Here is a 229902-nt window from a genome sequence, read left to right on the forward strand (position 1 = left end):
TTGGACCATCTCCAAAAGAGGAATTAGGAATGGGGGATGGGAAACAGGGGAGGTGGGGGGAAGAAATAGAAGTTGAGAAATCGTAATTCTCATTGATACAGCATCACCATGGTATCTGGGGTTATGACTCTTCTGGACACAGTTCAACATCACTCTGAAGACAAAAGTCATCATCTGTGTTGGGAATACCAAGAATTCCTGGGATCACAGGATCATAGAATCCCTACATTGCAGGAGGCGGCCATTTGGCCCATCAAGTCTGCACCAGCCACAATCCCAACCAGACACTATTCCAAAACCCAACATATTTCCTCTGCTAATCCCCTGACACTAGGGTCAATTTAGCATGGCCAATCAACCTAACCCACACATTTTTTGGATCTTGAGAGATGAGAAACTTCGATGTTGTCTTCACTATTTCTTGTTAGGTCTACGTAATATCTTGCCTAATGAATTTCATTTGATTCATAAATACTAGTTATTCAAATCTAAAGCACTACTGGGGGCCCTTCTGTTAGAATTTGTTTTATTTAGAAGGGTTTAACACTTCAAACCCCTGAATATTACACCTCCTACTCAGAAAACCTTTTTCCCAGTAAAGTAACACGGGATCCTTTCATCTCAAATAAACTACCTAGGTTTGCTGTCAGAGAAACTTCAGAACAGTTCTCATAACTGCCCTCATTTTACCTGCAAGACAATCCCAAAACAGCTTATAAACATCAAAACTTGTAACAATTGCAAGTTCTCAGAGGATGTTCAGTTAAGTTTGTTGGAAAATAAACAACTTGTATGTAATTAAATTCTAAAGACACGTATTGCATTCAAAGGGATTTTACATGATATTCAGTCAACCTCCACAACAGTATTTAATGGATTATAACTGCCTCACCGATAACTATGAAAAGGCTCTGTCACTTAACCATTACTGGGCTTCAAAACTGAGACTCCACCAAGCATGCAAATTACTAAAATTTATTTGGTTACAAGTGGAACAGAACTTGAATTATCCCAGTGCATGCACCATTTTGCTCACTCATGGAAAGCAACACATTTCACAAACTCAACCAAATATGTCCTCTTAAAATGTAGGTGCAATTTTAGTGTGGGAAATACAGCGGCCAAATTGCAACAACAATTAATGTCTTAATGAGAAGATAACCAAAGTACCCCTACAGTGCAGAAGGAGGCCATATGGCCCATCAAGATTGCACCAACAACAATCCCACCCAGACCCGATCCCGTAAGTCCACAAACTTACCCTGCTAATCTCTCTGACATCAATGGTCAATTTAGCATGGCCAATCCAACCAACCTCCACGTAGCTGGAATGTGGGAGGAAACCCACGCAGACACGGGGAGAACATGCAATCTCCAAACAGGCACGCACTAGAGGCCAGAATTGAACCCCAGTCCCTGGCACTGTGAGGCTGCAGTGATAACCACTCTGCTGCTTTAAGTAAGGCTGATTGGGGAATGAATATTGACAAAGCCCAACATCTGAAAATGAACTGAATCAATTTCTATTTGCCACTATTGGAACCCAAACAGACAGGAGGGCAATACAGCTTTAACAACATTAGAGTTGGGAGCAGGAGAAGGCCATCTGGCCCTTCGAGCCTGCTCCGCCATTCAGTAAGATCATGGCTGATCTTTTCATAGACTCAGCTCCACTTACCAGTCTGCTCATCATAACCCTTAATTCTGTTACTGTTCAAACATCTATCCTTGCCCTAAAAACAATGAAGTAGCCTCAACTGCTTCACTGGGCAGGGAATTCCACAGATTCACAACCCTTTGGGTGAAGAAGTTCCTCCTCAACTCAATCTTTAAAAGGTGTCATTAACTCCGAAATCCAAATCTACCTTTCCCAGAACTCCATGCTTGATTCCCTCCAAGCACGTTTCTCCCCCGCAGCCAGCAAACATAAGAATATAAGAACTAGGAGCAGGAGTCGCCATCTGGCCCCTCGAACCTGCTCTGCCATTCAATAAGATCATGGCTGATCTTTTTGGGTACTCAGCTTCACTTACCTGCCCGCTACCATAACCCTCAATTCCTCTAACTGTTCAAAAATGTATCTATCCTTGCCTTAAAAACATTCAATGAGGTAGCCTCAACTGCTTCACTGGGCAGGGAATTCCACAGATTCACAGCCCTTTCTGTGAAGAAGTTCCTCCTCAACTCAGTCCTAAATCTGCTTCCCCTTATTTTGAGGCTATGCCCCCTAGTTCTAGTTTCACCAGCCAATGGAAACAAATCCCTGCTTCTATCTTATCTAGTTCCTTCATAACCTTGTCTGTTTCTATAAGATCTCCCCTCATTCTTCTGAATTCCAATATGAGTACAGCCCCAGTCAACTCAGTCCCTCTTCATAAGCCAACCCTCTCAACTCTAGAATCAATCTAGTGAATCCGCTTCAGTGCCAATATATCCTTTCTTAAGTGAGACCAAAACTGCATACAGTACTCCAGGTATGGCCTCACCAGCACCTTGTACAGCTGCAACATAACCTTGCTCTTTTTAACTCCATCCCTCTAGCAATGAAGGACAAAATTCTATTTGCTGCCTTAATTGCCCTGCTGCACCCATAAATCAACTTTTTGTAATCCATGCACAAGTATACCTAGGTCTTGCTGCACAGCAGCATGCTGCAATTTTTTACCTTTTAAATAATAGCCCATCTTGCTGTTATTCTTACCCAAATGGATGACCTCACATTTACCAACATTGTACTCCATCTGCCAGACCCTTGCCCACTCACTTAGACTATCTGTATCCCTTTGCAGACTTTCAGAGTCATCTGCGAATTTTGACACGCTGCACTTGGTCCCCAAATCCAAATCATCTATGTAGATCGTAAACAATCGCGGTCCCAACACTAATCCCTGAGACCCACTACTAGTCACCGATTGCCAACCACAGAAATGTCCATTTACCCCTACTCTTTGCTTTCTGTTAGTTAACCAATCCTCTATCCATGCTAATACATTACTTAAAACACTGAGCACCTTTATCTTATGCAACAACTTTTGGTGCAGCACCTTGTCAAATGTCTTCTGGAAATCCAGACACACCACATCCACAGGTTCCCTATCATCCACTGCGCACGTAACGTTCTCAAAGAATTCCACCAAATTAGTCAAACGTGACCTGCCCTTCATGAACCCATGCTGTGTCTTCCCAATGGAACAACTGATATATTATGTCTCGCTCTATCCTCCTTGATGATAGACTCAAGCATTTTCCCTACTACAGAAGTTAAGCTAACCGGCCTATAGTTACCTGTCTTTTGTCTACCCCTTTTTTAAACAGTGGTGTCATGTTTGCTGTTTTCCAATCTGCAGGAACCACCCCAATGCCCAGCAAATTTTGGTAAATTACCACTAGTGCATTTGCTATTTCCCCCCACCATCTCTTTCAGTATCCTAGGATGCATTTCATCAGGGCGAGGGGGCTTGTCTACCTCAACACTTGCCCAACACTACCTCTTTTGTGATAAAGATAGTTTCTAGGTCCTCCCCTGCCATAGCCTTGTCAATTTTTGTCATGTTATTTGTGTCTTCCACTGTGAAGATCGACAAAATACCTGTTCAATGCCTCAGCCAATTCCTTATTTCCAGTTATTAAATTCCCCTTCTCATTCTCTAAAGGAGAACCCACTCTCATGTTTTATACATTTGTAGTAATCTTTGCTATCTGTTTTTACATTCAGAGCTAGTTTACTCTCATTACCCATTTTAGTTTTCTTTCTAGCTTTTTTCATGGCTTTCTGTTGACCTTTAAAGATTTCCCAATCCTCTGGTTCCCCACTAATCTTTGTCACTTCATATGTATTTTCTTTCTATTTGATACCCTCCTTCATTTCCTTAGATATTCATGGCTAATTATTTCTTTATCTACAGTCCTTCCTTATCACTGGTATATACTTTTGTTGGGCACTGAAAAAAAATTGCTTTGAAAATCCTCCACTGTCCCACCATAAAGTTTTTGTTCCTAGTCTACCTTAGCCAACTCCTCCCTCATCCCATTGTGGTCTCCTTTGTTTAAGCACAAGACACTAAGTATTGGATTTTACCTTCTCACACTCCATCTATATTTTAAATTCAACCATACTGTGATCACTTCTTCCAAGAGGATTCCTAATTGTAAGATCATTAATTATTACTGTCTCATTACACAGGATGTAGAGATGCCGGCATTGGACTGGGGTAAACACAGTAAGAACATAGAACATTACAGCACAGAACAGGCCCTTCGGCCCACGATGTTGCGCCGACCAGTTAAAAAACAATGACCCACTAATCTAAACCAATCCCTTCTCGTCCATAAACCTATCCACGGATATAGAAGTCTCACAACACCAGGTTTAAGTCCAACCAGTTTATTTGATAGTAATGGGATAGTTGTGGGATTACTATCAAATAAACTGGTTGGACTTAAACCTGGTGTTGTGAGACTTCTTACTGTCATTACACAGGAACAGATGTAGGATAGCTTGCTCCCTCATAAGTTCCATTACGTACTGTTGAAGTAAGCTATCGCAGATACATTGTGTGAACTACTCCTCAAGGCTGTCTTGACCAATCTGGTTTAAAACTGTGATAAACTATCTTGACCATTTCAGCTTCTGAATACAGAAGGAAGTTATAATAATACAGATGCTGAAACTCAGTGTTGGAAATGCTCAGCAGGTTTGGCAACAATTTGTGGATAGAGAAAGTAACAGTTACACAGATCTGAGCTGTTGATTTGATTTCCCCCTGCAGATGGTTAGGTGCATTGGCCATACTAAAATCTCTTCCAGGTGTACCCAAACTGGTGCCGGAGTGTGGCAACAAGGGGATTTTCATGATAACTTCATTGCAGTGTTAATGTAAGCCTACTTGTGATCCTAATAAATAAAAACTTAGCTTCTCAAGTTCAATTTTCCAAACAAACCTCTTGTCGCCCTTCCTAATTCGTTTCTCCCTATCTGCTTTCCCTGAGGGTTTCCTCCGGATGCTCTGGTTACTTCCCACAGTCTGAAGGACATGCTGGTTATGTCCACTGGCTATGCTAGGGGATTTTCACAGTAACTTCATTGGAGTATTAATGTAATCTGATTTGTGACACTAATAAAAATACTTAAAACATTGGGCAGCAAGGTGGCACAGTGGTTAGCACTGCTGCCTCAACAGTGCCAGGGATCGAGGTTCACTTCCTGACTTGGGTCACTGTCTGCGTGGGTTTCCTCCAAGTGCTCCGGTTTCCTCCCAGTCCGAAAGACATGCAGGTTAGGTGCTGTGGCTATGCCAAATTCTCCCTCAGTATACCCGAACTGGCGACAGGGATTTTCACAATAACTTCATTGCACTGTCAATGTAAGACTACCTGTGACTAATAAATAAACTTTAAACGCAAAAATCTCTGGACTGTCGGAGGAAACTGGAGCACCATGCAGACACGGGGAGTACATGCAAACTCCACACTGACATTCTCCCTGCATACGTTCCTCTGGGTGCTCAGGTTTCCTCCCACAGTCCAAAGATTTTTAAGTTTAAAGTTAATTTGTTCATCACAAGTAGTTTTACATTAACAGTGCAATGAATTTACTGTGAAAATCCCCTAGTCACCACACTCTGGTGCCCATTTGGGTACACTGGGAGAGGACGTAGCATGGTCAATGAACCCAACTAGCATGTCTTTGGACTGTGGGAGGAAGCCCATGCAGACACGGAGAATGTGCAGACTCTGCACAGACAATGGCCTATGCCAGGAATTGAACCTGGGTCCCTGGTACTGTGAGGCAGCAGTGCTAACCACTGTGTCAGCCCATGTACAGATTCGGTAGATTTGCGGTACTGAATTGCCCCTTAGTGTCGGGGTGGGGGGGAGGGAACGAACGAACTAGGGTAAATACATTATTACAGGGACAGGGTCTGGGCGGAATTGTGGTCGGAGCAGACTCGATGGGCTGAACGGCCTCCTTCTGCACTGTAGGGATTCTACGATGCCAATTCTGCTGAGTGTTTGCAGCATTAAGTTTCCGTCCTGGTGACAATTGCTAATGAGGATCACACATGCCTGCCTGTCTCTTCCGAACCAAACTGCCCAGGGTGTGGACTGAAGAGGGCCTTTAACCCTGGTCTATCTCAGACAGAGCTCAGCCTCCCGGGGCCATCCTCACCGCTAAATATTCACTCAAACCCCCCCTTCACACAGCTGCTAGGAGCCCGAGTCCGCCACTCAGCCCATCGCCCACCCCCAACACTAGCCCATCCCTTACCCAACGAACAGCCGCAGTTCCTGGCCGCCATAACGCCGAGACACCCCGTGACTTCCGCTCCAATCGTCACTTCCGCCAGACACCCAGCCAATCAACTCCAGTGAGCCTGCCCCTTTGATTAGACCCCAGCCAACAGCTGTAGGAAGACTGGCCCTTTAATTCGACGCCAGCCAATCACCTCCATGCAGACTCCCACTCTATAAAGGAACCCAGCCAATCATCTATTGGTACCCAGCTGCTCAGCTTTAGGTAGACACCCACTGAATTAGAGTCATGGTGTAGAGATGCCTGGCGTTGGACTGGGATAAGCACAGTAAGAAACACTAGGTTAAAGTCCAACAGGTTTATTTGGGAGCACCAGGTGTGTGTTCTCTTCCTGTCAGGGAACACTTAAGCAGTCACTTGGCCTCTGATCTTCAGGTAAGCATTCTCCAATGACTCATGACAACGCAGTCACTGAGCAGAGAATGATAGCCAATTTCCATACATAAGGACAGCGTCAACCTGGTAGACCTGCATTACAGAACTCATTCTATCAGTCTCTAGTGTGCAGTCCACATATCTTGTCAGGTATGGGTAAATAAGCCAGGGAGCTGTTCCATTTTGCACATCATTTTCATTACTTAATCCATTTAATGAATTCTGGGTACACAGCCCTTTATAGAAGTTCCCACACTAGTTAAACCTTTCCTCAATTATAAAGTGTACATTTCCACCTTATCCAGACAACATAATATCCACAAACCAGGAATTACTTAGAGAAAACTATATATGTACATCTTGATAACACCAGAAAATATCCTTGTAATCTTCTCCACATCATCACTTCCCAACCTTTACTCTTCACGACAGAGTGCAGTTTTCAATATTCCACTCAACTAACAAATTAGAAAGTGATAGTCAACAGACATTTCATCTTAAATGGTTAATGCATTTGCTAAATACTTATGCAAAGTAAGAATGTGATGACCTTGACTTGTCCCAAACAACTTGCTTGAAATATCCACTTCAATTCAAGAAACATGAGGTAATCTATACTCAATTCAGTTTTGGAAACAATCTTGCCCTGTATTATTTGATCATCTTTAAAGCCATCAAAAAAATAATACTCATTAAAATTTCTATCACTGCATACTGCTGCCCTGTCTACAGATGGCTAATTTTTAAAGCAATTCAAGATACAATTTGTGCCAAAAAGATGAAACCCTGAGAGTTAATGTTCGATTGATGTCAGTTATCCACAGGAAATTTTAGTTATATTCTGAAACATTACTACTCTTGTGCCAGGTCATTTAATTGTCTTATCTGGAATCAGTCATGTAGTGAACTCATTTTCATCTGCAGTGGCTCATTAACCCCCACCCGATCAAGGCTTTGGCACTAAAAACACAAATGGTTTGAAATTAAATTGTATATAATACAGAAAAGTCACCCATATGATCTTGCCACATGCATCATCAGTGCTGCAAGAAATCTCTTTTCAGGTTACATCATCTTGAGTTTGCTCTACACAGAGCAACAATCACCTATCCTTCCCCTCAATTTTATCCCCTTTGCCCTATGGCAGCTGTTCCATACAACAAAGATTGCTTTTTTGGTTTGACAGGCTTATTCTTTCTTCTTAAAAGTATTAAATGGGGTTAAATCATTGATTTTTTTTCCCCCCCATTGCATGCGGACAAAGACTTCACTCAGCATCCTGCTGCACTCAGGAGACAGGGGAACCTCACGTCCCAAGTCAGCAACACAAGAGGATACCCAAGTGGAATGTTAGAATCTGCAATACCAAAATACTCACTTCTTCCACTCACCTGCGCATTAACCAACATTTTGGTTAATTCAATTTGTCCTAGGGACATAAAATAGTGAAACAAGATTCTCAGTCTGACTTACAATGTAACCTCCGAACATGGTCCAAAGCAAAGGCAGGCTTCATTTCCTGGCCCACTTTTATTAATTTTTTATCAGGACACAAGTGTCTCAAAACATTTTCATAACAGCATTATAAATCAACATTGCAAATTAGAAAAATTAGGAAGAGAAGTGGGGCATATCAGGATCAGGCAGTAACTCAAAAGGTCACCATGATGGGGTGCAGCATTAAACATAACCAGAGTTTGGTAAGACAGTAATTGCTGTAAATAATCAAAGCTGTTAGCTATAGCAGCAAATCATTCAACACTGCCAACCTACTGTAAACAGATAAAATATACCAAGTGTAGTTCCTGTCACTTAAAGTACTAACATAATTGCTGCAATTACTGCCAACTTTTACTTTGCAGAGGACAATAACGAATTAAGATTTCAATAAGCACTCAGGCGCAGATCCCATATACTAAATGTGCATTTAGTTGCACAGAACAGCCAGCAGCAGGGAGAGCAGCCACAAACACCCAAAATTTGAAGATGCAGGATCTGGTGTTTTATTAAATTTTTTCACAAGTTGTGCGTGGGCCAGTTGAATACTACATGATGCATCAATTGAGCAAATGAGATGCTGGAAATGTTGACAGATTGCATATCATTTAAATGACTAGGATGACAACACAGCTTGAATAACATTTTATTGTTAAACCACTGAATTTGTGCGGAGAAAAGAAAAATGGATCCTTTAAGGAAAACATACTTGAATCCATTATGCTATAGCTGTAACTTGACCATACTTCCTCGGTGAGAAACCTCTGCCAAGATATGACATATATACACAGATGTTCCTGGTCAGGCCCAATTAAACCAACACAAGATGGAAGGCAGCTGCATTGAACATGCAAAGGTCTAATAGCTTCCTTCCTTGCAGATACCCAGTGCTCGTCTTACAAACAGTTAGCTACAGTTGTCTTCAGTTGATATAGTTAGGTGTCTGCATTTGCTCGTGACCAGATTAAAAAAAGGCTTGCTCTTCTTTCAACTCAAAAATTGCTGCTTGGTCGTTTTTCACAAGCTGGCAGCTCAAGCTTTTACTTCTGGAGGGGTGCCATAGATAGAATCAGAGTTTTCAGAGCCAAGCTCCTCTGTAATTCAAAAGAAACAAGTGTAAAATACATGCAGTTCACCATAGTGACATTAATTTATAAGGATTAATTTCACCCAAGGATAATTGTCCTGCATGTTCAGCAAATGCCGTCTGATAATTGTTCCTTCAGAAAATCAAGAGACTCTGTATAACAAAGATACATTGCTCTAGATTTAAGATACAAAATAATATTTATATCACAATTAGCCCTGGACTGTTTACCAAAATGTACTTACCAGGGAGCACACATTTCCATAACCCATAGGTTTTACCAACAGTTGTCTGCCAGAGACGAAGAGTTCCATCTTCAGAACCACTTGCATATAATTCTCCGTCAGGACTAAACCTTACACAATGGACTGGACCAAAGTGCCCTTTGTATGACTCTGTAACAAAAGGATTTATATTTGTTTTAGAACAGAGAAATCATAGCAGAGGTAGAGATAGCTTATTCTTGGTTTTTAGTAATTGTACATTTGAGTTCCAGAAACATTAAATTCCCATTCTGCTGTGCAGTGCTTGGTAAAATTCAAAATTACAGGAATATCAAGCCATGGTTCAGTTGGTTGCACTCCCAGTCAGGAGTTGGGAGGTTTAAGTCCAATTTCAGAAACAAACACAAAAGTTCAGGTTATGTCACTGCAGTACTGAGGGTACGGAAGACTTTCAGGGGTGCAGTCTTTCAAGCAAAACATTAAACCCAGGCCACATCATTCACAAAGACAGATTTATCACATTGCTATTTGTGGGATCTTGCAGTGCACAAATCAACAGCTGCGTTTCTTAAAATTATAACAATGCCTGCATATATAAAGTACTTAACTAGTGGTAAAGTACTTTGGGACATCTGTAGCCATGAAAGGTGTTAAACTCATTTTTCTTAATTTGATTTGTTCAAAAAGGTGATCAGAAATGCACCCATAATTGGGGTGGCACAATGGGCCTCCAGCACTGTAGCAATTCTGCGATATGAAAATCCTTGAGTTGATGACACTGCCATAAACAAGCCTCATGCATTGAGCACAAGGTTATATGATGCCTGTTCTTGCTTCCTCCAGAATAGCACTACAAATGTTAAAAGCAGTAGTACTGTAAGCAGCAACTTACTCTCACTTGCTTCAGAGATCTCAGCCAGCTTTAACTACCATTTCCTTTTTCTGCAACCAACTATAAGCAAGGCCACAGAAGATTCAATTTTCACAAGTGAACACACAGGAATCACAACTCATCTCTTCACTGACCTGCAACTTTTCAACAGCTTTTGTTTACAGCTGACTCAATTTGTTAGCATTTAAAGGTATCACTTACACAAGGCTACAATCCTTAAAACAACCACACATATCCCCAGTACTTAGTACTGGAAACTTAATTCAAAAGAATTGCAGGGCAGAGGCTTTCAGAAACAAAGTCAGCATACCAGACTGTGCACTCACACTAGGAGGGAAATTATTTTCACCTCGCATGGTGCAAAAGCTACAAAGCTACCACTTTTTGCTTAGTTTGGTAATCAGATTATAACTGGTCATAAAATCAGTTTAACTTGAGACAGGAAATTTACGATTTAATCTGTAAAACTGCAAACTAAACTAATGCAGCTACAGAGCCAACTGAACACCAGTGTTTCTTGTACTGTCTTGCCGATAGAGTCATAGAGCAATACAGCATGGAAACAAGTCCTTCAGCCCAACTGGTACGAGCCAATCATGGTGTTGTGCCCACATTTGGCCCAGATCCCTTGAATCCATTCCCATCCATGTACTTATCCAAATAGCCTGAACAGAATGGATGTTTAACCTGCAGCAAGCAAGAGTTCATGGGCATTATGGGCTCACCATCAGTAATTCCACCAAAACTCAAACTGCAGGCACTTTGTGACAGGTACCAAAGTAAATTCACCAAAGCAGGTGGGTAGGACTTTATGCAATGGTCTTGAAGTATCCAATTTTCAATAAAAGTACAGTGAGACTAGGCATAGAAGGACACGTGAATCGTGTTGTCCTTTTATGAATTCTAATGGGAGTTCTTCAGTGAGCTCTTGCTGCTGCTCTTTCCTCAGCAGTCAAGAACCCTATTCTGAAGATAGAGCAAACGTTTCAATGGAGTAATTAATCAAATTGGCAGCAACCCCACCCACAAAACAATCATGAAATGCCTGTCAAGCTCTTGCACTGATCCAGAAAGGACCCTGATGCACACAAGCTGACAATAGAAAATATACCTCAGATCCACTTTGTGCATTTGCTTTGCATTTTTTTAATCAATCTAGTTGGGACTAATTAAACAATTGTTATGGAAAAAATTAAGGAGATGAATTTTAATTTGTATAAGCACAAGGTCCTGAAGGGCCCAGTTAAATTTCTATTTTCATAAGGGCATTCTATGCAGTAGCCATCCTCCTACATATAATAGCAAAAAACTGATTTGAAATACAATTCACACAAAGCAACTAATCCACTTGAAAAAATATGAGGACCTACCTAAGTCCTCGCCTGTATTGTAGTCAAACTTGTACAATTTGAAGTCATCACCTCCTGCAACAAAGACATCTTTCTCAGGATGAAGAGAGGCAGAGTTAATTGATGCTGGTGCGTCAAAAGATTTGATCAGCTCAAGACTGTAAAAAAAAGTATAAACTTCACAAAGTGCACCTAGCTCTCCACTAGTTTCCACAAATGCAACAGTTTTTATCTACAAAAAATTATATTTGAGCATGAAAATACTGGTATCCTGGGGCAACATACAGAAGCAGGATTCTGAAGCATAATCAGACAGAGCCACTAGGCACCATTACCCCCTCCAGTGGAGAAACCACAAACTTAATGTGGGAAGGAAGCAAAGTGTTAAAACTATGAAAACAATCTGGTTCATTAAATGAAAAATGCAGCTTTTTTTAAAAAAACCTCCACCTCATTAATATTCTTCAGCTGAATGTGGAAGATTGCCTCAAACTAAACTCAGGTTACCATTTTCCATTTCTGACAACCACCTTGTGGCCTAATTAGTGCTGAGCAATAATAAATTAGGGCCATTTTCTGGGGTAGCTTTCCAACAGTATCCTCTTCATACGTTTTATGAAAGCACTTCTAAATTATGTAATTTCTTATTTGATCATAGCTTTTAGTAAAGCAATCCATGCTCTAGTAACTCTAAAAGCAGTACAGATTACTTAAAATTCATGCCCTCTATAAAATGACAGGATAGATAAGGCCAACTACTACAATTTTCAAGCCAGTTTAAATCAAATATACGGTTATTCAAATTTGTGATAAGTTTTCTAGTTGCTCAATATTGACATAAATGTTGCAAAAAGCTATCGTTTACTCCAGAAATGAGCCGACATAAGTTTATTCTAATCTGTCTGAAAGCTAACCCTGCTCCAGCCATCATCCTGTTTTTACCTGCATTCATTCACAACTGTAACCAGTTGCAGTCTTAAATCCTTTTCTATTTCTTAATTCTATCTAGAATTTTCTACCTTCTATTTCCCTGTCGTTACATACTCCCTTACTTACCACTGATTTCAACCTTTGTCACAAAGATGAATCCTACGCTTCCAGCATTCTTGCTACCTTTCCTGTGGACAAGTAGAGCCCAAAGTGGGGTATGCATACCCTGAATGTATGGCAGATGCCCCTACTCTTAATTGTAAAAAGCCATTCTTAAAGGATGATAATTGCTTTTTGACCTCTGCATTCCCTTCTCTTTAGTTCAGAGGCTTACAAAACCAAGTCTTTCTGATACTCAAGCTCATGTGCTGCTACTCATCTTCCCACTGCTGGCTACTCCTGCAATAACTACATGTCCCTACTATCAGCTTCTATTTGCCATAATTTTTATGCTTGGGTACTTGCTGCTAATAGGCACAAATGCATCTCACTAGTGCTTTCAACGGCAACCAGCATGGGAGAGGAAGAATATTAATATGATCCAATCCTCAAACAACATGAATTGGTCCAGTTTCCAGCACAAGTCAGTGGAAAATAATCAGCTGCAGAGTTAAATCTTCTCCACTGTAGCCCAGAAAACTAGAATCAATTTTACAACGAACTGCCAATTTGACTGATCTGGAGCAGGTAAAAGAGGATCCAGAGTTAATAACCACCACTGAGATGAGCTAGCCAATCGAGTCCAGTCTGAGACTCCGAAGCAGAGCAGCTACATTGAGAGAAATCAAACTAACATCCCAGAAAACAGGCAAGTGATTAATTTTTGAATGTTTTGCTCTATCTTCAAAACTAGTGTAATGTATTTGTAATTATAAGGTTTTATTAGTTATGCTAAAGTTTGCTAGGGGAAGTGAAAGTTTCGAGAGTACCAGTGTTTAATTATAAATTAAGAATGATTTCATTAACACTCAATTAGGGACAGCACAGTGGCACAGCAATTAGTACCGCTGCCTCAGTGCCAGGAACCCAGGTTCAATTCCAGCCTTCAGTAACTGTATGTGGAATTTGCACATTCTCCTCATGTTTGTGTGGGTTTCCTCCCAAAGATGTGCAAGTTGATTGACCATGCTAAATTACCCCTTAATATTAGGAGGATTACTAGGTAAAGGCATGGGGTTACAGGGATAGGGTCTGGGTGGGATTGTTGCCAATGCAGGCTTGATGGGCCAAATGTCGTCCTCCTTCACAGTAGGGATTCTATTATTCTAAAGATGGCAGGGTGACGTCCTCTGACAACAGAATATGGGAGTTCCTGAACAACGGGTGATCAGGGGCAAACATATTTGCAGTAAGTGTCTGCAGCTTGAGGAGCTTCAGAGTCCCTCAATACAAGGCTGAGCTGCAGATACTGCAATGCATCAGGGAAGGGTAAAGTTACCTGGACACTTTGTACCTGGAAACAGTCACATCCAAGGACAGGGGTCTTCTGATTTGGTCAGTGATAGAGAATGTGCCTGCAAGTGAAGCAGGTAAGGGGATCCATAAGGTAGATGTGGAAGAGCCCCAGCCTTTGCAATTATCCAACAAGTTTGAGGTTTTCACCATCTGTGAGAATGAGAGTGGTGACTGATGGGTGGACAATCAAATTGACCACGGTACAGGATGCCATTCAGGAGTGAAGAGGGGGGCTAATGTAGTGGGAACTGCCATGGAGAAGGCATTTGACAAGGTGTCTCTACAAAGGTTATGCATAGATAAAGGACTGGATAGCAAACAAGCAGAAAGTAGGGATAAATGCATTTTTTCAGGATGGCAAAATGTGACAACTGGAATACCACAGGGTCTGTGCTTGGGCCACAATCATTTACAATTTGTATCAATGATCTGGATCAAGGAATCAAATGTATAGTTACTAAATTTGTTGATGACTCAAAGGTAGGTGGGAAAATAAGTTGTGAAAAGCCTTCAGGGGTCTGCAAAGAAACAGACAGGATAAGTGAATGGGCAAAGATCTGGCAGATGAAATATAATGTGGGAAAACGTGAATGGATACATCACAGTAGTAATAACAGAAAAGCAGTACATTAAACATTATAGAACTTGGTGGCACAAGAGATTTGGATGCCCTGGAATAGAAATTAACGAGTTAATATGCAGATACAAGCAGCAATTAGGAAGGCAAATAGAATATGGTCATTTATTGCAAGGGGAGTGAGATATGAAAGTAGGGGTGTTTCGCTACTGTTATACAGAGCATTGGTGAGACCACATCTAGAGTACTGTGCACAATTTTAGTCTCCTTATTTAAGGAGGACATGAATGTGTTAGAAGCAGCTCAAACAGGCTGGGCCTATATTCATTGCTTTTCAATCTGCTAAATACCAATGTCATTGAAACATAAGATCCTAAAAGGACTTGATAGGATGGATGCTGAAAGAATGCTTCCCCTTGTGAAAGAGACTAGAACTCAGGGACATCACTTTAAAAGAGGTTCTCCTATTTAGGATGAAAACAAGAAATCTTTTCTCCAAGGAACATGAATCTTTGGAATTCTCTTCCCCAAAGAGTGGTAGAAGCAAGGTCAATGAATTTTTTTTTAAGGCAGAGGCAGATAGATTCTTGACTAACATGAGTTGCATTATCGAACAAGCTTCAGGTGTTTAAAACTGAAGTTTACCATTACACTACCACTGGTTTTTAACCCACCTGCCAATTTGTTTCTTTTTAACCAAGATATAATGTGCCAGAAACCTCCAAATTAATTACACCCTGCATCAATTCTGTAGCAGAATTGCTACAGCATCACTGGCCACGGACTGCTCTCCAACTGTTAGAGTCATCTCCAAAAGTCTCAAAGATCCATCTTTGGCCCTCCTCTCCCACATCTACACAAATGCCTCTAAACTTTCTCTGCCAAAAGACTGCCCATTTGACATCCAGCTTGCACGAGTTCCAAGAATTGCCAAAAATTAAATGACCTTGCCCCGCCCTCCCATCACAAGCATAAACTTCATATAACCATAACTCGCTATCCCAACCCTTCCAGTCTGAAGATAAACCAAAACTGTTGCAACTTCAGCATTTGATTTCCCAACTTCAATCTGCTCTTCATAACCAACTAATTGTGCCCCACAACATGCCTACCTCTATCCTTCCCAGAGCCCATTCCTGCTTTTGTCACTTGCAGACTGGGTTATCCTTGACTGGATTACCCTTCTTCCACCCTTTGTAAAACAGTGACACAGTGGTTAGCACTGCTGCCTCACAGCATCAGGGACTCAGGTTTGATTCCCAGCTTGGGTCACTGTGTGGAGTTTGCACGTTCTCCCCGTGAATGTGTGGGTTTTCTCCGAGCACTCCGGTTTCCTTCCACAGTCTGAAAAACGTGCTGGTTAGGTGCATTGACCTGAACAGGCACTGGAATGTGGCGACTACGGGCATTTCGTAGTAACTTCATTGCAGTGTTAATATAAGCCTTACTTGTGACTAATAAACAAACTTTACTTTAAAAGTAAATTCAATCAAATGCTTCAAATTCACATCTTTCTGTTGAAACCTGTCATGGCCTTTTTCTCACTTCCTCCAATTTCATCCATCCTACACCAATACTTCTCCCTCCCACCCCATCCCCAATTCTTTATCCTCGTGTCCTCCAATGGTAGGAAAAAGCCATCAGCCACCCATCCTCGGGAATTACTCCCCTAAAATCCTCCAGCTCCTCTTCTGATTTGAAGGGCCTCCTTCAACCAATTTCCCGATCAAGCTTCTTAACTTTGTTCCCCCAGTAACCAATTTACTTGACACTTAAAGTGCTCGACAGACTGGAGGGGCTGATTGTGGACAAGTCCCCAGGACCGGATGGAATGCATCCGAGGGTTCTGAAAGAAATGGCGGAGGTGATAGTGGATGCCTTGGTGGTTATTTTCCAGACGTCGCTGGATTCCGGGGAAGTGCCGGATGATTGGAAAACGGCTAATGTTACGCCGTTGTTTAAGAAGGGTGCCAGGCAAAAGGCGGGGAATTATAGGCTGGTTAGTTTAACGTCTGTGGTAGGTAAAATGTTAGAATCTGTCATTAAGGAGGAAATTGCGAGGCATCTTGAAGGGAATTGCTTGATAGAGCAGACGCAGCACGGTTTCATTAAAGGGAAGTCGTGTCTGACAAATTTACTGGAGTTCTATGAGGATGTGTCTAGGGCGGTGGATGGAGGAGAGCCGGTGGATGTGGTCTTTCTAGATTTTCAGAAGGTGTTTGACAAAGTACCTCACAAGAGGTTATTGCAGAAGGTCGAGGGACATGGAGTTGGGGGTAGGGTGTTAGCGTGGATAGAGGATTGGTTGTCAAATAGGAGGCAGAGAGTGGGGGTCAACGGGTGCTATTCGGATTGGCGGATGGTGACTAGTGGAGTGCCCCAGGGGTCGGTGCTGGGGCCTCAGCTTTTTACCATTTATATAGATGATCTGGAGGAGGGAACCGAGTGTAAGGTGTCGAAATTTGCTGATGACACCAAGATTGGGGGAACGGCAAATTGTGTGGAGGGTGTGGAGAGTCTGCAGAAGGATCTAGATAGGCTGGGCAAATGGGCCAGGAAATGGCAAATGGAGTTTAATGTTGGCAAGTGTGAGGTGGTCCACTTTGGTAGGAAGAATGGTAGGAAGGACTATTACTTACGGGGCGAAAAACTGCAGCAGGCGACGGTGCAGAGGGACCTCAGGGTCCTTGTGCACAAGTCGCAAAAACCCAGCTTGCAGGTGCAGCAGGTGGTCAGGAAGGCGAATGGGATGCTGGCCTTCATAGCGAGGGGGATTGAATATAAAAGTAGGGAGGTCTTGCTGCAGCTGTATAGGGCATTGGTGAGGCTGCAGCTGGAGTACTGTGCGCAGTTTTGGGCGCCGCACCTGCGCAAAGATATTTTGGCCTTGGAGGGAGTGCAGAGCAGGTTTACTAGGCTGATACCGGAGTTGAGGGGGTTGAGCTATGAGGAGAGGCTGAATAAACTGGGCTTGTACTCGTTAGAGTTTAGAAGAATGAGGGGAGATCTCATTGAGACGTATAAGATGATGAATGGGATGGATAGGATAGAGGTGGAGAGACTCTTCCCGCTCAAAAAAGACAGTAGGACTAGGGGGCACAGCCTCAAGATAAAAGGAGGGCGGTTTAGAACGGAGTTGAGGAGGAACTTCTTCACTCAAAGGGTGGTGAATCTCTGGAATTCTCTGCCCGTTGAAGTGGTGGAGGCTGCCTCGCTAAATATTTTTAAGACGCGGGTTGATGGGTTTTTGATAAGAGAGGGGATTAAGGGTTATGGGGAGAAAGCGGGAAAGTGGAACTGAGCAGCGACAGATCAGCCATGATCTTATTGAATGGCGGGGCAGGCTCGAAGGGCTAGATGGCCTACTCCTGCTCCTATTTCTTATGTTCTTAAAAAGCTCTATGGGATATTTTCCACTTTGTAATATAAATGCAAAAACAGAATTTCCTTTAATGACTTGAAAGATTTCTTGTAATTAGACATTTTCATTGAACCTGCAGGGGCAGCAATACGTTTTAAAGCTCAAATTGATTTCATACATTGAGGATTCATTATCCATTCCAAAAGGATATATCATTTTAAGTTCCAAAAGAAACTTCATATTTGTTAAATAAAGTCACAATAAAATACGTTAAATCATTCAACTTGCCTCAGTGCATTGTAAAAAGCAATCGTTTTTCCATAGGTCAAAACCAATATCTCCCCATCTGGTATGTACTCTACACTGCTTACAGATGATCCAACATGAATAGTTTGCACTTCAATCATGCTAGACCTGTCCCAGAGCCTGTACAAATAAAAACAAAATATTAAAACATATTTTCAAAAAAAGTTTCACACAGTCTCAAGAAGCTTCATTAATGTCATTTTCATGTTAAGTTTAAGCTCTTTAACACTACCAGAGCATTCTTCCAATTCTAGCTTGGAGTGACATGTGTGGTCTTGGGAATTTTGACCAGGTCTACAGACAATCTTGATGGGCATTCTGAGAAAGCCAGCAGAGCTTAGGATACGGATTATGTTGGAGAGGTGGGAAGGTGGCTCAAGGGGGAGACCATCAGAAACTAGCTAACACAGAAGCAAAATACTTTGGATGTAAGTCGTCTGAAATAGAAACAGAAAATAACGGGAAACACTCAGCAGGTCTGGGAGTTCAATCAATATTCCCGAATTTGGGCATTTTTCCACTTCTCCAACCACAGTCAAGCTCAGAAACCAGTCATCTTCTTAAAAAGATTAATTTACTCAAGTGTACATTTGTTTATTCATGTTGAGCTTGTGTACTTTACAGCAAAAGTGTTTACCTTACAGTCTTGTCATCAGCTGCCGAAATTATCTGCCTGTCCCCATTACACCACAGGGCTTTCTTAATACCAGAACTATGACCACTGATCTCCAGAGGCTCTGACAGAGAAAGAACATCAGAATTTACAAGCGGCTGCCATATTTAACAACGAAAAGTGAACATTTCTCATTCCAAGAATGATAACTTAACAAATCTGACAGCTAAAGACAATGTACAACCCAATGACTGTGGTAAATGCACAAATTTTTCAATTTCACTCTCTCCCACCCAGTCCACCTTTAGATTTGTTTTAAGCTTTACATTTTTGCTGTGACACTTGTTTTCCTGATATGGTCTTAGTGTCAAATTAGTATCACGTGCTTGTTTTTCCAGTCAAAGATTCTCAATTTCTCGTCAGCCTCTCCAAGTACAAGATAACTCTGCATTTTTGTTCAGACCTTTCTCCAAGATGACAAAAACGTCATTTTGATTTTTTTTGAAAAAAGGTTGCATCAGCTGATCTATTATCCAATTGGCAGTGCTGTATGTCCAAGGTGTCGCTTTAAGATGTATTAAACTGATGCTTTACCTGGCTTCGTATGTGACAGCTCAAAAGAGAGATAAATATCTATGATTTTACAACCATTACAGAGACAAAGCTACAGGATGACAAAGACAGAGCTGAATATTAAAGGGCACATGACATTTCAGAAAGACAGTAAGCCTGGAAAAGTTCGTGGGTAGCTAAGGATGACATTAATACAACAGGAAGATGACTTTAGTTCTGAAGATCAAGATCAACGGATGAGCACAGTTCCAACAATACTCGAGGCTTGACACCATTCAGGGCAAAGCAACCTGCTCAATTACTCCCCTTCCACAAGCTTTCAGACCCTCCACTATCACCGAACAACGACACTGATGTGTATCATCTACAAGTTGCACTGCAGGAGCTCACCAAAATTCTTCATGCAGCACCTTCCAAATCCACCACCACTACCATCAGAGCAGCAGATACCTGAGAACACCACCAAATAGAGGTTCTCCTCGTAGTCACTCACCATCCTAATTTGGAAATATACTGTTATCCTTTCATTATCACTGGGTCAAATTCCTGGAACTCCCTCACTAACAATACTGTGGGTGTACCTACACCTCAAGGACTGCAGCAGTTCAGAAAGCAGCTCACCACCATCTTCTCAAGAGCAACTAGGGGTGGGCAATAAATACTAGTCTAGCCAAAAATATCCACATCCCATAAATTTACATATAGATTGGGCAAATCAGATTGGCAATGGTGGCTTGGGAGACTAATTCATAAAGGGTGTCGTCAGATCAGTTTCTCAGTTGCACATGTGACAGCCAAACAAGCCATTCCAGTTCCAGTAATGTGCAGAGACAGGATTAATGATCTCATAGGCAGCAGTTATCACAACATGACTGAATTTTACATTCTAATTGAGGGAGAGATGGGTGGGTCTGAAAATAGTGCTTCAAACTTAAGCAGCAATTATGAGGCATTGAAGACAGCTGGTTAAAATAAACTGGGAAATTAAGGCACAAGTCAGAAAATATGCAGGGGCAGACTTTTAAGGAGATACTTCATAACATTCAGCAAAAACACATTCCAGTGAAAAAATGCCTCCAGGTAAGGACTTACAATCCATGACTAACTATTCTTTCTAACTATTTAATACAACGCCACAAAAATTAGTAAATTGGAAAATTTAACCAAACATAAAAATCAGCCAAGAATGGCTAAGAGAGAGAGAGAAATTAAGAGGATGAAAGAAAGTTAGCTAATAAGACTTTCACCTGGGAAAGAGTAATACGAAAATTAACAACTACTTAATATGACTAATAACTGACAAGCCCCTAACCTGAATGGAATTCAACCTTGGCCTTAAAGGAGTGGCTGCTGAGATAGTAACACTATTGGTTTTAATTTTTCAAAATTCCCCAACTTCTGGAAAGTTCCCGTCAGATTAGAAAGTGGAAGTCCTTTTTTTCCCCCAAGGAGGGAGACAAAGCAGGAATCTTCAGGCCAGTTACCTTAATGTCATAGGGAAAATGCTGGAAATTATGGAGGCTTTAGCAGGACACAGAAAATTTCAACGCAATCAGGCAAAGTCAAAATGGTTTTGAGAAAAGAAAAAGTGTTTAATTTATTAGGGAGTTATTCAAAATAGTAACAAGCAATGTTGATAAAGGGGAACTTGTAAGTAGACTGTACTTGTATTTCCAGAAGGCATATTTAGGGATGAACAAATGAAAAAAGCTGATCGTTAAGACAATGTAGTTGATGGAATCTTGCCTTGTGTAAACTGGCCACAAACCTTTCTACATTACTGCAAGAAAAGACTTCAAAAGCATTCAATTGGCTGTAGGGGCCATGGTTATACAAATGCAAGTCTTTCTTTTTCTACAATTACTCCAGGTAAGCAAGCTTATAAACCCATCTGGCAAGCAGCTCCCCATCTAAGAATAACTTCTAACTGACAACACTAAAATAGTAAATTAAAAATTATCCTATGATCAACAATATTAACATATATTTTTCCTTCAAATACAACAAATTAGAAAATTCTTGGAAAACAAGTCCTGTATCATTGTAAAAAGATTAGCTAATCACACCAGTAATCTGTGCAATATTGCTCATTATACATTTATGCAAACTCTCTTCAGCAACATCGCAATATGATTGTTGGAATAAAAGCCCTCACGTGCTGTCAAAAAAAACTTGTTGACAGCACTCATGCCTCACCTGATTCAGGTTTGTTCAAATCATAAATACGCAAAATTTTATCTTGCCCACCAGTCAGCAAGTTGTTACTATCCTGGAAAAAAAAAATTGCAAGTTAAAAAGGTTACAAAAAAATGAATAGAAATATGGACTGAATTAGAAATAAATTTTACCTGAGTAAAGTCCACAGTTTTGACAATATGCTTGTGGGCTAAAGCAACCAATTCATCACCTGTCACAGCATCCCACACCTTGCTGAGGTAAGACAAACAGATTTTCAGGTGAAATAACTCATTGTCATGCAAAAATAAAGATGTGACTGCTGTAACAAAGCAACGGAAAGCAGCTAAATTTTCAGGAACCTCCAATAATAGTGTGAAATCTGCAGGCCACATGAATCACAGACTTCACAAAGTGACATTTCAAGTTTGCACGTGTGTCCAAAACTCTGCGTACCTCTCCAATTGCTCATTCTAACATATCTTGGTGTTTTGATTTAGGATTGCATATTAGAGACATAGCTTTACAAACATTGCTTCCCCAGGTTTAAGATAAAAACACAAAGCAATGAATAGTTGACAGAATCGGTTGGACAATTGCCTGAAGGAAGCAACCACATGGCTCATAGAATGTCATTTGCAGACATTTAGGTGAGATAGAATTGCATGTTTGTTTTAAACTGTTAGGTACAAAAAGTAATTTTGTCATTTGGTTTAACTTTCAATGCAGTGGATTTTTTTCTATAAATAAAACCACCTTGATCTCATTATAGAATACTGTCTTTGATAAATAAGATCAACTTTCTTCAGTGATAAGCTATGCACGTCATCACAACGCACAGAAATGAGAAATACTCACGCTGAAAAATCTGCTGCTGCGGTTGCTGCCCTATTGGCCTCTTTATTTAGTGTGGCTCCCCAAACAGCACCTTTGTGACCCAGAAACGTTCCAATCCAGTCTCCTGTGTCACCCTGGCGCATCATAGGCTTGCCATCTGAATGGATATCAAAGAGTAAAGTGAATTGTAATTACAGGAATAAAACAATTTACACTTACTTCTGCCATTAGCTCCAGGATCTCTGCGGGTGCATTAATCAAATCTGCTTAAAACTGCACTGAAACTGAGCCATGTTAATGAGATACTAGGACAGGTGACCAAAAACTTATTCAAACAGGCAGACTTTAAGGAGCATTATAAAGGAGGAGAGAGTGAGGTGGAGAGGTTTAAGAAAGGAATCTTGGAGCTCAGGGCCTTGGCCAGATGACAGGACAGCAATTAAAAACAGGGACATGCAAGAAGCCAAAATTAGAGGGGTGCATCGTTTGTAAAGACTGGCTCCAGTCCTATCTTTTACTGCCTGGCTTATTGGAACAAAATAGATGACAGTGGATTGAAAGAGTGGGGAACTGTGCCCAATGAGCAGCACAGTTAACATTTCAACTTACTGGAAGCAGGGAAGAGGAAGAAAGGAAAGTTGGATGGTTTGGTGGAATTAGGGTCATGTGAGCAGGAACTAGGTTTCAAGAGCAAAATAAGATACCAAGACAACAACAGGAGTTCAGAGCTCTGGCAAGGGAACAACCTTAGAAAAGATTGCTCTGGTGGGCTTAAGAAAGGGAGGAAAATGCAAAGGCAACTGATTGGATGGGTAAGTACAAGTTTATTAGTGTCACAATGAAGTTAGTGAAATTTTGAGGACATAAAGTATTATGAACATCATTTATCTGGACTTCTGAAAGGCATGTCCAAATTCCATGCAAGAGACAGTTAGCTAAAGTTGAAACTGATGAATTGAGAACAAATTATCCATTTAGTACATTTATTTAGTAAAATACAGTAAGTATGAGTATGTACTCAAATTGGAAAGAAGGGACAACTGGCATCCCATAGGAATTGGTGCTGTGGCCTCAACTGTTCAAGCAACATAGGGTATTAATTACTTAATCGTGTCAGGTTAGAAACAGTGGAAGTCTAAAGAGATTGGTCGGGGCACACACAGACTTCTAACAAAAAAATCAAAGCAGCAAATGGCACTCTAGCTTTCAAACTTAACTAGAACATAAGAGGGGAACAAGTTTTATTGCACCTTTGCACAGCTGCACATCACTGGCATTGCCTGACAGTGCAGATTCAATGCAATGTTAATCTAAACTTAGAGCCCTTTAGGTTGAGATAATTGAATTAAATCTTTAGTGTTTTGAAAGCAATTGAGAGGTTAGCAAAATAATTATCTGGTCATGGAGGAATCCAGAACAAAAGGTTCCAGACTTAAAGTCAAAGTAGGGCATTCAGAACCAAAGCTAGGAAACAAGGAACGGTAGGAGTGTGGAACTCTCCATAAAAGGCAGCAAATGCTCAATTATTTATATGATAGAAAATTTTTACAAGCCAAGAATAAAAGATATGGAGCCTATTATGGAGATAGGAGAGAGCAGTCATGTTTAAATAAAAGAACCAGCTTAACTGGAGCTGAATGACCTATTCCTGATCATATGTTCTTCTGCTACAGATATATCTGTTCAATTTAGTCGATTACCCCCAAGATTTTAAGCAGGTATTTCTTCTACAGTCCGAGCTGAAATTTCAAATGAGGAAAAGGTTTCAAATTTAATTCAACCTCTGAATCCTCTTTTTACTCCACAGGTTTGTTCTCATTATCACAGAAGCATTACTTTAGATCATTTTTAACTGTTTGTGTTTCAAGTTGTCTATCATGATGTTTTACAACTTGACAAAATAAAGCCACTCAACCAAAGGTTCACGAAAATAAACAATCATGAAAAGAAAATGTAAGCACAGGTACATGCTGAAAAATTTTCCACATTGTCATATGGATGCCAGTGGTTGTAGCCGTACTGGAATAATTTGACTACAAGCATTGCAATTTCTGGAGCACAAGTACTATTGCCAGAATATTGTTGGGGCCCATTCTCTTTGCATCACATTCAACTATTTCTTTATATACATGGAGCCAATCAAATTGTCTCAAGATTGGCATACTAGATGTTAAATATCTCAGGAGGCGGCCAAGATGGACCATCCACTAGGTAGTTCTGGCTGAAGATGGTGGCAAACATTTCAGTCTTGTGTTCTGCACTGACATGCTGGGCCCCAGCATTATTGACACTGGCAAGGTTCATGGAAGCTCAAGTTTGTTGTTTATTTAGCTACCACCATTCACAACTAGATCCGATCAGACTGCACAGCTTCAATCTGGTATTTTCATTGTAAAAACAATTCTATCACATGTAATAGCAGACAACATGTAGAACTGTATAGCAGCTTCTGCTAGTCAGCATCTCATTTTTAGATATACACAGGATGCTCCAGACATGCTCTCCTACATTCTTCATTGAACCAGGCTTCATTCTAATAATAGAGTAAGTCACAAGCCAGCTTATGAGGCTAATTATTATAGCAGAATATGCTCTGCTAATAGTGATCCAGCATGCATGAAGTATCTCAGTGTAACCAGAAGATTTTCTCTGCACAAGGATGTTTCCTCTTGTGGAAGAATCTAGAAGGAAGGGTCACCCACAAGTTAAAAGTGAAGGGAAATATCTTGAGGGGTCCAAATCTACACAACTCTTCCTTAAAAGAGGGTGGAAACAGAGCCTTTCAAAATTGTTAAGACAGAGGTAGATAAACTTTTGATGAGAGGTAAAGGATTATTGAGGATAGATGGGAATGTATTGTTGAGGTTATAATCAAATCAGCCACTCTTATTAAATAGCAGAGTAGTTTCAAGAGCCAAGTGGCCTACTTCTGCTCTTAATTCACACTTTCGCACGAGGACTGATATGGTCATGCCAATTAATGACAACATGGCCAAATTCACTTCAGGCTCAAGAATGCTGAGGTTAAGCTCAAGTAGATCTTTCCTCATTGGTTCTCATCACCCACCACAGGCCAAATGCTTGACCTTAGCCAACACAGTCATGGTACCACCGAGTCATTCCCGATGATGGATACTGAAGTTCTCCAAACATAGTACTCAAGTTCATTTTGTGACATCTCTATTATTAAATGAAACTCATTCTAATATAAATAAACAAGACTGTGCTGCCAAATATTGATATTTCAATCTCAACAACTGCATTTCAAAAATACAAACTGACTCAAGGAACAAACTTTAAAAATAACAAAAACAGAAAATACTGAAAAATCATAACAGGTCTGACAGCATCTCTCGAGAGCGAATAAAGTCAACGCTTCGAGTCTAGATGACTTATAGGCAGCATAGCGGCAGTAGTTAGCACAGCAGCCTCACAGTGACAGGAATCCGGGATCAAATCTCACCTTGGGTGACTGTGCCGAGTCTGCACCTTCTCCCCACGTCTGCATGGGTTTCCTCCAGGTGCTCCAGTTTCCTCCCAAAATCTGAAAGACATGCTGGTTGCGTGCATGCCAATGTACCCAAACAGGTGCCAGAGTGTGTCAACTAGGGGATTTTCATTGTAACCTCATTGTAGTGTTAATGCAAGCCTACTTGTGGGACTAACGAATAAAAAAGTCCCTTAATCTTTTAGATTAACACTTTTTTAAAAAAAGTGGGTCACTTTTTTGTATGGGTTTGTCTTCAAACATTGTCAACTTACATTCATGTATTAAACTTCACCTACAAGGTCCTGGAAATCATTTATCCTGCACTTCACAAAAACTTAAGCTGTCATCAAGAATAAATAAAATTTAATGTTAAAGTTTATCTATTAGTCACAAGTAAACTTACATTAACACTGCCGTGAAGTTACTGTGAAAATCCCCCTATTTGCCACACTCCAGCGCCTGTTTCGAGTACACAGAGGGAGAATTTAGCATGGCCAATGCACCTAACCAACACGTCTTTCAGATTGTGGGAGGAAACTGGAGCACCCGGAGGAAACCCGCGCAGACACAGGAAGAATGTACAGACTCCGTACAGGCAGTGACCCGAGCCAAGAATCGAAGCCGGGTCCCTGGCGCTGTGAGGCAGCTGTGCTACCCCAGTTAATACATGGGAAGCTGCTGAAACCAGTCTCAGGCCGGGGGGGGGGGGGGCGGAAGAGGCTGTAAAATCCCAGGTCCCGGCCTCACCTTTGCAGGCGCTGATTAAGAAGTAGCCGTAAGGCGTGATCCCGCTGAAGGCCAAGTCCACCACGGGCCTGGTGTGGCCGCTGCACGTCAGTGGAGTCTGTCTCATCGCCATGCCCCAGACCTCGGCCGAGCGGCCACCTCCAGCGGCGCGGTGCAGCTCCTCGGCACCCTCGACACACACAGAGAGGGGGGTAGAGAGAGAGAGAGGCCGGAGCCGCCTCCCGCCCAACTATCCCCAACCCCGACACCGGTGTCTCTCTCTCTCAGCCTCGCCGCCGCCAACCGCCTTCAGATCGCACGCGCGAGCCGCGCCGGAAATGACGCCCAACTCCCCAGAGGAGGGATGACTTCCGCATATGCGCAGTCACATTCAGTACGCCATTCATAAAATTCACCCAACCTTCCATATCTACCCTAATGCAAGATTTTACTTTTAAATCCGCACCAATGCAATTTTTTTAAAATTTAAAGCCACCCCAACGCAACATCTAAATCCAACCTCAATATAAAATCTTTAGTTTAAATTCAACCCAATGCAAAATGCGCACTCGCATTGAGAGTACTCCAATCATAAAATCCTCCATATCAACCCTAATGCAAATTTTTAAGTTTATATCCACCCCAATGCAATTTATCTTAGTTTAAAGCCACCCCAATGCAAAGTCTAAATCCAACCTCAATATAAAATCTTAAGTTTAAATCCACACCAATGCAAAATCGTTAGTTTAAATCCAAACAACTGCATTTTTTTAGTTTAAATTCATCCCAATGCAAAATGCACACTCGCATTGAGAGTCCTCCAATCATAAAATTCACTCAACCTCCCCATACCTACCCTAATGCAAAAATTTAAATCCACCCCCAATGCAAAATCTTAAGTTTAAATCTGCAATGCAGGGGCAGCATGATAGCACAGTGGTTCGCACTGCTGCCTCACATTGCAAAATCGTTAAGTTTAATTCAGCCCCCTGTGCAAAATCTTCAATTTAAGGAGGTGGACATAAAACAAATATCACACCACTATCCAAGGTAAAGCAAAGGAGCTAAACATAGAAGCTAGAAGCAGGAGTAGGCCATTTGGCCCTTCAAGCCTGCTCTGCCATTCATTTTGATAGAAGTCTCAGAACACCAGATTAGAGTCCAACAGGTTTATTTGGTAGCAAAGTTTATTTGCTACTAAATAAACCTGTTGGACTTTAATCTGGTGTTGTGTGATTTCTTACTGTGTTTACCCCAGTCCAACGCCGGCATCTCCACATCGCTCATTTTGATCACAGCTGATCATCAAATTCAATTCTAATCCTGCCTTTGCCCCCATATCTCTTAGTCCCTTTAGCCCCAAAAGCTAGATCTAATTTCTTCTTGAAATCACTGAATGTTTGGAACTCCGATGAAGGGTCATCATGACTCAAAATGTTGACACTATTCTCTCTCCACAGACGCTGTCAAACCTGCTGAGTTTCTCTAGCATTTTCTGTTTTTGTTTTAGATTCCAGCATCCATAATATTTTGCTTTAACTTAACATTTTGGCCTCAACTATTTTCTGTCATAGTGATTGGGTGAAGAACTTTCTCTTACCTTAGCCCTCAGTCTTTATCCTCTAACATTGGGAACATTCTTTGTGAATCTACCCTGTGTAATCCACTCCAAGGTTTGAGCACAACATCTGGACTGGCATTCCAGTGCATTACTGAAGTGGTGCAGCTCTGTAGGAGGTGCTGCCTTTCACATGACTGGACACACCATTCCGTCTTCTCAAATGGATATAAAACAAATCTCATGTCACTATTCAAGGAAAAATAGAGGAGCTCTCCTTGTTTTCATAAATTTGTTGCTATTTATTCCTACATTCCAATAGTGGCTAGGGTTCAAAAGGATTCCATTGGCTGTAAAATATTTGTGTGCATCTTGAGGACATCATGGGCACTCTATAACTGGGCATTAATGATGGCTCTTACCTCTGAATGAGAATTGAACCCATGATATAGGTTCAAGCTCCACCCCAAAGATGAGCACAAAATCTACCCTATTATACCAGGGAAAGTAGTGAAGGAGATGTTGTCATTCTGGCTCAAAAAAATCTGGAATTAAGAATCTATTGATGACCATGAAACCATTGACGATTGTCAGAAAAACCCATCTGGTTCACTGATGTCCTTCAGGGAAGAAAATCTGCTGTCCTTACCTGGTCTGGCCTACATGCAACTTCAGAACCACAGCAATGTGGTTGACGCGCAACTGCCTTCTGAATAAGCGCTATTAGGTGGACAATAAATGCTGGCCAGTCTGTGATGCCCATGTCCCAAGAATGTATTAAAAAAACAACTCTATCCCTCTTCCTAGCAACTCTATCCCTCTTCCTAGTGTCATTATTAACTCCAAGTCCTGTTCACCTGTGACTCCTATGCTCACTGGCTTGCACTGACTCCTGAATAAGCAATGTTTTAATTTAAAAATATTCATCCTTGCTTCCAAATACTTCAACGGCCTCACCCCTCCTTTTCTCCTTCAGTCCCCAAATTCTCTGAGACAATGGCACTTATCAAGTTCTGGCCTCTTGAGCATCCCCGATTTTAATTGTTCCACCATCGATGGTTGCACACTCATCTGCCAAGGGCCTAAGCTCTAGAATTCATCCCAAAGTCTTTCCAGGTCTTTTTCTTCCATGAGATGCTCCATCAGGCCTATCTCCATGATCAAGTCCTTGCCTATCTGCTTTAATGTATCCTTACATAGTTCAGTGTTAAATTTCACTTTGTGATGCTCCTGTGAAACATCTTGGAATGTTGTAATTAGTTGCTTATACCTTTTATAAGTTGTTGGTTGGTTTTGGCATTTTCCTGATGCAGTTTCATTTTAAGCTTGCTTCGATTTAATTGGCCTACATAAGCTAAACTATTAATTTAGTGGTGCACTTCAAAAAAGGCCCATGTGCTGCCAACCTCTGTCAGATGGCACTGGGGGCAACTCAGTGCCATCCCTAAAATAGGGCCCTGGTGGCTTTAAGATTCCACAATGAATGTTTAATCCAGTTTCCACAGGTTCCAAAGCAACCATTGCTCTTCACGCTCACACAAAATGCCTCAGAATAGCTGTTGTAGGATATGCACATTTCAAAAATATGCCCAAGACATCTTGTGGATATCTGATCAAGCAAGTGGAGTTTTACTCTGCATTTAGCTGTGCTTTTTATGAACTGGGAGTGCTTGACACACACTGGATGAGCAAAATGGACATTTGCACCTCCAGCACAAATACCCCGCACCCTAAAAAAGCATGTGATTCACAAAAAGTAGAAATAAAAAGGGCGAAAGCTCTAAATTCTCGAGGCTCTGAATTTTGGACAGTTTTATTTTGACCAACAAAGATGCAGTTGTGACCCAGCTTGGATATCAGACAGCTAACTAATAGGATGGAAGTTGAGATTTTTCTATGGTTCCCTTGGAAGCTTAGCTTATAAAACATACTGAACTGGTGTGGCATTGAAGAGAATTCCCAGAGACTTTGTGGCTTATTTCCAGGCCTGAAATGGTGCCTGAACTGATGAATGGATAAAAGCGAATTTCGCCAGCTTGAAAATCCCGAAGAAGGAGAAAGATCAGGACAAAAAGACAATGAGAACTGATTTTTTTTTTCTTCTGAAGTGCCTCTGGGAAAAGAGAAAAAAAAGAAATCGGGCACCATTCTAACAATTATTTGACTTGGCTTTTTGCCAGGACTACTTATTCTGTATGTCCTGAAACAATTGTGTAGGCTGGATAAAGCAATAGGACTATTACAGAAGACAGTAATAATGACAGCCTGACAGTAAACCCCATCTTCAGCTTTCACACATGCTAAACGTCATCCCCTGGGCAATGGAGAGAAGGGCCCCTTGTGGTCTCATTAAATTCAAAATCAAACATGAAGATGTCTTATCCTCGACTACGTTACCTCCCTTTGGACAACATGCGAGTGTTAAGTGCAAGTTGTTACAAGGGTTCACCACAGAAATTCAAACAAAACCTGTGCAAGAAGCAAACTAATTTATTTATTTTATATCATATTGCGGATACCAGATTGTCTTTGAGACTGAGTGAATAAATTATTTTTCACCCTGAATAAATTTTATTTTGATGTTCCAGATGTGAATTGTTAATCATCAAAATCATTGGAAAGACCCTGACATAACCAGTGAAAGCAGATAATGAGAGTAAGGCTGAGGTAGCTGAGCGAAGAGCTGTGATTTGTGGATAAAGAAATCCACAAGCTTCTCACACTTGTTAAAGAAGAAGGGGTAGAGAAATTAAGTTCAATATTTGTAGTCAGTAAAAGAAAATCAGGATTATTCCTATCCTGAAAATTTCATGGAATGCCTTCAGTGCAGAAGGCCATTTGGTCCATTGAGCCTGTGCCAAGAATGATCCCACCTAGGCACTATTCCCGTAACCCATGTATTTACCCAGCTAATCCCCTGACATTACGGGGCGATTTAGCACGGCCAATCCACCTAACCCGCACATCTTTGGAGTGTGGGTGGAAACCAAAGCACCCTGAGGAAACCCACGCAGACACGGGGAGAACATGCAAACTCCACATGGACAATCATCCAAGGCCAGATGTGAGGCAGCAATGCTAACTACTGTGTCGCCCTAAATTGATCAACTTGATTGTTGGAGAGAAAGAAAAGGGGCAAGCTAAAAAGTTACATTGTTGACCAAAACAACAGTCTTTCTAAATGGTGGTTTATTTCACATGATAACAATATTACACACCTTTATGAAATTCAAATTGCACATACAATTAACACATCTATGCTCCCAGCAGTGCTGAAGAATCCGAAAGGCCCCCCCACCCCCAGCAGTGCTGAAGAAAAGTATTTTTCCTTCAAGTAATACTTGTTTTCATTCTTTTGTTCATTAACTTGTTCGTGTCAAAGGATCATTTTCTTTTTTGGAGGCTGGGTTATCCTTGATCAGTTCTGTAGCAGTGAATAGAAGTACTCCTACATCTCCATTATTATTATAGAGGTCTGTCCTGAGATTCTGACAGCGAGTGGGATATTAGTGATTCAGTTGATAGGAGTCACAAAGAAGCAAATTGGCTGAGGTCTATGCACTGTTCAAGAATGTGAAATCAAATTCAACCTGTGATAACCCCCAAGTGTTACATGGGGAATCCCTAATTGACCACCTTGTGGAACTCATGGAGTAGGAGTTCCCATGGTAATAAGTGATTACCGAACTAGGGGGAACTCACATCTCAAGCTCTTGAACTCAGATCCCGAGCGAGTCCAGTTTTCCATCATTCCGGATGGGACTCATGCACATGTACCACAGGGTTGTGGTTTAACTTATGCTTTGCTAAATAAAATGTCGTTCCTTTCCTGTTGGCTTCCTGAGTTATTCCGCAACCCAAAGTTTTCCCCCTGAAGCGATTATAAATTAAAGAATATAGCTTCCTTTGTTTATAACAGTGAGAGAAGGACAGTTAGATTGGACAGCCACTGCAGCCAAATATTACCAACAGTTCCATTCACATAAGATGGTGCCAAATAATACTATTTAACTTTAGAAGGAAGTAGGAGATTTTATCTGATTTCCTTTTTTTCACTTCCAAAAGAGGAGAAAGGATCATCTTAATTACTACTAAACGGCAGATTTCAAGTTTCATACTCCTCTCTGCTATGGAATTTGCATTATTGCATGATGTGTATTCTCCTGGCACTTTCAAGAAGGACAAGTCATTAAAAACAAGAATGGAAACTTGATTGCAAAGTTCTGTCAACCTGAAAAAAATAACACTCCAGCGTTATGCATAGATTACTTGCTTGGACCTGCATAGGGTCATCTGCAGTGGCAGGATTCAAACACCAGTCCCCAGAACATTTGTTGAATTTGTGGATTGATAGCCTAGTGATAATACCACTAGGCCATTGCCTCCCCTACATTTGTCATGTTAGTCAAAGAGGGGATGTTACTGGTCTAGACTTAAAACATGACAAGTTCACCTAACTTTTCAAGATGTGAAGATGTCAGCATAGGACTGGGGTGGGCACAGTAAGAAGTCTCAAACACCAGGTTAAAGTCCAGCAGGTTTAGTTGGAATTGCAAGCAATCAGAGCGCTACACCTTCATCAGGTGAGAAGTCTTACTGTAGCTTTTCAAGAACACTAATGCTACTGTATAGAAGAAAATGGCTCCAGGAAAATATTGTCAACATTTTACCAGCCTTGATTTTACAAAATGCAGCTACATAGAACACAGGTAAATTCCCAATAAGAAATGAGAGTTAGAGACAATTATAAGACAAGACATCGAAATGAGAAGTGATACAATCAGGAAAAAGAACTAGAAAAATTGCTAAGCTAGTACAACTCCAAACACTGCAGCACATCACATCATTATATTTGGACCTCACATCATTCAATACCAAGGGAACTAATTGATATGACTAGGAACTAAACTCAGAAAATTCATGAAGCATGTCACTAATTGACACATAGCAACCTTGGGCATTCAATTTATGCTTTATATAAAATATCTGTTACACTTTACCATCTTAAAAGTGATTTATAAATGCAAGTTGGTGTTTTTTTTTCCCGAAGACATCATATGCAACAATTGTAGCAACACGTAGTTAAAACCATTCCACTGCACATTCTATAAATTAGAACAATATCTTGTCAGAAGTCCAAATAATGGCCTACTGCTTTGAAAAATTTGTTCATTCAATTCCTTTTAAGCTCCATCACCAAAACATTGAACTTCCTGAATAACCTGTTATATACAGAGAACTCTAGCTTCTAAATCACATCAGACATTCACCTCCCACTCCAAAAATTTGAGCACATAACCTAGGCTGACGCAATATCACATGAAGTGCTGGTCTCCAGACAGATGAGGATGCTATTTTCTAAGCAGTGCCATGAGATCTTTTACATTTGCCTAAAAGGGTTGCCAGAGCATTAACTTCGTAGCCTTAGCCAGAAGATGGCACTTTTGAAAGTGTAACACTCCCTCAGTACTGCGCTGAAGTGTCAGCCTCGATTATCCACTCAGGTCTCTCGTGTGGAACTTGAACCCACGACATTCTGACTCAGAGATGAGAGTGCTACCGCTGAGTCAAGTACTCCAAATTAAAACTTACAAGTCTCACAATCTTATTGGGATAATGTAGGTCACCAACGCTAGCTCAGAACCCTAGACAAACATCTGTCTAGCAACATAAGGATTAGGGGCTGGTATACGTGATCTGCAATCCTTTTGAGAAATTTGGAAGATGCAGGATACCTATTCACATTTAATACAAAGTAAAATTGTCTGAACTGGTGCTCTAACCATAGCTTCACGCCTTGCTAGACCCAATACAAAGCTTCACTGTTCAGTATTTGCCCTCTCCTATTAAACAGCACATACTTTAGCACAAATGTATGGATAATTTGTGGCTGTGAATTCCTGGCTATTAGAAACTGCATTAATACTGTAACCCATTCCGATTGGGAACATTATAATTCAATCAGACAAGACGTTCATGTTATCTTGGGATAGATTCATATCCAGTGCCGGGTACTATCCTAACTCCATGGGTCATTCAGTTGCGTATATCTCTATTGCATCATCTTGAAAACTTCACAAAATTATTTTTATTAGATTTTCTGCTCAGCACTTGTTCTAATCCCTTAATTCCCAAACTCCCAACATAATGTGCAAGCACAATGGGCGGGATTTAATGGAGGCTTGTGGAGCAGGCATGATGGTGGGTGTGGGGCAGGGAAAATCAGGCAGGAATACCTGCATCGGGATTCCTGGTGAAGGAATGCCAAATAGGTTCATTAATGAGCCACTTGAGAGCAATTATCCCTGATTCTCTTGGAGGTTAGTGGTGGCTCAGGGATTTAATGGCATTCACGTGGTTCTCCCAAAGGCCTCCCAGCCCCTCCGGCTTCTCAGATGTTTAAAGAAAAACATTTACTGCTCAAGAATTAAAATAAACAACTACTAATTCAATACCAATTTTCATAAACCTTTACTATTTCAACACAAAAACTGGAACAGACTACTTCCTGGTCTGTTTTATTCCTACCCAACAGTTTCCTGATAGTTACCAGAATCTTGAGGCGCCTTTCGCGCTCGTTGGGCACCACAGAGGATGGGGTGCGTTATTGACCTGAATAATCACATTTTAATTTGATGTGTCTTAAGTTTCCTCCGTACTTTTTGTTTTTGTTCGGGCTGTTCCCCTTCCTTTTGGGGAGCTGCCCCTTTGTCCTAATTTAATTTGAGTTTGTTTATTTGGTTTGACCTTAAAAGAGGACCAGAATTTTGAGGATTTTTTCATTCATCCTGGGAGTAAACCAAGTTGTGCCACAGCTCGCATGAATTCACTTTGATTCTCCTCCATGTTCCTGCTATTCTCTTCAGGTATGAGATGCTTTGGGACCTTCCCACTAACAATCAGGTAGGCAATCCCCTAATTCACTTTCAGCACCTCAATTGTGGACACCATGGCCAGAATTATACTGCCACCAAGGCTCGCAAAACAGAGTTCTCCATTGGCCTCAGGTGGGATTTTATGAGCCTCACCTGAGCGAGGTTGTAAAATCCCAGCCCACAGCTCAAGCACGTGCCTGTTTGCTTAGTGGTCCACAGCTCCTGGCAGATTTCTCTGTGTCTGCTTGTCAGAAAGGGTGGCACAGTAGCACAGTGGTTAGCACTGCTGATTCACAGCCCCAGGGACTTGGGTTTGATTCCCGGTTTGGGTCACTGTCTGTGTGGGGTTTGGACACTCTTCTCGTGTCTGCATGGATTTCCTCCGGGTGCTCCGATTTCCTCCCACAGTCCAAAGATGTTCGGGTTAGGTTGATTGGCCATGCAAAAAATTGCCCTTTAGTGTTGTGAGATGCGTGGGTTAGAGAGATTAGCGGGTAAATATGTAGGGATATGAGGGTAGGGCCTGGGTGGATTGTGATCGGTGAGATTTGATTGGCCGATTGGCCTCCTTCTGCACTGTAGGGTTTCTGTGATTCTATGAAAGCTGCTTTTAGGCTCCAACTAACAAGACTTTGATTCTGGGACCCACATTTAAAATGTATATCTCTAATGGAGAGAATGACTCTTTTACAAAGCTTACTGGTTCCACCAAGAAATCAGTGTATATGAGTCACTTTTAGCTTCCTTGTGCTGGGGATCATGGGTGTCCCTCCAACCGCTCTCATCCCATTTCCCCTCTCCCCAGTCCACCCGACCACTACCAGGGGTGACAAGCTGGTCGCACAATTTTACCTGTTGTGTATGTGCAGTCGACAAGCCTGTCCACCATTGTGTAAGTGCCAGCGGCAGCAGGATGAGACCCTGAAGTAGTCATTAAGATGTGAAGCCCTCATGGGGTAGGGTTTGTGGGGAGTGATTGTTATGGTGCACACATCGTCCAGATGGGTTGGATAGAGACTTGGGCACCCCGCAAGTGATGGGTTTGTTGGGGGAGTGTGTCAATGTTCACCACCACAACAACAGGAATCCAGTATGGCCGGGGGTGGATGGGGGGGTGGGGTCATCGTAGGGAAGCTGGAGAATAACCAGGTGGCACGTCTACCTGCACATTTTGACGGTCCAGGTAAATCAGATGCACAAGGACAGTAATGGAGAGACAGTCAAACTCTAATCTGTAGTACAGGTGAAGTTCCACCATTCTGATGTCCCAGAACACAGGCATCATGCAAAACTATCATTGGGAAAAGATATTGACCATCTAGCTGATCTATGCCCCTCATTATTTTATAGACTTCTATAAGATCATCCCTCAGCCTTCTACGCTTAAGAGAAAAAACTCCCAGTCTATCCAGCCTCTCCTTATAACTCAAACCATCAAGTCCTAGTAGCATCCTAATAAATTTCTTCTGCACTCTTTCTAGTTTAATAATATCCTTTCTATAGTAGGGTGATCAGAACTGTACACAAAATTCCAAGTGTGGTCTTACCAATGTCTTGTACAACCTCAACAAGACATCCCAACTCCTGTATTCAACCATGGTCCATTATTAGTTGGTTACTTCCTCCAGGTCATCTTTTAGTCTATGTGTTGCTTTCAGTTTTACCTCAGAGAGGTGATTTCTTAAGGAGATTGCAGTGTTTCATAAAACGTATGACTCCTGTAGCACTATGAAGTCTCCTTTTACTGTTTTAGCCTACCTAGTTCTGTCGTAACGAATGTTCCATGCTGCCTTCCTTCGATGCATAACTTGTTTCATGTTCAACAACTTTTTATCATTGCCACATTGATTTTTCCATCAGCAAAAATATAATTTAAAGTATTTATTATACTATATTTGTACAATTGGGGCCAATGGGGAAGTTGAGAGGGTGGCATCCAAGGTAATGCCACTAGATTAGTCATTAGATACCAAGGATAATTCTCTGGGAGCACCTTAGCAGCTAGAAGAATTTAAATTAAATTAATGAAGTCTGGAATTGAAAACTAGTCTCAGTGATGGTGATCACAACTGGAATTTTCCCATCCCATCCAACACTGGAATTATAATGGTGGGGGGGGGGTGTGGAAACCATGTGAGGATCCATTGACCTCAGGCGGGATTTTCAGGTTTTGGGGTGACCATGGCCGGAAAAATCCCACCCCGCAAAGTTATCATTGCTTGTCATTTGGTTTCCTCTTGTTCTTTAGGAGGGGGAATCTGCTGCTGTACCAGGTCTGGCCTATATGTGACTCCAGACCCACAGCAATGTGGTCGATTCGAAACTGACCTCTGAAACAGCCTAACAAGTTATTCAATTCAAGGGCAATTAAGGACGGGCAATGAATGCTGTCCCAGCCAGCGATGTCCTCATCTCATGAGAGAATAAACTAACTAAGTGAATTGTGAATAGGCCCAAAGGCTCACATATGTTGCTGTGTTTGTCTGAAATTGTTTCCCACCAAAAATTGTTACTGAATGTTGTTAGAATTCACACTCTGTGGAAATTGACAATTAACTGAGAAGCTTAAAACACATTCCATCCTTGACAAGATGGCACTTCAATTAATTCTATGTTCTATAAACAGTGAAATATATCTCTCGGCATAAAGATAAAAATGTGTTCATATATTCCGCAGCTGTGCAATGTCATGAATATTCCAATAAATGTGACAGTTTTGTCAAGCGTTTATGTTGTAAATAAAATATAATTTCTATGGTTGCACAAGGTGTACGTCAATTTCATTTTCTCAGCTGCTTCTTGTGACTTTTTTTTTGCTCGCACTTTATCACAGGTTATTCTGAGCAGAATTTAGCAGTTAGCCATAAATTTAACTGTGATAATCCAATCTGAAGTGCAATACCGAGAGAATCATAGATCTGCTCACCCTTGCCATTTTGGGTTGCATTCCAGCCATATCTCAGATTAAGGTGATGGGTGCAAGCAAATTGCTTTAGGCTGAAGTGAATTAGCTTCGGAGTGATGTCAGAGGGTGTTGCATTATTTATACATAATTCATCAAGCACTGTGGCCTTTTGTAATGGGGACAGCTTAGCTCTGTCATCATTAGCTGAATTATAGTTCTGCTAAGTTAATTTGAACAACCATCTCCTATCGCTATACGGTGTACGCTATCCTCATGGTTTTACACCTTGTCATCAAACGTGCAAATTTATATCAAACTAGGAACTCCAGTTCTAGATACAGTTTGGAGATGTGCTACTGCTCACCAAAAGTACATACTAACACAGTTGGGTAGTGTAGTAATGTGATTATGGGGCCACTAACTCAGAATGCATGAGCTTAAATCCAATCACAGCAAATTTAAAAATTGAATTCAATGTACCTAAGAAATTGTGAAATGGTAAGCGAGTCTAATCGCCAATACAGCATTAATTCTTAATACAGTGTGAAGTGACGAAACAAGCCATTCAGTTACACCATTCAGATCAACTAAAGATGGGTGGTAAAAGCAAAGCTTTGCCCACTTCCCATTAAAAAATGATAACATCATTTTGTTGTAATCATTTAATGACAACAGGTGTGTTGGTAATGTCAGTGGATGAGCAATCCAGAGACCCAGGCCAATGTTCTGGGAACATTGTTTCAAATTCCACTTTGGCAGCTGGTGGAATTTAAATTCAACTAATAAAGACTGGCATTGAAAGCTAGTCACAGAATGGTGGCCATGAAACTAGTATTGATTGTCATTGAAACCCATTTGGTTCATTAATGTTCTTTTTGGAAGGAAATCTACCATCCTTACCTGGTCTCGTCTATGTATGACTCCAGACCCACAGAAATGTGGTTGACTCTGAACTGCCCTCTGAAATGGTTGTGCATGCTATTCAAGTGTATTAAGGGATGGGCAACAAGTGCTGGTCTTGCCAGCAATACCCACTTTCCACAAAAGAATAAAGGACTTGATGACAACATAGTTCCAGTTATGTAAAATACAAAGATAACCCTGCTTTTGCTCTACCTTTGAAAGTACAGTTCCTCTTCGTTACAAATGGCCGGCACTGTTGTTAGCACTGCTGCCTCACAGCACCAGGGACTTGGATTCAATTCCAGCCTTGGGTCACTGTATGTATGGAGTTTGCACGTTCGCCCTGTGTCTGGGTGCGTTTCCTCCAGGTGTTCCGGTTTTCTGCCACAAACCAAAGATGTGTGGGTTAGGTTGATTGGCTAAATTACCCCTTAGTGTTAAGGGGACTAGCAGAGGTTACAGGATAGGATCTGGGTGGGATTGTTATTGGTGCGGCTTAATGGGCAAATGGCCTCCTTCTGCACTGTAGGAATTCAATGACTCTATGAAAAATGGGCAAAATAGAACGATTTTTAAACAATAGCTTTGAAAAGAATGGACATATGTTTTTAGTGATGTAAAGGGATAAATATCGACCAGGAGACTGGAATGAACTCCTATCCTCTTTTATAGCTCTGTTATAACCACTTGAGAGGCCAGGGGAGACATTTCAGCCAGAGGGTCACACCTCTGACAATGCAGCCCTGGAGTGTCAGCCTCGATTTGTGCTTAAGTCTCTGAAGTGGAACCCACAACCTAGAAACCAGAGGGATTTTAGGGTATATGCCCACCTAACCCTAAATGCAGCAGGACAGGGGGTTAAAAAGGCATATTGGATACTTAGCCAAGACATACAACACAAGAGTACGGAATTTATGATGGAATACTGTGTGCAGTTCTGTTCGCAACATTACAGGTAGAATGTGATTGCACCAGAAATGGTGCAGAGGAGACTCAACAGGATGTTGCCTGCGCTGTAGTGTTTCAGCTCTGAAAAGGGGCTGAGGGGGGACCTGATCAAGGTGAACAAAATTATGATGGGCATTGATAGGGTGGATAGGAAGAAACATTTCCCCTTCGTAGAGGGGTTGATAACCATGGGACATAGGTTTAAAGTAAGAGGCAGGAGAGTTTAAGGGGATTTGAGGAAAATCTTTCACTCAGGGAGTGGTGAGTATCAGGAACTCATTGCCTGAAAGGGTCATCGGGGTAGGAACCCCCCACAACATTTAAGCATTTATACAAACACTTGAAATGCCGTAACATACAGGGCTATGGACCAACTGCTGAAAATGAGATTAGAATAGATAGGTGCTTGATGGCCAGCGCATACATGATAGGCCAAAGGGCCTCATTTTGTGCTATAAGATTCTATGACTCAGGTGACAGCCTTCTCAGTTGGGCATAAATGATCCCATGGGTATTATCTGAAGAAGAGTTGAGGAATTCTGATCTATATCTATCCAACATTACAGAAGCAGATGGTCTGGTTATTATTTCATTGTTGTTTATGGAATTTGGCTGTGAACAAATTGGCTGTCACTTTTCCTACATTCAAACAGTGTCTATAGGTTTCAAACATACTTCCTTTGTTCTGAAATGCTATGGGATATCTGGTGTTTGTGAAAGGCAGTATATTTACCTTTTTTTTATTTATTAAATATAACTCTTAGAATCTTCTTGGTGAATGCAGTCCAGTCCATCACACAAACCAGCATTCCATCAATTGATTCTATCTACACTTCCCACTGCCAGCACAATCAAAGACCTCTCTACCCCAGTTATACTCTCTTTCACCCACTTCCATTGGGTAGAAGATACAAAAGTTTGATAGCATATACCAACAGATTCAAGAACAGCTTCTTTCCTGCTGTTACTACACTTTTGAATGGACCTCACAAACATTGAGCTGATCTTTTCTGCACCTTCTCCATAGCTGTAATGCTACATTCTGCACTCTGTTCCACACACTGATGTACTTATGTATGGTATGATTTGTATGGGTAGCATGCAAAACAATACTTTTCACTGTATCTCAGTACATGTGACAATAATAAGTCAAATCAAATATTTGTCCATGCCTCAGAACTTTAGTCTTATTTTAACAGAATCCTTTTCTTGCTCTGTTTTCCACAAGTCTTCTGTTTTGAATCCTATGACTTGAAATCTTTCCACTATAATTATTTTTCACACTGTTATTCTTGCATTTGTTCCTACCAGCTTGGGCTGATAAATGGCAAGTAATATTTCTGCCAGGCATTGATATCTCCAATAAGGGAAGGTAGTAACACTTCCCTAGAAAATTCAGCGATGTAACAATTGATTAGTCCCTACCATTAATTTCCACGAAGTCATTGAACTGAACCAGCCATGCCAATCAGCTATACACTCATACCAAAAATAAATAGTGAAAATAAATGTATTCATCTTTCTAGACACATGGAGAACATGAGCCTGGGGTTTTGTATTTCTTCTGCTGTTAATTTCTCTTGTCTCCTCACTGTTTCTGCATACTGGACTCTCTGCAATTAGATCATTGTAAAAGCATTAATGTTTATTTTAGTATATGTCTGCAGCCGTAAATTCCAACCCATTCAAATTTCTGTTTTCGATCAATTGAAGTTCCATTGTTTGAAATTTTGGTGGATCAAGCAGCTTGAAGCTGCCCTGCATGTCGCTTAGAAGCATCTTTCATTTTCTGAATCCGAAACATTCTTTTCCAAATGCATGGGTGACACAGTGGCTAGCAGTGCTGCCTCACAGGAGTCCGGGTTCAATTCCCAGCTTGGGCCACTGCCTGTGCGGAGGCTGCATGTTTTTCCTGTGTCTGCGTGGGTTTCCTCCAGGTGCTCTGGTTTCCTCCCACTGTCTAAAAGACATGCTAGTTAGTGCATTGACCATGCCAAATTCTCCCTCAGTCTACCTGAACAGATGCCAGAGTGTGGTGACTAGGGGATTTTCACAGTAACTTCATTGCAGTGTTAATGTAAGCCTACTTGCGACACTAATAAATAAACTTTAAGTGGTTAAATAAAAAATGTTTGCTTTGTAAAATTCCAAATTACAAATTCTCAGCTACTTGACTTGAAATCCATACTGCTTGTGCTCTTGCTCAATCTGTCTTTGCAAATCATTTGTGTAGATTGACCTTAACAAAGGTTTACCTCCTCAATCTATTCCACATTATTGTGCAATCTTTCTGCAGTGAAAACTGCAGCTGAAAGGGTCTTATTTATAACTTACGACACAAAGATTTCAATGAAAGAGTGCATTGTGATGAAGTTAAGCAGATCACCTCTGGCAATCACATTGATTTCCATTTATTCTATCTCTCTTTTTAAATATACTGTCAGAAAATGCTTGGGTCTCAATTTAAAAGGACATGTTTTACTGCAGACAAGAAAGAAATACGTTTTTGAAGCTGTACTGTTGGAAACATGACAAATCTCAGCAAGTAAAAGGAAAAAGATCGTTTCAGATTGAAATGTAAACATTGGGCCAAAATTTTACTGTCCTGCCTACCACGGGAATTGGAATGGGCGAGGGGTGGACCATGGAAAGATCTGTTGACCTCACATGGGATTTTATGGTTTCAGGGTAAGCGAGACCATAAACTCCCACCCATCCAATCTGAAACTAACATTATAGGCTCAAGGAGCTGATTGTAGTCCAGTTCCTAAATTTCTATAACCCATTCTTCATGAACATCTCTCCAACACAATCCACTTCTGTGGCACTTCTTTTGCACATTCAACTCCTACCTTGTAGTCATTATGTTGCCGCTCATTAATTATAAGAATTCAAGAACAGCAGACCATAAAACCTATCAAGCCTGCTTTCTAAATATTTTCATGAGATTGAGTGGCTCTGTCTAGGCCAGCATTTATTACCCATCCCTAATTGCCCTTGAGAAGGTGCCCTTGATCTTACTTTCTTGAACAACTGCAATCCATTTGTTGTAGGAACATCAACAGCATTGTAAGGGAGTTCCAGGGTTTTGACTCAGCAACAGTAAAGGAATGTCGATAGAGTTCCATGTTAGTATGATGTGTGTCTCTTAGCAGAGAATTTGTAGGTGGCGGTGCATCTGCTTCTCATGTCCTTCTTGATGGGAAAGTTTGGTTGGTGCTGTTGAAGGAGCCTTAGTGAGTTGCTGCAGTACGTTGTGTAAATGGTGCACGCTGTAGTCACTGTACATTGGTGATGGAGGGAGTGAATGTTTATAGTGATGAATAGACGGCAATCAACTGCGTTGCTTTGCCCGGATGTTATCTATTATATGTGCAGTGCTTATGAGGAGAAAAAAATGTGAGGTCGCAGCACACAGGTTGTTTGTAGTCAACAAGGCAGGTTTATTGAAAGGTTGCTCTGTACAAAGGATTCGGCTAGACTGACTACAAGATTGCAAAGCAGCCAATGATGTCACAAACTAATCGTGTGACTGGACTCAAAATGGCAGCACAACAACACACCTATCCAAATTATAACATCCCTCTCCTTTTACTTCTAACGACAAATAATCAAAGTACTTTTACATCATCATAAAAACATGCATACAAGAGCAGGTGAAACATCATTACACAGTGATAATACAGTTAACGGGAAAGCTGATCTGGCGGGTGTCTTTTCTGCACTGGTTACCTGCACATTTCAGGGATTTGGTTGTTCTTGACCTTAGAGATAATTCAGGAAGTTCTGAGGATGTCTCTACCTTGGCAGCTGTAATAGTCTCTTCTGAGGAAGAAAGACTAGCGGCAGCAAAAAATTCTTCAGCAATCTCGGTCTCTGCTGATTGTCCCGAAGACGCAGTTGCAATATCTGGCAGTATGGATAGTGGTTCATCTTAAAATAGTTCCAGCACACAGGGAGCTAATGTATAGCTAACAAATGATCTTAATGCCAGTTCAACACTAGCTCGTCTTCAGTTTGTACTGCATAGGAGATAGGGCCAATTTGTGCAAGTAGAGTTGCAGGAACCCACTTCTCACCGATGGAGCAGCTGCGCACCAAAACTTGATCTCCTTGTCGAAATAAGTGTCTTTTAGATCTAGCTTCTTGTCTCAAGATTTGTGACTACAGGTTGTGTTTTACTATCTTGGGTGTTTCTTGTGTAGAAGTAAATCAAAGGTATTCCTCAGCTTCTTCTTCAGTAGTAGGAAAGCTGGGGAACTCTGAGTAGTCGTATGTGTGTGGTGCTACCAAGAAACTGCTTAGATGGCAATTGAATGAGCCTTAATCCTTGGTAGCTTTCACTGCATGCCTTAAGGGCTTGATGAACCTTTCAGCTAAACCATTCATCGAAGGGTGATATGGTATGAAGTTTATGTGTCGGGTATTACTCTTCTTTAGATAGTTTTTGACTCTTGAGCCATGAATTGTAGTCCATTATTGCTTATAATCTGTTCTGGTTTCTCAAATCTGGTGAAAATCGCATTAAGTTTTTTTAATGGTTTGTTCTGCAGTTGTTGACTTCATTATGACTACTCTGGCCTCTTGGAGTCTGTATCTATGACAACTATGAACATGTGCCTTCATATGGACCTGCAAGGTCTATTTGTAAACATTGCCAAGCATTTTAGGCCACCTCCATGGATGTAATCGGGACAGTGGTGATGAGTTTCTTATCCGTGCATATGACTGACACAGTCCTGCCTCTTCACCAATCTGAGCATCAAGTCCGGGCCATTAGAAGTAGTTCCGCACAACTCCTTTTCTTCAAACTATACCTAAGTATCCTTCTTATAATTTTTCCAATAATCTGTCACAAGTTTGGAGGAATTATTACCCTTAACCCTGAAAACAGGCATCTGTCTTGTACTGTCAACTCAAGTTTTTTTGGAAATATACATATATGGAAATATGAGGATAATGGGATACGTTCCCATCATCCTCCCTTTTAATAACATTCCCAGTACTTCCCCCATCACAGGATCATTTTTGATCTGTCATTGGACCTGAGCTATAGTCACTGGAACATTATTTGCCTGTGAAAAATAGAATATATTGGAAACACTATTAGGTGGTACTTGACCTGTAGGTAAAGCCAAATATAATAATACATCAGAATTGGCATGGCTGACTGATACCACTTATTCCCGTGGGAATGTGCTAATAATATCAACAGCCATTGTTGAGGTCTGTTGCTGCAAGCAAGGGGGTCCAAAAGTAGCTATCAACGGATGGTGGTCCATCACGATGTGAAGTAGAGCAGCACAGTGGCTTAGTGGGTTAGCACAGCTGCCTCACACACCAGGGATCCGGGTTCGATTCCCAGCTTTGGTCACTGTCTGTGTGGAGTTTGCACATTCTCCCATGTCTGTGTGTGTTTCCTTTGGGTGCTCCAGTTTCCTCCCACAGTCCAAAGATGTATGGATTAGGTGGATTGAACATGCTAAATTGCCCCTTACTGTCAGGGGGACCGACTAGGGTAAATGCATGGATTACGGGGATAGAGCCTGGGTAGGATTGTGGTCAGTGCAGACTCGATGGGCCACATGGCCTTCTTCTACACCATAGGATTCTATGGATCCTAAGTGATGACCATAGAGTCAGTGGTGAAATTTCCTCACTCCAAGGATTATATTTAGTGTCTCCTTCTCCTGCTGACCATATTTTGATTCAGCATTTGGTAAGGTTTGCGACATGATGAAGTCTATTGATCTTTCTTCCCCTGAAGGTAATATTTGTGACACTATTGCTCCAGCTCCATATGATGATGAATCACAGGCAAGTTGTCATGGTAACCTCAGGTTGAAATGTACCAACATTTCTGACTTCTTCAATATTTCTTTGACTGACTTGTACGCTAATTAATCCTGCCTCATTGTGCAATCCTTGATCTAAAATAATGATATGCCTATCTGGTTCCACAAAGTATTATTCCAGGAGAATGTCATGAAAGCATTCTAGGAACTTATTTTAAAGACCACCTTTGCAAGACTGATTGGGTCCATTTCATATAAAGATTAAAATCCCCTATGATGATTATATTGCCTTTGTTACAAGCGCCAAAATTTTTTTCGTTTAATTCTGTGTCCAATGATGTAACTATATTAAAAGGCCAAGGAATCACTCCCACCAACATTTTCTCACCCTGTTCCTAATCTCCTAACCTCCACCCATACTGATTCTACTTCTGGATTTTCTGAGCAAAGCTCCTTTCTCACTTACTCCTTGGCTGAGATATTTCGGCTGCACCTGCCCCAAAACCAGAAAATCTGACCGAAGGTCAATGGACCTTTGCATGGTCCGCACCCCCAGACTGCTATGTTCCCTGGGTATGTGGAATGGGAAAATTCCCCCCTTATGCTATCCTATCCTTTGTCACATTCTGTTTGTTTTCTCAGAATGCGTTCTCTGATATATTTATTTCCCTATTTTGATCACCTTGTAACTATATCTCTGTAATGGCAATTAAATCTAAACTAATTATTTCTATTTGTGGCACTACCTCATCTATTTTATTGTAGATGCTGACAAAGAATCTTTAATTTGATTTTTTTTAACCACTATTCTTTGCATGGATCTTGATTACTGATTCACTTTTACTGTTAAACTCTGTTCTTTCTTTCTCAATTAGCTTGTCTTTACTCATACCACTACACTGTTCTTTTGTCTCAACTTTTCTTTTTGGATTTCTACAGTGTCCTTCAGCCTCACCTATTTTGTTGGTTAAAAGTCCTACCTACAGCCTTAGATATCTAATTTACCAGGACACTGATTGCAGCCTGGTTTAAGTGGAGTCCTTCCCAACTGAATAACTCTCTCTTTCTTGAGTACGTGAACCAAAATCTCTTCTTCCACCACTCTTTGAGTGATGGTTTAGTATCTCTTGCCAATTAATGCATGACTCACATGACAATCTAGTGATTATCACCTTTGAGGTTCTGCGTTGTCATTTGGCCATGAACTTCTTAAACTCTCTCATTCATTGGGTGCTTCTGATGTTGATCAGTTCCTACTTGTACCATAGAAACTGGATGCTCTCTCTCTCCCATTCCAAGTTCAGCTCCCGCTGTGAGGAAATATTCTTAACCTTGACACTGGGTAGGCAACACAACCATCAGAACTCCAAGTCACAATTGCCTAACCAGACTGTCCTCTATCACCAGCACATTCCTTCTTGCTCCTCCCACCTGAATGGCATCCTGCACCATGATATCACATTTTCTGTTTTCTTATCAACTCTGTAGTCCTTCTTTTCCTCCACGTAGGTAGTATTGACTTGAACCTGTTGATAAAAGTCAAGGCTATCACAACATGCTGGATCCCCATACCTTTCTGACTATCAATCACACCCTCCTGACCATTGATCAGCTGTAAAATTCTACCTAACCTAAAAGGTGTGGTTGTCTCCTGGGACAAGGTACCCTCTCATTGAGGCCCCTGAATGTCTACAATTTAGATCCCAGTTCAGGAACTTTGAGCTATAGTTGATCAACATGTGGATATTACCACAGATAGGGATGCGTTCCACAGGGTCCCACTCGTGGTGGTCACAGTACACCATTAGCCTTGCCATGTCTGTCTAATCTTATTTATTTGACTAGTTATTTTGTGAGCTGAAGGAATACATGTTCCACTTTCCCGACTTGGAAACACAAGAACAATATTACCAGTTATAGGAGGTAAAACAAAAAGATTTTAAAAAGCAGACCTCCCTCCTCTCTGTACCAAATTCACACTTCCATCAAATTCCTGATTTAACACTTGATTCATAATTTTTTCCAATCACTCAGTGCTTCCCCATTCCTTTCATAGTCTTCTGATGATCTCTGGAACATTTCCAGGGTTTATTCTTTCCACTTCTGCAACTGTAGGATTTTAATGGCTTTGTCACCAGAAACATGGGTTCAACAGAACAATAAATTATATCTATCTAGCATTTTAATGTCATAAAATGGCACAAGGCACTTCAAAAGACCATGATAAGAGCCAGGCTGGGAAACATTAGGTAACTTGGCTGTGGAAGCTCAATTGTCAAGCATGTCCAAGACAGATAATAATAGATTTCTGGAGACAATTGACATCCAGGGATATGGGGATAATGTGGGAAAATGGCATTGAGATGGATGATCAGCCATGATCACATTGAATGGCAGAGCAGGCTTGATGGGCTGAATGACCTACCCCTGTTCTTAAATTCCTGTGACCACAAGTGAGACTAAAGAGGTAGGTCTTAAGGAGTGCCTTAAAAGGGGAAAGTGAAGTTGAGGGATAGAAAGAGTATTCCAGAACTTAGGACTTGTGCAGTTGAAGATATAATCCCCAAAGGTGGACTATTAAAATCAAGGATGCACAAATGACCAGATGAGTACAGATATCTTAGGGGGTTATGGGAATGGGGATAATTACAAAAACAGGAAGAATTGAGGCCATGGAGAGAATTGAAAACAAGCATTGGAATTTTAAAATGAAGACATGACTTGACCAGAAGCCAATCTAAGTCACTGAGCACAGGGCCGATAAATGAACAGGACTTGATGCAAGTTAAGAAACAGGCAACAGGGTTTGGATGAACTCAGGTTTATGGTTTTTGAATGTGGGAGACTTAACCAGGCATGTGTTGGAATAATCAAACTTAGAGATGACAAAGGAATGAACGAGGGTTCTGACGGCAGATGAGCTGAGTCTAGAGCAAAGTCAGGCAATGTTACTGAGGTGGTAATATGTGGTCTGAATGAGTGTGTGACTATGCGGTCGGACAGTCATCTCAGGGTCAAACGTGACACCAATGTTGCAAGCAGACTGATTTAGTGTCAGATTGGTGCCAGGAAGAGGGATATAGTTGGTAATCAGTGAACAGGATTTGGAGTAAGCTCTGATAACAAGAACTTCAGCATTCATAATAGTCAACTGGAGAAAAATTCTTCTCATCCAGTACTGGGTGTCTGATAATTTGACAACAGTGAAGGAGTCAAGAGAGGTGGTTGTGAACTAGAGTTCGGTGATGTCAGCACATATGTGAAAACTAGTGTTTTGTTTTGGATGATGTTGCTGAGGGCTGTGTATATGTGAGAAATAGCAGGGGCCAAGGATAGATCTATGGGGAAGAACAAAAGTAATAGTCCAGGAGCAGAAAAGAAGCCATTGAAAGTGGTATTCTGGGCATGATTACATGGGTAAATAGTGAACTAGATCAAAGCAAGATTGATCCAACTAGACAACAGTGGAGAGGTGTTGGTTGCCAATAAGGCAGCAGTGGCACAGTGATTAGCACTGCTGCCTCACAGCGCCGGGGAAGTGCATTCAATTCCCAGCTTTGGTCACTGTCTGTGTGGAGTCTGCACATTCTCCCCATGCCTGCGTTCATTTCCTCTGGGTGCTGCGGTTTTCCCCCAGAGTCCAAAGATGTGCGGATTAAGTTTATTAGCCCTGGTAAATTGTCTCGTAGTGTTGGGGGACTAGCAGGGTAAATACGTGCAATTACTAAAATGGGTGGGATTTTTGTTGGTGCCGGCTCAATGGGCCGAATCTACACTAGAGGGATTGTACGTGGATTTAATGATTCCTCTGGGTGCTCCAGTTTCTTCTGCAATCCGAAAAATGTGCCGGTTAGGTGTATTGGCCATGCTAAATTGCCCTTTAGTGTCAGGCAGATGAGCAGGGTAAATGCATGGTGTTATGGGGAGTGGGGTTGAGTGGGATTGCGGTTGGTGCAGACTTGATGGGCCGAATGGCCTTCCTTCTGCACTGCAAGGATTCATGATGTGGATATGCCGGCTTTGGACTGGGGTAAACATGGTAAAAAGTCGGACAACACCAGGTTTAAGTCCAACTGATTTATTTGATGGTAAACATAAGAACATAAGAAATAGGAGCAGGAGTAGGCCATCTAGCCCTTCGAGCCTGCCCCGCCATTCAATAAGATCATGGCTGATCTGTCGTGGCTCAGTTCCACATTCCCGCTCTCTCCCCATAACCCTTAATCCCCTCTCTTATCAAAAACCCATCCACCCGCGTCTTAAAAATATTTAGCGAGGTAGCCTCCACCACTTCAACGGGCAGAGAATTCCAGAGATTCACCACCCTTTGAGTGAAGAAGTTCTTCCTCAACTCCGTTCTAAACCGCCCCCCTTTTATCTTGAGGCTGTGTCCCCTAGTCCTACTGTCCTTTCTGAGCAGGAAGAGTCTCTCCACCTCTATCCTATCCATCCCATTCATCATCTTATATGTCTCAATGAGATCTCCCCTCATTCTTCTAAACTCTAACGAGTACAAGCCTAGTTTATTCAGCCTCTCCTCATACCTCAACCCCCTCAACTCCGGCATCAGCCTAGTAAACCTCCTCTGCACTCCCTCCAAGGCCAAAATATCCTTGCGTAAGTGTGGCGACCAAAACTGCACACAGTACTCCAGCTGCGGCCTCGCCAATGCCAAGCTTTCAGGGTTTGTCCCTTCATCAGGTGAATGGCCATATGAATGGACTTAATCCTGGTGTTGTCAGAGTTTTTACCTCAAGGATTCTACCAGCGTACCCGATCAGGGGCTGGAGCGTGGCGACTGGGGGGGGGGGGGGGGGGGGAGGGGGCATTTTCACCGTAACTTCATTGCAGTGTTAATGTAAACCCTACCTGTGACATGTAATAGAATAAAGGCACTTGAGGAGAGATGCCGCTGTTGCTCCCCCCAGATGCCGCCCCCTCTACCGTGGTTACGTTCGCGGCCGGGTGTCCCTGGAGAGGGAGCACGCGGTGTCTGCGGGCACAGTCGAGGCCTTCCGTGCCCGTTGGGCACCGCAGGGGCTGAGGTGCCTCATAGACCCCAACAATCACATTTTGATTTGACGTATCTTAAGTTTCATTTGTACCTTTTGTTTCCGTTCGGGCCGTTCCCCCTCCTTTTGGGGAGCTGCCCCCCCCTTTTCCTTTGTCCGAACGTAATTTAAGTTTGTTTACTTGGTTCGATCCCAAAGAACGCCCCCCCCCCCCCCCCAGCCCCCCGCGCAGACGCTGCTGCTGCTGCTGCTGGGATGGGCTCTGGACAGCAGGTGGCGCCCGGGAAGGCGCTCGCTCGCGGCGGGTTCCCGGCATGGACAGGGGCGCGCGAGCGTGCGCGTGTGCGCGCGCCGAGTGGAAGAGGGGGTGGCGCGCGCGCGAGAAGGTGTGAGCGGGTGGGGGTGGCGCGCGCGTGGGCGCGCGCGAGAGCGGGAGCCTTTAGTCTTCGTCTCGGCACCGGGAGTGAGGGAGCTGGAGAGAGTCGCCCGCCGGGGGTGGGGGAGAGCGGCCGGCCGCTGAGGTGAGTGAGTGAGTGAGTGAGTGAGGTGAGGCGGCGGTGGGTGGTGGTGGTGAATCGGAGAGACGGTGTCTGTCGGATGGGGGGCGGTGGGTTCCGAATTGGATCCCGATCTGAGGGAATCTGTTGGAAGTTGGGGAGCCGCCCGGCAAGGAGGAGGAGGAGGAGGAGGAGGCCACCGACCACCAACCCCCCCCCCCGACAAATATACAACCAATTCATCCACAGGATAGGATAGGAACAGCACCGCGGGACGGCCATTCGGCCCCTTCACCCCGTGCCTGCTCCCGTGGAGAACAATGCTCTTTATTCCTACTGTTCATCCTCTCCCTCCCCCTCATTGGGCACCCTTTTCCAAGGCTGCTATTGAATCTTATTGACCAGCGCCACATCAGGGGGCGCAGTGATGGGGAAGGGAATCCCCCTCCCTTGGGATTGGTGTTGGGCTGGGGAAGGGAATCCCCCTCCCTTGGGATTGGTGTTGGGCTGGGGAAGGGAATCCCCCTCCCTTGGGATTGGTGTTGGGCTGGGGAAGGGAATCCCCCTCCCTTGGGATTGGTGTTGGGCTGGGGAAGGGAATCCCCCTCCCTTGGGATTGGTGTTGGGCTGGGGAAGGGAATCCCCCTCCCTTGGGATTGGTGTTGGGCTGGGGAAGGGAATCCCCCTCCCTTGGGATTGGTGTTGGGCTGGGGAAGGGAATCCCCCTCCCTTGGGATTGGTGTTGGGCTGGGGAAGGGATCAACTCTTCCCATCCTTCTATATTGGGTGTATTGGAGGTGGATGGGTTTCCCTTGTCCTGGAGGTAGGTGGTTAGAAACCCAAGACCAGGCAGAGTTCTGACTCCTAGTAAAATGTTATACCGGCTTAGTTTAGACAACCTGAAGTGAATGTGAATGTGAAGGTAGTTTTGTGTCGTTCTTGGATTGTGAGAGGTGAGGAGGTACCTGCCCAGGATGGGGTGGTGGTTACTGTTGTTACTCAGGCCCCTGGACTTTGGCCAGTAACCAGCAGTCTGCTTCTCTGGATCCTTTCGCTTGCAGTGAGTTGTGTCGGATAAGCTTGATTAACTTTTTATGTGAATGGCATGTCTTTAATGAAAAAATTCTGCAGCTCATTTTATTCTTGCTGATTTTATTGCTACCTGTAAAGTAGAACAAGACTGATTGTTTGTAAGTCCTGCATTTTGTAGCTGTTACTGTGCACTAAGGATGTAAGAATACACTTGTATGTTTGGCATTGACATAGAAACGCCTTAAACAGGAATAACTGAAATAAGGAGGTGCCCCAGAAATGGTTTTCAATTCCTGGTTTATGACATTTTCCCTATTGAATTACTTCTTTTCAGAATAAATATGATGTTTCCATTGCTATATAGACTTTTTAAAACATGCTGAGCAGAAGTATAGTAATTTTACAGTTGTTTAACTTGTTAGATTGTTCTGGAGTTGCAGAGGTTTTTTTTCAGTGTGATATTGTAAACAGCTGATATAAAATACTTTCTGTGAACTTTCAGAAAATTAATAATTGAAAACCCTTAGAGGTTTAATAGTTTTTAATGTTTTTGTTTAAGGTTTTGTTGTGTTTTCAGGGTAATCTCGAATTAAACTGAACCCCAGCATTGGCCGGGTTTGCTCAGTTTAATTGTATGGCATCCAGAGGAGCTAGTATGGGTCTTGGTAATCCAAGATTGTGCCAGAGCCTGGCAACTTCTTTCAAGCTGTGCCCAGCATACACTCTAATACTCTTTTACTCTTGCTCTATGCTTTTAAAACTCTATCTCTTTTATATTAAGTTGATCTTTCTCTACACCCTAACTATGACTAATACTACATTCGACACCCTTTCCTTTCCTTCTCTATGAATGGCATGTTTTGTATAGCGCATAAGAAGCAATACTTTTCACAGTATACCAATACATGTGACAATAATAAATCAAATAGTGTTTTTATTACATAAGCATTTAATGAAAGGGAGGACTCAGGATGCTCTAAAATTTCTTGTAAGAGATCATTTGTAGTTGGGAGGGCAAAATATGGTAAGTGAAAATAATTGTTTTTTGGTAAATGTAAGGGAGGAATTTGTACTTATTTTTGTGTTTTTTACTTTTTGTGAAGACTCATCAGGTATCTCTTTTAAGGAAGACTCATCAGGGAGCTCTTTTAACGGCCAAACGAGTAGAACAAACTCAAATTAACTTAAGGACAAGTTAAGGGGGGCAGCCCCCCAAAAAGGAAGGGGGGATGGCCTGAACAGAAACTAAAGTCCAAAGGAAACTTAAAACATTAAATCAAAATGTGGTTGTAAGGGTCTATAACACACACCAGCCCCTGCGGTGCCCAGCGGGTGCGGAAGGTATCAACTGCGCCCGTGGACACTGCGTCCTCCCTCTCCAGGGACACCTGGCCGCGAACGTAGCCGCAGTAGAGGGGCAGGCAGTCGGGATGGACAGCCCTGTCGATTGCCCGCTGTCTGGACCTGTTGATGGCGCGTAAGGGAGGAATTTGTAAGACATCTGAAGTTTCCTGATAGTATTTTCTGATGGAGCTCTTACTGTAGGAATGGAATTAGATCGAAACGTGAGCTTGAAGATGTAGTTAATCGAAGCAGTTTTCCTCAGGGGGATAAACTATTTTAGGAATCTTAGTTGATCTTGTGCAGTTGTTTTATAAACTTATTTCATTTTTTATTTCAAGATGGTTTTATGATGGGCAATATTGAAAACACGTGACTCTGATTCATGTCACAGCAGGTCACATTTGCAAGTATAATCCAATAAAGAAGTGAATAGTATTTCCAATTTGTTTTTGATCAGAAGTCATTTTACTGCACTTTAACACGAGGATGTGCTGAAGTGATAACTGCAACTATTGTGAGTTGGACCATTGGGTTAGAAATTAATTGTTTGAATTAAGAGCTACCTATAATGTGGGATTTAAATGGAGATTAAGTAGGGATTGTGTTTTGGGTGGATGATGTTTAAGAGCAGCAACTTCTTTCAAGAGGTTTAGAGATTCACATTAATATTGTTCTGCCTCATTAAAAGTCATCCTTTGGTAATGTTTATTCGCTTGATCTTTCTCTGGATGCATCAGATGATGTGCCATTTGGGAAATTAATCTGTAATATAAATTTGAAAACTTCCTTGAGTGGGGATAATGAAGGGAAATATGAAATACTTAATTGAGCCTTGATTTTGGAATTGCCTGATTCTGACATCAAAAAATATGCCCATTTGACTCGTAGCATTCTTTCTGACAGTTTCTGTCTCTTGGGGTAAGTTGTTAAGTTCAGGTTTAGTTAATTTTTTTGGGAAAAGGGGATAACAACAGGAAGGTGATGGATTAAATTTTCTGAATGTAGTCAATAAAAACCTGAAGATGTAAGCCTACATGACCTCTACAGATGTAAATTGTTATTGTCCCAACAAGACTGATAACACCCAATAAAGGTATCTGACACCTTGAACTTTTAAGCCCATGATTCATCAGATATTTTTGCACTGGCTTCTGAAGGGATGAATTGAGTCAACTTAAATACTTTCAGTTGAATTCACATTTAACAATGGTGACAGAATTATTTCCAATCTCACTTGAGGGTGGGAAGTGTTTCCTTGTCCTGTTGTTCAGTTGACAATTTTTAGTACTCAGATTATATTCCAATCTGCGTCTTGTATTTAATTACATTTACTCCTTTGTATCTTTGTCAGCTTCCAAGAATTATTCTTGTTGAATTTTTCAACCAATTCATGTCTTTCTGAAGGTATGGTGCCCAGAGCTGTGTGCAGTATTCTAATTATGACCATTCCAATTAAATATGCAATTGTTAAATTGACTATTGTGGCTTCTCAAATGTCCTTGAGATATTCCAGTGATTTTCTGAAACACTTACTGTGAAAGATAAAATCTTATAGCACAGAAGGAGGATGTGGCCATTTTAGTCCATTGTGATTATGTCATGTCTTTGCATGAGCTATCCGTTTATTTTTTATTTATAGTCCTGCAGTTTTTTTCCTCTTCAAGCATATATCCAATTCCCTTTTGAAAGTTACTAGTGGATCTGCTTTCAATATCCCTTCAGGTAATGCATTCCTGATCATAACTTGTGTATTATCAACTGTTAAGTGTCTACGTCACTTTTCAGATGTTGTTTTACTTGGCTCATTAGCATCAGTTATTTTGCAATGCTACTCAAATACCTATTTAATTATTCCTGACTTGAAAGTGGGTTCATGTTCCTTTTACTCTTACTGGGTTAAAATTCTGGAAGTCCTCCCAAGCATCATCAGAATGGCACCTATTCAGGAAGTTGGCTCACCACCACCTCAACGGCAGTTAGGGATGGGCACTAAATGCTGGCGTTGTTAGTGATGTCCACATCCCATCAAGAAATAATAAAATAGACAACTTAGAAAACCCAACTTATGAGACACTTATTGTCCAAGGCAGATCTTTTTAATTTTTTAATGATGCATCCTTTATCTGCTGCTAACTACGTATGCTCAACATTAGATAACTTTGTCATAACAAGTGGACAAATGAACAAGTCTTCAAATTTCTTCTGAAAATTCAATTTGGTCACTGATTTAGTAACAACATTGGAATTTTGGTAGATTTGAGATGTGATTATTGGCCCAGAGCGATATTGACTACCCTTCTGGCGTCTTTTTTGATCTGGCGTCTTGGAAATTATTTTTTCTTATGCCAGTGTTGCTTAACAATGCTTAGCAGTACACACAGTGGTTGTTGCATAATTCACTCTCTAGTTGCTGGATCCTGGCTCATTATCATAGAACCCTACAGTGCAGAAAGAGGCCCTTTGGCTTGTCGAGTCTGCACCAAACATAGTCCCATCAGGCCCTACCCCCATATCCCTACATATTATACCCACTAATCCTCCTAATTTACGCATCCCTAGACACTAAGGGGCAATTTCTTAGCATGGCCGATCAACCTAACTCGCACATCTTTGGACTGTGGGAGGAAACCGGAGTACCTGGAGGAAACCTACGCAGACATGAGGAGAATGTGCAAACTCCACACGGGCTGAGCCGGGAATCGAACCCAGGACCCTGGAGCTGTGAAGCAGCAATGCTGTGCTATGGTGCCATATTTCGTCACTAATTTGTTTAACCAGCAGTCGTGCAAGGTTTGACCAACTTGATGTGCGGAGGGGACATTGTTGATGTAGAATGGGTGGAGTGCGGGGTGGACTTTCATTTGGTAGAAAGGAAACTGAAGAATGCTGACTTTTGAAGTGAGTTAGGAACCATATTCTCAAATCTGGAGCCTGTAGTTAACAGATTTTCATGGGATCAAAGTGAAGGCAACCCTCCAAAGCAACATTGGTCAATCTCAAATGAAGAAGGTGAGTGTTTTGTCCCATCCCCCCCTCCACAAAGTTCCACTGATTCCATCACTGTTCTTGATGCTTCATCTTGTCTGGCGCATATGATTTCAGGCATTGAATATCCAATTTCTAACTTTCCCTGTTGCACTGTTATTGGGCTTAGTCCTTAAATAATTGGACCGTAATTTGTTGCTGTAGGACATCTACCATGGTTAATTAGGTTTCCAGTTGTAAACTGGCTGGCAGTAAGCAATACTCTTGCTTAAAATTTAGCATTGAAATTACTTGACTGAATGTTGTCTCCCAAGTTTTGTTCGTACCTATTGTGCAAATGCAGCAACAGCATACCAGTCATTGGCGAGATGTCAGTTTGATCAAGTTAACGGTGGAGTGGCACAACTTGAGTCATTTCTAGATTTGTGTTTAGCTTTGTCCCTTTGTGCCATTTGTTCATGAGATGAGCACCATTAGCCTTACTGTTACTTTGACGGCAAAATCTAGGTCAATATGTCCAAGCCTTTGCTTCTGTTGGCTGCAAAGATTTGTACCATGGAGCCTCGGGGGCATCAAGGAAGTTGTAATTCATGCATGTACTTCAAGTTGCTGAGACTGACGCATCTTGATGTTCTAATTTGCAATATATTCACCAGCCATGATGAACTGGCTCTTTGCCAAGCTACACAAATGGGAAATTCAGCAAGCCAGTATTCCCTGGGCTTCAAGGACTGGATTTCTAAGGCTCGGGGCTCATGTTTGGATTACCTTGTTTCAAAATGCCTGCCTGATCTTTAGTGCTGGTGTGTTGGAATTGATGACTTTTTATATTGTTTATTATGTATAAACATGAAATAACCTAGTTGAAAATTAGAGGGTAAAGTGTGCGACAACCTTTCATTTGTGAAAGCATTTCTTCAATGTCACTTTTTGGATAAATGTGTGTTTCGGCAGAGCTCAGGATGCCAATGATGAAAATAGAAAGTTCTGTCCCCCACTCTGTAGTTATCAGATTGTACTGCCGGCAGTCACTCAGATAAGGATGGTATAAGCCAAATGCAGAGCAAAGATTGCTTTACTCTGATCCAACAATGCACCTTGAGCTGAAACTCCAGAATGCACTGTTACAACTAGCACAGAGACAAGAGATTTAAATGTCATCAGTTTGAGTTGGATTCAGATCCATGTTCTGCAGATCAAAGGACTGATGTCTGTAGATCAATGGCTGAAAATGCATGTAAACTCACCTCTTGTTTTGAGGGTTTAGTCTGCGATGTCTGACACAGTCTGTTTCTTTGGCAGTACAATGAATGTGACTTCAGCTAAACCTTTGCAGACTAACTCAGTGAGCCGTTGAAGACTTTTCAGGCTTTGTAATCCACATTGTTTATATGTCGAGCAGGATTGGCATAAACTGTAGGGCGCGTTGAGATGTTGTCTTTTAATTTTTTCAAATGTTAAAAGCATTTCAAACATCTTGTGATGTACTGTGCCATGTGTTTGTAAGTATATAGCTATTTAATCTTCTAAGTGTTTTTGTAGAATTACTCTGTATAGTTTGTAAGATTACATTTTCTTTGCCTTTTTTAATACATTTGTAGCATTAGGCATTGGAGTATACTTTTTTCTCCATGTAGTTATTTTAGATTCTTGTTGAGCTCAGATCCTTTGGGCCTCATTAGTCTGCAAACCGAAATCTGATATTTGTATATTTTCAAGCCTTGAGTGATTAAATCTTATTGCAGTTGAACCATACCATTGTAATAGATTGCTCAGTGGCCGCTTGGCACTGAAGCTGTGAATGCAGAAAGAGACAGATTGTTGCTCTAGAAATGGCACAGTTATATTTGTAGTGTAGTGTGAAATTCCAAACCGTAGCTATAGTTTATTCATGTTGGGAGTTTTCTGCGCAAACAAAATCATAGAATGTTACAGTGTGGAAGAGTTGTATCTAATCTGACACAACTGATCTTTGTACCAGTTTGATCAATAAAAGAAGCTATGTCCAATGTGAGTTCTTGCATTTGAAGAGATTGCACAAGACTGATATTGGGCGTGAAAATGAGCTACACTTGGGAGTCACAAGCCTGTTTTGCTGGTTGTGGATCAATGGTTAATGAAGCAGATTGAAAGAGAAACTGTAAAGCATGGACAACGGCTGTGGACAGATGATTTGAGCATGATTATTAAAATTTTGGTAAGTATATCGTCAGCCCAGGGTAATTGTTTAATGAGATGTGCCAATGTAAATGCCTAAATTGAAACCAGTTTTCTTAATGCTGTATTACCTTTGAAATGTGCGGTCTGAGGATGTGTACAGTACCTTTTGCGACTACTTGTATACAAAAAGAGCCCATGCCTGCATGCAACAAGGCCTGGGCAACATTTACCTTGGAGTACCAAGTAGCAAGCAATGACCAATCTGATTGAAATTCAGTGATGTTAGCATTCTGAGTATTATCATTGACATAAAATTTAAATGCACCAACCATATGAATCCTCCAGCTAAAAGTGTAGGAATTCTACAATGATTAACTTGCCACATGCTTGATCAGCAACCCAGACACTTCCTTAAACCTCCACGCTTGTGGGTGGCATGGTGGTTAGTGCTGCTGCTTCATCGTGCCAGGTTTGATTCCAGGCTGGGAACTCTCTCTGTGTAGAGTCTGCATGTTCTCTACGTGTCTGCGTGGGTTTCCTTTGGTTGCTCCGGTTTCTTCTGACAGCCTGAAAGATGTGCTGGTTAGATGCATCAGCCATGCTAAATTCTCCCTCAGTGTACCCAAACAAGCGCTGGAGTGTGACGACTAGGGGAATTTCACAAACTTCATTGCAGTGTTAATGTAAGTGGACTTGTGACACTAATCATTAAACTTCTAAGTAAACAAACTTAATGGCACCTTTTAGCATATTCTAAACTTGTGACCCCTACCATGTAGAAGGCGGCAGATGCATGGTAACATCACCACTTGGAAGTATCCCCTCAAGCTATACACAATCCTGACTTAGAACTATATTGCTGTTACTCCGCGGTCGCTATCAAAATCCTGGAACAGCTTTCTGAATGGCAGTGTGTGTGTATCCTACAATACGTGGATTGCAGCATTTCAAGAAGGCAACTCCTCTTAAGGGCATTTGGGCATGGGCTACAAATGTTTGTCTTGCCAACAAATCTATCATCCTAAGATCAAATATACAAAAGGAATGGTACGATACGTGAGTGAAAGGTAATAAGAATGTAGACGTGTAGAGCTTGAAAAGAGAAGATGGTAGAGCAATGTGGAGAGAAACCAGTATGTGAATTTGCTGTTCAGGAGTGAAATATATATGCATTTGGGAGACACGGCGAGAATGTGCAAACTCATCACCCAAGGCCGGAATTGAATCCGGGTCTCCGGCACTCTGAGACAACAGTGCTAACAACTACGACCATGCCAGCATAGGGTGGAAACGTTGACTGACTGGATCAAAAAGTTAGGAGTGGTCCACCTGCATGCTTGATGTATTTATAATGTGGCTGATCTTTTTGCTTTCTGTTGCAGATTGTGGTTATGATGGTCTGTTTTGGTAATTTTCTACATTTCTTCTGTTATTTCGAAGGTTAGATTTTGTCCCAGTCTCTTTCAGGGCTTTTGTGCTGTTTGTTAATCCAGAGGCAAGCTAGTACCTTTTTGACTTCTCCCCTGTGTAAAGGTTATATCCCTGTTGGGTTGATTGCTTTGTGAGATTATTTTAGTAGCATGACAGAATAGTAAATGTTATGAACTATTATATCAACTGTGATAAAACAAATGTAATGACAATAAACAACGTAAAACAAAAACGATTGAGTCCTAAATTTTTGGAAAGGAGACAAGATTTTTGATCTTGATCTTTTGTCATCAAAAACAAAAGTCAGTTTACAGGCTTGACTTAGCCTATCAACATCATGGGTAAGCCTAGTTCATGAGGACTTGGTGTCTTTAATTGGCAAATTCCTGACTGTGTAAAGTTTTCTAGACCAGCCACAATGGAACTTTTGTCTTGATGCATGAAAACTGTTATTGGTGTGTATTTGATTCCCTGTTTGGTGTTTGATTACTTTTGTTATCCTGCTCCATGTGCAAGCTGATATTGCTACCCAAGGACGTGCATTAGTTGCTGTGAGGAACTTTCTGATCTAAGTGCAGAGTAGTTGGAAGAATTTCTGGTTCTATTTATTGTTCCACAACTTTTTGTTAATGCACCATATCAAGTGTATAGGGAGATTGGGTTAAATGTTATGAGTCAATAATATGTCATGCAAAAGCTGAATAAACTATCAGTGTAGAATTTACAATCCAAAGAAAAAGGGGCACAACTTAATTTTTATCAAATGGTTCTTTGCAAATAATTCGCAGTTTTATTGAAACTGTTGCTGGGCTTGAGCCAAGCTGATTTATCAACTTGCAAGCTATCAAGAGCATTGTTTATCTCGCATGGTGTTCGTTTGCTTTTTTGTGGGCTATTGCTAATTGTCTTTGCAATGCCACCTTAGTGCTAGATGGCGTCATGTAACAAAGCTCTCGGATGATTTGATTCTTTGTCAGTTTTTTTGCTAAAATTGAACTTTCTTTGCCCCTCCATTGAAATGAAATTGAGAACAGCATTTGAGTGTTTTTCCTAAAGTTGTAGAATGTAAATAAGTGCAGATCACCTGGGGCTTTCCAATACAGTCAATGCATTGCAACCTTGCCCCCACACAAAAATTAGTGCTGTGGGCAGAAAAGGGTGACTTCTTACTTTCTGTCCTCCCTTTGTGGCCTCCTCCATGTGGCCAAAATGGCCCTACTCAAAGCTAGAAATGACATTCCATACATCTGTGACTGAGTGATTATTCTTAATTCTTAAGTTGCCTGCAGTCTTCATTGACCACACCATCTTCAGACTTTTGAATGGACTTGCCTTGCATTAAGTTGATCTTTCTCTACACACTAGCTATGACTGTAACACTACATTTTGCACTCTCATACAGTGAAAAATATTGTTTCTTGTGCGCTACACAGACAAAACATACCATTCATAGAGAAGGAAACGAAAGAGTGGGGAGTATAGTGTTACAGTCATAGCTAAAGTGCAGAGAAAGATAAACTTAATGCAATATAAAGTGGAAGAGAGAATGTGTGGGGGGTCCTTAATTATGCTGGCTACTTTGCTGAGGCAACAGGAAGTGTAGACAGAGTCAATGGATGGGAGGCTGGATTGCGAGATTTGAGTTACATTCACGACCGTTTGTAGTTCCTTGCAGTCTTGGGCAGAGCAGGAGTCATAGCTTTGATACAGCCAGAAAGAATGCTTTCTGTGGTGTATCTGTAAACATTGGTGAGAGTCGTAGCTGATGTGCCAAATTTTCTTAATCTGATAAAGTAGAGGCGTTGGTGGGCTTTCTTAACTGTATTATCGGCAACCAGGACAGGTTGTTCGTGATCTGGGCACCTAAAAACTTGAAGCTTTGGACCCTTCCTATTTCGTCCCTGTTGATGTAGATAGGGGTATGTTCTCCTTTACACTTCCTGAAACCGATGATAATTTCCTTTGTTTTGTTGACATTGAGGAAGAGATCATTGCTGCTGCACCAGTTCACCAGATTCTCTGTCTCGTTCCTGTGCTCTGCCTTGTCATTGTTTGAGATCCAACCCACTACGTGGTGTTGTCAGGAAACTTGAAAATTGAATTGGAGGGGAATTTGGCCACACAGTCATAGGTGTATAAGGAATATAGTAGAGGGCTGAGAACACAGCCTTGTGGGGCATGGGTGTTGAGGATGATCGTGGAGGAAGTGTTGTTGCGTATCCTTACTGATTGTGGTCTGTGAGTTAGGAAGTTCAGGATCCAGTTGCAGAGGGAGGTGCTGTAGCTATTAGATGAATTAAGAATGGATCCCATCAATCTGTCATATTGTGATGATCCCTCATCTAAATGAAGGCTTTGGCTGTCTCACCTGAAAAGTTAAAGTCCATAATGTTTACTGGCCTAACGTAAAATAGGTTTTATTTGGGACAGGATTTTGGATTTGTATCAGGTCACGCGGCATGGAGGATGAGAAAGTAGGTTCCCGAACTTGTGCCCTCTGAACAGAGGGGAGTACGACAGGATGAGAGAGGAATTGGCAAATGTAGTTTGGGGGCGCAGATTAGTTGGTAGGACTGCTGAGGAGCAGTGGAGGATCTTTAAGGAGATCTTTTTCGGTGCTCAGCAGAAATATATTCCGATGGTAGAGAAGTTGCGGTTATCGAAGGAAATAAAAGAGTATTAAATTAAAAGCTGATGTGTTCAGAGTGGCTAAAAGTAGTGGGCGAGTAGAAGATTGGGAAAGGTTTAAAAATCAACAAAGAATGATTAAGAAGTTGATAAAGAAAGGAAGGATAGACTATGAAGCTAAACTAGCACTAAATATAAAAAAGGACAGTAAGTTTTTACAAATATACAAAGAGGAGGAGGCTGGCTAGAGTGAATGTTGGACCCTTAGAGGATGAGAGGGGGGGATTTAGTGGTGGGAGATGAAATGGCGGAGGCCTTAAATAAGTTTTTTGCCTCGGTCTTCACGGAGGAGGATGCGAATTGTTTGCCGGATGTTAAAGATAGAAGGATGGTAGGAGTTGAGGGCCTGAATGCGATTACTGTCACTAGAGAGGTAGTGCTTGATAGACTAACGGGACTGATGGTGGACAAGTCCCCAGGACCGGATGGAATGCATCCCCGGGTTCTGAAGGAAATGGCAGAGGTGATTATTTACCAAAATTCGCTGGATTCCGGGGAAGTGCCGGAAGATTGGAAAACGGCTAATGTTACACCGCTGTTTTAAAAAGGTAGCAGACAAAAGGCAGGGAATTATAGGCCGGTTAGTTTAATGTCTGTAGTTGGAAAAATGCTTGAATCTGTCATCAAAGAAGAAATAGCGAGGCACCTGGAAAGGAATGGTTTGATAGAGCAGACGCGGCACGGATTTGTTAAGGAGAAGTCGTGTTTGACGAATTTATTGGATTTCTATGAGAACGTGACTAGTGCGGTAGACAGAAGGGAACCGGTGGATGTGGTGTTTCTCGATTTTCAAAAGGCGTTTGGTAAAATACCTCACAAAAGGTTGCTTCAGAAGGTTAGGGTGCATGGAGTTGGGGGTGAAGTGTTAGCGCGGATAGAGGATTGGTTGTCTAATAGGAGGCAGAGAGTTGGTATCAATGGGTGCTATTCTGATTGGCGGTTGGTGACTAGTGGAGTGCTGCAGGGATTGGTGCTGGGGCCTCAGCTATTTACCATTTATATAGATGATCTGGAGGAGGAGGAGGCTGAGTGTAGGGTAACGAAATTTGCTGATGACACGAAGATGAGTGGAAAAGCAAATTGTGCAGAGGGTGTGGAAAGTCTGCAGAGGGATCTGGATAGGCTGAGCAAGTGGGTGAGGACATGGCAGATGGAGTACAATGTTAGCAAGTGTGAGGTTATCCACTTTGGCAGAAATAATAGTAGGAGGGATTACTATTTAAAGGGCGAAAAGCTGCAGCATGCTACGGTGCAGAGGGACCTGGGGATCCTTGAGCATTAGTTGCAAAAACCTAGGCTGCCAGTGCAGCAGGTGATCAAGAAGGCGAATGGAATGCTGGCCTTTATAGTGAGGGGGATAGAATATAAAAGCAGGGAGGTCTTGCTGCAACTGTACAGGTCATTGGTGAGGCCGCAGCTGGAGTACTGTGTGTCGTTTTGGTCGCTGCACTTGCGCAAGGATATTTTGGCCTTGGAGGGAGTGCAGAGGAGGTTTACTAGACTGATACTGGAGATGAGGGGGTTGGACTATGAAGAGAGACTAAATAGACTGGGTCTGTACTCGTTGGAGTTTAGAAGGATGAGGGGGGATTTTATAGAGACGTATAAGATAATGAAAGGGATGGATAGGGTAGAAGTAGAGAGATTCTTCCCGCTCAGAAAGGATAGCAGGACTAGAGGGCGCAGCCTCAACATAAGGGGGGGCAGTTTAGAACGGAGTTGAGGAGGAACTTCTTCACTCAAAGGGTGGTGAATCTCTGGAATTCTCTGCCCATTGAAGTGGTGGAGGCTACCTCGCTAAATATATTTAAGTCAGGGGTAGATAGGTTTTTGACAGACAAGGGAATTAAGGGTTATGGGGAAAAAGCGGGAAAGTGGAACTGATCCACTTCAGATCAGCCATGATCTTATTGAATGGCGGGGCAGGCTCGAAGGGCTAGATGGCCTACTCTTGCTCCTATTTCTTATGTTCTTAGGGACAGCGATATTTGTTGTCTGCTTTTAAAACAGCAAGAGTCAGCTTTTCTGTGACTTTGAGACCATCAGAAAGCCATTGAACCAGTTGCAGTCAACTGAGCAGCCAAGATAATAAATAGCCATATCTTGAAAGTGAGAGGGGGATTCTCAAGATCCAAACTCCTGATAAGAGGCCTAAAAGAATCCTCTGCATTTCAAGACCTTTGCTCCAGCTTAAGAGTCAACTCATCTAATAACGTACAGGCCTGTTATGGAAGAAAACTTAATTCACAGGTTTCGAGTTACAACGTTTATAAATTGAAGCCCATTTGCACTTTACAGCATTAGTTTCAACTTTACAACATCATGCCAGCACATTGATATGTGTGCATTGACTTTCTGCACCACTTATCTGTGTGATTGGACAGGCCAAATATCTTTCTTTCGTTGAAAATGAATATTAAATTTTTTTTGGTGCAACTATTGCAATTTTGATGCAATTGTATACTTTGTATTTAATAAAAGCTCACAGAAGTTGAAGGCAAATAGACGACTGATGACTTCAGTTGAGTTAATACATGCAGGCATCAACAGTCACCTCAGCCACCTGAACAGGCAAGAGTTGAGAACGTTTAGGGCTGAGTGCCCTGACTGATTTCTGGCCTCTTCAGGAACCAATTCACCATTTATACCATTGTTCATGTAGGAAAATCAGTTCCCACTTGTAACCTTTTGACTTAGAATTGTGTTGTAGGTCAGGGGGCTGCCTGCATTCCAAACAGTAACTTTTTTATTGCTTAGAATTCCCTTCGTGCACAAGAGGCCATTCAGTCCATTGAGTCTGCGCCATTCCTCTGACAGAGCATCTTCATCTGTATCTAATTTGTATAAGAGACTGTGATGATACTGCATCAGGAAATGTATTTGTCTTTTTCTTGTGTAGGATTTGTTTCAGCAGTCTGGTTAATTATTGGTGCCATGTTGTCTGTACCCAGCAGCCCATGCTGTTACTGCAACAACATGAATGATCATAAATGCTGGATGTTTGTTTTAATCTAGACTAATGTAGTGTTGTTGTTTTCCCCCTGAGGTTGTGTTTTTGAGTGGAGCTTGATTTGTGTCACAACACAAAGTAATGTGACTGGATGGAACTAGGCTCACAGAGAAACCCAATTCTGTTGTTGTTTAGGATCTGTAGAGAGAAGAATAGCTCTGTCTGTCTCTTGCTGGATTTGGAGACTTGGATCTGCCTGAAAATAAATCTCTTCTCTGAAGTTCTGCTGCTTGAAGATAAATTATTCTCCAGAAACTGCTGTATTGGAGTCAGAAGGCAGGTGTCTTCCTGCTTCTGTCCAGAAGGGTTAAAATGCAGGAAATCTAGCATCCACATATCTGTTTTTGTGCAAATTGATTCTGAAGTAGGATTTATGTCTGTGGGAATGTGTTTAAGTTAGGAATGTAGAGAGAACTGAAGAATTATACTTTGTCAAGTTTAAATGGTAAAATTTATGCTAATTCTTTTTGTTTTTCTGTGTTCTTAAATAAAGTTTGTTTTAATGAAAACTAAACTACCTAGTGGGTCAGTAGAATCGCACCTGGAGTGAAATACTTTATGCTCGCTGTAATGCCAAAATCTAAAAGTTGGGTGTCTAGGCTACCTTTGTACATCCCTAACTCTAGGGAAAGTATGTGATAATTTTAACTCAAACAGACTTGGCTGGATTATTTAAATTGGTAAAGTTTACCAATTTGGTACAAGCATGTTGATCATGGACAATAAATTAATGCATATGAGTGCAGAAACTTAAATTGCACAGCAGTTCGTGATCATTTGCTTCTTTGTCTGATTTCCATAGAATCCCGATAGTGCAGGAGGAGGCCATTCATCCCATCAAGACCACATCAACACTGAAAGGGCATTCTATCCAGGCCCACTTCTCCCATCCCCATAATCCCTTGCATTTAGACTGGCCAGCCACCTAACCTACGCATCTCTGGACTGTGGGAGGAAACTGGAGTGCCCTGAGGAAACCCACGCAAATATGGGCAGGATGTGCAAACTCCCCATAGTCACCCAAGGCTGGAATTGAACCCAAGTCCCTGGTGCTGAGGCAGCATTGCTAACCACTGTGCCACCATGGTGCCATTTCGGGTGAATTGTGTTTTTTTTCGGGGGTGGTGCGATTAAAATCTGGTCCTACTGTATATGTTTATCTGATGGACTGTCAAATTTAGTTTCTAAATAAATTCTGATTGCACTTCTTGTAAATCCAAGTTATCTGCTTTGAATGTTCAGAGCCAGGGCCAGGACTCTCCTCTCTTTGCTTTCCAAGTGGTTAATTTGCTTACTGTTGAAGGAGGGAGTGCATTATTTGCACTTGTATTTAGGCATTCACATATCTTGTTCTTGAGGCGCAATACAATCAGGCAAAGTCATTTGGGTTCTCACATGCTGTAAATCAAATTCAAAACTGACCTTGAATCCATAGTTTGTGTCAATGCATCTTTGGGTATCCTGACATGGACAACATGTAGAATCCAAAGTGAAAACACTTAGGTTTGGTGGCTATGCGCATACACTACAGTAAATGAAGTCCTCTGCTGTTTGAGGCCGCAGTTGATAAACTGGAGTGTGATGACATCTTCCTGATAAACTTCAGTCCTAATACTTGTAAACTGACTATTCTGAACTTAGCACATTTTCATCAGATGAGATATTTCTTGTCCCCTTTTAGTCTGACAATTTGCCAATAATAGCTTTCTTAGTTAATGGACAATACAGTTTTAAAATTCAGACTTTCTCCTCTTTGGAATGTGTGTGCTCTCCCTAGTATGATGTTTCAACAGATTTGAAACTGTATAAATATACAGTAAGAAACTTATCTATCGCTTGGTGTGGGGTGGCATGATGGCACAGTCGTTAGCAATATTGCCAAGGATCTGGATTCGATTCCTGGCTTGGGTCAGTGTCTGTGCGGAGGCTGCAGCTTCTCCCCATGTCTGCGTAGGTTTCCTCCTGGTGCTCTACATTCCTCGCACTGTCTGAAAGAAGTGTTGGTAAGGTGGATTGGTCATGCTGAATTCTCCCTCGGTGTACCCGGACGGACGCTGGAGTCTGGCAAGTAGGGGATTTTCACAGTAACTTCATTACAGTTGAACATAAGCCTACTTGTGACTAATAAACCTTTTACTAATTGAGAAAATATTTAAGGATTGTTTGCATTCTTTAGTTAATTGTAATAAGATTATGCAACAAATGTCAGTTTTGAATGAAGTCATAGAATTGCTACAGTGCAGAAGGACCACAATCCCACCCAGGCCATATTCCCTTAACCCCACGTATTTACTCTGCTAATCCGTCTGACACTAGGGTCAATTTAGCATGGCCAATCAATCTAACCTGCACATCTTTGGATGGTGGGAGGGAACTGGGGCACCCAGAAGAAACCCGCATAGATATGGGGCGAAGGCCAGAATTGAACCCAGATGTCTGAAGCTGAAGCAGCAGTGCTAACTAACCACTGTGCCTCTGCGTTGCCCCTTTTGTCTACTGTTAATAAATGTATATACCTGCAGAAAGTAAACACTTTCTGTATAAAGGCTGTGGTGCTCCTTTAGCCTACTAAACAGATAGTTACCCTTGAAAAACAGTAAGTGCCAGGTGAAATGCCCAGGTATATAGTATCTAATGCAAATGAAATGCAGCGTGTTTGTAATGTTAAACGTTCTCAAATGCGTCAAACTTATATTCTACTGATTTGTGAAATGGCCACCTTGAACAGTGCAATGTCGTATTTTTGGGGGAAAACTATACAAATAATTGACTTGTTCCCCCATTCTGAGTGGGTGATGTGCTTGCAAGAAAATATCAGATTAAGGTTCAACCATTGGGTAACAATTTTTGGTAGTTTGATTTCTAAAGAACAATACAGCACAGGAACAGGCCCTTTGGCCCTCCAAGCCTGCACCAATCATGTGTTGCTAACTAGACCATCTGTTTGTATCCCTCCTGTTCCCAGTCTGTTCATGTGTCTGTCCAGATAAGTCTTAAATGATCCTAGTGTGTTGGTCTCGACCACTTCCTTGGTAGTGCATTCCAGGTTCCCACCACCCTCTGTGTCCCCCGCGTATCCGTATTGAACCTTGCACGCCCACGTCCACACCCACACCCACAACCACCACCCCGCCTGAACTTGTGATCTCTTGTGTTTGTCATTTCTGACCTGGGGAAAAAGCTTCCAACTGTTCACCCTATCTATTTGCTTCGTAATTTTATAAACTTCTATTAGGTTGCCCCTCAACCTCCGTCTTTCCAGGGAGAATAACCCTAGTCTACTCAATCTCGCCTCATAGCTAAGGGCCTCCATACCAGGCAACATCCTGGTAAACCTTTTCTGCACTCTGTCCAAAGTCTCCATGTCCTTCTAGTAGTGTGATGATCAGAACTGGATACAGTTTTCCAAATGTGGCTTAACCAACATTCTATATGACTGCAACATCAGATGTCAACTTTTATACTCTATGCCCTGTCCAATAAAGGCAAGCATGCCATATGCCTTCTTCACCACCTTTTCCACCTGTGCTGCCGTCTTTAAGGATCTGTGGACTTGCACAGCCAGATCCCTCTGTGTGTCCATACTCCTGATGGTTCTGCCATTTATTGTATCACTCCCCCTGTATTAGATCTAACAAGATGCATCACTTTGCATTTATCTCTGCCCAATTCCATCTGCTATTTCTCTGCCCAATTTTCCAGCCTATCAATATCCTGCTGTATTCTCCTACAATGTTCATCACTATTCGCAGGCCTAGGAATCCTTGTGTCGTCTGCAAACTTACTAATCGGACCAGCTACATCATCATCTGTATCGTTTATATATATCACAAACAATAGAGTCCCAGTACAGAGCCCTGCAGAACACCACTAGTCGCAGAACACCACTAGTCACAGACCTCCAATCAGAAAAAGACCCCTCCATTGCTATTCTCTGTCTTCCATATGGCCGAGCCAGTTCTGTACCCATCTAGCTAGTTCACCTTTGATCCCATGAGATTTAATCTTTTGCACCAGCCTGCCATGAGGGACCTTGTCAAATGCTTTGCTAAAATCCATGGCCCTTCCCTCGTTGATTACTTTTGTCACCTCAAACAACTCAACCAAATTTGTGAGGCATGACCTCCCTTGTACAAAACCATGTTGTCTATCACTAACGAGACTATTCAGTTCTAAATATGTATAGATCCTATCTCTAAGAATCTTCTCCAACACTTTCCCTACCACAGACATCAAGCTCACTGATCTATAATTACTTGGTTATCCTTGCTACCCTTCTTAAATAACGGGACCATGTTTGCTATCCTCCAATCCTCTGGCACCTTACCTGTGTTTGATGAAGAAACAAAAATTTCTGTTCGAGGCCCAGTAATTTCATGCCTTGTCTCTCTCAGAAATCTAGGACAGATGCCATCTGGCCCTGGGGATTTGTCTACCTTAATGCTTCCTAAAACATCTAACACTTCCTCCCTTGCAATTGCGATTTTTTTTTTCCCCTATAACGGGTCTACACATCCCCCTGAGACACTACCAATCAACGCATCCCATTCCTTTGTGAATGCTGATGCAAAGTATTCATTTAGGATCTCACCTACTTCCTAAGGGTTCTAAGCATAATTCCCCTCCTTTGTTCTTGAGAGGTCTGATTTTTTTTCTTCTTTGACAACCCTGTTGTTCCTAATGTATGTATAAAGTGCCTTGGGATTCTCCTTAATCCTGTCTGCCAAGGACATTTCGTGACCCCTTTTTGCACTTCTAACTCCCTGTTTGAGTTCTTTTCTATTTTCTCTGTATTCCTCCAGTGCTTCATCTGTTTTTAGCTGCCTGGATCTTATGCCTTTTTTTTCTTTTTGATTAGACCCACAATTTCTCTGGTTATTCATGGCTGTCGAATCTTATCTTTCCTGTCCTTTTTTTTACAGGCACATGCCTGTCCTGCACTCCTATCAACTGCTCCTTAAAAGACTCCCATATGCCAGATGTGGATTTACTCTCGAGCAGCCTCTCCCAATCAACAGCCACCAAATCCTGCCTAATATGGCTGTAGTTAGCCTTCCCCCAATTCAGCACCTTACCCATAGGACAACACTCATCCTTTTCCATGACTATCTGAAAGTTTACGGAATTGTGGTCACTGTTCTCCACATTACCCCCACCTAAATTCTGATGACCTGACCGGGCTCAAGACAAGCGGGGGGGGGGGGAGCAGTTTAGATCAGAGTTGAGGAGGAACTTCTTCACTCAAAGGATGGTGAATCTCTGGAATTCTCTGCCCGTTGAAGTGGTGGAGGCTACCTTGCTAAATATATTTAAGTCTCGGGTAGATAGGTTTTTGACAGACAAGGGAATTAAGGATTATGGGGAGAAAGCGGGAAAGTGGAACTGATCCACTTCAGATCAGCCATGATCTTATTGAATGGCGGGGCAGGCTCGAAGGGCAAGATGGCCTTCTCCTGCTCCTATTTCTTATGTTCTTATGTTCAATCCCCAGTACTAGGTCTGCTATAGCCCCCTATCACAGTTGGATTATCAACATATTGTTGCAAAGAACCTTCCTGGACACATTTTACAAATCCTTCCCATCTGGACACCCAGCTCTAAGGAATTTCCAGTCTATATGAGGGAAATTAAAGTCTTCCACTACAACAGCCCTATTTTTTTCTACACCTGTCAGAATCTCCCTACATATCCATTCTTCAACTTCCCTGTGGGCTGTTGGGAAGCCTGTAGTATACCCCCAGCACAGTGACTGCGCCCTTCCTGTTTCTGAGCTCTACCCAGAGTGTCTTGTTACATGATCCTTCCAAATTGTCCACCCTCTGTACTGCTGTAATATGCTCCCTAACCAGTATTGCTACTCCCCCATGTCTTCTAGCCCCTCCTCTGCCTCGCGTAAAACACTTATACCCTGGAATATTCAGCTGCCAGTCGTGTTCTCCTTTTAACCAAGTCTCTGTCACTGGAACCACATCCAAGTTCCGCGTATGCATTAAGGCTCTAAGTTCGTCTGTCTTGCCTATTACGCTCCTTGCATGTAAGCAGATGCACTCTGGGCCGACTGAGTTCATCCTCTCCCAGATTGCTCTTCCTCTTAGGTAGCCTTGTCTTGCCTCCATGCTCGTCCCCAGTCTCTAAGCTTGCTGACTTATTGTTCTAATTCCCACCCCCCTGCCACATTAGTTTAAACCCACCTGAACCACACCAGCAAATCTCCCAGCCAGGATATTGGTGCCCGTTCAGTTTAGGTGTAACCCATCCTTCTTGTACAGGTCCAATCCTCCCTGAAAGACTTCCCAATGATCCACGAATCTGAAACCCTCCCTCCTGCACCAGTTATTTAGCCACGTGTTCAGCTGCACAATCTCCCTGTTCTTAGTCTCTAGCACGGGGAGTAATCCAGAGATTGCTACCCCAGAGGTCCTGTTTTTAGCCTTCTACCTAACTCCCTAAATTGCTCTAGCAGGACCTACTTGCTCTGTCTGCCTGTCATTTGTACCAATGTGGGCAATGAAGCCTGTCTGATTACCCTCCCCTTTTAAGATGCTTTCTACCCACTCAGAGACATCCAGGACCCTGGCACCAGGGAGGCAGACTACCACCCTGGAGTCCCGTTTGCACCCACAGAACCACCTGTCTGTGCCTCTAACTATTGAGTCCCCTGCTACACAAAAGTCTCCTATTTTGCCCCTTTCCCTTCTGAGCCACTGAGCCGACTCTGTGCCAGAGACCTGGGCACCGTGGCTTACCCCTGGAAGGTCGTTACCACCCCCCCCACCCCCAATATCCATAACAGTATACTTATTCTCAAGGGGAGCAACCACAGGGGATCCCTGCACTGACTGCTTCCTCCCTCCCCTCTCCTGTCACCCAGCTAGCTTCGTTTTTTAAGTGTTACCATTTCCCGATAAACTGCTATCTATCACCCCCTCTGCCTGCCGAATGATCCAAAGTTCATCCAGTTCCAGCTCCAATCCCCTAAGGCTGTCTGTGAGGAGCTGGAGCTGGATGCACCTCCCACAGGTGAAGTCAGCAGGGTCACTAATAGCGTCCCTTACCTCCCACATCCTGCAAGAGGAGCATTGAACTGTCGTAACTGCCATCCTCTCCACCCAAACTCCCAACAAGATAGGAAGAGTTAGAAAAAGAAAAGAAAAGCTTACCTGCTCTCACACCGAGTTTTTTGTTTAGGTTAGAGGAGGGAGGGAGGGTGGGAGACACTTCATGTGTAGTGTCTCGGGTTTCCTCACTGTTCAAATTTATTGGGCAAAAACAAAATTACCCAGGTCTCCTCCACAGCCGACTTCCTTTTTGCTACATCATTTTAATTAAAGGAGTTCAGTTTTTTTTGTGTAAACCGTTGAGAGGTAGCTGAAACATTTGCTCTTTCGCTGTCTGATTTTGGTTTGGAGCAGTTTCAGTCCACAGTTGGCTATGGTGCCCTTCAGCAAGGGTCGGGAGATTAAATCAGCCAGAATTTCTGCTTCTGTTCTGTGATTCTGTCTGGAAAGTATATGTGTGGAGATTGGATGAGGGCAGGTTTATGCTCTCCCCCACTGATGCCTGATAGTGCTGCTGATGCTCGCTGCAGGCGCAGACCTGGCTGCTCATACTTGCGGGTCTGTGCACACAAGGCCGTCCAGGAAAAGTGCAAAGGAAAAAAAAAACAATGTCTTTAATTTTACTAAAATCAGCAGTGAAAATGGATAGGCATTTGGCAGAAATGTTTCTTTCAATTTGCTCATTATGCTGTTCTAATGACATTGAAGAGGAGTGGAGGCTGAGCTTAGGTTTTTTTTTGGTGATATGGTGGGGAGAGAGAATGGGTTGCAGTGCAGTGAAATGAGTGAGAGTCTGTTCCAATCACTGGAACCCTGAAGCAGATTTCTCACTTCTCTCTGTAGCTTGACTCAAATTTCATTCACTTGCAATTACAGGTAGCTGGTAGGCAAACACACGAGTGAAAGAATTTCTCTATTGTGAATCTGCAACTTATGTTTCCTACCATCAATCATTATTATAACTGACTTGACCTGCTTTGTTCCAGCAGCATTTCGGAACCAAGTTTTTTTTTGTTTGCTCATGATTACAATCTAAGGTCAGTACTGACTTGGGTAATGTTGTTAAGGAGCCAATTCTGAGTGCTTCTGCACAATTTGCTTTTTATACTAAATTTAAATGGTACTGAGTAATTGAAAACGATATAGTTTGAAAAATTACAAGTGGGAATCATATATTTGAAAAATACGTACCATATTATGTTGATATTTTATCCTGAATACTGTGTCCACGCTAGACATTCTGATGCTGATTTAAAGTTAAAGCTTACTAGTCACAAGTAGTCTTATGTTAAAACTGCAATGAAGTTACTGTGAAAATCCCTGAGTTGCCACACTCCAGTGCCTGTTCAGGTACACTAAGGGAGAATTTAGCATGGCTAATTCACCTAACCTGCACATCTTTGGACTGTGGGAGGAAACAGGAGCACCCAGAGGAAACCCATGCCGATATGGGGAGAATGTGCAAACTCCACACAGAAGGGTCAAGCTGGGAATCGAACCTGGGTCCCTGGTGCTGTGAAGCAGCAGTGCCAAACATTGTGCCGCCCGATTCTTGGAAGGTGTTTCAGAACTTTGATTTATTCTGAGTCCCAGCTATGAAATTTGTAATCTTTAGATCATTCCAGAACATTTGAGTCTCTTGCACTTGAGAAAGTTAGTTGGCAAAACCATTCTTTGAATTTCTTGTTACCTGAAAGAGTGATAGATGCCTTGGAATGATACAAAATATCACATCTTGAGAACCTTCAAGCACACTCCCATATGCTATTTTTTAAAAATAACCCAAATGTTGAGATTGATGTTATACATATAAACAAGTTATTTAAAAATTCTGCACCTGCATTATTCCAGAATCACTAGTTTCTTCTGCTAAACTCAGCTCCCTACTCGAGTTCCATATGAATGAAACTTTACCTCGAATACCCAATGTCCATATGATCGTGTGACCAAGGTTGTGAGAACAATAAAGCCTCTTGTGCACATTGGCTATCAAAATCTCGCATGCATTCTGCATTCATTCTGTCTTTGGAATGTGTTAAGCAGAGGATTCACAACTCTGATCAGAATCTTTAATTGGAGATAATTCACAATCTGAAAATGTGGATTTCAGTTTTGAGCTGAATACAGCTTAATCAGGTCTTAAATTGGGTCTAATAACAGCATTTTAATGTGATGCAAGAGCAATTTTTTTATAAATTCAAATAGGAGGCAGAGAGTGGGGGTCAATGGGTGCTATTCGGATTGGCGGATGGTGACTAGTGGGGTGCCCCAGGGGTCGGTGCTGGGGCCTCAGCTATTTACCATTTATATAGATGATCTGGAGGAGGGAACCGAGTGCAGGGTGTCGAAATTTGCTGATGACACCAAGATTGGGGGAACGGCAAATTGTGCGGAGGGTGTGGAGAGTCTGCAGAAGGATCTAGATAGGCTGGGCGAATGGGCCAGGAAATGGCAAATGGAATTTAATGTTGGCAAGTGTGAGGTGGTCCACTTTGGTAGGAAGAATGGTAGGAAGGACTATTACTTACGTGGCGAAAAACTGCAGCAGGCGACGGTGCAGAGGGACCTCGGGGTCCTTGTGCATGAATCGCAAAAACCCAGCTTGCAGGTGCAGCAGGTGGTCAGGAAGGCGAATGGGATGCTGGCCTTCATAGCGAGGGGGATTGAATATAAAAGTAGGGAGGTCTTGCTGCAGCTGTATAGGGCATTGGTGAGGCCGCAGCTGGAGTACTGTGTGCAGTTTTGGGCGCCGCACCTGCGCAAGGATATTTTGGCCCTGGAGGGAGTGCAGAGGAGGTTTACTAGGCTGATACCGGAGTTGAGGGGATTGAGCTATGAGGAGAGGCTGAATAAACTAGGCTTGTACTCGTTAGAGTTTAGAAGAATGAGGGGAGATCTCATTGAGACGTATAAGATGATGAATGGGATGGATAGGATAGAGGTGGAGAGACTCTTCCCGCTCAGAAAAGACAGTAGGACTAGGGGGCACAGCCTCAAGATAAAGGGGAGGCGGTTTAGAACGGAGTTGAGGAGGAACTTCTTCACTCAAAGGGTGGTGAATCTCTGGAATTCTCTGCCCGTTGAAGTGGTGGAGGCTGCCTCGCTAAATATTTTTAAGAAGCGGGTTGATGGGTTTTTGATAAGAGAAGGGATTAAGGGTTATGGGGAGAGGGCGGGAAAGTGGAACTGAGCCACGACAGATCAGCCATGATCTTATTGAATGGCGGGGCAGGCTCGAAGGGCTAGATGGCCTACTCCTGCTCCTATTTCTTATGTTCTTATGTTCTTATAAATTCAGTAATGACATGTGGAGGAAGACATTTGAAGGTTATACTGTCAAAGTAATTTTCACGGACGTACCAGATGGCTTGGATTGTTTGCTTTTGGCTCAATTTTTCTCCCTTTCTAGAAAATCTTTTTAATTGTACAAATTCAGCACATACATGTAACAAAGGTAGCACGGCACAGTCATTAGCACGGTTGCCTTATAGTGCCGGGGACACGGGTTCAGTTCTGACCTTGGGTCACTCGCTGCGTGGAATTTGCACCTTCTTCCTGTGTCTGCTTGAGTTTCCTCTGGGTAATCCAGTTTCCTTCCACAGTCCAAAGATGTATGGGTAAGTTTGATTGGCTGTGCCAAAGTGACCCAAATGTCAGGGATTTAGGGCCTGGGTGGGATTGTGATCGGTGGAGAATTGAGGGGCCGAATGGCCGCCTCCTGCACTGCAGGGATTCAGTGTTCTAAATGTGGATTCAAATAATGTTCAAGCTACTTGTACATTGAAATGTACTGATATTTTGAGTATTGCTGCCTGCCATAGTAAGTTCTGGAATTTTAATTTGGGGTTGCCACTGGCTGCTGTGTTGGCATTGATGCGGCATTTAATTTGAAAGCACCTTGAGAGCCAAAACATGGGGAATGAGTCATCGATAAATGCTGCATAAAAACAGCTCTCTGGAAATGGGTGGCAACAGATTAAGTTGCTGAACTGTGGGTTCACTTTCCATAGTAGCTGAGCAAATATTCTTCAGGAAGGTTTTAAGTTCAATCCCTAGTGTGCAATGAGTTAGCTTATGACAGGAATGCAATGACTGTTGGGATGTTGTAATAATCAAAATATTCTTGGGTTATATCGCTTTAAGTCACGAATAGGCTTACATTAATGCTGCAATTAAGTTGCTTTGAAAATCCCCTAGACGTCAACTCCAGTGCCTGTTTAAGTATCAGTGAGAGAATTTAGCATGACCAATGTCTTTTGCACTGTGGGAGGAAACTGGAGCACCCAGAGGAAACTCATGCTGACACGGGGAGAATGTGTAAATTCCACACAGACAGTGACTCAAGATGGGAATCAAATCTCATCCCTGGCACTGAGGCAGCAGTGCTCACCACTGTGCCACCCTAAAGCTATAGTTCTTTGATTACTATCTTGCTATCCTTGCTGAAAATGTGTGTGTGGATACAATAGATGAGGAAACAATCATTGTTAATGGTGATGGTTCTTGTACTCAAATAGTTCGATTGCACTTTGCACATAGCTCGATGGACAGTTGAGAAGTAGACTGGACGTAGTCGTTGGCTTTAGGTGAAGAGGAACAAGACGAATGAAGAGCAGGTAGATGGAATGTCTGATTTTTATAATGCTTTAGTGTTAAGCGGTAAGAACTCAAATATTAATTTTTGAGTCTGCCTGAATGTTACAAAGACTTCTACATTTTTGACATGAATACATAAATCCAAATTTAAAATCACTGTGGATTGTAGCAGTGTACTTGCATGTCTATGGCTTTAATGAACTCCTTTCTGTGTTGCACTATTTAAATGGTTGATTAGTTCTATAATGTAGTGCAATGTAATTCAGTTTCTACTTTACTGTCTGAAGGAATTATAGAATCCCTACAGTGCAGAAGGAGGCCAGTCAGCCCATTGAGTCTGCAGCGACCATAATTCCCCAAGGCCCGAACTCTGTGTTTTTACCCTGATTTGATTTTATTATTATCACATGTATTATACAGTGAAAAGTATTGTTTGTTGCACCCTATACAGAGAAAGCATACTTTTTATAGCGAAGGAGAGGGTGCAGAATGTATTGTTACGGTCGTAGCGAGGGTGTAGCGAAAGATCAACTTAATGTGATAGTCCCCATGACACTGAGGCAATTTAGCATGGCCAATCAACCTAACCTGCACATCTTTGGACTATGGGAGGAAACCAGAGCACCTGGAGGAAACCTGCAGACATGGGGGGAATGTACAATCTCCACACACAGTTGAATTAACAGGAAATTTTGTAGATTTGTGGGTAGAATGGAAAGTGATGGAAAACCTTGTTTAAAGTTGTTAATTTTGAAGAAACTGAATTGAAATGCAAGTCCTTGCTTTTGGTGATAGCAGCAAAAGACTTTTATTGTATTCCCTAAGTTATTAATAGGTTATGTTTTTAATAGTTTGTATAATATGAGGGGTATCTCAGATCGATTTTAATTATATGACTGCTCCTGAAGTGTCATTCGGAGTATAATGTGGGAAAGTGTGAATTTTCACCTCGTCAGGTGGAATAGAAAAACAGTGTATTATTTTAATGGAGAGAGACTGAAGAACTGTGCTACAGAAGGAGCTGGGTGTCCTGGGACATGAAACTCAATGTTGGGATGCAAGCGATTAGGCTCATAATATGTCAGTAATTAATTGCAAAGGGAATTGAATATGCACATGTACAGGGCCTTAGACTGTACCTGGAGCACTGTGTACTGTTTTGGTCTCCTTCCTGAGAGGATATAATTATTGCTGAAAAAACGACGTGCAGTCAGAGGTACATTTTAATTACTGGAGAATCTTATCAAACGGCACTGTCCACAGTACGCAAAATACTGATCACATGCAACCAAAATGTTGAGTAACATTACACGTGATTCATCAGTTCGGTAGTATTGGCTGAACAGCCTTGTGTGCTAAGAATTATACTAAAAACCAATTTAAGTTCATCAGTTGGGTTCTCAGTGTAGCTCACTTTTATGCTTGCTATAATCTACAGATATTTATTTGCAGGGACTGATCCGTTTGAAGGCAAAAGGAACGTCTAGACATTGCACCTATTTTGAATAAACAAAAGCATGGGGATCTTAGCCTCCTGGTACATTCACTGTGATAATATCTTAACCAATTAGTATCCCCTTTCTCGTGCAGGATAAATTGTTGTTTCCTTGGAGATTTGTCATTCTTGCGTCTGTCCTGGTGAGAAACTTTGACAGCTTGCCTCTTTTTTTTCTGCAAGGATGTTTGTGGGGGAAGCCACAAGCAGAAGAGTTTTAAAAATTAGATGTCTCATTTAGAACAGGTAAGTAAACTTTTTTTTCTCTGAGGATTGTTAGGCTGTGGAATTCTCTTCCGTAGAGAACAGTGAAGTGGATCATTGAATTTAATCAAGACTGAATTAGATTTTTGATCAACAAGGGTTATGGGAGGATGGGGGTTAGTGCTAACAAAGGAGAGTTGAAATCGAATACTAGAGCATGCTCAGCAGGTTGAATGGACTCCTAATATATTTTCAGTGTAAATATGCCTTTACCACAAATGTATAAAAATTCATTAAAAATACATGTAATGACTTTATGGATTACATTTATACTCTTGGAAAAAATTATTGTTCAGTCTTTCATGAGTGGCGTTTGCAGGGACAATAGAAAAAAAATGATTGCATAAATTTTGGATTTTAGAAGTTGTATTTGTAGTGGTGCTTGTTGTTCTCTAGAATTCACATTTATACATAAATTTCCATGTATTTCCTGAATTGTACTTAATTTTTGGCATATGAGTGACAATTGCCCAAAGACAACAATGGCGCAGTGTCTTATAACTCCAGGACTTGCTCAGCCACCTGAAAGGATGTCACGAGTCAATTATTTTGTGTACAGTAAAGTCATCTGTAGATCAGATGACTAGGATGGCATTTTCTGTGTCCCCTAACGGATAATATTGAGCCAGCTGAGGTTTTTTCACAATTCAACATTTGTACGGTAGCCCCAAAAAAGTCAAATTTGGCTTGGCTGCTTGCCATGATTAACTGATGCAGATCACTATAATGTATCATTTTGTACGTCCCTCGAGGCAGCAGAGCAGTAAGGTATGGCACAGAAACTGCAGTATGCAATCCAATACTACTCGATGAGTTGTATGTATATGTGAGTGAAAGACGCAGAAACAATTGGTGCACATTTCTGAATATTATCTTGTTCATTTTGAATGCTGGCTTCATGCAGAGGAGTGTAATTGGGACAGGCTGAATGGGCCAGGTGGTCCATTTTCCGGTCTGCCTTTTTCTTATGTAATAAGTTGCCATGCTCAAAGTTACATGATTTCCTTGATTGTAGTTGTAATGTGACTCTTTGATTCACATACCGATTGAAAAATGCACATGGTACTGTACCATTTAAGCCACCACTAATCTCCTAGTGAATAGAAACTGCACATTGAATACTTATATTTGAGTCATTTTAATGTGAACTTAAATAATCTTGCAAACATTTTCAGCATGAAATATTGAACCATATATGTTGTGTTTCTCAGATCATTATCTTTGCACTCAGTATCTCTGTGCAAATTATTGTTTCCCCTTTTTAATGGAGTTTCACCAAACTGCAATTTCTAAAATGTGCTTATCCTCCCACTGCAGCAGTTATAAGCAGAGGTAAATTGAAAGGTTTAATGTATTTGGATGTGCAGAGAATTGTTTGTGTTTTAGTGCTGCACAAAAAAGAAGCGATTTTTCATGTCCAGAGGCACAAGCACTGTTTTTTTAAGTTGTTGTGCAGAAGCCTGTGGCATCATCCTCTTGAGCGCTAATGATTTAAAATTTTGTCCTCCCAAGTGAAAACATGAACCTTTTGTGAGTTGATCAATTTGGTGAAAAGGCATTGAAGTTGTTTTTTCTTGTCCACAAGATAAAACTAAGCAGGCATTGTATAGTTTTTGAAAATAGACTTCAAATGTAAAATCAAAGGCTTCCAGAAATTGAGATACACTACTGTGGGTCTTTATGTACTGTACTTCAAGCATTACACATTGCATAGCAAAATTGGGCTTGCATAGTTTTCAGAGAAGTAATACAGTGACTAATGGCACTTGGGAAACATTATCAGGTATTGCCACAGGTTAAGTTAGCTAGTAAATAACATAATTGGTCATCTTTCGTTGATGCCTGTTTAATGCTTTAAGACTTGAGCATATTTTACTTGATGCATTTTGCAACTTGTATTAATATGCTGCCCGATTTGCTTCTATAAAATGTTAAAGTTTAAATGTTAAAAAAAATCCAACTTTCAGGAGGTATAAGTAGTTATTGCAGTGGCCTCAATTTTAAGAAAAATAAGACTTCCGTTTATTTTGTGCTTTTCACAATCTCTGTCCCAAAGTGCGTTAATAGTTTTGAGGGAAAGTCACTGTTAAAATAAAGCAGACCCCCTCCAGTGGAGGAGGCGGCCGTTTGGCCCATCTAGTCTACACTGACTCTCCGACAGAGCATCTTAGTCAGGCCCACACCCAGCCCTATCCCTGTAACCCGACATTTTTACTTTGCTAATCCCACTAACCTACATGTCTTAGGACACTAGGGTGCAATGGCCAATCCACCTAACCTACACATCTTTGGACTGTGGAAGGAAACCGGAGGAAACCCATGCAGGTATTAAAAGAATGTGCAAGCTCCCCCCAGTCATCCAAAGGCTGGAATTGAACCCAGGTCCCTGGTGCTGTGAGGCACCAGTACATGCCACTATGCTACCCGTATGGAAGGGTGGTAATCTAAAATATGATTTCCTAGCACTAGAGGTAGGTACTGGGCCCTCAAGGCCAGTCCATATGAAGTGAGGATGTGTCTCATGAAAAGCTTTGTTAAAGATAGATTTACTGAGACTTTCAGATTTTCCAGCTGGGTCTCCATTCTGGCATGATGGGTGGCAAGTACCTTGTGGCAGGTTTAGGTGTCAGCACTCCAGATAGGCCTATAGTTCCTTTCTCTCTGCTTGGTGTATGTGGGTGCAGCCAAAGGCAACGCTGTAGAGCAATTACCCCATACTCTCCTAATAGTGGTGGCCTGGCTATTTTTTTTTTCCTTTTTTAAGTAACTGATTACTTCAAAAATGTTGCTCAGAAGGCAGATTCATATAGAAGCACTCACTGTTACTTAGCATCGAGTGGAACTTATTGCCTCTCTGAAACTGGGAGACGTATGATTTAGGCCTTCAGTTTCAAGATTGTTCAGGAATAATTGCAATATAGTCTCATGATTGGTTTTGGAATGTTTCCAAGTTGGCATCATATCGTGTGCCATCAGTTCTGTTATTTCTGACAAGTGAGTCATTGAATTCTGAACTAACCCGTTGTTCTTGGCAATATGTTCCTTGTCACGCTCTTCTCAAGCAAATGATAAGTTCCATCTAATGCTTGCAAGCTTCAACTAACACTTGAAAACCTCACTAGGAAAGTCAGTAAATGTCTTGGGCTTGCACAAGTCCTTTATGTCTGATTATTCATGTCTGTGTAGGCAAGTATTATAAACAATGATCTCAATTTTCCTGAAAGTGGAGTAGCAAATTGTATTCTTATGGACCAATTTCTTCCTGCCTTGGCAAGTTGGTTGCTCTTAAGAGACCTGTCTTGTTCTTTCTTGATTTCCTTCTGACTCTGCTACCCCTCCTGCTCTCTGTCTTTGCTAGATCGGTAAATGGGTACTTTTCTTGCCATCCACCATGTTTATGCAGATATATCCTTGTCCCTTTTCCCTTGTTCCTCCCTTTTTTTTTGTATGCAGTTTCTCAATAATACCATCTGTAGGGCTGTGATCAGCTTCTATATTTACACTGATTGCTGTGAGCTCTGCATCACAGCACTTGATGTAATAACCAATCCGTGCTGCCATATAAGAATAGAGTTGCATGTTTTCTACTGAACACAGGAAAGACCAAAGTGACCTCTTCTGGACTTGTGTTATTACCTCCATTCCCTTGCCATTGACTCCAGCCCCATGGAATAGCTGAGGGAGAATCAGACATTTGCATCCTGTTTGATCAACGATGAATTTTAACCCCTCCATCCTATCAATGATTTAGAATTTAAATGATTTGCTTCTGCCTTTGCAATATTTTCTATCTTTGTCCTTCACTCCCATTGTTGTGTTTACCATTCAATAGCAGCTTTATTTGCTATTGTCCTCATTTGCAATTCACCCACACCATTTTCCCTTTCTCCCCCATCAACAACCCTGGCCAATCATTGGCACTTTAACTGATACTCTGGAATTAATTAACTTGGTTAATCCGCTCTGCTGCTTTACTCCATCCATGTTGCAAAATATTCTCAAAACATCTTTTGCACCAAGCTTGTCTCAAAGTCTCAAACCTCAAATGCCTGTATATTCAATTTATCTTTATTATTCTTTCACTTTCACTATAATGTAATCTTCTCTTAACGGTGCTATGTAAATTCAAGCTATTGTCTTAGCTGAAAGACAGCACCTTCTGTAAGACAATGCCCCATTGAAAATCACAGGATCCAGCGTATCAGGTACAGTAATCTGGGTACAGGGTTTGAATGCTTGTAGTATTGTTGTGTATTGTTGCTCTGTTTGAAAAGTCTATTATTCTATATTTAATTAAAATGAATTCCCAAAACATCTAGGTGCCACTGTAACAGGTAGATGATCATATTTTCGCCTTGCATAGTGAAGAAGCGCTGATTTCCACTTCATCACAATTTTAGTTACACCTCCAAATTTCATTTTTGTTCGTGGATCAGTATAATTTATATTTGGTGGATGGTTGGAGGTGGGGCAGGAGTAGTGACATAGTAGGGTAGAAAGGGAAATTGAAGATTTTCTGCCCTGACTTTGCTGATCACATAAGTGATCACCTTTCTGCTTTCAGAGAGTGCTACTGAGGGAGTGTTATTCAATATCCTATTTTCTTCCTTGTTCGAATGCTACTTTTTTAACCATGATTTGAGGATATGGAGTTGGGTTCCAAATATACACTCTTCCATTGCCTCTTGTCAAAATGCTTGGGCATTTCTGATCGTTGGTGAACTGCAGTTCATCTAGTTAAATATTGAGGGAAGACCAAAACCACCACCCTTTGATCTTCACCACAGACTCTATTCTCTTGCCACTGAGTTCGTCTTGGTCTCCTGCTTCTGTCTCGGATTGAATCTGTCTGTTGACAACCTCTGCGTCATATGTAATCCCAAACTGAGTTTCTAATCTTGCGTCTTCCCCCATGAGACTTTCACTTTGGTCTGTAGAAGGAATTTAGATTTTGGAAGTTCCTTTTCAGATTTTTCCTTTCAATCAAATGATCTATGTGACATTGATGGAACCACTGTTTTGAATCTTTGCTGGAGATGCAAATGAAATCAGTCTCTTTACAAGAACTCCAGTCACATACTTCTCATCACTTTGCGGTTTTTTCATCATTACCGTTTGACCATTATTGAACTTTTTTTATACTTCATGTATCATGGGTCACCTTCACTTTGTTTTGCTTTTATCTTACTTTGCTGTTGACATTAGGTTTAAACAAACTAAATCTTGTCCTATGACCATGTTTAAATACTAACTTGTAAGGTGAGCACCCTGTTATAAACTGTGAGGTTACTCTGTAAGAGACTGGAAAATTGTCTAGCCGATGTAGAAGAGAAACATGAAAATTACAGCCTAGGTTGTTGCCTAGCAAATACTTCTGCAAAGCCCTCTTCACTATCTGCACACTTCCTGCTGGATGATATGGTGGTACTAAGATTGTATTTGACTCTATTCTTACTCAAATATTTCAAACTTTCCTGATGTAAACTGTGAACCATTATCTGGCAGCAAAACTTAAGTACTTTTTGGTATTTGTGTTTTTAGGCATAGCTTTAGCAAGGAGGTAAATGTTATTGCCATTTCAAAGAAATCAATGCACTCATTCCCATGGCTTTTTTGTGTTTGACTATGAAACGAAAGGAACCTTTTTTGGATCGTTTCTAATTCTAAGGCTTATTTCACCACCAGTTCATTAACTAATACCTCTTTCCATCTTTGGATGCCAAAAAACTACATTTTTCAGATGAGGTATCCTTGTGTGCTCTTGATAAAGTTCATTTAACATCTGTTTCTAAATTTTGTTGGAATAATGACCTTGAATTCCAGGAGACAGTCTTGATCTAAATTAAATTCATTTCTAGGTGTGAAATACTCCTGCAATTTCTCATCATCACACTGTATAGGACAGTCATTCATGATATGATTGAGCATTTTATTGCACATCATATCCTTGAGAGTTTCTTCACTAATTTCTCTAGTAGACACACTTCATTTATGCATGTGACATAGTTCACAGGTGACTAAGCTAAAAATGAGTCAGTCTTCATGGGCCATCTGGCTAGAATGTCCTCATTTGCATGATCTGCTGACTTGTATTTAAAACCATACTGTTGCATGACTATGACCTGGAGTGTTACTGTTTCCTTTATTCCTCCATACTGTCTGGGTATGAATGGCTTTCCCATAAATATAGCCCTTTGACTGGAAATGGGGGCATTTAAGTGACTGATGGCTTCTATGGCAACAACAGCATCTAAATTTCTGACTCTGGGACTGTGAACTTGACTTGTCGAGGCCTGGATCTTACTGAAATCAAGTGGACCACCTCTGCTCCAGGAAAAGTACTTCTTTGCAATTCATAGCCATATCCAACTGTCATTTCCTTGGCTTTTAGTCTCATTGCAGGTCTCCTCCCATGTTAGCTTATTGCCTTTCTCAAAAGTTTAGCCTGGATTTTATTGTTCTTTAGGCCTCCTGCAAACATGTTTCTACGGCTGATTTCTAAATGTGCCATGTTCATGAGCGAGTTTCTTTAATTTGAGAATTTAATCTGCAAAAGTCACAATTGTCAACTCCTTGATTTGATAAATGCAACTCAGTGCCATCTCATTCTTAGTCATGTGATTAATGAATTCGGAATCTCATTAATTTCAGAATACTTCATAGTATTGGGATCTTGTGAACAACGTGGTTAGACACTGCCTCAAAAGCAACTGGCCCCAACATGGTGAGAAAACATTTTTTTTAAAATCCACGTTTCCTATTTTCTTTCTTTTGAGCCAAATATAAAACCAAAGTTTAAAAGCTTATTTGTCACAAGTAAGACTTACATTAACACTGCAATCAAGTTACTATGAAATTCCCCTAGTCACCACACACTGGTGTCTGTTCGAGTCAGTGCACCTAACCAGCACATCCTTCAGACTGTGGAAGGAAACTGGAGCACCTGGAGGAAACCCACGCAGATACAGAAGAACGTGCAAACTCCACGCAGACAGTGACCCAAGCCGGAAATCGAACCCGGGCCTCTGGCGCTGAGGCAGCAATGCTAGCCACTGTGCCACCATGTGAAATATGAAACACTTCTTTGTAAATACACCAGATTCCTTTCTTCTAATCCCCCCCCCATTAACCCCAAGTATGCCTAATGTTTTTTGAATTAATTCCCATGCTGACTCACTGTATGCTTGAACGTGGTATGCACACTCATAGCAATCTATCAAACAGCTCAAACATCTTCATTCAACTTTAAAAAGTTCTAAGAAGTGTCTCAGTTTTGTTCAGTCCTTAGAATTCTTCTTCACATTTATTTTGAGAAATTACCTTGTTACCATCTTTCTGCTGTGTATTGCACTAAGACTAATGCTTTCATCACCATGTTGTAAACTGAAGACACGGCAGGGGGGAAGCGTGCAAACTCCACACAGACAGTGACCCAAGCCAGGGATCAAACTCAGATCCTTGGTACTGTGAGGTAGCAGTGCTAACGATTGTGCCACCGTGCTGCCCATTGCTACGTATGACATTGACTTATTCATGATGTGGTGATACCAGCGTTGGACTGGGGTGGGCACAGTAAGAAGTCTCAGAACACCAGGTTAAAGTCCAACAGGTTATTTGGAATCATGAGCTTTTGGAGCACTGCTCCTTTGTCAGGTGAGTCTGATGAAGGCGCAGTGCTCAAAGTTACTGATTCCAAATAAACCTACTGGACTTTAACCTGGTGTTCTGAGACTTGTTATTGATTTATTCAGCGACGTCAAAGGATTTGGATGGAATAAGAATTGGACGTTCCCTTGCATTCAATCAGAATCCAAGAACAAACAATTGGGTTTGTTGTTTTATTGAGACAATCAATGGTTGGCTCAAACATGAGCTCTTTCAAACAAAAGAGTTCAACTTCTGACATCAGAGTGACTGACCTTAACATGAAGGCAGCATTTGACTAGGTTGTGGCAAAGCTGGAGTCAACCTAGCACATGGGAAAATGGTTGTAGTGCTTAAATGTCAATCATTTCAGTCCTGAGCCGTCAATGCAGGAGTTCCTCAGGATAGTGTCCTCGGCCCAACCATCTTCAGCTCCTTTTTTCAATGACCTCCTTCCACCATAAGGTCAGAAGTGGGGAGCGTGCAAGGTCCAACACCATTTGTGGCTCCTCAGATACTGAAGCAGTCCGTGTCCAAATGTAGCAAGACTGGGGGCAATATCCAGGCTTGGGCTGATAAATGGTAAATAGTTGGAGATGGCACAGCGCAGGTGCACCATTTCAAATGAGAGAATCTAACCATTGTGTCTTGATGTTCAATGGCATTGCCATTGTTGAATCCTCCACTATCAATATTCTGGGGGTTACTAGTGACCAAAATTGAACTGGACAAGTCTTATAAATACTGTGGCCACGAGCAGGAGAAGGACTCGGAATCCCCTCCTGACTCCCCAAAGCTTGCCTACCGTCCACAAGGCACAGGTCAGGAGTGTGAAGGAAGACACTCTGCTTGCCTAGATGTGTGCAGCTCCAACAACACTCAAGAAGTTTGACACCATTCAGAACAGAATAGCTCACTTGATTTGGCATTCCATCCACAAATGTTCACACCGTGTAGAAAGTTGTGCGTTCCTCAAATCAAGTGCATTGAGGACTTTCAAGCTAGTTTATTGATGGGTTGTATAAACTATTACTGCCCTGCCCGAGATCCCGGGGATATCTCTCACACTTGTGTTACATGACTTCTTATGTAGCCACATGACCACGCTCTCAACTGTCTACATCTCCCCCATTTAGTTGGGACACCAGTGGCATGAGATGTAACAGTGTGTGCTGTAGGAAACTAAGTACAGGTCATTGTGGATGCAGGGAGCTGCATGTGATATGTTCAAAAATTCCACGTGCACGCAAAGTTGTGAAGTTCCTTGGAGAGGAATTGGTGATGGTTATCTGTCATGAGTCTCTGCACGATGCAATGTCTGGCAAAATGTTTTTTAACCTTGTTGATTACTATTTTACATGTCATGCTTGGCAGATAGTTGATTCATTTTCTGGTTGGTTTGAACCAGACTAAGACTAAATGTTGTTTATTGTTTGGCTCAAAGATGTCAGCTGTGGTAAATGACTGTGGGATGCAACGGTTCATTTGCTTGATGCAGCTTGAGTGTATTACACACCGCGTGCCTGGAAATTTCCCCCTCCACCTGATCTGTGGTAAGTTAGAGGACATCATCCAAGAGCCGTTCCTTCCGATGTCTATAGACAACACCTGAAGTTTTAATGTTGCCATTTTAGCATCATGCATTGTGCACCAATGCAGACAGTGTTGAGAAGCTTCCTTTAAGATGGTAGCTGGTGATCTGTTGCAACAGTTACAGGGTAACCATATATGAAGTCACGAAATTTCTGCCAGGTGATGACTAAAACAAGAAGTCCCTGTTACGATCTGTGCATAGAATCTTGATTTTAGTGAAGGCCCATGAGGTAAAATCTGCTATTCTGGATGTAGACTGCACCAAGCCTATGCTGAGAGATGTCTACTTGTATGAGTATGGGTAATCGTGCATTATTGTAATACTGATGGGGCTGCAAGCACTTGTCTGAAGCCCATAGTGTGATGTTCTTGGCAGCATCGTTCGATGTTCAGGTGGAAAAGTTGATGAAGAATTCCAGGGATGAGCTTAGATAATTCGTCATACTAAATAAAACTGTAAAGCGTAGTTGTCCACGAGAATGGCCATCTGTCATATGGCCCTGGTCTTACCTGGACTGGGTTTTCACCATCAGCTATGAGTAAATGGCCCAAATAAGGTGCCTGGTTAACCCTGAATCTGCATTTCGCAGGGTTCAGCTTTAGTTGCATTATCCTGATTCTGTCAAAGATGAGACACAGGCATGCATCATGTTCAAGAATTGAACAACCCCATACAAACATGTCATCAACCATCATATTACAAGTTTGGTCTGCAAAGAATTGCCCCATTCACTGCTGGAAACCATGCTACCTGTCGAGATCCCATAATGTGCACCAAGTATATACTTAATGAATGTGGACATTGGAAGAAGTCCCAACACCAGGTTAAAGTCCAACAGATTTTTTTGGAATTACGAGCTTTCAGAATGCTGCTTCTTCTTCAGGTATCTTGGGGTCTTTTTTCCGCTGCCTGGAAAATAAGTCGTGAATTTTTTGTTGGTATCTGGGTCCGCAAGGTTTAATGGGATGAAAGCCTGTACTACCTTGGACTTGCCGGAAAATGTAGCACTGCAGTAAATATACCATTCCTGGAACTTCTTAAAACTATTTGCAGTATTTTCATAAAAGATGAGTGGGTCAATGTGAAGTGCCATACTGTCAACTCCTGACATCACATAGGGAGTAGTGGGTTCCTCAAAACAGTGATTATAAAAAATTCCCAACAAAGGTAGTTTATTGTTGGCTCAACAGATACATACAGTACAAGTTCTTTGCCCAAGATGCCAGGGAATGCTCCTGTGTTTTTGTCACATGACCTCTTGTGTAGCTACCTCATCATTGTTCTCTTGGTCTACATGTATCATCCACAATGCACTGCAGGATGTATTGAGGAGGCTCCTTCAACAGCACTTTGCAATCCATGACCAGTGAAGGATGAGACAGCAAACACATGGGAACATCACCACTTGGAAGTTCCCTTCCAAGCTACTAACTATCCTGCCTTGGAAATATATCACCGTTCCTTCAGTGCGTTGAACCAATAATTCTGGAACTCTGTCAGCAACGTGGGTGTACCTACGCCACATGGACGACAGCAGTTTTGGGAAGGCATCTCACCACCACCACCTTCCTGAGGGCAGTTGCAGATGGACAATAAATGCTGGCCTAGCAAACCCTTGAATATATCAAAAAAAATTATTTGCATTTTCCCACTAATTCTCCTCTTGCTCTAGCTTCCATTGCATCTTTAGTGTAATGTGCAATTCAACTGCCTGTATCTTGTCACAATGAGATGAAGCTTCTATAGACTATGTCCACTTTGTAATTTCCTAACCAACGAACAAACTACAGTGCCTTCCAACTGCGTCTGCCTGCGTTCTTGGATATGCAGTGTTCTGCTCCTTCATCTAAGTCGTTAATCTCTAAGGTGCAAAGCTGCTTAACTATTGCAGTTGAAACCGCTGATGGCATATGGATTTTATCATTCTAAAATTAGTAGATATTGTTATTGAAGGGGGAAGTTAGTGCAAATTGAAATTTCAAGATTGGTTTGGTAAAACGCTACTGTTGTCAGCTTGATGATCACTGTGTCATAAAATTTGATATTAAGACAAGTGATCACTGAAATAACCTGATAATTGCTTAGAGAATTTATATTTTTGGTTGTAAAACATTACATTAACTCTGGTGTAGTATATCAGGAAATGGATTTCAAAAGGTTCGTGTTGACTAGCTGCAGCTTTCTTTTTAAAAATAGTACTGTAGAAAAGTTAATTTGAATTGAAAAGAAAGGTGATTGGTTCATTAAGATTTGTCAGCTTTATCTTGACGTGAAGACTCTGAATTTCTTTTGTGTGCATTTCGATTGGTCTAGCTATAGATGTTTAGGAGCAAGGTGCATAGCCTTGATAATGAACGTCTGAATTGATAGCAGCCAAGGAAGGTACTTGGTGTGATTGAAAGCGACAGAACCAAATCAGTCACAGTAATTGATATTTGTTTTGTCATTAATTTAATACAATAAACTTTTATTCATGAACACTTGTGAGGAAATGTTTGGAAGGCTAAGCTTGACACAATTTCCAGACTTCTGCTTTTCTCCAGAAGTGGTGAACACTGACGAAGAGTATGTGGATCTGACTCTCTGCTGTTTTGCAAGTTTCTGATTTCTCTTTGGCTTTTAAGTCAGAACAACTGCTGTTAGTCATGTTGCACTTATTTTGTGGTTTTATATTCTGTATCGAAGACAAATTCTAAATTGACCCCCACCTTTGTTTCATTGTGTTGCCCTGGTGATAGCCATTTAACCTGGCATGTGGTTGTAGCTGCTGGCTTATAATACGCTGTGGGGTGGTTACAGCTCCTGGATGTTTCTGAGATTAATTAGAGGGTTTAGCAACCGCTGTACAGAGTTGCCCATTCTTTAATAGTGTTAATATTAATCCACAGATAACCTCTTTCTGACGGTAGCTAGTGTTGTAACTTGTCAGTTAAAGAGTTACCTGCTGATATCTTTAGACTGGGAGTGTGTCTTATCAAATTGAAAACGTTTGCCTCTGCTTGTTTGCTCAAGGAGAGGAGCTTTGACAGAATATGGAAGACATAATAGCTAAATAAGGATATAACAGCAGATACAAAGGACAAAATTTGAAGCTTAAGGTAACACATTTATTTGTAAAAGGCAGAATTTTTAACCTAAATTTTAACATTGAAGGTTTTTATGTTGACTCAAATAAAGAGAGACTTCAATGTTTTTGACTTGCTGCTGATATTTTTATTCCAGCTTCTGGAATGTGCATATAGAGAGTGTTTAAATTTGTTTCTGCATATATGTATAATACTTACTTTGTGTTTACAATGTACTGTGGTGCACTGATTATGTAGAATCACTTGTCACGTCACGTATTTGTACATATTGATATCTGAATTTTTGTGTACTTGCGCCTAAATTTAGTTTAATCTTATTTAATGTACATTCAAATTTTAACCCTTTAGGTACCAATGTGTGTCCAAGTTTGGAAAAAGCCAGTTTACAGTGTTAGCTAAATTGTTGATTCAAGTAACTTGATTTAAACCAGATGTACATATTTTTTAATGATGATGAAGGTTGGGCTCGTGCTTGCAGATGGAGTGAAGGTGCTCGGCAAAGTTGTTACCCATCTGCGTTTAGTCTCCCCAGTGCAGAGGAGACTGCTGGGAGCAGTGAATACAATAGACCAAATTGGAGGAAGTGCAAATGAAATGCTGCATCATCTGAAAATACTTGGTCCTTGGACAGTGAGGAAGGATGAAGGGTGTGGACCAAGCTGTTGCAGAGAGATTGGTCCCTGTGGAATGCAGATGCAAGGGTGAGGGGGCAGGTGTGCTTAGGGGTGGAATCATGCTGGAATTGGCAGAAATGGCAGACTATGATCCTTTGACAGTGTGGCTGGTGGGGTGAAAGCAAGACCAAGAGAGAGTCTGCTATAGTTCTGGGAGAAAGGGAAAGGAGTGAGGGCAAAGCTGCAGCAGATGAGTTGGATATGGTTGAGTGTTGTGTCAACCACAGTGAGTCGGGAGGGGTGGTGAAGAACTCAGTTGAGGAAAAAGGGCAGATATCTCTGAAGCACTGAAGGTAGCGTCATTGAAACAGACGCAGCTGAGATGGAGAAACTGGGAGAATGGGATGGACTCTTTAAAGGGAGTGAGGTGTGAGGAGCTGTAGTCAATGTAGTTGTCGGAGTTGGTAGGTTTGTAATGAATATTGGTGATCAGTTGTCAGGAAAGAGATAGGCTTAAGTGACCTCTATTTTTATTAAATTTGTATCTTTGAGGATTAATTTAGATGTTCTTGTGTAAGAGGCTGAAACTTTAGGTTCATGTTAAACAGGTGTTTGTATGTGTGGATGTTTTGGTTTTAGTTCAAACTGGGTTTCGATTGTACTGAGACAATTTACAACGGGAAAAGTAAACACAAGCTCGGGGAAAGAATGTGATGTCTCTCGGCAATTAGGGGCCACTTTTAGGGAGAAGACCTTTGAGTTCTCATGTTGAACTAGATCCAGGTAGTTGGTATAGAAAGCTAGAGTGTGAACAGCTGTCAGCATTGCAAGAAGCAGGAAACCCATACAAAGGAGTATTGTGTCTGAAAGTAAGCTTCAAAGGAACTGAAGGACAGTTAGTTCTAGAAAATGGAAAAAAAGCTACAGGGATATTGAAGTGAAAAGGAACAAAGAGGAACTGACATTGGAACAGGGTGTTGTTCATTGAAGTTAAGTCAGACCTGGAAAGAGAAGAACTGATGAGGTTGGCTATAGAAAAGCCACATTTAAAATAAATTTGGTGCCCTTGTTTCCAGCCTTTGAAAACAATGGTACTCTGGCGACTGAGTATTTGAATTGGAAACCCTGGAGCAGTTCCTTGCTCAAATAGCCAAGAGCCCTGTTTGAAAGGATAGTTGGAAAAGCTGGAGGTGGATCATTGATGAAAACAGCTGAGAGAGATCATTGGTTTGGAAGTATCTTTTTGGAAACACACATACGATAATCATCTTAGGGATTTTAAGAAATTCATAGAAAATTGAGTGGCATCTGCCACTTGGTTTCAATGTGGGGTATTGACTGACCACAGTTAACCTATTCAGTTGCAGGGAGTGTGTTTTTACGAGAATATTATGGCCTAGGACATATTTTGTGCTGCATTATCCTTAGAGAAGTGGGAGTGAAGGAACATTGTATTATAGCCAAACTTTAAATTTTTAACTTTTTTGTTGTTAAAAAGCTAATTGGTAGCCATAGAAAAATTACAGCACAGGCGACTACCCAGCCCATCTTGTCCATGCCAGCTTGAGGGCACAAAGGTGCCCTTTCTAATCCCACCTTCCTGCACCCGGTCCATAGCCCTGTAGTTTACAGCACTTAAGGTCCAGATCCAGAGCAATTACGTCCTTTCTGTAGTATGGTGACCAGGACTGCAGACAAGCAAATTTATGGTGTTCTCAAAGTGCATTTCAGGAGCAAAAAATTGCTTTAATTGAAATTAATTAAATATGGTTTTCTCTTTCAGAAAACCATGTTGACTCTGCTTGATTGCATTAAGATTTTCTAAGTACCTTACCATAGGCACAGTTGTAATAGATTCCTACGATTGCCTAGTGACATTTTAAGCTAACGGGCTTGTAGTTTTCTACTTTCTGTCTGCTTACTTTCTTGAATAGAGGAGTCACTTTCACTATTTTCCAACCTGATGGGATCTTTCCAGAATGTAGGATTTCACTTGTGTAAGGGAAATGAGATGTTGCAGTGGAATTGCAGCAATCTCAACACTCCAAATATTCGTATGTCATACAATTTTTTTCCAAATGCATTTCACAGATGAGTCACTGGGCCAGCATTTATTTCCCACCCAATTCGGAGAGCATTTTCGACTCAGCCACATTGCTGTGGATCTGGAGTAGCATGTAGACCAGGTAAAGAACATTAGTGATTGGTTTTTACAACAATTGACAATGGCTCCATGATCGTCATAGGGTGGCACAGAGGTTAGCACTGCGCCTAAAGTGCCAGGGACCCCATGTCTCCCCACATCTGCGAGGCTTTCCTTTGGGTTCTCTGGTTCCTCCCACAGTCCAAAGATGTGCAGATTAGGTGGACTGGCCATTGTAAATGCACAGGATTACAGAGAGGACCGTGGGGAAGGCCGAGGTGGGATGCAGTCTCAGTGGGCCGAATGGCCTCTTTTTGCACTGTAGGGTTTCTATGATTCTATTAGATTTTCAATTCCAGGTTTTTATGAACTCAAATTTTGGGGATTTAATCCCAGATCTTGCTCTGTGTCTTTGGATTACTTGTCCAGTGATAATGCCCCTACACCAGTGCCTCCCCATATTAAACCTTGACATGCCTTGATAGGAACATTTAACTGTTGTCAAATGTGATCTTTTAGTTTGTTAAATGCAAAATTAACCATTTCTTCCTGTATCAGGGTGTTGGGGCATGGATTAAAAAATTGATGTATAATTTGTCCTCTGATATCCTAATGTTGCTACTATGGATCTTGTGTTTCCACTGACCACTGGAGTTAATTCCATTCAAAAAAGCAATACTGTTCTTCATATGGTTCCTTTTAATTGGATGCTGTTGAGCCACCAATCAGAGAAAAGAATTGTGAAGTAAGTTAATGATGCCAAGTTTTGTAATGTTCATAGATGGGGTACATTGCAAATTTTTTCATTTAGCATGTTGTCTGTCAGCATTGACTCCCTCCTAACCAAAGACTATGAAGTTTATTGACAGGAATTGTTAGCATTTGAGCTAGATTTAATGACATCCATTTTTCAAAATATGGCTACGCATACAATATTCTAGGAGCACTGTGACCCTGTAATATTTTGATTGAGCATTTTAGGCCAGAGGAATTTGGGCTGGGCACGATCCCAGGCAAGCCAGCCAGAATATCAGACCTGAATGTTTCAAACATTTGTGTGAAGTAGTAGCAGAATACGTTTAAAGAATCCAGGCTGTATAATTTATTTGAGTTGTAGCAAGATTGTTCTTTGTATAAGCTATTCTGATAAAATATGGCTTGATGTATTACTGGGAGTTGGATTACTTTTGGAAGGCCACCAGTTATGATGCTGTTTGTGCGGGTCGGCCATTGTTGGTAAAACTCTCACCTCTTGAGTCAGAATTGGCGAGGGAGGGCGTCCCTGAGATTGGAAGGTGCCATATAAACCAAAGTCTTTTCTTTTGGAAAGTCAGTCAGCTCTCCAGTTAATGGGGGCTCATGTTTGCTTTACCTGCAATTTATTGATGACAAAAACAAGCACAGTTTTGAAAAAAATGCTTTAATTGAAATGTATAAATTTTAGAGCACAGTTTTGTATTGCATGCTTTGCTGTTTACTTCATGTGTAACCAATATGGAAAGGGCATTTTAAGCAAAGATTCTTTAATAGTTTTGTGGCATTTCTGGCAAAGGCAGCATTTCCCTAATTGCCGTTGAAGTGCAAGGCCATTTTGCAGGGCAGCTAGCAGTTCACCACATTGCTGGTGATCTGTCATTTTTCATTTATCCCCTTGTTATTTGAAGGAAGTCTTTAAACTTCAGCATTCAGTTAAATCAGCCTTCCAGAGATAGGTTGTCAAGTAGGTTCTGAGTGGGGCTTTGTTATGCTTTTTATTTGTCATTTTTTTTCCTGAGTTGATATTTCATCTGTGGGTTTGATGTGATCATTTTGGTCGTCCTGTCTGTGCACCCACCCAAATAGAACATTTCCAAGTTTATTTTGGCCAGTGCTGCTTGCTGTGCTATTAATGGGGCTGTGAATCCAGGAGGCTGCTGGGATACGGTACGCCTTGATAGGCAAGATATTAGCTTGGTTTGAACTGTGACTGCTTTATTCTTCTAATATCCATGGTTCTATACAGGCTATGGGGAGTGCAGCGCAGTGTGATTTTATTTCTGATTGCTGTTGTGAAAAGTTGGCATTTGCACAGTAGGCGAATGACCTACAGTTGTGTACTTCTATTGAAATGTTTAGCAAATTGTGTATCTCTTGCTCTCTCTCCCCCCACCCACAAATACTATTGTCCAAACAAATTCAAAGATACTTAATATCCAATCCATCAATCCATTCTTTGTGGTTTCACTTTTGTCAGTGCCACATCTTATCATGGAAATGTTTTCGATGCATAGGTTTGCAGTGTTTGAAATTAAGTACCTTATGAAATTGGTCAAAAATAACACAGTCTGGCCAATAAAAAAAATGATTCCAGTTCAACATTGGGATTGTCAGAAGTTACAAAGTGCTATAGAAGGAAAGAAAACTTGTGCCTTGAAGGCCCCTTTCTCGCTTTATCTCTTCAACATTTATTTTTATTTGATTTTATTATTGTCAAATGTATTAGCATACAGTGAAAAGTATTGTTTCTAGCGCACTATACAGACAAAACATACTGCTCATAAAGAAAGGAATGAGAGAGAGTGCAGAATGTACTGTTAGTCATAGGGTGCAGAAAAAGTTCAACTTAATGCAACGTAAGTCCATTCAGAAGTCTGACAGCAACAAGGATGAAGCTGTTCTTGAGTCGATTGGTATGTGACCTCAGACGTTTATCTTTTTCCTGACAGAAGAGAGTGGAAGGGAGAATATCTGGGGTACGTGGGGTCCTTAATTATGCTGGCTGCTTTGCCAAGCCAGTGGAAAGTGTAGAATGAGTCAAGGGATGGGCTGCTGGTTTGCGTGATGGATTGGGCTACGTTCATGACCTTTTGTAGTTCCTTGCAGTCTTGGGCTGAGCAGGAGCCATAGCTGGGATACAGCCAGAAAGAATGCTTTCGATGGTGCATCTATAAAAGTTGGTGAGAGTTGTAGCTGACGTGCCAAGTTTCCTTAGTCTTCTGAGAAAGTAGAAACATTGGTGGGCTTTCTTTACTACAGTGTTGGCGTGGGGGGACCAGGACAGGTTGTTGGTGATCTGGGCACCTAAAAACTTGAAGTTCTCAACCCTTTCTACTTTGTCCCCACTGATGTAGACGGGCTTGTTCTCCTCTACGCTTCCTGAAGTTGATGACAATCCCCTTCGTTTTGTTGACATTGAGGGAGAGCTTATTGTTGCCGCACCAGTTCACCAGATTCTCTATCTCATTCGTGTACTTTGTCTCATCCTTGTTTGAGATCCAACTCATTACAGTGGTGTTGGCAACAAACTTGAAAATCAAGTTGGAGGGAGGTTTGACCACACAGTCATAGGTGTAGAATTTATTTTGAGTATTGAGGATTTTCCTGAATTTAATAATTTGAGTCCAGCATTTCAGGGAAATAAAGATGGAACTAGAAAATATAATTCCAGTTGTTCAACTTGGGCACTCACCCCAAAGTTGGAGACGATACATGATCAAATTTGCACCCAATGCAAGTTTAGAGATTAGAATTCTTAGTAGTGCACATGACAAAGAAAGGAAGCAACAATCTTATTTTTATACAAAAATGACTGAAATCCTTGGTCAGTAGGAAGTACTATCTTCAGAGTGATCAAAAAGCACAATACTTGCATCCAGAAAAGTCCACTAACTTTTTCAAAGTTTTCCCTTTGCAGCATTTTATGATTCTTGAGCAATTTTGTATGTGGTATACTTGACATGTATTACAAAATCAAGCGTTCGGTACTGCAACTGAAAATTACTGAAGATATAAATTGCTCACTGATGGAATCATGTTAGTTCTCTTAAGCCTTTCAGTTGTGAATGAGGGATTCCAGACAGTGCGAGGACATTTTTTCCTTTTAGGAAGATGGCCATGGGATTCATTTCAGATACACTGAGCAGGCTTAGTCTCATCTGACCTCTCACACAGCTTATTTTTTTTTAAAGTTTGGTTTTAAGCACTCAAGTTTTGAAACAGTGAGATAGGGAGTGGTGATAGAGCTTGATTCCTTAACCTTCTAACTTGGGTGAGAATGCTGTCACTGAGGCATGTTGATGCATTATGTGAAATCAAGTGCTTTTTTCCCTGCAATAAAATGAGAACCACATGTGTTCCTAATCATTCCTCTGAAATGTACTCTTCCCAAGGATGATTAATCGGTTATGTTTTGTTGTTTGATCTGTTCCAGAGTGGGTCATTTCAAAAATATGTTATACTCACCCTTTACAGTATTGCCTATGCTAATTGCTAGTTTCAGTGCTTGCATTTCCAGTATCTGATTCATACCCGACGGAGAAATAACGGTGGTATTGCAAGGAAACCAATAAATAGTTTGTTTCTCTCTCTTTGCCTCTCTCTTAGTAAGAGGATATTCTTTTTGGACTTTCCTCTGCACTCCAAGTGTTAAGCCGATAACTAAACTTAATTTGTGTGTCCACATATTGAAATGGAAGTTAGGTGTTACTCAATGTCTCTGCCCACCCTCATTCACTCGTGGCAAAGCTTTCTTTTAGTGGTTTGCAACTGCACATGACAATTTTTGTCCAATAAGTTATTAAAAAATGGGTTCTATTTGAGTTTAGCATGTCTTAGTATTTCTCTCATGGGGGCCATCTTGAATTTATTGCATTATTTCAAACTGCTTTGTTGTCCTTACAGATATGTAACTGTTCAATATTTTAGCTTGTTTACAAAAGAATTGTTGCTCATTAATTCAACTTTTAGTTGCAAATAAATACCCTATTTGTTAAATGCTTCAGTGCTATACATTTGTCTCCACTTGGAATATTACATCCATGAGAATCCAAATGGCAGATGGTTTAAGTATTGTATTCTGACTTTCCATCAACTTTTGTGGGTTTGTTCAAGAATGCTATAAATTTCTGCTCAAGTCTCACCATGACAAAAGACAATTTGTCTAACTTTATTGATTTTGGGTTTCCCCTGCCACGCAACATTGTACATCCAGATTAAAGGCGAGGCTAAAGCAGATTCAACAGGGAAACAAATGTAATTTGCATCATAGGGCAATGATATCATCACAGATGTCAATTTAACATATCTCTGTACTGCCTTCGAGGTGAGTATTTTCTTTTCTAAATGTGGAGACCGAAATTGCACATGGTATTCCAGGCATGGCAATATCCCGAATGTCCGAGGTATTGTATTTTCAAGAAGCAGTTAGATTTTCGAAGTTGAGGCAAAGGAGATCAAAGGATATGGGGACAGTGTGGGACCAGGCCTTGAGTTGGATGATCAGCCATGATAATGAATGACAGAACAGGTTCAAAGAGCCAAATGACCTCCTTGTGCCCCCATTTTCTATGTTTCTATGATGCCAGGAATTGGGGATTTGTTATCTGGAGAGGTGAGAGAAGCTGATCTTGATCTTCTGGGAGCAGAGAAGTTAAAGGGAAATTTCTAATTTGTTCGTTGGTGTTATAACCTCCCGGAAGGTTTATGCCACAGACCTCTACCTGCATTTGTCCTGTGCTGTTCTTGCACATTTTACGTAGGTCAGCTACATCCAGTCCATCGTATCAGTCATCCATTTTCTCTTGGGACGTTCAGGGTACTCATCAAGTACCACATTTGGTTGTTTATGGGAATTTCATCATATGGGCAATATAATAATGTAAGCAGATCTGCCCCCCCCCCCCCCCCCCCGCAACTGCAGAGATATCCACTGTAAATAAGAACAGAGAAGGAAAGCACTTGCTATGAAGTAGGAATAACCATGTGAATAGAAATTTAATAGTGGTGTTAAAAATTGAGGATTTTGATAAAGTAGATGAGAAGAAACTTTGCATTGGTATGATGGTGGGTGACCAGAGGGTTCAGAATTAAAATATTGGGCAGTGAAGGAAAATAGTTGGAGATGAAAGGAAATTGTTTTGCTCAGTGAGGCGTTCTAGTTTGAATGCAATGGAAAAAGTGGTGGAAGCAGACTCAGAAGTAATTTCCAAAAGTGATTTGGATCTCTGTTTAAAAAGGAAACATTCATTGGATTATGGGAAAACAGGAAGGGGTGAGAGCTAATTCTTTGAGAAAGATGTCCCGAACGCCAATCCCATTGCACTGTATGATTCTGTTGACATGTAGTCTTGTGTATCCACATGAACTGTAAACATTCAAAAGTAAATTGATTGGTCAGATTTGGTGTATTGCAGCACAATTTAATGCTAAATCCTTCACAATATGCTACAAATATTATTTTGGAAATTCAAATAGTCATCCTTGTTAGTGATGGAATCTGATTAATTTCCTTATTTTTCACTTTGCTTTGAGCTGTCATATATACGTGCCCAAGTCTGATATTCAGCAAATTGTAGCAATCAACATTGGGACACAATAGTACCATACTGAAAGGCAACCAGACTCATATCTGCCAGAGGAATCATAGATGGAGTTAGGCACATTTCCTTGATGTAATGTAAAGTTCGATAATGCATTTAATCTCATCACCAAGGTTCACTATTAATAATATTCTACATTAAAAGTTATTGTGGACAATAAAGTCTCATGGTCTAGGGTATGGGTTCAAGATTGGCTGGCTAACAGGAAACAGATTGGGCATTAATGTTTGTTAGGACATGATGAATGGTGTGCCATGAGGATCAGTGTGGGTACATCAACTTTTTAGATTTTATATGACTGGATGAAGGGACTGAAGGTATGGTTGCTAAATTTGCTGACGCCAGAAGTAGGACGAAGATATGCGAGGGGAGGTTCGGAAGGACATGGGTTGAGTGAATGGACAAGATTCTGGCAGATGGGGTATCATGTGGGCAAATATGACGATATTGTCCATTTCGGCAGGAAGAATATAAAATAAGTTTATTACCTAAGTGGTGAGAGATTGTAGATCCATGAGGTGCAGAAAAATTTGGGTGTCCTAGTGCATGAATCACAAAGGCTAGCATGTAGGTACAACAAGAAATTAGAAAAGCAAATTAATGTTATCATTTATTGTGAGAGGAATTGATTATACAAGGGAAGAGATTATGCTTCAGTCATACATGGCTCTGTTAAGACCATGTCTGGAGTACCATGTGCAGTTTTGGTCTCCTTATTTAAAGAAAGAACTAAATATGTTAGAAGCAGTTCAGAGAGTGTTTACTAAACTAATATTGGGAATAGGTGGGTTGTCCTATGAGGAAAGGTTGGACAGGTTAGGTTTGTATTTGCTAAAGTTTAGAAAAATAAGAGGTGATTTGATCGAGATCTTAAGAGGCTGGATATGGATAGGATTTTTCTTGTCAGAGAATCTAGAACTATGGGTCACCCATTTAAGACAGTGATGAGGAAAAATTGTTTCTCTGAGGATTGTCTCTCCTTTCAACATTCTTCATCAAGGTCGTGGAAACAGAATCTTGGAATATTTTTCAGGCAGAGTGAGATAGATTGTTGATCAAAAAGGGGGGTGAAGGGTTATTGGGGCAGGCAAGGGTTGAGGGTGCAATCAGATGAGCCATAATCTTATTGAATGGGGATCAAGCTCGAGGGTTTGAGTGGCCTATTCCTCTTAATTTGTATATTTGTAGACTGATCGTTGATAATCAAAAAAAATTAGACCATCAAAACAGTAATTTAAGATTTTGCTGGCCTTTACTTTGTAAAATGAAAGCAAAGGTTTATGCTGGATGCTATAGATTACTTTGGCAATTTGACGAGCTGAAGTTTACATTGTATTTGCTCCTAACATTAAGGTTCTCACTTGTGAAGTCAGTATAAGATCACGCAATTGTTCCTTCTCTTCTAAATTGGATGTTCTGTTGGGACAGTCTACTGTTTGTAATCTGACTTTTGTCTTTCTTGTGTCCTGATTCACTTATTATTCTTGTTTTCCTTTGATCATCATCTTTCCTGTTGGGGAACGCAGTTTAGTGAGAGGCAGGAGCTAAAGGAAATCAATATTAGTAAGGACATGGTGTTGGGAAAACTTATAGGATTGAATTCACAGGACTCATTAATCTACATCCCAGAGTACTTGTGGCCTTAGAAATAGTGGATGCATTGGTTTGTTTTAATTTATTATTAGTATATAGTGAAATATTGTTTCTTACATGCTATAAAGACAAAGCATACCGTACATGGGGAAGGAAAGGAGAGAGTTCAGAATGTAGTGTTACAGTTGTAGTTAGGGTTTAGCGAAAGATCAATTTAATGGAACGCAAGTCCTTTCAAAAGCCTGACAGCAGGGAAGAAGCTGTTTTTGGGTTGGTTGGTATGCGTCCTCAGATATTTGTATATTTTTCCAGACAAAAGAAAGTGGAAGACAGTATGTCTGGGTGTGTGGGGTCTTTGATTATGCTGGCTGCATGAAGTGTAAATGGGAGGCTGGTCTGAGTGATGGACTGGGCTTCATTCTTGTGGCCTTGGACAGAGTAGGAGCATAGCAAGCTGAGATGAAACCAGAAACAATGCTTTCTATGGTGCATCTGTAGAAGTTGGTGAGAGTTGAAGTGGGCATGCCAAATTTCCTTAGTCTTCTGAGAATGTACAAGTGTTTGTGAGCTGTCTTAATGATAGCTTTGGTATGGAGTGATCTGGACATCTAAAAACTTGCAGCACTCAGCCATTTCTACTTCTATCCACATTGATGTAGACAGAGGCATGCCTTCCACTCTGCTTCCTGAAGTCAATGACTGTCTCCTTTGTTATGTTGACATTGAGAGAGAGATTATCGTCATTGGGTCAGTTCACCGGATTCTCTCTCTTTCCTCTTATTGTTTGATACCTGACCCACAACTGTGGTGTCATCAGCAAACTTGAAAATCGAGTTGGAGGGGAATTTGGCCATTGTCATAGGTGTGTAAGGAGTATAGTGAAGGGCTGAGGACACAGCCTTGTGGAGCAGCAGCATTGAGGGTGATTTTGCAGGAAGTGTTGTTGTCTAACCTTACTGACTGCGGCCTGTGGGCTAGGAAGTCTAGGATCCAGTCGCAGATGGTAGTCATCTTCCAAGATTCTAGACTCTGGAGCAGTTCCTATGTATTTGAGGGTAGCCAATGCAACCCCAGTATTTAAAATAGGGAGTAGAGAGAAAATGGGGAACTACAATCTGTCAGTAGTGGGGAAAATGCTAGAGGCCATTATAGAAGATTTAATAGCAGAGCACTTGGAAACGAGTGGCAGGATTGGAGTGATTCTGTGGATTTACAGAAGTAAAATTGTGCTTGATAAATCTACCAAAATTCTTTGAAGATGTAACTTAGAGTCAGAGGTTTACAGCATGGAAACAGATCCTTGGGCCCAACTTGTCCATTCAGCCCTTTTTTAATGACTAAGCTAGCCTCAATCGCCCGCATTTGGCCCATATCCCTCTGTACCTATCCTACCCATGTAACTGTCGAAACACTTTTTAAAAGACAAAATTGTACCTGCCTCTACTACTACCTCTGGCAGATACTCACCACCTCTGAAAAAATTGTCCCTCTGGACCCTTTTGTATCTCTCCCCTCTCACCTTAAACCTATGCCCTCTAGTTTTAGACTCCCCTACCTTTGGGAAAATATATTGATTTATAGGCCTTTTATAAGATCACCTCCCAGCCTTCTACGCTCCAGAGAAAAAAAAGCCCCAATCTATCCAGCCCCTCATAACTCAAACCATCAAGTCCTGGTAACATCCAAGTAAATCACTTCTGCACTCTTTTTCAATAATATCCTTTCCATAGTAGGGTGACCAGAACTGTACACAGTATTCCAAGTGTAGCCGTACCAATGTTTTATACAATTTCAAGATGTCCCAACTCCTGTATTCAATGTTCTGATCAATGAAGCCAAGCATGCCGAGTGCCGCCTTCATCATGCTGTCCACTTGTGACTTCACCTTCAATGAGCTATGAACATACACCCTTAGATCTCTTCGTTCTATAACTCTCCCAAGCGCCCTACCATTAACTGAGTAAGTCCTGCCCTGCTTCAATCTACTAAAATACATCACCTCACATTTATCTAACTTAAACTCCATCTGCCATTCATCAGCCCACTGGCCCAATTGATCAAGATCCCATTGCAATCCGAGATGACCTTCTTCACTGTCCACTATGCCATCAATCTTGGTGTTATCTGCAAACTTACTAACCATGCCTCCTAAATTTTCAACCAAATCATTAATACGGTGGATTCAACACTGATCCCTGAGGCACACTGGTCACAAGCCTTCAGTTTGAAAAACAACTTTCTACAACCACCCTCTGTTTGCTGTCATCAAGCCAATTTTCTATCCATTTGGCTACCTCACCCTGGATCCTTGATGAGGGGGAGCCAGTGGATGTGGTTTATTTTGATTTGAAGACTTTCAACAAATACAACATATAAAATTAAAGCGCTTGGGATTGGTGGTAGTGTTTTGAGATGGATAGAAAACTGGTTGGCTGACAGGAAACAGTAGGAATAAACAGACCTTTTTCCAAGTGGCAGGCAGTGACTTGTGGGGTATGGGGTACCTCAGAGATCAGTGAAAGGACCCCAACGATTCACAATGTATACTCATGATTTAGATGAACTAAGTGTAATATCCAAATTTGCAGGTGACACAAAACTGGCTGAGAGGATGAACTGTGAGGTGGATGCTGAGAGTGGGTAACATGGCAGATGCAGTGTAATGTGGACAAATGTGAAGTTATCCACTTTGGTAGCAAAAACAGAAAGCCCATAGGTCAAGTGAGGAGGGGGGGTGGTGGGCTGTGCAATGAGACCTTGGTGTCCAACCACTGAAAGTAAGCAGGGAGGTGGTGAAGAAGGCAATTGGTGTGTTGGTCTTCACAGTGAGTACAGGAGCAGGGATGTCTTGCTTCAATTATACAAAGTCTTGCTGGGACCACACCTAGAATATTGTATGCAGTTTTGGTTTTACCTGAGGAAGGATGTTGTTCTTTGCACTCCCTCTATGACAAGGTTTACCAGACTGATTCCTGGGATGGCGGGACCGACATTTGAGGAGAGATGGAGTCGGTTAGGATTATATTCACTGGAGTTTTGAAGATTGAGATGGGCGGGGTGGATCTCAGAAATCTATAAAATTCAACAGGACTAGACAGGGTCACTACAGGAAGGATAGTTCCTGATGGTGGGCGAGTCCAAAACTAGGGGACAGTTACAGTCTGAGGATATGGGTTAGATCATTTAGGACTGAATTGAGAAATTTCTTCACCTAGAGAGTGGTATGTCTGTGAAATTCTCTACCACAAAGAGTTGAGGCCAAAGCATGGTGTATTTTCAAGAAGGAATTAGATATAGTTCTTGAGACTAATAGGATGAAAGAATATGGCGCAAGTACAAATGGGTTTACTGAGTTGGATGATCAGCCAGGTTCATAGTGAATGGCAGAGCAGGCATGGTGGGCTAGATGGGGGCCTACTTTTCTCCTATTTTCTAAGTTTCTATATTTGCTTTGCTAACTTTGCATATACTTCAATTCTATTTGGCTGTTATGCTGCATTCGCAGGAAGTGAAGTTAGTAAATTACTTTGTTGCTATATAATTAACAATCTTTTATTTCTGTTTAAACTGAACAGTTAATCATTTGATCTTTTCATGTAAACTTAACTTCCAAAGTTTTGAAAGCTTGCTGCAGCTTTAGAGTACTGAACGTTACCAAAAATAATCCATCTGAAATTTAGCATTTTAGGTTTGGGTGAGCAACGTCAGATGTTACATACTTCAGTGACTAAATGGTCAATTTGAACTACATGAATCTCTTAAGTATGCCATTCAACAAAAGAAAACAGAGCCTCGGAGAATGATTAATGTATAAAGATTCAGTCCTCTCTGCTTCAACTTTTCTATTATGTGTGCAATATTTTTCCAAATGTTTCTCCTTGTTCTTCATTCCAATTCTAAATTGAGCTTGTGTTCCGATTCTCCAATCAGAAGCAATACTTTCCCTATTTATCTGATTCAAATCCTTTAGAGTTTTAAAAAAAGTCTTTCGCATCTCTTCAGTGTTATGTTTTGATGGAACTATTCCAACCGAGTTGCATCTTTCTTTGTATTTAGCTTCTTATCCATTGTATGTTTTTGAATCTTTCTTGTACACTCTTTATTCTAGAATGCATGAAAGTTGTGTTGGTAGTTCAGATTATCACCAGTTTTAAGTAGGAACATATATCCCTATGTTCCTAGACTATGAATACACTCTGTGTCAAAGTTTTCTTGATTCAAATATTCACTTTTCAACTGCGGCAGTGCATAATGTTCTTTCAGTATAGTTTTGTTTTGGCTGCTTTGTGAAAGAGTAGTTGAAATTCTAATAAATCTGAAAATGAGTAATAATGTAACTCAGTTGAGCCTTGTGTGCATGTCAGTCAATGGTTCATGTCACAAGTACGGCTTTCAGTTGGAAAGGACACAGACCATACTGTATAAATAGTTGCCTTTGTGATTTGAGGAGTATTGCCTTTTAATATAACTTGGGTATGTACAAATGCTTCATTAATTTTAAACAGCAAATTATTTTTGAGTACTTAGTTGAATTTCATCCGGGAGATTGTTTTCATTTTGAAAATAAAATATTACATTTTTATAAGAAATATTTTCCTACTCCTGGCTTCAAGGCGCTCATTGTATCTTATGGGGCCAAGAGTCATATATTGTGCTACAGAATGAAAGTACCTTGACCCAACTCAAAGTGCTTTGACATCAACCTCAAAAAAAAAACCTGTTGCATGGTATTAAACTTTGATTTCCAGGACAACCTATCTCTGTGTCCTGTTTCACGCCCTGGGCAGTAACGCATGTGAGAACGGCAATAGAAAATAATTCTGAGTAGAAATGGCTCACAGGAGCTGAAAATGTACTGTGCTGATGCAATACCCCATTTGATCCCTCATGGATGGTTAGTGAAAATTGGCTAAATGATTCTTGAGCATCAGATCATATAATTCCAGTAAGGTCTGCTATTTATGAATAGGATATGAAAAACCACACACAGCCTGAGTGAAATTTTTGAGAAATGTGATAGGCATCTAGATGTTGATCAGTCACTATCCTATTTTGATATATAAACTGTTTTTATTTTGGAGATTCAGTTTACTATGGTGCTTTACTATTACAGGCAGCTGAAAATTGCATGGAGAATTCAATATTGTGCTTGTAATTTAAAAAAAAATTAATGGGATGCAGACATGGCTGACGAGACCAGCATTTATTACCCATCCCTAGTTACCCTTGAGAAAGTGGTGGGGAGCTGTCTTATTGAGCTGCTGCAGCCCCTGAAGAGGTGCTGTTAGGGAAGGAGTTGCAGGAATTTGACCCAATGACAGTGAAGGAATGGTGATATATTTCCAAGTTAGGGTGGCGTCTGCTGCTCTTGTTTTTCTGTATGGTAGTGGTCATGGGTTTGGAAGGGGCAGTCGAAGTAACCTTCGTGAGTTCTTGCATTGCATCTTGTAGATGGTAAACTTGGCTGCTACTCTGGTGGTGGAGGGTTTGAATGTTTGCAGAAGGGGTAGCAATCCAATGGGCTGCTTTGTCCTGGCTAGTGGCCAAGTTTCTTGAATGTTGTTGGAGATGCGCTCATCCAGGCACATGGACAGTACTCCATGACAATTATTTATGCCATGTAGATTGTGGACAGGTTTTGGGGGAGTCAGGAGAGTTACTCTCTGCAAGATTACTAGCCTTTGATTTGCTCTGGTTGTCCCCATATTTATATGGCTCATCCAGTTCAGTTTGTTGGTGGTAACCCCCAGGATGCTGATAAACCAAAATCTCTCTTGGGCTTTTATTTTGAATACTTTTAATCATGTGCAGAATTCCATTCACAATTATTTTAAAGCATTAGTACAAAATGTTAATAAACATCTTGATATAAATACTGGAGTGAAAGACCAATCTAGATTGACTGGAGGACAAAACTGGCCAATCAGCCCTACAGCCCATGTCAGAATTTAAACTGTCTTCAGAAGAACTGATAAATCATCGATTTATGCCTTTAAACTGCCTCAAAGCCAGAAGGACTACCAAGCCAGCCTAGATCCACCCAAATCAGCAAGAGCCATATAATTTAAATTTTTATTTGACTTTAAAACGGCTGCTTAAGCTGTCCATCCATTTCAGGAAGTTTGTTTCGTGTGTACCTTTTCCTTGGAGAAAAAAAATCAGTAGCATTTATTTTCAGTCACAGCACTTAGGCAGTTGTTCACTGAGTTGGTAAGCATATCCAGAAAAAAAACCTGTTGCGATCATATGAGTGGAGTGAAAAGAGGAGCTCTTCAACCTGATCATCCAATTAACAATGAGGGGGATGTAATTCTGGTGTTTAAAATGGTGAAAGCCATGATGCAGATCAAAGTTAATTATTGAACTTGAATTGAGTGAAAAGCTAGAGAATGCAGATACAAAATTAGCAAGCTCTAACTGCCCTGCAGATTAATGAATATGTAAAATAGAATGTTGCAAAACATTCAGGGCAATCTCTGGTTGCGGTGAGTCTGGAGTCACATGAATGATAGATTTCATCCCTTAAAGGATAATAGTGAATCAAATGATTACTGTTACTGAGACTAACTTTCAATTCCAGTTTTATTAATCATACCTAAATTCCACCAGCTGCCGTTTTGGGGTTTGAACCCACGTTCCCAGAGCATTAGCTTGGGACTTTGGATTGCTAGTCTAATGTCATTACAAATACGCCATCCAACTTTGCTCGGAGAGTAAGAAATCATTTGCAGAATCCATTCTGAATACAAGTACTCTCCAATTGGAGGATTTCACTCAGTAACACATCATTCAGTGCATTCATCTGAGGTCGGTTTATCACATTATGAAAGGTTATTGTACAGAAACAGGTTTACTTCACTATTCTTTTCCACATTGTGATGAGTGATTTACTTTGTTAACTGAGCAGTAATCTCCTCTGTCTCGGTACAACCAAAACGTGAAAGTAAACTCCCAAATCTGAATTTGGGGTAGCATGGTGACAACAGTTGTTAATACTGCTGCTTCACCGAGCCAGAGACCCAGGTTCAGTTTCAGCCTTGGGTGACTGTGTGGAATTTGTATGTTTTCCTCATGTCGGCATGGGGTTTCTCTGGGTGCTCCAGTTTCCTCCCACAGTCCAAAGGTGTGTAGATTAGGTGGATTGGCTGTTCTAAATTGCTCCTTAGTGACCCAGATGGGTAGGTTAGGGGTATTAATGGGTAAATATGTGGGGCTACGGGGAGAGGGCATGGGTGGATTCTCTGCTGGAGAATTAGTACCGATTCAATGGAATGAATGGCCACCTTCTGCACTGTAGGGATTCAATGATTCTATGAATTTGACCACCCAAAATATTTCTCGAAGTTTGTTACCCTGCTTCAGCTTAATGGACCATTCTTGTCGACTCTGTCATAATGCTTTGTGATTCAATAAAGTCAGCACAGTTTATTGTGCTGAATGTTACAAGTCAGGTCGGATATTTCTAGGAGTTCTATGAAGCTCGCCTGACCTGTAACGTTTTTCGTTGAATTTGGCTAGGATGAGCATGAGAGGTTTCACTCCAGGTGTGTTTCAACTGATCCGTGAGGAGCTTTTATCAAAACCAGAGTTTAATTAAGAATATTGTTGACGTACTTAGTATGACAATTAGCAAGAACGTTTAACAATTACAAACAAGAAACACAACAACCACAATAATGTATAATTCTTAAGGAAATATTTCCAATGTGTTACAACCAAAGCCAACATCCAAAGCACACAACCTCCAAATAAACACAATACAGCAGAGGTTAATGGCCATTTGTTACTGGAATCCAGCCTCCTGGGTTGAATGCTAAAAATCCCCTGTGAAGAAACTCAAGAGTTTGTAGTTGAATCTGTTTGCCAATACAGAGCTTCTTAAAGAGAACAGGGGGAAAGAGACTGTTCATAGCTTGCTTCCAACACACACACCCTCAAAAAGAAACTGAAAACCTGACCACCTGACTGCCACAGCTTGGCTCCACCCCATGACATTGCTGAAGCTGTAAACTGCATGATTTAAAAAAAAAACCTTAAGAGGTACACTCGCATGACATGGATGACTTCAATGTAAAGATATCTACAACTTGGAATGGAGGAATCTGTGAAACAGAACTCAGAATTCTGCTTTAGTAAAAGGTGCATTGTATTTTTAAAATTGTACATACTTCTAAAAACAACAGTATTTAGAGCAGTTGAGTACAGATTGATGAAAAATTTGAGGTACCTTTGTTTGTTGACTGCATATGGGTTTTTGATAAGAGAGGGGATTAAGGGTTATGGGGTGACAGCGGGAATGTGGAACTGAGCCACGACAGATCAGCCATGATCTTATTGAATGGCGGGGCAGGCTCGAAGGGCTAGATGGCCTACTCCTGCTCCTATTTCTTATGTTCTTATGTAACCTGTATACTTGCATTTCTGCAACTGATTTAGTCTCTTAATGCTGAAAGAGGGAACAAAGAAACACTTTGCATTTATGTAGTGTTTTCATGATCATTGGCCATTTCAAACCTTGTTACAGCAATTAAGTACTTTTTGATGTGTAGTCCCTGTAGAAAATGCCCTAAGAAAGCAGCTGAATAGAGAGGAGCCAATTGAAACCACCTCACATGGTCATAACAGGCTATTAATCAATGGTAATCTTGAGAAATAATATGTAGGGAACACTATTGAGGTCAATAGCATGAATGAATTGGGAGTGAAGATAGTGAATGACTGGCATGTGGAGTTGAGATTGATCAAAGATGGTCAGGCTGGATGGATCACATGCCCGTTTTCAGATCCTAAAACTTAGTATATGCAAGACGTGGTTAAGAAAACCTGGTTACACTGGCACGTTTTGCATATTAGCCCAAAACTAGTGTATGCATTTATTCTCCTATCCGGTGAAGCTTGTTGTCAAATTGAGGTATGACAAATTAGAAAATTATTCCTTAATTTTGAATACTTTAAGTCTGTTTTATATATTGCTCATCTGAGACTAAAATGTTTGTGTCCCTGTTTTTTTTGGTCTACTTTCCCACCTCTTGACCTATCAGGCACAAGTACATTCACAACAAAATGTAAAATTTACCAATGAAGATGTGCATTTGATTTGATCATTTTTAAGATACAAGGTGATTGTTTATTGCTAAACTAATAGAAAGCAAACAGTAGGGGTAAATGGGTGTTTTTCTGGTTGGCGATCAGTGACTAGTGGTGTGCCTCAGGGATCAGTGTTGGGACTGCAATTGTTTACAATTTACATAGATGATTTGGAGTTGGGGACCAAGTGCAGTGTGTCAAAACTTGCAGATGACATTAAGATAAGTGGCAGAGCAAAATGTGCAGAGGACGCTGAAAGTCTGCAAAGGGATACAGATAGTCTGAGTGGGCAAGAGTCTGGCAGATGGAGTACAATGTTGGTAAATGTGAGGCCATCCATTTGGGGGGGAATAATAGCAAAATGGACTATGATTTAAATGGTAAAAAATTGCAGCATGCTGTTGTGCAGAGGGACCTGAGTGTCTTTGTGCAAGAATCACAAAGGGTTGGTTTGCAGGTGCAGCAGGTAATTAAGGTGGCAGATGGAATTTTGTCCTTCATTGCTAGAGGAATGGAGTTTAAAAATAGCGAGATTATGTTGCAGTTGCATCACGTGCTGGTGAGGCCACATCTGGAGTACTGTGTACAGTTTTGGTTGCCTTATTTGAGAAAGGATATACTGATACTGGAGGGGGTGCAGAGGAGACTCACTAGGTTGATTCCAGAGTTGAGAGGGTTGGCTTGTGAGGAGAGACTGAATAGACTGGGTCTATACTCATTAGAATTCAGAAGAATGAGGGGAGATCTTATAGAAACATATTATGAAGGGACTAGATAAGATAGAAGCAGGAAAGTTATTTCCACTGGCGGGTGAAACTGGAACGAGGGAGCATGGCCTCAAAATAAGGGTAGAAAGTTTAGGACCGAGTTGAGGAGGAACTTCTTCACCCAAAGGATTGTGAATCTGTGGAATTCCCTGCCCAGTGAAGCAGTTGAGACGACCTCATTGAATGTTTTTAGGGCATAGATAAATTTTTGAACAGTAAAGGAATTAAGGGTTATGGTAAGCAGGTGAGTAAGTGGAGCTAAGTCCATGAAAAGATTGGCCATGACCTTATTGAATGGCAGTGCAGGCTCGAGGGGGCCAGATGGCCTACTCCTGCTCCTAGTTCTTACGTTCTTATGCTTCTGATGGACATTCTTCTAAAGGCACTACATACATGCGAATTGTTTACATAAAAGAAAAAATGCAGATGGTTTAATCATGTGCTAGGTCTGTATCTCTTGCTCACTCTCCTGGCTTTCTTAGAATCATAGAATTCCTACAGTGCAGGAGGAGGCCGTTTGGCCCATTTGAGTCTGCACATGTTCTCTGACAATATCTTAGCCATGTCCTCTGCCTGCCCTATCCCTATAGCCCCACCAATTTACCATGGTTAATCTATCTACTACGCATTTAGCTCGGCCAGTCCACCTAATCTGCACATCTTTGGATTGTGGGAGGAAATTGGAGGTCCCGGAGGAAACCCACGTAGACATGAGAGGAAGGTATAGACTCCACACGGTCACCCAAGGTCAGAATTGAACCTGGGTCCCTGAAGCTGTGAGGCATCAGTGCTAGTCACTGAGGCCCTTTCTTACCTCTTTATTTCAGAAGACTGGAAAGGGAGACTACTTCTCAAGGGAAATAAATTGCTGCAGCTAAGTTGCAATAATTTGTATCTGCCTGTAATAATTATGTAAATGATAAGCACTTTGCTTGGAACAAGTTAGAACGATCATCCAGTAAAGCTTTGCTGAGGTATCTAGGGCAGCATTGTACTGATCATGTGTGAAAATGCCATTAAGTTGCAGCTGAGGTCATTTTTATGTTGAATCAAGCCTCAGAGTACTTTTCCATTGCACTGTACTGATTTACTTTTCTACTTCCACTTTGTGTTGACTACTTATGTCATAGTTTGCATTATTCAAATTGGCACAAGTCGAGATGCCTTGAGTGTGATTATATTCTGTTATCACAGCAGGCTGCTTTTGCTTTTCCAATTTGAGAGCTCTATGACACTGCAGCACTAATTTTAACAGTCGGTATGAGTGAACAAATGTGCAAGAGATGTAATAAATAAAACCATACATGTATCACTTAAAACAAGTGAAGAAGCATCAATCTCACAGTGACTGTCTCTTACAGTAAAGTCTCCTGCATGCAGTCTGGATTAAACAATTGGTAATGAGTAACCCTCCATGTTTGGCATTGAACTTGACTGGCCTGAATCAGGCCACTCTGTCTGTCAGCACAGTCATGTACAAATTCCGAAACACATAATTAGAGTTTCTGGAAGATATGTGCCAGCATGGTGGCACAGTGGTTAGCATTGCTGCCTCAGTGCCAGAGACCTGGGTTTGATTCCCACTTGGGTCACTGACTGTGTGGAGTTTGCAGATTCTCCCCTTGTTGGTGTGGGTTTCCTCCGGATGCTCCTGTTTCCTCCCACAGTCAAAAGGTATGCAGCTTGGGTAGATTGATCATGCTAAATTGTCCCTTATTGTCAGGGGGATGAGCTAGGGTAAATACATGGGGTTATGAGGATAGGGGCTGGGTGGGATTGTGGCCGATGCAGACTCGGTGGGCCGAATGGCCACCTCCTGCACTGTAGGATTCTATGATTTTCTGATATTTCCACAAGATGGGTATCAAAACTTGTAAGTAGTGCTTGGTATCTATTGTGAATAGGTTTCGAAGAGATGATCTGATTGAATTGCTGTTCGTTCTGATTTGTGATGTTGTCAGGAGAATGGTATTGTAGTGGTCAATTGTATAACCCAGATCGCTGTTCAAGTAGTTTTGGGCTTTAAACTCCAGGAAGAATGTTTACATAGAACAAGGACGAATGCAAACTTCATTATAACGTTTCCTGGTACAAGGAAATACAAAGACAAACTCTGGGCAGTTTTCCTTAGAACAATGAAGGTTGTGGAAGATTTGATAAAAGGATGGACAAGGCAAATAAAAACAGTTCAGTGATTGAGGGACCTAATAACTGGAGGCATTGATTAAAAGTAGGTGTAGAAGATTTAGTATGGAGAAGCAATAGAAACCTCTCTGCACACATGGCTGATTGAAGCAGAGACCATTTCAAAATTTAAGAATGAGTTGAATAGTTTTTAAAGGAAAGGGATATGTGAAGAGTCTGAGCACAAGATTTGGAATAGTGGACGATAGACTCTCAACTTGAACTTGTGCTAAATCTGTCCTTATGTTTTTGTAGAAAATTGCGCTACTCAGTTACCCCTTGCTGCCAATAAAGAGATTTCAAACATGATTTCATTGGTTAAAGAACAACTGATCACTTATGGGGAATGAGAAGCAGGTGGCAGACCAGTTTCTTTGCAATGTGGTGTCTCCAAGTTAATGTGTTTGGTTAATGGCAGTTGAAACCAAGTCAAACCATCAAAGCAGACTGGGTAATCAGATACCTGAGCTTGGCAGGCCAGTACCAGCTAGCCTGTCTCTGATAATACCTAGAATGGTAAACAGTGATTATTGGTTAGTCTCTTACTGCTCCAGTAAAAACTGTAGGAAGAAAGCTGTGGTGGGCAAGATTGGGCAACAAGCAGTAGGAAGTTTGCCAGAGATTTGTTTAAGGAAACTTATGATTTTAGCTTACATTTCAGCAGTGCTCCTGGCTGGGGTGAAGGGAAAGGGAGGACCCACCCATGTGTTGGTTATGTCACCTTATGCTGTGGAAGTGGGGTAATGTCCTTGCATGAAAGGGCAGGCACACAGGCAAACTGACACCCTGCAGACAAATATAGATTTTGCAGCTTGTACATGATGATGGGTTTCGATGAGTTCCAGCAAGAAGAATGTATTGGCAATTTTTCCTCATTGAGAGGATGGAGAAGTGGAAAATGATTTTCTATTTGGAAAATCAATGTTTTTATTTCCTTTCCAAAATTTCTCCAATTACAAAATCAGCTCTCTGCACAAATTAACAATGCTAATTTAAGGCCTATTGCATTGTGACTTCAAAGGGAATTGATATAAATAGTCGGACAGGCATGATTGAGTCCAAAGTTTCAAAAAGTCTCAAGTAAAGTTAAATTATACCTTTTGTACTCGTGAAAGAGTGCAATACTTTGCCCTAGCTGTGTGGTTGTTACAGTTGAGTGATGCACAGATGGTAAAAGGTACAAACTTGTCCATATCCTATCCTACAAGCGTTCTTTTGCACAAATTACAGGACGGATTAAATCAACCAATCTTTGCGTTGCTGGTCATACAGCCTTTTGTGCTAAAGCTTGTCATCATTTTGTTTTGCTTGTGAGTTGTTATGTTGTGGATTCTGACGGTTGATTTCTATTTGTTGTTTATCTTTATTCTCAGTGATATGATTTATTAAGTCATTCAGAAGTATTTTATCTTCATGATGTATTGTACTGTATTATTGATCAACGGTTGGTGTATTGTCAAGACCTGTAGTCTAGTTTAACCACCAGCCTTTGTTATCTGAAGCTTTGGCACCTCCATTAATTGAGCTTGGAATTTTTAACATTGAATGAATACCATAAAGTGCAGCGAGACCCCCTTCGTTTTAGAGAGATGTTAGTATTGAAGTAATCTAATTCATTTCCCAAAACCCAAGCAGTTGTATTTCTTTTGGTTGCCTCATTTTTGTTAGCCAGAAGTTGTCATGATTGCTTAACTACACTAAAAGTTAAGCTTTTCTGCCTTATCAACTCTATCATTTATTTTCTATAGTCTTATTTGATGATAAATAATTGGAAGAATACATTTTACCATTAAACTCATGTTTAATGTGCAACTTGACAATTTTTGAGTTAAACATTTGACCCACTGTCTAACTAAACGTAGCAATAGTGAAGGTAATATAATTTAAAACCATGACTGATCTGTAGATAATTAATATTTATTGTTGAGTAAATGGTGTAATAGTAATGCATGACCTGAAAATAAGAATGGAATGAGACCTGGTCCAAGAAGCTTTTATGGACTGAGTCCACTGAGCATCTTCAGCAGCGGGTGAAGGATGATAGGCAGGTAACAAAGATATAGACATTGTTCAGCACAGTGAATCTGTATTTTTTTTAATTCATTCATGGACATGGGTGTCGCTGGCTGGCCAACATTTATTATCCATCCCTGGTTGCCCAAGGGCAGTTAATGTTAGAATGTAACTGATGACAATTTTGTATTGGATGTAATGTGACCAATGGTAATAAACTCTAAGGATCAGTTGACCCAGTAAACCATGGCAACAATTACAGAATGATTTGATGGTCAGCTGACCCAGTGTAAATAAGAATCTATTGGGAATTGTGGGGGCCTGGAGTGGCCCTAGGCAAAGCCCCAAGTTTGGAGTAATGAAGTTTCTTTATTAAACCCTTTCTTTGATGTATAAGTTGGGAGTAAGTTTTGTTTTATTTTTATTGACTGCATTTGAAGAGTTTCTTCTGAAGAAACATTGATAGCAGAGGAAAGTCCATTGTGACTTCGTGTTTGTCTTTGAAGAATTGCTACAATCGTGGTAGAAGTAAACATGTGAGATTGGGTTGTCCCCCTGTCTTTTCAGATGCTGAACCATACTAGCAATGGAAGCTTAGGTGAAAATGTGGACCTTTGTTGTCACAATACCAAAAAAAAAAGCAGATATGGCATTAGCTTCGTCACTTCCAGTTAGGAGCAAGATGAGAAGCAAAGCATTTTCTGATTGGATGGCAGATGCCCCAAATAGAGAAGGGCTACAGCTCCTGTTGCAGTACTTAGATGAGTTCTTGGAGAATTATGAAAGATGGGTGATGTTTGAAAGGATTAGGAGACAAGTTGGCCAGTCCTTGGAAGAATATATCATGGATTTTGATAGGGGCCATAGCAGGCTAATGAAATTTAATTTAGAGATTCCAGATGCAGTTGTTGGACTGTGCAAATGGATACTCTTTTGGAAATGACTGGGATACAGTTAAGGGGAACAGAGCCCCTCTTCGAAATGGCAGCATCATTAAAAACGCTTTTCGGGAAACAATCCTTCTCTGCCACCTTGTTCAATACGGACCAGAATGCCATAGTGCCCAGAACGGAGGAGTCAGTGGTGACTCAACCATGTGCCAAATGATACACAAAGGTCTTTAAACAGAGACAGTTATGGTTAATAACAGATCTAGTGTTGAAGATGGTTATAACCGATTTGAAAATGGGGAGAGAAGGCGCGCATGGGAAACTGATAGATGGTGTTTAAGTCGAAGGAATGCTAGAAGGATTGCTGTTCCCAATGCGATTCCCCATACCCCTACATTGTGAACTGCCTGAAAAGAGGAAATTGTGTCTTTGAAACCACATGTGACATGGAACACATGGAAACCAACAGTAATGAGGATAAGGACCAGGAAGACATTGTTTTGATGACAGAAAAGTTGAGCCCTGTCATGAGCGCCCTGACACACTTTCAACTGTGCTGTTTTAGAGAGTGAATGTATGTCCACTGTCTTGGCCAAGATTGGCTAAGTTGTTACTTTGGGTCTCCTGATCATAACGACCAAAAGAAAGTAAAAGAACATGGTAGTTCCACCTGCTTTAGATTTGGAGGTGACAACACTCCAACATCCTCCAAAAGAGAGATACTTCCCTGTGGGATTGTGGGAATCAATTTATTTATAAGTACAGATGTAGTTTGCAGTGATATACCTTTGTTGTTGAGCAGGTTTGCGATGAAGAAAGCTCAGGTGACCATTGATTTGAAACAGGATAAAGCTTTGGTATTTGGTAAAACTGTGGATCTACATTTTAGAAGACCGGGCCATCATAGTCTTCGTTTAAGTGAACCAAAATTATTAGAGCAAAGGATTCGTGACACTTTAGTGTTGCTAACAGACAACAGCCTGATGGACAAAAAGATGATTATTCTAAACACCATAAGAAGTTTGGTCATCCAGCACCACAGAGACTGAGAGCACTGCTGCAGGGTGCAAGTGTGCTGGACAAAGGATATAATCTCATAGAACAAATATCAGGCCAGTGTGAAAGTTGAATAAAATATAGAAGGATACCCTGCATCCAGTCGTGAGTCTACCATTAGTATGAGATTCCAATGATGTAGTGGTGGTGGATCTAAAGATATGGGACAATGATAAAGATGTTGACCTATTGTGCTTTGTGGACATGGCCACCCCATTTAGCACATCCGTGGTGATTTACAGCAAAGGTAAAAAGACCATTATAGATAAAATGATGGCCAATTGGACTTGAACAAGACTGGAAGCACCATTTAAAATTTTGACGGATAATGGGGATGAATTAGCAAGTGATGAGTTTCAAGATATGTGTGAAAATTTAAATATTGTAGTAATGCACACTGCAGCAGAGAGCCCATTTAGCAATGGCCTCTGTGAAAGGAATCACGCAGTTATAGATGACACGTTGCATAAAGTTTTGGCAGATCAACCAGGCTGCAAATTTTAGGTTGCATTAGCATGGACAGTGCATGCAAAACATTCTTTACAGATGATGGGCAGCTATAGTCCATACCATTTAGTACATGGGAGGAATCTAAAGTTGCCGTCACTATTAACAGGGGTTCCCTTGGCACTTGAGGGGACAAGCATTAGTTCCATGTTTTCTGCACACTTAAACACTATGCACGCAGGGAGAAAGGCCTTCATTCAGGCTAAGATTTCAGAATGGATAAAAATGGCCTTAAGATATGTCACAAGACCATTGGGAGTATACTTTGAGAAAGGGGCTGGGGTCTACTATAAAAGAGAGGGCAAAAAGAGTGGAAAGGGCTCAAAAGTGATGAATAGTTACATTACAGCATGGTAACTGGAGGGTGTGAGCGCACTCTTCGAGACTGGTGGGACTGAGATATGAATTTGGAGCATCTGAGCAAGGTGCAGAAGTGCAGGAGGCACCTTGTACCTCATGAATATACCCTGAGTTATGATGAGGATCAGTAAATAATAGATGAGAGGGAATCTGATGATCAAAGTACCAGTGAAGCAGAGGATGAAGCTGTCACTTTAAAGTTCCAGGTACCCAAAGTAGGCACAGTGGTATCATACATACCTGAAGGGTCAAACAAACGGAGGGATGCCACTACAATCGGGAAGGCAGGAAAGGCCTCAGGAAAGTACAAATGCTGGCTCAACATTCAAGAGCGAGGGGAAGAAAGCCAAACCTATAGATTGGGAAAATTATGTGGACAGATGGAAACAAAAAAAAGCAAGACCTAAGTCCTGAGGATGAGACAATCAGCATTCGTGAATCCAGGAAAAAGTGACAAATCTGTGGCTGAAGTTGTGTCAACAGAGAACAGCGACCTGAGAGTAGCAGCTCTGACAGAAACAGTTATGGCAAAAGAGGCCGGAGTTTAACGAGGAAGGCTTGGAATCGAACCAATGATAGGAATAGAAGCTGCATAATAAGGAAATGTTGATAAAGGCAAACAAAATGGAGCTCGTGGAAGTAAGAGAGGCCAAACAGAGAGAGCTGGACAGTTGAAAAGAGTTTGGGGTGTACACCAAGGTGCCAGGCAAAGACAGCCTATTTTGTCTCATAGGTAGGTTTGCACAGAAAGTTTTATAAGATGAGATGTATAAAGCGGAAACCAGATTAGTAGCCCGTCGGTATGAGGAACATTTGAATGGGAGAGACATTAGGGTCAATGCACCCACAGCAGGGAAAATGATACTGATTTTTGTTTTTGCTGTTCTAGCATCTAATAATTCGATGTGTAAATCAATAGATATCAAAGTAGCATTTCTGCAGGATGAAACCTTTCGGAGAAAAGTTTTTTGAAACCATCCAAAGAAGCAGGTTATGCACAGGGACATTTGTGAAAATTGAACAAATGTGGATCTGGGTTAAGAGATGCATCAAGGGTTTGGTATTTCTCTCTGATCTGTATTGCTGAAGTCTGGCTGTGTCTAATTAAAAGCAGATCCAGCAATGTTTTACTGGAAGGTTAAAGGAAAAGTAGCTGGAATTTTTGTGATGCATATGGATGATTTCCTATGGGGTGGCATAGAAGAGTTTGGAAGAAGGATAATTGAGAAGCTGAAAACAACATTTAAAGTCAAGAATCAAGCAGCTAGTGCTTATCAATATCTTAGTCTTGATATCCAACAAAGTACCTCTGGTGTAATGATGAGTCAACAGGGACATCTAAACAGCGTTGATTCCATTCACATCACCAGAGAAAGGTCAATGGAAAAAAGGAACGGGCCAATGAAAAAGAAACAGAATTGTTGAGGAGTATGATAGGACAGCTAAATTGATGCACACAAACAAGACAGGGTGGGAGCTGTCCTGTCCTAAAGCTCAGTAATATGTTGAGGTGCGTCACATTCAGCGATCTTGAAGGTGAATAAAACATTAAAAATCTAAAATTAGAGGAATGTGATTAAATTCCCAGCACTTGGATAACTGGAAGATATGGAATTGGTTGTGTTTAGTGATGCTTCATGTGCCAATCTACCAGATGGACATTCAAGCAGTGCTGGATTCATAATATTCCTGGTAGGTAAGGAAGGAAAATGTTGCCCTTGGTCTAGGAAGCAAAGAAAATTACAAAAGGTAGTTAAAAGCACATTGGCTGAAACCTGAGTGTTGTATATGGGGATATATTTGATACATTAACAGAATTATTTTTTGTGGGCACATTAGGTAAAGAAGTACCAATTGAGTGTTATATGGACAATGTTCTCTCAACAAAAAGTGTAACAGAGAAACAACTAAGAATTGTTTTGACCAGCATTAAACAAATGCTGGAAAATAAGGAAGTTTACAAACTTAACTGCATTGGTGCAAATCTACAGGTATCCGACTGTTTTACAAAAAGGGGTGCAGGTACTGGAAAGTTATTAAGATTACTGGAGGATGGTTGTCTCAAATTATTTAAAAACAAAGAAAGGGAATCTGTTAGAATGTAATTGGTCACACCTTTGTATTGGATGTAATGTGACCAATGGTAACAAACTGTAAGGATCAGCTGACTCCAGTAAACCATGGAGCTAATTACAATGATGTGATAGTCAGCTGACTCACGATAAATAAGAAGCTGATGGGAATTGTGGGGAATCTTGAAATGGTCCAGGTGAGACCCCAAGTTTGGGATAATGAAGTTTGTTTATTAAACCCTTTCTTTGAATTGTAAATTGGAGTAAGTTTTTTGTTTTTACTGTCTGCATTTGAAGAGTTCCTTCTGAAGAAACGGTTGAGAATCAGCCACATTGCTGTGGCTCTGGAGTCACCTGTAGGTCAGATCAGGTAAGAACAACAAATTTCCTTTCCTCTCGGACATAAGTGAACCAGATGAGTTTTTCCAACAATTGACAGTAATTTCAAGGCCATCAGTAAATTCTTAATTCCAGATATTTTTGTATTGAATTTGAATTCCACCACGTGCCGTGGCGGGATTCAAACCACGGTTCCCAGAACATAAGCTGAGTTTCTGGATTGATAGTCTAGCGATAATACCACTAGGCCATCACCTTCCCTATTATTACTTAATATCTCTATTATTTATACATATTTTTCTTAGTTTCTATCTTGTCTTTGGTTACTCACTTAAAAATCACTGCTTAAAATTCTTCATGATCTGCATTGCTGCGTTGCCTTGTTTTGACATATCTGATTTACCTAGCAATTTACTCGCTGCTAATGAATATCATTGGCATTTTACCATAACCAAAAATGCACTCTCCAAAAATAAAAACCGAGGCAAAAATAAAAGAAATGGAAGCGAACACAAAGCATTTATGCATGTCAAGAAAAAGTGAAATAATAACCCTGGCACACCCAAACCAATGGTTTCCAGCCTAGTTGTTGGCCAACTGTGTTAAGCATCACCTGAGGACCCCACTGAGGCACTGCAGTTTCTGCAGAACTTGCTGCAAATGAAGGCAGTCTGCTGAAATAGCAGGCTTGATGTGGAGATGCCGGCGTTGGACTGGGGTAAAACAGAAAGAGATCCCAAACACCAGCTTAAAGTCCAACAAGTTTATTTGTAGCAAATGCCGCAAGCTTTCGGAACAGGCTGTCCCTTCGTCAGGTGGCTGGGAGTTCTGATACAAACAGGGCACAAAGAGACAAACTCAATTTACAGGCATAATGATTGGAATGTGAGTTTTTACGGCTAATCAATTTTTAAAGGTACAGACAATGTGATTGGAGAGAGCTTTAAGCATGGGTTAAAGAGATGTGTATTGTTTCCAGACAGCAAAGTTGGTGAGATTTTGCAAGTCCAGGCAAGTTGTGGGGTTATAGATAGTGTGACATGAACCCAAGATCCCCGTTGATGCCATTCTCACATGTGCGGAACTTAGCTATCAGTTTCTGCTCAGTGACTGTGCACTGTCGTGTCTCATGAAGGCCGCCTTGGAGAATGCTTACGTGAAGATCAGAGGCCAAATGCCCATGACTGCTGAAATGTTCCCCAACAGGAAAGGAACAATCTTGCCTGGTGATTGTTGAGCGATGTTCATTCATACATTGTTGTAACGTCTGCATGGTCTCCCCAATATACCAAGCCTCGGGACATCCTTTCCTGCAGCGTATCAGGTAGACAATGTTGGCTGAGTTGCAAGAGTACGTACCGTGTACCCGGTGGATGGTGTTCTCACGTGAGATGATGGCATCCGTGTCAATGATCTGGCACGTCTTAGAGGTTGCTGTGGCAGGGTTGTGTGGTGTCGTGGTCACTGTTCTCCTGAAGGCTGGGTAGTTTCTTGCGAACAGTGGTCTGTTTGAGGTTGTGCAGTTGTTTCGAAGGCAAGAAGTGGGGGGGTGGGGATGTCCTTGGCAAGATGTTCGTCTTCATCAATGAGATGTTGAACATAAGAACATAAGAACATAAGAAATAGGAGCAGGAGTAGGCCATCTGGCCCTTCGAGCCTGCCCCGCCATTCAATAAGATCATGGCTGATCTGTCGTGGCTCAGTTCCACTTTCCCGCCCTCTCCCCATAACCCTTAATCCCCTCTCTTATCAAAAACCCATCAACCCGCGTCTTAAATATATTTAGCGAGGCAGCCTCCACCACTTCAACGGGCAGAGAATTCCAGAGATTCACCACCCTTTGAGTGAAGAAATTCCTCCTCAACTCCGTTCTGAACCGCCCCCCCTCTATCTTGAGGCTGTGCCCCCTAGTCCTACTGTCTTTTTTGAGCGGGAAGAGTCTTTCCACCTCTATCCTATCCATCCCATTCATCATCTTATACGCCTCAATGAGATCTCCCCTCATTCTTCTAAACTCTAACGAGTACAAGCCTAGTTTATTCAGCCTCTCCTCATAGCTCAACCCCCTCAACTCCGGTATTAGCCTAGTAAACCTCCTCTGCACTCCCTCCAAGGCCAAAATATCCTTGCGCAGGTGCGGCGCCCAAAACTGCACACAGTACTCCAGCTGCGGCCTCACCAATGCCCTATACAGCTGCAGCAAGACCTCCCTACTTTTATATTCAATCCCCCTCGCTATGAAGGCCAGCATCCCATTCGCCTTCCTGACCACCTGCTGCACCTGCAGGCTGGGTTTTTGCGACTCATGCACAAGGACCCCGAGGTCCCTCTGCACCGTCGCCTGCTGCAGTTTTTCGCCACGTAAGTAATAGTCCTTCCTACCATTCTTCCTACCAAAGTGGACCACCTCACACTTGCCAACATTAAATTCCATTTGCCATTTCCTGGCCCATTCGCCCAGCCTATCTAGATCCTTCTGCAGACTCTCCACACCCTCCGCACAATTTGCCTTTCCCCCAATCTTGGTGTCATCAGCAAATTTCGACACCCTACACTCGGTTCCCTCCTCCAGATCATCTATATAAATGGTAAATAGCTGAGGCCCCAGCACCGACCCCTGGGGCACCCCACTAGTCACCAACCGCCAATCCGAATAGCACCCATTGACCCCCACTCTCTGCCTCCTATTTGACAACCAATCCTCTATCCACGCTAACACCCTACCCCCTGCCATAGCCTCTCCACTCTGGGGAAGTACTGGATGACAAAGGGTACTCTGTCCACCATGTCCCATGTGTGTCTTCTGAGGAGGTTGGTGCGGTTTTTGGCTATGGCGCGTCAGAACTGTTGATTAATGAGTCAAGCGCCATATCCAGCTCTTATGAGGGCATCTGTCAGCGTCTGGAGGTGTCTGTTGCAATTCTCCTCATCTCAGCAGATCCAGATTTTGCAGGCCTATTTTCTCTGGGCCCTATTCTCAGCCAGCTGAGCCTTCCATTTCATCTCGCATTTTCAGATAAATGTCCGAACAAGCCACCACCTGGCTGTCAGCAGCGCCCTCCCAGTTGTCTGTGTTAGTGTCCACCATCTTCATGTGTCACTTGTAGGTGCACTTTTAGCAGAGGTATGGATACCCATCAATTAGTGACCCAGTTCATTAGGTAAGTGCCCATCATTCATCCTATAACAGACATTAACTTAGTAATGTATGTTGATTAGCGTGCTCCAGTACCTTGACCTGGCAAAAGATGGAGAGGATACAAACTTAAGTCTATCCTTCTGTCTAGCATATATTGTTCAGGCCTCAGTACTGTGAAGAAGTGCAATGAAGACACAGGCTGAATGCTCTTGCAGTTTGGTGTTCTCTGTCAGATTGCTGTTGTTCTACACATTTTTTTTGCTCAGCAACAGCTGCAGTTTGTGCAGTGTACATGTTTCAGCATAAATGATTCATTGTGGTGGCTGGATATGAGAGTGTAACAACTCCATGGAGACGAAAGTCCTGTCACCAAGTTACTTTATTTACACCATATATTTGTACATCGGCAACTGAAGAGCTGGCTCCTGCTGAATGCAGGCTGGGAGTTTGACACACCTGCTTTAAACAGGGAGCATGAGGCTCCCTGATTTAACCATCAATTTTGATTCATCAGGTAGTTCTTTTTAAATACCAACCAATTATACAAGATCAAACTAACTAAGGAACAAATTAAAAGGGGCAGCTCCCCAAAAGGAGGGGGACCTGCCCGGACCAAAAGTAGAAATGAAGCTTAAAATATCAAATTAAAATGTGGTTAACGGGGTCTATAATACACTGTTGCCGTTGTGTTTGCTGAGTTTAGTTTGTCGATGTCTAACCACTTGGAATGGGCATCTTTTATCACCAGGAACATGGACCCCATAAATGGGTCTGCAAAATCGACATGGAGTCTTGACCATGGTCTGCCTGGCCATTTCCACAGTGGCAGCCCGGCTGCACCTGGTGCTTTCTGGCGCTGTCCTACCAGTTTGGCTGTGTCTGCGTCCAGAGCTTTTGATACTCCAGGGTGCCCATTGTGTAGTTCAGCAGTATGGCCCGATGGCTCTGCCTTGGTATGATGACCCGTGCTCCCCATGGCAGGATCCTGTCTTCCACTGTGATCTGTTCCCTTCTGCTCCAGTACGGGAACTGTAGATGGACTGGTCTTTCCAGCTGCCCCGTCAGCACCAGGTGCTTTAACTTTGCTAATACACAGTCTTTCTGCATTCACTGGCATATATTGTGTGCATCAACCAGGAGGTATCCATAAAGTTTAATGTCATCATGGTCTCCTCCACTGGCTTAACGCATGAGTGTTTGTCACTTTAGTCCCTGGTCGGTGCTCCAATTGATAGTGATATGCCACCAGCAATAATGCCCAACGCTGGATCCGGGCTGATGCTATCGGCAGCGCTGCTTTGTCTTCCTTCAGTAGGCCCAGCAAGTTATGATAAATTTTCCCCCATATAAATACTGGTGAAACTTTTTGACTGCGAAGATTATCGCTGGTCCTTTTTCAGTCTGGGCATATCTTCGCTCTGCCATTGCCAGGGTCCAGGAAGCATACCCTATTGACTGCTCTTGTGCCTTCTGCCACCTGTGCCAGGGCTGCTCCCACTGCATATGGGGACGCATCACAGGTGAGTACCAATTCCTTCTTGGGGTCATAATGTAGCAATACGTTTTCGGATGAAAGTTGTTTAATTTTCTTGAAGACCCTGTCCTGGTGGGCTGATCATTCCCAAGTTTGTCCCTTTAGCAACTGGTGGAAGGGATCCAATATGAATTTCCCGTAGTATGTTACCAGTCCTAAAAATGACCATAGTTCCTGAATGGTTGTGGGAGCCAGGGCATCTTTTATTGCTCGCACCAATCCTCCAGAGGATGTAGGCCTGACTTATCCACTTTGTACTTGAGGTAGGTTACTTGTCATGCTAAAAAGATGTATTTCTCCCTTTTCAAATGCACTCCCACTGTTGCAAATCTCCTGAGAAATTCCTCCAGGTTCTGCAAGTGTTCCGCCCTTGTTTATCCGTAATAAATGATGACCTGTGGTAACCCCCTGTAGGAGCTCTCCGAAGTCCTTTGGAATATGGCACAAGCTGATGAAACATCGAAGGGCAATCTTTTATACTGGAAGAGGCCTTTCAGTGTATTTATTGTGGTGAATTTTTGTGAATCCTCATCTAGCCTTAGTTGCAGATGTACGTGGCTCATGTCCAGTTTTGTGAACAGGAGTCCTCCTGTCAACTTCGTGTACAGGTCCTCAATCTTGGAACTTGGGTATTTGCCTCGCTGAGAGTAACAATTTATCATCTGTTCGAAATGGCTGCAAAGGCGCACCGAGCCATCCGGCTTTAAGATAGGAACCATGGGTGCTGCCATTCTGTGAACTGGTCCGGTTTTATTATTCCTTAGTGCAGCAATCTTTTGATTTCTGCATTGACCTTTTCCTTTAACGCAAATGATCCTGGTCGGGCTTTGCAAAACTTTGGGACAGCCTCCGGGTCGACATGCAATTTTGCCTTGACACTTTTGTTTGTCCCTCGACCTTCCCCAAAAAACCTCCAAATATTTGAACCTCACTCAAGTGACCGTTTTCCAGCTGGAAGATATTTGTCCAATCTAGCTGGACTACTTTTCTCCAGTTTTGCCCTAAAGCTCAGTCCTGAATCTTCCACTACCATTATTGGGACCTAACTAATGCTTTCCTGTAAGCAACTGGCACATGGGTTGTACCCATCACTGTGGTTCCCCAGTATAGGTCCTCAGCCTTGCCAAAGTTTTGGTCAGGGTTTAAACTACACCCAACCCCTGCAGTGCCTAGCGGGTGAGGAAGGTGTTAGCTGCGCCCGTGGACACTGCATGCTCCTTCTCCACAGACGCCTGGCTGCGAATATAACCGCTGTACAGGGGCAGACGGTCAGGATGGACAACCCTGTCGATTGCCCGTGTCGGGACCTGTTGAAGGCCTGCCTCGCTAAGCTGAAGAACAGGTTCATGAGGAGCTCCTCCTCCCGCTCCCGCCCCCAACCACGCATTTAGAAGTAAACACTCCCAATCATAATCGCTGTGAGCAGGGTTGGAATCTGCACTGAGAAACACCATTGGATTTTGAGGCCAATGCAACTGCACAGGATTCATCAGGTAGTTGATACTCTAGCAAACCAACCTCATTCACCTGGCTGAAGTTATTACAGTGAGACTATCAAAAACCTTGTGTATCACATTGTCAAGCTGCCAATCAGAATTGATAATGTCCGGGCTTCCTGGTGCTTGTACTCAACCATAGAATGCCTACAGTGCAGAAGGACTCCATTCGGCCCATCGAGTCTGTACTGACTCTCCAAAAAATTTACCCAGGTGCAACACCCTTTTATCCCCATAACCCCACACACTTGGAGCGAATCCACCTAACATAGACTTTTGACAACTAAGGGGAAATTTAGCATGGCCAATCCACCTAACCTGCATACCTTTGGACTGTGGGAAGAAGCCAGAGCACCCAGAGGAAACCCATGCAGGCATGAGGAGAATATGCAAACTCCAAACAGTCACCCAAGGCCAGAATTGAACCTTGGTCCCTGGTGCTATGAAGCAGCAGTGCTAACCACTGTGTCGCCATCAAACCCAACTCTGTACATGAGTGAATGTGCCATATGGATATGGAATGCTAGGATGGCATCATCACTGTAGAGCAATTCTGTGAGGATCTGGTGTACATTTTGTTTTGGATTGCTGGCAGGCAGGGCTGAACAGCTCTCAGTTTTGGTATGCAGATATGCAAACAAGACGCTCTCTGTAGATGAGCAGAAGGCACATGATGGCAGCAGAGAGAAAAATATGACACACACAATGGCAGGGAAGGAATGTAATCCTGTTTGTAATGGTGATGTAGAAGGCTTTGTCCCATCATAGCTGATCTTACCATTCTGTTGTCATGGTGGGAGGGAGTAAAATAAGGAAAGGAACAAAAAGATGAAATGCAAATAAAGAGCCTAAAAAATGGAAGAAATACTTTATAGTTTGAGCAAATCAAATATTTGATTTGTTGTTGTCATACGTACTAATATACAGTGAAAAGTATTGGTTCTTGTGTGCTATACAGGCAAAGCACACTGTACATAGAGAAGGAAAGGAGAGTGTGCAGAAAGTAGCTGCAGTGTAGCTAACGTGTAGAGAAAGATCAACTTGATGCGACAGGTCCATTCGAAAGTGAGGCAGTAGGAAAGAAGCTGTTCTTGAGTCTGGTACTTGGACTTCAGACTTTATCTTTTTCCCAACGGAAGAAGGTGGAAGAGAGGGTGTGTGGGGTCCTTGATTATGCTGGCTGCTTTTGCAAGGCAGTGAGAAGTATATTCGGAGTCAATATATAAGGGGCTGGTTGGCGTAATGGACTGGCTTTCTTAATATCGCTTTGGTGTGGAAAGACCAGGACAGATGATGGTGCTCTTGGCAGTTAAAAACTTGAAGCTCCTGACCATTTCTACTTTGCTGTCTTTGATGTAGACAGGGGCACATCCTCCGCCACATTTCCTGAAGTCGATGACTATCTTCTTTTACTGACATTGAGGGAGAGATTATTGTCATCGCAGCAGTTCACCAGATTCTCGCTCTCTTTCCCATACTCCATTTCAACATTGTTTGTTTGAGATCTGACCCACTACGATAGTGTCATCGGCAAACTTGAAAATCGAGTTGGAGGGGAATTTGGCCACAGTCATAAGTGTATAAGCAGAATAGTAAGGGGCTAAGGACGCAGCCTCGTGAGGCACCAATGTTGAAGATAATCGTTGAGAAGGTCTTGTTGCCTATCCTTACTGATAATGGTCTGTGGGTTAGGAAGTCCAGGGTCCAGTTGCAGAGGGAGGAATCAAGCCCCAGGTCACGGAGTTCAGAGATGAGTTGCAGAAATAATGGTGTTGAAAGCTGAGCTGCAGTAAATGAATAGGAGTCTGACATAGGTGTCTTTGCTCTTTAGGTGTTTCAGGATTGAGTGTAGGGCCAGGGAAATGGCATCTGATCTGGACCTCTTGCGTTGGTGGGTGTACCGTCGTGGATCCAGGCAGTCCGGGAGGCTGAAATTGATTTGTGCCAAACCTTTTGAAGCACTTGATAATGATGAATGTCAGTCACCGAACTATAGTCACTAAGGCACACTGCTTGGTTTTCTTTGGTACTGGGATGATCTCTTATTTTGCGTAGCAGCTTTTTGTGTGGCACCTTATCTGAGCGACAGCAAATGATGACGTGTCATCAGCAAACTTGAAAATTGAGTTGGAGGGTAATTTGGCCGCACAGTCATAGCTGTATAAATAGTAAGGGGCACCGTTGTTGCCTGTCCTCACTGATTGTGGTCTGTGGGTTGGGAAGTCCAGGATCCAGTTGCAGAGGGAGGAGCTGAGCCCTAGGCCACAGAGTTAGAGATGAGTTACAGGAATAATGATGTTGAAGGCTGAGCTGTAGTCAATCAGTAGGAGTCTGACATGGGTGTCTTTGTTATCTAAGTGTTCCAGGGTTAAGTGTAGGGCCAGGGAGTTTGCGTCTGTTGTGAACCTGTTGCTGCGATACAAAATGTTGCATTGATTATGCAGGTGGTGCGTTTGCATAGTTTTGTGGAATTTCTGTCAAGGTGGCAGTAAGTGCCATTCGTCTGTGGACCCTTGAACGAGGTAGCAAAAATATTGGCAGGATTCCTGTTGCTGATCATTATCCAATCCCTCCTGCTAGAACTTGGAAAGAAACTGGAACAAAAACTCTCTCAGATGCAGTGCCTAATAGCTGAGTTGAATATAATGCAGGCTCAATGAAAATGGCTAGTTCAATGAGTTACTGGAGGACAGCTAATTCAAGACAGCGCTACACCAGCATGAACAAACTTCTTCAGGTTAACAGGGGGAAGCTTTTTTTAAAAAAAAATTCTCAGAAAATAGTAAACTAATCCTAAAATATTTATTGGCTTTCAAACTCAGCAGTTGGGAAAAGTTTCTTTTGATTAACTTGAATTAAATGGCACTGAGATCATGAGAAACAAATCCCTTTCTCTATTGTTTCTCTTAGCTGTATGATGTAGAATGTGTTTGAAGTATTGACAATGAAAATTAAAAAAGATATTTAATAAAGAGCAATGTATTCTTTGGATATTTCGAATTGTTAACCACCTTGCAATACCGCTGTCGGCCATTATGTGATAAGAGACCTATTAGCTTAGTCATTAACTTTTAGTATTGTGAAACCCATGAAGGGTTCATCTTATGGCGCATAGCAGGAACAGATCTAATTTAAGACAGCAATTGTTTGGAGCCCATGCTCTTGTTTTGAAATATGTTTTTATCATGTGTGTGTTAAATCCAAAGAGCGTTGATCATCTGATTTGCAGGGTAAGGAAATGCAGTGAAATTGATAGTTGTGCGATTGTCTAACATGTTGACGCAGGCCAGTACAGGTAGTACTAGGAAGGATTAACTTAGTCATGACAGCAGTTTGTTGGAAGTTATACACGTGAAAGACACTGATTATATTTGTTGTTGCTTCTGTTATCCAGTTTTAGGGGGAGTGTTTTTAAAACCGTTTTTATTTCAAAGTTCTCTTTTTGCTCTGTTCGCTGTGCAGGGTGTGGCTTTACTTGTATTCTGCAATAATATGTGACACTCAAACCTCAGAGGATTTGAACCATAAGGTTAAAACATAATTCATCCCAAACAATGGGGAATCGATTTACCTAGCACTGCAGTGTGCTCATTTTTAAAGCCACACTTCCTCACTTCATCTGTTCTAAGTGTGCACGGAATGCGATGGGAGAACCCAGTATACCATAAAGCAATATAATTAGTGGAGTGATTCTATTACTACCAGTCAGAGTTGGCAAACAGCTATTGCCGTAGAATGAAGTTTCTTAATGAGTTGTTCCTGTAATAGTGTACACTGAGAACTTCAGCTTGTTAATGTTAACCTCTCTGGAGGAGTTGCTTTACTGCTTATACTTCATGTAAATCTCACTTTTTATACTGTACAAAGCAATGTCTCTGTAATAGTATGGTTGTATAACTTAACGGCTTAAATTATGGCAGCTTTCTTAGCTTGGTGTTGGACAAACAACCTCTGATGTAAAATTTTTAAATCAATCTGCCAAGAACTCCAAATTAGTGACACTTCTGTTTGTCCAGTATGAAGTCTGCACTTTCTCTTGTTTGGATACCTGGCATTTAAAACTCTGAAGCATTTATGTGCAGGTTCTATTACTGAGTGGTCTCTACAGTAGAAAAGTTTCCACAATGCAGTCCAGAATAGTAATTATGCATTATCAATATACTGAGCTACATTAAAGTATAAAACCAAAATTCAGCCTGTGTACATCTTTTCAACCAGCTTGCCATGTACCAAAATAAAATACATTACTGACCTAGGCTGTTGGGATTCCCCAGGCAAATAATAAAATATTGGGTATGAAAGAAACCTTTCCTTTTTGTTCCTTCCGTCTTTTCCTTCCAAATTAAAATAAGGTCACTCTTTGAATTGCTTGGATATGCTGGATGTGCCTCTTGCATCGTAGTTAAACTTGTAGCTCAACTGATGAAAGGATTTTAAATCCAAGGGCAGCCATGTAACTCATAGTTTTCTTTACATTATCATTGACAATGTCATAGTGATGTGAAACAAGCTCATAGTGAGGGTAATCCTAAAACGCCACTTGCTGCATCCAAAGGAATTTCACAAAATAATCTCGAGAAATTGTAAAGCTTTAAGCTGTACTGTTGACAATGTCATCCATCTTTGTCTCTTCAGCAAATTTTGATATGTGGCTTTCTATCCCATTACCTAATTTAATTTGTGATTGAGATTCCAACACTGATCCTTGCGAGACACCAGTAATCACATCCTGCCAATTAGATACCTACCTATCATTCTTACCTTGTGTCTCGCCAGTCAGCCAATTTCCTAACCAGGACAATAATTTGCCTTTGATTCCATTAGCTAGACATTTCCTTAAGGATGTTTACCATATGCCTTCTGTAAATTCATGCAAATAATATCTGTCCACTACTTCAGTTCCGCCTCAAAAAAATTCAATCGGATTCAACAGGCATGACTCAGCCTCCTCTTAAGATTCTCAAAATGTTGAGTCACCCATCCTTAAGTACGAATTTGAGTAGTTTTTTTGATGGCACATGTTCAGTTAACTGGTCTATAATTCCTTGGCTTTCCTTTTTCGCCTTTCTCAGATACTGGAGTTAGATGCACAATTTCATTGTACAGTGTAATTCTTAGAACTAGTGTATACTCAGAGGTGTGTTAGCTTAAATTAATTATTGAACCCCTAATACTCCTTTGTCATTTTAGGTATTGATGAATTTGCGCAGTTTACTGTGGACATTGTAGTCAGCCTAAATAAACCTCGAATCTTAACTTCTCCCTTTCGAGCACTGTTGGATTTGACTACATTGCTATCACCATTCGATGACTGTTAATACACATGTAGGCTGTTAACTAAATCTGATTCATTAAGAAATCAATCTAATATGGCATGCCCTATGTTAATTCTGAGAAATATTGTTGCAGTAATCGGTCCTAGATGCACTGAAGGCATTGATGACTTTCTTGGCATGCTAGATTGCTTATTCAATCAATATGAAAATTGAAACCTCCCATTTGTGCTACCCACTTGTCTAATCTCTGCATTTATGCAATCAACTTCTCAGCTGCAGTGTCTCTGGTAATACAGTCTTCAATCTTTTTTTTTATTAATCCTGCCTGTAAAATCATCAATGTGTTTGCTTGTTACATCTTTTATCATGAAGTGATCTCATTCTTAATCATCAAGGCTACTCCTTCCTCGCTGCCATTTTCCTGACTTTCTTAACATTTCTGTAGACCTCAGAACTTGTATTTCGTTTCACTCTTGACTGTTATCACTCCAGTAATGTGTACCGTGTCATATCCTCCCATTTGTTCATGTGCTTTAGTAGAAGGAATACTTATTAATGCCACACACCTTTTAGTGTGCCCTTCAGTTCTAATATTTTGCTTGCATATTTACTCTGCTAGTTTCATCATTTAGGGTTTTATTTAGCCTGTATTGGCAAAAGCACAGTTTAGTCTGTACTTTCCTCTCCCCTTTGTTTGCTTTTTTAGCCATTGTTAATTCTACCTTTGCCACAAGAGTTCAGAACCCTTGTGACCGCTCTTGTTTGTTTGTTTTTTCTGCTGAGACCCAGCCTGGGTGGAACCTGTCCCAGTTGTCAGGTCCTTCCTGTCCCAGTACTGCTGGCAGTGTTCCATGAAATTGAACCCGTCTTTTGCACACCATGTGTTCACCTCTTTAATCTGCCCATCACTGGGCCAGTTTACACGTGACCAGATAAGAGTCCAGAAACTATAACCCTTAAAGTATTGTTTAATTTAGCCTCTGGTTCCTGGTATTCCCCAACAGGCTCGCTTGCTGAATCTTCCCTGTGTTGTCACAATATGAAAGCTGAAAAGTCGGCCAGTTTTTTTTCCCTAACTTGTTTTGTACTAACTCAATTCCCCAACTATTGAGAGTAGTAATTCAGGGCTTGGATGTTTCCACAAATAGTTTGACCACAATTGAACACTGTGTTCGAAGTATAGTTTGACAGGGTATCTGCTGATGAGATTTATATTGTGGGAAAGGTCTAGAAGTAGGGGCAGAAAGGGATCTCTGGGTGGGGGACAGAGAATTCCAAATGGTAACAACCCTTCAGGAACAGTGGAGGCTGGGTCACAGCATACATTCAAGCCTGAGTTAAGATGGCTTTTTGATCATAGCGGAAGTTGAGAGTTATGGAGGACAAACAGGAAAGTAGATTTAAGGCCACAATCAGATCAGCTGTTATCTTACTGAATGGAAGAACAAGTTTTCTATTTCTGTTTCTTATGATTTTATTTTTGTCTGCTTAGACCATGTGAGAAAAGTAATGGACTGCAATTCCAGAATGAACTGTAGCCTTCATTGTAAAATGAGACATTAACATTTGAAGGCAGTGATTAGTTTTGCAGTTTGGTTCATGAACTGCTGCATGTAGCTTGATGTTAACAATCTACTTTTGAAATTCTCTTTGCATCTCAATCAGCCATCTAAATTGTGCTTGTTTCAATTCTTGCAAGTGACTAAATCCTGGGCAGACATTAGCACTGGTACAAAATACTTTTAATTATAGATTTTGTGAATAAGGAATTATTTTTCTTGCTTCCTTAAAATATATTTCTTTAACATTATCCAGAAAAGTGAAATGGCAATAAGTAGGAAGCTTGGTTGTGACACCTTTTCATTTTAAAATTTAAGGGGATATTTTTAGTGCCTGAACTGCCAAGTGCGTCGATGGTTAATTCACTCAAGTGATACAAATAGTACTAGCAATTATGCTTGAGAGAGAAGTGTGTTCCAGTTGATGAGCAGTTGAACATCATTTTGGTGCCTCGATGGGAAATTGAAGGATCTGTGTGAGATTAAGATTTGGTTGAAATAGTTCCCTGGTGCCTTAATTTGCATTTAATTCACTGCACACTGCCTCTGATATCATAGGGCCATCTAGGTCCAACCTGTAACCTTTGGTTGAATAGGGAGCAGTACCACAAATGTAAATTTGAGAGAATAAGTTTAAAAGACTGCACATATTTAACTCTATTTACTATACAGTTAAATAAACTCATTGAGATTTACAACAATATCAAGCAATTATAAATTTTTTTTTAAAATATTGCACCATTGGATTACTGAAATAAATTGTTTTAAAAAATTCACATGTAATTTCACTTCATTTTTTGCTTCAATAATTTCAGACCCTGATGTAGAAAAATTGATGTTTAATGATTAGTTTTAGTGTAGCTTACACACAATTGAAGTAAGTCAACCCAATATGGTCATCTGCTGAATATTTGGATGCAAGCTCATGACATGACTTGGTCTTGGCAGCAGATTCAAACTTAATAAGGGGCAAAGAACATCTGGTCCTTGAAGCTGGAAGTGATGCAAGACATCATCAAGGTCAAACAATTATTGGTATGGACTGTCTACTTGCCAAGCAATTGAAATGATCAGTTCTATTCTCTAAATTCCAAGTCCTGTTGTGTGAAAACCAGTATGAAAACACATGTTAAGTTAGCGTAGTTTAACTTGTGATGTTTGAAGAAAGTCACTTTAATTCACATGGTGTAACCATCTTTATTTCGCATTGTATAACCATGTTTTATCTTGTAAGTTTAGTATTAAGTTCATAGAATCCCTACAACACAGAGGAGGCTGCTCAGCCCACCAAATTTATGCCAACCACAATCCCAATTAGGCCCTATTCCCATAACCCCACAAATTTACCCAGCTAATCTCTCTGACAGAGTCAATTTTAGCATGGACAATCAACTTAATCTGCAGATCTTTGGACTGTGGGAGGAAGCTGGAGCACCTGCAAACATGGGGAAAAATGCAAACTCTGCACAGACAGTGACCTGAGGCCAAATTGAACTTGGGTTCCTGGAATTGTGAGGCAGCAGTGCTAATCACTGTGTTGTCCGTATCTGTTAGTTGAAGGTGTTGTATTATGCTTAGCACGTAAGTCAATTTTAAACATTGATATGTATTTTAGATAGACGTTGTGTAAGTTTTGCAAAACTATTCAGTAAGTTTGACTTGCAGCAACCACTGATAGATAAAACAGAAACTTGCTACAGCAAAGCAGTTGCCTCAGCAAAAACACATTGGTAAATGCCTGTTTTAATGAAATCTTACAGATGAATTAGACATCACGTAGTCTTGTCTCAGTTGTATTCTATGCATAGCACTATATATTTCATACTGGTATTTTGTAAGCTACTTTATTTGGTGTAAGGTTATAAACAACTTTACCACTCTATCATTTGTTTTAAAAGTAAAGTAATTTGTTCCAAGTAACAGCAAATAACCTATCCAAAACAGAGTCATTGATATGGGCCTGATGTAATACAAATTGAGGTTTGAGACCATGAGGGCATGAAAACATATTTTGACCATCCTGACCAAATGGGCAAGGAAGATTTTAAAACAGTTTTTTATCTTAGCAGGCAGTAACAGAAACAAACCCTGCTGAGAATGATGGTCCCATAAGTAATTGATGTTTTGGAGGACTAGTCAAGGGATGATGGAAATTGCATCAACAGATGGCCATCACACTCAAAAATCCAGTTGGAAACTGATCATGCCCACCCAGATCAATCACAGATAAATCGTCCCTAAAACCATTGATGAATTAGCCTGGCCTCCTTTAGGTCAATTAGATCCAACAACATAATTCGCCACGCTGCAGGTAGTGGCTTGGAATGAGTTGATAAGCACCACCTTCCACTGAGCAAGTTGCGCATTAAGTTTGGAAGCAAAATTCATTTGCAGTGCCTGCTGCCCAGAAGGAGGCAGTGGTTATAGGAGAGAAGAGAGAGTGTTAACTTGCACCCAGGGCCAAACTGAAAACCAAGAGCCACAGCACACCAGTCAAATCTTGCCCTGTCTATAATAGGTATCTCCAACTTATTAAAGATTTCCTGAGTTACTTTATCAAACTATCTCCTGTTTCCTAAATGGTTAAAGTCTAATGAATGCACTTAGAACATAAGAACATAAGAAATAGGAGCAGGAGTAGGCCATCTAGCCCTTCGAGCCTGCCCCGCCATTCAATAAGATCATGGCTGATCTGTCGTGGCTCAGTTCCACTTGCCCGCCCTCTCCCCATAACCCTTAATCCCCTCTCTTATCAAAAACCCATCAACCCGCGTCTTAAAAATATTTAGCGAGGCAGCCTCCACCACTTCAACGGGCAGAGAATTCCAGAGATTCACCACCCTTTGAGTGAAGAAGTTCCTCCTCAACTCCGTTCTAAACCGCCCCCCCCCTTTATCTTGAGGCTGTGCCCCCTAGTCCTACTGTCTTTTTTGAGCGGGAAGAGTCTCTCCACCTCTATCCTATCCATCCCATTCATCATCTTATACGCCTCAATGAGATCTCCCCTCATTCTTCTAAACTCTAACGAGTACAAGCCTAGTTTATTCAGCCTCTCCTCATAGCTCAACCCCCTCAGCTCCGGTATCAGCCTAGTAAACCTCCTCTGCACTCCCTCCGAGGCCAAAATATCTTTGCGCAGGTGCGGCGCCCAAAACTGCACACAGTACTCCAGCTGCAGCCTCACCAATGCCCTATACAGCTGCAGCAAGACCTCCCTACTTTTATATTCAATCTCCCTCGCTATGAAGGCCAGCATCCCATTTGCCTTCCTGACCACCTGCTGCACCTGCAAGCTGGGTTTTTGCGACTCATGCACAAGGACCCCGAGGTCCCTCTGCACCGTCACCTGCTGCAGTTTTTCGCCACGTAAGTAATAGTCCTTCCTACCATTATTCCTACCAAAGTGGACCACCTCACACTTGCCAACATTAAATGCCATTTGCCATTTCCTGGCCCATTCGCCCAGCCTATCTAGATCCTTCTGCAGACTCTCCACACCCTCCGCACAATTTGCCGTTCCCCCAATCTTCAAATAATACTTAGAACTTGGGTAAAAATCCTGATTGTAACTTTGCATGTTATATTTTGCTGTTGGAAAAGATTTTTGGTTGGCTGTATCTGTTCAGTTTTTTCATGTAGCTGTAGACTGTCAGCCTGAGAGCAGCTACAGATATCTGTCACATACAGGAATATAATATTGACTGGCTTCACCAAAAACAAGAGTCCTGTTAACTACTGTGGGGAGGAAACCACAATTAAGGAAGCAAGAAGAAATACCAATAGTGCCATTTTGGAAAGTGGCATCATTGGAACAGATGTGACTGAGGGGAAGGAATTGAGAGAATGTCATGGAGACCTTGCATGATGTGGGATGTGAAGAGCTGTAATCAAAGTAGCTGTGGGAATTAATGGACTTGTAATGGATATTAGTGGATAGTTTATCACCAGAAATGGAGACAAAAGTCAAAGAAGTCAAGTGTCAGAGATGGACCATGTGAAGGTGATAGAGGGGTGAAAATTGGAAGTGAAATTCATCATTTTTCCCAGATCCAGAGAAGAGTGTGTGTAGATAGCTTGAGTCATGTTGAGATCAAAAAGGAGGTATTGGGGATCTTGAGAAACATTTAAGGTAGACAGGTCCCCAGAATACTGAGAAACGCAAGAGAGGAAATTGCTAGGGCAGGGGAGGTCCCAGAGATTTGAGAATAGCCAATGTTGTTCTTTTGTTTAAGAAGGGTATCAAGGATAATCCAGGTAATTAAGGTCGGTGAGCCTTATGTCAGTGGTGGGGAAATTATTGGAGCAGATTCTTCAAGACAGGAAATAAGTGGACATATCAGCACGAGGCAGCATGGTTTTATGAAGGGGAGGTCTAATTTGATAGAATTTTTTGAGGAAATTAAGATGATGATTGAAGGTAGGGCAGTGAATGTTGCTACATGGACTTCAGTAAGGCCTTTAACAAGATCCCTCACGGCAGATTGGTACAGAAGATGAGGTTGCATGGGATCAGGTGAGCTGAGCTGGCAAGGTGGATGCAAAACTGGCTCAGTCATAGAACATGTCTACCTGATACGCTGCAGGAAAGGATGTCCCGAGGCATGGTACACTGGGGAGACCATGCAGACGCTATGACAATCGCTATGACTATGAACGCTGTTCGACAATCACCAGCCAAGACTGTTCCCTTCCTGTTGGCGAACACTTCAGTGGCCACGGGCATTCAGCTTCTGATCTTCGGGTAAACGTTCTCCAAGGCGGCCTTCACGACACACAACAACGCAGAGTCGCTGAGCAGAAACTGATAGGCAAGTTCCGCACACAGGACGGCCTCAACTGGGATCTTGGGTTCATGTCGCACTATCTGTAACTCCCATGACTTGCCTGAACTTGCAACATCTCACTTACTGTCCTGTCTGGAGACAATACACATCTCTTTAACCAATGCTTAATGCTATCTCCAGTGAACTGGAAGTTGTTGATATGATGTAGGGCATCAGAAGAATCATGGATATAGGTGGTAAGGGACTGGATCATGTTCTTTGGACCATGGAGACCATGGCTTGCTCTCAATATGAGCATAATAAAATGCAAATAAGTAGTATTTTATTACTTTGAGTTTTATTTCCTTTTAATAACATGGAGTTCCTTTAAATAGATGTAATTCTTGATTGGAGTTTTTGCCGATGACCTTGCATTCTGTCTGCAGGAGAGACTTCTGTGAAAAATGAACGGAGCTTTATTAACTGTGTGTGATCCCTTCCATGGCTGTTTTCTCTCTGTTTCCTGCACGAGGTCTATTGCATAGTTTCTGATGCAAACGTGAATACAGCATGGCTCCAATGAGCCAATAGGGATAAATGCAAATGCAAAACATTTCTCCCCTACCCCCCTCAGAAAATGAGTATTCCCAAGCAAATTCAATATGTCAGTATTAATAAGACTGGGTTAATTAACGGACTGGAGGTTGTCACTCTTGGAATATGTGTTTGGTGATCTCTGGCATATCTTCACGTGGTTGGGAATCTCTGGCGTTGTGTTTGCACTGACGTCATCAGTAATTGATATAATCAACTTTAACTTAGGAAGTAGAGGTTGTCTTTGTGTCTGAAAGGAAGGTGTAGAGTTGCTTACCTCAATGATGTCTGGTGGTGTGGGGATTGTAGGAAGTCTGATTCTGAATTTTCAATCAGCACTGGATTTGGCAGGTCTGGTCTTTCAGCTAATAACTGATTTGCATGTCTCCTCCAGATAGTATGGTCTAAGAGAGAGGCCCAGTCTGCGCAAGGATGAGAGGAACTCGCTGCTGCTTGTGCTGTAGTTCCCCATGCACATGTTGCCAAGCATCTTCAGGCCATTCCCGAATGGCAGCGGTGCTAGAGCAAAAAGTTTTTCACTTTTGCACAAGAACATGTTCTAGCTTTCTCCCCAATTTCCACATCCATTCCAGGCCACCAGAAATAACTTCTTGCTCTTCTTCATGGGTACAACTCCACAATGGCCCTTGTGTAGCTTCTCTAACAACAGTTTCCTCCGTGGTGGTGGAATGATCATTTTGAGCATCCATAGAAGACATCTTGACTGTACTAACGGTGCTGATCTCCTTGTTGTAGGATTTCAAGTTGGGTATTAGTTCCAAAGTATTTCCTCATAAAACCATATCTGTCACTTCTGAGAGCATAGGATTGCTCCAAGTATGTTTTCTTGCCTGCCTTGAAGAGACAAATGTACTGTTCACTTCTTCAAACAGAAGATATTCCCCTTCCAGCAGTCTAACAAACTGTCTAGTAGTGGCAGCCTGAAGTCCATCCGCGTTACAATGTAGACTTGACTGTCAGTACTTAATGGACTTGCTGCAAGTTACGGAATTCCCTTTTGTGGTCCAAAAATTTTGTTTGCATGTGCGAAATAGTTGAAAGCTTGGTACACATGTGCAATCGCTCCTCGTGTCCACCAAATGGTCCCATGATGCTGAAGACTCCTGCCATTTTGTCAATCAGGAGGTTTTGCATATGCATATTTTGCGCCAGTATTTCCAGCAGCTATCTTGACTTTTTTTCCCCCCCCACACACAACAGTATCTAATTGAGCTTCAGGTTCTTATTTCCCTTGGCCTGCTTTATAATCTGCTTGCAGACTATTGTTTACTGATGTCCACTGAGCCCGTTGGTCTCCTTAGCACGTGTGAAAGTTTTCTTTTTGTCTGACTTTCACTCAGTTAATTTCTTCTTTCCATGTGGCTAGAAAGCGCACCGTGGTCATCAGCAGTTTTGGTTCTGTATTGGAGGTGTGATACAGACTTTAGTTGGAAAACAACTGAGCTTCATTAATGGTGTGTGATCTCTTCCATGGCTTCTGCATCTCTCTCTCTTTCACATGCTAAACCTTCTACATCGTTTCTGGCATGTGCACTAATACTGCATAAGCTTCAGTGAACCAATAGGGATGAATATGCTTACATAACACCTTGTGATACTTGGTTTTCTTCATTCAAAAGAACATCACATGGAAATGCTACAGTGCGACAATGATGCTATAGCCTAAAAGGACAATTCCTCAAATGAAAAATCACTTCTGATTTTTTTTTTCTGTTAAACATTGTGTTTAAAAGCTGGTGGAAAAAATGAGATCAGCGATTTTAAAGGTCGAGAGCATTTTTAAAAAAAAACTGTCCTGTGTATCATTCTCGCATCTTGAAAATTAATTAGAAAATTGCATTGAAAATATACTTGCAGTATTTACATAGGCCGTATACATTATACACATGACAATTGTAATACATTTGACAAGTGAGGTAGTTTAGATTGTGTATTAGGGCTCTAAAGCAGCCCAGTTTGCTTTGTGTAGGTGTTGTCCAATTTCACTATGACCTGCACTGGGGGTAAATTGTTGGGACAGGATATTTGACCACTTAGCCTGGTTTTGCCTGAGTGGTGAAATCACTTTGATTCTCTCTTTATTATGCACGCACACACACACCACAATATGCATTTTTACTTTGCAAATTACCATTTGCTATGTAGTTTCATTCGAAAATGAGCATTTCTATATACCATGAGTTCTGTTTTGAAATTAGAAATAGAATTGTGAACACGGATTTTTGTATTGCTGCTACCTTGTGTGTCCAATTTATATTTTAGCAACATCAATTTTTGAAGTTTGTACTGAAATCAAAAAGAAACATTGTGATGACATAAATCTGAATTGTGGAGTATATTTATAATTATCAGAATTGATAGTGCTTCGTATGCTATGCGGACACCATTTTTTAAATTCAGTTCACAAAGACATTATTGCTGCTTCTTTCAAATTACAGTTTTGAGGCGAGGCAAAAATGAATGGACATCTCTCGAGCTACCACCGGGAAGGATTCGGATCCTACTCTTCTTCAGTGAAGTATGTTTGCCAACTTTTCAGCTTAATATACATATATATATCTCTCTCAAACATGATCACAGCTTGGCTTTGAGCCATTTTGCTATTGTGCTTTTTCTTTAAATTTGAGGAAGGTGAAAAACTGAACAGTCCAATTTAGCTTGCAGTTCATGCCCATTGGCTTTAATTTTTCTCGCTCGATCACTTTGAAAATATTTGACCTACGGAGTAACTGGAGTAGATTGGAATTTCCGAAGGAAGCACGTTCTCGTTCTTCCTCCCCCTCCCAAGTTTTCTGGGTAGACAGCCATGTTCAGTGTGTGTATTAATCTCAGATTTTTAGTGTCTCTCCTTGTAGAGTACTGTTATTAAAATCAGTGCCATTTACATGTTCTTTCGCCAGAGCAACGTAATTCATTGTTCCTGTTGTGGGTATATTAGCCCTGTCCTGTATGTATCTGATGTTAAATGCTTTCTTGTATTCAGAGCAAAAGATGCAGGGGATTGTTGTTAATGATTAGGTTTACCAGCTGCATACAGTCCTCATGGTGACTTCAGTTAACAATCCTGCTACTACCTCTACACCTGATGGTTTGGGTCTGTGGATATGGTCCTTTTTATCTGAAAACATTGTACTGCACTCCATGCAGAATGCTTCATATCCATCGAAAACATTGGATAAATTATTACTTTGGAATAATTTATTATCTAACAAATCAACATTAATGCAGTGTTAATCTTTTTTTAATGCCTTTTTTCACGATACAAAAATGCTCCCAGTTTAAAGGGTGGCACCAGGGTCCCGGGTTCAAATCCTGGCTTGGGTCACTGTCTGTGTGGAATCTGCATGTTCTCCCTGTGTCTGCATGGGTTTCCCCAGGTGCTCCGGTTTCCTCCCACAGTCCAAAGATGTGTGGATTAGGTGGATTGGCCATGTTAAATTGTCCCTTAGTGTCAGGGAGACTAACTAGGGTATGTGGTTATGGGTTAGGGCCCAGATGGGATTGTGGTCAGTGCAGACTCGATGGGCCAAATGACTCCTCCTGCATTGTAGGATTGTATAATTCTAAGTTAAACAGGAATGCTTCGATGAAAGATTGATCAAGTCCAAATGGTGTATAAACATGCTCACCACAGACAGGGCAGAGCTCATTTTGAACAACAATTCTGTACACCACTTAAGCATAGAGTTTGTGCTTGTTGCTTATGATCTTGTCTGTAAATCTCCATTCAAATAATGGCAGCTCTGTGTGTGTGTATATATATATATAAAACAAAAAAGCAAACCATTCGCTCGGTACTTTAAAAGCATTTTTACTGCACTGTTAGTTACTTCCACAACCTAACTTGAACCACCAGAGTTTAACAACGTATTTTTCAGATTAGTACTGATATAAAAAGAATTGAATCCATCTGTGTGTTGCTGAAGCTACACTTTCTAGGATTTGATTTGATTGGTCTATAGCAACCAGCAGGACTTTGGTTCAATGTCTCCAGTCATTGAGCTTGACTTCGTACTTGAGTCTGTGCTCAAAAGGGAGTATAGACACTTCAGATTGCAATTCAAACAGTAGATTGATTTGTTGAGGAAGATTCTTCCACAGCACGAAACAAATCACTAAAGAGATTATCTAGACATCATCTCATTGCTTTTTGTGATCTTGCTGCATGCAAAAAAACTGCTTTGCTTCCTACGTTAAGACAGTGAAAACTCTGTGGAAGAACTTAATTGGCCATTAAATGCTTTTCCTGAGGATGTGGAAGGCTCTATATAAATGCACATGTTTTCTTTTGCTCTTTCAATTCATAATCTGCAGTACTGTATTCATACTGCCAGACTACACAGTCAATTTTCCAATTCCTCGATCTGACGCAATATCACCATACTTTGTCATTTGAGGGCTGGACCTGTTTTTAAGTTTTGCATCCATTTGTGCTGCTGCCCTTTCCCTTCCCCATTTTCTATAGTCAGCAGCAACAAATTGTATTTACATGGCACTTTTAGCATCAAGTGACTGAGGCTGCTTCGCAGGCATGTTATGCATAGGGGTTATTTAATCAGATGATCAAAAGCAGGGTCAAAGAGGTAAGTTTCAAGAGGTAACTTCAAGGAGGTAATGAGTTAGAGAGGGAGAGAAGTGTAGGAAGGGTATTCGAGAACTTGGTGGCTGGGAAACTGAAGGCATAGCTACCAGTATTGGAGCAATTATAATTGGGAATACACATTAAGAATGCATTCTGTTGATCGGCGGGCATAAAGATAGACAAAGTTTTAGGGTTTATGGACCTTCCACGTGCAATTCAGTAAATAAAGCGGTATGATACCCATTTTCAACTGACTTTGCTGGACCAACCAAACAATAAAAGACTGTCTGTCATATAAGTGCAAGAAATTTGTGGTAACTGTGGTAAGTTCCAATTTGGCAACTGGTGGAATTTAAATTCAATTAATTAGATGTTGAATTAAAAGCTCCTCTCAGTAATGATCTATTGCTATATCTTCACTTGATGGTGTGGGTCTGTGAATGTGATCCCTTTTACCTGAAAGCAATTTGTTATACTTCATGCAGAATGATTCATGCCAAATGTATTGGGTAAATTATAACATTGGAACAGGCACACGATATTACTTAACACATCAGCAGTTTTAGGCTGAGTTAACTTTTTTTATGATAAATATTTCCACTTTAAAATTAAACAGGAATGTTTAGATGAAAGATTGGTTGCAAGTTGGAATATCCAAATGGCATATAAACATGCTTATCTCAGATGAGATTGATTTTTGTTTGTAGAAATCCTGCGTAACCTTATCAATTGTCATAAAAACCCATCTGGATCATTAATGCCCTACAGAAGGAAATCTGCTGCCCTTACCTGGAATATATGTGACTCCAGTTCCACATCAATGTGGTTGACTCTCAGCTGCCCTCTGAAATGGTTTAGCAAGCCACTTAAGGGAAATTAATGGTGGGCGACACGTGTTAGCCTTGCCTGCAATACCTATATCCCATGAAAGAAAAGATAGCTGGCTTTGTTTGAGTTTCTGTCTGCTTTGCAGTCATTACAAAATTAGAAAATGTTGATATCAAAAGTTTCAGGAGGCTTTCTGGACCCTCAGTTTTGATAGCACCTTAGTTTTGCTCATACATTGTGCTCGAGCCTCTGCTATCTTGTGACCTTTAAATTTGACAGTCGTAATTTTTTGAATTTCAGCACATGGTTTAAGGTTCATGCGTCCTGAACAGATTCTTCATATTGTGACTGTTTTGAGCTGCTGCTGAACCTAATCTGCTTTTTAAGTTACTTTGATTTTATATATAGATATATCTTTTTTAAACATTGCATTATTTCATAAGATTTATGTGGATATTCTTTTGGCATGTCAGTGAAAATTGAAGAAATCCAATGAAGTTTTGAAACTTCGTGGGATGTAGCATGTTTTACAGCATTGTTTTGTTTGAAACATAAACTCATCCTCCATCCCTTTTTTGAGCTGAAGTTCTTGGACAAGTGAGTTGTTTTTGAGCCAACTTGCCATGACCAGATGAAGTAATCTTACTGTTTTGTCTTGGGTTCTGGGTCTAGATAGGATCTCTTTCAAGTTTGCCTTTAGCCTAAGAGATCTATCATAGACTGTAATTCTGTTTCCCACCAGATTATTGTCTCAGTCATGCGACATTGCATTGTGATTACAGCAGTATCAAGTGCTCCTGACGTTCATCCTTTACTCTACATTTCTTATCTTCTTTGGATATTGTTCAGCCTACTTTTTCTCCAAAGAATCTCTTTGGTTCACAAGGCACTTATTCTGAACATTATACGTTTTCTAGCATTTCTTTGTTCATACTCACTCATCTGCGGTGAACAAATCAATTCAGAAGATAAAGAAACTGCTAGAAAACCTCAGTAGGTCAGGCAGCATCTGTGGAGAAAAATAGAATTAATGTTTCATGTCATATAACTTTTCACCAGGACTATTTTGTATTAGGGAAGATCAGATTCCTGCTTTTACATGTGGGCTTCTTTTGTGTTATGTTGTTCCATAGGGGTTGATTTTTTAGTTTATATAAGAATTGTTTCAAGGCATGTGGTACCAGTTGCTAGATTTTAACCTTGTCACAAGATTTGTTTAGTGATCTCTTCTTTGTTCTTCTTTACATACAGCAATCCCCTTTCTAGCCCTGCATCTGCATTGTTCCTTCTGATAATAGCTGATGCTGCAGGGTATTTATCAAATTGGGAGAGATTTATTTTGTGCATGATTGCTCTATGAAGTACGAAATTGGGCACAATGTCTTGATTCTGGTGAATTCAGATTAAAAGCATTCTCAAAGGGGTGTTAATAGGGGATTTTAATTTTCTCCACATTGATTGGGACCGCCATAGTATTAGAGAGTTGGGATGAAAAGAAATTTGTTGAGTGCATTCAGGAGGAATTTCTCATTCAGTATGTGGGTGGCCCGACTAAACAGGGGGCAAAACTTGACCTCCTCTTGGGAAATCAGAAAGGGCAGGTGACAGAAGTGTTAGTGAGGAATCACTTTGGGACCAGTGACCATAATTTCATTAGTTTTAAGATAACTATGGAGAATGATAGGTCTGGCCTAAAAGTTAAAACTCTAAATTGGGGCCAGGCCAATTTTGATGGTATCAGGCAGGAACTTTCAGCAGTTAATTTGGAGAGTCTGTGGGAAGACAAAGGGACATCTGGTAAGTGGGAGGCTTTCAGAAGTGTGTTAACCAGGGTTCAGGGTAAACATATTCCTCTTAGAGTGAAGGGCAAGGCTGGTAGAAGTAGAGAACCCTGGATGACTCGGGTATTAAGGCCCTTCAAGCAGAAGGTGGCACATGACATGCACAGGCAGATGGGATCAAGTGGAGCCCCTGAAGAGTATAGAGGGTGTAGGAGTAGAGTTGAGAGAGAAATCAGGAGGGCAAAGGGAGACATGAGATTGCTTTGGCAGATAAGGCAAAGGAGAATCCAAAGAGCTTCTACAAATACATAAAGGGCAAAAGAGTAATTAGGGGGAGAGTAGGGCCTCTTAAAGATTAAGAGGGTCAACTATGTGTGGATCCACAAGCGATGGGTGAGATCCTAAATGAATATTTCTCATCAGTATTTACAGTATGGACGTTACGAAACCTGAGGAAATATAGTGATGTCTTGAGGAATATACATATTATAGAAAAGGAGGTGCCAGAAGCCTTAAAGCGCATCAAGATAGATGAATCTCCGGGACTTGATGAAGTGTGTCCCAGGACATTGTGGGATGCTAGGGAGAAAATTGTGGGTCCCCTAGCAGAGATATTTGAATCATCGATAGTCACAGATGAGATGCCTGAAGATTGAAGAGTGGCAAATGGGCCTCTTTTTAAAAAGGGCTGCAGGGAAAAGCCTGGGAATTAGAGGCCGGTGAGCCTCACATCTGTAGTGGGTAAGTTGTTAGGCATTTTGAGAGACAGGATAACAGGCATTTAGAGATGCAAGGACTTCTTAGCAACAGCCAGCATGGTTTTGTGAGTGGAAAATCATGTCTCAAATTTAATTGAGCTTTTTGAAGGGGTAACCGAGAAGGTAGTTGAGGGCAGTGCAGCTGATGTTGTCTACATGGACTTTAACAAGACCTTTGACAAAGTACCGCATGGTAGGTTGTTGCATGAGGTTAAAGCTCACAGAACCCAGGGTGACGTAGCCAAATGTATATAAAATTGGCTTGATGACAGAAGCCAGAGGGTGGTTGTAGAGGGTTGTTTTTCAAACTGGAGGCCTGTGACCAGCGGTGTGCCTCAGGGATCGGTGCTGGGTCCTCTGTTGATCATTTATATTAATGATTTGGATGAGAATATAGGAGGCACTGTTAGACAGTTTACATATGACACTAAGATTGATGGCACAGTGGACCGTGAAGGTTATCTAGGATTGCAACGGGATCTTGATCAATTGGGGCAGTCGGCTGATGAATGGCAGATGGAGTTTAATTTGGATAAATGTGAAGTGAAGCGTTTTGTTAGGTTGAACCAGGGCAGGACTTAGTTAATGGTAGGGTGCTGAGGAGAGTTAGAGAACAAAGAGTTCTGGGGTGCATGTTCATAGCTCATTAAAAGTGGAGTCACAGATCGACAGAGTGGTGAAGAAAGCATTCGGCATGCTTGGTTTCATCGGTCAGAACATTGAACACAGGAGTTGGGACGCCTTGTTGAAGTTGTGCAAAACAGTGGTAAGGCCACACTTGAAACACTGTGTATAGTTCTGGTCACCCTATTATAGAAAGGACTTTATTAAACTAGAAAGAGTGCAGAAAAGATTTACTAGGATGCTACCAGGACTTGTTGGTTTGAGTTCTCAGGAGAGGCTGGATAGACTGGGACTTTTTTCCCTGGAGCGTAGGAGGCAGAGGGGATGATCTCAGAGGTTTATAAAATAGAGGGGCATAGGTCAGCTAGATAGTCAACACCTTTTCCCAAAGGTAGGGGAATCTAAAACTAGAGGGCATAGGTTTGAAGTGAGAGGGGAGAGATGCAAAAGGGTACAGAGGGGCAATTTTTTCATACAGGGTGGTGAGTGTCTGGAACAGCTGCCAGAAGTAGTAGTAGAGGTGGGTACAGTTTTATCATAGAATCCCTACAGTGCAGAAGGAGGCCATTCAGCCCATTGAGCCCGCACCGACAACCATCCCAGCCAGGCCCTATCCCTAAAACCCAGTTTTTTACCCAGAGGGTAAATGGTGGAGGTTGAGGGACGACCTGATAGAAGTCTACAAGATTATGAGAGGTATGGACACAGTGGATAGTCAGAAGCTTGTTACCAGGGTGAAAGAGTCAATTACTAGCGGGCACAGGTTTAAGGTGTGAGGAGATGTACATGGCAAGTTTTTTTATACAGAGGGTGGTGGGTGCCAGGAACTCGGTGCCAGGGGAGGGAGTGGAAGCAGATACAATAGTGAGTTTTAAGGGGCGTCTGGACAAATACATGAATAGGATGGGAATAGAGGGATATGGTCCCTGGAAGGGTAGGGGGTTTTAGTTCAGTTGGGCAGCATGGTCAGCGCGGGCTTGGAGGGCTGAAGGGCCTGTTCCTGTGCTGTAACTTTCTTTTGTCTTTTAAAAAGCATTTAGACAGTTACATGGGTAAGATGGGTATGGAGGGATATGGGCCAAATGCGGGAAATTGGGACTGGCTTATGGTTTTTAAAAAAAAGGACAGCATGGACAAGTTGGGTCGAAGGGCCTGTTTCCATGCTGTAAACATCTATGACTCAATAATTTTCAACCAAATGTATTATCATCAAAAATATCAGTGAAGGATATATTCACGTAGTGCAAAACAAAATAATGGGAATGCTGAAAATCGGAAATTAAAACTGAAAATGCTAGAAAATATTCAACAGGCCAGGCAGCTTCTGTAGAGAGAGAAACTGAGTTGATCTTTCAGATCTGTGATCTTTCTTCAGCTCCTTCTGTTGAAGCCTTAACTCTTGCTCTTTCCACAGATGCTATGTGATCAGCTGAGTATTTCCATTATTTTGTTTTTTAACAAGACCATCTAGTTGGTGGTAGTTGATTTTTATTTTCTCCACAAAGTTCAATTTGGATGTAATAATTGTTATGGATTTCATTCACATGATATTCTAAATATATAAATTGGAATTATGCAAGACTGGTCAAAAATTGATTGTTCCTTTTGTTATTAGGACTTTTGAGGTAGAATCAGTCATCCATTTTCATAAAATCTACAATACAGAAGGAGGCCATTCGGCCCATTGAATTTGCATCGACCACAATCCCACCCAGGCCCTAGACCCATAATCCCTTGCTAGTCCCCCTGATACAAAGGGGCAATTTAGCATGGCCAATCCATCTAACCGTCACATCTTTGAACTGTGGCAGGAAACCCACACAGACATGGGGAGAATGTCTGTTTGTATGGAGTTTGCACAATCACCCAAGCCAGGAATCGAACCTAGGTCCCTGGCACTGAGATGGTAATGCTTGCCACTGTGCTGTCCCATATATTTTCCCCTATGTTTTGCATATGTTATATTAAATGTATTTTCATACTAAAATACAGCAGAATTCTCCCATTTTGCGACCAAGTTTGATGGGTGGTGAGTCAGATGATACCTGTCCCATTGAGCAGAATGGTGAGATCCCTTACCAGATTCTGAATTAGAAGCTTTGTAAATTATGCGCAGGGAGCTCCCCTCCAACTCTGCTAGTGGGCCAGTAGGTGATTCCATCATTCTCTCCAGATCATGTAGGATGACAGCAGCAGAGAAGGAAAAAAGACTAGTAGTCTCCAAAAAAAATCTAAGTTCCTGGATTTAGTCACTTTCCTACTGAATTCATTACTTTTGAAGCGCCTGCTTGGTCCTATGCCCACAGTCTTTCTTTGATGAACTTTTCATGGAGCTTTGTTGAGGTCCAGCTCCCCTCCCCTCACTTTTCCCACAGCCTTAGATTGTTGCTCATCTTCTACCCCACTTCTCTGTCTGCCACCATGAGTCCTTGCCTTACATCTCCTTGCACCACTCTCATTTCCATTCCCCCGCCACCTCCCGCAATCTTAGTCAGGCCACCAGCAACATCCCTCAACCTCTACCTTGTACTCCACTCCTGAATCTTTGTTGGATGCATGAGTCTATGATGTCCACATAGACACTGGTGTGCTGCACCAGGGGAGGGGAAGGCGGTCCCTATACTCCTCGCCTCCAGCCACAGTACTGAACCAAAATGGTGACACAGGAGGGTTTGGGTCCAGCATCATGGTTTTTTTTTCATGAAGACTAGCTCAGCATGGAGATGGAGGTTAAGAACTGGCTTGCTCTGGCATAGTGCTGGAGAGCACATCAGAGGCAGTGTCGCACTATTGTGGACGGCTTTGACTGGCCTCAAAAAGTCTCTTGCCAACCGAGAGCACAGCACTCTCTAGCAAACAGGTTTGACGCTGACATGATTTCCTATTAGTGTGCTGCAAGATTAGAAGTCCTGATGAATGCCAGCAGACTGAAGTTTTCATGAGCATTCATGGAATGGGAATGGCGTGATCACCAGCCTGCCATTTGGCGATTTGCAATATAATCTTATGCCAGTGGGTTTCCAATTTCTTCGGTCTCGTCAGATTTTCTATGCCCACTCGCTACCAAATCTGCCACTGGCATGTTTGAAGAATTCCACCCCTGGTTTTCTGAAAGCTTTGGGATGAGATGATGCTGAAGAGTTTGTGCAGGATGAAGGAATTCCAATGTGCTTGCTGTAATGTCTTTAGAAACTTACTCTGCTGTGTAATTTTAAATTTGAGGGATGTGGAAAAGAGGGATCTTCAATCAAAATTACATTTTGATTTTTTTTTAGTGGTTATGCTTCTCACACAGTGACCCAACCAACGATGGATAATAGTTCATCAAAGACAAGTGGAAAAGCCTTGTATGGTGAGTTAAATTGCAAGTATTTTATTAGTCATGCTTAAAGCATTAGTCACAGTGGAAGTGGATTTTTATTCTCCATTTATGTTCTAAAATCATCCTTTCCATTTTCTACAGCATTTTCAATTCAAATTGGTTATGTTCATTACCTTTAACAAAGTAATGGGCCAGTTTTGCAAGGGATCTAACAGTGACTCTTAGAGTTTGCATTTACGTGTTAAGGCTTTGAAACTTTTTGCATGCCCAGTATTAGGGAGTGCACGCTGATGATATCACACTGACGGAAATGGGGCATCTGACATTTGGGTCAACAGGGCAAACACCCGAATGTCTCTCTAACCATCATGTTGAAGAATTAACAAAGTAATAGTGCAAAGACTGAGAAACAAACAAAAACTGTGAATGGGTGAACTTGATCTCAAAACAGGTATGTAAAGACAGAGAAATAATCGATTTATGAGATGGAGAAAACGACAAAGGAAAAGTTGAAAAAGAAAACAAAAATTTTAGTTCAATATATTTCACAATAGTTAAAATTGTAGGAATGAAACTCGACATTTGTAATTAATTTTCAGTTCGAGAGAGATTAGTCAGTCATTTGCACCGGGCATGTTAAGACTACAATTTCAAATCTAAAATTGCTAACTTAACTTTCTTTAGTGAGCTCATGTCATTGATTGGATTTCATTGAAAAAAAATAGATGGTGAGATACCATTGCTGTAAAGTTGACAGTGGAGGATCACAACTTGGATAGCAACCTCAGGATCTGGGTGACAGTGTGGCACACTGGTTGGCATTGCTGCCTCACAGCACCAAGGATCCAGGTTCAATCCGGCCTTGAATCGTGTGTGTGTGTGTACTTAGCATGCTTTCCCTGTGTCTGTCTGGGTTTCCTCTGGGTGCTTTGGCTTCCTCCCACAGTACAAAGATGTGCAAGTTAGGCCAAAGTAAATTGCCTAGGGTAAAAACATGGGAATAGGGCCTGGGTGGGATTGTTGTCAGTGCAGGCTTGATGGGCTGAATGGCCTCCTTCTGCACTGTAGGCATTCTATGATTTCTGCACTTAGCTGCATATTTAACCTTCACCTGAAGTTGTTGTACCATTTGTGCCTAAATAAAAGAGACTGTTAGCTTCACTGTTATTTTGACAGTAAATTCTAGTCAACTTTTTTTTACTTATACTGGCGCAAGAAATAATTTTGGGGTTTTTACAATGTATTCCATTTTCCAGTTGGTCAGATGTTTATTCATTGTGTAAATGTATACCTGTAGAGTCAAATTTGCATTTCTTAAAGACCTATGAGCACGTTATTACTGGCTGGTAGGATCAAGCTATTAATTTTTGAATCATGCTTGAGGGAGAGCTTGCTTACTCTAATCTGATGACATGTTGCATGCTAATAAACTGTTTCAGGCTCCAATTTTAAGTTCTGTTGTTTCCAACTATTGCAGTGTTCATTACCAGCTCAATTCAATGCTGAAAATAAATTAAAACAATGTGCTTTTGTGTAAATGCATACTTGATATACTTGAAAAAATACGACTGGTAGGGAAGGAATTTAACTGCAGTATTTCACACTTTATTTTAATTGATGGATTTGTTTCCATTTTTCCTATCACATTAGCGCTATTTCCCCCCTACTTACCAAAAATGTGGACCCTTTTTGGTGCAATGCAATCGCACTGCCATTTCTCCATTATTCACAATAGTGCCCATTGCTATTGTAACTTAAAACTGCACACACTCACTCTGGTTTTGTTGGAGTTTAGAAGGATGAGGGGGGGATCTTATAGAGATGTATAAGATAATGAAAGGGATGGATAGGGTAGAGGTAGAGAGATTCTTCCTGCTCAGAAAGGACAGCAGGACTAGAGGGCACAGCCTCAAGATAAGTGGGGGGGGGGGGGGGGGCGCAGTTTAGAACAGAGTTGAAGAGGAACTTCTTCACTCAAAGGGTGGTGAATCTCTGGAATTCTCTGCCCGTTGAAGTGATGGAGGCTACCTCGCTAAATATATTTAAGTCACGGGCAGATAGATTTTTGACAGACAAGGGAATCAAGGGTTATGGGGAGAAAGCAGGAAAGTGGAACTGATCCACTTCAGATCAGCCATGATCTTATTGAATGGCGGGGCAGGCTCAAAGGGCTAGATGGCGTACTCCTACTCCTATTTCTTATGTTCTTATGGTTTCCTCCTACAGTCCAAAGATGTGCAAGTTTGGTGCATTGGCCATGCTAAATTCTCCCTCTATGTACCTGAACAGGCGCACAGTTTTTTCATGCAGTATACGTTGTTGTCCCCTTGGAAATTTGGTGTTCTTGTATCTGTCCTGATGAGTGTGTTGGCAGAATGTCTATTTCTAGTCTCACCAGACTAGAAGTGATCTGATGAGTCAGGGATTTTTGTACTTAATGAGCCTCTGCTGGAAGTGTTTATTTATTTATTAGTCATAAGTAAGTTTACACTTAACGCCGTAGTGAGGTTACTGTGAAAATCCCCTAGTTGCCGCACTCTGGCGCCAGTTTGGGTACACCGAGGGTGAATTTAGCATGGCCAGTGCACCTAACTTGCATGTCTTTGGACTGTGGAAGGAAACGTTTTAAGTTACAATAGCAGTGGGCACTGTTGTGATGTCCTTTGCAACTGAAAGTGTACTCAGAATATTCAGGCTCCCAGTTGAATAATGGAGAAATGCCAGTGCGATTGTATTGCATCCTTTAAAAGGATCCACGTCTTTGGTAAGTAGGGGCAAAAAGAGCACGAATGTGATAAGAAAAATGGAAACACATCCACCAGTTAAAATAGTGTGAAATATTGTAGTTAAATTCCTTCCCTGCGAGTCATTGTATTTTTTCATTCTGATATTAAAAATTGTTACTTAAGAGGTAAATTGCCTCCTGAAACCTATATTGTGGTGTAACTAAAAGGTTTCCTGTAATGTTTAACTATAACAGATCTGGGTAAAATGCTTGAAACAGACAGAATTTTGGGGATTTGAAATATTGCTTAAAAGATTTTTTAAGAAAAATAATTGTTTTGCAATGGAACAATTTAGTAAGTATGTGAGCAAGTTTCATTCTATGATGTAAGTTTTACTTGAATGCCTTGAGACTAAACTTCACTTTTGTATTGCTGCAGGCTCCATGAGTGGTACTCATAATGAGGCCCAAATTACCTTCACCTCTGCCCTCCACAGCTGTGCTTCAAATCTCTCTGGGCTTGCATCTACAGTTAGCCAGTTCTGGGATATGGATGGAGCTAGGATATATTAAATATATATTTAGTATACATCTTATGGTTTCTCAATGAATCAGAAGGATGTTCTGTTTTATAATGGTGGGTGGAGATGGGGGAAGGATTATGTCTTAATAAATCGTGAGTCACAGATTTAATATGTTGGAACAGTGAATTATTTTATTAAATGAGTTTCTGGATTTTTTCTCAATTGAATTCTACAGTGGTCCTTTTTTTTTTAACAACTGCAACTAGCTGGCCTTGAGCTGTCTTGAAACAAGCTATGTCATATTCCATTCTGAGTATTGAGGACAAGAGTTCTGGAAGATGGGGCACTGCAGATTTGAGAACAAGTAGAGCCATCTGAGCAATATGTAATCTGGCAGTGCTGGGCCAGATGCAGAAGCATTGAGTGGGAGGAATTTTGTAAGCAAGTATGGCTCAATATCTCTCAGCCCCTTGAGGCCATTTCTCTGGTCTGTGCCATGTTTACGATAATGACCAGCCCAACACCTGAGAACAAATCCCAGTTGAATTCCTGTTGTCAGTTTAAAAGTAATCAACAACATGTTGTTTTATTAAGTTTGTGACAACATGCTACTAAATGATTGCTCCCTATATAAGCACAATGATTTTGAAGATTGTTTCTGGAAATTCATGCTTATTAGTAATAAAAAGAGGTGATTGTCATTGCTACGTGTAGCCTTTGTTTGAGATTCTATTGCAGGAAAATTATTGCTCCTCACACAAAATTAAGGAAGTTATTTTGTATAATTGTTTTGCAGGTGGCATTGCCGTAAGGTTGTTAAACAAGATTAATCATTTGAAATGTATTTCATTTTGTGTTTCTAGCTCTTGTATGAGAACTGTCCCAAGCTTGTCACATTTATGTTTTCCAGTGGAGCACAAGAATTACATTTATATTTAATAGACTTATGATTTGTAGAGAGGAATTACAAAACTGAGCTCTTTTTTGAGTGCTTGAATTTTGGAATTTGTGCATTGAAATTCTGTTGCCAAAAAATTGAGAGAACTGTACATTTTGAGGATTATCTGTTTCACAATTGCAATGGCTGTTATTGATTCAAATTAATTTAAGTATGGTTGTTTGTTGAGTTCAGCATTTTACTTCCCTTGTTTGTTTTAGGAGCTGATGGACTTTACTTCTTACATTCTTCAAAACATAAAAAAAAAGGTAGAAACAAAACCAAAATGGGTTGCGTTTTGTCATTGTGTGTTTTTTTTTCCTTCTGCACCACAGTGTGCAAAAACCAAAAATATTAAATTTTATACAAAGCTAACTTATTACAGTATGCTTAAAGGGCTTGTTCAGTAATAAATGTGGTTGGTAATTTAGGCATTGACTTTCCTATGAAAGTCTGTAAATTGAAATATATCAGTCTGAAATTAGTTGAAAATATCATTGCAAAATAGCATCAGCCTCACCTACAAAGCTAATGCAATTATTTGATATACAAGCTGCCAAATCAATGGAGTAAATTTTTTTTGTGTTAAATTTAATGTTAATGGTATTAGTGAAACCCTCATAGATTCAGTTGTTTTCTAGAGCCTCTGCAGTTTGCTACTGACTCCATCCCTGTGCAGTCTGAGATTAAGCCAGGCTGTTTGCGATCTTAGTGTCACATTTGATCTAAGTTGAGCTTCCAATTTGAGGTCATTCAAAAATCTGCTTGTGTAACTTGCAGCAAATCCCATTTGCCCATTATCTGTGTGTCTGCTGACCCATCTTGGCTTCAATTCAAGCAATGAAATGACTTTAAAATCCTTGTACTCGTTTTCAAATCTCTGCACCTCCCTATCTCCCTCATCTCCTCCAATCCCAGAAATTGCCACCTTCCAAAACTCAGTAAGACAAATGCATTCTTCTAATTATGGCCTCTTTTGCATCCTTGATTTTGATCGTTCCACCATTGGCCATGTCATAAGAACATAAGAAATAGGAGCAGGAGTAGGCCATCTAGCCCTTCGAGCCTGCCCCGCCATTCAATAAGACCATGGCTGATCTGAAGTGGATCAGTTCCACCTTCCTGCTTTCTCCCCATAACCCTTAATTCCCTTGTCTGTCAAAAACCTATCTACCCGTGACTTAAATATATTTATCGAGGTAGCCTCCACCACTTCAACGGGCAGAGAATTCCAGAGATTCACCACCCTTTGAGTGAAGAAGTTCCTCCTCAACTCCATTCTAAACTGTGCCCCCCCCCCCCCCCCCCCAAAAAATCTTGAGGCTGTGCTCTCGACTCCTTCTGTCCTTTCTGAGCGGGAAGAATCTCTCTACCTCTACCCTATCCATCCTTTTCATTATCTTATACATCTCTACAAGATCCCCCCTCATCCTTCTAAACTCCAACGAGTACAGACCCAGTCTATTTAATCTCCATTCATAGTCTAACCCCCTCATCTCCAGTATCAGCCTAGTGAACCTCCTCTGCACTCCCTCCAAGGCCAAAATATCCTTGCACAAGTGCGGCGACCAAAACTGCACACAGTACTCCAGCTGTGGCCTCACCAGTGCCCTTTACAGTTGCAGCAAGACCTCCCTGCTTTTATATTCTAACCCCCTCTCTATGAAGGCCAACATCCCATTCGCCGCCTTGATCACCTGCTGCACCTGCAGACTGGGTTTTTGCGACTCATGCACAAGGACCCCTAGGTCCCTCTGCACCGTAGCATGCTGCGGCTTTTCACCCTTTAAATAGTAATCCCTCCTACTATTATTTCTGCCGAAGTGGATAACCTCACACTTGCTAACATTGTACTCCATCTGCCAGGACCTTGCCCACTCGCTCAGCCTATCCAGATCCCTCTGCAGACTTTCCACACCCTCTGCACAATTTGCTTTTCCACTCATCTTCGTGTCATCAGCAAATTTCGTTACCCTACACTCAGCCCCCTCCTCCAGATCATCTATATAAATGGTAAATAGCTGAAGCCCCAGCACCGATCCCTGCGGCACTCCACTAGTCACCAACCGCCAATCAGAATAGCACCCATTGATACCAGCTCTCTGCCTCCTATTAGACAACCAATCCTCTATCCGCGCTTACACCTTACCCCCAACTCCATGTCCCCTAACCTTCTGAAGCAACCTTTTGTGCGGCACCTTATCAAACGCCTTTTGAAAATCGAGAAACACCACATCCACTGGCTCCCCCCTGTCTACCGCACTAGTCACATCCTCATAGAAATCCAATAAATTCGTCAAACACGACTTCCCCTTAACGAATCCGTGCTGCGTCTGCTCTATCAAACCATTCCTTTCTAGGTGCCTCGCTATTTCTTCTTTGATGACGGATTCAAGCATTTTTCCAACAACATGTCTTCAGCTTCTTGGATTTGAAATTTCCTCTCTATACCTCTCTGCCTCTCGTCTCGGTCCTTAAATCCTACTTCATGGACCAAGCGTTTGGTCATCTAATATCCCCTTATGTGGCTTAGCATCATATTTTGTTTTATAATGTTCCTGCAAAGTGCCTTGGGACATTTTATAATGTTAAAGCTGCTGTTTAAATATAGGGATGAACTTACATTTGCACTGAAGTATATTTATCCTCATTTTTTTTCCCTTTTGCACTGCCTTGTTTCTAACATTGCTGGGTTCCATACGGGAGTTTATAGTACCAAAGTGGAATTTGTTATCTTTAATATAACTGATTCATTCATGGACCTGTGGCGAGAGCAGAGCCAGGTTTGCCCACAAAATCCCACTGCCGTCCCTGTGGGTTTGCTGCCTTCAGTTTGTCTCTGGGCAATTTTAGAAGAGTCTGGTTTGGGAAATGACCCATCTGTAAGTGGCAGTATCCATCTAGGCCGTAGAAAGTTCGTATCAAGTCCCCTCCATTGATGTTGACTGGAATTTTCTAATTAGCATGTGGGAACACCCCACTGTCTAACTGAAAGATGGTCAATGAAAGTAATCAGCCTCTTGCAGCAGACAGAAAAGGGGTGAGGTGATAGAAAGGTGGCCGTAGCTCCGTTTTAAATCCTCTCCCAGACACAATTGAGGATGGAGTAGCTTCCCCTCCACAGTTGCAATCTGCCAGTTGCTGCCTGTTTTTATATGCCCATTTTGAAAAGTAGTGAAGACCCCTCCTATCTTAAGGTATCCACTCTCTCCATCTTCAACTATAATGGGGTTTCTGATTCCAGCCCAGAAGGCATCCTAATGATCCTCCAGCAGGAGCCTGTCTGCTGTCAATTGGATTGGTTGCTGAGTGCACTCCCTGATCTAATTGACTGTCTCATCAGGTATTGACAGAATGTGGGATTGAGAACCTTAAAATGCTCCCAACATCAGAATCTGACCTCTGAACTGAAATTTACTAAACTTCTAACTGATTTAGCTAAATGTAACTAAAATTAACCCTTATTTTCCTGTAGTCTGAAAGATCCTTATTTAAAAATCTCACTGCCTTTAACTCACCTACACTGTCTCCATCATTTAGTGCATCTTTAGGTTTCAGTGATCCAAGCACCCACCTTCTACTTGGGAAATAATTTTAACTCTACCAAATGAGCCCACGCTGAATTTTAATTTATATTTAGCAGATCAATAAAGATACTGAATCTTCTCTTGGTTATGATTTCATAGTGACCAGGTGATTTTGTGAATCTAGGGACTTGGATCATGGGAGCCTGCTCCACTACTTATCCCATTCATGGCCGATTTTTGACTTCAGCATTATTTTTATTTACAATCTGCATTTGTGGATTTGGTGGTGTATTTGAACATGGGTAGCGAGGGAGAGAATTCGAGTATCACACCTGAGACATCAGCAGGTGCAAATATTAGAGATTGGAATCAAGAAGCAAGACTTGAAAATGCAGGAGCTCAACTCAAGTGTCACAATTGCGCTGCTGCCCTTCCTGCAATCATGCTAACACTGCGTAGAAAGGACTCACACTTTAGAATTCCCTTAGTCTTCATAGCTCAACTGCTCACTTGGTAGTTTAAGTGACCCATGTGAACACTGGAATAAATTATTTTGAAATATTCCCGAGTTGGTGTACCTCGGTTGTTTGGTGAAATAGATAAGTTCTTTTTTAAAAGAACAAAGAGTAAAATGATCAAGCTTTTTAAAATCCCACTAATTGATTCTGGCTCTCAATTGTTAAATTAAATCAGTTGTGTTAACTAAAGTTTGCAAGGGTGTGATATAGCACGAGTTATAAATTTATTTATTAGTCACAAGTAGGCTTACACTAACACTGCAGTGAAGTTGCTGTGAAATTCCCCGAGTCGTCACACTCCGACGCCTGTTCAGGTCAACGTGCCAAATCAGCACGTCTGAGTGTGGGAGGAAACCCATGCAGGCACGGGGAGAATGTGCAGACTCCACACAGACAGTGACCTGAACCGGGAATCGAACCTGGATTTCTGGCAATGTGAGGCACCAATGCTCGTTACTGAGCCCGGAATTACAGTTTAAACAATCTGCTAGATGATGCTTGGTGTTGACTCCCCTTACATTGGTTAAGTGTTTAATCTATTTTGCTTTTTTGCTTAAAAAGCATTCTTTAATAGTTGCCATTAAAGTTTGTGACTTGTTTCTGAGTACTTAATTTACAAGTTGGCTCTGACAAAATGTCCTACAATCAAAAAAGGGAGCTATCTGGCAGGTTACTGCAAACTGCTGAACATTTTTCTCATGTTCCTAAATATAGTTATTTGGATGATATTTCATAGTTTTACTGGCAGTGGTTTCATTCTCATGCTGCTTCATGTGAAAGTACTTTTTATGCCCTATAAGGCAAAAAAGCAAATTTGCTTACATAAGTGAGCAGTTATTTGACTGTCCCATTTCAAATCTAGCATTACTGAAATTGCTGAACTGCCTTTACACTCAATTTTTGTTGTCCTCTAGTAATTAAATACTGCAGTTTGTTTATCTGCGCATATAAAATCCGTGCATGAATTTTATATATATGTACAATAAATGTGACAGTATCTGGAAAATTTGTATTGCTCGGGGTTCGCTAAGCTTTTGTAAAGTGCTTGGGATTAAGCTCACAATGGAAAACAGCATGGTTTGAAAGTTAAAATTAATTTGTGTCTCAAATTCAACCAAATAATGGACATTTCAATTATTTTCATCACTGGAGGGTGTAGGTGGGCGGGGGAGTGATTAAAATTAACTGGGTTACTTTGTGTCACCCCTTTTGCCTTATCATTGAAGATGTGGAAACAGTTTCCAAATGTAAACACTTGATGTTTGGGAAGCACTTATGATTCTACTTGAGAAACTCTCTCACTGTAGCTGCCTTGAAGAGCTTTGATATCCTAAGAATGTGACATGTGTTAAATGCCAATTCAACCTGTAGTTATGTACCACCTTTATCATAACAAAATATCCCTGTCCGTTAAATTACTCCTGAGTTAAACCATTGACCCATGACATAACTTTTAAGTCTTTTGGTTGGGAAAATGGGTTATGATATAAAAGTACTGGAAAACTACCAAACGTTATAGGAATTGAGCCCTGTGTAACAACTGAATTAGCCTGAACATGCAGGGGGAGAGTATGTTGTCACGGAATCAACATGTATCCTGCAGCAGATCAAGCACCAGGTGTTGGAGAGACACAGCGACACTCCAGTATAATAGATTTGTCTGACTTCAACTGAATTCCACACATCAAGATTAATATTAAAGAGTCTTTGGCTGCCAGCATGCAGCTCCAAGCAAAACTGTAAGGTGGAAGCAATCCATTTCAATTGTATTTCAAAAGTCTAGGGAAAGGAAGCTATTATTGTTTGAAATATGTAAGGTTTGAGTTATAAACAAGTCCTTTGGCATACTGTGAATTTTTAATAGCTGTTTCCATGCTATTGAAATGTATCAATATTTTCATTTGGAACTTTTCAAAAGCCTTTTTTAAAAAAAAGTTTTCTCTCTATTTTTGGTTTTACTTTGCATCTCTGTAAAATAAGTAGCATTTGTGTTAACTTTTTAAAAAGTTCTTATTCACCTGCTTTGAGCCTGCTAGCTCCTAGATGTCATATAGCTCTGACCACCTCTTCTATTTTCGGGATAGTCAATTAGACATGATTATTGCACCTTCCAGATTTTAGTTAGTGAAATTTGGTGTTTCACTTTGTATGATTTTAAATACAAAACCGAGTCAAGCACTGTATTTGAAGGAAATTATAGCCATTCATTGTTTAACTGCTGATTTAGTACTCCTCATAGCTGTTAGCTTTAGATGAAAAAAGGCCCTTAAGCTGTAGCTTTAAACACAAAGTAAGGAGATTTGACTGACTTCCGTACTTTCCACTGTATGGGTATGCCAAACTCTTGAGCTGGTGTTCTTTACTAAATGATTGAGTCAGACAACATGATCCTTCCCTGTGTTGTATTCTTCTGTGATGAATTGACGATTATTAGCTGTGAGGTATGGTAGTGCTGGCTAAATTGATCCCTATATCCCTGAGCTAGGGAGGAAACATTGCCTAAAGTTCCTGACCTGCAACAACTGCCAGAAAATGCATTTTAAAAAAAATATTTGTTCTAAAATTGTGGATGTCTCTGCCCGTCTTTAATTGCTTTTGAAAAAGTGGTGATGGTGAGTTGTCATTTTGAATTGCTGCAGGCCATGTACTGTAGGTACATCTATAAAGCTATTAGTGATGGAATTCCAGGGCTCTGACCCAGCAACAGTGAGGGAACTCAGAAAGGTATGTGACTTGGAGAGAAACTTGCAGGTGTTGCTGTTTTCCTCTTCTTCCCCCTCCCCCTTGTTGTTCTAGGTAATAGAAATCATGGGCTTTGAAGATGCTGTCAAAGGAGCCTTCATGAGTTGCTATAGTGCATGTTGTAGATGCCAAACACTGCTGCATCTGAGAGTCAGTGATGGGTGAGGTGCCAATCTGCCAAGCTTCTTTGACCTGGACGATGTTCAGCTTCTTGTGTTGTTGGAGCTGCACTCATCCAGGCAACTGGAGAATATTGCATCACATTCTTTATTTGTTTGGGGCATATAATTAGGTTAAAAAAATGCATAGAAACGAGAATAGAAATGTAGATAGCTTTAACGAGCATTTAGCACCATCATAAGGGAGAATGCTCGATGACATTGCGAATCCTAAGGGCTGCACTGTGATGTCAGTATTGTTTAATAGGTTTGTGATGTTTGCTGACTCCTTGATCATGAATTTCTATTTGGACAAAAGATCAGAGTTCTTAGTTTTGAAAATGTACAGAGCATGAGTCAATATTGTCATGAAACAAGGGAGAAAGATCCTTTTGTTCTACCCTGGATCATTAGGAATTTATTGACGTATTTAGTATCAAGGTGCATTCAAAAGTCTATAGCAGCAGTTAATGCTGGAAGCTGACTAATTTTTTTTTGTTTATATATCCAATTCAATCCAATCAAAGTCCAATACAGAGTCTCATCAAGTGAGGCATTCCCAATCCAAGCTGACAAGACAGGGCTCTCACTGCCTGTCTTGGGCTTGATCTACATGATCCAAGCTGATTGGAACAGGCATTGCACCTCCGCCAAGGCTTTATCTCATTTGTATCTTAGCCAAAAGGCCAAGATGCAGCTTTAAAATTTGCTTCAGATGAAGCCTCAATGAAACCTCCGTAACTTCAACCGAGTACGGCACATTGATACTACGTTTGATCTTAGCTAAAAGGCTGCTAGGAGCTGGCTAACGTTCCACACAATTTTAACATTGTGATCAAATGCCATGGAGGCATGGTTTGTTCACAACCGACCTAACACTGATAAAGTGCTTTTTCCTTTATTGATGGCTTATTAAAAAGCTTGTGCTCTTGCATGAAGTCAGAAGCACGTAGCTCCATTGCAAAATTGAACATTGTCAACGTCATTCTATCTTATGCAGTGACAGTTAGTAATTCATTGCTCAAAATGCTGCGAAATGAAGGGTGCACTATTCATAAGTTTGGAACCCCACCTGTCCATCTTCACACTACTAGTAGTGCTTGGTCAAGAATGGCTAATCTGCGACTATGCCCATAGTGCTTTGCACTTATTGTTTTTCGCTGCTCTTTATGTAGAATTGTAGAGCGCACTTCCTTATCGATTGTCTTGGAAGGATCTTTACAACTATTCATGCAGATCTGAACATGAGCAATACATCTCTGCTTTTTCTCTGGAGTAGCACGTCATCACAGCCTGAAGAATCTTGGGTATTTAATATTTGCCCCCTCCTCTGCCACATCTGCAGGTGCTCTTCGATAATGACATTAACAAGCACGCAGACAGGTTCCTGTTGTACCTCCATTTAATTTCCTGTTAGACTGCATGCCCAGACATCAATCTTGAATCAACCACAACATTCTTCATCCTGACATCAAGAAGGATGAAGCAATTATCACATTCTTCATGCTGCTGCTATCAGTTCCATCTCCCTTCCTGCTGCTATTGTAGGTACAATCCGTGTGTTTGCAACTTTGGCTTGCCACTTGACCTCCAAGTTAGATTTCAGATTTTATTATTTTTCTCCTCCAGCATTGTCTGCTTTTTTTCCCCAAGTCTTAATTTGTGCTTTTGCCACACCATGTTGTTGACTTTGCATCTACCATAAAACTCTTCGAAACCTAGCTGCAGGTATCCAGTTTTACATTGATCATTTTGGATAGAAAGCGTGAGAATTAATCATGTTGCCCCCCAAAGCGTCACATTTAAAACCTTTTGATTTTACATTCATCAGCGCTATCATGGCCAAATATAAGTTTCTGGCCAATCTTTTCCTTTTCCAGCACCTGAATGTTCTGTTTCCTTGGCTTTGATATCCATTTTAATCACTTGAATTCTGGGTCCATTTGCCACAATGCTCCCCTTTTATCTGGATTAGTTTTTCTTCTGCCTATTTCTCAGTTTGCCAAGATGTGCTTTATGTTAAAGGTTCTAAGAAAATGAATGCTGTTGTTAGTTGTTCTTAAGATAAATTAAGGTGTTCAAGTTGAAAAACATAGTTTAAAAAATGCATGATGTTGTGCGGACTTGTTTCTGAAAGTATAAATGACTATATCACATTATTATTCCAGTTTGAAGATTTCAAATAATATATGCTCATCATTACTGGAAAGAAATCATTGGTACCTTGTATAAATCAAATGCTTTTATGCTGATCCGGACAGACGTTCAAAACAAAACTCCAAATGTAATCCTCACTGAAAGACCAATGGGCTTTGAGTTGTCTGCAACAGGGCATGGATTGATGGACAATGACTTCTGAATTTGTATGGTTCTAATGATGGAGAGGAATAGCCCAGCTCACAGGACTGAGGGAATGTCCTAGAGCATTCTGGAGTATCCGTTTGTAGTTAGTCCAAGAGTGGCAGAGGTCTGGGGCAAGTTGCATTCCCATCCTACAAAGTAGGATGTAACACCATAGAACAGCACATGAATATATTGAGACACCTGGAAAATAAAAATGCTCTTTAAGAACCCAATAAGTGTTCTAACTTCTTTGCATTTTTTAACCAAGAATAACTCGCTTGTACTTGAAACACTTGAGCTATTTTGTCATTTTTTGTGAGCTGTAAAACTGTGAAATAATCTATTTGTGTAAGGATTTGGTCATTGACATGTGAACCAGAATCCTTCCGTTGGCCAGTTTTAAATGAAGAAACTGTCAGTTTTTAATTTTGTACTTGAACTGTTGATGAGTCGGTGACCCAAAGCTGGTTTGACACTAATCTAGAAATTCGTGGTCGTATACAGTCAGTAATTAAAATGCACAAATGATGTGTTCTTGTTTAGGATTGTTAATTGATTTCATGGAATTGTACATTTTACGGAAAATTTATAATGTGTGAAATTGAACGTGGGTGGAGATGCAATGTAAGCAGTATCGTACGATAAAAGCAAATTACAGTGGACACTGGAATCTGAAACAGAAAATGCTGGAGAATCTCAGTAGGTCTGACAACATCTATGGAAAGAAATCAGAGCTAGCATTTCGAGTCTGGATGACCCTTCAGAAGGATCATCCAGATATGAGACATTAGCTCTGAAGGGTCATCCAGACTCTCTTAGGTGTGTTTTTTCTTCACAAATGGTTTCACATCTGCTCAGACTTTTTGTTTTTGCTGCAAGCAGCATCACATTGGTCATCTGTGGAACATTCTTGTATTTTTGGTTCCATTGAGTTAATTGGAACTGAGTCTCTGATATCTTGCAACAGTAAGAAAATGAATTCACACATGTTTTGCTTCTCCCGTCCAGCCCAGTTCGACCTCTAAAGTTTTGATAAAATTATTCTCATTAAACTCTAGTCTATATAGGTGAAGGTATTCCAAGATGAGATTGATCATATTTGATCTGGTGCTGTAACCTTTACAAAATAATGACGGCATTCGCATTCCTCTGCTAAGTCTGCTGTAATGTAGTGTTAAAAATGTTGAGTAGCTCCTATTTATTTAGAATTATATCTTAACTAGGCTTTTACATGTTTACTTTTCTAGATTTATCCAAACCAGAACAGCTGGAATTATTAAAAGTGGACTATTGTTGTGATTAAAATATGCACCACAAAAAAGTTTGAGCAGAATGAAATGTTCATTAAATTCATTTAAATGTAACTCTTTTGAATTCTACAGAACAAAGAAAGAACTATGCAAAATCATCTGTTGCAATGTCAGAGACCTCGCAATATCGTGTTGAGGTAATTAGATTATTTTGCTGACTTCTGTCAGGTTAATAATTTCACATATGATGGATTAATTTGAACCAATTGGAGAAAAGAGCTGGAAGCAGAATCGAATCGAATTAATGTATGTGGTATTTAATTAAAGTAGACTTCAAGACTGTGACACTGTTATATGCATTTTAATATGTCTTTGATGTTTAGGATTTGATCTGGTTTACCATTGAAGCTCAAAGATTAAATGTTTTTAAATGGAAATTGTGCTATATTTGTTTCGTGGTGCAGTAGCAGTAAAGACTCCCATAGACTTCTGTTTGGCTGCAAGATCCAAATGTAGTTTTGCTTGCAGAAATACCAATGAAGGAGTCAATTGTGATGTCCCCTCTGTGAAATTAGACATTGATGTGTCAGATTGTTATGTTTCACAACTAAACTACATGTAATTGGTGTTACTTTTATAAGATGTAAGTTTTCTCTTGAAAACAGCACCTCGCAACTTTTGTTGTGGATCGGAAGGATGCCATGATTACAGTAGATGATGGTATAAGAAAACTAAAATTGCTTGATGCAAAAGGCAAGGTCTGGACCCAGGACATGATGCTGCAGGTGGATGAGAAAGCTGTCAGCTTGATTGATCTGGAGAGCAAAGTAAGTCTAAAATCACAAAGTACTTTTGCCAGAAATTGTTTATCAAATGATTTTCAATGCAGCAAAATGGCAGTTACCCATTTGAGTAATGCTAAATGGGCAGAGTATATTAATTGATTAGCTTTGTTATGTTTGAAATATGTTGGTTCATTTTGATTGTGCTACTAATTGGCGGAGAGTGATACATCATTTAAACTTGTATGGACCTGAGATCACAACAGGTGTGACTCAGAACTGAATGCAGTGTTTTTGCCAATTGAGCCACTGAAGTAATTCAGGCAAATGAAGTTGAAATTGCAAAGGCATAAATCCTTATTTAAAACTCCTGATCATAAAATTTATTTAGACAATGTTATAAATTTTTTGCTAGTTGACATTTGTTCATATATACGCAATGATCCTAGCAAATTTTGCATTTAATTAAGATGTCAGTGGCATACATCAGTGTTTAATTTAAACTTAATGCGAATTTACTGCCCATCAAAGTAATTTTATTATTCCTCGAGCACGCAGTAAACAGAACCTTGGTTTCCGTATATCACAGTATATATCACCATCTATAGGGCATTTGAGTAGCTGCATGCATACGCTAAATATTTACTGTAATCACTTTTTGATTTCTTTCTTATACATGCAAAAAGCTACATTTGCATAAAGAAATTAAGGTAATTTTTATATTCTGACAAGAAGCTAGTTTTTAAAGTGTTTCTTCGTTCACTGCAACATGGAGATGAATCACTTCAGGTGAAAGAAAACTTCAGTTTCATGCTCAACTTTAGGTACTTGGAAATGATATTGTTTTCCAAATGTCTTATTAGCATCTGACTACCCTAATTCAGCAATTAAATATTCACAAAGTCAATCAAGAGGACTGCCTTGCTTATGTAAACAGTGGGAGATTTTGGTTTCTTGATTTTCTTGTTTCTTGATTTTCAGAAGGCGTTTGATAAGGTGCCTCACAAGAGGTTATTACAGAAGGTCAGGGGGCATGGAGTTAGGGGTAGGGTGTTAGCGTGGATAGGGGATTGGCTGTCAAATAGGAGGCAGAGTGTGGGGGTCAATGGGTGCTATTCGGATTGGCGGTTGGTGACTAGTGGAGTGTCCCAGGGGTCGGTGCTGGGGCCTCAGCTACTTACCATTTATATAGATGATCTGGAGGAGGGAACCGAGTGTATGGTGTCGAAATTTGCTGATGACACCAAGATTGGTGGAACAGCAAATTGTGCGGAGGGTGTGGAGAGTCTGCAGATGGATCTAGATAGGCTGGGCGAATGGGCCAGGAACTGGCAAATGGAATTTAATGTTGGCAAATGTGAAGTTGTCCACTTTGGTAGGAATAATGGTAGGAAGGACTATTACTTACATGGCGAAAAACTGCAGCATGCGACGGTGCAGAGGAACCTCGGGGTCCTTGTGCATGAGTCGCAAAAACCCAGCCTGCAGATGCAGCAGGTGGTCAGGAAGGTGAATGGGATGCTGGCCTTCATAGCGAGAGGGATTGAATATAAAAGTAGGGAGGTCTTGCTGCAGCTGTATAGGGCACTGGTGAGGCCGCAGCTGGAGTACTGTGTGCAGTTTTGGTCGCCGCACTTATGCAAGGATATTTTGGCCTTGGAGGGAGTACAGAGGAGGTTTACTAGGCTGATAGCGGAGTTGAGGGGTTGAACTATGAGGAGAGGCTGAATAAACTAGGCTTGTACTTGTTAGAGTTTAGAAGAATGAGGGGAGATCTCATTGAGACATATAAGATGATGAATGGGATGGATAGGATAGAGGTGGAGAGGCTCTTCCCGCTCAGAAAGGACAGTAGGACTAGAGGGCACAGCCTCAAGATAAAGGGGGGCGGTTTAGAACGGAGTTGAGGAGGAACTTCTTCGCTCAAAGGGTGGTGAATCTCTGGAATTCTCTGCCCGTTGAAGTGGTGGAGGCTGCCTCGCTAAATATATTTAAGATGCGGGTTGATAGGTTTTTGATAGGCAAGGGGATTAAGGGTTATGGGGAGAGGGCGGGAAAGTGGAACTGAGCCATGACAGATCGGCCATGATTTTATTGAATGGCGGGGCAGGCTCGAGGGGCTAGATGGCCTACTCCTGCTCCTATTTCTTATGTTCTTATGTTTCAGTATTTTCGGTTGGATGTTGTCATGGATGGATCCAAGGCCCTTCAGTTCAGCTGTCTTAATAGTGCATGCACAGTTATTTTGCATCAAATGATCTTGATATTCATTTATTCCCCTTGTAAACAGTATTGAATGCGTATTTGCTTCAGTCAGTTGACCCCAAGGAATAATTTTAAACCATTACTTCCTACGTTTAATTGTTAACTGGGGCATGTGCATGTTTATATATATTCAACGCTTAATGGAATCGGGGAAATGACTATCTAACGTGTGGACTGTTTCAGCTTATATGCATACTAATCATTTCAGCATACGTGTCAATGTTATCATGAAAAATAAATTTTAAAAATGGCTGGATTGCTGCAGTCACAAGCTAATTAGTGTGATTGGAGCAGATCAATGGATTTCTTCAAGTTTCAAGCCATTCATTTGAGACATGGAATGTGCTTGGCACCATGGTGGATTGTTCTTTTTGTTGAAGCGTAATGCGTTTGATTAACGGCTGTATGTTGAGTGAAGACATGAGGATCTCAGAGGCAGGGCTATGATTCTTCGTAATCCCTTTGATGCCAGAAGCTTCTGATTATGGGCTTATATTTGGCTATCTCAGCTCACCTGAACAATATGGAGGTAATTAGAGCACTCCACGCTATGATTTAGCAATTTAAATAGTGACCATGTTTTCAGAACCAATTTTATTTTGTATTATTGCAGGTGAAAGTTGGACATTTTTGAGATTTCAGGGAAACAGTAAAACTTAAGTTTGAAGACTGCACAAATCCCTTTTGATTTATCTGTTTAATCCAGTAGACATGTGTTTAACATTATAGCCTGAACCATAACTTTTAAAAATTTTAATCCAAGGATGAATATCACCGGCAAGGCCAGCATTTATTGCCTTTGAAGGTGCTAGGGAGCAGCTTCCTTGACCTGCTGAAGATCATTCAGTGTAGCTACTCAAAAATGCTATTAGAAAGGGTTTTTGAATTTGAAATGGTGAAGGCTTGCTGGTATTGTTCCAGGTCAGCATGGCTTGTGGTTTGGGAGGGGAAGCTGCAGGTGGTGGCAGTGCTGTAGGTGGTTGAGAGTTTGGAAGGTGCTGGTGAAGAAGGCTTGGTGAATTGCTGCAGTTCATCTTGTAGATGGTGCACACTACTGCCATTGAGTGCCATTGGTGGAGGGGTGAATATTGAACTGGTGGTATTGAGGCTACTGAAGTTGGAAGGAATATGAATTACCTGCTGTATTTTAGTAAACAAGAGTGCAGTGCTGAACGATCTTTGACTCCTGTTTTTTTTCTATGTTTTACCTGCATATAGGTGGGGAGGCAGGGCATTGTCTGCTTCATAAGCAATACATGATCTATTTTGACAAGTTGCTGAACCCAAGGCCAGTGTAAAAGTGACACCTCTTTGTAAAAGCTGACCTAAGCGCTCTTTTGAATGGATTTTATTGTTGCCGTGGTGATCATCTTGAACTCGGTAGTGGAAAACTCCTGGCTGTCATCCTAATTGCTGCGCAAAAGTGCTTCCACTAAAGTTATGGCAGGTGCTTGCAAAAATCCAGTCAGCATGAGTTGCTAAACCACAGAAAATTATTCAATCTATTGACTGGGTAAACCAGGATAAATGCTACAGTAAACTGACGCCCATTTCTGACTCCATTGCATAACACATCACTGGTAACACTCTTCTAGTTAAAATGCCTTTCAGAAGAGGACAAAGTGTGTTGGTGCTCTTTTTTAAATTACCAAACTACAATGGGTGCAGCTAAGAGAACAAATGGTTATTGGTAACTGAAGCAGTCGCAGCAATTTATATAATTATGTTTTTAAAATGATACTGCCCAAAACCCTGTCTTAACTGAGTTCTGTTCTCTGTTGAGCTGTATTATTCTATTATGTACACTGACCAAATCTTTGTACACTGTCAGTAATTTGTTAAACATCAATGTATTGAAACAGAAAACATTCTTATGAGGCATGACTTTGAAATGAAGGTTTTTTTAAGAGACAGCAACCCTGGTTCTTCAGGGTTGCTGTCTCTTAAAAGGTATATGACTTACCTTGGGACACTATTGGAAACCGTGGCATTTACGTTAAAGCACTAGAGGGCCTGTTGAAGAAATATATAATGGATGAAATGTATACTTGGCAAAATATGGAATTGTGGAAGTCTATGGGTAGCGAGGTCATGCTTATTCTTTCAAACAATAACTGAGTTTGATTCTGGCCATTGATATTTTAACTCGTATCAAACACGTTGTCTAAGGTTGGATGGGATGTAATGATGCTATGGTTAGGGTGGAGAGACATTTCTGAAATAGACTTGGAATGGATCTAAATTGGAGATAGTCAAGGCTGTTGCAATGAAGCTGCATTGACATGGAAGATAGTCACCATATTGGGGTGATCGCTGTTTAAGATTGCAAATAAATGATTTAGAATTGGCAACAAAACCAAGGGTGCCCAAGCTTTTTAAGAACACCAAAATGAATTTTATTGGATTTAAGTCTGAGATGGCAAATGCCAAATGTCTATTAATGAACAGATGGAGAATGGCATGGGGAAAGAGAATAAATAAAAAATGGGGATATAACAGTTAGCTAGATATAAGCTGGAAGAGGATTCTGGGCATGTTGGTGACAGAAGTTTAAAGCCATCAGCATAGAATGTGTAGCAGCAGAAGATAGCAGCATATTGAACAGGTTCCAGAAAGCAATGTTGAGTTTGTGCAGGCGATAGGTTCCCATTTGGAATAATGGTGTCTGGTTACTTGATGACTGCAGGGTCTGGAGACAGCAATCACAAAGGTAAATGAATTGATGCTTGAGATTAGATGCAAGAACCAAGAGGATAAACATTGAGAGTGTTTGCTCTTGGAAAGGGAAGACTGGGTGGCACAATGGCATGGGGTTAGCACTGTTGCCTCACAGCACCAGGGACCTGGGTTCAATTCCTGGCTTAGATCTCTGTGTGGAGTTTGCACATTCTCCCTGTATCTGCATGGATTTCCTCCCACATTTGTGCTGATTAGGTGCATTGATCTGAACAGGCGCTGGAGTATGGTGACTAGGGGAATTTCACAGTAACTTCATTGTAGTGTTAATGTAAACCTTACGTGTGACTAATAAATGCACTCTAACTTTGGAAGACCTGGACTTGAAGGGGGCAATGAAAGCTTGAGACACACGAAAGCTCAAAATAATTTCTATGAGATGATGTGGACTTGACAGGACGAGAAAAGGTGAACTTTCTGATTTCCTTCAGAGACAGTAATATTGGGATTGCTTTCAAGTAACTTCTGGCAGTTAGTTCAATGATGTGGTTGAAGTCTGCAAATGGGTGTTTTCCTTCTGCCTAGTTGGCTATAGCTTTTGATGACATAAAAATAATTAAGTGTGAAAAAAGAGAGCATAGAATGCAGGAAGAGGCTGTGAAATGGGCTACAAGCAAGAATGCAAAAATAGTTTGTGTGCTTTTCTTGTAGAATGAGTTGGAGCACTTTCCCTACAACACAATCCAGCATTGTCAGTCTGTGATGAATGCTTGTAACTATGACTCAATTCTGGCACTCGTTTGCAAGGAATCTGGCCAAGGCAAACCAGACATTCACCTTTTCCAATGTGATGAAGTTAAGGTTAGTAAATGTTTAATTTTCTATAGCATCAGTCTGATTTATGTGTCCATGACCTCTGCAGATTTTAAACATGAACATGCTAAGACACATTTCATACATTTTTCCACATTTATATCAAATTTATATACACCAGTGTTAAAGTAGTAATGTGATGAATTCTTTTTTATGGCTTTTAATACTTTTTTCACCCCATTTTATAAATGCCTCAGTGGGTGGTTCTTGTGCTTCTTTCCACTCCATTACCCTTTATCCCTACCCCTTTACCCTCAACCCAACTTTCCACATGCTTTTGTCCCTCTGGTAAATGACGGTGAACATCAGCAAAAGTCTTGGGAGTGACTTATTTTCAGTCCTCTCCCAAGGGTGCTTTGAAATGGCTAGAGGGGAAGGTGAGAATTTGCACAGGGACGCTCCTGTTTGACTAACTCTTGGCAACTCTTTCAGGCAGATTACCTGAAATAAAAAAAAATGTTGTGTTGATCGATGCAGTTAAATAAGTTACAGTTACTTCTAGATACTTTGTGCTAATGTTTAAAACATGGGTATTTAAAAATGTCAGCATTTGTTGAATTTTATAATATAACTTGGAACTGGTGGGGGGGTTAACTATTGCTCTGCTTTGTTTTCACACTTTAATTGGTGAACAAAACATTCTTTGCGATAGAAATATCACTCGAGTACGAGAAGATGTACTTAAAAAGTAGTGATCTGCAGAAAACAGCACACCTTTTCGTAAAATATACTAAAATATTACAATGTTTGGGGAAATGGTTAGTCAATAGATACCTTCTCATAATGCATGTTTTTGTTAGCGTTTGCACGTGTATCAATTATTTGGGTACTTGTTCAATTGAAGCCATTTTCTATGAAGTCTTCTAATTATTTGTCTCGAGCTGCATTTTGTGCTGTTCTGGTTAATTGGTATTTACTTGCAGCACAAATTCTGTAATTGTCTTGAATAATATATAATAATAATTCTGGTCTAATATATTTTGATTTCGGGTGGTCAGTAGATCCTCATGCCACCAGAACTTTTATCAAACGCAGTTTTTGAGGAAAACTGGCATTTTGGATAATGGGCTGGATTCTCTGACCTTGCCCGCAGCTGGGATTCTCTGGTCCTGAAGCAGTGAATGGAGATTTGGCTGAATGCCAAATTCTCCATTCTCACTGGAAGTGGTGACGGTGTTTGAACGGCCGGGGAATTCCAGCCAATAACTAGGGAAAAGGCTTGATAATTTGGGCATTATTTTCTTGTCTCGGAAAGAATTAAGCATGATTGTCAACCAGTTTTGTAATTACAAATTAAAATGTTCACCAAAAAAAAGTTTACTTTTTGAAGCAGCTGCTAACTCGAGGCTACAGTGGAGTTAGTTGTAGACTCATGGCTATGCTGTTGGCACAAATGTGTACTGCACTCGTGCAAAATTTGTAATTAGAGGCTTTAAGTAATGCTATTGCTGTGACTTAGCTCAAGATCTTGTGTTGCAGGCTGATCTGATCCATGCAGATATTGAAAGCGCAATCAGTGACAGTAAAGGCAGTAAACAGAAGAAAAGGCCTGATACTTTGAGGTACAAAGATACATGGATAATAATCATTAAATAGTATCCTTGAGTACCTTTTTGGACTTAAAAAAAAAATCATATTTTTTTAAAGAAACAAGATCCAGCTAATGTAAAGCTGAGATCTAATTAAATGTTCAGGAGATATATAAAGTATACCTCAGTGAGCGGAACACATTATCATCTGTTCATAATTCCAGGTGAGTGTTTCACACTATTTTCCTTTGTCTGTCAGTTTCTGCTTATGTAGTCAGTCAATATGCTAATAGGATTGATGAGGTCATAGGGAATCTTGTGCTTTTAAGTCCTGCCACACTAAAAGATTAAGGATCAATTAAACTTAAAATTCAATACCAGACATAATCTAAGAAATGCAACAAAAGCCCCTGAATGAAATGTATTTGTTTTCTTTTCAAGTAATACATGTCAATAATATTTGGTGAGATTTAAGACTAAGATGAGGAGGAATTGCATCTCAGAAGATTAAGTGTCTTCGGAACATCTTGCTACTGAGGGCTGTTAGGGGTGTGGGAGCAGTGTCCTTGTGCTATTTAAGGCTGAGATAGATCCTTGAAGAGTAAGGGAGTCAAGGGTTACGGGGAAAAGGCAAGAAAGTGGATGTGAAGAATGTCATTGGATCAGCCATTATTCTACTGAATGGCAGATCAGGTTCGAGGGGCTAAATTAGCCTACTCCTATTCCGATTTCGTTTAGTCTTTTAGTAACACCATCTGAAGTGTTTCAATAAGGGTGTTGACATTGTTCTTCCTATATATGAGCTTTAACTCTCTTTATTTAAAGTATAATAATGCACTGGTGGACTTCAGTAATGTGTTTTTGTGCACCCAAGAAATAACAATTCTTCATTTTTTATTTATAGAATGATTACAAATGCAGGTAATTCCTCCATCCCTCCACCTCCAAGTGCCCCTGCTCCTGTTCCTCCAGGGACTATTACACAAGTGGATGTCAGAAGTCGAGTAGCAGCCTGGTCAGCTTGGGCTTTACCTGAACAAGGTAATTATTAGGTTTTCACAAATATATATTGACATCTTCGGGGAGCAATTGGATTTTGTTATATAATGAAAGGAGCAAGTTGGATCCTTGACTATATTTACCGCATTTAAAAGGTTAAATAAAAAGACACAGTTGCAAAACTACTTGGCGCTGGAATAGAAAGAACATAATATATATTTGGTAAATAATACTGGTAAATGATATCGTAGCATTTCAGCAATGCTTTCTGCTGCTGTTGGCACTTTGTTTTACTCCAGCAGTTCTGTGACCTGAAGTAACCACCTATTGGACCTAATTAGCTTGGTGTGTCAGGATTGTGAGTAAGGATGTGCTAATGGATTGGGATGCTGTTTTGGTTCTATGTGGCTGGACAGCATTCCAGCTTGGGATCATCAGTGACATATAACACTCAAGCTACAGTTTCAGAAAAAAGGGATTCTCAGTGTCTCCCCTTGACGGCCAACAGGATTACCATTGAGGAATCGCCTACCATCAATGTCCTGGGATCACTATTGATCAGAAACTCCACTGGACTAGCCACACAAATGCAGTGGCTACAGGAATAGGTCAGAGGAAGGATGGTCTGTGGCCAGTGCCTCACCACCTTCCCAAAGTTTATCTACCGTCAAGGGACAAATAAGAAAGGTAATGGAATACTCACCATTTGCAGCTGCAACAAAATTCAAGAAGCTCAAACTATCCATAACAAAGCAGCTTGCTTGATTGGAATCCCTTTCACCTCTTAAACATTTACTCCCTCCACCACAGGTGCATAATGGCAGCAGTGTCTTTCATCTACAAGTTGCAGTAATTCATTAAAACATTTCCAACAACACTTTGCAAACTCTCAATCTCCACTGCTTAGAAAAACAAGTAGGCAGGTAGATGTAACACTATCACCTGCAAGTTACCCTCCAAGTTTCTCACCGTGCTGACTTCAACATATGTTACAGTTTCTTCAGTGTCACTCCTTGTTGACTGTAGGTGTACCATACCCCTCATGGGCTGCAGTAGTTCAAGAAGATGGCTCATTGGTACCATTGCAATATCAATTGGGAATGGACAATAAATGGTGGCCTTGTCAGTGACATCCATATCCCATAAACTGTTTTCAAAGTACACAGAAGAATCATTATTTTTAATGCTGAGAACTTGGAGACTGGCTTTTTACTCAAGTGAACCATGTCCAAATCTAGCCCACGTTGTTGTGATTGCTGTCTCTGCAATCTATAAAAAAATCCATCAAACTCCCAAAAAATTGCGGAAGGAAGCTTGTTCGATAGATTCAGGTTGCTGAGCTAAAGGGAACTTTACTTCATGCAACTTGTGTTACACCTGATGGAGGATATTTAGTGCTGTAGTATGGAGGGAGTGTTGCGGCTTTGAAAGTGACATCTTTTAAATGAGACATTGCGTTGAGATTCCATCTGCTCTATTTATGTAAAAGATTTCACAGCCTTGGTTTGAAGAAGAGCAGTGGAATCCCCAGTGCCGTGGCTAATATGTATTCCTCAACCATATCAAAAAATAATCTGGGCATTTTCATATTGCTGTCTGTGGGAGCTTGTCATAAATTTTTTTTGCATTATAAACAGTGGCTACACTTCAGAAGCACTTCACTATTTGTAAAACGCTGGGGCGTCCTGAGGTTATGAAAAGTTCTAGATAACTGCAAGTCTTCCTTGTTCTTTCTTCGACCTTGTGTGTGCAGAATTTATCAGCAGCAATATTAATTTCATCATTTAATAAAAAGTAATTTCTGTTATTTTCTGTTCGAGACCCTGTTGCTATTTGCTCCATCATAAAATATTCCATTTGTATTGTTATGGACTTCACTACAGTTCCATACTGTCATAACATTATCAATATACTGGGGTGGAAAGAGACTGTCATCATACAAAAATGCCAGCTTTCCAACAGTGCAGAAAAATGCACGTGAAATGTTTCTATTAAAACCCTGTTTTCTTGACAGATGAAAAACAGAAGGTTATTCATGAACCTGAAGAAACCCCAGATATGGCAGCAGTCAGGATTGACCGAGATGTGGTATGAATGCATGTTAGAACACTTTTCCCAAAATATTTGTCACTTTGATTTGTTAAAAACATAAGTACAAAATACTAAAAACTAAGAACATTGGCATGTTCAGCAAAGATATTAACTTTGAATGCCTTTTGTATTCTTGATCTAGTTGAATTGACCTAACTTTACACTGTGCAAGGTACTTGGTGTGATCAATACTGGGGACACTCTGCCATTATTGCATTCGGGTGCTGCAGCTAACTTGAGTTGAATTTTGTACCCCAAAACAAATGGCAAACTTTGAAAACCATGGATGACCCAGATGTTCTTAAAATTGTATTCTGGAAAAGGAATCTTCAGCGTTTCTCACTGGTCTGTTTCAATTAACATTAAAAAGTCTCAATTAGCTTGATTTTCAGTAACTTCACTGCAGTGTTAATGTAAGCCTATTATGACTAATAAATAAGCTTTTTATCTTTACCTCAAATAGCTAGAAAGCTCCCCAAAATTATTTCACACTGTTTATGTTCACCATCTTTTATGAGTACTGAAGTATAAATTGATGCAAATAAAAGTTATGAAAATGATCCCACACAGCCCCATTTGCCTTCACAAATTTCATTTTTATTGGCTCATTTGAGTGGAGGCAGTGGCACACTGGACTAATAATCCAGAGACCCAAAATAATGCTCTGGGAGCCCAGGTTTGGATTCCACCATGGCAGATGGTGAAATTTGATTAGAAAACTGGAATTAAAACTCTAATGAAACCACTAAATTAGTCCATTGTCATTTAAAAATAAAAACACCTAGTTCACTCATGTCCTTTAGGAAAGGCAACCTGCCCTCCTTACCTGGTCTGGCCCACATGTGACTCCAGATCCATAGCAATGTGATTGACACTTAAATGCCCCTCAAGGATAGTTGAGAATGGGTAGTAAATGCTGGCCCAGCCAGCAATGTGCACATCCCATGGAAGAATTGTTTAAAAATTATTGTTGTTCCCGAAATTGAAAATTTAGCTGGCAGAGGCATTTAGCAACTACCATAGCCAACTGTGTCATCCCTATGTTACAGACAGGGATGAGAGAAAATGGAAACTGCTGTCTCCTTCCCTTACTATCCATAATTAATGCATCTTTGAAAAGAGAGATCTGTGAATAATCAGCTTAAATGAAGCTGCAAAAATTATTTATGTATTATTCACATATCGTGAAAATCTAACACTGTCACTCACCCTGCCACGTTCCCTATGCACTTGGAGATTGTAGTGCACTTTTGAAAGTTACAAGTGATATAAAAGCAGATACAGAAAATGTTGGAAAACACAGCAAAATAATTTTTTATTGTCACATGTATTAGGGTACAGTGAAAAGTATTGTTTCTTGCATGCTATACAAAGCATACTGTCCATAGGTAAGGAAAGGAGAGGGTGCAGAATATTGTTTCTATCATAGCTAGGGTATAAGAAAGATCAACTTGATATAAGGTAGGTTCGTTCAAAAGTTTGATAATGTTAGGGAAGAAGCTGTTCTTCAGTCGGTTGGTATGTGACCTCAGACTTTTGTATTTTTTTTCCTGATGGAAGAAAGTGGAAGAGAAAATGTCCGGGGTGCGTGGGGTCCTTAATTATGTTGGCTGTTTTTCCAAGGCAGCGAGAAGTATAGATGGACTCAATGGATGGGAGGCTGGTTTGTGTGATAGACTGGACTTTGTTCATGAACCTTTGTAGTTTCTTGCTGTAATTCATGTCCTTGGTTTGTCTTGAAGAAAAGCATACGTTGCAGGTCTGATGCAGAAGATCTGGAGTGTAATTTTGATGGATTCAATAGTCAGGGTTGTATATCAGAATTTTACAGTTTTCCATCTCAGATGGATTTTCAGCAGGTCAGGGAGACTGTTTCTTCATCTTGGTACTAGGAGGTTGATTAGTTGTATTGGTGGACACGAAAAGGAATAGACCTTATTATGTTGCCATTCCCAGGTCCCAAGGCATTGATGATGTTGCCTTTGCTGTTAAAAGGACCATTGGAATAGTTGCCATGTGGTTCTTTACAGTTTTCTTCCTAGCCACAACCCTGGTCTTTAATGTTTGCAGGGATCAACCTGGGGACTACAAAACAACCATTGTCTTGGTTTCAGAATCAACAATTCAAACCAGGAATATGGTTTGGATGGTCTTGGTGTATGTATGCCTCCTTAGACTGGAATGTTCCTTCTTTTAAAGACAGTGTGGCAGGTTTTTGGAATCCACAGATCCAGAATCAGATGATCCCTCTGGCCATCCATTGCAGCCTATCAGTGTTCTTTTTAAAAGAAGTTAGTTCTGGAAGATTCCAGGCTGATTGTAGTTCTTTCTTTGAAAAGTATGAACAGAGCATTCCTCCACTAGGCATCGGGACACTGCCAACCAGTCCTGCATCGCTCAGCACAGTGTAATACTCAATCTTTTCCATGAGGCTTCTTTGTTGGCTCATAAAATCTGGCATGTTATGACATTCTACCACTACTCATTTCAGCCTTTCCATTAGCGAAGTTGTGAAGATGGATTTTGTTCTGTGTTAGTCTATTATATGCTCCAACCCCACATTCCCTAAGTAATACAGAGCATTGTTACATTTGACAAACCTTTTACAATGTAGTCTTGTCAGTGATGCACTAAGCAGCTGCTAAGTGTTTTGTTAGCACTTGATTTCAGTTCCATAAAGATGACAGTTACTTTGGTGGAATTAACTGACGCACCAATGAACTAAAATAGTAGCGCAGGTGTTTAGTTTTCTGGGTTTTATTTTTGCTGCATAGTTTCAGGTTCTAACTCAATTTTAAAATTCTAACCAAGTTTTGAAATAAAATCTGAAGAATTGTTTTAAATGCCTAGGAACCGTCTAGCAACAGTCCATTCTGAAATTTCTACATTGCTTTTGATGCTTTCTTTCTTTGAAAAGTTTTTTTGTAACTGGACCCTTGGCATGTTGATGTGTTCTTCGTGTGTTGGAAATTTTTGCTTACAGCATGGGGAACTCATTAATGTTTTCAAAAAATTCCTCCTGCAAACATTGTAACTATCTTCAAGTCCACCTGAAATAGTCCATGTTAGCGATAAACCATCTCTTAACAGCCTTTGAAGTATTAGTCTTAAGTCCCCTTAATCTAAACCAGTTTTCCCATGCTACAATGTCTCTTATCCCTTCTTTTAAATCGCAAACTTTGATTTCCACAGAAGGATTTATGGCAACTTGCCAATAATATCGCAGTAGTGACTAATTCCCAATTACAAGCTGTCTTGGCATTTGTCGTGGACCTTCACCCAGTGCAATTTTCTTTCCTGATTTATTGAAATAGGATTGATTGATCACCCATTATGTGCTTTGTTACAAGAAATCATTTGTATGTAAAGCACATTCCTCAATTTATTTAATCTCCAAAGGGAGCTGGAGGCTAAAGAATTAAAAACGTGAAATGGAATAAATTGAGTCCAGCCTCTGCAGCAGTTAATTCATAGGGAGACAGGCAAAATAAAACGTTTATTCAAGATAAAACTTGTTGCAAATGAGTCATCACACATTGGTTTGCACTGTGTGTTGACTCATTTGATGACTGGGGGCGGCACAGTGGTTAGCACTGCTGTCTCATAGCGCCAGGAGCCCAGATTTGATTCCCAGCTTGGATCACTATCTGTGTGGAATCTGCATGTTCTCCCCATGTCTGTGTGGGCTTGTTCCAGTTTCCTCCCACAGTCTGAAAGATGCGCTGGTTAGGGTTGGTGACCCAAACAGGTGCTGGTGTATGGCGAGTAGGGGAATTTCACAGTTACTTCATTGCAGTGTTAATGTAAGCCTACTTGTGACTAATAAACTTTTTAACTTTTACAGAAAGCATTACTAAATATAATGGCATCCAATATGATTTGTGAATTTGGAACAAACCAGCATGTGTGTGCATGTATTGAGGCAAAATCTGATTCTATGCATATTCTCATTGTATTATTCAGGGAATGTTTGTTAACAGATGGTCGAAGGATTTTCTTGTATGAGTGAAAAAGCCTAATAAAATTACTGATTTGTCAATCTAGGGCAGAGGCACAGAACATTGTTTTCAATACAGTATTAAAGACATTTGCTAAATACAAGTAGTTGTACATTGTTTTCCTGTAAATGTATTTAATTTTTCTGTATCAGCAAATTTTGAACCATGTTTTGGATGATGTAGAAGCATTCGTTATTAAACTTCAGAAGGCCGCTGAAGCATTTTCTCAGCTTTCACAACGGAAGAAATCAAAGAAAAGCAAAAAGAAAGGACCAGGAGGTAAGTAGTGGTTTGAGGCTCATCTGCATAATGTGTAGGCCACTGAAACGTATTTATTGTTGCTGTAAAGTACATGGGTAATTGAGGGATTGTGGTAGTTAACATTTATGACTATTGGAAAAATGTACCCCTGTTCTCGAGCACTATTTTGGCTTTTGTAAAGGCTGGGTAAAGTGGATTTTAAATGGGAATCAACTACTTGAAATGTGTTTCTGATTTGATAAATAGTAATACAAATGCACACTTTTAGTGCTGACAAATTGGTTAGTTTGTATGAATACATGCATTAAAATACCAGGTTTGAGGGGTGCTAACATCAGGTTATTTTTTTCCCTTCGTCAGAGGGTGTTCTGACTCTCCGTGCAAAGCCACCTCCACAGGATGAATTCATTGACTGTTTTCAGAAATTCAAGCATGCATTTAACCTCCTGGTAAGTCATTATTTTTGAAGGATGTAAGCTTGATTAATGCTGTTTGGAAATTTAAATTTATATAAGAAATGTGGCTTATTTTGCGTAATGTCCATTTGGAAGCTGCTGTGTTGTCACAGTTTCACCTGGTCATTGTGGTCAGCACTTATTGCATTACAAAGTGAGTGAGATTTCTGCACTGTAATTGCAAATTGTGACCTGATCCAGACAGTTATGAACGTAGTAATTGAAGTAGTAAGGAGCACACTCGTACATATCTTTACCATAGCTTAAATATTGAGTTTAAAAATCATAATCTCTTTATCCTTTCAGCTTTCAAAACCATAAAAGGTTGCTGCAGCAGAATTAATTAATTCATTAACTCCTCGTTTTGCTCTTTTCATTGAAGGCCAAGCTAAGAACCCACATTCAGAACCCGAGTGCAATTGACCTGGTGCACTTCTTGTTTACGCCCTTGAACATGGTAAGTTTGAGATGTTGGTATTCATGTAAAACATAAGTTTAAGTGAGAGATTACTTAAAGGATATTTCCTTAGATTACTGTCAAGTCTGCAGTGTTAAATAGTCAATTGCTAAATATGTATGATTAATATCATTCATAGAAACACTACAGTGCAGAAAGAGGCCATTCGGCCCATCGAGTCTGCACTGACAACAATCCCACCCAGGCCCTATTCCCGTATTTTACCCGCTAATCCCTCTAATTTATGCATCCCGGGACACTAAGGGACAATTTAGCTTGGCCAATCCACCTAACCGCAATCTTTGGACTGTGGATGGAAACCAGAGCGCTACCGGAGGAAACTCACGCAGACGCGAGGAGAATATGCAAACTCTGCACAGTCATCCGAGCCAGGAATTGAACCCAGGTCCCTGGAGCTATGAAGCAACAGTGCTAACCACTGTGCTACCGTGCTGCCCATTCATGGTTTACACAATCTCATCCTCTCACGCAACTTGTTGGATCAGTCTCCTTCATTATCTAGGATGCAGGCATTCTCTTATAGCATTAATAAATCACAAGATAGTAGAGCACAGAAGGAGGATATTTAGTCCCAGTAAATCTGTACTGACTCCTGAGAGCAGTACAGTTAGTTCCACTTTGCTGTTCTTAGCCCATAACCCTACAATATTTTCTCCCACAAGTGTTCATCCAACTCTCTTTGAAGGCTGTTACTGAACTAATACCCATCATCTATCAGGCAGTGTATGCCAAATCTTCACTGCTCATTGCACTTAAAGCTTTTTCTCATGTTCGTTCTTTTGTTACTCACCATAAATATGTTCACTCTAGTTATCAATTCTTCAGCCGTTTGGAAACAGTTTCTCGTCATTAATTTTACCCAAACTGTTATTACTTTAACCCCCCCTCTATAGAATCACTTCTTAGCCTTCTCTGCTTGAAAGAGTATAATTAATGCCAGCTTTTCCTCTTTACCCAAGTACCTTTAATCCATCATTCCTAAAACCATTCTAGGAAATCTCTTGTGTACCCTCTTCAGAGTTACCCCACACTCCTGAAATGTGCTACTCGGAATTGGATACAGTACTCTAGCAGGGGCTGAACTGATATTTTCTTAATAAACTTAGCATGAATTTCTTGCTTTTGTACTCAATAACTCACCTTTAAAACCCAGGATTTGGATAGCTGCAACCTCCAGGCAAACTAGATGGTTGCCTAGGATGGCAAGATTTTGGTGGTGGCAACCACAGCGCACTGGCAGAAAACTGAGTGCTTAAACTTTAAAATGTAAGCGATAGGCCTTTATCAGGAGCAACTGAGATTGAGTGCCCAAGGCAATGTACAGTTTCAGTTCAGATCCTCCTCCCCATCCCACTGGAATCTTCCAACAGGCAACAGTAACAAAAGCAACTCTTTGGCCTTGCCCGTTCCTCATTCCACTCTCCTCCCCCACCCCAAACTTGTGTTTATAGTCTCCTGACTACTTCCCTCCACACGCTCGCTGACTATCCAGTTGCTTTCTCTTTGCCACCTCGGGGTGATGCTGTCGTGTTGAAGTTTTTTGTCTTGCCCTCAGGAGAGTCACAGGAATACCAACCTTATGGGAAGATATTCCCTTTTGTTTGGCAAGTGGGCTCTGGTGTGTTCTCCACAGCTCCTTTGCCAGTTTTTGGTGACTGATAGCTAAATATCAAGCATTGTTTCAAAATTTGAACCCAGCCGTTTGACTTTGTTCAAGGCATTGCTCTGAAAACTGATCACTTATTTTGTTCAGGTGAAACAGACACAATGGCCAAAACTTTACCCCTCGCCTGCCTGATTCTCGGGCGGGCGAAGTTGTCAGAATGGAAATCTCTGTTGGCTTTGGATGGGATTTTATGATTCTGCTTGAGCTCGGCTGTAAAATCTGCCTGCTCAATGTATCTTTGTTCTTCCTCTTTGCAAAGAACAGGGCCTTGTGTATTAATATATCTGTAGCTTTCAGCATATGCAACTGCTGTGAGTCTAACAGACCATCTTAAATTGGTGGTCACTGTTATTCTTTGTACACTGAGGTAAACCATATTGGACACTGTATTTTGAATTTTGCAAGCACGGGCTGGTTGGGTATGGTCTGTACCTTGCCTATTGTGACTAGTGGCTTGGATATGCTATTTGGTACGATTTGCAAGTCTTTGGGATGTACGACCTACATACCTAATCATCTCACTGGCATTGAAACCCTCATTTGTGTGATGGTCAGAACATCTGTTTGGCTTGATGGCAACATCCCGTTAATGGCAAATTCCACTCATGTAACAGCAGGGTGAAACAACCAGCTAAATGTTTCAAGTATGCTGGTCTTCCAGGGTAACCTAAGGTAGGCTGGATGCTTTTGAGGGCTGAAAGTGGCAGCCTTGGGCCCATTTATAAGTTTGCATGACATACAGCTGTGACCCTGTTGAGTCGTGGAGTAGGCCCGAGGAGTCGAATGGCCTATTTCCCCTGTTCCTAGGGTCTTTTAATATGGAATGATCTGATCAGGATAGCCATTATTCTTGGTGGGCTCCATCCTGTGCTTGAATTCACTTTTGAAATGGAGCAGTCAAATGAACTCCCTTTGCTTGACGCTCTGGTTGAGAGATCTGCCAGGGATTCCTCTGTCACAGTCTACTACAAGTCTGTGTTGGAATTCTTAGTTCCACATGCTGTAACATTGATCTGATCTGCAACCTTGTAAACAGGGCTCAGGCCATTGCGCACCAATAACATTTGACAAAATGTATTTTGTCAGAAATCCATTCCTACCTCCTTAATTGTTTACTGATTTGTACCTTTTGTGCCATTTGGAAATTTCAATATTGTGCCTTGTACCTTCAAATCAGGGACCTCGGGGTCCTTGTGCATGAGTCGCAAAAACCCAGCCTGCAGGTGCAGCAGGTGGTCAGGAAGGCGAATGGGATGCTGGCCTTCATAGCGAGGGGGATTGAATATAAAAGTAGGGAGGTCTTGCAGCAGCTGTATAGGGCACTGGTGAAGCCGCAGCTGGAGTGCTGTGTGCAGTTTTGGTCGCCGCATTTATGCAAGGATATTTTGGCCTTGGAGGGAGTGCAGAGGAGGTTTACTAGGCTGATGCCGGAGTTGAGGGGGTATGAGGAGAGGCTGAATAAACTAGGCTTGTACTCGTTAGAGTTTAGAAGAATGAGGGGAGATCTCATTGAGACATATAAGATGATGAATGGGATGGATAGGATAGAGGTGGAGAGACTCTTCCCGCTCAGAAAGGACAGTAGGACTAAGGGGCACAGCCTCAAGATAAAGGGGGGGCGGTTTAGAATGGAGTTGAGGAGGAACTTCTTCGCTCAAAGGGTGGTGAATCTCTGGAATTCTCTGCCCGCTGAAGTGGTGGAGGCTGCCTCGCTAAATATTTTTAAGACTCAGGTTGATGGGTTTTTGATAAGCGAGGGGATTAAGGGTTATGGGGAGAGGGCAGGAAAGTGGAACTGAGCCACGACAGATCAGCCATGATCTTACTGAATGGCAGGGCAGGCTCGAGGGGCTAGATGGCCTACTCCTGCTCCTATTTCTTATGTTCTTAAATCATTAATGTATATCAAAAATAGTAGAGGTTCTTGTACTGAACTCTGCAACACCACTGCATACTTCCCTTGCCTAGGAAAAAAACAGCCATTCACAATTCCTTAAACCTTGTACTTGTAAGCATACCTCTTATATCCGCAATGTAAATTTTTTAAATTACAGAATATAAGAAATACAAGTATTTCACCAGTTAACACAGAGGCTAAAGACATGGTCAGATTCTGCAGTGACCTATGTGTATACTTGCTCTGTTTTGTTCAAAAACATATCAGTGCTGTCATGGACTTACAGACAGATCGGCTCCACTTTTATAATGTTGCCTTATTTTTTTAACAAAGGGGCCCATACAAGTACATGGAACCTTGACCTTCACGTGACTCATTAACAACTCTTGCCTGGACCACGGATAATGATTTTATGACTTAATTGCTTAAAAGCCTGCATGAACAACTTCCCCATGCTGCCTGAGTTTCCTGGGACAGTTTGAATTATTTCCCTTACCAGTCTTCACTGGGGATAGTCTCCCTTTGTAAGACAGTGTTGTATATGTAGCCACTACATTGGGAAGAGACCTAACATTACACAGCTATTTCATGCATGCATAGCTTTAAACAGTTTTTATTAAGTGAAAATTCCAGGAAATGTGCGTTCTGCTAATAATACGATTATCTAATCAGTCATCACTGAAATTGTTTCTGTTTTCATGATTTTAAAAATCTCATCCTTGTTTAAATAATCTCTCCATAAACTTGCACTGTCTTATCTGTAATTGCCTTCAATCTTTTGAGATATCTATTTTTCTTCAATATTGGCCTTTTTTTAGTATTGCTGACTATAGTTGCTCCACCCATTGGTATTCATACCTTGCAAGGTTGTAAGCCTGGGAATTTCAACCTTGAACCTCTTGGAGTCTGTATCTCGCATGTTTGTATTCTCCTTTTAAAACCTACCTCTTTGATTTAGATTTTGGCCAACTAACTTGTTGTGAAATTTTGTTTGATAACACCATTGTGAAGTGCCTCAGGGTGTTTCATTAAGCTAAGTGCATTAAGTAATTACAATTTGCCATTAGTGTTGTACTTTGTCTTCTGTCTATTATAATAGACTCTGCTGCATGAACACACATTGGGCTATAACTTCTGAGCTCTCTAGCATCAGATTTTGAAGTAAGTTACCTGATATGTTTGTGCCAGGAAGGCTTGTGCATGTCCTTTCCACCATGTTGCCAGTTGATGTCCTTATGTAGCTCATTAATGCCTGCTCCTCATCCCCTGATATTATTTAACGCAGTGGTAGGTGCCATGTGAGAGTGCAGATAAATCCGTGTAGGGTTTCTGCCTAGCTGAGGTTGTCCCTCGCTTGCAGTCACTCAGCTGCGAGCCACCCCATGCCTAGTTGCCAGCCCCCCCCCCACTATAACTGGCTTCCTGCCATCACTCTCCTGAGATCCAGCAATGGTCCTGGTTTTGAGCGGATGTTGTACCTGCAGCAGTCACTGCTTCCTCAGTTGAGCTGCTGTTCAACTGAGCTGCTGTTCAACTGAGCTGCTGTTCAACTGAGCTGCTGGCCTGTTGGTGAACATTTGTCCCTGGGATCCATGACCCTGTCAAGTGCCTAAGCGGCACAAGGAGTGACGAATTCCCAGAACAAAGCTCACCAGTTGGCAGCTGAGACCTTGTCACCTGTATAAGATTCCGGCCACTGTGCTACCACTCATTTGGAGCCTGATTTTGGCAGAAAGAAAAATAACAAACCGTACAAATTTCTGGTTACACAACTCTCCTTTTAGTATATCTTCTTTGAAACGGTGTAGCAAATGGAACAAATTCACTGTATCATGAGCACCAGGTAGAGTGTGCTCGTAGTGCACAGTACATATTTCTAACATCGCCTTAAACTTTTATATTTCAGGTCATACAAACCAGCAGTGGACCTGAAATGGGTAGATCTGTTCTCTCTCCTCTCTTGACAAAGGATGCTATAGACTTTTTGAATACATGTGTCACACCTGAAGAAAGGGAAATTTGGTTTTCCTTGGCTGAAACATGGACTAAACCCAGGCAAGTTGATTGGAATGCTTACTTACAGTACTTACCTCTGGTATAAAGATATGCTTTGTACAAGTGATGGACTTCAAATTGACTGATTTTAATTTGGAGAGGATGAGTAGGAAAAGGTTGCTGCGGAATTGTACAGGGTTGGTGTTGGTCAAGGGGGGGAACGGAATGGAAGGGTAGTGATAAAATTCAACAGAATAATTCTGTCCCGCCTCCCGCTTCATATCGTACAGATAATGCATTAAGTTGTTTTGTAGACTTGTAAATTTCACCGTCAAAAGCTGGTGGATAAATTGACATTTTATCTTATTAAATTTGCTCATTAATTGGCATTGCGCTACAGGAGACTACTTCCAAATTTAAGCATGTCTCTACAGGCTACATAAAATGCCCAGAAAATGGCAAAATAATGAATTCCCTACCAGTGAAATGTTACTTTTAGTCTTGTGTATTAGGGTAGATTTGCATCCTGCCCAATGACTTGCAAAACGATCCCTGGATCTCTGGAGTTCGAGTCCAATGACATACCACTACACCACTGCCTCCCCTGTAACTTTAGAAAGTGGATTTAGCTGTAATTTAAGGTGACAGTTGCTTTTTAATGTATTTCACAAATAAGGTAACACAACCTCTCATACTGTAGTTTGAATACAGTAACTAGTTTTGTTCATATAAGCAAACTAAGATGAATACAAAGATGTTTTGCTAATGTTGTGACGATACTGTGCCTTTAATAAATGTATTTGAGCCATGATCTTATGCATGGTCTGTTGTAGCAGCTTTTTATGCACTCAGCCATCCTGCCTACCAGCGCCCTGTATTGTTGTGCTGCAGCAACATAATAGTTTCTAATGGCTAGAATGTTGGTTTTAATCTGAACTAATGCTGTTCTGTTGTTTTCCCCTGGGATTTTGCAGAGTAGGGTTTGACTAGGATAATTGGCAGGTATGGTCATCTGCAGGTTAAGCTGGGCTTTCACAGAATATTTATGCTTAGATGCTGTTTTGGAGTTGAAAAAGAGAGAGTAGCATCTCTCTTTTCCCTTCTCAAGTTGGAGACTGGAGTTTGCCAGGAAATAAGTTTCTTTCTTGGAGGTTCTGCTGATGAGAATGGATCTTTCTCTGAAAGTTGCTGTCAAGATCTCTGTCCAGAAATGTTAAAAAGCTAAAAGTTCAGCATCACGTGAGCAGACTTGTTTTTGTGCTAACTAATCCTGAAGAAAGGTTATATCTATGGGGTAATGCTTTATAGATCATAGAATCATAGAGCCACTACAGTGCAGAAAGAGGCCATTTGGCCCATCAAGTCTGCACCAACAACAATCCCACCCAGGCCCTATCCCCGTAACCCCATATATTTACCCTGACATTAAGGGACAATTTAGCATGGCCAATCAATGTAAACTCCACATTTTTGGACTCTGGGAGGAAACGCAGACACAAGGAGAATGTGCAAACTCTACACAGTCACCCGGAACTGGAATTGATCAGGTCCCTGGTGTTGTGAGGCAGCAGTACTAACCACTGTGCCACCATAAATTGGGACAACAGAGATAGCTAATGGTTAAGGATTATACTTTGCCATTTCTAAATATTTTAATTGGAAAAAATGTATGCTAATTTTTGTTATATTCTGCGTTCTTAAATAAAGTTCATTTTTTAAAAAAGCTTCCTAGTGGATCACTTGAATCATTCTTGGAGTGAATCACTTTATGCTCACCCTAATGCCAAAATCAAATGCAAAAATTGAGGTCTAGGCTAACTGCATAATATATCTTGGAGTTTTTGGACTGGGCCTTAGCATATAATAAAACTGACTTCTGAGCTTGTCCACATTGTAGTTGCATAAACTTCTGTTTGGTATGTATGTTATATTGATAAGATGGAGGTGAAAGGCATTGTTTAATTATGTATTTTGAGAACATTTAATAGGGGGTCGCTGGCACACTCTGGGAGAGAGGAGGAGTGTTGAGGCTGAACAAAGTCAGTAAGCTGCCTTTGTAAAGAAAGGCTGCGTCTTGGTTTCAACTTCATCAACGGGCTTGGATCCTGTTAAAGCGCCCTCAATGTTCAGGAGATAAAACCAGTTACAGATTGTGATGTGTAACTGGTCTAATCACTTGAGCATCATATATTCTTGTGTTAAAACTTGGAAATGTTGTCTGAATGTATTTTAATTACATGGAATTTTAAACTGCTTATAAGCTACAATTAGACTGCACAAGCTATAAACCATAGGGCGTATCTCAATTCTTCAATGCGACATACAAATTATCACGCTATGAGATTTTTTCCACGGAAAAAATTACTCACTTTTCTAACGTACGACTCTTATCGGTTTCCAGATCGGAGTGGCCTAAAGATCAATATATTCCCCTTTACGTGCCTCACTTTAGAAATGGATGGGAGCCTCCTTTACTGTCATTTTTGGGCACACCATGTGAACAGGAACTGAATAATTTAGCTGAATCGGTGGCAAATGCAGAGCATCAGCGAAGACAGGAAGAGCAGAGACGGCTGAGTGAAGAGGTATGGGCCTGACAGAACCTGAGTATGTTTTTCAGCAAAAGTTATTCTCAAGCCATGCCTGAGAGGATGATTTTACCAGCCTCATCCCACCGGCTGATCAGCGTGGTGAACTGGTAAGATTAGACAAGAGGCAAATAATCGGTTTGGCACCGATGTCTGGGGAGAGATTGGAATGCCTGCGCAATGGCTCAGTAGCTGGCTTCCTGGGAGACGAGGCTCCACCCCACCCCCTGCTGGCACGAATCATATCCAGGCTTTGTTTTTTTGAACTAGATGCTATGTAATTGCAACTGGGAGCTCGCCCAAAGAATCGGTGTGATTCTTCCATTTTCGTGCTCGTTTAGTACTGAGAATATTTTTGGAAAGATCGCCCCTTTTGTTGTTCTTCAGCAATCTAGGAACCACCCTGCTTTTGCAAAGCCAAAATTCAATATAGATTAAAAGAATACACTACCAGGAACTGTAGATTTCAAAGGATAATTGTGCATTATTAAGGACATGTTTTGTATCTGCAGTTGTAAATTTCATTTTAAAAATGAGAAGCTCAATGATTAGCATATCATTTAAAACAGTATGTCATATAATTTCAACATTAAGTAATTTCTTTCAAATGTATTTAACTAAGGTGTGCTTTGTAGGAAATAGAAGATGAGTTAAATGTTTTCTATTTCCATTGGTCCAAATGTTGGTGAGATTGCTGTTACCCATCGTAGTATAAGAATCCCTTTTTGCATGTCACATCAGACATGATTTTCCACTTTTATTATGCAATGTAAGTGGCTGTTGGTAAAACAGAATTTGAGACAAATTATAGTGCAAGTTAAACTCTAGTTTCACATTTAACTGTGTGTGTTGACATGCCTTGGAGTTGAAAATGTCATTGACTAGAAGTATATACATCCGATCCTCTAAATTGGATAAGAGCTATTGTATAAGTAAAAAAATGTGTATACTCCTCTCCTAATCAGTCTGCATTAGGAACATTAACTTGTTACCTGTGTAAATTGATTCACGTACAGGGGCAGGGATATCTTGTGGCATAAAGTAAACATCTTAGTGAGGCCACACACAGAATATTGCGTGCAATTTTGGTAGTCTCATCTGAGAAAAGATGCCCTTGCTATAGAGGGAGTGCACCAAAGGTTTACCAGGCTGATACCTGGGATGGAAAGACTGACCTATGAGGAGACAATGAATAGATTCAGATTATAACCTCGTGTTTGGAAAGGGGGAGATTTCATAGAAACCTGTAAAATTCTATCAAGACTAGAGAGGGTATATGCAGGGTGGATGTTCCCAATAATGGGATTGTCCAGGACCAGGGTCATAGTCTAAGGATATAGAATAAACCTTTTAGGACTGAGATGAGGAAAATTTCTTCACTCAGAGTGGTGAGTCTGTAAAATTTTCTATACAGAAAGCAGTTGAGGCCAAAACATTTGTTTGTTTTCAAGAAGGAATTAGATCTAGCTCATGGGATGAGGGGGAGGAGGGGTGGGGAAGGTGGTTTCTGACTACTGAGTTGGATGATGAGCTTTGATCATAATTGGCAGAGCAGGCTCAGAGGGCCAGAATATTTGAATGGACCTTTCAACAACTAAATGGTAGAAGAATAATAGTTTAAGCATTGGCTTACAGGAACCTCATATTTGTGCTTGACTGATATAGTGATAAGGTTTGGGGATGCTAACAGTCTTGTCATGGTTCAGCGTTAACATTCTTAACGTACGATCCTGGCTGATACTTCATTACAGAGGGAGTCCTGCACGATTGGAGTGCTCCCTTTTGAATGAGATGTTAAACAGTAGCACTATTTGAAGAACAGTTTGGTTCTCTGTGGCCAACATTTAGTCCTTAACCTGTTTCCTTGAAGCTAGTTATCAGGTCATTTCTCTCACAGCTGTTTATTGACGTTGTCTTTCACAAGTTGGCAATCTTGTTTTCTACATTACCTCAGTGGCCAGACTTCAAAAGTACGTCTTCATTTATAAAGTACTTTTGAAGTCCTGGAATTGTGAAAAACACCATATGTCTACAAAACCTTTCTCTCTCAAGATATAATTTCCTGTGCCAGTTATCACAAGCCTAAAGCCTTCAGGCAATACAAAGATATTTTAATACACATTTTGAGAAATTTTAACATCATGTTGGGGGCTCCTGGGAAATATTGGACACAGTTTGGTTTATTTTGGCAGTTACATATTCTAGTACAAATAGAAATCATACAATGCGTATTGCAAATGCTGATATTCTTAGAATATGAATATTTGCTAAAGTTATAGAAGTTAAGGAATAGATTAGATGTGTTTTTAACCTTTCAACTTGCCTAAGACTTGAACACTGCATTGTGAAATAACCGTAATTGGAGAGCTACATCAATAATCAATATTTCTGAATATCAAGTGCCTCCATGTGAATTGAGTACAATATTGAACTATAATAAAGAAGATGCAACAAAATTAAGGCATACTAACAATTAAGAAATTATAGAATATAAATGCGAATGGACAGGTAACTTGCTTTGAAGTTATAATTCTGGAAAGTAGGTCATCTGTTAACCATTTATGGAAACAATGTTGTAACTGTTAGATTGCTAAAGTAGTAAAACACTATTACCAGTAGGGGATGCTGTTGCCTTTTATTAAAGGCTTGTATTAAAACAGAAGTTCTTTTTGAAAATTAGGCAAATCCGCTTCCATATCCAGCTGAACTGATATGCGGGTTCAAAAATCTTTTCAAATAAGGGTACAGAAACTGTAAAAAAAAACTGTACATATTTTCAAAATATGGAAAAATATGACAGGCTGTTACATTATTGGAGGCTCATTGTCTATTTTTTTTCATAAATAATTCTCTGCGCTCTTGGATAGTGAAAATGAATTGACACTTGCAATATCACCTGTAAAGAAATAGCTTTTAGCTCTGTTAACCAGGGGAAGGACCATTTTCAATCTTGGGCTGCACCCTATCACCATTTCAGCAAAAGTTTAACTATCAGCTGTAATTTAAAATTTGTATTTTATGTGCCAACTTGAAATATAGGGCAACTTCATTCACTTCTTGCAGCAGCCCTTGTAAATAATTTTGTAGATAATTTATAATGAGACCAGATACTCATTAAATTGCAGCAGCAGTGAATTGATTTTAAAGATGTAAATCAGTCTGACTCTAAATCTGATCTTGCTGACTTCCACTGTAAAGTCTTCATTCCCAAAGGTTACATTCTGCTACTTAGTTAGTCCTTGGTTATTAAGGTTATCTGTTACTAATGAAGTTAAATAATTTCAATATCTCATTCTTGTCTGTCAATGCTTTCTGTCTTTCAGCAAGCCAATTCACAGGATCATCATCCAGCTGACGGGTATGCATTCAGAAACTCTAATTACAAGAGACGATCTCTTCTGCAACAAGGGACAGCTGATTCTTCCTTTAAGAGAAGTAGTAGTCGGCATGTAGCTAGGTAACAATTGATAGAATATGTGTATTGCACTGTGGAGAGTTGTCTTGACTTTGTTTTTTAAAAAAGAAACTATATGCATGAGTATTTCTTGTTCTTTTCATTTCTGCCAATTTGCTCAAGAATCTTTTAAACTGCTGTGATTTAAAACCTGATCCTTCTTATTGTATAGCTTGATGTATAACATCATTGGATTGAAGTAATGCAGTTATCAGTTATGCTGCTACACTAACTAGAACTCCGTTAAAGAGCACTATTCATGTTCCTGTGTGTGATTTATTAAGCATGCATCACTAATGTTTTAAGACTTTTCTGTGGTATCAAAAATTAGATTTTAGGCATCTAACCCTGCCTTAATTTTCCTAGAAAATTTTCATTCAGAGCAGATGTACACATGTTGAATGCAGTGCATGTTCTTCACAATCTAAAAAAATGCTTTATGCCAGCTTCCTGCGCGTAGACTAAAAACAAACCTATTTACGAAGAGCTGTAATTTGCTACTTTCAATTTCCAATTCTGCCTCACCCCTGTTCTATATGCTTTATTTAAGCTACATTATCATTGCAACCATACTACCTGTGCAAAGTGGTTTTACTTAGTACTGGTACTGAAATTAGTGTGAAAGCAGCTTGATATCTGAGCAGCGAAGTGGGAGGGGGTTATCTCTATCTGCTTTGTTTTCACATCGGGTTGTGCCTCAACATCTGATTTACAGAACACCTAGTTTTTTTTTACCTGCTGCTTATTCAGATTCACTATGAAGCTCAAATGACTTCTCATTGACATAAAGGTTGCTTTGTGATGTAAATATGCTCTCCAATCACCATTACTTTAATGCAAGTGGAGTTCAGTTTATTTAAACTGACTAATAATTTGGTTGGTTTGATTTTGCTAGCTTGGTTCCTGATTGGCCTAAGTTTTTAAGTTTATTTGTTAGTGTCACATGCAAACTTGTAGTAACACTGCAATGAAGTTACTGTGAAAATCCCCCGGTCGCCACACTCATGCGCCTATTTGGGTACACCGAGGGAGAATTTAGCATAGCCAGTGCATCTAACCGGTCTTTCAGACTGTGGGAGGAAACTGGAGCACCAGGAGAAAATCCTTGCAGACACAGAACATGTAGACTCTTGCACAGTGTGTGCAAACCTGGGGTTCCTGGTGCTGTGATGCAGCAGTACTAACGACTGCCACTGTCCCACCCGATTGTCTGAATAGGGATCTTAAATTTAAGGCTGAGAGAGATGCAGCAATGGATAAGTGGAAGATGCAAAGAGCTGAGACAGCCAAATGTAAAGGCATGAATTGGAGAGAGTGGTAAATTTTTGTTGCCTTATCAAATTTCCTAATTTTAAGAGAGTAAACGTCTTGAGACAAGCTAAGAACTGAGGGAAAGTTTTTAACACAGCTGCTCCACTGTGCAATATTGTAAGTAGTGATGGCATATTATGTTATGAAGTACATTTTGTCATCTGCTTTGTGCATATTTGAGTGAAAACCAGTCTTGTTAACTGTTTCCACCAAGGTTTGTGTTGACATATTGAACCCATGCAAGATAATCACTCTTTTAAACTGTAGTGTATGACCAGGGCACTTGGTGTTTAATAACGGAAGAAGCAACTAAATATTATCAATTTTTTTGAATCAGCATTTAATGGATATAATTGCAATTCTTCTGCAACTTCCTTTTCAATCCAGTGGACTCTTAGATGTTGGCAAATAGTTTGGGTTGTCAAGTTAGCACAGTGAGTATATGCATTATACCATGTGGTACTAAGGCATTTAAACTACACAGGGATAGTCAACATGTTGGAACCAGGAAGATTTCAGACTGGATCAGCATAAATGCTAACCTAGAAAAGTGGCAAAAGTGGACCCAGTATCTTTTTTAAAAAAAAAGCTGTTTACTCAGATGGTCCTACCTGTTGGTTTGAATCTGAAGTTGCTCTGAAAGTAGAGTGGAACACAGGTTTTCATACTGCAGGGATATCTCTTTGTATAGCTGAAGACTCTTGCAAAAATCTACGACTTCCTGGCATTTCTCACAGAAGTCTTTATACACAAATTGGCAGTCTCACTTAACCAGTAAAGGCAAAATCACAAAGCTGTTAAAGATAAGGTTAGGCTATCCAGCTTATCTTTCTGTATGGATAAAGGTACTAAAGTTTTACAATATGGCGTCATTACTTTTTAAAATATCCTAAAACTTTCCCCTCCAATATTTTATTCTGTACGTTAGCCGCATTGCGTGAAGTAAAACTTTTTGGCGTCAGTCAACAATGTATCCTTTGCTAGTTTCAATCCATGTCTTCTTACAATTTAACTTGAAGAAATTTCCTGAATTTGCCATTTCCTTAACTAGGGTGTCTGCATGATATTCTTCCTCAGGGACTTCTTTTCAGACTAAAAGATAAACCAAGTTTTGCCAACCTTTCATAGTTATTTAACATGAGGAATCAGCCTTCTGACTCATTGCTTCCAGTGTTTGAATCATAGAATGATACAGAACACAAGGAAACCATTTAGCCAATGTGCCTGTGGTAATTCATTGGCAGAGCTACTCACTTAATCCCCTACTCTTTTCCCATTGCCCTGTAATGTTGTTCCCATTTAACTATTTATTTGAATGCTGCAAGTGAATTTGCTTCCACCACCCCTTCAGGCAGTGTGTTCTACAACAACTCGTTTTCAAAAATCACATCACCTCGGGTTCTTTTGCCAGTCATCTTAAATCTGTGTCCTCTGCTTACCAACCTGTCACCGATAAAACTTCTACCACTTTCTATCAATACACTTAATAAAGCTCTTCAAAATGATAAATCTCATTTTAATTTCCTCTACTCTAAGGAGAGCAGTTCCTCAACCCTGGTATCATTCTATTAAATTTATTTCCACCCTCTCCAAGGCTTTAATATCCTTACAAAAATCTGCCTAGAATTGAACACACCATCCCAGTTAAGGACCGAAAAGATTTAGTGTAGCTTCCTCTTGTAAAATATTCCTCTCGTTATAAACCAATTGTCCCATATGCTTTTTAAGCAGTCTTCTGAACTTGTCTTGCCACTTCAAATCTTTGCATATAGATACCTCCAAGACTTCATTTGCTGGGGAAAAAAATTGTACCATTTAGTTCATACGTTTTGGTAGGAAGGAGATGGGCAGTATTACAGCTCATTTCTCTGATTTAAATTTCATCTTCCATGTGTCCTCTTAAAATTTGGTAATATCTGCCTCCTTATTTGTTAAGTTTTCACATCACCTGTAAAATTTGGAAACTATACGCTAAATATCCAAGTCATTAATATATCATAAAGACCAGTAGTCATAATACTGACCCCGGGTGAACACTGTTGTATTCTTCCTCCAGTTTGAAAAACAAACAACCGTTCACCGTGACCATCTGTTTTCCGTCACTTTGGCAATTTCGATCTCGAGGGTTTCAATTTTGCTACTATGTCTACTATGTAGTGCTTTTCAAGTCCATATACAAAACATCAACCACACCCCTCCCATCAACGCTCTCCATTAGTTCAAATAACTTGGTCAAGTTAGTCAAATTTGCCTTTAACAAATTTGTGCTGGTTTTATTCTTTGTAAATGCCAATTAATTTTGTTAGTTAAGAGCTCCCCATCATGAACTTTGGGCTGACTGGCCTTAGTTGCCTGCTTTGTCCCACTCCTTTTGTTTTGAACAGGACTGTAACATTTGCAATCTCCCCCCCCCCACCTTGTGGCTTGGTGACTATATCGAAATGCAGCACTGAAGGTATGGTCTCGTCAGAATGTTTGCACTAACTTTCTCTGACACGTACAGCATACCCAAAACAGTAGAATACAACATTCTGTGGCTTTGTGTTTACTTTGTGATTGCAATTCGTTAGATGTGATGAATATTGAGTCAAATATAAAACTCAAGTCTCTGCCCTAAGCCATGTTGGTGCTTAATGTTTGACTGTATTAAATTCTACCTGTTGCCGCTCCATCCAATTATCTATTTTATCCACCTCATTGTAATTTCTGAGCTCCCACCTTCAATGTCACAGAATGCTTTTCTCTATATAGTCAGACAATAATATTTAAAAGAAAATTTGAAAAGGAGAAATAGGAAATAAAATGCAGAAAAATAGTATTAGATTAGAGACTCCAGGTGTCCAACCTGTTTTTGTGCCATGGGTTCTGTACCTTTTTGAATGTTGTCAGTGGGTGAAGCCTGGGAAATGTTGGTAGTTTGTTTGGATCATGATTATTTGGAATGCATATGCTGGGGCAATGGTGAAGTGATTATGATTAGTGTCTCAGCCCAAAAAAGGAGGAAAAACTGCCTGGGTTCCTCCTTCAAGCAACCTGGCTGGAAATCTGCCAGTCTGTTTTGTGTATCAAAGACCCCATTGACTGCCACAGTGTAGACTTACGCAGGACAATGATGTAAAACAACAGAGCCCATCCCATTCTGTGGAACACACAGCCTAATGCATCCCTTTAAATTGAATAGAGAAAAGAGTCAAAAAGGGATTGAGAGGCAGAGGGGGTGCTGAGTCGGAACTTGTATAATGGGATGGCGGTTGTGTACCACTGGGGAGACGGTGGCATGATTTGCCGAGGACAGTAGCATTCCAGAGACCCAGGATAATGTTCTGGGGACCCAGGTTTGAATCCTATCATGGCAGATGGTAAATTTGAATTAAATGAAAATCTAGAATTAATAGTGTGCTAATGGCCATGAAACCGTTGTCATAAAATAGCCATCTGGTTCGCTGAAGCCCTTTCGGGAAGGAAATTGTCTGTCTTTACCTGATCTTACCTCCACATGATTCTAGATCCACAAGAATGTGGTTGACTCTTATATTCCTCTGAAATGGCTTATTAGGCATGGGTAATAAATGTCCACACCCCACAAAAGGCTAAACAGAGTAGGGATAATATAACTAATATCACTGCAATGTTTTGCATTTGAAATGAGATGCTTCAGTCTCAATCTTGACAATTTCATGTTGGATTTTCTTGACACCGAGACCGAGAGGAATATTTTCCTAGCAAAGTTGGTAACATATGTTCACTAAGCTTTCAACACTAAACATAGCCACTTCGCAATTTTCAAAAACTTATTTCACACATGTCTGTCAGATAAATTTCCTGATCTCTCCTAAAAATGTCAGAAATTGAATTTATTTTAGTGGAAAATTGAGAGAAATGCCAACATGAGAAGTTCCCTGCAATCTCCCACAAGTTGATTCGAATGTTTAAATCCTCTTCTTCTAATCTGTTAATTTGAAGGCATAAACTGCCTCCTATTATGTGCCATGGTTTCTGGTCTGCAAGGAGCCCATTGCTAAGTCTTTCAAACAAGGCCCCTTCTACATTTGCAAGACCAGTAATCCAAACCTGCCATTCTGACTCCCAGAGTGATCCATTTGCCAATGGAGCAAGTGGGTTAGGAACTTGGGGTACAGGAGGTGCAAAAAGAAATTACAACAAATGCTGCACAAGATTTATTTAAATCCATGCTCAAGGTAAAACATAGTGAGGTTCAGTAGCAATGCATTAGTGGCGTTTTGTTTCATTAATCAAATCTTGAATTGCCTTTTGAAGGCATGGCAAATAGATGCACGTAATGCTGTATCTTACTAACTGTTTGGCGGACAACAAATCAACTTTTGTTATGGAGCTTTTTTCTCTCGCAATAGAGTTAGAAATTTAATAATTTACATTCTCAAATCCTTCAGCTCACTTGTTTCGAATAACAGCTTGCTTTATCTATCCAGCGTACACATTTAGCTTTTAACTTCATCTGCTACATTCTCTAACCTGAACTATTCCCCTATGCTGCTGCTGCTTAAGATTCTCCTGATTTATGCTGATTCTGTGTGTATTTCAGACAAAGTCAAAACTGCTTTCCATAGTACTCTGTAATTTAGCAGATGCACACTTGGCAAAAAAACAAGGACTTGAATTTAACTTAATATTTTCATTTTCATAGTGGCCTGAATGCTAACAAATAATCTCTGGCAAACTAAACACTGGAGCAGTGGCATTGAATTTCTGTTGCACAGCTGGCTTGTGGTTGGCAATCAGTTTTTCTTTTGTGTTCCATTTAATTTAAAAACTTAAATTTCAATTTAATACCTGTACAGCAGAAGTGTTGGCAAATTTGATCAGGTGTGCGTGTTACATGATCTTCCATAAATTCTTAATCTTTGAATATCAACATATTTAGGTGACACCCCAAATGTAATTATATTTGCTTTATTAATAGTTTGCTGCACAGGTGCAGCTTGAGATTTCTTTCTATTAGTTTGCTTTTTTTGAAAACAGTTTTGCATTGGTCACTTTAAAGGGTTCTAAATAATTCTGCATTCATATCTTATTAAATTGAAACAGCTTTAAAGCCCAGCCCAATAAGTCCTATTATTGACATTTAGAATCATAGAACCCTACAGTGCAGAAAGACGCCATTCAGCCCATCGAGTCTGCACTGACCACAATCCCACCCAGACCCTACCCCCATATCCTTACATATTTTACCCGCTAATCGCTCTAACCTTCGCATCTCAGGACACTAAGGGGCAATTTTAGCATGGCCAATCAACCTAACCCGCACATCGTTGGACTGAGAGAGGAAACACGGAAGAGAATGTGCAAACTCCACACAGACAGTGACCCAAGCCGGGAATCGAACCCAGATCCCTGGAGCTGTGAAGCAGGAGTGCTAACCACTGTGCTACCGTGCCGCTAGATTATTAAATGAAATGCACTGTTTGATTTGTATGAAGCTGCTCAGTAGTAAGCTTGTTGGGGTGAATGTCCTGAAGGTATGACGATGACTGTTGTAGATGGGAGTTATTCCATTTGGAACTCCGAGGGTTACAGGGATGGGATTGTCTATAACTGGTATAGATTGTAAAATTTGTGCAACAAATGAGATTTAAGGACCACCTTTTCCCATTTCACCCTCATCACAAATTAAAAAGCTGGTGTCTCATTTTAAGGATGTATTATCAAGGATGCAGTGGGTGTTCCTTGCCCGATTAGTTCTTTGACAAAATGTTGTCCACATGGAGAACAAATTAATAGTAATGTGAACTGAATGAACAGATTTTGATGAGTCTTCAACATGATTTTATATTTCAGTAGTTATTTCTCCAAGCAACTAATAATTAATCATTTAAATATTTTGCATTTGTCACTTTTCAAAATGAAAGCAGCATTTGAATTGAATTAAACTGTATGTTTCTCATATCAGCTCTGCCCAAATTATAACCTTCAAAATGTCTTTTCGCTAAAGTCAGTTAATGCTTGATGGTACTTTTGTCAATGTGTTATCACTGTGACTGAAACCATATTCTCCAATTTGTGTAATATTTCTCATTTCATTTTTGAAAGAAATTATGAAACTCATGTTAATGTGGAGCCTAAAAGATTTGCCAAATCGAAGTATGATTTTGTAGCAAGAAACAGCAATGAACTGTCTGTTATGAAAGATGATCTACTAGAGGTAAGAATAACCCTGTGCACTGTGTTTTTCAGCTTTTCTGTTTAGCTTTGGATTTCAGGAAGGTATTATTTCAGAATCATATTTGTCACGGGCAGACAATATCATTAGTGCTTTTGCGCTGGAGCATTTGATTTTTGCTTGGAGTGATGCAATGGAAAATGGATCCTGTAAGAATGAGTTCTATGGAGATGAATCTTCCTTGGCAGGGCTAAACTTGCATTCTTCCCAGTAATTGTAACCCTTCAGCTACAAGTGGAAAAGAAATCCACCTTATGGTTTGTTACGGAGAGCTGAAAAGTTACGCGTCATGTCCTGATGGTGCATGGGTCTACACTCTATTGTGAGGCATATTTAATACTTAAAGTACTAAGCTGTGAATGCTTGAATTATGGTGCTACCCTGGGCTCTGTTTTCTGGAATAAAATGATGTCACGTTACTACAGATTATTGATGACAAGAAGCAATGGTGGAAAGTGAAAAACCAGAGTGGAATGTCAGGGTATGTGCCAAACAACATTCTGGATGTAATGAGAGATCCTCGTGAGCCTGGTGAAGGAGTGCCTGAAGGCCTTTATAGTCAGACCATTCAGGTAAATGATTATATTGTGTAGCTTTATTTTTTTCTTCCCCAGCAGATCAAATAATCCAGTTAACTGTGTTTTTATCTACTGTCTTGGCAGCTGTTGATGCCAAAGAAGGAGTTTGAATTGTTCAAGGTAGGGCCATGATTTGCCCTGTGAGTGGGTTTTTCCAAGCCTAAGCAACTTCTTTCTGGTCCCTTAATAGTTTTCGAGCTAAAAGCATTCCATAGAGGCTTCTCAAGTTACACTCTTAGCTGTAGCCTTTGGCCTGATTTCCTTAGCAAATGTAGTTTTGGCTTGCCTCAGTTATATATTTTTATATATAGTTATTTTTATATTTAATTTTGATGTAGTCAATGTTAGCAAAGGTGGTAAAACAGGCTAATGCTCCAGTATTCCAGTAGCATCTAAGGGTGGACTAATATATTTTGTTCAATTTTCCCAATTCTGGGTATCTGGTTATAGGATCCCATTGGAGAGGGAAACATTTTGTAGGTAAGTTGTTGAGTAGCAGAGATTGGAACCTGGAATAAATCACCTGTTTGACCATGGCAGTGGTGATTGGTATAATTGAATGTAGAAAGACAAGACTGATGATATGTTTTACCTGCAGTAGGAAAGCAGGCCAAGGGTGTTCGAAGCCTAATTGAGAAAAGCCGCATTTAATTTTAGGATTACTTGCTCAGTCATGTGTTACTGTCATTGATGCAGTTTCAGTAATCTTGCACTGATGTATCAAATGACTGCTCAACAAAATGTATTGGTGTTGAGTATTTTAAGTTGCATTTGGAGTGATACACCTGGTTAACTGGTAATTTCTTTACTTTTTTTTAAGAAAACTTCTTATGTGCATGATACACATTGCTTGATGTGCTTGAAATTTCAATTTAGTGTCCTCAGCTCAACAATCGGCAAATCCCTTTTGAAAAAGTATATTCCAGCATAAGGTGATATATAGAACATAGAACATAGAACATTACAGCGCAGAACAGGCCCTTCGGCCCACGATGTTGCGCCGACCAGTTACAAAAACAATGACCCACTAGCCTATACCAATCCCTTTTCGTCCATAAACCTATCCAGAGATCTCTTAAACGCCCCCAAACTAGACGCATCTACAACTGCAGCAGGCAGGGCATTCCAATCCCTCACCACCCGCTGGGTAAAGAACCTACCCCTGACATCCGTCCTGTAGCTACCCCCCCTTAATTTAAAGTCATGCCCCCTCGTGCTAGCTTTCTCCATCCGAGGAAAAAGGCTATCACTATCCACCCTATCTAAACCTCTAATCATCTTATATGTTTCAATAAGATCCCCTCTTAGCCGCCTTCTTCCCAACGAAAACAACCCTAGATCCCTCAGTCTCTCCTCATAGGACCTCCCCACCATACCAGGCAACATCCTAGTAAACCTCCTCTGCACCCTCTCCAACGCCTCCACATCCTTCTTGTAATGCGGGGACCAGAACTGCACACAGTACTCCAGTTAGCCCTATACTCGACACATCTATTGCTCCTACCAAAGTGAATTACCTCACACTTCTCCGCATTAAATTCCATCCGCCACCTCTCGGCCCAGCTCTGCAACCTATCTAAGTCTCCCTGCAGACTATGACACCCTTCCTCACAATCTACCACACCTCCAACTTTGGTGTCATCAGCAAATTTACTAATCCACCCAACTATACCCTCATCCAGATCATTAATAAAAATTACAAACAACAGTGGCCCCAAAACAGATCCCTGAGGCACACCACTCGTAACTGCACTCCATGATGAATATTTACCATCCACCACCACCCTCTGTCTCCTATCTGATATATGATGTATATATATATATATATATATATGATCTCCTATCTGATGTACTGGATTTCCGCTTGTGACTTCCACAAAACAAAATCAGGTGCTCAAAATGAGTTAGAAGAACCATTGACTGTTTCTCTCTCATAGAGGATTTCTGAAAGTTAGCTAGATTCAAAATGTTATTTTGGCTTTGGGCCATGTATGGCACTGGTAATTGATTTAAATGTACAATGCAGTTTTGACGGATAATGGCTCTTAAATTATAAATTTAGGGGCAAAGCAATTTAGGCAGTTCAATCCATTGTGTAAATCTCTGATAGTGCATATGTGCCTAATGGTCTGCACAGTTTGTAACTATTCCACCTATTATGGTCCCAGGTATTGTTTCTGTACCATTTATTAATGGCTAGCAGACATTTTTGTAACCTGTTGAGCTCTAGTCAGATGTCACTGGGGTGAGAGGCAGACCTGTAAAATATAGCTTTGGTTAACATTAGGGTATAAAGTGTGAGAACCAGGGTTAACTAGTATGTTAAAAGGAAATGTCTCCTCCGCTGCTTTCCTTGAGGGATAATGAAGCATTCATGCAAATCAAATCTTGTAAATACCATATTCTGTATTTTCGTCTCTCAAATACAATAGTATTGCCCAACTCATCCCCTTGCCAATACCCAGCAATTAACCCTTGAACAAAAATCAACGAAAGATTTGATTCAAATTCTTCCATGTTGGTAGAATAGTTTCACTACTACGATCATTACTCACATTATGTAAATTGTAAGTGGCCTGCAATGACTGACTGCAGCTGTGTGGTGCTAAGCAGACATGCAGCTTGGCTGAAGATGAACACTTTAATTAGATTACGATGTGGCATTGAGAGAACAGAATGCACTTTCAGCCCTGATTCCATTATACATTTCTTCACACAGCACACATGCATCTCCAGGTACATTAGTTACTTGCTTTCAAACTGGAGTTGCAGCTTGGTGTTACCTGTGTCTGAAAGTTAACTGTGTATTTTGAGGATGGGTCATTTGTGAATTAACATTTCTGTTTGAAGTTTCCCCATCCTTACTGCTGTTGTGTGAGCCAAAGACATTTATCATTACTTATGTGTATGCATTTATCTTCATTTCATGCCTTTTTATTTTGGTTCTCATTGGCTTCAATCATCTGCTGACAGCAATTACTTGGAGAACTATCTGAGGTACATTGTATGTTTTGCTTGTGCTCATGACATTTGAGAATGAGATTGGAGTTTTACCCTTCAGAACAATCTGTTTGAATATTTATGCAAATTTTAACAAATATATTTGAATTCTAACTGTTAAATGTTTGTGCGAAACCTCCCTGCCAGCGATCATCTCCCTTTAATCCTATTTATATAATGGTAATGGCTAAATCACTGTTGATTAACTGCTTTGCCCTTTCATTATTCTACTTTAAAATGACCTGTAAAGCACATTATTAGGATTCTAGTTGAGGCAAGTCTGAACAGTGCTCTGGACCGGAATTCTCTGATCTCTGCGTGGCTGGGATTCTCGTCCCACTGCAATGAATGGCGAATTGGCTGAGCGCCAAATTCTCTGTTCTTGCTGGCAATGATTGCAGGGCAAACGCAATCGTAGAATCCCGACTTGGTTTATTTTTTGAGGTGTTGGGGGACACTGGGTTGCAGTTCCAACTTGATGCACACAGATGCTGGAGTTGTACCGGCACACCTGCCCCAGATCAGGGCGGGCGAGGCTCGCAGAATAGCATTCTCCTTTGGCCTCGGGCGGGCGAGGCAGTAAAATTCCAGCAAGAGAACAGAGTGTAATCTGTAAGGATTTAAGCATCTTGTTGCTTCAGTCAAACTTTGCAAGATTGGTGTGTGGTAATTAAACCCCTGCCCCAAGAAAGCAAGAGCGGATAAGATATGAAGAAGTTCAAAACCCAGGGTTACTTTAGTGCAGCACCTCATCTGCCAATAGTGAGTGGCACCTATTCCAAACAACATTGTTGGCAACATACACCATTCTTCCTAATGCCCACTACCCTAAAACTAACCTCAGAATCCAGCAACATACTAGGTGACTCTCCCTCCCCAAATCTGAATTTTCCTGAGCTCAAGCAGCCAAATATTGAACATCATTCATTCAGAGTACGCAGTGATTTTATTAAACAATGTATGGAAAAATGTACACTATTATTAAAATGTGTGCGCAACTGTGCACTTAGATATACAGTGCTTACTGTGCATTAGTTTAAGCAAGTTCTAAACTATTGCTTCCCTTATAATTGGCTCAGTAAAACATTGCAATAGTGAAAAGCACAGTGATGTCCAGTTAAATTTCTGCTTGGAGTTGTTTACTTTTAAGTGTAGGAAGTTTTGATTTTTCTTTAAATATACTTTCTCTTCTTCTGTTAAGAGATTCCTTTAAAGTCTATCTTTTTTGTCAAATGTTTGGTCATTTGTCCGAATAAAATGTTGGTTTGTTTTTTTGATAATACCCCTATGAAATGTCTTGGGACATTCCACAGTGTTAAAGGCTCAATATAAAAACAATTTACTCTTGATCCAGGGTATCTTTTGTTTCCAGCTACAGGTAAACACTTCAGTTAGAGGTTTATTTTTTACTGCTTAAGCTTATTGAAGCAAATTATTAAATTGCCCATGGTATCTGTATGAATTTATTGCTGAAAGAAATGCTGGAATATGATAGAATTGACTCACTGTTTTCCAGATTAGTGTAACAAACTATAAAAGGTAACATTGCCCTTCATTATTTAACCATATTCAGATGCACCAAATGGTACTTTTGGGATCACGTTCAAACTACCATGATGATGACTAACGCATCCTTTGTAGCCCTACAACTCAAGACATTTCCCATTACAGCTTTTTGATTTTAGATATTTGCTATCTTTTTTACTTTGAGCGCAAGTAATAATTTTAAACATACTTCTCATCTGCAGAAACAGAAGATGGATTACATTGCAAGATCTTCTGTTCCAATACCACCTGCCCCTTCTCCTCCACCAGCACATATCTCAGCCTCCCCTACATCCTCATTTTCAGGTGGTGTAGTTAAAGGACCTTCTAGGAGTGTCAGTCGTCAGAACAGCGGCAGTTCTATCGAGAGCACTGGTGCACAAAAGGATGTTCACAGGGACGGACACATACTACTCAACCGTAAGTTGAGAGCAGCAAAGTTCTGTTCCATCTTCGTTAGTTTTGTCAAACAATTTTTGTCATTAAGAAGTTCTGAATGTGAAATTTAATGAAAATGCAATGGTTGTTAACCATTGTACCATTGATCAGAAAATCTAATACTATCTGTTTGTCCATTGAGGTATTGCTTTTTTAATCAGGTGGTCACAAGCCCTCGAGCTTGTTTCAGACAAAGCCATTTTATTAAATATTGCATTTAAAAATAATTTTCTTTCATTTAAACATCAAATATCACTTCAAGATCAATCTCAATAATTACACCAAGTTAAAATACTGACAATTTTGTTCATAGCCATTTAAAGTTTCTTCCCATGTTACACTTTAATTAGATTATTTTGTTCAGGAGACTTTGGCTGTTTTTGGTTGGCATGCTCAAGACAAAATGTTTCTGAGTTTTGATCTTTACAATTTAAGATTAAAAGAAAGTGGCTGGTATTTTAAGTATGTAGAGTCAAGGCTCAATGCAATTATTGTTAAATCAGACTTATATTGTTTGTCATTTATTCATGGATGTGTGTGTTGCTAGCAAGGCCAGCACTTATTGTCCTTCCCTAATTACCCATGACTGAGTGGTTTGCGAGGCCATTTCAGAGGACAGTTAATAGTCAATCGCATTCCTATGGGTCTGGGAGTCGTGTAGAGACCAGACCAAGTAAGAACGGCAGATCTTCAATCCTTGAGGACATTAGTGAATGGAATGAGCTTTTACAAAATCCAGTTTTATTCTCATGGCTGAAGCTAGCTCTTTGTCTATTGATTGAAGTTAAAGTTCTCAGCTGCCATGTTGGGGTTCAACTCGTGCCCTAAATTATTGTCTGTCTCATTTTTCATATTCCCATCTTCTGAGAGTTGGTTGTGCTTTGAACGATCTTTTTTCACTGATTTCTGTTTTCCACTACCCTTTTTCATGTCCCATTGAGAGGCCAGCCCACGTTCTGATGTTATCCATCTATGCCATCTTGGGTCTTGTGCACACTTTCCAGGTGACTTGCCTTGCAATTACCCCTCTTACTCCTTTCCTCTTCACATTGTTTGTCCAAAATATGTGAACTTTCTTGGCATCATTCTTCTCGACACCAGCTTTCTTGAGCACTGACTCATCCACTTGACTGACCATGAGACATGTGATATCCATCTGAGCCCTGTCATTTCAAATTTGCTTATTCTTGATGGACCTGCATTGTCACCAATCACACATTCGCCACACCATTCCTTTTCAAGTGCATCCACAATACTATCACCCTTGTTAAATCTCGTCCAGATTTCTTTGGTGTATCCTGCATCTTCTAAAATGAGTGACCCAAGATAGCAGAAGGTATAAGCCTATTCAAGCTGAAATCCATTAATCAGATCTTTGGTATTTTGAAATGGAAAAGTAAGGACATTTTGGTTTTTTTTGTGCAGTTAGAGGTAAAAATTCAGAGCACATTTTCCATTCACATTTTTCTTAGTAATTTCTTTGTATTTATGATCACCTTACTGTAGTTTATGTTAGATGGATGTATTCTGGCAATTTTTATAAGGAAATATCAACTCCAGTTTTTGGTCATGTTTGAAAGGGGTTTGTTTATTTTTTCATGGGATGTGGGTGATACTGGCAAGGCCAGCATTTGTTACCCATCCCTAATTGTCCTTGAACTGAGTAGTCTATTGGGCCATTTTAGGGGGCAGTTAGGAGTCAGCTACATTGCTATGGATTTGGAGTCACATTCCCAAAGATAAGAATGTCAGATTTCCTTCCCTAAAGACAGCATTGAACCAGAAGATTTTTTATGATAACCAATAATAGTTTCATGGTCACTATTACTGAGATTCACTTTTAATTCCAGACTTCATTAGTTGAATTTAACTTCCAACAGCTGCTGTAGTGGGATTTGATCCAATTTCCCCAGAGCATTAACCAGGGACTCTAGGTTACTAATCCAGTGCCATTACCACTATGCTATCATCCCTCCCTGGGTAAATGTTGAGAAGAGGGCCCAGACTGAGGATCAGTAAATCCAACAGAGAATTGAGGGTAAACTTGTGTACTCAGCGTGTGGTTAGAATGTGGAATTGGGGGGGGGGGGGGGGGGGGGCTGTGATGAGATTAGATGAGTTAATGTGGTTGGCAGCTTGTGCGGAACATAAAAATGTACCCCATGACCAGACTACTCCTCTACTGCTTTCTGACAACATTTAAAAATTGCACCTGCTTTGGGTACTGAAAGAAGCAGTGATTTTTTAAATTTTTTTGCTAATGAATAGCACCATAACTGAGTTACGCTTGCAAGCGGATCTTCAGGCGAATGCTGAAAATCTCCTCATTCCATATACCTGTACCCTACAAGTCACTGAAATTTCATTGTGAGAGACAGTTTGGCTGAAATCAGATGAACTTCAAAACAACTATTTTAATTATCATTGAAATCAAAGATGTGTCATTGTCTTGCCCTTCTTAAGGCTGGTGTTTTGAAACGTTTTCATAGCTGCGTTGCTTTTAGAATGCTCTCGAACCTTATGTCGTGTCTCTTCTGTGAAATTCTAATTATAGGACGAAAATCTCACATGGAAGAAGTTCAGGATGAGCTTGCGCATAGACTTACAATTGGACGTGGTGGTGCACAGAAGAAATTCCAAGTGTTACGAAGCAACAGTTCTACAGTTGGCATTTCCTACGATTCATCCCCAGAAGAAGTCGCAGAATGGTTACGGTCTAAGGGATTTAATGCTGTGTAAGTATACATCAGAATCAAATATGAATGAAGTACAAAGATAGAATCAATCATAGAATCTTTACAGTGCAGGAGGAGGCCATTCACTGCATCAAGCCTGCACCGACGACAATCCCACCCAGGCCCTATCGTTGTAATGCCACATATTTACCCTGCTAATCCCCCTGACAATAGAGGTCAATTTAAAATGGCCAATCAACCTAACCTGCACATCTTTGGAATGTGGGAGGAAACTGGAGCACCCAGAAGAAACCCAGAGACGGAGAATGTCCAGCTTCATGAAACAAAACTAGTGAACTAGTTCATTTGTAGGTATAGTAAGTGTATAGTATAGTATGTTGATCCAGATTTAAAATTGAATGGAAGACTTCCTGTTGAGACAAATTCAATTGGTTGTACAGTCCTACTTAGTAAGGTATTCCAACAGTTGTGCTCGATTGCCACAGGGATTGATGCTGGGGCCTCAGCTATTTGCAATTTTTATCAATTACTTGGAAGAAGGGACCAAATATGTGGTTGCTAAATGTGCCGATAATCCAAAGCTAGGTAGAAAAGTAAGGTGTGAAGAGGACATGAGGAGTCTGCAAAGGAACCTTCACTGTCGCTGGGTCAGAATCCCGGAACACTCTTCCTAACAGCACCATGTGGACTACAGGTTAAGAAGATAGCATACCATCACCTTTGCTGGAGCAGTTAAGGATCGACAATAAATGTTGGCTGAGCCAGTGGCGCCCACATCCCATGAACAGTTTTTTAAAAAATGGGCTGAGTGAGTGGGTATAAATGTGCTAAAATGTAAACTTGTCCATTTAGAGTAGAAATGCCATGTATGATTTAAATGGAGAGAGAGAGAGATTGCAAAGCTCAGTGGTACAGAGGGATCTGGGTGTTCTGTTACAACCATCAAATGATTGATAAATAGAACTGGCAAATAATTAGGAAGGCAAATGGAATGTTGTAGTTTATCGCCGGGGAGAGGAATTTATGAGTAGGTTTTGCTACAGCTGTACAGGACATTGGTGAGACCACATCTTTATCATTGAAGGATTTGGTCTCCTTTATTTAAGAAAGAATATAAAGAAACAATTCAGAGACAGTTTACTATGACTGCATCCCTGTAATCTCATGGGAAAAGATTGGAAAGGTTGATTCTGTTTCCATAATAGTTTAGAAGAATAAGAAGTGATCTTACTGAAACATATAAGATCCTGAGGGAACTTGACAGGGTGGAAGCTGATCAGATGTTTCCCCCTGTGGAAGAGACTAGAACTAAGGGGCACCGCTTAAAAGTAAAGAGTTTTCTATTTAAAGTGGAGGTGAGAAATTTTTTCTCTCGGTTGTGAACCTTTAGAATTCTCTCCCCCAGAGAGTGGTAGAGGCAGAGTCATTGACTGTTTAAGGCCAAGGTAGATTGAGTCTTAACTAACAAGGGAGTCATAAATTATGAGGGGAAGCTGAGACTGTAATCAGATCAACCATGATTGATTGAATATTGGAGCAGGCTTGAGGAGCCAAATAGCGTACTCCTGCTTCTAATGCATATGTTCTTATGCATGTATTGCAATGCCTATAAGAGAAGGGAAATCAAGGACATAGGCTTATTAACAGTAAAATAGTTGTCAGAGAAATGGTGGGGTTAATTCAGGACCAAAATGGAAATCTGAAGGCTAAAGATATAGCTGAGGTTGTCATCTGCTCGCGTTCTCTGCCTGAAGGTAGATTTCTGGTGACTGTTCACTCGACCATAAAGTGCTGTGAATTTTTTTTAAATATGGGTAGGACGCAGAGATTGGCCCCAAGTCTACCACTGCCAGAGTGGGGATTGAACCCCATGCTGTAGGTGTCTGATTTGTGCACTAGCTGTCAACCTAACTCCATGACTGAGGTGCTAAATTAATACTTAGCATTGACGTTCACCAAGGAAGAGAACTTTGTTAACTGTATATCAATTGGGTCTTATTGTATTCAGGTGAAGGTTATTACTTGGGGACACATCTGGGCTCCCCATATATAGTAGGAGACTGAAAGAGGCTTGTGTTGTTGGAAGTCCATGGTACGTGATGTGTACTTCTATTAATAAAAACTAAGTTAAGGAAGACTTGCTTTCTGTGTTCTATCTTTCTCCTTCTGGCTTTCTAAGTTTTGACAGAGTCTGGCTCAAGTGCTACATATCGAACTAGTTAATAAAATTGAAGCAAAGGGGCAAAAGGAACAGTAGCAGCAAAAGTATCTAAGGGACAGAAAACAGTTGCTTTTTGGGTTTGAGCATGGTTTACATTAAACTGGCTGGGATTGCTAGGTTTATCCCTTGTTTTGAGCAAGGGAGTAACATTTGCAATCCTCCTGTCCTCTGACACCATCCCTGTATGTTAAGACATTGCAAAGGTGCGGTTAGCACTTTGACAATTTCTACTTTTACTTCCCTCAACCTAGGATTCATTCCATCCAAACCAGGATAAGTGGTGACTTATCCACTTGAGTTATTCTCAGCTTTTCTAATATCACCACTCTATTTTCATTTGTTTATTTATTAGTCACAAGTAGGCTTATGTTAACACTGCAATGAAGTTACTCTGAAAATCCCTAGTTGCCACGCTCCGGCACCTGTTCGGGTACACGAGGGAGAATTTTATCATGGACAGTGCACCTAATCAGCATATCTTCTGGACTATGGGAGGAAACCCACGCAGGCACGGTGAGAACGTGCAGATTCCACACAGACAGTTACCCAAGCCAGGAATTGAACCTCGGTCCCTGTCGCTGCGAGGCAGCAGTGCTAACCACTGGTTTGGATCACTATTCTGGCAACTACCGTTTTCACTAAGAGGACTGCTGCTTTTTTGATATACATAACTTGGGTACAGGGCACAATCTCAAAATTTGACAATGACACAAAGTGTAGCAAATAACAAGGAAAATAGTTATATAGTTCCGTCGGACAACAAAAGGCTGTGGAATGGGTATGGATGGCAAAGTGTGAGGTTATGCATTTTGCTAAGATTGAGGAGAAACAATACATATTAAATGTTACAATTTTATAGTGGGTAAAAGGAGAGTGAGACTTGGGAGTGTTTACACAAAGATGGCAGGACAGGTTAACAAAGCACATGGGATCATGGACTTACAAATAGAGTAAGAAGTCTCACAACACCAGGTTAAAGTCCAACACGTTTATTTGGTAGTAAACACCACTAGCTTTTGGGGTTTGCACCTTTGTTAGGTGAGTGGGAGTTCTGATCACAGAGCATATAAAGGCACACACAGGTTACAGAATACTGATTAGAGTGCGCGTCTTTACAGCTAATCAAGTATTAAAGAGATGTGTATTATCTCCAGAGACAACACACGTGTCTTTAACCTATGCTTAATGCTATCTCCACTCACATTGTCTGCACCTTTAAGACTTGATTAGCTGTAAAGACTCACATTCTAATCGGTATTCTGTAAACTGTGTGTGCCTTTATATGCTCTGTTTGTGATCAGAACTCCCACTCACCTGACGAAGGAGCAAACCCCGAAAGCTAGTGGCGTTTGCTACCAAATAAACCTGTTGGACTTCAACCTGGTGTTGTGAGACTTCTTACTGTGTTTACTCCAGTCCAACGCCAGTATCTCCACATCATGACTTATAAATAGAGGCATAGAATACAAAAGGAAAGACGTGATACTAAACCTACAGGTTTAGTGGTATGCCCTGACTGGAGCCTGCTGCTGTCAATGAATTTCCCATTGATTCCACTTCCGCTGCCAGGAAAACCACAGCAGGGGTTCCCCGTCAGCAGGACCAGAAAGTCCTCCTGGCGGAAGATTCCCCCAAAAACTCTGATCGTGCAGCTTCTCGCATTACACTGAAGTGTTCTCTTGGGGCATAACATATTATTCCTATTTAACTTGTTGTTTTTGTGTCAACAGTACAGTGAACAGTTTGGGAGTGCTCTCAGGAGCGCAACTCTTCTCTCTGAACAAGGATGAGCTGAAGACTGTTTGTCCTGAAGATGGTGTTCGGGTTTACAGCCAGGTTACAGTCCAGAAGGCTACACTAGAGGTATACTTTAATGCGTCATTAAACTCCTAACACGACTATGCTCCTACGTGTTAACCAGGACTGTATTTATTCCTTTTAAATAATTAGCCCTTCTCCAGTTTTTTTTAAATCCTAGATTAATCCTTGTTCTTGCCCGTTACTAATCTAAACCTTGTTCTGATTGCCGTACCCGAGTTGCTTCCCCATTGTAACATTCTTTAAATTCTTATGACATTGATATGGTTGATATTTGAAGCCTCCTGGTTTTGGCACTGTTCTACAGGTATCAAAAGGTGCTCATGTCCAGTTCGCTGAAAGAATACTTCACTTTTATAGTGTTAAATGATAGAATGTTGCATGATGTCCTTATACCACTTCAATGTGAAAAGCACATTTAAAGAAGAATGACTTTTTTTTTAAACAACATAGCTTATAATGTAATAGGGGAGGTCATGGCCATAGTAGTATTGCTAGAATATTAATCCAGAAACTCAGCTTATGCTCTGGGGACCTGGGTTCAAATGCCGCCACGGCAAATAGTGGAATTTGAATTCAATAAAAGAAATCTGGAATTAAGAATGTACAGATGACTGAAACCATTGTCAATTGTCGGAAAAACCCTTGTTCACGAATGTTCTTCAGGGAAGGAAATCTGCTGTCCTTACCTGGTCTGGCCTACATGTGACTCCACAGTCACAGCAATGTGGTTGACTCTTAACTATCTGGCATGGGCAATAAATGTTGGCCAGCCAGCGACACCCATGAATTAATTAAAATTTTAAAGAATGAATTGTCGTGTAATAATTGGGTGGGTAAGCTTCTCTTCAGAACAGAGGATTCCTCTTAGCCCTTTATTTTCTCTTCTCACAAACCCTTAGCAAGTCTTAGTAATTCCTAGTTCCATTTTGTTTTCAATGCTGCTGAATGTCAGTCATTTACACCTAACTCGTGTGTTTGGTCCTTATGTGGATGGGCGGATGTAAATCAATCAAGGCACTGATTTGAAATTTTCAGGCAACAATCAAAAGTAACAGAAACTAATCTTGCAAAACACTGGTTAAAAATCTCTCTTGCCTCGGTCTACCTTTCCAACTGCATTTCTCCATTCCACTCGCACTTCTTTCTCTTGCCATGCTGTCTAGCTAGGATAATCATTCCCTATTTTCCTCCTTCACTTCCGCAGTGCAATGTAATTGAAACAGGGGTCCAATTGCGTGTACTCTTCACTAGTCACTGTTAGCGTTTGGGCTGATTTTGGGAAAAAGTAAATGAATGTAAGTAAGGAGAAAAACAAATAAACAGAAGAACCATAGTAAATGGAGCTAAATATATGACCAAGTGCTAAAAGGTGACTTTGAGGGTAAAGCAACAAGCATTGATGATTGGGTCTGCCTATTCTTGCTTAGTTGAAAGATGGAATGGGTTCTGTTTACCAGGATTGACCAGATTTGAGGCACATTTTTGCATCATCTGTTACCACTTGAACTATATGTGGCGTGAACATCATGTGGCAGGCAGAATAGGTCCAAGTGTTTTATTTCCCAGTTTGTGACATAGAAACCTTACTGTGCAGAAGGAATCCATTCAGCCCATTGAGTCTGCACCCAACAACAATCCCACCCAGGCCCTATCCCCGCTAATCCCTCTAGCCTTTGACATCCTGGGACACTAAGGGTTAATTTCGCATGGCCAATCCACCGAACCTGCACATCTTTGGACTGTGCAAAGAAACCAGAGCACCCGGAGGAAACCCATGCAAACACGGAGAATGTCTGTGTGGAGTTTGCAGAGTGACCCAAGTCAGGAATGGAACCCGGGTCTTTGGAGATGTGAGGCAGCAGTGCTAACCACTGTGCCATCGTGCCACCCTGTGATCTTCCAGCAATCTCAAAATGAACACATGCAAGCACTGAATTCCAGTACACCAATCTCTGTCCCACCATAGAACTCCATAGCCAAGGTCAGGAATTAAATCCCTGGTTTATACTTTTGAGCCTTATGCGATGAGTCTAGCTAATACACCAGATTCCTTTCATGACATTTTGGAATTAAAACTCAACAAAAACAGCAATGTTTTTCTTTAATGTTAAATCATTCAGTAAGCGAATAATTGGTTGCTTTAAGATTACTGGCAAGTCAATTTTTAAAGGGAAAAAAAATCTTCAGTTTATATAAAACTTGACCTAATCATAAACTTCTTTCCTGTTCTATGTTGGAAGGTGAGGGCAATGAACAGATCTATTAAAAATAAAATAGAGGAGAAATGCTAAATGGAAATCCCCCAGAGAGAGAGGAGCAGGTAGACCCACGGGATAAATGCGACAAATTGTCAGAATATATGAGAGAGGTTATCTGTGGGAAGAAAGATCTGGGGATGGTGAGGTGTGAAGCTTGGCAGCTCAAGTTTATTGTAACAATAATGTAGAACTGTTGGCAGCACACTGGTAAGAGGGTAGCTGTGGAAGAGATTTAAGTGTTAAAAGTACTGAGTGAGGAGCCTCAGAACGTGGTATTGACCCACTATTGTATCTAATTTACATAAATGACTTGGATGCAGAAATTCAATGTGTTTATACGTTTGACTTTTTTATGAATTACTGCTGTTAATTGTGGCTGCAGTGATCTGCTTAAAAGCTTTCTTCGTTTTCTTTGGCTGGGCTTTTGTTGGCTTGTTTTGTGGTTTCTTGCTGTCTTCCTACTTGCAGGTGCTCTACTGATTCCGTGGGTCCTGACTATCTCTTACTATTCAAGTTTAAGTAACAGTAAGATTATACTTAATTATCTTGCTTAAATTGGCAGTTCTCTGGAGTCCTTTTTCAGGTCTAAATAGGCTGGATTGATCTGACAAACTTCTATTAGTTATCTGGTCCCTGTTGCAAATTGTGATTAATTCCTAATTCTGAGTTACATTGACTACATTTAAAGTTTGCCTCCGGCTTTAAATACGATAGGATTTTTGCTGACTGTCATTGTTAATGTTTGTTTTGAAATGCAGCCTTGCTCGGTCAACAAAAAGGAATCTGAAAACCCTTTGAGTACTATCATTGTGCGTTTGTATCACAATATGAAATTATTTTAAAATTAATTCTAATTATGAAATGATTTGTGGTAGTACATATTTTTCCAAATCTACCACCTTAATGAATGGTGAGGGAAACCTGGCAAATAACTTGTGGATTTGTAACATTTTAAACAATGGATTTGGCTGGAAAACAAGTCAGTACTCAAAGGGCAGTGACTGCCACAGCGATGTCTTTACATGTTTGTGCTCCCCCCTTTCCCCCCACTCCTGTTTGCGATCCCCTCACCCCAAAATAATATCCTTAAATGTTACCTTTTCTGTGAAAAGAATGAGGGCAGTAATGTTAGCCTAAAAAAGTTTATTTATTCGTCACAAGGAAGGCTTGCATTTGCATTAGCATTGCAATGAAGTTGCTGTGAAATTCCCCTAGTTGCCACGCTCCAGTGCCTGTGCAGGTCAATGCACCTAACCAGCACGTCTTGCAGACTGTGGGAGGAAACCCACGCAGACACAGGAAGAACGTGCACACACCACATAGACAGTGACCCAAGCTGGGAATCAAACCCAGATCCCTGATGCTGAGAGGCAGCAGTACCACCCAGTGTGCCACCATGCCACCCACAGACGCTTGCAATGGGAACAAAAAGTTGCCTCTTTCTCCTCTTTTCGCCATTTGCATTTTTATTAGTCTTGCTCAGAAACAGCAACTCACCTAAATATATTACTTTTTCTAATACTTTATAAAAACAGTCCTAAATTTTATAGTGCCAAAGGGAAATTGGGGCAAGCTTTTATTTATACTTTTCAAAACAAATAAATTTCTCAAGTAAGAGGTCTTTTGACCTCTCTTGCATAATCTTCATTTGGAAATAGATGTAGTGCAGCCATCATCTGCACTGCTACCTTGGGTGGATATTCCCAGTTTAATAAAAGGAAAATTATATTAACAGTGGAGATACCCAAGTAGCTGGCATTGTTTGTATACAAGTTTGACAAGAGGTTTCTCTCTCAATTTAAACTTCTTAAAAACTCTTACCAATCTGTCTGTTGTATTCAGGTCCATCAATCCCAAATACTTTAAAGGTATTTTGATCTTTAACTTGGTTATAAGATGCTGTCACATAGCCGCCTTTTTTTCTACTACGTTTTGCATTTAGTTGTAATATAGACCTTGAATTAGTCTGTGAAATTCTTTCTAAGTTCCAATCTGTCTAATATTTTATGAAGCCACGAAGTTTACAGTGCACAGCATTGTGGTTGACCAAAATATCTTCCAAAATCTAATCAAGAATGGTTGTGTGACCCAGCCCCCAGAGAATACCTGGGAAACAGATAGGAACCACATCACACACTCAAATCAGCTTCCTCTGTAGGCAGAGGTGGCAGGCTGTGTGGAAACAGGTTTTAAAAAAAAAATCTGGCCTTTTGATGGACCCACCTCTTCGGGTGTACTAATCATAATTTGCAACCAAACTTGTGCTCCACCTTAATTGAGGGAAGAGGATGGATAGGGGTATTGTGGTCATTGTACTGAACTAATGTTGAGTTCAAATTTCTGCTCATTAAATAAATATGGAATTAAAAGTTTATACCAATAATGGTAACCATGAGGTGACCAGATTATAATTTTCAAACTCATCTGGTTCACAGTGTCTTTTCAAGGAGGAAATCCATTGTCCTTGGTCTGGCTGATGTGATCGCAGACTCTGAACTATGTGACTCTCAGTTGTCCTCTGTAATTGCATAGCAAGATCTCTGTTGTACAGTGATCAATAATAAATTTTGGGCTGTGCAAGTGATGCCTACATCGGTGTCTGAATTAAAGGAAGCCGTGTGGTTTTTTAATTTGCTAATTGTACCTCACAACTCTATTGAAATAAGTGCTGCATAAAATATGGTAATTAAATATTTCACCAATAGATGGCACTCTGATCACTTTAATTAATGAACTCATTGGAACTGGATGGTTATAGAAACTTAGCTCTTTAGATGTGTATAAACTTGTATCAATTTTAAAGAATTGGGGAATCTTAGAGTCCATCATACATGTGTCCGCTCTTTGAAGCAGCTCTCCAATTTCAAGAGTAACAGTCTTGCATTGCTATGTACAATGTTTAATGCACCCAAGTTCAAAATACTAAGTTAAATTAGTCAGACTTGGTGAAATTGCCAATTGTGCAATCATCATTGAACTGACATTGATTAATGGTATATTAGAAAAAAACATGATAGTCCAGTAAGCCTGTCTGGAAAGCCAGGTTGTTCAGTTTGCACAGAGTTAAATTGGGAACTCTTGAAGCGTTTTAAATACGATTTGACAGTAAGTTAGCGGGCTGGTGTAAGAAAATACAAATGAACGTTCAGTTTATAAATGTGGAAAAAAATTAATGCATGCATAAGAGGGCATTTAAACAAATACAATGAGTTACTAAATTCAGTCCATTTGAGAGCTGCCTTGAGGTTCTCTATTCCTCTCTTCTCTCCCTCTAACTCCTTGCCTCTGCCCCCCCCCATGCGCGTGCGCGCAGGCACGCGCACACACAAATGTACTCCATAGCATATGCTCAATTTTAAAACTTGTATATCATTTAATTTCAGGATAAACGTGGGACCTCAGAATTGGAAGAAATCATGAAACGGAGGCAGGAAAAGCTGAGTGCTGCTGGTGGTGACTCTGGAGTAGAATCTTTTGATGAAGGGAACAGCCATTAGTGAAGTGTCATTACCTTGAAACTTTTTTTTTGATTTTAGGAAGCCACTGAGCGATCGTCTGAGTTTTTAGAAATTATGCGCAGAAGGCACAAATTGATGGACCAGTGAAGCGCATCGCTGAAAAAGACAAGATTTAATGAACATGTTTTGCTGAGTTTTACTATGGAGTAGAACAGAATTATGTAAAAAGGTCATTGTGATGCCATTAAAATTAAGTGTATCCTTTGCAATCACATGTTGATTATGATCCTCTTTGGTGAATATAATTTAATATTCTGCTCAGTTTATTGTAATGAGACTTAATGCAGTAAACTAGGTTTGTAATGTTCTGTAGTGAAATGATAAAAGGGAATAGGATTGAGTCAGTATTGTTTTAGATTTAAATTCAGATCAAATTGGTTTGGTAATGAGGCAATTGGGTGGGGCACTTTCTGTGACTGGTATTTAATGTACAAATGTCATTGTAGAAGATGCAGTTGATCTAATGAAGCAATCTCTTTTCTTTCATGTTAAAGACACAATTCTGGTCTTAAATGTGACCAAAAAGTTATATTTCAAAAGATGGCCACAATGCCACTGCCATTGGCATGGGGCTTTTGATTTAGAAGTGTATAACTGACACCCCTTCCCCACTCCCCCACGTAATGTCATACCTATGTTGCATACAGGCAAAAAAAAATTTCACAGGCAAATAGTTTATTTCACTGTTTGAACTTTAAATATTGTCCTCTTGCTGTAATTTCATGAATACTTACTGAACCGAGAAGAATGTTGTACATTTGAGAACTTAAATCCATTTAGACGGATTTGATATTGTATTTGTATAGTTTCATGGTGCCTTTTTCCACACAATTCAGCTACAATTCTGAAATAAATAGTATTTACTGCTATGCTGCTTGCTGTTCATTCATAATTAGACTAATTGATCTCCCACAGTGACCCTTCCATAACATTTGTCATGCTTTTGCGGGTTGCAGTACATTTGGAGTCTCTTTAGATTGTGTGGTCAAAAGTTTGAAGCCGACTCCATGTTGTCAGCAGTCATGATTTTATTTAAACATAAATCAAAGTATTTGAATAGCAGTTCTATAGGTACATTAGAGAATTATGTTACACTGCATGTACAAGTCATGACTCATTCCTTGTTCCTTCTATGCTGATATGTACTGACACCTGTCTGGTGTCAGTCCTGGCTCTTATAAAATCATAACTGGTAATATCGTTCTAATGTTAAGTGAGCAGACAAACTGTGGCAAATGGATTTCAAAATAAGCCAATGTGAGGTCATTCACCTTGGCTCTAAAAAGTACAGTACAGGATTTAATGGTGCAAAGCTTTGAGGCCCAGGCACACATCGTTAAAATCTCCTGACCAGATATATTAAATAATTAACATGGTTAATGGAATGCTGACCTTTATAGCTAAGGGATTAGGATTGAAGAGATTAGAATTCTGAGCACCACATCCCAGGAAGAATAAATTAACCTTGGAGACTGTCTAGCGTAGATATACCAGGATTCCAAAGGTTAATTTATAAGGAGAGATTGCACAAATTGCAATTATACTCATGGGAGGTTTGAAAATTATGCTGTAATTTGATTGAAGTTTTCAAAATATTAAGGGGAAGAATTGCGTAGACAGAGGGAAACTATTTCTATTGGTTGAGGAGTTAGAATCGGACCTCTTAGGAATAAAATTAGGATACACTGCTATGTGCAAAGTGTGCTGAAAATCTTGAACTCTCTACTGCAATTGATGCTCAGTTAACGCTGACAAAATAATGCATGTAGGACTCTATAATTATTTACACCTTTAACCAAGCTGTTCCACTCTTTGTGTAAAGCCCAACACACACACAGTCACCCGAGGCCAGAATTGAACCCGGGTCACTAAAGTGGTGAGGCAGCAGTGCTAACCACTGTGCCAAATGTGCTGCCCTAAAATGATGCTCAAGAAGTCAGAATTAGATGGAATGCTGGGAACTTGTATGAGGCAGCATCTATGGAGGGAGAAACAAAATTAAAAGGTAAGATTTTGCAGATGGCAGGGTTTCCAGGTAACAAAGACACCTTAATCAGATTCCTATTTATTGATTACCGCTCTGCCTTCAGCACCATTATTCCTACAAAACCCATCTCCAAACACGGTGGCCTGGTCCTCGGCACCTCCCACTGCAATTGGATCCTGAACTTCCTAACTCAGACCACAGTCAGTAAGGATATGCAACAACACCTCCTCCGCGATCATCCTCAATACTGGTGCCCCACAAGGCTGTGTTCTGAGCCCTCTACTACACTTACGACTGTGTGGCCAAACTCCCCTCCAATTCGATTTTCAAGTTTGCTGACGACACTTCTGTAGTGAGACAGATCTCAAACAATGATGAGACAGAGTACAGGAATGAGATAGAGAGTCTGGCAACAATAATCTTTCCCTCGATGTCAACAAAACAAAGGAGATTGTCATTGACTTCAAGAAGCGTAAAGGAGAACATGCCGTTATCTACACCAGTGGGATGAAGTAGAAAGGGTTGAGAGCTTCAAGTTTTTAGGTGGCCAGATCACCAACAACCTGTCCTGGTCCCCTCATGCTGACGCTATAGCTAAGAAAGCCCACCATGCTTTTACTTTCTCAGAAGGAGGAAATTTGGCATGTCAGCTATGACTCCCACTAAGTTTTATAGATGCACCATAGAAAGCATTCTTTCTGGTTGTATCAAAGCTTGGTATGGATTCTGTTCTGCCCAAGACTGCAAAAAATTACAAAAATTTGTGTGTAGACCAATCCGTCACGCAAACCAGCCTCCCGTCCATAGACTTGTCTACACTTCCCACTGCTTCGGCAAAGCAGCCAGCATAATTAAGGACCTCACACACCCCGGACATTCTCTCTTCCACCCCCTCCTGTCAAGAAAATGATACAAAAGTCTGAGGTCACATACCATCTGACCCAAGAACATCATCTTCCTGCTGCTGTCACACTTTTTGAATGGATCTACCTTGCATTAAGTTGATCTTTTTCCATACCCTAGCTACAACTGTAACAATACATTCTGCACTCTGTCGTTTCCTCCTCTATGAATGGTGTGTTTTGTTTGAACGGCGCGCAAGAGGCAATGTTTTTCACTGTATGCTAATACATGTGACAATATATCAAACCAAAATTCTTGCTCCACCACCGGAAGAAATTAACAGCAAATACCTACGTGGGCCACCCCGCAGACATCTAACTCTTGGGTGATTGGCTGGCAGCTCTGTCGTTCCAGCAGCGCCATTGGGGGACGATAGTCACTGCTGGAAGTACAGTCAATTCCGAGATCCTGTGTGCTGGAGCCTGGGAACAGCCAAGTGCAGAGCTGTTGTGGTGGAGTCTGGAAAATAGACCCCACAAGAGGGCAGGGGAAGTTGTGTTGGAAAGCCTGGGAAGGAAGGAACAGAGCTGGGAGCACTGGGGAGGAGAATGGGCCTGATCAGGAAAGAGGACCCGTGGTAACACAACCCCCTTTCCCACTATGCAAGAGGATCTTAAGCAGCCATTAATTGGCCACGTAGGACTTCAATTAAGGTGAGTAGGAAGGCTGCCCCTTAGCTCCCAACCTCCTTATAACTTGCCAGCGGGGGCCAGCAAACTCTTTTTCCAATGTATCTGATGAAAGGGTGTCAGTCTAAAGCATATGTTTCTTTCCCCTCCATGCAGATACTGCTGAATATTTTTAGTGTTTTTGGTTTTTATGTGAATTACTTTAATGAGTATTGTGGATTTTGCTGGTGGCTATATTGACATGTTTGATGTTGGCAGCTGGCGTTCAAGGTGCAAAGAAACCCGGATTATGAAGAATATCTCATTAGACTTGGGCTCCTCAGCCTGAAAGGGTGATCGTGCAGGTATGTAAGATTGTTCAGGGAATGGAAGGGTAAACTTTGAATATTACTTTGACGCAGTTTGAGTCCTTTAACTGACTATTGCTTTTAAAGCTGTGTTCACGGCAATGTTGCTTATTTAATGTCTTTCAGCTTTGTTAACTGTCCACCTGATGTGAACATGAGGGTACGGCGCCACAGTGGTTAGCACTGCTGCCTCACAGTGCCAGGGACCCAGGTTCATTTCCCGGCTTGGGTCACTGTCTGTGTGGAGTTTGCACATTCTCTCCGAGTATCCTCCGGATGCTCCAGTTTCCTCCCACAGCCTGAAAGATGTGCTGGTTAGATGCATTGACTATGCTAAATTCTCCCTCTGTGTACCCAAACAGGCGTTGGAGTGTGGTAACTAGGGGATTTTCACAGTAACTTCATTGCGGTGTTAATATAAGTCTACTTGTGACACTAATAATAAAAAAACAAATGGAGAGCTACTATGACATCAGGCACTGTTTTTGATATTGGTCATGCAGTGAAAAATGTGGTCGCGTGATGGGACTTGCTTAATTTTGGAACTCGCATTTTATTCTCTTCAGGGTGTTGCTGCGATATGATGCCAGATGTAATTTTGGACCAGGTAGTTAGAGCTGATTGACACTGCCTTTATTCTGCACTTTTCAGTTTTACCATGGATCTTTTATGTTGAACAAATTGTGTTAGCAGCTATATGTGGGTGGGGAATATTTATGGTTAAATAATGGCTTGGGAATAGTAGAAGTACAATTCAGGTTTCAAGGGTTGATGAAACAAAAATGATTAATTTTTCTGAATTCTGAATGTCAACTGTTTAAAAAAAAACTGCACCTGATCATATGGTTTGTTTTCATATTTTAAGATTGTTCATACATAGGATGTGATCATCACTGGCAAAGCCAGCATTTATTATCCATCCCTTGAACTGAGTGGCTTGCTAGGCCATTTAAGGGTCAACTACATTGCTTTGGCTCTGAAGTCGCATGTAGGCCAGTCAGACTAGGTAAGGATGGTAGATTTCCTTCCCTAAAAGACATTAATGAACCAGATGGGTTTTTACAAGAATTGGTAGTGGTTTCATGGTCAAAGCTATATTTTTAGTTCTGATCTTATTTTATTGAATTCAAAGTTCACCATCTGTGATGGCGAGATTTGAACTCAGATCTCTAGAGCATTACCCCGTGTCTCTGGATTATCAGCAATTGAATTGAAGGATATGACGTTTGTATAAGAATTTCTTTTAAATCATATTCTCTGCAGCTCTCGTAGCTTCTGCTTTGTTTTTCATTATAGCAGCAGATGGCTGCTACAAGTCTTTTTAATGCTATTTCAATGTCTTAAATGGGGTTTTGTTTATTTTTTCTCTGGGATCATTTATGACCTTGCATTGTGAGGGGGAAGATTGATTGACAAGTCAAACTCAGATGGTTCCTTCCCAGGGAAAAATCTAAGAATTCATTTTCAGTTTTAGTTTAGAAGGGGACAGATATCAAGTTAGAAAGCAGTGTTTCTCTCTCTCTTTCTCCTTGTTATTATATAGTATACTGTTCACTGGAAGTAAGGTTCCTGGCCTTCCAGGAGTAGAAAGTCTGTGATTGGTGGTTGACTTGACTAGAGTCTCCCTGGTGTTTTGGGGAAGCTGTTTTGACTCCAACTTTTCTGTGTTGTGCATCAAGAGAACTGCAGCATTCAACCGAAGGACTAAATTCCAGTGTCACGTGAGTATTAGTCTTTGCTGTGTTAAACCTGTGGCAAAGGTTTTGTTTATGGGATTTGTTTTGTTGGAACAGTATTTAGCTATTAAGGGTTACACAATATCATTTTCTTTTGTTTGTAATTGGTAAAAGCTATTGATTTTCTTACGATACAAATTAACTATATTTAAGTAAACTTTGGTTGATAAAAGCTCCTTGGTGGCTCAGTTAAATCACTCTGAAGTAAAACACCTCACGCTCACCCTAGCCCAATTCAAGCTGCAAATGTTATGATCCAGGTTGGAGTCATAAACACTTTGGAGTTCCTGACTTGAATTATAAGAATGGGTTCATTCTTCCATTCTGCTTTTTCTCCCCTGCACCATTTTTCACAAGAAGTGCTCTCTCCCAGTGATCAGGAATATTTCCTGCCAGTAATCTGGTTTCCCATACATGATGTTGGAATGGGTAAGGTAGAAGTTATCCATCAATTCAGGAGGATTCAGACTTTCCTGTTAGCTCAGCAGAAACCTATTCTATTCAAGGATATCCCTACTCAGTCAGTATATAGTTCTTTACAATGTAGTTGAGGTAGGATATCAGCCATGATCACACTGAAAGGGTCAAAACTGTGCCACCAATAGTCTAGACCTGTTCCTATTCTGTATTCTTATGAATAGGGGGAGGTGTTGGTGTAGTGGTAATGTCACGCTACTAGTAATCCAGAGGCCTGATGAAGTGTCATCTAGACCCTCAATGTTGGCTCTATTCTCCCCCCACAGATGCCGGCAGACCCGCCGAGACCTTCCAGCATTTTCTGTTTTTGTTGTAGTATAGTAATCCAGAGGTCCAGGCTAATGCCCTGGGTACGTGGGTTCAAATCCCATCATGACAGCTGGTGGAATTTTAATTTAATAAATTAAAAAATATATACAAGTTGGAATTTAAATTAAAATCTTAGCAGTGATCACCAGAGGCAGAGTTTATGGCCCCCGTATTGTGGGGGAGGGGCTGTAAATATAATGAGTCATTCAAAAGTCCATTGACTGCGGCAGGGATGGAAAATCCAGTTGGCTGGCAAGGCCATAAAATTGTGCCCCATAAAACTATCATCTGCTGTTGTTAAAATCCATCTGGCTCATTTGTGTCCTTAAAGGAAGGAAGTCTGCTGTCCTTACCTGATCTGGCTTGTATGTGACTCCAGAGTCATATCAATGTGATTGACTTGTGATGTTAGTGTACCTTTAAGAAAGATTATTTTTAATTCCTGATCTCTAGAGCTCTCACAGCTTCAGTGTTTCTCATTGCTGCCAAGATATCTACCAGATGTCCTTTTATTGCTCCTTAAGTGGCTTAATTGGGGGCTCCAGGAACTTTGAGATTAATTTTATAACCCTGCATTGTTAGGAGGGACAGTAGTTATCAGGTCAGGCGACAGGAGCTCCTTTATTTTCAGTTCTGAGCTGCAGGTTTGAGTTTGGTTTTCAGAAGGGACAGTAAGCTGAACAGAAGTGTTTCTGTCCCTGTTTTATTTGGAGCTGGTTAAATGAAAGCAAGGTCTTGACTTTGAAGGGGAGGATCTACCGTTGGTGGTTTGCCTAGCGCTTTCCTGATGGTCTGGGTAGCTGTTCTGACTTCAAATTGTTCTGAGCCTATCAAGAGAACTGTAGAATTCATCCAAGGGACTCAATTTCAGTATCACGTGACAATTAGTCTTTGAACCTGTTTAAAAGGTCATTTATGGGATTGGTTTTGATTGGAACATCTTAGATATATATCTGTAGAGGGTTACACATTATTGTGGTTTTAGCTTAGTAACTGATAAAAGTTCTTGCTAATTTCCTTACTATACGTGTCAACTGTATTCTTAACTAAACTTTGTTTGATTAAAGCTTCCTAGTGGGTCATTTGAATCATACCTGAAGTGAAACATACGTTCATTATAGCCAAATTCAAGATGCAAAACCTATGACTCAGGCAGGCTCCACGAAAGAGTTTCTGACCTGAACCACAATACTCTTAACTGTACCCCTGATAGGATCTAATGAGCTATTTTGTTCAAGGGCAAGCAATGGGCAACAAATGCTGGCTTTGCTCGTGACTCCCACATCCCCTGATGCAATGAAGATAAAGGTATAAGTGAGGACGAGAGATTTGACTTCCTTGACTTGAGCATGCCAATGCTTCTTTGAAACTGAACTGAACCTAACTTTGATCAAAATAGGTTTAGGTTTAACTATGACATTGTTCCAGCCAATCAACCTTGGCTGCACATCTTTGGACTGTGGAAGGAAACCAGAGCACCCGGAGGAAACCCATGCAGACACAGGGAGAATTTGCAAACTCCACACAGACAGTGAACCAAGGCTGGAATTGAACCAGGTCCCTGGCGCTGTGAGGTAGCAGCGCTAACAGACAGACTTACCCACTAATTTCATCCCCAAGTTAGATTAAGGTTGATCTGTGACCATTATCCTCATTGGTTCCATATCGCTAACACACTTGCTGAACAAAAGTCTTAACGTTTTCAGTATTGAAGTTTTTAATTGAACTGGTGTCATCATCTTTTTGGGGGCGAGCGTATTCCAGATTTCCACTCCTTTGTGTGATTTGTGGAAAAAGTGCTTCCTAACGGTGCTCCGGAACAGCTTAACTCTAATTTTAGTTATACAAGTTTGTCTTAGTTTTGTCATCAGAGGAAATAATTCCTCCATCTTCTCAATGTTTTAAAACATCTTAAATATATTACGCAAATCGAGGCTATGCAACCTGTCCTCGTAACTTGAGGATTCTACTGAATTTGCCTTGTAGCCCCTTCACATTGAGTATACTTGGCCCTGGGGGAAATGCCCTGATTGAATGCAGTAGGCCAGATTCAGTCTAACCAGAGCTTTCTATAAGTGTAAGGTAACTTCCATCCAGTCCCTTTCACGATGATGTTAACATCCCATTAGCCTATTAAATTATTTTTTGTATCTGTCCACTAATTGTTCTTAAATTTCTCTAAACCTTTCTTTTTCTGCACAGCTCCTATTTTCTCACTGTTTAAAAGATGCTCAGGTCTATCTCTCTTGGGTCTAGTGTAGATGCCCTCAAGTCAAGTTGTTCATTTACTTACTCTATTAATGTCTTTTTGTAACTTCCTGCTTCCATCGACACTGCTTGCTGTGCCATCTGGCTTAAATGTTATCAGCAAATGTGGGTGTATGGTGTTCCTTCATCTAAGGCATTTATTAATATAGTCAAAAGCTGAGCCCAGGTACAGTTCATAAGAACATAAGAGCATAAGAAATAGCAGCAGGAGTAGGCCATCCAGTTCCCACAAGGACACCACCAATCACATGCTGTCCACTGGAATGTGTATATGTGAAACAAAAGTAGTGGAAATGAGAATATACGCTCAATGGAAAGACTGGAGTTCAAATAATTAATTTCCTGAGTATATGAACACAGGCAGGTAAAATTAAGACAACAGCAAAATGCATTTTGAGTTTATAAATAGGAGCATAGTGCATACAAAAAAAAGTAACTTTTACTGAAGATTGGTTAGACAACATAATTCAATGATCCATTTCTGCTTTCCCTGTTCTAGAAAGGACATTCAACTTGGAGCACAAAGTTTGATGTATATAGATAACACCAGGAATGGGCAACAGTCTTTATGACTATTTCAGCTGAGAGAAGATATATTGCAGATATTTAAGACTGCACAATGTTTAGAGTTTGGGGAGCTGCTGATGGGTAAGGGTCATCAACTTAAAGTTCTTGGCAAGAAAATAAATTGCCAGCCTCCTGTCATTGACTCTATCTATACCTCCTGCTGCCTCGGCAAAGCAGCCAGAATAATTAAAGGCCCCACCACGCCACACATAGTCTTCCACCTTCTGTCGGGAAAGATACAAAAGTCTGAGGTCACATACCAACCGACTCAAGACCAGCTTCTTCCCTGCTGCCATCAGACTTGAATAAAGCTACCTCGCAGTGAGTTGATCTTTCTCTACACCTTGGCTAGGACTATTACACTGCATTCTGCACTCTCCTCTATGAACGGTATGCTTTTTCTGTATAGCATGCAAGAAACAATACTTTTGATTGTATGCTAATA

At 40.8% G+C, this 229902-nt stretch overlaps 2 protein-coding genes across 8 annotated transcripts; one reads left to right on the top strand and one right to left on the bottom strand.

The window, feature by feature from the left end:
- Nucleotides 1–8815: 8815 nt before the first annotated feature.
- Nucleotides 8816–27099, bottom strand: strap (serine/threonine kinase receptor associated protein). The gene is made up of 9 exons (XM_080207244.1): nucleotides 26802–27099; nucleotides 22586–22721; nucleotides 21901–21982; nucleotides 21749–21821; nucleotides 19004–19103; nucleotides 18349–18486; nucleotides 11759–11895; nucleotides 9518–9667; nucleotides 8816–9279 (listed from the first exon to the last, which is right to left on the bottom strand). The coding sequence occupies exons 1-9, from the start codon at nucleotides 26911–26913 to the stop codon at nucleotides 9218–9220; spliced, it is 990 nt and encodes a 329-aa protein (XP_080063370.1). The 5' UTR covers nucleotides 26914–27099; the 3' UTR covers nucleotides 8816–9217.
- A 24176-nt stretch (nucleotides 27100–51275) lies between these two features.
- On the top strand, nucleotides 51276–221103 carry eps8a (EGFR pathway substrate 8a, signaling adaptor). Of its 7 annotated transcripts, none has more exons than XM_080207246.1 (24): nucleotides 51276–51297; nucleotides 142462–142541; nucleotides 151872–151948; nucleotides 156326–156373; nucleotides 166775–166839; nucleotides 167308–167469; nucleotides 173077–173226; nucleotides 174718–174800; nucleotides 175672–175808; nucleotides 177781–177854; nucleotides 182008–182134; nucleotides 182477–182565; nucleotides 182954–183028; nucleotides 188519–188667; nucleotides 191009–191192; nucleotides 194519–194652; nucleotides 202030–202141; nucleotides 202585–202731; nucleotides 202822–202857; nucleotides 205711–205734; nucleotides 207486–207702; nucleotides 210275–210455; nucleotides 214368–214500; nucleotides 220100–221103. In XM_080207246.1, the coding sequence occupies exons 2-24, from the start codon at nucleotides 142480–142482 to the stop codon at nucleotides 220211–220213; spliced, it is 2580 nt and encodes an 859-aa protein (XP_080063372.1). In that variant the 5' UTR covers nucleotides 51276–51297; nucleotides 142462–142479; the 3' UTR covers nucleotides 220214–221103. The 7 variants fall into 7 exon arrangements, with proteins under 7 accessions (XP_080063372.1, XP_080063371.1, XP_080063375.1 ...); XM_080207245.1 differs by lacking the exon at nucleotides 51276–51297 and adding an exon at nucleotides 91513–91672; XM_080207249.1 differs by lacking the exons at nucleotides 51276–51297; nucleotides 142462–142541 and adding an exon at nucleotides 91513–91672.
- Nucleotides 221104–229902: the final 8799 nt, after the last annotated feature.

Source organism: Carcharhinus amblyrhynchos, chromosome 19, assembly GCF_965287045.1.
Source record: "Carcharhinus amblyrhynchos chromosome 19, sCarAmb.v2.hapA, whole genome shotgun sequence".
Classification (NCBI taxonomy): Eukaryota; Metazoa; Chordata; class Chondrichthyes; order Carcharhiniformes; family Carcharhinidae; genus Carcharhinus; species Carcharhinus amblyrhynchos.

Coding starts and splice junctions, on each gene's coding strand:
- eps8a (XM_080207246.1), top strand. CDS start 142,480: ATGAATGGACATCTCTCGAGCTACCACCGGGAAGGATTCGGATCCTAC. Junction 191,193..194,518: donor AGAGACGGCTGAGTGAAGAG/GTATGGGCCTGA, acceptor TCTGTCTTTCAG/CAAGCCAATTCACAGGATCA. Junction 202,732..202,821: donor TTTATAGTCAGACCATTCAG/GTAAATGATTAT, acceptor CTGTCTTGGCAG/CTGTTGATGCCAAAGAAGGA.
- strap (XM_080207244.1), bottom strand. CDS start 26,913: ATGGCGATGAGACAGACTCCACTGACGTGCAGCGGCCACACCAGGCCC. Junction 21,822..21,900: donor AAACTGTGGACTTTACTCAG/GTAAAATTTATT, acceptor TTTTTTTTCCAG/GATAGTAACAACTTGCTGAC. Junction 18,487..19,003: donor GCTGATGACAAGACTGTAAG/GTAAACACTTTT, acceptor TTATTTGTACAG/GCTCTGGGACAGGTCTAGCA.